At 40.8% G+C, this 209760-nt stretch overlaps 14 protein-coding genes and 1 long non-coding RNA gene across 18 annotated transcripts; 7 read left to right on the forward strand and 8 right to left on the reverse strand.

Moving 5' to 3' along the window:
- Window positions 1-3429: 3429 nt before the first annotated feature.
- Window positions 3430-10315, forward strand: LOC109987577 (neutral cholesterol ester hydrolase 1-like). The gene is made up of 5 exons (XM_020638690.3): window positions 3430-3630; window positions 5128-5383; window positions 5600-5669; window positions 5994-6165; window positions 6873-10315. Exons 1-5 carry the CDS (start codon window positions 3490-3492, stop codon window positions 7491-7493), a joined length of 1260 nt encoding a protein of 419 aa, XP_020494346.2. The 5' UTR covers window positions 3430-3489; the 3' UTR covers window positions 7494-10315.
- Window positions 10316-10907: 592 nt separating this feature from the next.
- On the forward strand, window positions 10908-16245 carry LOC109987575 (neutral cholesterol ester hydrolase 1-like). The gene is made up of 5 exons (XM_065966161.1): window positions 10908-11116; window positions 12781-13024; window positions 13327-13396; window positions 14054-14225; window positions 14647-16245. Exons 1-5 carry the CDS (start codon window positions 10976-10978, stop codon window positions 15265-15267), a joined length of 1248 nt encoding a protein of 415 aa, XP_065822233.1. The 5' UTR covers window positions 10908-10975; the 3' UTR covers window positions 15268-16245.
- A 1074-nt stretch (window positions 16246-17319) lies between these two features.
- LOC136183252 (uncharacterized) lies at window positions 17320-21890 on the reverse strand. The gene is made up of 2 exons (XR_010669088.1): window positions 21585-21890; window positions 17320-21483 (listed from the first exon to the last, which is right to left on the reverse strand). It is a non-coding gene; the product is annotated as an uncharacterized lncRNA (long non-coding RNA).
- On the forward strand, window positions 21360-27562 carry LOC109987600 (tumor necrosis factor ligand superfamily member 10-like). The gene is made up of 6 exons (XM_020638723.3): window positions 21360-21492; window positions 23161-23292; window positions 23754-23799; window positions 23906-24022; window positions 25481-25725; window positions 26504-27562. The coding sequence occupies exons 1-6, from the start codon at window positions 21379-21381 to the stop codon at window positions 26711-26713; spliced, it is 864 nt and encodes a 287-aa protein (XP_020494379.1). The 5' UTR covers window positions 21360-21378; the 3' UTR covers window positions 26714-27562.
- A 480-nt stretch (window positions 27563-28042) lies between these two features.
- Window positions 28043-34420, reverse strand: msl2a (MSL complex subunit 2a). The gene is made up of 3 exons (XM_020638724.3): window positions 33376-34420; window positions 30232-31634; window positions 28043-29990 (listed from the first exon to the last, which is right to left on the reverse strand). Exons 1-3 carry the CDS (start codon window positions 33515-33517, stop codon window positions 29688-29690), a joined length of 1848 nt encoding a protein of 615 aa, XP_020494380.2. The 5' UTR covers window positions 33518-34420; the 3' UTR covers window positions 28043-29687.
- Window positions 34421-37024: 2604 nt separating this feature from the next.
- Window positions 37025-42883, forward strand: pccb (propionyl-CoA carboxylase subunit beta). The gene is made up of 15 exons (XM_020638727.3): window positions 37025-37317; window positions 38330-38449; window positions 38563-38631; window positions 38762-38818; window positions 38953-39066; window positions 39200-39310; window positions 39464-39572; window positions 39717-39837; window positions 39950-40031; window positions 40121-40244; window positions 40697-40804; window positions 41205-41305; window positions 41418-41516; window positions 41611-41710; window positions 41829-42883. The coding sequence occupies exons 1-15, from the start codon at window positions 37066-37068 to the stop codon at window positions 41948-41950; spliced, it is 1689 nt and encodes a 562-aa protein (XP_020494383.2). The 5' UTR covers window positions 37025-37065; the 3' UTR covers window positions 41951-42883.
- Window positions 42884-43893: 1010 nt separating this feature from the next.
- Window positions 43894-90481, reverse strand: stag1a (STAG1 cohesin complex component a). Of its 2 annotated transcripts, none has more exons than XM_020638710.3 (32): window positions 90320-90481; window positions 58983-59197; window positions 58551-58671; window positions 58230-58385; window positions 58019-58115; window positions 57844-57920; window positions 56890-57094; window positions 56410-56561; window positions 55675-55748; window positions 55304-55427; window positions 55104-55202; window positions 54906-54985; window positions 54641-54748; window positions 54355-54469; window positions 53975-54092; window positions 53654-53757; window positions 53185-53277; window positions 52600-52893; window positions 52059-52129; window positions 50700-50868; window positions 49823-49915; window positions 49165-49339; window positions 48906-49045; window positions 48717-48818; window positions 48473-48621; window positions 47750-47878; window positions 47434-47636; window positions 47170-47338; window positions 46669-46785; window positions 46158-46272; window positions 45942-46022; window positions 43894-45491 (listed from the first exon to the last, which is right to left on the reverse strand). In XM_020638710.3, the coding sequence occupies exons 2-32, from the start codon at window positions 59009-59011 to the stop codon at window positions 45468-45470; spliced, it is 3783 nt and encodes a 1260-aa protein (XP_020494366.2). In that variant the 5' UTR covers window positions 59012-59197; window positions 90320-90481; the 3' UTR covers window positions 43894-45467. The 2 variants fall into 2 exon arrangements, with proteins under 2 accessions (XP_020494366.2, XP_065822268.1); XM_065966196.1 differs by having other exon boundaries at window positions 48906-49048.
- Window positions 90482-99567: 9086 nt separating this feature from the next.
- slc35g2a (solute carrier family 35 member G2a) lies at window positions 99568-105625 on the forward strand. The gene is made up of 2 exons (XM_065966145.1): window positions 99568-99918; window positions 104025-105625. Exon 2 carries the CDS (start codon window positions 104052-104054, stop codon window positions 105411-105413), a length of 1362 nt encoding a protein of 453 aa, XP_065822217.1. The 5' UTR covers window positions 99568-99918; window positions 104025-104051; the 3' UTR covers window positions 105414-105625.
- A 2314-nt stretch (window positions 105626-107939) lies between these two features.
- On the reverse strand, window positions 107940-112420 carry LOC109987595 (pentraxin-related protein PTX3-like). Its single transcript, XM_020638716.3, has 2 exons — window positions 110225-112420; window positions 107940-108762 (listed from the first exon to the last, which is right to left on the reverse strand). The coding sequence occupies exons 1-2, from the start codon at window positions 110358-110360 to the stop codon at window positions 108122-108124; spliced, it is 777 nt and encodes a 258-aa protein (XP_020494372.1). The 5' UTR covers window positions 110361-112420; the 3' UTR covers window positions 107940-108121.
- A 1489-nt stretch (window positions 112421-113909) lies between these two features.
- Window positions 113910-121977, reverse strand: LOC109987571 (endophilin-B1). The gene is made up of 10 exons (XM_020638681.3): window positions 120773-121977; window positions 119610-119751; window positions 118429-118557; window positions 118205-118338; window positions 117372-117464; window positions 117109-117192; window positions 116987-117010; window positions 116628-116717; window positions 116304-116404; window positions 113910-115691 (listed from the first exon to the last, which is right to left on the reverse strand). Exons 1-10 carry the CDS (start codon window positions 120827-120829, stop codon window positions 115061-115063), a joined length of 1485 nt encoding a protein of 494 aa, XP_020494337.2. The 5' UTR covers window positions 120830-121977; the 3' UTR covers window positions 113910-115060.
- A 138-nt stretch (window positions 121978-122115) lies between these two features.
- Window positions 122116-145400, reverse strand: atr (ATR serine/threonine kinase). Its single transcript, XM_020638682.3, has 48 exons — window positions 145206-145400; window positions 144972-145063; window positions 143948-144100; window positions 142932-143836; window positions 142707-142837; window positions 141879-142049; window positions 141550-141713; window positions 140572-140724; window positions 140223-140421; window positions 139858-140114; window positions 139531-139727; window positions 139255-139355; window positions 138245-138416; window positions 137917-138072; window positions 137583-137777; window positions 137216-137311; window positions 136717-136806; window positions 136262-136357; window positions 135948-136078; window positions 135053-135196; window positions 134719-134812; window positions 134444-134569; window positions 133784-133990; window positions 133457-133570; window positions 133223-133338; window positions 132904-133024; window positions 131949-132086; window positions 131690-131855; window positions 131345-131511; window positions 130827-130991; window positions 130333-130424; window positions 130028-130119; window positions 129184-129361; window positions 128906-129091; window positions 128556-128715; window positions 128109-128288; window positions 127684-127826; window positions 127443-127540; window positions 126704-126933; window positions 126265-126399; window positions 125110-125310; window positions 124771-124914; window positions 124007-124157; window positions 123745-123901; window positions 123361-123514; window positions 123093-123244; window positions 122752-122857; window positions 122116-122619 (listed from the first exon to the last, which is right to left on the reverse strand). Exons 1-48 carry the CDS (start codon window positions 145256-145258, stop codon window positions 122446-122448), a joined length of 7803 nt encoding a protein of 2600 aa, XP_020494338.2. The 5' UTR covers window positions 145259-145400; the 3' UTR covers window positions 122116-122445.
- A 773-nt stretch (window positions 145401-146173) lies between these two features.
- On the reverse strand, window positions 146174-155997 carry LOC109987591 (plastin-1). The gene is made up of 16 exons (XM_020638712.3): window positions 155839-155997; window positions 155368-155458; window positions 153399-153559; window positions 153181-153310; window positions 152495-152627; window positions 151857-151938; window positions 150733-150898; window positions 150361-150503; window positions 150170-150265; window positions 149145-149343; window positions 148703-148781; window positions 147602-147716; window positions 147370-147503; window positions 147110-147233; window positions 146897-147030; window positions 146174-146809 (listed from the first exon to the last, which is right to left on the reverse strand). Exons 2-16 carry the CDS (start codon window positions 155435-155437, stop codon window positions 146665-146667), a joined length of 1911 nt encoding a protein of 636 aa, XP_020494368.1. The 5' UTR covers window positions 155438-155458; window positions 155839-155997; the 3' UTR covers window positions 146174-146664.
- A 4296-nt stretch (window positions 155998-160293) lies between these two features.
- On the forward strand, window positions 160294-173899 carry LOC109987566 (glycogenin-1). Its single transcript, XM_020638676.3, has 7 exons — window positions 160294-160435; window positions 163604-163739; window positions 163831-164005; window positions 164303-164465; window positions 165728-165854; window positions 168498-168735; window positions 170248-173899. Exons 1-7 carry the CDS (start codon window positions 160294-160296, stop codon window positions 170410-170412), a joined length of 1146 nt encoding a protein of 381 aa, XP_020494332.1. The 3' UTR covers window positions 170413-173899.
- A 290-nt stretch (window positions 173900-174189) lies between these two features.
- Window positions 174190-187010, reverse strand: hltf (helicase-like transcription factor). The gene is made up of 25 exons (XM_020638675.3): window positions 186923-187010; window positions 185669-185871; window positions 185367-185533; window positions 185047-185189; window positions 184818-184903; window positions 184461-184532; window positions 183443-183634; window positions 183022-183096; window positions 182871-182931; window positions 182698-182764; window positions 182301-182368; window positions 182159-182206; window positions 181880-181990; window positions 181670-181761; window positions 181194-181337; window positions 180814-180946; window positions 180463-180598; window positions 179737-179916; window positions 179459-179574; window positions 179158-179339; window positions 178666-178788; window positions 178076-178188; window positions 176462-176642; window positions 175948-176028; window positions 174190-175265 (listed from the first exon to the last, which is right to left on the reverse strand). The coding sequence occupies exons 2-25, from the start codon at window positions 185864-185866 to the stop codon at window positions 175122-175124; spliced, it is 2913 nt and encodes a 970-aa protein (XP_020494331.2). The 5' UTR covers window positions 185867-185871; window positions 186923-187010; the 3' UTR covers window positions 174190-175121.
- Window positions 187011-188056: 1046 nt separating this feature from the next.
- Window positions 188057-204489, forward strand: LOC109987597 (serine/threonine-protein kinase PAK 2). Of its 3 annotated transcripts, none has more exons than XM_020638719.3 (15): window positions 188057-188334; window positions 195972-196165; window positions 196275-196381; window positions 197343-197490; window positions 197802-197818; window positions 197930-198043; window positions 198289-198412; window positions 198523-198586; window positions 198786-198834; window positions 199939-200051; window positions 200153-200270; window positions 200628-200727; window positions 200851-201047; window positions 201566-201703; window positions 202127-204489. In XM_020638719.3, exons 2-15 carry the CDS (start codon window positions 195988-195990, stop codon window positions 202211-202213), a joined length of 1554 nt encoding a protein of 517 aa, XP_020494375.2. In that variant the 5' UTR covers window positions 188057-188334; window positions 195972-195987; the 3' UTR covers window positions 202214-204489. The 3 variants fall into 3 exon arrangements, with proteins under 3 accessions (XP_020494375.2, XP_065822541.1, XP_020494376.2); XM_065966469.1 differs by lacking the exon at window positions 188057-188334 and adding an exon at window positions 192558-192862; XM_020638720.3 differs by lacking the exon at window positions 188057-188334 and adding an exon at window positions 195598-195736.
- The last annotated feature ends 5271 nt before the right edge of the window (window positions 204490-209760 follow it).

The following is a 209760-nucleotide window of genomic DNA, read 5'->3' on the forward strand; positions in this document are numbered from 1 at the left end:
GAGTAGTGTCTTCCTTCACAGGCGGTAGCTGTAGTCAATCTGAATTCAGGTCCACTTAGCTTTTGAATGAACATTTAACATATATGCAGAACAAAACCTGCAGAATCATGAAATCTAAAGGGAACTTGCATCTCTATATTCCCAATGACTTTTTTTCCATTTATGCCATTTAAACTTGCTAGAATCCTTTGTTATAGAAATTTGGAAAGAGGACATTTGTGATTGTATCTTAATGTCAAGTAATTGTGTTAAGATGTTTTAGTCGTGGTTAAAACTGATTTAAATTCAAAAAGGATGAAACATGTCCTGGCTGCGTTAATGGGCCTTTGATCTTTTGATCATCTCAGGAGATAAAAACACAACTTTTGCTTCTTTTCAACCAGACCCTTTTCAAATTATCACCGCTTTAAGTGTGACCATGAAATCAGAACACGGCACGCATTGGAATGAGTTCAAGTGGTTGTTTTATTGGTTTAATTTCCCATTTAATATGCCCAGTAATTCATACTCGAGCTCATGTAAAAGCAGGACTGCATGAAATGGAAAACCTTCATTTCTGCTTCATGGCTTTAGTCATGTTAAATCACCAGAAGTGTAATTCCAGTCAACGACACAAGAGAGGCCCTCTCTCTGCCCTCCATACCACAGACTGCAGGGAGACGCCAGACCAACACACAGGAGGAGGAGGGGGGGCAGGAAGAGGGAATTTTGATGCACACTCCTTACACACCACACACACACACACACACACACACACACACACACACACACACACACTGTAACACATATATCACATTAACGTTTACAATATAAGCTTTCTGCTGACGCTCTCATTTAGACGGCTTTCTGGAAAGAGAGCAAGTATGGCATCTGTGTGTGACTTAAAGTGATATTTCGAGAGTGAAACGACGACCCCCCCCCCCCCCCACCACCACCACCACCACCACCTCCCTCTAGGATTTAGGATTTTATGATGACTGCAAAAAAGTTTGCCGTTTCATGCGTCATCACGAGTAACACCAGCATGCTCAGCTTTAAGCCCATTGGTTGCAAATGGCAGTTAAAAAAAAAAACAGCAGGAAACTATATGCAGAAAATCTTTTAAACCGCAACACAATTCACCTTCTGCTAATCCTCTAAATACTCCTCCTCTAAGTTGCCTCCAGCAGAGAGTATATATATCAACCCCTTTCTACAAGGGAATAAAACCAAAGTACTTAAATTATGAATACTAAATTTTGCAAAAATCAAATGTACTCTATGAAAATAAATTGTGACATAAATACTTCCTAAAAAGAGTGTGACGTAAAACTCCCTCTTGATTTGTTCTTCTTGGTTTCCCTTTGGACAAATCCGTGCTATAGCTGTTTGATTTCTTGATGTGAAGCTAAGCTAACCAGCTGCTGTTGTGGCCATGTTTAGAAAAGAAACACTCGCACGTGTTACTGATCTTGTCATCTAAATCTTAAGAAACAAAAAATGGTGGAAGCTTGATTTTCAAAATTGACGTCATCTGAGCTGTTTGTGACATCACTGTAGCTGAACTGCACAAATGACTTTGCTTCATGTTTATTTGTTCAATATATGTCAATTTTTGACCTCAATTATCCCTTAGACTTCTTTTCTAGTAAAGACTGTGACCTGCAGCCACCTCTTGGTCTCCCAGAAGGCTAATCTGATACGGTCTGGTGGTCTGGCTGCTTTGTTTTGGAAAACCGGCACAGCAGAGGGGTCAGATCCTCATCAGCTCTGATGTTTGTTTACATTCTCACAGTGGGCCATCAGGGACGGATAGTGTCCATTTGGAAGTCAAACCGTGGGAAGGGGGGAGGGCGATAAATAGCCCAGTGAGAGAGGGAGAGAGAGAGAGAGAGAGAGAGAGAGAGAGAGAGAGAGAGAGAGTGAGAAGGTGACACTGACACTGTTTGCCCCTTTAAGCCATGGCAGTATTGATGTTACTGTGCTGCTGCGTGCCTTACAGTGACTTAGACCTCGAGTTGGAACAATCTCTAACGTCCATCACGGGGTGTCACTTTGCCTTTTATTGGTCTGAGGTGCAAGCCGTGTGTTTTCCAACATCCTTTGTTTGATTTACAGAAGCTGCTGACTTTTCTATCTCTTGCTTACTGAATTTCCCCCTGGAATAAATAAAGTATTTCTGATTCTGATTTCTGGTCAGCTTAGCCACTGTTCTGTCTGTAATTAACCTTGAATACCAAACAATTGGTAGTATTCCTTTTGCTGTAATCAGTTTGAAAGTATTTTCTTAAGCGTGTGTCAAATAAACTCCAGTATGAGCCTGGACTTCCCCTGAATTCACTGTTAGTATTGATCACCACACCAAACAAATAAAGACAAGCTGGGCTTTTTCGTCTAAAAATAGCAGGAAAGACAGAAAAGTAGGAAAGCAGATGGATCAATAGTCTGTTAGCGGTCATGATGAGTCCAATACCTCTCCAACAACTTGCAGCACAAATCCCTTACTGTAAGACTCTCACTGCAGTATTGATGTGTGCACATAAAAAGACATGCAAACAGAACTTTACTGGAAAAACAGGACTATAAACTCGCACCAGATCAATGTCACAAACTCTGACATTTTAGTCAAAGTGGAAAAACTCAATGTCACCCGTTCTTATTTAACCTATGAATTTATTTAAGAAGGATTAACATACTTTGTGCAGAAAACATGGTTTCTATATTCTTACATTCATGGGAGGTGCATGGAAGAAGAAGAATTACATTGTTAGGGAAATTGTCAAATAGGAGTTGCAACAAGTGTCTGTTGCAGAAGAGGTGAAATTATTCTACTTTTATTTTTGTCCCACTTGCCTATCTCATTACCTAAATGGTAAGCAGGTTTCTTTTCTGTTTTCTCAAAGATTAAAAAAGTAAATATGTACATGAGTAAATATGTTTTTTTAAATAAACAAAACATTGCAAACTACCGACATGTAACATACATAGATTATTAATATTAGGTGCAGTCATTCACTAAAGTCTGCAGCTCAGTGGTGCCTCCCCGTGGTCACAAATATGTATTATAATGTGCTGATTTTCTTTCAATGTCAAAAACGTCATATCCCAAGTTCGTATTCGTCTGAAGTCCTTCAGAATCAATACGTTTATCTTTTTATTTTTGAAAGCAGTTTTTGAAGGAGATAGGCTTCTACAAAAATATTGTTTTAAAAAAAAAACCTAAAGGAAAAAAAGCCAACAAATATGGTCCCAAAGGTTGTTTGATATAGGGTAAATTTAGCCCTAGACAGTCATTAGGCTATTCTAAAACTTATAAGTTATAATTTACTTTTTTGTAATTTTTAATTCCAAACACCATACTGAAATGCATGCAAATAAAGGTTTTATTTTGAAAACTTTAAACGGAAGTGGTTCATTTCATGCTTCATAGTAATACCTAGTACTTATTATTGAGTAATCAGAGTGTGATCTGCAGCCTGTGGATCATCATCTGTCACTGAGGGAGTCAGGATGAGGCTGCTGCCGGTTGTCGTCACTGTCTTGTTAACGGTGTCTGTCGCTTATTATGTTTACATCCCGCTGCCTGATAGCATCCAGGAGCAGTGGAAGCTGATGATGCTGGACGCTGTAATACGTGCAATGATGCATCTGGTGAGAAAGCAATTTAAAAAGAAATAAGGTAACACATGTTTTGGGATGTGCTGTGTGTAGGAGGGTTGCAGCAAAAGTAAGTGAATGCAGCAGGTGCACAACTTTAAATCATCTATGATCCAATCTGCACAAGTTCTTTACCCTTCTCTTCATGTTTATCTCAGCTTTATAAAGTTGATGTGAAATTTAAAGCAGTGTTTGTGCAAATAAAAAAAGGTGAGCTGCAGTCTATGTTTGATAAGTGACAGTGATAACACTGCTCAGACATGGACTTCGACCCAGACGCCAAGTGTTATAGAGGGCTAACTTTACATTGCACAACTTCAGTGTTTATACTGACAAGATCTCAGTAAAGAAAAAGCAATGGCATCTCTGCCTTACAAAGTGTTTTTATTTGAAGTAGTGGCTTTTCAGCAGAGCAGATCTTGTGACACACACAGAGCCGTGAAATCTCAGTTCTGAGGTAAATCATGCCCTTAAACCCCTCAACAACATGTACTTCTATGGATTAAGACTAGTCGACAGTGTTTTTCTTCGCTAGAGGGTATTTTCAAGCTTGAATCCATTAAAGCTCATTCGCAACACCAGTGTGAAATAAACAAATGTTGTGAAAGACTTTTACACCACATCAACGGTTCACTTTTGAAAGTGTGCCTCTGTTTCCTCGAATGCCAACATGTTACAAAGCAGCGGTCATTTAGAGAGTTTATTATCATTACATTCAATATTATAGTGTATCTTTCTTCTTCAAATATTGGAAAATAGATCCCGTAAATTAAGATTAAATTAAGTCTGACTGGTCTGCAGGTAATAGGTCAGTACTAATAATCTGTAGATATCCTAAATTTGGGTTTTAGAATGGATATATGGATGGAAAAAGTTGCACCCACCTAAAATTCTAAATTCAAATATCTCATCACATTGCTAAAATTGTGACACAATCAAGCTGCATTGTGCCAAGCTGCTGTGTCTGCTGGCCTTTGTCAAACTTTGGATACAGTCCGAGATGTTTGTGTGTCTGAGTGAAAAAGTTATATGACGTATCATTAAGACACAGTGCAGAGGGACAAAGGTCTGGTGGTAGTTTCACACATGCACAAAACTCCTAAGAAGTCCCTGGCGTCTTTAGGGTTGAGCTTCATGTGTTCCAACAAAAAAAAAATTCCACCTGGACTTTTTCCTTCCATCCCCCCAGTAACATTTTGGCGAGTAGCAGATCCACTCAGATGGATGAGTGGATCTGTGAACACACCGGGAAATATTCAGGAATATGTCTGAATACACATCAGCTCACCCCCCCGACTTCACGCTGAAATTTTACTCGGGTAAAGGTTCAGTCAGGGTGAAAAGAATTGTCTACTTGCGTTCATGCATTCAGCACAGTTTTGCGTACATGTTTGAAAACACAATCACACCCACCCACCATCATCGATTGTCTTAATTCTTTCAAGGAGAAACTCCCCTTAAGGTTGCACACTTCGTTTTCTTCCATTTTAGTCCCATTGGATGGATCCGCTGGCCTCCGAACACTACATCACGTCTATCAGGCAGAGCGTAGAGGGTTTCCAGAGCATGGTAAATGGTATGGCCAGTTCTGAGCCCGACCGAGGGGGCGCGCCTGGAGTGAAAGTCAGCGACATCACCTTTGCCGGCATCCCGGTCCGTTTGTACGAGCCCCCTGCTGGAGGGGAGGGACATCTGAGGAGAGGGCTGATGTTCTTCCATGGAGGAGGCTGGGCCTTCGGCAGTGTGAGTGAGTACAGACACTGTTAGATATAATAGACCACTAAGAGTGAGCAGCACAATAAGAGACCTCTTCTTTAATTCAATGTGTTATAAATGCTACTTTGAATGCTCAGTAAAGCTTTATATTTGTAGATTTAAAGTATTTCTGCATCATTCAGATACAACATATTGTTTGTTCACTTCCCTTTATCCACTCTCCTTCATCCCTCTTGCATTTCCTCAGAGGAGACGTCTTATGATAAGGTCAACAGGATGGTGTCTGACGAGCTCAATGCTGTTGTGGTCTCTGTTGAGTAAGTGTGTCTCCTCCTGCAACACCGATCCAGTGTTTCAACACTTTTCTGCTCAAAGCAACAAAAAATAAATAAATAAATACATACTTACTGAGACGGACTTTATAAAGCCCTCTTCTGGACAGGAGGGGGGATGACACACTGGACAATGTAAGCATGTGTGTTGATACAGATAATCCTCGTTGTGTAGCTTTGCTCTTGATATTATACCAGTGTGTTTACAGGTTTAGTAAATAACTTTAAATGTAGAAAAAGTGTCCATAATCAAATACCCAATGCTTTCTGAAACGTCAGTATCTATTACATCCAATGTCTGTGTATCAGGTATCGTCTGTATCCAGAGGTGCACTTCCCAGTGCCGTATTTAGACTGCCTTACTGCTGCCAAGCACTTCCTGTCCGAGGAGGTCTTGTCTAGGTATGCCGTCGACCCCGATCGTGTGGCTGTGTCAGGAGACAGCGCAGGAGGAAACCTGGCAGCTGCCGTCTCTCAGGAGGTACGTTAACACACGCCATCATAGGAATGTGTGCAGAACAGACTGTATATTAAAGAGCAGGAGATTTATCATTTACTCCATTTTTTTAGAGCGACCATTCACAACACAAGTTTCTCATCGTGTTTGGAACAGATACTCTTTGTAATATTATTCACTGTACATAGACCTGGCAGTCTAAGCCTGTTAGCGTAACAAGGAGCTAGTTAGCACGAGCCAGCCTTCACTATAAGCTTAATCCAATTTGAAAGTTTTAAATGTTCTCTTAAATGTAGAGAAGGTGACAGTCTGACCCAAAGTGATAGATGATGATTTCAAAGGAGAGGGGCCTGATAGTTGAAGGCTTTGCCTCCCGTACTACTTCTATAACTTTAAGGACCTGGGCCTGTACTCTGCGAGGTCAATGATCTAGAAAGGTAAGAGAACAGAAAGTGATTTTTAAGGCAATGTGTGTCACATTGGAGCCGACTGGACGGAACAGAGCAGTGTGTGTGTGTGACTGTGGCTGTGGAGCTCATGCTGTGAGTTTACACTGATATTACATGACGGCGAAACTTCCCTATGGCACTGTTGTGGAATCACAATGTGTTAACGGATCATGAATGACTTTCCCCCCAATTTCAGGTCCTTTGATGACATTTAAAACTTAAGTCCTTGTAACGTGATGTGATGTTTAATTAGGTTCTTGTTATGTTTTTCTATTTACCCAGATTGCGATGGATGACACTTTGAGTGTAAAGTTCAGCGTCCAGGCATTGATCTACCCAGCAGTCCAAGCTCTGGACTTCAATACGCCCTCCTACCTGCAGAACGAACATATGCCTATCGTCTACCGGTCCTTAGCCATCCGCCTCTGGCTGCAGTACCTTGGTGTTGACCTCTCTCTTGTTCCCCAGTTTATAACAAACAAGCACAGCTCCTTACAACACACACACATCGACCCTGAGCTGAGGGCACGGCTGGACTGGACCGTCCTCCTTCACCCGAAATACAAAAAGAACTACAAGGCTGTGATTGTGGAAAAGGGATCTCAGGGGGCTGTGAAAGAGGTGCCTGAGATGCTGGATGTGAGATCATCGCCACTGTTAGCTGGCCCAGAGGTTTTGGCTAAATGCCCCCGGGCGTACGTGCTTACATGCGAGCACGACGTGTTGAGGGATGACGGCATGATGTACGCGCGGCGCCTGCAGGATGCAGGAGTGACAGTCACCAACCACCACTATGAGGACGGCTTCCACGGGTGTTTCAGCTTTATAACCTGGCCTCTGGATTTTGATGTAGGGAGGAGGGCGACCAGGGATTACATCGACTGGCTCAAAAACAACTTGTAGGTGTGTGAATATGTGCGAGCAAGAGAGTGAATGAGTGTTTTTTTTTGTGTCGCATGCGCACATGTGTTTGGAGATACCAAATGAACAAGTCCTAACTTTATGAATCACAGACTTGTACATCCTCTCTTTGTATAAGGACATTAAATCTAAGCTCAGGGCCCTCGTGTACTTGCAGATGCATACCAGCTTAGAAAGTATGAACATGATGTGTAAAGATAACTGAAGGTCTGAAATGGAAAAGGTGAAATACATCTAACCTTCTGACTAACACTGTGAGCTTCTGGGGGAAAAATCTAACTAAATGCATAGAAATACTTTGACAATGCAGTTTCAATTATATTTACAAGAGCCCAGGAAACAGTCTTCCTCGCTCTCCTTTTCTCATTTGACCTCAAGCAGGCACTAACTCCTCCTACCCACAGAGCAGGCAACACTCTTGATTTGAGCCTGACTCGGAACTGCTCGACAGCCAACCTGACTGTCGCCCCTCTGCATCTCTCGGACCTCTTTTTCATTCAATTCACAATCTCCTTACCAGAACTCCCTCAGGCACCGCCACAAATGGTTTCATTCCATCGAAACATTCGATCCCTTAAACCAACTCAGCTGTCTGACGAGGTCTTGGCTGCCATGCCTGCCCATAAGGATTGTGCCACACTCTCTTGATGAGGCTACAGACACACTCTGCTCCACACTGGCCTCATCTCTGAACAAACTCTGCCCTCTAGTGTCCAAATCCACTCGCAAAACCCACCCCTAGTCCATGGCTCACTGAAAAATGGCTAAGACTACATATTACCACCCTCCACTCACACCAGACATGTTTGCCTCATATTTTACAGAAAAGGTTGCAGCGATCAGTCACCAGTTTTCTGAACCTGACCAACTCAGCCCTAAGGCAGCAACCAAAAGTGCCTCACTTACCTCATTATCCCCTCTGATCGAGGAGGAAGTCTCTAAGCTTACCTAAACTCTCACATCCAGGTCTACACTCCCTCCAGCCCACTACGCTCTGTCAATGAAAGGCGTCTGATCCAACCTTTACAACAGGGTCCTAAGTCTCTAACAAGACTCTTCTCCTCTGTCGCCCCCCGGTGGTGGAACACACTTCCAAACTCCATTGACCTGCAGAGTCCCTCTGCACCTTTAAGAAAAAGCTAAAGACCCAGCTCTTTCATAAACACCTACGACCTTAATGAGATTATTGATGATGAAGATTTTGTTCGATCATGGCAATTTTAGGATGGTTTTGATGCTGATTAGAACTCTCAAGAACAGTGGTCGATGTTGTGCTTTCCCTCTGTGCAGTGCCTGTCAGCACCTGTGTGTCCGATCGGACTTAAAGCTGTTTATTTGCTCTTACTGATGGTGTTTCCTCCTTTCCAGATCTTTGCTTGTGTTGTACTTACACTGAGTAATGGTCAAGATTCAAACCTAATGAAAGGTTCATTAAAGCAGAGGTTTAAACAGTTATTATATGATCTACTAAGTAATGTTTTGTAAATATACAGTCGGTGCTTAAAGAATATGAAACGTGGTTTGATGCATCAAATGTTATTTCAACAGAGACGGGATGAGAAGGGGATGTCTTTCCTCAAGGACTTGAAAATCTATGACCAAATGCACTATCACCTTTGAGTTTCAGTACATTTGATAATCACTTTGGAACTTAAAGGTAACATGTCATCATGCCCCTAATTTACTCTGAATAAAACACGGTGTGATTTTAATGTTTTGGATACAGAAACATATGAAAAATGAATGAATCATAGTTTCTCAGTTCATCCACCCACTGGAGATCTAAAAGGGCTTGAAATCGTTTTACACTCGAGTGTATTTTTTCACGTTTTCTTTATATTTCTTTATATGTACCACAAATGTCTCTGCCATCTGATGTGATGATGAATGTTGATGATGAAATACATAAACTCACAATGATGAAGAAAAGTTGTTTCTGTACATTGACTTACACTACAGACTTGCATCATCAAATTTGGATGTTCGATATTGTTTAGTAAGACAAAACAGAATGCTACACATGTAAAAATATATTTTAAACCCCCTGAGAAACACAGTTCACCTTCTGCTAATCCTCTAAATACTCCATCTCTAAGTTGCATCAAGCAGAGAGTATATATCAAACCCTTTCTATACAGGAATAAAAACAAAATACTTCAAGGTGTGTTAAATTACAGTTTCTTATCTTACTGTTTTTATGTAGTTAGTTTGGATTCCGGATGTTTTTAATTTAATTTTTCATACACATACATTCTGAGTACGATTATAGCAAAAATCAAATGTTCTCTATATAAATATATTGTGGCATAAAGATTTCCTAAAAAAGAGATTGTAGTCAAACTCCCTCTGGATTTGTTGTTTTCAGCTCTGTGTTCTCATGGACAGTAACCGTACAGTATAACAACTTGTCTCTGACATGAACTAGTCCATCAAACCGCAATGTTTACACTTGAGTAGTGGTACAGATTGAACAACCAAGATACAATGTGTTGATCAGTCAGCTTTAGAGGTGCTGGAAGATGTTGGTATTCCATAAGAAAAAAACATGCTTGCAGTTTCATCGGTTTCATTTCTTGGTATGAAGCTAAGCTAACCAGCTGCTGTTGTGGCCTCGTTTAGAAAGGAAAGATTTGCATGTGTTATTGCTTTTGTCATTTTACTCTTGAGAAACAAAAAGTCTGAAAGCTTGATTTCAAAATTGACTAAATATGTATTTCATTTGCAATGTCCAGCTTGAGCTGTGTGTGACATCACTGTACAGAATCATGATCTGTTTTCTCAAAGATTAAAAATAGTTAGTGTTTTTTTTTTTTTTTTTTTTTTAATTTACAAAATATTGCAACCAACATTTTATTCTTAAAGCAAACTCATTTCAGGGATAACATTTCACTTGAAAATGTCAGAGCAGTGAGGTATAATGTGTGCAGTCATTCACTTTAAGTCTGCAGCTCTATAGTGCCTCTCCGTGGTCAAAGATGTGTATTACAATGTGCTGATCCAACTGCGGACACACAAAAAAAAAAACTTCATTTCTCAGATGTCAGTTCGTATTCATATGAAGTCCTTCAAAATCAATGCGTTTATCTTTCTATTTGTTAAAGCAGGGAATATTTTAAAACATTTAAAAAACAAGTTTAAAACCAGCAGCCAAAGAATAAAGAAATAAAAGCCTGTACTAAAATGTTCATATAGGTTGTTTGATACAGGGTACATTTAGCCCTAGTAGACAGTCATCAGGCTACTTATTTTGAAACGTTTTAGATATTACTTTTTAATTGATTTGTATTTTAAAACATCCGGTGGTGATATTGAAACGCATGAAATGTTTTATTTTGAAGACTTTAAACGGAAGTGGTTCATTTCACGCTTAGTGGTCCTTCATAGTAATACCTAGTACTTATAACTGAGTAATCAGAGTGTGATCTGCAGCCTGTGGATCATCATCTGTCACTGAGGGAGTCAGGATGAGGCTGCTGCCGGTTGTCGTCACTGTCTTGTTAACGGTGTCTGTCGCTTATTATGTTTACATCCCGCTGCCTGATAGCATCCAGGAGCAGTGGAAGCTGATGATGCTGGATGCTGGATTCCGCACAACAATGCATCTGGTGAGAAAGCAATTTTTTTTAAATAAGGCAACACATGTTTTGGGATGTGCTGTGTGTAGGAGGGTTGCAGCAAAAGTAAGTGAATGCAGCAGGTGCACAACTTAAAATCATCTATGATCCAATCTGCACAAGTTCTTTACCCTTCTCTTCATATTTATCTCAGCTTTATAAAGTTGATGTGAAATTTAAAGCAGTGTTTGTGCAAATAAAAAAAGGTGAGCTGCAGTCTATGTTTGATAAGTGACAGTGAAAACACTGCTCAGACATGGACTTCGACCCAGAAGCCAAGTGTTATAGAGGGCTAACTTTACATTGCACAACTTCAGTGTTTATACTGACAAGATCTCAGTGAAGAAAAAGCAATGGCATCTCTGCCTTACAAAGTGTTTTTATTTGAAGTAGTGGGTTTTCAGCAGAGCAGATCTTGTGACACATGCAGAGCCGTGAAATCTCAGTTCTGAGGTAAATCATGCCCTTAAACCCCTCAACAACATGTACTTCTATGGATTAAGACTAGTCGACAGTGTTTTTCTTTGCTAGAGGGTATTTTCAAGCTTGAATCCATTAAAGCTCATTCGCAACACCAGTGTAAAATAAACGAATGTTGTGAAAGACTTTTACACCACATCAACGGTTCACTTTTGAAAGTGTGCCTCTGTTTCCTCAAATGCCAACATGTTACAAAGCAGCGGTCATTTAGAGAGTTTATTGTGAGCTTCCCTGAGAACGAGAAACTTTTCACCTTTGCTCTACATTTGGAAAAAGCAGCTGTAGGTGACGAGTATTGAGCCACATAGGCCGAGGGAGTTCACACATTAATGGTTTATAACAGTTTGCCAAAGCTGGTCATTCTGTTTGTACAGGATATTTAATATTAGTTTGTATCTTTCTTATTCAAATATTGGAATGTAGGTCCTAAACCAGTAAGTAAGTCCTATCACAGACGACTGGTCTGCAGGTAATAGATCAGTACTAATAATCTGCAGATCATCCTAAACACCCACCTAAAATTCAAAAGTCAAATGTTGTCATATTGCTAAAATTAACTTTTTAAGAAACTTGTTACACAATCAAGCTGCATTGTGCCAAGCAGCTGTGTCTGCTGGCCTTTGTCAAGGTTTGGATACAGTCTAAGATGTTTGTGTGTCTGAGGTCAAAAGTTCTATGACTTATCGTTACGACACAGTGCAGAGTGCAGAGGGTCTGGTGGTATTTTCACACATGCACAAAACTCATAATTTCTTGACTTTTTTTTTTTGGTTGAGCTTCATGTGTGTGAACGCAAACAATGGAATTTTTCCTGCCGCCCCCCCCCCCCCCAGGAAAATGTCGGCATGTAGCAGAGTTGGGGTGAATGAGTGGATCTGTGAACACAGCAGGAAATATTCAGGAACATGTCCGAATACAACGTAGCATTAATGTAAAGAAAATAACTGTCATTGTAGTGTCAGACTCTTTTGCTGTATTCACACATCCGCTCACCCCGACTTCATGCCGACATTTCACTCTGGTACAGGTAGAGTCAGGGGGAAAAATATTGTCCACCTGCGTTCATACATTCAGCACAATTTCAGGACGTCTTCAGGGCCCACCATCATCAAATGTTTTGAATCTGTCATGTCCATCCTAAACTCCAATTGAGGTTATACACTTTTTCTTTTCAGGCCTATTGGTCGGACCGGCTCGGCTTCAACCACTACATCAAGTCTATCAGGCAGAGCACAGTGGGTTTCGAGAGCATTCTTGGTTCTGAGCCCGACGGAGGGGTCGCGCCTGGAGTGAAAGTCAGCGACATCACCTTTGCCGGCGTCCCGGTCCGCTTGTACGAGCCCCCTGCTGGAGGGGAGGGACATCTGAGGAGAGGGCTGATGTTCTTCCATGGAGGAGGCTGGGCATTAGGCAGTGGGAGTGAGTATCTCGATTATGGACCGTCTATTTTACTCTAGATATATTATAGACAAGCAAGACTGAGCAGCACAATAAGAGACCTCTTCTTTTATTCAATGTGTTTTATTTGGCCTTAAAGTATTTCTGCATCAGAGGGCAATGATTCGTCTATCTTCCACAAGAGGAGTTTTGTTGTTTGATTTGTGTTATCCTGTTGTGCATATCTTCCAGTAATATTTCTAAGAAGTGGTTCATTCAAATACAACATATTGTTTGTTCACTTCCCTTATCCACTCTCCTTCATCCCTCTTGCATTTCCTTAGAGAAGGGGTCTTATGATAAGATCAACAGGATGGTGTCTGATGAGCTCAACGCCGTTGTGGTCTCTGTTGAGTAAGTGTGTCTCCTCCTGCAACACTGATCCAGTGTTTCAACACTTTTCTGCTCAAAGCAACAAAAACAAAAGAAAATAAATACATACTGACACCCACTCACTGAGCCGTTACTATGATATATTCAATTGAAAGACCTTGTTGTCATTGTATAAAAATGAGATTGAGTTGAGCTTTCACCTTGAAGTGCAGATATTCATGCATCTGCAGTAACCAGAAGGGATGTTCTTTTTAGAAAAATGTCCTTCTTTCTTTTGGCTAGACGATTCTGAAAAACTTTGAGTTGTGTTTTAGAAAAGGAAACCAATGTGTTGTAGCAGATTTTATCCGTAAAGCCTGGGAGAAAAGACAGAATACACTGTTAAAGACTGAACTGTGACAGGAGCATGCAACATTGAAATGTTATGAAATGTTACTGTAAACCACTGCAACGGAATTTCTGGTGTCTCATAAACCCACGAGGGTTGATGACGAGCGGGGATGACACAACGTGTGTGTTGATTCAGATAATCCTAGTTGTCCAGCTGTATTGTTGATATTATGCCAGTGTGTTTACAGGTTTAGTAAATAACTTTAAATGTAGAAAAAGTGTCCATAATCAAATACCCAATTCTTTCTGAAACGTCAGTATCTATTACATCCAATGTCTGTGTTTTAGGTACCAGATGTATCCAGAGGTGCACTTCCCAGTGCCGTATTTAGACTGCCTTACTGCTGCCAAACACTTCCTGTCCGCGGAGGTCTTGTCTAGGTATGCCGTCGACCCCGATCGTGTGGCTGTGTCAGGAGACAGCGCAGGAGGAAACCTGGCAGCTGCCGTCTCTCAGGAGGTACGTTAACACACGTCATCGTAGGAATGTGTGCAAGTTGATGATTTCAAAGGAGAGGAGCCTGATAGTTGAAGGCTTTGCCTCCCGTACTACTTTCATAACTTTAAGGACCTGGGCTGTGGTCTGCGAGATCAATGATCTAGAATGATGATCTACAGTTTGATTTTTAAGGGGAGCAGAAGGTGTCAGTGTGTACCATTGGAGCCGTCAGGGCGAACAAGCGCTGTGTGCGCACGACTGACCGTGTGGAGCTCAGTCACAATGTTTTAACAGATCATGACTTACTTTAGCATGTATTAGATTATTGTGTACAAACTGAGGTCAATCTGTAAGGATTCAAACCACACAAATGTAGTTCCTTCTGATGACATGTAATGTGATATGCCGTTTAATAAGAATTCTTGTTTTTCTATTTACCCAGATTGCGATGGATGACACTTTGAGTGTGAAGTTCAGCATCCAGGCATTGATCTACCCAGTACTCCAAGCTCTGGACTTCAATACGCCCTCCTACCTGCAGAACGAACATATCCCTATCCTCTACCGGCCTTTAATGATCCGCTTCTGGCTGCAGTACCTTGGTGTTGACCTCTCTCTTGTTCCCCATTTTACAACAAACAATCACAGCTCCTTACAACACACACACATCACCCCTGAGCTGAGGGCACGGCTGGACTGGACCGTCCTCCTTTCCCCGAAATACAAAAAGAACTACAAGCCTGTGATCGTGGAAAAGGGATCTCAGGGGGCTGTGAAAGAGGTGCCCGGGCTGCTGGATGTGAGATCATCGCCACTGTTAGCTGGCCCAGAGGTTTTGGCTAAATGCCCCCGGGCGTACGTGCTTACATGCGAGCACGACGTGTTGAGGGATGACGGCATGATGTACGCGCGGCGCCTGCAGGACGCAGGAGTGACAGTCACCAACCACCACTATGAGGACGGCTTCCACGGGTGTTTCAGCTTTATAACCTGGCCTCTGGATTTTGATGTAGGGAGGAGGGCGACCAGGGATTACATCGACTGGCTCAAGAACAACTTGTAGGTGTGTGAATATGTGCGAGCAAGAGAGTGAATGAGTGTTTTTTTTGTGTCGCATGCACTCGTGTGTTTGGAGATACCAAATGAACAAGTCCTAGCTTTATGAATCACAGACTTGTACATCCTCTCTTTGTATAAGGACATTAAATCTAAGCTCAGGGCCCTCGTGTACTTGCAGATGCATACCAGCTTAGAAAGTATGAACATGATGTGTAAAGATAACTGAAGGTCTGAAATGGAAAAGGTGAAATATATCTAACCTTCTGACTAACACTGTGAGCTTCTGGCGAGGGGAATAAAATCAAATGAAATGCATAGAAATAATACGACAGTGCAGCTTCAAGTACAATAAATAAATAAAATAAATAAATAAAAGGTTCATTATATCAGAAGTTTAAACTGTTATTATAAGATCCAGCAAGTAATGTCAAAGGCTATTTCAACAGAGAGTGTCTTTTAAAACCTACAGAGCTGAAGTAAACATCCAGATTGTGCATCCTGCCCCTTTAAGAAGGCGATGTCTTCCCTCGAGGACTTAAAAAAATCTGTGACCAAATGCTCATCATCTTTGAGTTTCATGACATCACTGATAATCACTTTGTTACTGAAAGGAAAACATGCATTACTCTGATTAAAACACGGTGTGGTTTAAATGTCCTGGATACAGAAACATGAATAAACAACACAATGAATGAATCATAGTTTCACAGTTCTCTAACATTTGCTCTCCACAATCTCCACCCACTGGAGATCTGCAAAGGCTTCAAATATCATCATTTCACAGAGTGTAATTTTTCACGTTTTTAATATTATACACTAACACAAATGTCTCTGCCATCTGTTGTTGATGTCACACTCATGAAGCAAAATCATTTATGTTCATTGTTACTGTTACTGTATGTGTCATCAGTTTGGGACGTCTGATATTCCTCAGTGAGTGACTCATGGTGTTCTTTTTCTGATTAAAGCCTTACTGAACTGGCTTTGGCTCAACTTGCCTGATTAGTGATTTGGCCTTTTTAAAACTCTTCAGAGTAATGTTGTCATAAATGTTGCACCTTTATTTTGTCTTGAAGTTGTGTACAGAGGCGAGTCTAGACTCCGTTGGGGCCCAAGGCAAGAATCAGGGGAGGTTTCCTACTGTCATTGCAAAATGTGCATTATGGGTCGCTGCTGTAGTTTGAATTTTGTCAGTCCCCAGGGGACCCCTACTGGTCTGGGGCCCCAAGCAGTTGCCTGTCTCGCCTGTTGATAAACAGCGCCTCTGGTTGTGTCTGACCGAGGTGACTGAAGACTTAATCTCTCATTGCATATTCACTACTTTGATAATATCATCACAGCAACAAGTGAAGTAGAAAATTCCTGTTGAAATGTGTTCAAAAAAGTAAGAATCAAATAAATCACAAATGAATGACACAGCACTTAAAAGTTCAACACTTCAGTAGAGTTAATTTGTCACATTTACTGCCTGTGTTTTAACATTCAGCTGCAGGAGAATGAAGGTGTATGTCTGGCTCAACAGCACCCTCTAGGGGTCTGAACACAACATGAGTTCATATGATTCTAATCTGTCAGACAACTGTCATATTCAGGGAATGATATGGGTTCAGATGAGATAAGTAAATGTCTTCAATCAAGTTAGAGGTTGTTGTACTTTTGCCTATTTGATTTTTTTCCACTTCACTTATGGAGGAAATATTCTACTTTTTTTCACTCTTCTGTTTATCTGACATAGAATTATTATTTGTTTTGCAGATTCATATTTAACATACAAAATATATGATGTTCTTTAAAAAATATTATTTATCATTAAAGATTAAACTATTCATCAACATGCTGATGAGATCAAATCCATTACTCAACCTGCTACGACAGTACAATTACACTATCCAATAACAACACAAAAAACACACAGGGGCTAGTTAGTGCAGTCCATATACTATAAAAGCAAATATCTAAACTTAATTAAACACACTGAGAGTCCTACCTGCAAAGCATGGATTGTGTGTTGAATATTAACCTTTGTGTAGTCTGTTTCTATGCACCTATAAAGCAGTTGTTTGTTTTTTTTTAAATCAGGACACACACCCTTCCTCTCACACACTCACACGGTCATTCGCAAGTGTGTGCATGCATTGTGCTGCTGTAGCACTTTTCTACACTGGTCTTTGTTTTAAGAATGACACAATGAGCAGCTGTGGTGCTCAGAGAGGAATTTAGGGAGATTCCACAACTTTTACAAGACGAATGTTGGGAGGAGAAGCCTGCAGGGAAGGAAAAGGGGAGTGGAGGACAGAGGAGGATAGATCGTGTTTAAATTGGTCTTTTAATCCATTATTCATCTTCTGGGTGTTTTTCAAGCTCTTCTTTTTGAGGGGGAAAGTGCTTCGGTATATATCAGAACAACATTTTCCTGGTTTCAATCATCCTGTGAAATAGATTTCAGATTGGACAATAAGCCTGGGCTCTGTACATGGGGCCAGCGCACTAACCACGACCATTTGCACCTCAGAATATAAAAGTTTGAATTCACAAAAGAGCAACTTGTCACTTTTTTGTGCAGATGTACAGAGGCCATAGTCGTCATTGCATCATTGCTAACCCGACCTTGGCTGCATGTCATCCCTCCCTCGCTTCTCCAACGTTTCCTGTCTCTCTTCAGCGGTCCTATCCAAAAATAGCAAAAATGACCCAAAAATATCTTCACAAAAAAATCTGAGCCCAGCTAGCAGTTAGCACTGTTTCCAGCCTTTATAAAAGGGTGATGAGTAATCAAAATATGTCCCTCTCATTTTCTTACTATACTGCACTCTCTTTTGTTGTTCTGTCTCTTATAGGAACACAGAGTAATTCTTTATATTTTCTGCTTCTTGTGTGAAATCATTTATCTGCCTGCTCCCAACAGATGTTGAATGTTATCATAAGTGAAACTGTGGTATTTGGCCTTGAACTTTCTAATTCTTAGCTGATAGAGGCTCGGAAGGAAAGCAAAGGAAAGGGAAATAAAGAGGAAAAATGCAAAACAAAACTGTCCTCTTAAGGTTACAAATGACGCATGCAGGAGGTGTACGTACAGACCCAAAGATTGAACTTGTCGCAGTAACGCGCCTGAGCTTCAATTTGCAAATGATGAAAAGCAGAGAGAAAAGTCTCTGCGTTTAAATTCAGACAAAAAAGAGCATAGTGACCAGCATGTTGAGGATTGAAGATCAGGGCGTGCTGCATGGAGACATTTCCAACAAAGGTCTGAGCTTGGAGATGGATCGAAGACATGGAAAACAAAAATGATCATCACAATGACGTTGAATAAAATGATTCAAAGTTGTTTGAAATGAATGTAAATGCAAAATACAATTCCCTCCACACGTCGTCTCTCTCTTCCTCTCCTTATCTGTGTTTGCTACGAGAGTGTAGCCAAGCATGTCTCTCAGGGTGTCATCTTCCCCGCCTGAGGCCACACAGTCTTCACATATCACTCACCGTCTCCTCACTTCTGACAAGCCTGGGAAATGACTCACTTAAGGCAACACAGGAATCTCTTATCGCTTTGTCTTCTACATTTTAAGATTTTTATCTCCAACAGGAAACAAACTTAATTCTTATTTCCCCGTTGTTGCCATCGTACTCGTTTTACCTTCCAGTATTTTTTCCTGGTAGAGTCCAACAAAGTGTGAACATCACAGCTTCATGTGCGCCCGTGTGAATGTGTTACACATGCTTTTACACAGGTCCTGATTGTCGGGCGGGTCGTGCACATTCAGGCTCTGATCTCACTTCCTCACGCTGACAATGGGGCAGGGGTTAGAGGTGGAGGAATGAAAGTGAAGGACTCACTCAAGGTTAAGTTCTGTAGATTGAATGACTCCCCTGCGACTGATTCCACACAGACTACAGTGAAGCTGGAACAATAGTGGGTCATTTGGCACTAATCGACTTACATTCCCTCAGATCATTTCACAATAGCAGGAAAGAGAAGTTAAAAAGGCCTTTTTTTTTGTCTTACTCCAACACGGCAGGTTATCAGGTCTGCAGTGATGCTGCCTTCATGTGCTCCACTCAGACTTCATCTTCTGAATGTGGCTGTCATGCATGCAGCTCATCATGCATCATGCTTCAGGCCGTATGAAAACATGACATTACAACCTTGTGTCACACTTTTCAATCAAACTAATTCAGAGGTATTTAAACGTGCAAAGAAACAATCAAGCAGAGAACACAGACAACAGGCGGAACAATGAAGCTTCGGTTACAGCTAAACTTTTTTTTTTGTTCACTGATGAACTTAATCAGCAGCTGTTTAACATAAACACGAGATCTTCATCTAAAATGAAGTGATAATTGGGAAAATTATAATGAAAATGCCAAACAACTTTTTGAACCACACAACTTGAAAAACAAAAAGAAATTGTTTCCAGGTTTTTCTTTTTGTTCTTTCAAAATGCCGCCACATATCTGCCCTGAGCAGCTCAACATTTGGAAACTTAGTTTACTTCGTTAAAAAAAAAAAAGAAAAAAAAAAGGGATTTGTGACTTTAAGTGCTTGTAGCAGAAAGTAAAAAACTGAATGAACCCAGTTGTAATTAGTGGCTGTTTGAGGGTATCTGGATTTAAGAGGAACAAAGCTGCTTTGAACGTGGGAATGATTCATCAATGTGAAATACTGACAGACTGCTGAGCTTTTCCCCAAGTATCTACTACGTTCTGTTTGTTGTTTGGGTTGAACAAAAAACTCCAATGAGGAGAAAACTTATACTAGACCACTGGTTCCCAATCTTTTTTTGCTTGGGACCCCACTGACTTCACAAAACTCTAGCAAATATGGTACATCCAAAACACATAGAGCTTTTTTCAAAAAATCTATTTGTTTTCCATCATTTATAGTTTTTTTTTTTCTACTGTGTTGCAAGTTGACAATCATTTTAGAGCACATTTAGGCTTTTGCCTCAGAATTCTGAGAAGAAAAATCAGAATTCTGACAGTTTTCTCAGAATTAGGAGATTAAAGTCAGAATTTTAAAAAAAAAGTCAGAACATTTTTTTTTTTTTTTTTTTTTTCAGTGGCCCTAATCCTCTTCCGTACTTTGGTGGAATTTTTTTTCCCAACCAGCTCAGTCGCCCCCTGCTGGACATTAAGATAATGCAGGTTTGAGGCCTCTACTTTCACAGAGCAGTTAATATTCCTACACAAAGGTTGGGAAGCTCAAAAAGACTTTTGCATTATTACACTCCTGTGTGTCCCAAGTTGCAATTTCAGTTTGGAATTAATTCAGTTTGACACGTCACTATATTTTGACGCTTAGGTAAAGCAACAGAACCTCACACTTCAGGCCGCAACCAGGAGCCTTTTATCATTCAACCAACAGACAAATACAGTGATTCAACCACATTTCTGCTTACATTACGTTAGCTCACACTTAGGACTTTCTTTTTGTATAGTGTAGCACCTGAGTGAAATTAAATTAAAGTAGCTTACAATTTGCTGTTGTCAGACTGGCTGAGTCATTAAAGAAGTTGTTTTAAACTGATGTATGGCCGGATTTCAGTCAGGAGTTTTACAGCACAGTGAAATTAAGAGACTTTTCCCATTTCTGCCCACATTTTTTTTTTTTAGACTAAAACATCCTGAAACAGTTAAGCATTGCATTGTGACAGCATGTCAGCTACCCAGCCTAAGCTTTGGACCCAAGTGAATATTCATCACTGGCTCCACTTAAGCAATTCAGAGGCTACTTTCACATATAAACAGTGTTTACACGCCTGGTTAGACATGTGCTTTAGATTTCAGTTTCAACATTTCCGACAGCACGCGAAGGCACCATGAAGTTAGATGCGCAGCTTTAAAGTCTAAGCGCCTTTCTATCTAATAAATGACATCTTGATTATGTTGTAAAACTCCAGTCTTTCACCCTCTCTCTTTCTCTCTGCTCCACCTACGTAGCCTACTGCTTTGTCTCTCTCTCTCTCTCTCCCTCCCTCTCTCTCTCTCTCCCTCCCTCTCCCAGGGCAGAAATGCAGCCGAGCTTGATCTGACTTGTCCTCCCCTCCATGCTGGAAGGGTTTTTGCTGCTCCCCGGGACTTCTTTGGGTTTCTGTAGCCGACTTACCCACACTGGGATATGGCCGTATCTGTTTCTCTGCAGTGTTTGGGGCTCATCATACTTGCTGCCGTCCTCCTGCAGACCATCGCGGTGTCCGTCAGTTTCATGTACTTCAACCAAGTCCTGAACACGGTAAGATATGGATGTGTCTTAATCTAACACACCAACAACATGAAAGGGAGGTTTGACACGGTATTTTGAACGATGACAAACGAACTACTTACGGTATCTGCTGGTAGTTTTACAGTGAGTCCACACCGGTGACACAACTTTCCACCAGAAAACCTTTGAAGGTGTCAAAAGTAATAGGCTGGTATTCTTCCAACACGGTCATACCTACTACACCAGGCTAACTTTATCTGGTGAAAGTATCAGAATATTAAATAAGTAAGTCACATGACGTAAAAGTTCCACTTATGCACAAATATCTGCCATTCTAACTCTGAACAATGAGAGAGGAGAAAGTTGGCAGAGTAGATAACACCAAACAATGACAGGAAATGAGTTTAGTTAAAGACCCAGTGGTAGTGACACCCTAAATCAACATACTTCTTTAGTAAGGTATGACAAACAGAAAGAAGGCTTTTATTTTTATTTTTAAACAAGCTGATTGATTGAGTGCTTTGCTCTGATTGGCTTAAACATTTGAAAAAAAAAAAAAACGCCCCCTTCTCCTCGCACACCTGTGACCACTTGTGATTTAATTAGTTCTTTAATCAGCCTCAACTATTTTGTCTTCTAACTTAGAGACTATACTCTGACAAATACATGTGCCACTCCAGAATTGCGGGTACATTTCAGGTATTGAAAAAATACACTAAACACTTTTTATTCTGATAGAAAACAATCTTAATGTTGTATATTTATTGTCTCCTGACCTCAAACTTGTATGATTTAAAATATTTATTCTCAAAAACAACATACTAACAGTAAAGTCGGTCAACTCTGTTAGAGACAAATTGGGTCAATTATATAGCGTAGAATAACAATATATAATTTCAAACCTTGCCCTCCCTAAGATAACTTGTGTCTCTATATCCATAAATGATCCTTTTAGACTGATAAGAAAGAGACTTTAAAAAAAAAAGAGTAAACTATGCCAATGCATTTAACTGATAAGATGTCAAGATCGTGTCCTTTTTCATTAAATGTAGCTTTAAAAATGTTCACGTGTGATTGTGTATAGATTTATAAATAACTTTATTGTATGTCCCAACAGTGTCATGAATTCTCCTTTTGACAAGGCTCAAACAATGCACAAAGTTTAAAACACGTAAACAGCGACTGATATAAACATGTTTTGTTCAGGGTGGTTGTCACAGAGGGAATGGAAAAGGAAAGGACTTTTTTTTTTCCTGGCCACTGTAATAATTATAAGAACCAAAGTCACATAAACGTATTCTTTGTAGTGTTTTCATATTAAGTCGAAAGGTTTCACACTTTCCCTCACAGCTGAAAATAAATCATATTTATATGCACAGCACAGCTGAGCACATGTGGTTCTGCTTCGTCTTTTGTGATTGTGTGTAACCTATACTAAATGACTATCAGTTGATTGAAACAGCCAAGTTTTTCACTGTTTTTTCCTGGATTTGCTGCCTTCATTTATCAAAATATTACATAAATTAACTGATTTCTCTCAGACACTTAGTTGGACATTAACACAGATATAAATAACTTTTTTTTTTCTCTCTGACATCCTGACACAGAAATCAATCGCTTAAGAAAATAATGAGACGATAAGTATGTAAATAAAAACATTTTGTGCAGAACTCGTTCATTCCTGTGTTTCGTTGACAGATGCAGGAGAGTTTCTCCAGAAGCAGTGTGTCCTGTCTGATTGACGCAGAGCTACACCCCAAGTCAGAAGAGGACAAGAGGAGCGACCCCTGCTGGCAAGTCACGCAACAGCTCCACAACCACATAGAGAAGGTTTTTAAATGATTTTCTAACCTTATTTTCTATATCCCTAAATAGTATTAATGACATTCTTCCAGTGCTCCTACTTCTAGCTAACTAGCTAGTTTGTGGCTAGTGAGTTAGTTCCAACAGAACCCATATATTTGCATGACATTTTTTAGTAGTCAACATTAACACACGATGTAAGATGCCCTTCTGTCCAGATGGTTTCAAACTTCCCCAAAAAAACAGCAGTGAATCCAGCTCCAAATTGGACTCAGCCGAGGGGGAATACTGTACCAGGTCAATAGATGACATATTTGTTTGCCCACAGGGGAGGACTGAATGATTCAGGAGGGGGAGGGGGGGGGGGGGGGCTTTGTTAATTATTGAATGTTGATAATGTAGAGCTAAGGACACATAAGGAGGACACATTTTATCACCATTTTCCGTCTCTGTTTTTCTTTGTTTCACTGGGGATGTTTTTCTTCCAGACCATGGCCGATCGTTTTCAGAAGGAGATATCCTCTACAATGAGAGGTAGACAAACATTCAGACACCAGCCTACCATTATGTAAAGTGAGTGAGTGCATCTTTTTCTATTAACAATGTCCTGTGTTGGTTTCTTTGTCTTGTGTTTTCGCAGATAAGCTGACAGGAGTGATGCCTGTCCTGAACCCTGGAATCCGAGGGGTCCCTCTTCCTAAAGTCGCTGCCCATGTGACCGGTGTTATCTCACCCACAGGACCCCAAACAGCAGATGGTGAGGATCCTGTAATCCAATAATGAAGTAATATTCCTGTATTACTTAGGAATCATTAGAGTCGTTTACTTTCTGAGTAGATCCCTGGAAAGCCTGATGAACATCTTCACCACAACATTTATTCACAATGCCCCAACACCTGCGAGTACGATCTAGCTTCAGTCTTAAGTTTTCCAGGGTCAAAGGGGAGGAATGTGCTTCAAGGCTTCCCAGGCTGCTTTGAGTGACATCTTCATACCGAGATATTTGTCAGGACCTGCTCATGTGCAGCTGCGTTATCAAAGTGTCCTGGAGTTGTCCTTTCAACTAGAAGTGTAAACTTACTCTTTTTCAAAACATTAAACAAACTTGAAAACTGTGTCTTTTGTAAATAAAAGCTGGATGGTAGTCCTCTTCAACATAAAAAAAAGTAGTAACCTTAAAAACATATTAATTTTGAGCTTCCTGTCTGCAATCAAACATGACATCTGTAATAGAGCACTCTGCTATAAGAGACCTCCTAGTGTCATCTTTTGACATTGAAGATGTGTATTTCATCACTAAATTATTGGAATTATTAATCTCTCTAAGGGTTAGGGTTAAAGAGAGGGGGAAAAACACTCTCCATCAAGTCACTCTCTGAAATATTTAAAGTTGTGTTTGAATGAAAGTACTCAGTGGTTTTTACCACAACAATAAAATCAGCTGAGTACTTTGATCACATTTATTTGAGCCGGTTTCCCCCTCTGTATACTCATTAAAGAACTAAATGCATATTAATCCACCACAACAAATAGTCCCCAACAGATACGTTTATTCCTGTTGAGTCTAATTAAAACGCCAGTGCACAGCAGGTTTTTATATATATATATATATATATATATATATATATATATGTATATATATATATATATGTGTGTGTGTGTGTGTGTATATATTAACAACGTATTTTCAAACAGTTAAGGTTGTAATGGGAACAGATTTGCCCATGACTGAGAGCCACAGACAGAATAGAGGAGTAAAGTTCGGTAGTTCATACAATAGTTGGAAATGAAAATCAGAAATGAAGCTAGCCGTATGCTTGGATGATTTATTTGTCCATAAGGACAGTATTCATAAGTCTCATAAAACTTTTTTTCATCAACATCTGTCGGGATATTTGGATCCCCTCTGTTACTTTTGGTGCTTTGTTTGACAGCTGGTCATTGTTAATGAAGCCATAATAAGACATCGGGTATAAAAAATACTGTGTTTCTTGGCCCTGAAGATTCTTTCTGGAGGAGTCTGCATGCCTTACTGATTGAGAGCTGTTGTTTTATTTAAACATTTGTTTCTTATTTAAAAAAAGAAATGTGTCTGTTTAAACTCAATACACCACCCTGTAATCTCAAAGGCTCTTGCATCATGGTGATCGGCTGTAATTTTCATGTGTTTGTTTTCTTCTGCTGCTTGTTTATTTGTGTTAATGCTCTGTTGCAGGTTCGAGGAGCAGCAGGGGGTACATGGGGGAGCGGATCAGAGCGTGGGAGGGCCAGAGAGGTCTGTCCTTCCTGCAGAACATGGAGCTGAGGGAGGGAGAGCTGCTGGTGGCGCGAGCAGGACTCTACTACATCTATGCCCAGACGTACTTTAGACTGCTCTCCACGGGGGGAACCGACGGGGAGGCCAAGGGGGAGACAGGGGAGGAGGAAGGAGCACAGCTTGTGCAGTATATCTACAAGAAGGTTAGGCTGTGGAAAGATAATACCTGAAACAGGAGCATGCTTCAGATAGATTATGACAGTGAATCAAGACTGTTTTAAACCTTTGCATTGTTAAAGGACTGTTCAGCTTTAAGCTGTACATCGTTACAAAGTGAACTAGTCCGGTACCTCTCTGTTCATTTTTTGAGGGTTATAAACAGGCGCAGCACAAAATGCCTCTAGAATAAAATCAAAAGAAACATTTAGCTGACCTTGTGTGCAGTTAGAGGCGTTGTGCACAACAGTTTGACAAGCATCTCTCTAAATTCACAACAATCTTTATAATGATGGGCCACACAGAAGGTCTGTTTAGAGCAGCAGGTTGTTCCCTGAGGCGCTCCTGGGGGGAAAAGGCAGCATGCTCAATTCCAGGTAGCGTATATAGTTGTGTAAGAAGGTTGTTTATTTGTGTTAATAAGATCATATCTAGAAAACGCTCCACTTGTTAAACAGAGGGTTATAATTATACAACGCAAGAGGAACAAAGACGCGGCAAGTTCGACCCAAAACTTTGAGACATTGACCCAAAAACCTCCTGCTACTAGAGGTTACATCACAACAACTAAAGATCAAGATAAACTACAAATTAAGCTGAGTCATGGCACCTATCTGGTGGCTTGTTTCCCAAGATGAAAAGCTAAAACCTCAAATGTCAACACATTTAGATATTTATTTGGTATGTTATCACAGATATTTGAGCATGATGAATTGTTTAATGCTTTGTACATAAAACGGTTTTCTTTTTTTGTTTGGACCACAGATGAGTTCCTACACGGTGCCCATCCTGCTGATGAAGTCTTCACGGAGTGCCTGCTGGCCTCGAGGTCCCGAGCCCGGTCTCTTCTCCCTGCATCAGGCCGGTACTGCCTTTCTACAGCCTGCAGACCGCCTCTTCATCAGCGTTAGCAATGCCAGCGCCATGGAGATGGACGGGAGGGCAAGCTACTTCGGGGCTTTTCTTGTCGGCTAAAAAGAAGGCGACCTCGGAGGGAAGCGTCTTTGCCGGGGAAGATTTGATAATAGACATCATCAGGTGCTAACCAAAAATGTCAGGGGGTTTGCTCGATAATACGAGCAGCCGACTGAGGGTGCAAGATTGGTGCAGAAGAATGGACCATGAGGAGTGCAAATGAGTCTGACTGGTTCAGAATGGCAAGGGAGACGGGCTGGAGAGGTTGTGATCAGACCTCCCACAGGTTATTATTTGCTCTTAAGGCGGGTAAACAAAGTGGACTGTATAACAGAGCTAACAAGGATTGTGTGGTGCATTCAGTGTAAGCAGTACAAAGGATACTGAAGTACTCTGATGTGTGCGTGACCAAAGGGACCTGCCTTTTCCCGCAGGTTAGAAAGTGGACAGTTCATCCCAAGGAAACGGCGATACACAACAGATGTGATAAATATAAAGAACGCCTCAAGATAAGATTGTAGATATTCAATACTATGAATGAAGCTTATTTTTTAAGTCGACTTCTTATGGCTGAATTTCCCTTTTTATGTAATATGTGAATGAACATGTGGGCTGACAAATGTCCCGAGGCCTTCAAAGAAAAAGCACTGATGTAGTATGAATGGAGCGAGTATTTAAAAGTGTGTTCAGACCATCTGTGTTTATTTATCCAATGGATATCAATCCTTACTGTAAAGTGCTGGAAAGATTTTATAAAAAATGAGTTGCTATCAGATCAAATGTGGAATTCCTCACGTTTGCGAGGTCATGCTGAACTTTTCCTTTTGTTCCACCACTTCTTTAGCAATACGAGCTACAGAAAATGAGTGAGAAATAATGAACCTAAACATAAATGTTGAATTTGTAAAATGCTTTGGTTTTTTTTTACTCAGCACCCAGAGAACTATATTTTATTCCCATCACCTGCTAATCCACAGATGTAATAAATCGCTACACATTAGCATCACCATTATGGGCATGTTGTTGATAGCTTATAGCATTAAGCACCAGTCATGTCAATACAGTCATGGTACAACATTACACAGCTGCTAGCTTGCATGCATTTTAATTTTCTATAATTTTTACAGTTCTTTACAAGATTTGAATTTGATCTTTGGGACATTTTTTTGGGTAATTGAAGTTAAGTACTGACATAAATGTTGCATGTGGAATTACTGTGTGAGAGAAAGGGCTGGGGGTGGGGCATATTAGCCTGGAACACAAATCTGCATGGACTGCTAGGTTCAGTTTTGGATAATTAAGTGTTCATCTTGTGTTTGCAAACATCTGTGACAAAGCTTTAAAGTGAAGTCAAGTCACATATCCAATCTACACAGAAAGACACAGAACTGAAAAAGTAAAAAACTATCATTTAATACATGTCATATTACATGTTTCCATATTATGGCAGTGAATGTTTCCGCAATAAGAGTCACTCCTCAAACAAGAGTTTTTACATAAAAAAAAAAAAAATACCAAAAACTAATCAGGGTTCAAGTAATGCCCAAAAGAAATACATTTGAAACATACACACAAAAGCAGGAAGATAGATCATATTTGCTGATCTTACTGTAAATCAACCTGCTTCTTCTGGTCAATGAGTGGAGAACCAAGGTGTTTGTTTTGGTCTGCCTGAGTCCTCTCTCCTTCAGTCGGTTTTTTTTTTTTTTTTTTGGTCACCATGAGTGGACTGACAAACATGTTGTAGATACAGCTGAGACAGATAACACAAACACGGACAACACAAAGCCTCTTGGGATATAGAAGGGCTTCAAGGTGCTTTAACCAAAACACAGAAAAGACAGTGGTTCCACACAGTCGGTATCAAAAATAGTCTCTGAGTTTGTCTCTAATCAGTCAGGACACTACATGAAGGGGAAGAAACACACACTCAGAGGATATTTTGTCTTGTTAATGACGACCTATGGCTTCAGTTTATCTAAACACAGTCATGTACAATCTCATAATCAAGACAGTAACAGTGTAATATTTTAGAAGACAGTCAGATTAGGTTATATAAATGGCGATGCTGTAAACAACGGTGTGTGCACGAGAGCTGGGACCATGTTGGTGTTCCTATTGCTATGGTAACAGAGACTGGATTTTTAGTCGTAAATTGGCCAATCAATCAGGCTAAGTGCTTACAATCCTTCACACACCTCCTCACTGACATTACAGTAAATCTCAGCAGGCGCATGCACACACACTCACTCACTCTCACTCACACACACACTCACATACAAAAACCATGGAGCCAGCCAAGTGCTTTGACATTATCTTGCTGCCTGTACAATGCCTGCATCAGCCACGTTCATTAAGACAAAGTCATTTTTATTCTGACAGTACTTGGATTGAGTGAGTTCACGAGATAGAAAAGGCAAACAGTCGCGTGTGAAACAGAAGTTCTCTATCGATTAGTCACAAGATTCATTCACCGTTAAGATGAGAACACATACAAGGTCAAGTGTTTGTGAGGGCTGTCCTAATACGGATTATGCATTTATTAAACACAGAGGAACACTCAAACGTGGGAAATGCCGTGACAGTTGACTCAGATATGGAGATGTTTTTGTTACCACTATGCACCAAAAAAAAAAATCGCACACTAGCAAATCTATATTTGTGTGCAGAAACAAACAAAGACAAAAAAATAGTATGGGTTCCTATTGCCTCTTAGAGTGTGTCTGTGGTCTAATGAACAAAAAGCACCTCTGAAGAACAGAACCGAGTATATATGTGTTTCACTACAGGCAGGCAACAATACACACCGGCACACAGGCACAATACAGGAGGCTTTGGCACACCCATGCTAGTCTTACTACTCAGCATTTTCCAACACAATATAAGAAGAGCAGGTTACAGGACAGGACAGACCCATAGCTGCCTTAGATTTTGGGGAGGGGGGGGGGGGGGGATACAGGTTGTCTGACAGACACACTGATCAGCCGTCACATTCAATCAGCACAGAGCTGTCTGTGTATGGAGTCCCAGCCTCTCATCCAATCAGCAGCTCCAGACTGTCTTCATAGTTGGGATCTTGTGGGGGGCTGGGGGACAAGAAGGCTGTGGTAACAGGGGTCCCTGTTGCTGTGGCGACATTTAAGAGGGTGTTAGCTCGGATGCTGGTGGTTGCCGGGTTGCGGAGTGCCGCGGCTGCGGTGATGCTGGTGAGGTTGATGCCAAGGGTGAGCCGCGTCTGCTCCAAGGCTTTCTCTGGCACGGCGAAGGCCTCTAGCTTTTTCTCTCCGTTGGCCATGTAGGAGTTCTGGCAACCTCGACAGATACAATCTAAGCATGCCTGAGATGGATGATAAAAATGTACACATTTAATATTAGTCACAACTTTTCAGGTGCCCATTACATTTCAAACATTTACCGACATGCCACAACAATAAAAACTAAAAAACAGTTTTTGTGAACAGAAATACTTAAAACACTTAACATTACTTGTCTGAAGTCTCTATAAAATAAAAAAAAACTGTTGCTCTTGGTGAGAAGGACCCACAATAGTTTCATGCATGTATTCATAATAGTCTCACCTTGCGGTTGGAGTAGCAGGGGCAGCGTTGCCCCCTGCAGGTCAGCACAGATGGATTCTGGGTTGCCCTGCCACACTTGCAGCCTTTCTTCTCCACAGGCTTCTTATATGGAGGCCTGACGGGGGCTGGAGGCACGAGGCAGCCAGACATCAACCGCTGGTCTTTGCTTCCATCCTTGGTCTTGGAGCCCCCACCGCTGCGGGCCTTCACGTGGGGCTTCTTAGGACCCGGATCAACATGCTTCCTGGCACCTTTATTGTGGTTTGGCGCAGGGCGACTGGGCTTTGGAGGGGCTCCATTAGAAAGGGATGAGTATGTGTGTGCTGGTACAGTCACCGAGAGTGTGGGTGGTTGTGTGTTTAGCGTCAGAGGGGGGTTTGGAGTGTGTACGTTTGAGGAGGGGCCCTGCAGGATGGAGGCAATAGGGAGGGGTTTAACTTTCTCCCTGTCACTTTCTGAACGTGATCGTTTTCGTTTAAGGCGGACTGGTGGGGGCTTGGAAGAGGGAGGAGGATCGAAAGAGGATGTGAGTATGTGAGCACCGTGGCTTGACCCTGTGTTTGTCCTTTCTGTTCGGATCTGTGTGTAGTTGTGAGCTGCGTCTAGGTGTATGTACATTTGAGCATGTGCTCTGTCTGTGGTGATGTGTGTGTGAGTGTGTGTTCTTTCTTGGTGTGCATGAGGGGAATCTTGACTGGGCTGAAGGGGATCCAATGTCTGTAACACCTCCTCCACACTGAGCAGCAACACCTCCCCCTCCTCCAGCTCCCTACTGCTTGATTCCCCATCCCTGAGTGAGCACACAGTGCCTGGAGTTTGGACTAATGGTCCTGTAGTCAGACTCAATTCCAGACCACCACAGCCAGTGTCGGACACAGACAGGCCTGCCGGAGGCTGCTCCTCTACCAGCTCGCAGACTTCCAGCTCGGGAGATGAGGGATCCAGGTCCTCAAGAACCTCTCCATTGCAGCCTTGTGGTCCATTGGAAAAAGGAGGGTCAGATGAGGAACTCTGTGGTACAGCTGAAAGCTCTGTAGGAGCAGGTGGTGCCTCTGTGGGGGTTAGGGAGTCAGGGGCAGAAGGATTCACATCTTCCTGAGCTAAGCAAAGGTCTTCCGTCTCTTTATGTGACATTAGCACCTCCTCTAGCAAGGCCATAATCTCAATGGAGCCTCCTTCATGGCTGCTGATCAACTGCAGCAACGGTGAATGAGTCACATAGAGACAGAGCTTCCTGTAGCACTGCACCAGCAAAGAAAGCTGTTTGTTCTCCTGGAAGCAGGAATAGTCTTTACACCGGTTGCATGACAGCCTGATCCGCATCTTCTGGCCTTTACAGGCTGAGCAGACACAATGCTGACACTCTGGATGTGTTGGAGAAATGGGATCTTCTAGCAGTTTGCCTGAGACATAAAAAAGCAGGAGCAATCATCAGTTAATCATACTATCTAGACTTGTCATTGTCCGCCCAATACTTCAGAAGAAAAAACTATTTCGGTCACAATTTCCCAGTACCTTAAATGACCTCTAAACATGAAACAAATGCGACTTTTTAAAGCAGTTTCAAACTGACATCCTATCAGTAATCAAATGAAATGATCAACTTGTGATTCGGTGTCAACTAGGGCATTTCAAGAGTGTAAGAAATAGGAATCAGTACATGTTACAACAATATTATGATCTGTGAGTCACCATAGATTTCACTTTATCATAGATGTTTCCTGTTTTCCCTGTTTTAATTAACTTACCTGCCCCAGTTTAATTAAACATTCTTCACCATTATGTTCATGTTACTCATTTTGACTGCTTATGTCGCTCAGCCTCCGTAAATATTGCATGAGCGAACAAATTATGCAAAAAAAAACAAAACACCATTATATAATCAGGGTCAGAAATACTGCTGCATATCATTCTGTCAATATTGCCAATCTGTAAACACAAGCTGTCCCAGTGTTGATGCACCACTAAACCAAGTCAGTAATACCGGTATGAATAGGAAACACATGGCTCTGCAGCAGCAGCAGACAAAACAACAGAGGAATCATCTGTCTTGACGAGAGGGCAGATGACTGGGGGCACAGCCACGGTTGCTAAGGAGACCAAGGTGGTGATCACGACAAATGTAGTCAAACGCACACCCCATGCAAACCTCAGTCAATATGAATAGTCAGATTATTGAATAACAGCAGCATGGTTAACCTCTGCACACCCTACTGGACAAATAGCAGAGCAGCTTCTCCAACAGACTGATACAACTCCGCTGTCACAAGGACAGATACAAGAAATATTTCTTACCGAAGGCCATAACTCTGTACAACAGCTCACCTCATGCGAGCAGAGAACTGTCATCATGATAATATCTGTCTCTCCATACTGTAATCTGTTCTGCACATGTTTAAATTTACAAATTACCCCTGCACTCATGTTCACTTCATTTGTCTGTCTACTCGCCGTTATATTGTATAGTTTCTTCTTATAATATGTCTACTCTCATGCACTTTAACTTATGTCAATACTGTCCATTTACGACTCTGTTTTTGCACATTTACATTTAATCTTTCATATTTAATTTACAACCATTTACAACTGTTTTTGCACATTTAATCTTTCATATTTAATTTACAACTATTTTTGCACATTTACATTTAATCTTTCATATTTAATTTACAACTCTGTTTTTGCACATTTACATTCAATCTTTCATATTTAATTTACAACCATTTACAACTGTTTTTGCACATTTAATCTTTCATATTTAATTTACAACTCTGTTTTTTACACATTTACATTCAATCTTCCATATTTAATCTTCCTATTTAAGACTAGTAATGCTAAATTAAATCCTGGTTGTATATATTCACATTCTTATTTTTGATATTTTTTGTGCTTATTTACTTTGTATTTAATATTATATTGTGTTTAGATTTGCTAACATTGTGGTTTTTTTTACTCATATTGTGTGATTGGATAACCTGCTGCTGTAATGCCACAATTTCCCAGTTTGGGATCAATAAAGTAATTCTATTCTATTGTATTAAGAGAAGACTATTATCAGTGTGATAATGACACAAAAGCCTACGTACTGCTATAAAAAGAATATTTAAAAAAAAAAAAAAAAAAAAGAAGAAAAAAAAGGATGCTTACCACAGACGAGGCATGCGAGGGACTGTCTGAAGAAGGGCAGCAGCGTGTACATATCCGTGAAGGTGTGAGGCTGCCGCGGGTCACACTGCAGCACGGCCCGGCTGGCGGACACGTACAAAGCGGTAACATTAACAGGGCTCATAGCGGTGAGCTCCGCAGCCTCAAGGGGGGGGAAAAATATATATCCAGCCCAAAAAAAATAAAAAAAAGAAGAAAGCCAACTCTCAGGACAGGTGGGAGAAATATTAACCCGCCTGGTTTACAATGCAGACGTTTTGTAATAATCCTCCACAAACTAATTCACAGCCAACATGGGAAGGCGGTTCAATGTAATGCTAGGTGAAGTTAGCATCATGGTTCCTATCCCCCCCCTCCCCCCCCTCCAACCCTCACAACAAATCAATACTTACAAGTGCTCACAGTTAATGTTTTATTTAATCAGCACCAATTTGACCCTTTTATTTTTTATTTCTAGTTATAATAACTCACATTATCCCTAAATCTGTAACAGCTAACACAGATTCAACTGAGCCAAACACCCATGATCAATAGGTTAGCATCTTTTGCAGCTAACGTTAGCTCACGACATCATCCAAACCTTTTACGCGAGAAATGGTCGATGTTCGCCGCGGGCTCCATTTACTATCCGACAGTGTCACCACCCCCCCCTCCCCCGTCGATGCTTAATTGGGAAAAGAAAGGGGGCCGCTCTTATGATTAGAAACGTGCCTGGTTAGCAATTTAGCCACCGGACTCCAGGCGCGCACTTGATGTAAACAAAGCTAACCAGCTAGGGTTAGCATGGCTAGCACAAAATTAGCCAGCGAATATTCACCCGTGTGACTAACCACCCGGGCCTGATGTGTTACCCCGCGCAAAGGGGGGCAGTGCAAAGCTGTTCATGGAAATTTTGCAATGTTGATTTTTTTTCTATGACACTCTGCGAGCAGCGACCGACACATAGCTGACTATCCGTTTTTTCACAAATGCATCTAACAGTCGATTTTTCCCACTTTTCCTCGCATCAACCCCTCTCGTCTCGACGGGCATGATAATCACGCGAGAGTACCGGCAGTTACCGTGGTTACCGTGTTCTTTACGCACCGCGTCACGTTGCCTGAGCCGCCTCAAACGGCACCGCAACTTTGTCTGTTGTAAACAACAGTCGTGTCTACAGAATTGGGTAAACTCTTTTTTTTTTTTTTTCCCCCATGTGTTTTTAAAACACTGCCCACATGACCTGCTTTCATTATTATCATTACTAACATTTTATTATTATTATTTTGAACAGGAAAAAATAATCCCTCCATTCCCCCTCAAACCCCCACACAGGACTACCTCACTGGACTGTAAAACACAATATAACGTGCAATATATTTATCTGTATAGTATTTTTACCCATAGTTTTTCTTTTTATATCTATTTATATCTGCACCTTATTTTTATTTTTTATATGTAAATACATGCTGCTGTTTTTATCCTGCACTACAACGGGCCAAATGCAACGAAATTTCGTTCTTATCTGCACTGTAAAGTACAAGTTTGAATGACAATAAAGAAAGTCTAAGTCTAAGTCTAAGTTATTGTATGATTATTATTATTATTATTATTATTGTATTATTCTGAAGCTAACTTTTCAAAGTACAATCAGCTTAAAAGATAAAGATAAACTTTTTTTTTTTGCAAATTTGTGCATTACAGCAGCTCAAGAAAACAGGGGACGGGAATATAATTATTAAAAATAAAAAATAGAAGTTAGAAATCAAATCAAAAATATTTACATCAGTTAAATGAAAAAAAAAATACCATAATGGAAAATGACACAGTAACTACACTGGAAAGAGTTAATGTTATTCAGCATTATTAAAATGAGTCATGAGGTGGTGATGCTGTTAAAGATGTCTGATTACTTTACTGCACATTGGACATATTGCACAAGTTTACTTTTTCTTTACATTTTATTTTATTTTCTTTACCGTTTTGTTTTGTACCCTTTTGCACAATTTAGAATTTATTACTGTAAATATTATTTATCTTATTTTACCTCATTTTATTTTATCTATTTTACCTTATCTTATTTTACCTTATTTTGGTTGTATTGCACCGCGGGACGGAGACAAACGCAATTTCGATTCCACTGTATGTCTGGCATATTTTGAAATTGACAGTAAAGTCGACTTTAACTTTGACTTTGATTATACTGTATTATTATTATTATTTAGCATCTATATATATATATATATATATATATATACATATATACTGTACATTCTATATATTTTATTATATTAGTCTATATTACATAACATTTCTTTATATTACACTATATTGTTCATATTGCACTATATTATATTATATTATACTACATTATATTATATGACTGCACTCTGCATTACTGTGGTACAACACTGCCTCTCTTCTCTGCTGTTTACACTGCTTGCTGCTAATTATCATACCAAGTCACTTTAATCATCACTTGTCACTTTATCTTGTCATTCTCTGCAAATACTGTCTCAATTCCCTGCATAGTTAACTTCATCATTCATTTTGTACTTGTATATACACCCTGTTTTTATTTTTATTTATTTTATCTATTCTGTTTAATGTGTATTTTTGAGCTTTCTTGTCTGTGATGCTGCCACGCCCGAATTTCCCCTCTGGGGATCAATAAAGTATTATCCTATCCTATCCAAAAGTGGCCCGTCCAGCAGACTGTAAACGGCCTCTGTTATAAACTGTGACATGACTACTCTTGTATATACAGTTAGTGCGTACTAACAGTAGGGAGGGTCACCATAATTCCTTTCTTCACCATCAGAGGAAAAATATATGTGTGATTAGAATACAATAGAATAGAATTACTTTATTGATCCCAAACTGGGAAATTGTGGCGTTACAGCAGCAGGTTATCCAACACAAAATATGAATAAAAAACACAATGTTAAGAAATCTAAACATAATATAATATTAAATACAAAGTAGATAAGTACTAAAAATATCAAAACTAAGAATGTGAATATATACAACCAGGATATAACTATGCATTACTAGTCTTAAATATGAAGATTAAATATGGAAGATTGAATGTAAATGTGCAAAAACAGAGTCATAAATGGTAGTAAATTAAATATGAAAGATTAAATGTAAATGTTCAAAAACAGAGTTGTAAATGGACAGTATTGACATAAGTTAAAGTGCATGAGTGTAGACATATTATAAGCAGAAACTATACAATATAACGGCGAGTAGACAGACAAATGAAGTGAACATGAGTGCAGGGGTAATTTGTAAATTTAAACATGTGCAGAACAGATTTCAGATTATTAGTTAAGGCGTTGATTTCTGTAGCCCAGAGATGTTCCAAGAAAATTAAGGTCTGCATTCATATTGTTACTTTTGTAAACTTTGCAGTATTGCATTGTATTTGGGTTTTTAGAGTTCAAATGCAACCACAGTTGACCCAACGCGATGAAATATTTACCTGCAAAGCTAAACTCAGGGATGAGATAAGCAAACCTATAACTTCTTACATGAGTAAAAACCAAATACTAGTTAAGTCCCGCCCATCGTCCCCGTGTGAATGAACTCCGTGCATTTAATTGGTCCTGAGAACTCGCCCCCCATCTGCCATTGGCTCAAATCTCTATCTTCTATTTCCGGTTGCTGTCAACCCCTAGAACCGACACGACAATGATGGCGGCCTTCAGTGTAGCTCGAAGCAGCAGTGGATTAATAAACGGGTTGAGGACGTCTTTGAAGTGTTTTGTGCCCGTCAAACATGGCGCAGTCGCTGCTGCTGCTGCGGCGCCGCAGAAGAAGCTGCTTCGGGACTGCCGCTGGTATTCTGCAGGCCACCCGTCCGTGAAGGAGCGGATAGACAAGAAGCGGAGAGCGGCGCTAGTCGGGGGAGGTCAGCACAGGATAGATGCTCAACACAAAAGGGTGAAGCCAGCTGACTTTAACTTTCTTTCTGTGTGAACATGCATGTCTCTGCTGCTATGTGCATTTCTGACTTTGAAGGTTAAGGGCTGGGTAAAGGTTGCTACTGGGGGTGTTTTTGATTTATTTCTCCCACCCTTTAAAGTGACCTCTAAAACTTTTTTTGACTTTTTTTTTTTTTTTGTAACGGTATCGTAACCCGGGTAGCCTACTTTCAGGAAACTCCATTCTTGATGTAATCTATTGGTGCTGTTTTGCAAAGGTTCAAATCCTCTGCCAGCCTCCTGTGACGTCAGAAATCCTCGTTTGCAGGCTTCACTTTAATACCAAAATCCTAAATGTGATCCCAGAGTCAGAGTTTTAATTTGAAGTATGGCAGCACAATGGGATACACAAGTTAGATAACCTTCCTGCCACTTTGCATGTGAAGTGTCTGACGTAACTAGGACAGAGATAATATACTGCTCCTTTAAGTTTATAACGTGCACACCTGGAGAGAGTTTGTATCTGAAGGAGATTTAGGAGTTGAATGTTTACACTGAGGTGTTGTGTAGGAGTATTGCCAAATATGGATGTGTTACATGATGTTTTTTATGACCCATGACGAAAAGCAGATGTTTAGATGCATATAGGCGATTGTCTCTGTGTGTTCGGGAGAGATCATTATTTGGCTTCTTGATCCTCCTGGTCAGACGTGACCAGTCACTCTGTTTCTTGCTTAAATAAAATTATACTCTAAGTCAGTCTCAACGGCGAATTTCTTCATCATCAAACATATCAAACAACAAGGAAATCCACATCACATGCTTTTAAACCAAATCTTTTTAGGTTAAGAGGATAGATACACAGTGACAGGACCAGATTTTCATACACTAGAAAACAAAACACAAAGGTCAGATAAAATCAGACATTGTGGTCAAGTAGGACTCATAACTGATGTATTACATTGACAGTCTCTGACATCTGATGTTTTTTTTTTTTGTATGATATTGTAATTTTGTGTCGTCTACTGCAGGGTAAGCTGACCGCCAGGGAGCGAGTGGAGCTTCTGCTGGACCCCGATTCCTTTGTGGAGACAGACATGTTTGTGGAGCACCGCTGCTCCGACTTTGGCATGGAACAGGACAGAAACAAGGTACCGGGTTGAACCAACAGAATAATGCTCTGTCCGCTGGAAACGGTTTTTCTTCATCATCCTGGTTTGAAATATTTGTCAAGAAGTTCTAACGTCTTTGTGTCTCTCGATAGTTCCCCGGTGACAGCGTGGTGACAGGCAGTGGCAGGATCAACGGCAGGCTGGTTTATGTTTTCAGTCAGGTACATTGTGTAGTTACTCTGTAACAATCCTGCACTGTGTAAGCATCATAAGGTAAACAGCTTCTTGGTTCTACATGCATTATAATTTGTCTATGCTGCTCTTTCTGTCCTTTTTTTTTTTTTTTTTTAGGACTTCACAGTGTTCGGTGGCAGTCTGTCTGGAGCTCATGCACAGAAGATCTGTAAGGTAAACAACACTGAGACACTGAGGCACTGAGGCGTGTGCACATACCATACCTCCTACTTCTCAACAATATAGCCTTTAGGTGTCTTTGCATTTATTTTTATTTTTTACAATGTTTAAAAAAAATCTGTGCTCAGATTATGGACCAGGCGATGACAGTCGGAGCCCCCGTCATCGGGTTGAACGACTCTGGAGGAGCTCGTATCCAGGAAGGAGTGGAGTCTCTTGCTGGATATGCAGATATATTCCTGGTAAGAGTCCTTCCATGTTACATATTGTTGCCTTATAGATCTTTGGGCAGAATTGCTGTCACTAGATGTCCCCTCAGATATTGTTTTTTGACCAATAAAAAAAAACAAAAAAACAACCATTCTCCTTCTCCAGAGGAACGTGATGGCTTCAGGCGTCGTCCCTCAGATCTCCATGATCATGGGTCCCTGTGCTGGAGGCGCCGTCTACTCCCCCGCGCTGACTGATTTCACCTTCATGGTTAAAGTAAGGCGGGCTGCACAAGTGAATTCTAAATGAATCGTCTTATACTCGCATATTTCTCTTCTGTCAGTTTATCATTTTTATGAATGACGCTAACTGAAGACACAAACAGTTGCTGTATATTGTCCTGACAGCTGATTGTCTGCGTGTGTATAGGACACATCATACCTCTTCATCACAGGACCCGATGTTGTGAAGTCGGTCACCAATGAAGACGTGACTCAAGAACAGCTGGGCGGAGCTAAAACGCACACGACTGTTTCTGGTTAGTAAAAAAAAAAAGAACTGTTATTACATCTCACCAGAAGAGCGAAGAGTTAAGATCGATATTTCAAAATTGAGAAGTTGAAATCTGCTTCTTTTTTGTTTTGTTTAAGAGATTGAAAAGTTTCCTGTGTCATGTTCTCAGGAGTGGCTCACCACGCGTTTGAGAACGATGTCGATGCCTTACTAAACCTGCGAGAGTTCTTCAACTTCCTGCCTCTAAGCAATCGAGATCCTGCTCCCATCAGGGAGTGCCATGACCCCAGGTAAGCAATCACATCAGCCTCTCAATCCCGACACAACCTGTCATGTATTTTAATTGGGCGAATACCTCCATATTGTTTAATTTGAGTCTTAATGTCTTTGTTGCGTTTTCAGCGATCGTGCAGTTCTCTCATTGGATACCATTGTCCCGGATGAATCGACTAAAGCCTACGACATGTTGGACATCATTCAATCAGTACGTGCGCAAACACAAACACTCGCTCACTTACATGTTCAAGTAAGTCATTTATTTTTAAAGGTTACTTTCTGCATGCAACTCCTCAGATTGTGGATGAAAGGGACTTCTTTGAGATCATGCCCAACTATGCCAAAAACATTGTGGTGGGATTTGCGCGCATGAACGGACGCACTATAGGCATTGTGGGTAACCAGCCCAAAGTGGCCTCTGGTGAGTAAAGTCTGTGAAGGACCAAACGTAAGAACGGCAGGGAGAAGGCCCACATTTACAGTTTTATTTCTGTAAGATAAGAAAAATATGGGGACCGGGGGAAACTTCAATTTTATAAGAAATATTCTGCAAATAAATGTGGAAAACAGCATATTTTTAAAATTCATCTTACATTTTTTTAATTTGTATTTTTAACCACTTAAATCTTGGAGAATAGCCACCCTTTTCCTCTTTAATTTCACGTTCATCCAAAAGTTTTTCTTTAAAATGTTCCCTCTGTCTCATTTCTGAACGGTGTATGTGAGTTTGGTGGGGGAAGTCAAAAGAGTAGTTACTTAACTCATGATCTATCATGGTGTGTGTGTGTGTGTGTGTGTGTGTGTGTGTGTGTGTGTGTGTGTGTGTGTGTGTGGATCTTGCTGCTGACTTCTTTATATCTGTTCACTTCTCAGGCTGTCTGGACATCAACTCGTCAGTGAAGGGAGCCCGATTTGTGCGTTTCTGCGACGCCTTTAATATTCCCATCATCACCTTTGTGGATGTGCCAGGCTTCCTGCCAGGTACTGCTTGCAAAAAAAATCCCTCCTCAAGTTTACGTCTTAGGTTAAGATATTGACATGTTTTGATTGGCTTGCTGCTCACAGTTAGTCGTCAGCAGAATGTTTTGGCCGCCTGTTGCATCTTGTTCACAGACAGGACAACCTGCCTGCACAGAAATCATTTAACTGTCAGCTCAGAGGAAAACACATAAGCACCCTCGTTAGCACATTCATATCTACAGTGACGGGGTTTGGTGTAGGAGTAAACCAGGCAATCATAAATATTATCTAACCCGACTGTATTATGACCTGTAAGCACAAGTTAAATACTTTATCACTTTACATGTTAACAGAATTTTCCTTGCATTGCATCGTTGCACTCTTTTTGAACCTGTTTTTACTGCTCTGATGTCATCAACAGGTACCGCTCAGGAGTATGGAGGCATCATCAGACATGGAGCCAAACTGCTTTATGCTTTCGCTGAGGCCACAGTCCCAAAAATAACCATCATCACCAGAAAGGTGTGTTGTGAATGAAAATGAAAAGAGATGCATGTTGAAAATGTTGTGAATCTTACTCCAGCATGTTCATGGATAAAAGACGCTTACCTTAATGTGTTTGTGTGTGTCTCAGGCTTATGGAGGAGCCTATGACGTGATGAGCTCCAAACACTTGCGAGGAGACGTGAACTACGCCTGGCCAACAGCTGAGGTGGCCGTCATGGGTGCCAAGGTACACACTTTTTTTTTTTCTTCCGTTTTCTGTTTTTTTTTTCCCCCTTTTTATTTGACGGTGTGTATGGTCTGTTTCTCCGTTTCCCTCTCAGGGTGCCGTGCAGATTATCTTCAGAGGGAAAGAGAACCAGGCTGAAGCCGAGGCTGAATATGTGGAGAAGTTCGCCAACCCCTTCCCAGCTGCTGTCAGAGGTAAACCTTCTCACTTCTTTAAAGCGTCTCCAACAATCCATCAACTGCATACCAGTAAAATACATTTTGAGCTTCTCTTTTTTTTTTTTTTTTTGACCTACCAAATGTTCGTTTTCAGGTTTTGTGGATGACATCATCGAGCCGTCGAGCACTCGCAAGAGGATCTGCAGAGACCTGGAGGTGCTGGCCAGCAAGCAGCAGGTCAACCCCTGGAAGAAGCATGCCAACATTCCTCTGTGAAACTGTTTCCCCCTCATCAACACTAACTAAAGGCGCTCACTTTGGGATGTTGCATTCAAGTGAACTCAAGTGGTAGCCCAAGAGAAACAACTTGACAGATGTTGTTGTCCTGTTTTACTGTCATTTACCACTCCAGGAAAGTAAGCACATGAAGATACACTCTGGTTTTGTTAGCGCTCAGTTGCAGTCTTGAATTCCTTTCCAGCTCCATGTTAGTGTTTGGAACCATAAACTGCAATAAGAAAACATTCATTTCTAGACGTGAAAAGATTCAGTGGGGGCGGGATATTAGAGCTAGGTTAACAAAGTCAGCTGGTGTTTTTTGACATCTTTATCTCTGATGAGCAAAATGTTAAAAGGACCATATTTTACAGCCATTTCATGCCTGAATGCATAACTGGGATTGTCACACACACTACATTTAGTAAAGCTCCTCCTGCTGTCAGTACTGGCCATATTGGTCACTGTTAAGTATGATTTGACATTTTAAGAACATGACTGTACGTGAAAGACCAGATGAGGTAATGAAAATAAACAAAAGGCAACTGACAAACGCAAAGGCAGTACTGTAAGTAGTCAGCTTCAAAGTGAGCGTCGTGCTTCATTCAGTTCTTGGTTCTTTTTGCTGTGTAAAAATAGTTAGTTTTTTCAGATGCACTCTTTGCGTTTGATGTCCTAGGTTGATGTCAAGAAAAAAAAAAAAAATCATCCTTACAACCTTGAACTGTGCCTTTCCTCTGTGGCAGACTCTGCTCTGCCATTTGAAAAATAAATCATGGACTTCAATAACTTTCTTTTCTTTACTTTCACCAGGACAGCAGATTCTTTCTTGACTCAAACTACACCTTTTCTTTTTCAAACATGAAAATTACACTGTGTGTGATGTAGTCCCCTAAAATATTGGTTGAAAGAATAAAGTTGTGATTTAGTGTACTTGGCAGCTTTGTGAGTGTGTGTGAGAGAGAGAGAGAGAGAGAGGGGGGTCAAAGTTCAAAGATACAGCCTAAATTTGATTGGAAAACTTCGACTTTGACTTACAAATGAAGTGGAAGATGTGTCTGGCGCAATTTCACCTCCTTCAATCAGGGCTAAAACTACTGTGAGAAACTTTGTATGGATTATGGCGCCCCCTATGGACAGAACAATGTATTTTAAATTTGCTGATTTTCTCCCACACAAGCAAAAGAAGTGGGGTTTTTTTTCATCCCTTTACTGGTCATTCACAGGGCAAACATCAAGAGACAGACTTATACTCATGCTCACATACCAACTCTGTTAGTCACCTGTTAATCTAACGAGCTTGTACTTGGACTGTGGGAGGAAGCCGGAGTATCCGATGGGAACCCGCGCATGTGCAGGGGGAACATGCAAAGTCCACACAGAAAGACCCTGTCCAACGAGGGATTTGAACCAGGAACCTTCTTGCTGTGAGGCAACATCGTGCAACCCTCATCCTGGTTCTTCCACAAGGTAAAGTTAGCGATGTGTAATCAAGAGTAAACGTTTTGGGGGATTAGCTGGTGTCAGGTTAGAAATGTGTAGATCTCTCCTCTCAGCGCAAAGTTTATAATTTGTAGTTTTTAGATTTGTCAAGTTGGATAGTTTTAAAGGTTAGCCGAGTCTTGCTGTTTCTCTCCAAAGTTGATGCCTCCTTCTTTGACTGAAGTTTAAACATTTTTTTAATTACACTTTGTTAGATTTTGTGTTTCTAATCTGTAAAACAATAAAAAGATGGAAAGATGGATGTACTTAATTGATCTCACAATGGGCAACAGAGCGGAGCTGAGATGATTTTTTTGTTTTTGTTTTACTGCTCTTCCCAAGATCAAAAGTGAACTGTCACCATGTTAGTACTCCAGGCTGATTGTTTATTTGATACTAAGAAGTGTGCAGCTGGTTTGAACCACGCTGAGCATTCAAAACAAAGGCACACAACACTGGGCTCATAAATTGATTACAGATTTTATTTTATTAAAAAGAATTTAGGTTCACAGAAAAAAACAAAACAAAAAAAAACAGGCTTTTAGAGCATTTTAGGGCAACCGATGTCAACTGCACTGCAGAAAAGATCCAATTGTCTCTGATATTTACAGGAGGACTGCCAAGCCAGCCAGAGGAAGGGATATGATTTTTGAACAAACAGAGAGGGTGAGCGACGATATGGCTGGAAAACATTCAAAACACATTCAAACAAATCTGTCAGACCTAGAGATCCATCACTGCACTTCGATATGAACAATAATAACAACAAAAATCTGTAACTCCTTGGATCCGCTAACACTGTAGGCAGGTGTGAAAACTTACTTTGACCTGTAAAGTGAACGACAATACAGATAATCTGCAGTAATACTGAACTGTGAAACCATTACAATCAGACCATACAGCGCTTAAACAGCTGGTATCCCATGGCGATAACTGGGGCTTGGTAACCGTTAGATATGAGATGCAGGTGTAGGGGGAGGGGCTGGAATATACTGTAAGTATGTAGGCCACAATTTGGCAACAAACGAGATACATATTCAAGAAAAGGCTGTACAAACATCAGACAGAAACGAAACACACTCGATTTAAAACTTTAGTACTAAAGCTACAGAATTCAAAATATGTTTATTGTCTTTTTTTAAAACTTTTTTACTTTAAAAAGCAGTTATTCGAGGGTGTGTGTGTTTGTGTGTGTGTGTGTGTGTGTGAGAGTGCACAACATGTCCGAGATCGGAGAGGGTGGGGCTTCTTTCTGTCCAGGGTCAGAGGTCAGAGGGGTCGGGCTTAAATCAAATGACAACACTCGCTTTGCTTGGACATCACACACAAAACAGTTACATCAATGCTTCCCGGTCTTTTCTAGTGCGCATGTTCTTCTCAACTTTCATCATCATTAACAATTTACACCCACAATGGTGAACAGTGAGGGGGAGGGGGGGGGGGGGGGGTCAGTGGGTGGTAATAAGAGCAAAGATATAGAACATTACATATTCTGAGATCCTCTTTAAGTTTGATTTAACCAGGAAGGTTGAGGGGGGACACAAAGAGAAAGGGGTGGGGGGGGTGGTCTGTACAGAGTGTTGAGTTGCTGATTGTGAGCGGAACAAAACATCTGTGTGACACGAAACCGTAAAAGCTGTAAGTACTCATCGGTCGGCGGCCGAGGTGCCATCAGAGCTACCGCTAACAAGAGCTAAACCAACAGGAAGAACAGGAGCAAAACAAAGCTCTTGAATAAACCGGACTAGATTCTGGATCCTCCTCCGCCCCCCTCCCCCCCTCCCCCCCGCCTGAAAGAACAGAGCCGATCCTCGACGCACCACAGTACCAGGTGAGATCCAGCCGATGTGGGATCCATCAGAAGATCCACTTGACAAATCATCCTTCCATTGTGTCTTTTAGAAAGAGAAAAGTACTTCGACAATGTTTTTTCTTCTTCTTAGGAGTTTGAGTGGCAGGTAATCACCCCCCTCCCTCCCTCTTGTGTTTAATCCTGATGTGAATCCTGGTCTCAGGATGGTCGCCTCTTCCCACATCAGAACATGGGCATGCTGAATCCCTGCAACAGAGGAGGAGAGCGACTGTCAGATAACGATACAAAGGAAATGTCATGGCTGCAACCCTGCAGAAAGCCATTGTTTTTATAATGATTACCACATGGGGGCGCCAAAGTGGAAAAATGACTTAAAAATTGGATGTGAAAAACTGTAATGTTGATCACATTTAAATGACATACTGTGTGTGTAACGGTTACTCTTTTTATTATTTGTTCAGAAAATGTCCCAGAGTTTAAGGTAACATCTGAATGTTATAAAAGAAAGAATCATTAAGTAACAAGCAGATGATGAAAAGATAATTTTTTACAGGATGGAATATGATATATTTGAACATTTCTGCTAAAAATAGAATGTTTATCAGAATGGTGTCATTGTAATTCTGTGCAAAATGATCAGTTGTTACAGCTGAAGTTTATACTTTCATGATGGTCAAAGTGCAAAGTTTAACTCACCGACTCGTCCTCGATCATGGCTGCTGAGTCAAAGAAGTCCGGTCTTAATTCTGCTCTTTCACGTCTGTTCCTCGATGGCGGCTGAAAGAGACAACGCCCAAATAATGATATTAAAAATAAGACAAAAAGCTGGATATGTAAAAAGGATCTGGATATATCTTTTCCTCATCTAGAGGGTGAAAAGGTTCAGTGTGTTGAAAGAAAAAGGCGACTTACCAGATCGATCACCATAGTGTCCTCAAACTCCTCGTTCATGTCCTCCAGCTGGCCTCGCGATGACATCATCACGTCCTCAAAGATGGGCTCGGCATCATCCTCCATCAACCCGCGGCTGATAAGAAATATCATCGAGAATACGTAAAAAAAACCCACAATTATTAATGTTTCATTAAAAGTCCTGTGAGGAACTTTTCATTTTCTGTTGATTCTGGCGCCCCCTGCAGACAAAGCAATATAGTTGTCTCTGCTGCTCTTGTCCTGTAAGTATTATAGTAGTATCTTGTCCTGTGTAAGATTTGATTTCCAATGAGAAATCTCATCCTGCTTTCTTCTAACAATCAAACACATCATTCCTTATAGGTCATATAGAGGCATTCTTTCTATTTGAGATAACCAGATAAAAACTCCTCACAGGAGCTCTCAGAACATTTGTGGTGGATTTTAAATCTAACAGAGTGCTGAGCTCTACCAAACATCTATCATTTGTGTTTCTGCTTCACAAACTTACACGGTCTGCCGGACTCCCTGATTGCTGCGTGACTTGATGTAGTTCATGCCCGTCCGGTCCTTCCTGTTCACCTCCTCCATCTTCTGCTGGCCGAGCCACGACATCTGCATCTGAGGACTGAGGACAGAGAAAAGGTGAGACGACTCTTTGATACCACTTTAATACGTTTACATAAGTCCGTTTAATGTGTTTACACAAGTGGATGAAAGACGCTGAATGATACTTGAGACTTTAGAAAAGAAGTGATTTTGTACTGTTTTGAAACTCTGTAAAGTGGTCATGAAAGAGAAATGGAATCTCTACAAAGGAAAAACCTTTTTTGTCTCAGGTTTTTCACATGTTCAATGCTGCCGTAAATCTTGGAAATTTAATTCAGAATCGATGGGGATTGACTGGCTTTTGAAGCCTGCCCCTAGTGGCCATTTGAAGCACTGCAATTTGAGGAACTTTTCATCCAATTGGCAGCACTAGACCAGTATGCGTGTTTGTATGGATCCTCACTTGTGTACGTAGTCGTTCTCTGATCCAGGTTCTGAGTCGGGGTCGGGCATGTGTTCTGCTGGTCTGTTCTCTCTGAGGACTGTTGATGTGAGCTGAGGAGTCTGCAGCGCTCCCGGTGTTTGAAGGGTGTCGTTGCGCATCAACCACGAGCCCTCCACACTGCTCTCTTCTGAAAACGAACACACAGAAAAGTCTATAGTCAGTAACACAACAGAGATATAGAATAGTAACCCCTCGTGTCTGTTTGAAACCCAGTCTCCTCACCCTCGATGCGTTTCTTGTGTACAGGCGGTCGCCCCTTCTTGCTGCGCACCGAGCCGGTCTTGCTGCTGGACCCGGATATGACGGACATGTGGTCCTCGTCTCCTCCCGTCAGCAGGCTGTTCCTGTACGAGATCAGCGGCAGCCACACGTCCTCCCGGCGCTCCGACATCGACTCTGACATGAACTTCTCCAGGTACGAGTGACTGAGGAGGCATGCAGAAACGGAGCGTACTTCCTTTATTATGAATCCTAATGTGAAGTGACAGAAACCAGTTTCATCTTCAGGCAGTGTATAAAGATTGAAAGGAGTGCTTACACTGTCTTCTTGTCTTGGCGGATGAGTTTGGATGAGAATTCGCTCAGGACCTCCAGGAAGGCCAGGTTGACGGGAGGAAACTCTGGTCCCCGAGGATTCTGGTACTTAAATGCAAACTCTATTCCATCCCTGCAAGAGAGAGAGAGAGAGAGCGCGCAAGGTGGAGGAAGGGGTAAAAATATAGACGAAGAAAAAATAAAAAGAACACAGACAGTTACTAAATTGAACACAAACAGAAAAACAACACTTTTTTTTTTTTTTACTTGTCACCACATAAAAAAAAGCATAAATGAAAGAAGAACTGTCCAGCTCAATTTATGGGATGCTTAACTGACTTTTCCCAATGACAGCTAACAATTTAAATAGTTTTTATCCCGTTAGATCACCTTAGAATGAGTCTCAATCTTTGGATAAGGAAGGGCGACACATTGCCAATAAATATATATGCATGTTAGACTGTGTGCTGGTGTTTATTTGCAACTTTTTGAGAGACTCCTTCCTCTCCTATCGTCTGTCTTTGAGTGAAAGATTTGATAAGTATTTTTCCAATTAGAAAATCAACCATCACAAATTCTTTTTATTTTATAATAACACTCATAATGTCCTAAAACTCATTTAAACCTAAGCATTAAACATTCTGTTCCTCCTCCACGTCTGGTTACAGCTGTCATACGAGTCTTACACTCCTTTGATAACAGAAAAACATCACTCCTAGTTTCTTACTTGTGCAGCGTGGCCACAGCCTCTCTGGTCTTGATCTGGTCCAGGCCGAAGGTGAGGGCAAAGCGTCGGGCGAGCTCTTTGATGCCGCTGACGTGGGACGACGTTCGGTCCAGGTTGGGTCCCTGGTCCTGCAGCAGCTCGTTGAACAGCTGCAACACACATGAAGAAAAAGTGTCTTTCAGTATGCACACAATAGCACAACATGTGTATGTTACCTGAATCCATATTTGAATCCATCTCTCACCTGCTGCAGACTGAGGATGAGAGTCTTGGCGCAGAGGATTTTGTCCGTCTGTCTGGTTTTACTCAGAGTTTCCTTGATGATGTCGCCGTAATCGTTATAATACTGAGAAAAGAGAACAAAGCAGTTTAAAGTTGGAAGGTTACACAGTGCACCTCCCACTTCATATCGCCTTAAAGGTTGAATAGTCACCTTCATGTAGTGTTTGAAGATGTCGGCAGCAGCCGGCATGTCTACGATGTCGTAGATGATGAGTTTGCAGAAAGCTGCGAGCAGGTTTCTCCTTTTGTGAAGAGCTTCGATCTTGTTGGCCTCGTCCTCCTCATCTCCCTCTACTCGATGAGGGAAAACAACAAGTTAAGTCAATTTTTAAAATCAAGTCAAGGTGACTTTTTCACAATCATCAAGTAAATCATGTGATGATCTGAATCCAAAATGAGCCAACCATTACCCATGCTCTGACTCTCGTCATCCTGGTCTATGAAGACGTGGTCCAGGACGAAGTTGAGCAGCTCGTTCTGCAGGGTGCTGTCCGGGTTAAAGACCAGAGGCTGGAGGCCCTCCCGCCCGCCCGATGTCAGCTGGTGACTGAAGATCATCAGCAGGTCGCAGAGAAGCATGAACGCCTAAACAAGAGGCCGACATAGGAGTGAAGGTTGCATGAGGAGACGACACAAAAGACTGAAAACATTACAAAAACAGTCTTTTCATAGTTTGAGGAAACAAATATCACTGTAATGAAAGCTTTTTCTCAGAAACAACTGATATCACCTCCTCATAATATAATATATTAGGCAGTGTGACTCGGAGGAAAGTATGCAGCTTTCCTCACATTTTTGGAGAATTCCCGTCCTGGAAAGATTCACTTGGATCTTTGTATTTCATAATTAAACTTTCTACACACTCCAGGACTACAGAGCATCTCCAGAAATGTCAAACACAATGATGAAAGAGTGTAGTTTCTAATAAAGACTCTGTTTCTAGTGATTTGAGCTGCTTGTTATCCTCGTTTAAACACATTGCTGCAAGTTTTTTTTACACAAATTGACACAAAGTCTTATACTGACAGTGAACGTGTGAGCAGGTTGTCATCCAGTGTGTGTCATTACCTGTTCTTTGACTGGTGTGTTGACGTTGGACAGGCACTGCTGGCACACAGCAAGGAAAGACTTCACCACTCTCCTGAGAGCCACCAGGTCGTCCTGCATCCAAATACACACACACACACAAAGACACACCATTAGTCAAGTGTTACAAATCATGAACGATTGAACAGACATCAATTCAAAATGGCATTAACAGTCAGGATTCAATATCTGGCCCTGACTCACTGACTCTCTATTTTCATTTTCATTTATCATCAGCTGACTCCACTGAGGCAGAAGAACTGATCCATTTGAGTTGATGCCGGTCGCTCAGAGAGCACAGTGGCACACAGTAGACTGGGACATTTCTCCCATATTTATCCCCTTTTGTTGTAATCTTGTCTTCTATGTGTTGTTATGTGAAGCACTGTGATTTTTATAAGATGCAGTACAAATAAACTGACTTTGCAAGCAAATAATTAATACAAAAGAGTAGAAAATAATTGTCATGTTCGAGTTGATTGACTTAAAAAGAGCATCACTCGACTTTAATTTCCTGCTGTATATGATGGGAGCCCCAGTCGTGAATCACAGGTTAAACTCTTTAAGAGGTTTGGCCTTCAGTTCACCACAAGCTAACAGCTTTGGGCTCTAATGCCTCTGCACACTGTTTAAGAGGTGAATGAGATAGATTGGGAGCAAGCCCTCCGAGTAGAGGCTCAGCATCCTGTCCGATAATGAGATTGATCTTTACACCTGAACTAAACCTCTGCAGAAATACAGATAAGCTCCCGTCCCTCTCGGCCATGGCTGCTCAAACACAGCAGTCTTAACCTGTGAGCCTGTGATGAAGAAGAAAACCTGTGATGTGTGTGAGTGATGTGTGTGGTGAGTGCAGCACCTTGCTGGGGGCCCCCTCCGTGATTTTGACCAGCTGCCACAGGATGGAGTAGTGGGAGCACTGCAGCGCCTGCACGGCAATCTGCTCCGGCATGGAGCCCTGCTCGATGCCCGCCTTCAGCAGCCGGTAACAGTTGCCAAATAAATCCCACCGCGTCAAGTCGTGGGCACTGAAGCGAGAGAGGAGAGGAAACACAGGAGATTTCACAGCTCAGTTAAGACATCAAGTGGAAGTTGTAAACAGAAGCCCTTTTCAGACTGCCAGTTCACCCTCGCAACCCTGACGTCATGCTTTCAATATGAGTGTCACAGAGGCAGAGGGTCGAAGAGATCCCAGCTCTGTGCTGCCATCAGAGGTAGAAACAGAGGTGTTTCAGGGAGAGAGAATCGCATTGTGCTGTGTGTGTGTGTGCAGGTGAGTGTATGTGTGTGTGTGTGTATGTGGAGCTCCTGTGTTTCTTTACACATCTTGCTTCTGCAACGCTGTAAACGTCAATGTGAAACAGACTGGCACACCAATATAATGCTGTTGGGGAATCAATATGAAAGTACAGAGATGTAAAGAAGACCTGAATCTTAAAAAATACTTTTTGTGTCAGTTTTACTTTCAAGCTCATGTGAGAGAACTTTCGATTTGTGTCCATTTTGGCGCCTCCTGTAGACAAAGCAGGACAATTCATCTCTTTTCTGTTCTTGTAATGTACATTTAGAAGTAGTATTTTCTGACTGTTAAGAAACTGTTATCCTTTTTCAAAAAAATATGTGAGAGGTGACAAGAAACTTTCAATGGATTCTCGTTCCTCATGTCCCTGGCTGTAGTCCTGAGAATTTTCAGCAGATTTTACGGTAGAATTTTTGAAATAACTTAAGTTGAATTCTGCTCAAATTGCATAGAGACACTTATATTTTAGACATTTAGACTTCTGCATGTCTAACCTGCAAATCTCGATGAATGATTGGTGTGGATACATTTAAAAATGCTGTTTAAGCAGATGGCTGTTAATGGGCTTGTCTAACAACTATTCCTGCAGCAGAGTTAAAAAGTTTATCAAATTACTTAATTTAAATGACTAATCTGCTCTCTAATGATCTCTAATGCTTTTGTAGATCATAAAGAGGCATCAGTATTAATTTGAGCCTGCTTCATTACAAGCTAAAAACTCTTCAGAGGAGCTTTAGTCAGTCGTTAGTCAGAGGGGGAGAACTTTTATTACACATCGGTTATTATTTAATGATCTTTTCTGATTCAAGCTAAGCTACTAATTAAGAAGAAAAAGAAAAAAAGTTAGGAAACAAAGCTAATCCAGAAATAAAATATTTGTTATTCCCAGCTGAAATGAAGAAATAAATGGAGCCTTACTTGTGGAAGGCTGTGAGTCTCTTGAGAGTAGATAAAACATTGTAGATGTCGTCATCGTCAGCCTCTTCAGCCTGTGGGGGGGAAAAAAAAAAACACGTTAGCACACACAAAGACTGCACTCATGTTATTTGATGTTTAGTGTAGAGAGTGACAGAGTTTTGGTGTAGTAAGCTCCACAGCTGTTTTTTTTTTAAATCTTGTACGCCTGCAACTGAGCAAATCAAGACTTTTTTTTTTTGCACTGATCTGCACTGATTTCAAAATAAATTTCAAAGATCTTGAAGGGAATTCTGCCAAAACTTGAATGTGACAGTAAAGGAAACAGGCAGGACAAATGATGAGACGTGAAGTGTGCTTCCCTCTAACAGCTGACAGGCTTCAATGTCTGCAACTGAACCTGCTCCCACCTTCAAACTACATATTTCTTCATCTTTTACATATCTTCTAGCGGAGCTTCAAACACAATCTCCAAGACGAGCTCCCCTTGTCGTTTTTACAGATACTTTGTCCCCCTGTCTCTTTTAATTCAATCCTGTCATACCTCCTGCAGCAGCTCCTCCACTGAGTGTGTGAAGCGGTCCGTCATCTCGTCGATGAGCTGTGAGCGGGCGATGTCCACGCGGTTCATGATGGTGTACTCCTCCGAGCAGAGGATGCTGTATGTCTTACTGCAGGCCTCCAGCACGTCCATCTCTATGTGCTTCTCCACCACCAGCCGCATCTGCTTCAGCAAGGCGTCCAGGTGCTTCTCCATGCGGCCGGCGCTGTACACGTCCAGGTCAAAGAACTGAGGGATCTGCAGCAGGTTGGCTACCTTCTCTGAGTCTGCCTGGTACTGTGGACGAAGCAAACATAAGACGTGACATGCAGGAAAGACTCATGAATAAACATCTGATGGTCTGTTTCTGTTTCCCTCTCAGTATAAAAATCAATCACATTTTAACTATTTAGCCAGAACACTTGTCCAGATTGGTGTTGACGTTCACTAGCACTCCTCATAACTACATAAATAACAACATGATTGATTATTTTTCAAACAAACTGATCAGTCTTTAAGCCCACTCATTCATCAGGGTCTCTGGTCTCTCTGCTGCGAGCTTCAGGCTGGCTCTCATGAAGGTCTTACCTTGGACAGAAGCATGGGCAGAGCCATGATGAAGTGCTCTGTGAGTTTGTTCTTATCGTCTATCTGAGTCTTCCTCTCCTTTGCTGTGAGCACCTGCATGAGCCAACACAAAGCTGTAGGTCAAATGTGTGTGTGTGTGTTTGATAAAGGCTGGAAAAGGAGGATGAAACTGTTCAACTGTTTCCTCTCTGTTCCACCCTGAAAGTTATTCATGTGTAGAAACAATTCTCTCTTTGCTGGTTTCTAGATTAACAAAGTTAAATGCAGCTTTGGTAAAAGTTCCATGAATTAATACAGAAAATAAATAAGCAAACAAAAGGCTTTATGTGGTATATGTTTGGGGGAAAAAAAAGTAGAGATGGGATCCGATCTTGTATCGGTATCGGGTCCGATATTGACGTGATTTACGTATTGGATATCGTATTGGATAGGGTTTGAATGGAGCTCATCACGCAAGCTCTTCACCTACCCGTTTGCCCGTGCCTCTACCAACAGGCGGATGTGCCTCTGCTGCCTGTCGGATGGTGCAGACTGTCAGCTCTATCAGAGCACTCTCCTGTCTGTCTGACAACACTGCAGAGACGTTCAGGAGGAGACCGAGCAAAGGAGAGAGAGAGAGAGAGAGAGACAAACGGGGAGACAAAGGGGAGAGTCAGGTTGTCAGTGAGTTTCAGACACAGACGGATTAAAAGAGAAACAGAGAGCGTTTCAAAGAAAAGGATTTCATTGCATCATCCAGCTGCAACGTTGTGAAGAAGTTTTTTTAAAAATCAGACGTTCTTGCACGTACCCTCCTCTCCCTGAACAGGCTCCTCCAGCAGAAGTTCAGTCATACACTCCCAGTCCTTCAGCAGCTCCTGAGAGCTCTCCCACAGAGAGTCCACCAGGTAGGCTGCATGCTCATGGAGCTACATATACACACAGAAAGAGAGAGAGAGAGAGTGATTACAAAAGAGAAAGACAGAGAGAAAAACTATACAGCTGAAAACATAACAAACTATTTTTATCTCCCTCAGTAGCAGAATTGAGACATCGTACCCACCACACATAAAATACCAGTATACTAAAAAACCTCTTAAAGGATAAAGTTCATTTGTAAAGACGGATTACAGATAATATGTCATCGAGTGTGCATCATGTGAAATAGAAGTTTCTTTGTGCGTGTGTTACCTCGCTCTCCAGAAAGAACAGCACCAGCATGCGGATGAGATTCCCGTTGGGACTGCTCCTCCCCCTGCGCTTCGCCAGAGCTTCCTCTGCCTGTGGGTCATGACGACTGAACAACCTGACAGACAGAGAGGCAGGGAGGTGAGGAGGAAGAGGAGGGGGAGAGATTTAGTGGCAGAGGAGAGAGAGAGGAATGTTAAAAAGAGGAAAAGACAGCACTTGCGCTTGGACACAGTATAGATTGCGCAGTGTGAGTGCACCCTTTGAAGAGGTCTCAGGATTGACTCACTTTCTGTGCAGGAATTCTCCAGCAGCGACGGCCACTGGTCTGTGGGCCGAGTAAACCAGATGGTACACATTCTCACAGTCCTCATTGGACAATGCGTCTTCACTGCCCCTGTAAACGTCATCACATTCAGAAAAAACACAAATTAATCTGAATAAAATTGCCCCGACAAACATCAATAGATGTCCATTGAAGAAATGTTCTGATTTTATGAATGATCCTAGAAGACAGCAGTGAATTGATGGTAAAAGACATTAAAGTTACTCACTGCAGGATGAGTGTGACCAGTCTGATAGCTTCCACAGCCACATCATACTCCTTATCCAGTGTCATAGATACTATACGATCCTGTCATTAACAGATTTAAGTGAACAGGGGAAAAAATATTAAAATAGACAGAAACCAGAGAAACATTGAAATAAAGCATCAAAGCATGGTTCCTGTTTGTTTTTCATTCGGTTGTTACCTTGAAGCGGTTTGTAAAAAGCTCCAACTTGGGGAACAGTTCTCGGTTTGTGTACAGGTTCTGCAGAGCCTTCAGGCACTTCAGACGCACCTCTCCTTGCTGAAGAAAAAAGGAAAGGAAAAGAGGAACAGAGTATGTTAAAGCAGACAGCACACCCTGGTGGGAAGTCATATATGTATTTGTTGTTACTAGGAGCTTACCCTGTCGTGTAGCGTCCAACCGACATACTTCAGGTAACTGTCATTAAGAAAAGCATCGCTGTACATCTTCATCCACACTCCGATCTCCTCGATACAGATGGCTCGGATTTCGGCGATTGCATCCCTAAAAGAAAAACAACACAAGCTCCAATATCATCAAGTATGACAAAAACTCTTTTACAGACTGAGCTACTGTCGCCCCCTTAGCCATGTTGGACTGATAACCAACATTAACTATGTTTCTGAGAGTGGCAGAAGGCTGCTGTTTTTTTTTTGTTTTTAAATCAGAACAACAAACTCAAGTAACATTAGCTTCTAAAAGTTTAGCAAAAAGAAATAGTCACAGCAACATTCCAACATTTTTAGTGTACCTGTATCGATGCACGAAGATTCCCTTGAAGATGGAGTTCATCATGTTCTCGATTTCATCCTGGTTTTCCTGAAGCTGCGATGGGAAAATCACCAAGTTTTAAGGTAAGACATATTTACTAATTCAAGCAAGCTGAACAGTGATACTCATCACCGCAAAGTGAGGCCAGCTGCACAGAGGAGAGCGCCCTGAGGACTGCATCTTCCTCTGAGTCCAACTAGACTAGAAACAGTGCGTCAAAACGTTAGTCCTTTGAACCGAAACACATTTCCCTTCAGTGATTCATGCGCTCCAGCACTTTATAAGGTCCTTCTCTGAGAACACTGACCTCCATTTCAGGTTTCTGAGGTTTCTTCTACTTTGTTAGTATTTCGGAGATCCCTCAGTGCGATCTCCTCTGTGCAGCTCGCCTCACTTTGCAACCATGAGTACACACTTTAACAGTATTTATATTTTTATCACCATTATGAGTAACATTTGAGGAGCGGCTGAAACACAAGAGTTTCCTTCAACACTGTTAAAGTATCTTGATGGCCAGTTTTCAGCTACACACAATTGTGTAACATTTATAATATTCATAAAAGCTGCTGCTGCACCATTAAAAGTGATGATTGGTTCATAAAATATTTCAAATATAATGTATCATTTTATTATAAGTTGAGCAAATATTTTCGCCCCTTGTGTTCTGTGTTTCAAGTTTTTAAGGTTGTTGCTAAACGTCAAACTGGTCACCAACCTCCTTCCTCTTCTGTAGCAGCAGCTCCAGCTTCTCGTTGGCTCGTTTGCCGGCTATCTTGTTCCTCTCGGCCTCGTACTGTCTCTGCGTGTTGTCCTGGTGAATGCTCAAGTTCAGAGCCACGTTGACCAGCGCCGTCATCAGCTTCATCGCTGTTCAGAGATTTAAAAAAGAAAAAGAAAAAAGAAGAGCACAATCAAGGTCAAGTAACTGAAATGCTGCAGACACAAATCGCCCCTTTTGAAAAACCCCGTGCACAAGTCTAGATAATCATCTCCACCATCATCAGTCCTCATTATCATCCCTGCATCCTTCTTTTAAACCACAACATGAAAGCATTTGTTTACTATAATTACCTTGACATTTAAAGGACGTTACACCGCCCACACTGTCACCCTTCTACAACAGGCTGCACAAGGAAGTACAAGTAAGCTTGTACTGAAAGAACTGCTGCGGTCTTCACAAAGCTGCCGCCATTACCTGCTAACGTGGAGGTGTGTCTGAAGGCTCGCACTTGAGAGTCGGAGAGCCCCGTGAGGAGGGAGATCACCGTGTCCATCATGTACTCGTCGTAGATGATGCTGTACTGACACTGGCGGATTAGGACGCTGATGAACTCGCAGAAGTTGTAGCGGAACTTTTTCCACATGGGCCCGGGCATGGTGAGAGGATAATCCCCGCTGTCCTGTTCACAAAAGCAAAGTCATCAGAGACACTTTTTTTTTTTTTTTAAATGATCAGGTTACGAGCTGTTTTTGAGGAGAATTAAAAAAAAAAAAAAGTTTCTGAATCTTGGAAAGAATCTCCCCATTTACGTTAGCAAAAGAATTAGTTAAGGAAAATATCAGCCCTCTTCTGCTCAGTCAGCGGGAACACTCTGCGACCCGTAACCTCTTAGATCGCAAGTGATGTTTCAGATTTGTTCTTTCAGACCACATGATTGTATGCTGGTAAACAGAGTTGTCATATCGGTAACGCAGATGTGTGCAAAAGAGATCTCATCAGTTGAAATGCTTTTATGCACATGTTAGTCTCTCGTGAAACATTAGGTTCTTCTCAGAAACAAATCCGGAGTTTGTCTGAGACACATGTCAACAGTTATGTGTTTCCACTGTATTTAGATCACTATCACACATTTTAAAAGCACATGCTCTTTCATTTTTCTAACGTTTGATGTGAATCAAATTGCATCCAACGACTAATTCCTTCCATTTACTTTGTGTTTAGCTCTTGTTGTAATTAAGCTGTGAACCAAGACTTAAGCGTATAAAAGCCATTTGAAATCTTTGTTATCCTGTTCAGGATCTTTCCTGATTTAACTGGAACTCCAACACCCAGCACACAGCTTCCATAAAGATATGTATATATTGCTAGTAACTACAGCACTGCTTGGATTCATTACGTGACAACTTGACAACAGCTGACAAGAATTACCTCGTCAAACTCCTCGGTCATCTTGCGGATGATCTCTGCGTTCTGCATGTTCCTGAACATCTCGATCCTTACGGTGCCTGATTACGGAAGAAAAAAGACAGGACAGTTGTTCAAGCTGTTTCACACAGAGCCGCAGATTTCATTCACTAACATTCAGTAGTTTCTCTCGTCTCACCTTTGCAGCCTGAGCACTGGATGAAAAAGTTGATGAGGTCGAGCAGGGCCAAGTCTCTGTCCTGTTTGTACGACTCGATCCACTCATCCACCACAGACTAAAGACAATCAAAGAGAAAGACAGAACAGGATTTGAGTGAACGACATTCATATTTGAGAAGCTTAATAACTGAGCATTAACATTTCAAAATAACAAAAAATAATCGACCCACCTGCATGGCACTTTTTCCCAGTTTGACAACTTCAAACAGAGTGACAGGATCTCCTCCGTCTCCATTATGTTGAGCCACGCCGTTCGCTTTCCCTCGCCCTCTTGCTACACCTGTAGCCTTTTCCACCGGTGTCTTCCGAGGCTTCTTATTGGCTGACTGCGGGGGAAGAAATTTGAATTACAAAGGGAAAGAAACTAAGAACCCAAACCACTCATAATCACAGAAGACAGAAAAAAAAAATACACATTCACGACACCGACATAAAACGAAGCAGAGGGACATTTTGCTTATAAGAAACAATAAAGAAACACAGTCCCTTACCTGGGCTTGTTTTCCGGGCCTCCCCCTCTTCTTCTTGCCTTTAACTTCGGGATCTTCCAGCTCACTTATGCTCATACTCAGGCCCACTGCGTCTGTCGCCCCCGACTCATTAGATGAGTCCCTGAGAAAGGAAAAGCACAAAACACATGTGATTTAGAGGCTTTAAAACATCCTCAAAGCAAATCAAAGGACAAATACTGTTCTTCAGGAAAGTTACAACAACCCAGATGAGTAGTTTTTGTCAAAGTTTAAACACGGACTCCCTCGCTTGTGTTTGGAAGCTTTGGCAGAAAAAATGTTTGACTTTCACAAGTGGTTTTATAGAAGTTTGAAGAAGAGCCACAGAGGGGCAGTCAGTAACACCCACAGCTTATAGCGGACTTGCATTTAGAAGAAGAACAAATATATTTAGTGCAATGATGTTCCACTCACTGTAGGACGGGGAGCTCTGAGGTGATCATCCTGGTCAGCGTGGGTGGCGGTTCGAGTGTTTAACTTTGTCCGAGTGTGTCTTCAGGTTCAAAGATGTAGGTACGAGATCAGATCAGTTGAGGGGGAAAAGAGTTGAGGAAAGGGCAGGGAGGAGAGGCTCCAGGACGGACGGACGGACTGCGCTCAACTTGCTGGCACTTAACTCTCTTCACCTCCTGGAAGAAAAACACCAAGAGGAAATGATCACTACGGGATGCATTTAGAAACAAATCCAACCAGTGATGAATGTTAAAGAAGCAAGCGCACTGTAGCAGCTGCATCTTCTTCAGAACTGAAGTGTATATGCACATCAACAGGGACATGCTTTAGATCTCAAAGAGGAGCTGTCGGTGTGTAATGAAGTAATGCCATCGAATCCATGATGCTCTATCAAATAAACACTGTGACTAATAGTGTTTGTAACATGAGTAAAAACCCAGACAGTTTTCTGGTTTGTGTGCAAAGTGTCACAGTCGTTAAATGTCACCAAAGCAAAGAGAGACAGTTCAATCTTTAACTCTGCTCCATCAGGACATGTAGGGGAAAGTGTGGAAAGGAGGACACCAACTGGACACTTTGAGAACTACAACAGCAAAATATTGTGGGGGTGAATTGGAAGGATTTGTATACAGGAGTGATTTTATTCAGGTTGTGTGCAAAAAGTCCCAAAAAAGTAAAATGTACTGAAGTGTATTAACTTAACAAACGTATAAAATTAATATTCAATTAAAAAAAACTTAAATTGTATCATTGCACTTTTTCAAACTTATTAAAAGTAAAACTATTCTGCGATGGGGATGACTTAAAATTATTAAGGCACTGGTTAAAAAAAAAAAAAAAACACACGTGAGCCAAAGCTGGAGATTATTTTGTTTTTCTTGCAGGAATCCTCTTCTAAAACATTTTTTTCTAAATCAAAGTTTCAAGAAATGATGCAACACAGTGAAACAATCCCAAAAATGCCTAGCAACCAGAGCTGAGAGTGAGAGTAATTTCTCATTCAAGTGAGTGACAGCTAACTTAATTACACCATTAGTTACTGACCTGTTCATATGCTAATGAGAGCAAAGGGCAGAGGAGGGGTGATACCACTCTTTGCCACAAGGGGCAGTATGATCCACAAAGTCCTCTCCTCCCTGTCTATCTCCAAACTGCTTAATTGAGTTTTAACAGGAGGGCAGTGGGCTCGGAAAAAATCATTTAGCATTCATTTAACTCCCAGCTCAGTTCTGGTCCACTTCTGTTCTTATACAAAGTATTTTAAAGGCCTATTTTCCCCAGAGTGTGTGTGAGTCTATTCGTGTGTGTTTGAAAGTAGGTCTGGGCAACAGTAGGGGGCAGGCTAAGAGAGTGTGTATTTAAATACAGTCTTCCACACAGTGTTTGTACTGAGGAATAGCATGGGCAGGAGAGCTCACTGTTTCACCACATTGAGCTGCACACACACACATACACACACGTCTGGCTCCGTGTTCACACACAGTCAGGCTGAGCAAACAGCGAGCCTGTTAGAACGAGACTTCAGGTGAGAACAGGATTAAAATCATTCAAATGTCAACCTGCATGGTGTCTCAAAGGATGCAATAGAAATCTGTCTTTTTCACATTTCTGGGCCCCAAAACTTCAAAAGGCAGAGCCCCGCAGAGACACAGTTAATAGCTGGGGTTTGACCTGCTTTCATGCACATGAGCTCCTGATCGATTTGGCAACGTGATATTCCTGCAGCACCGATGTCAAACCTACAAAAAATAAAACACAAGCTCTGCTGACATGGCTGCACATATAAATGGGGAGGGAAATAATCCAGGCGGACTGTGGAGCAGCATTTTGACTACATGGACAGACGAGGCAGAAATGATGAGTTGCATGATGCTGCATGCAATTTCTGCAGACGGATCTTATGCATCAGCATTGGAAGGATATGTAATATTACATAAATAATGTAATGAGCCAACTTTTCTGTTAGTCACTGAAGTTTGGCATGGGATTCATGAAACATGCAAAACTATTGTGGGAAAATAAAGTAAATGTAACTTGTGTTTGGAAATATAATCAGCGAAGCAGAAACAGATGGCTACAGAGACGCTTTCTCTCCTTTTCAGATCTAAATCGATTTAATACTTTAATCCTTTTGAAATAAACTTCCCACGAGGGATTGTTCGCTTAATCCTATTTAAATTGACCTCAGAATAAAAAACATCCCAGCTCAAGCTTTGTTCACTTTATTCTTTACCCTTTTTTTTGGCAACTTAAAATTAAGGCTCTGGTCTGTTCTGTTGTGTGTTTGGCAGTTCTGTGACATGCTGTTCAACAAGCATTTCTGCACATTTCCTTTAAAAAATCCCATCATTTGTATGCTTTTATAAACTAGCCATTTAAATTGGATTGATTTGGAGGTTGAAAGTATTCAAAGACACTGGAAGAAATATCACAAACAGAAAAACAGCAAACGTCGGCTCTTGCAAACCTTTGCTTTTGCATCTTATTTGGGTCATTTAAGAGAAGAATGAACAACCAGACTTCATTTATCAATGAAAACTTTTAAAAACATAAAACAACCATTAACCTTTTATTCAATGCAACAAAAAAAATGCATATACAGCATAAAAACACTGCATTAAGCAATTCAAATGCAACTTTTAACACTCTGCAATAGCACTGATTTAGAGAGCAGATATTCCACCTGCACACACAAAAGTCATATCCCTGCAGAAAGTCATCTAACAACTGCAATGGAGAGAACAGTTTTTCTGCACATAGTACACACAGGTGGCCCAGGTGAGACTCTCTCTCCTCATCCTGACTGTGACCAGGGGCACAAAAACTGCAACAAAACAAACAGAGACCTAGCAGAGGAAACTAATGCGGAGACAAAACGCCTGAGGGTCTGACCTGAGATGGAGAATGACCAACATGCTGGTGTTAAAGAATTTACACTTCATCTCTTTGCTCTTTTTTTTTTTTTGTGGATAAATCCCTCTGAAAACACTGCACAGCGTCCTGAAAGCCATCATTTACTTTAGTGGGAAATAATCAGGAAGACCTTGAAGACAGTGCAATTGTGCACTCCTGAAAATGTCAAGGTTGGGAGGGTCGTATTCAGAGTATCACCTAACGAGTGAAAGCTTGTTAAAAAAAAAAAGGTATAAAGCAGCTTTATTATATGCACACATCTCCAAACGGTTACGCCCCGACTGGAGGACATCATCAACCCTTCCCGGCTCATTCACAGTGACTTCATGAATGTTACCTGCTGCTTCACACATCTGCTCAGCCCGACTTTATGTGTGGCGGGCAGCAGTGCCAGCATTCCTGTATAGACCACAGTAATGTGGTAAGGGCCGCGACATGTGGACCAGCTATGTGTTTGAAAAACTGTAAAGTAAGCTTTATGTGATGTCCTGACCCTGCTGTGTAAATCTGAGCCAGGTTATTGAACCTGTAATGCACATCTGTTTTTTTTATATAGTCTATTTGTATACGATGCTGCAAAAAGACCGCATGTTGACTCCTGAATTATGCATACTGTAAAAATACTGACAATGTAAGCACATTTTTGTTGCACAAGAAGACTATTTACATTTTGTCTTCGTTGCTGAAGTGTTGTTTCATGTATGCTAAGCTGCAACAGAGGGGCGGCTTTCTTTTTGCTTCGAGCTGCACATGCGTGTAAACATGTTTGTGTTTACACATACCGCTCACCCCAAAAATAGTCGTCAGATGTCCAGGAGATTAATGCATGTGTAAAAACAGAATACCTGTTGACAATCAGCAGCAAAACGTCACAAACTATTAACAACAAACTGTCCCAAATGTCGACACCTCAGAGGTTTAAAGTCACAGCCCTGCAGCTTCACAAGACTGACTGTTATGTAATATGTCTTCCCCTAACTCTCCCCCCTCCCAGCTGGGGGAAATCCCTTCCGCTCTTCACCTCCACCTCCCTCTATCATCCCTCTGTACATCACAAACTGTTAAATCTCAGCTGTTTGCTCTCATACACACCCCCCCCCCATCATGCCTCTGCTGCGTCCCACTTTCATCATCAGATTATCTTTCTCTGGAGAGACACAAGCCAACTCCATTTGAATCATCCTTGTCTAGCTTCTTTTTTTTCCTTCCTCAGTTGTCCTGAGCTGCAGAAACGGAAACGGGCGTGTGTGTGTGTGTGTGTGTGTCTATGAGTGTGTGAAAACTGGGAGGATGCCTGACCCAGTATTATTGACCAACAACTAAATAATCCTTCATGCACTTTGGCTTTCCTCATTTCCTCAACACATCGGCACTTTCTCTGGCCTTCTCACACACACACACACACACACACACACACACACACACACACACACACACACACACACACACACACACACACACACACACACACACACACACACACACACACACACACACACACACACACACACACACACACACACACACACACACACACACACACACAGTAAAAGCCTCTTCAGGAGTCTATGAATAATTTGCAGTGAGTCTCCTGAACTGTTCTTCAGTTTTTTTTTCGCGGACACGATAAAAGCTGCCAACACACTTCACACCTCTGTTGCCTTTTCTCACTTTAAAAGCAAACAAAGACTTCCATTAAACAAATTTTAAAAGAATATCATTCGACGGTTAGCGCAGAATAATGAATTATGAATGGAAAGCCAATTTCGCAGCATAGTTTTTAGTTGCTCCGCGACAGCATTAACTAGACCTGCGACAGATGCATAGGAGCACAAACTGAGCTGTCTTATCAGATCTGACTCATTATGCTGCTTTAGGGCCTGCACAATAAGAGACAAATAAGCCATGTGCAATAACACTGTTCAATATGGAGATAATAATTTGAAGTGTGATAAAGAATTAAAGAGTTAGAGCTTAACAGTGACCGCCCACTTTCTCGATGGCTCTGATACTGGAAGTAAATATCCCCGTTCAAATCCTCCTTTGACGTTTCACCAAGAGATTGAAGCATGGAACCAAGAAAACCAGCTGCCCCATTAAAACATTTGATTTGGCGCAAAAATGACATAAAAAAAAAAAATTGAGAAAAAGGCAAAGGGACAACACTGTGTGCATGTTTGTCTTCTGGAGTCAAGGAACTACCCTTCCCACAATCCATAGCGAATTATACTGCTTCTTCTTAAATCGTTGTCATAGTATTTATACAAGTGTTGCACTATGTTTGTAGTTTTTAATATATAAATAACATTGATTGTGGCATAACATTAAATAAATACGTTACTGGTACATTTTTGTGTTAGATAAATTAAATAGCCTGTTAGCAAAACAATCTTTTCGCACATAGCGCAGAGGGGTGGGAAAAATTTGCTATGGTAACCGCGAGCGCCACCGATCAGAGACATTGCTGTGACACTTTAAGATCGTGGGTAGTGTAGTTTTTTCCCCCCTGAACCATGAATAAACCATATTTTTCTTAAACGAGGTTGATATCAACTTGTGTCCCCAACAGGAACATATACCATCGTTTCACACTCAGGCAGCTCGTGGTCAGTCTACCCCGGATGGTTATGACATTGTGGCTAATAATCAAATCTGCTATGGAGCAAGTGAATGGGATTTTATTTCTTCTGGAACCACACAGTTGAGCCTTGTTATTTGAAAGTCAGACTTTTTTTTGTCTATCTGCTGTCTTGCCAACCTGTCCCTGCAACATGTCCCTACCGATTTAAAGAGAAATCCAAAAAGGAGGCTTTCTTTCACCCATTTATTGGCACCAACTAATCTGAGTGTAGCTGATAACTACAACTTTAAACTGTGCCAATTCCAGTGAAGGTTGAAAATGTGGGTAGATGGTATCATGATATTATTGAGTCTCATGTTAGCAAACATAATACTTTTTTTTTTTTTTTCAAGAATAGACCCTCTAATGGACTTGAGATTTCCTTAGTGCGAAAAAAAAAAACAGATGAACAGAGTTTTAGATTAAAGCTGTAGATTCCACATTTTTATAACCATCTGAATGGACAATTTTTTAACACTCTGTACATGGAGCAGTGCAACAAAAAAAAAGACTAAGTAAAAAAAGGAGAAATCCAGTCAGCTCATTAAACCAAAGAGCCGTGGGTAAGACGAGCAACCCCTCTAAAATATCATTAGAGGGGCACACATTGTAGACAGTCTGTCTCTTATTCTTTATTTTAATAGGATAGCTGAAGCTAGACAAGAAATGTGGGCGACAAAGAGTAGAAGAAAAGCATTCGTATCTCAAATGCCGGAAACACTCATTACAGAATGAAGTATTATTTACATGTGATGGTAAAGAGCCAGGGCGAATGTTTTCACTGAGTAACACCAATTCACACAGTCACAGCTGCCTGCCTGCGTGTTGCCAAAAAAAGAGTGCAGTGAGACAGTGTTATGGCTGGTGTCTGTTCAGAGGTCATCCTCTCGACTTGGAGGATTTCAAAACATTTACACTGACGGTCCAGGTGGTGGGACAGACTGTGTTTCTGCCTGTGCACTTTATCTGAAAAGAATGTCAAGAGCTGTTTCCATACATGCACCTCTGTAGATTTCTGGATAATTGAGCGAGCCTGCTCCTGAGTTTTGATGCTATTACAACAGTTTCTGCCTTGATATCAATGCCACGTGTTATTGGACATTCACTGTATGAAAAAGGAATACGAGAGAGTTGAAAAGAGCATACTGGTGGCGATCAGAAAAGAGTAAGAAGCAGCGTCATTATGTGCAAAAAGTTTGCACCTGTCACACATGGGTACCTTGATATATAAGTCATCAATACCACCTCGTCACTCTTTTCCTTTTTCCTGAATATTTCATGCTGCCTTCACACATCAGCTCAACCCAACTTCTTACAGAAATTTTACTTGTGGGCTGACAGGATGAAGTCTGGATTAAAGACGGGTGGATGTATGTGTTCAGGCATGCAGCCCACCCTGAAAAACAAGGCTTCACTGAAAGGTTAAAACAGAACGCTCTCCTGGACTGAACATCATATTCAACATATAAATATTTAGTTGGAATAATAAAACTTAGTGTAGCCACTTCTAGAAGAAAGACTGAGCCAGCAGAAATGCAGTCTGGTTTATTGGGGAGCATGAGGAGGTAACAGCCATATTAAATGTAATCTGTTGAGAAGGAACCATGTGGTGTGCAGGTTGTTTTTGCTTCGACACAAAGGTTGGGCTGAATTTAAGAAAATCACTTAAATATGGGGCCAAAATCCGAAGGGGGAAAAAAAATGCTTGTTTAAAGAACTTAGCATTGTTAAAGTTTGGCAGGGAAAAAAACAGGAGATTTGATTGGGCTTTCAAAGCAAAGGAAAAACTTTTTAACTTTAACATCACACACAAAGAGACACCAAACCTTTGAGGCTCTAGTGTCTGCTTTGTCGAAGTGGTTTGATATTAATTTAGTGATGAGACATTCAGCATGACACTGCAGCCTCTTATCTTTAACACAGACTCTGGAGGAATAAGGCGGTTCAGTTTTAAGTGCTGCTTCAGAGGCACAAAAACAAACCCCACATGTCTTAACTATCGCTGCTCCTCCGAGTCACTTCAATATCTGTGTGTGTGCTTTTGTGTGTGTGTGTGTGTGTGTGTGTGTGTGTGTGTGTGTGTGTATTTAAGAGAGCGTGTAAGGCAGAGAGACAACAGGCGAGCATCTGAGAACCACTTAACATGCATGACATGTTCTCTGGGAGGCAGGACGGCGTTGCTATGGCAACTGGTGTGGGTCATAAGCCCGGCGGTGACGGCATATTTGATTGGCTGAGTGGAGACAGGAGGAACCACATTGAGGGGGGGGGGGGACCAGTTACAGATCCAATCAGTGCCCCTTTAAATCTGACCGCAGGGTGACAGAAAAGTTATTTTAAGATTCGTTTATCTGACCTGAGACAGTTCTGCTCATGTTCACACTGATTTCTCACATAGATAACGTTAATGAGCAGATGTCTCCTTCATTAACCAAATATTTAAATTAAACAAACTTATCTTTGTAACTGTGTAATATTCACGGAGGAGTTTTTTGGGGAGATGTGCAAAAAAGAGTCGATTCAGTTATGAAGTATGCCGTAAATACTAACTTCTCTGATTTAACTGCACACTATCACCTGCTATCTCCTTTCCAAAAAACTTGGGACACTATGTGAAATATAAAGACACATTTTCAATACTGCAAATCATTGAAACCCCATATTTAATTGAAATTAGCACACCAATTTTGGAGAAATCATATGACTGTTTTGAATTTCATACCAGCAACACGTTTGAAAACACTTGGGATAGTGGAAAAAAAGTTAGACCTTTTTACACAGCGTCACTTTTTTTGGAAACAATGTTTTTAAATACACAACGTAAAACTGACTCTCTCAAAACGTTGGGGCAATAAATAATTGGGAGTGATTACATTTGAAGTTCAACCAATGGGTTATGTTTGTTTGCAACCACTGAGATGATGAAACAAGTAGTGCCGGGGGGGGCGTCAGTAGCTCAGTCTGTATGGACTTGGGTTGAGAACTGGAGGGTCACCGGTTCAAGTCCTGGTGGGACTAAAATACAGAAGCCGGTGTGGTAGTTGGAGAGGTGCCAGGGCACTTCCCAATCACCTCCGAGGTGCCCTAAAGCAAGGCAACGGACCCCCAAAAGCTCTGGTACATTCCCTGTGTAGCAGTGTGTAACACCCCCACTCTGACATCTCTCCACTAATGCATGTCCTCAGGTCCTGTTTGTGCATGTGTGTATTTCGGGCCTCTGTGTATGAGATCTCTCAATAACCAGAATTTCCCTCAGGGAATAATAAAGTATGTCAAATAAATAAATAATGAATAAATAGAAAAAAAGAAATCCTCCAGTTTACAGTTCAACCTGGCTCAACATGTCCTGAATGCAACATGACTGATGTCTTCTACACAACCCTTTAAAGCAAATCAGAGACAAGCAGCTGCACACTCCGTCCTGGTGATTTACGTTTTATAGCCAACAGTCATTATTTTTCATTAACTATCAAGTGTCTGATAAGATTTTAAAGATATTAATCTGTAACTAAAACTGTATTCCCTGGACTGTTTCATTCTTTATTGTCTCACTGGTACCTGAACAACACGCCCCCAATGTTGCAGCTCCATGCATATATATAAAAACAACAACTGTTACACCCCCTGAGGCCACATCCAGAGAGAAAATAACACTGCTAAAACAAAACGCAGCCCCCTCATTCATTTCAATGAGGCCTTGACTCAGAAGAGAATGACATATATAAAAAACAAAGCAAACAACAGGCTTGCAGAGTGAAAAGCTAACCCCATTTGTCAAGACAAATGTAACATTGGTCACTTTAATAGTTGCAGTGTTTACCACATGAGCCATTGACATTTCTGTGATCTTAAAATAACTGTAAGGCAATAAAATGCTTTTCCAGCAGGGAATGAAATTTCTGTTTAAGCAGGGGAAAACACATTTCTGAGCCAAACTTCTGTCTTCAGGTTTTAAAACTAAGGTAATGATAGTTGATGATCACTGCTTTTAACAGCCTGCTACGTGTGACATGTTTAGCAGGTGATGAAGCTGTGCTTGGAAAAAAAATCAATGGGTGTTATTCTATTCAAAGTAATAAATCAATTCTAGTTCCTGAGAGTGCTGGTAGGGTGAGAAAGCCAAAAAAAAAAAAAAAAAAACTCCAGAGAGGGCAGAAAACCAGCCTTACTGTACAAAATATTTCCCACCTAAGCTGATGTGTTTCATGGTCCCTCCACGCATTCAAACTGTGAAGAGATTTTATTTCCTTTGGGTCCAAAAAGGGTATCATCTAGCTTTTTTCATGTCTTGCAAATATGACTCTTACAACGCTGCTCCAAAGGTAAATTAAATAAATGACTCTTGGGACATCCACCTTACATCATGTCATACCTAGAACGTTGCACTGTGAGGGATATATGTGAAAAAGCAACAGGAAGATTTCAGGGGCAAGGCTGTCTGAAGTCTTCTGGAAAATGTCATAGGTGTATGTGTGAAAAAAAAAACAAACAACAAAGCTCAATAGTCCACAACCCGAAGACTCTTATAGGAAAAAATAAGTGATATAGAAGGAGAAAATCCTGGATACAATTGTTTATCAAAATAGTAAACTATTGCATTAACATCTGCAATTAAAATTGTGTATCAAATGTCACACTAAAAGAACAGCGACACCATTATTCAACAAAGGGCACAAGATACAGCGTGGTGGTATTTATGATTTACTGACGGAAACTTCTCTCCCTGCTGTTACTGATCAAAACGCAGAGCTGATAATAAGTGTAGTGGACTTCCACTTCGTTCATGTGAATATTTCAAAATTGCACAACTGACATGTTCTCACTCTTAAATTATTTAAAGATGTAACGGAAACACAAACAGGCTTTACAGCTGAATATGAGTGTGATGATGGCATATTCTGTCGGAAAGAGCTGCTCTCGCAAAACTTCTCCTGTAAACTCAGCTTAATCACACTTACACACTGAAACACGCACACCTTTCTTTGTCTTACTCCCTGCTGACCACTTCTTCTGCCAACTGTAACCTGTACTGCGTCTGCTCTAATTGGCCATTATCTCTGGAGACACAATGTAGTACAAGCCCGTTTCTGATACTTCATGCTACATTTGTGCAGAATTTGAGACTGAAAAACACAAGACTTTGTTCACAACTAATGACTCAGTTTAAGACCAGGACTATGAAAGAATGATGGTTGTCCAGATTCTGTACATTTCCTTGTATGCATACGTATGTGTTACCATCAATGAAGCCAACGGGGACCAGCTTAATATTACTGTCTGTGCACAATACTGGAGGATGTGAGACAGTGATCCCTATTAGTGAGCTAAGCCTGGTGTTATCACTTCCCACTGGGCCACCAGTGTGAGAAGTATGTAAATTTATAGGCAGGATTGGAACAGAAAAACATGAAACAAAGTCAGCACATTACAGAAGAAATGAATTGTCTGTTTTTGAGAGTAATCCAGGAGTCATGTGTTGACTATTTATTGAGGCTTAGGAAGACAATGTAAGACGTGCAATAGTAACTACTAGCTGGAAGAAACTTAGGCAGCACTCACACTAGGCAATCTGTACCGTGCCCAAGCACCCTCCACCCCTAAAGTCCAGTTCATTTGACCAGTTTCACTTCCTTGGCCCTGGCACGGTTGGAAAAGGTGTGCTTCTACACGGTACAGTTCATGCACGAGCATGAAACGTGGACAGCCTTCCATTATCGAGAAATGCTGGGTTGTAATGGCTGTATGTGACTAAAATGCCTCAGAATAAGCCACAAAGTCAGTAAATGCAGTCAGTCCCGTGTGCTGACGCAGACTCAACAGTGGATCTCTGCCTCTCTTGTGAACTATGCAGGCTTCATGATCACCTAAAGCCATGCATGTGTTTTATTGCGACGTTATGTAGGCTACGAGAGGTGACCGTGCTCAGGCCTGGTTAGTCCTGGAGCAGTGTGAGTGCAGGTCAGCGGGGGGAATGGGGAGGGGGGGGGGGGGGGGGGGGACAATCGTGCTTCAGCATGGTACGGGACAACAGGGTGCCCTGAAGCTCCGCCAGAGGGTTACATACATTTTCCCCTAATAAGCAGAATCCCTGAAATGTAATTCATGATTTCCCAGTACCAGAATTGATGGCTGTAAAAAATATAAAAATAGCTCTAAATAATGTGAGAAAGATTATCTGTGGTTCCAGCATGACCCATTTATAAAGAAATTATAGTCCTACAGCATTTTCTTGGCAGCTCTCAGAGTCTTATGCATCACTTTCACTTTATAGAGCGGCTCGACACGCCTTTAGTCCCCTTACTTTTGGTTCCTGATACTTCTCTTGATTTTATGTTCCACTACAGATAAAAGATTCTTAATTAGGGAAGCAACTAAAAAATGTATTCATTATCCCTTTATTTGCAGATAATTAATTTTTGCTCCATTAATTATCCATGTATACTGTTAGGTAAACACACCTTGTGGAGTACTTGTTGAAAAGACTCCTGAATTAAAGACAACAAGTGACAAGTGGTGGTGGGCTGTGTGACTCGCTGGCCATGAGTCAGTGCTTCACAACTATCGTTACTAACGTTACTGTAGGCTGAGAGCTCAACTACCGTACCGGTAGCTACCAGGATTGCTAACTCCACATGGCAAAAACATGCAGTACTTGAAAGAGCTACACAATGGAAATAGTCACACAGGAAGACAGTTTAAACCTTTTATTCCCCCCTCTGGGATATCCCCCCCAAAAACAGACTGCCTCTTACAATGTAGTGCACCTTTTTTCCAGGTTTTATGTTAATCATGAAGTGTTTATCTGATGCTTGTGCAATAAAGGAAAAACAAATCTCAACAACAAATTCTCTAATTAAATGAGCAGTCACACTCCGATAACGACTTGACTGCATGCCACGGGGAGCCTGTTCACCGTCTCCTAAAATTAGCTCCAGCTCTTCAAACAGACAGAAAGGTTCACTTAACGCGACGTAAACGAGCTATATAGCGAGATTTTAAAACCATGACCCCAAACAAACATCCAACAGTGCTCAAAGAGATAAGAACAGATTCACTTGTGAGCTCTTAATTTCTCTTTATATCGCAGCCACAGTGAAGGTATTGCTCTGCAGAGCCCTTACTGACTGACACCAGCTAAAGCTTCTTAACTTTGCCTCTACACACCACAGCTGCTGAATCTCTGAGCTGATTTTAGATTGTGCTTTGGCTTGAGAAGATTTTCACCTCCTTCTGTGTGGCTGCAGTCAAAGTGGTCTAATTATTTTTATAAACTATATTATTTTTTTTAAAAAGACAGAATGCCCTTTTCTGTTCAATATGGATGTAAAGCACTTGACTTTACTAGGTTGGTTTCCGTAGCAACATGGCCAGTACAGACCTCAAGTGTTGTAATTTACAACATTATTCATTAAATATTTTATCATTCTCTCATAAAAGGCTTTATCCTTGACAGTTTCTGTTGTGAATGATTTGCCCCTGAATCATCCTCAGCTGTTTTCTTTATCTCTGCTCCTGTCTGACGTCTCTTATGTTCTTGTATCACCACTCTTTATGACAGTGAGCGAGGTGGCTCTACTCATCAATCATCCCTGCTTTGTCCATGACGAGATCCGTTGCAGTGTCATGGTCTGAACCCTGAATGCCTGAGGGCAGCAGTCTAGTTTAACCACGATGGATTTAAATGGATTTATTTATCTTCGAGCTTTGTAGACCTGCTGTCCTCCGGGATCATCCTGTTACTGGAAATCAAGACGGTTTAATCCTCCAGACGGCAGATCAAAGTGGCTCAGGGTCCTGAACGCAGCTCTGCTGTGGTTGAACTCTGACAGTATGAATGTAAATGATTAACCAGTAAGTGCAATAAAAAAATGTTTTGAGTGATAAGAATAGCGTAAATTGGAATGATTGATGTTTGTTCAGGAAGAAATTGCCAGAAGGCTGATGTCTTAAAATAGACGAGAAGAATGAGTGTAAAATGTCTTAACCACATGGTTAGCCGTGGAACCGCCTCCAGACATCTTCACTTCATGTTGTAAAGTAAATCACAGCCGCTGAAAGTATGACAAACAGCCCGCCATTAAGTCAGACAGCTCATGCACACTCCTGAGCTGGAGAACAATTCATGAACAGCTATCATTATTGCCTCTGATTAAACCTGTTGTTTCATAGCTCTGTGTGAATTGATCTTTACAAGCAATACAAAAAGGTCATTGATAATATTCCAACACCTATAAGTAATGACAAGGTTATTCTCTTATTCATTTTTTTTTTAAGCTTCAAGTTGTTTAGGTTAGGATGTATTTGGTAGTTTAGCTGCTAGTCACTGTAACTTTGCCAGTGATGGATTAATGTTGGGACTTTAGCAAAGATTAAGGTCTTTTTACCTGCTTTTCGTAAAGTGTCTCGAGATCAAATTAGTTATGAATTGATTGATTGATGTATGCTTGAGTCCCCAAGCCAAACAACCATACATACATTCCAGTTGGTAAGTAGAATGCAGGGTCCAAAATTAGCACCAGCAACTCGCCAAATGTGGGTTAAATACTTAATATGGTAAATTAAGTAAATGAGGTTCGATGACATTGTCCCAATCAGAACAATGATTGATGAACTAATTTTGTTTCGCAACAACTGCATGTTGCTGGTGTGTGACCGTCACACTCACCACCAACAGCTTGGCCACTTCTCCTTTTTTTTTTTTAATACCAAACCCAGTCTATCCAACAACCCGTTTTGTAATGTCTGTGTTAGCGTTGGAGAGTGAACTAGAAGTAAATGGGCCTGGGGCTACTACAGCTTCATGCTTTGCTTCCTTTAGCCTCTTATAAAGCCCCACCCTGCTTCCTGGTGTTGAGCCGCTGCTCCTCTGGGGCTGCTGGTAGAAAGCCATGGTCAGCTACACTGTCCTGCATCAGCTAATGGGGACCGGCCAGCTACAGCAACTAATGCTTTTGTTTTCATGGCGGGGATACGCATTTCTAACTCACTAAACCTCGCCTCCATCGCCATAAATAAAAACTGATAACGTGTCCCACTGTCACTGTGGGAGGCGGAGGAGTAGCTAAACAGCTGACAAATGTGAGGACACAGCAGCACAGGTAGAGACTCTCTTAACACTGAGCTTCAGTATTGTCACTAGTAAGCATGGTAGAGTTTCAGCTGGCATTTGTGAAAGCAGCCTGAAGATCAAGGCCACTCAGTTTCAGGTTTTGGCCTTTTCCACTGCAAACAGAGAGTTCTTCAGATTGCATTGCACTTATAAACTGTAGACGATGAAATGCCCAGATTGTTTGCAATTTAATACAATTCACAGAGTGAAAGTTATGAAAGACTCAATCCCTCATGGACGCTCTCTTTATACCCGATCATGGCACCTGTTGCAAGATAATCTTATTAACTGTGAGATACTCCATCATGTGTTTTTTTATGCATCTCACAGATTTTCCAGTCTTTTGGTGCCACTGACTTTTTTTGGCATGATCCAGACGTTTTCATGAGACTTCTGCCTAAATATATATATATATATATGTATGTATATATTTTTTTTAAGACTGAAAAATGTATTTTAAATTCAAGATTTTCTGGTTGGTAGGTTTTGGGGAAAAGACTGCATTTCAATATGCTGCTCTAATCGGTCCTTTGAGAAATGGTTCAAGATAAAGCGCACAGGCTGGGTGGTGAATGATCATTTATTGCACTGAGTAGAAAGGAATCAAAAAAACCTATCTCAGAAAATCCTCTCTCTAAATGCTTCTAGTTTTAACAGCTACATTCAGGATGTATATTATAGACTCTGTTGAATAAAGCAGCCAAGGTCATGTGCATTATGCTTGTAAACTCAGTGAGAAGCTGTGAGCTGGGACAACGTTAATATAATAAAGGGAGGACACTGACTCACTGGCATGGCTTAGCAGCGCTGTGAACGGCCTGCAGTGGTTCATACTGACATATGGATGTACTTCTATATTTAAATATAATAATATAGTGCCTGTTATCACAAACCACTAGAGGAAAACTGGTAAATCTGAGGATCTTTAAGTTGTACAAAACCCTCCAGCCACTGGCCAACATCCTGTCAGCAGTTTGGCTGCTCAGTCATGACACTCTGAGGCTGCAGGGCCAACGAGGTGCATGCTAAACTTTGATTAGTAAAACATGTCATCTTTAAATATTTCAGAAACCACAGAACTTGCTGCTTGTCAAACTGAGCACAAGCTATGTTTTTGGCTTAAAAAGTCTTCAGCCAGAAGTCCTGCTGCATTTGACAGGGTGGTGAATATTCTACATGCTGGTGTTGTGATTGCAACAGACCGGCATGTAGGGCAAAATACATCAAAGGAAAAGAGGGAAAATATCATAAAAAGGGACTCTCAAGCATTTTCTTTTACACTCTTTCATTGATACAATGAATACATCCAATTACACATAACATTGATATAGAAACCAAAACTGTCATCACAGCGTTGGACTATGTTGCTGTGATTTCAAAAGTATCCTTTTCCATCATATCCTGCCATGTGAGCAATTTCTGGAAACTTCCAGGAATGCATATATGAGCAGGGGGTTACTTATTGCTGGTTCCATCTTTCTGTTAAATTTGGAGCAACACTTCCCCTCATCAAGTTCATTGTTTCATTTCTTCAGGAAATGACTTCTGCTGCTTGTTTTACAATAGCGGGTGGTGCAGAAGCATTGAGTAACACGATTATCAAGTGGCTTCCAATGTCTGATTCCTTTCCATGTAAGGCTGTATGCAAAGCAGATTATCGTTAAATCATCCATGCATGGAGAGATTGTTGGAAACGTTTACTTGGACGAATGTTTATAAGCTCTTTGCTGAGGAATATCAACACACATGCAAAGCAAACAGGTAGAGAAGGAAGTTCAGACATTACTGATCTGCCTGTGAAAAAAAAAAAGGGAACAGAAACAGAATATGACAACAGGTGGTGACCTGCATGATCCGCAAACACGCTGCTCTGATTACCAACAACAAAGAGGGAAGTTTGAGTGTTTTTTGTGACTCAGCAGACCAAAGGCAAAAAAAATACAAAACCAGCAACAGCTTCTCAACCTGACATTTCTCACATTCTTTCTCATCAGGGTTCACTGCAGAAATTAAGTCGTGTCAACTGCATGAAGGCAGAGCTGAGAGACGGCTCCAATTTGGTCCAATGATGATGATGCATTCAATCTAGCACCTGCCAGCTCACATTCAATTCTAATTAAGTGATGTGGACTCCTTCACAACTGAGGCACTATAATAACTGAAATACTTGTTCTCCACTTCGCAGTGCTTTGTTCAAGGGCAGTGCCTTGTTCAAGGGAAGCAGTGCTCAGGAAGTGAACCGGCAACCCTCCGGTTCCCAAGCCAAGTCCCTACAGACTGAGCTACTGCCGCCTCAAGACAAGACAATGGTGGACAAAGTACACAGCTTTATTACTTGTGTCAAAGTATGTAGCCTTGGTTAAATATGACTCTCAGTCAAAGTATTACTTAAGTTTAAGTACTAAAGTCATTTTTATTTTAGCAGGGAGGACCCACTGAGACCGAGGTCTCTTTTCTTGGGGTGCCCTGCAGCAATACTGATAAAATCTGGAGAAAAATAAACATACAAAACAGTTAAAAAAATAATGGCATAGACACTGAAACACACATTCATACTTGCAAGCCATGTCCATTTCAATAATTTCACTTTTTCAAAAAAGTTGCAATTTCCTTCCCTAAGTAGTTCAGACACTGAACTACTTAGGGAACTACTGCCACTTCTGAGTAGAGAAAATTAGATGTGAAAACGAAACTGATATGCAATCACATTCAAAAGTTGATTTAGCTCAACTACCGTATTAGTAGGTAACAGTTAGCAGTAGGTCTATGAGCATTCCTTTGAGGTTTTTTTTTTGTTCATCTGCATGTCCAATAACCTCTTTTAAAACTGTTTCTCCACCAACGTAAGCGTAAAGTATCTGTCCTTTTAGCTGCTTGATGACTTTGTCAGGTCAGAAGCTAACGTGCAGTCTCACTAAAAAGAGCTGTCGGCAGCAGCTAAAGTATTTAAACCAGCAAGTAAACCAATTTGGTCGCTGGCAGGCCTTTTCTCTGTCAGACTTCAAACAGTGGAGTATGTAATGCTTTGGCCTTTGGAAAGTATGCTGAGACACTGCCTTTTTTATTTTATACAACAGACAATTTCTCAAAAGAGTAACCAGCTGGGTAACTAACAGGCCAAAAATCTTTCACTGTCCTTGTTCACAACAGCTTAATCGTATTTGTTTTAAATGTTTCCACAACTCCTGGTAAGTTCAACGAATCTATGAAGTCCTAATTTACAATATCAGTGCTTAGGACAAAGAGCAGGACTTCTGTTGGAGAAAGAATAAACCGATCAGCTGACTCCTGTGCCTTTAAAAACCTCTCCACATGAAGGCCAAGTTCAGAGCCTGACTTTTGAGCTTGAACCACAATCGGTCTCTCTGGGCCAAAGCTTCAAGCTGAACACCAGAGACAATAATTGTACTTTATCCTGCTGCCAGCCACCATACATACTGAGACCAAAGAGCCTTGGCCTCACAATGTGGAGCAGCCTTGAGGCCAACTGTGGCCGTCTGGTTTAACCAGATTATGATTATGTCACACGGGAGATTACCCATCCGACACAGAGTTAGAGAGTCTGACACATAGTCGTGTCACGATTCACACACACACACACACACACACACACACACACACACACACACACACACACACTCACACACACTCACACACAGCCATCTGTTATTGCCACAAACTACAGTATGCTTGCTCTCTGCAGCGCACAAAGCCTGATCTTAGCAAAAAGAGAAAGAAGGGAGGGGAAGGATGCTGTGTGAACTGCACAAACTGATAAGATCTCTGCTGAAAAATAGATTTTTTTTTCCACTCTCTAGAGAAATACCTCTGTGAAAAAAATGGATAAATAGATCATGAGGAGAAAAAAAAAGGCAAGGATATGGAACAGCTTGTTAAGAGACGGAGAGAAGAGGCAACTGATTTTTTTCTTCCCCCTTCTCTGTGCAATGGCTGCCTGTTTGGCTGCAGCTGACGCAAAATGGAGCCGCAAGAGCAAGGAGAGAAGGGGTGAGAGTGAGGGGGCAAATGGGGGGGGGAGGAAAGGGAAGGAGAAAGTGTGACATCAGCAGAAAGCATAGAGTAGGGGGAAAAAAAGCCTAATTTATTTGAAGGTTTGACATACTCTTTGATTATCATTTTTCTTCAAAAAATTGAATTTCTATTAATTTAATGATCAACATCATCGAATACAGAAGCTTTAAATAGACTACAGAACATATTTTAATCCAAACTGCTTCAAGAGAAAGAGAGAGAGAGAGCTGTGGTCCATTTAATTCAGAGGTCAGCAATTACTGACGTTTATGTCTCAAGTCCGTTCTGGGTCTCATAAGCCTTTTCCACACATGCACTTCTGCACATTTCTAAGCAATTTAAGGACAGACTGCCCCTGAAATCTTCCAGATTGTTGCCTCTTCAGGTATCCACCTCACAGCAGGAAACTTACCCTAATGGATAGTATAACGATTATTTCCTGCAGCCTTAACGCTGACAGGAAAAAATCCTGGCTTAAGTCTGGGATAAAAAATATTCCGTTTGAAGCTCACCCGGGAAAATATGTGCACTCTTCAGAAGTTTTTTTGTATTTATGATAACACCAATAAAGATGCAAAAGTTACGCGTATGTGTCTTACAAACAGAAAGGTAGCAGCGTGCATGAGTAGATGAGCGAGACACCGTCTTACTAGCACGAATACTGAGGCAACTTTTCATATTTGAAAAATGTAGATATCCGCAGAAGTTTGCTTCCTCTTTTTAGGATGTATATTTTTTTCACTTTTACTATGATCTTATCACATTTTCAGATTCTGGTATTTTGACAATCCTGATTCATTCTTCTCATGTCTGTCGGGGTTTTCCTCCTCTCTCACCTCTCTGCCTCATACCCACTTAATAGGAGGGAGAGGACAAGGCAGGACACACACACAAACACATACACGCACACACAGCACACACACCCCTTGCGGATGCCATTAGTCTTCACAGCCATCATTATTACTTGCTAATGATGTAGAGGCACGTCGAAGACTTCACAGGCACGAGAGAAGCCTGCTAATCTGAGCGTGGAGATGTCAAAGCAGAAAAAGGAGAAATGCTTCGGTGTAGTGATAATGTACAGGCAGCTTAGATGTAGACAAAAAGAGAGAGGGAATCTGAAGGACACAGATGGCTGCTTTAACACAGAGATTCTAAAAGGTAGTCCATCCAGGCCATGTGTACAGATAAAGAAAAGAGAAGAGGAAGGAAACAAGCTATATCTTTTACTGAAACATTTTTTAAGATGAACCACTCCTGCTGAGGAACACACAACTGCTCGGGCTGCTGGCAATTGGCATATTATTATACAGCACATCAATTTTCATCAAGCACCCATCAAGGAGATGAAACCTTCAGAGTGAAGTTTCATTTCGTGGAGCAACACTCCGACACTGTTGACTCCGAATGGAGAGTTAAAGGTGCAACTTATTATAAAAGTCATTATAGGTGGACTTGAAAGACTAAGGGCCCGGGCACTATTGGTCTAGCCTCCCCTCTCCCGTGCTGGTCTACTTACACATAAGCAACATAATTCCCGGCCCAAGCACACTTGCGTATGTACACAGTCTGATACAGTATGTGGTGGTATGCACCCATTGCAACCACTTGTGTGATCAACTGGGCGTCATTTGTTTTAGTCTTGTGCAGACAATGGAGTTCATCCTACTATTGTAGATGTTGTTATTTCTGAGACACCAACAAATCTTCGCACTTCTTCCACATCCACCGTGCAGCTCAGTGTCTGAAATGGGCCCATGCTGCGCGGATATGAAGATTTTTGAGGGACAGAAAAAGACCTTTAGAATTGCCTTCACATACTCGCTGACTGCTTGTGTTTAACACAGATCAAATAAAATGCACCTTGGAGTCATGTGTACTCGTAACTGGGTCCCTAATGTGAAACCACCCTTAAAATTAATTCAGTGTTTACTTCAAAAAGATAATCACACAAAGTGCTCTTACAAGTGAAAATGACCCCCAAAAAATATCCCAGTTTCTCAAATGTGAGTATTTGCTGCTCTTAGGGTTGATTAGAAAAAATATTTTAAAAGTTCAGATGTCACCTTAACATTAAGACATGTTTTACCCATGACTGTTTTTATTTATCTTGTAATTAATTGGCATATTCACAGCATGAAATGTCACAAAGCTTATTGCCAATTACAGCTCCAGTCTGGGAATCATTTATTATTCCACAAGAGCTTCAATCATTGGCAGTTAGTGTAATAAGCCAGGCCTGACCACTCAGTCGTTCGACATCTAAAAGCCCTAATGGGAAATCAGTGTTTACTGCGAGACACATTCAGGTGAATCAGGAGCGTACATGAAGAATGGAAGACAGTCATGGTACGATTAGGCAACACTGATTTATCAAGCAAAAAAGGAATATATCGTCTGGTTCAAGCTTTTTTTTTTTCTGTCTTCTCTTTAATTTAACAACAAATACTTTTGAATTACAAACATTTCAAGACATCAGCATGTCTCTTTTGAACTTGTAATGGCCATTAAATGCAGACTTAACTTAATTGCCTATTAAGGGAAAAAACACTAACTGCAGGCTCAATCCACAATAACTGCAACACTGATGAATAATGCAGATTCAATATATTTACTTTGCATACAACACAGTTAGCCGGCATGGCCAGGTGACCTTTGAAATTGCAAAGTGTTTTTTTTTTTTTTTTAATGAGGAATGGTTTGTACTAAAAAATTCAAATCCTATTTCTTTATTTTAAAACCATACCATGCAGGCTACATGTAGCATCATTAAACATATATGACTGATGGTTACACGTTACTAAATTAAATCAACATAACTACAACAGTGGTTTTTAAATGTCTGTAAATGTCAACAGTTTAAGTAAGGTGAGTGTGGTGGATTTCTTTGATACTGAGATGCACTGTTTGGATGGTGGATGATGCTGGCAGGATAACAAGGAGTCAGTGGGGAATAAGGAAAGAGGTTTATGGGTAAATAATCTGTTGGAGTCTACAATTTAAGGCAGGAAAATCCCTTAATCATTTGCTTTACATGATCTAAAAGAGCAGATGGGGTATGAGCAATACAAACTAATGACAATGACATACCTACGACTGTCCACCAGCTGGGTTTGCTAAGTTTGCTAACTTAATGGTCTTCCTATTTTAGAAGTCAACACAGTAAATACGAAAAAGTGTAAACCTCAAACCAAAGTGTGCACCAACAGGAACTGGGGGTCGTTGAAAAATCCCTGATCAATCAACTAAGAAAATATATTTGTACACAATTTATTTTCTTTGAATTAATGAATCCATACATTTTTGCATTTCTATTCATGAGTTGATTTGTTTTTTTAATCATAAAATGATATGTGGTTGTGCACCCTGTACATTCAGTCTCTCCAGAGATGATGTCACAATAATAGAAATCCAACTAATGCCTGTTCATTCTGCACGGTTGGTAGAGCAGCTGGAGAGCAGCTGTACAGCGGCTACAGTGCTTATCGCATTGGTCGCAGGATCGACAAAAGCAGAGACAGTCGGTAAAATGTTAATATTAATTCTGTTGAACCAGTGAATTTTATTTTTAAATTGAACCAAAATTCACAATTGTGTAATTGGGTTTGCAGAGTGTGGCCACTGTTTGCAGTCTTACAATTACAGCCGAACGTTGATCTAATCACGTTGTTCCCAACTTAAAGCTTTTGAATAGCTGTTTTCATATAAGCACAAAACACCATGACTTTTTTCCTGACTTTTGCCAGCCATCTTCCTGTAAAAAAATCTGCATGTTATCAGGGTGAGCTGATGTGTGATTACAGCAGGAAGAAATTCAGAAACAATTCACCGCAGGCTAGCAAGAGATACTGATGAGGTTAAACCAGTGGGACCTTTGTGCACATAATGAAGCTTCGCCATTCTCTTTTTCTGTTCGCCAGTAATGTATTTACTACTTAAGTGAATATGACAGATTACGTAAAAGTCTCCTGCTGTGAGGTGAATATGTGTACAGGCAATTTACCTTATTTTAGAGGCAGCTGGTGCTAAGTGTAGAACGCTGAAGATGGCTTGCTGATAAAGAAGTGCTTGGGGGTGGGGACTTTTTGACACAGTTAATACATCAAACAAACGTTCCCCTCATTGTCCTGTTTATACTCGCTCTAAAATACTTTTCCAGGCCTCAGTTTGTGAGTCAATCCTTTTTTTTTTTTAATGTTTTTTCAGGATATCTGTTTCCAGTACCATGTACATGTGGTACATTCACACCTTACTGGGCTGTTATTAGCCTTGTAGCTGCACTTTAAAATGTCTTGCTCCTTTGCTACCACTTCATATCCACTCAGTGCAACCAAAGAGCACCAGACCAGTGAATCAATATTAAATAAGAGGGTGTACAAATAACACTGACCACTGAGAAACACACACACTCACACACACTCTACAACAGCAGATACTAAGGAGCTTGTATTTGCTGGAGCTTGGAACTGGTCGTTAACCTCGCTTGAACAAATGACACCTGAAGGATTTGCGGGTCTGGTCTGATGCCAAATTTAGATCTGGCTGCCCTGAGAAGTGTAAATCCAAATGAGTCAAAGCCCTCCGTAGCAAAGGGGAGAATTTACTCAAACCCTTTCATATTAAAGCCCATGAAGGCTAGAAGCAAGATATCAATCTCTGCCTGTGAAATGGGATTTCACTTTCTCCGGCCCGGCAAAGAGATCAATAAAATATCACAACTTGTGTTTTCCTTTCACAACAAAATGTCTTGAGGAGGGTACAATCCACACATCTCAATCACTGATAATACAAAGCAAAGACCCGCACTTCCTTTCAAAACTATCGCTCCAGAAGAAATTCTTTCCACTGAGGAATAAACGGCTAACATTTGGTGAGCAAGCTTTGAGTTTTCAGGCTTTGAGCTGTTTGAACAGCTTGTCAGAGAAACTTTAAACCGCGCTTTATACTTTCCCTCAAATGTTTCATCGCAACTGTTTTCTCTTCATGTTTTCATTCCTTTGAATCTAAACATTTCACCGTCATAAATTCTACTTTACAAGTTGATCATTTCTATTTCCTGTTTTTATCAGCCTAAAATTAAAATTGTTTAACATGTTTTGATTAATAGTCGGCCTAGAAAAAGGCTTTTTTATTTTTATTGTATTCTGCATTACTGTTATAAATCAATACATTTTTTCGTGTGGTTGAATGGTTGCTATAAATGTTTATGCAAAATGTATCTAATGTTTATCTTACACAACTTCTCAGCTCAAAATCTTGCAAATCCTGACTGTACATAGACCTTAACACGAAGGCTCACTGTTCATTCCACCTTAAACTCTGTTATTTGCACACAATGGGAATGAAGCACGGTCTGTGCAGTCTTTCCTTTGAGCGTCTGTCGCAGGCTCAGTCTTTAATAAGGTGTTTCAGTCTACATAGCTCCACCTCGCAGCACTGATACAAAAATGAAGTGCTGTCAGTATCAGCACAGCAGGAAAACCAAACTCAGACAGGAACAACACCTCCTGTGTGTCCTAACAGCAGAGTGACGAAACCAAAATATCCATCCAAATAAACAACCTGTAATACTGCAGAGACTATTTTCAATAAAAGCCATTTTACACCATTTTTCAATCGCACTACCAAATATGAATTGTATCTTTTCCCAAAATACATTTTTCATGCTGGAAGAATTCTCAGATATAAAACATATTTCCAAAGCAGGTGGCTGGACAATATACATCATTTATATACAAACCAAAGTGTAAAGTGAGGAATTTTACTGATTTGGCATTTTAACCGGAAGTTTGTGAAGTGATGGCGACAACAATAACCCAGTAATGTTTTAGTTTTTTATGCTTCCATTAAGGTTACAGTTGTCTTAAACAAGATTAACAAACCCCAAAGTAACCCATCATCAAAACTCTTATCTACACATTTAGGAATAACAACAAATGAATGGACTTGAGCTTGGATCTTTTCTTATCTTCTGACTATTCAAAGTGTGTTTTATACCATATCACATTCACACACCGAAGGCAGAGATTGCTCTGTAAATTGTCTATAAGTATTAGCTAATCCCATTCATAAACATTCACACGCCCATTCACTCCCCCAGTGGTTGTATTCTTGGACCAGTACCCTTAGAGTACACTGGGCATGTGCAAACTTGACCAGGAAACAGACCGCAGATTTTCTACTTGGCAGCCTGATGTTAAGTTCCAGAAAACACTACAAATGAAAAACAGTAATAACAAAACTAAGACTGAAGTGTTAACAGTGACAGGTAGAACTGTTAGCTACATGTGATTTGTTAACCTTGTTGAACATACTGCTGGAAGTCATGGCTAAAGTCCTTTGTTGTCTTCGGATAAAGGGCAAGTGATGGGTGCATCACAATATTACGCAATTGGGAATCAAACTTGCATATTTACAGCATCATCTTCAAAATCTTCTGTTCAAGTCCAAACTACAGGTATGTGTGTTTAGTCGACTAAATGGTTAAACGGAATAACCATCGCTACTAGTCAAAAATCACTAGTCAGTTAAAACAATTTATTTGTATTTTTGAAATTTCAGTTTAACCAACTAGGAAAATAGTCGAGATTGGAACTATCCAATCTAATACCCATAACAGGTCCGATATTGACGTAATTTACGCATAGGATATTGGACTGACGGAGCCAATTTTGTAGCCTCACGCATAATAGAAAAAAAAAATAATATAATACAAAAACATAATACAAAAAAAAATATTACAAATGTTTAGACAAAAGAATCCACCTTTCATGACAGCCCCATAAAATACCTTTTATCTTTGTCAATAAACGATTAGGAAATGATTTTTTCTGTACAATAACAATATCAGTTATGATAATAAAAAACAAAAGGTATCTGACCGTAACTGAAAAAAAGTGGATCAGTGCATCTCTAGACTTTCCTGCATGTCAATCCCTGATTTCAGACTCTATCCACTGTCCTGTCTCACCAATAAAGGCACAAAAAGCCCCAAAATGAAATAGTTTAAATCAAATCAAACATCTTGTTTCCCTTTTTTTCAAATGGAAAAAGTGTTACTTTCAACATCTGATTAGCAGAGATTGGTGTAAAATTAACTAACCCCAGATATTCAAGACTAGAAGAGTCAGAGGAATGAAATTATACGATAAAAATAACACATTCTGATGGTATTGGATATTTATGTATGACTAAAGATGACCAGTGTACTAGAAAGAAGAAGTGTCTTGACGTTGAAAGAAAGCCTTTGTATTGTTTCCGTTCTCTTGACTCTTAATAAATCTAGTAGCCACTGCCAGCTGGTGTCTTGGCTGCAGCAAAAAACAAACTTGAGCTTCAGCTGCAGGTAGATTGTGTTTGCTCAGCCTAGCAACTACTGAGCCATGGAAGAGCACCAGGGAGAGAGATCACACACACACACGCACACACGCACACACGCACACACGCACACACGCACACACGCACACACGCACTCACACGCACACACCACCTTGTCTCATTACGGCTTAACGGCTCATGCTTCAGCAAACACCCTCTATGATAGATCTGCCTCCGTTACAGCTCAAGTAGTGAATCTGGTTGTGACTGCATTATCTGACCCATCTTTATGTCAACATAAATGTATGACTGTTATCTGAACTCAGTAATACTTTGAACTGTCACATTTTCATGAGGGGGAAAAAAAAAAGCACTCGCCATCTGTGAAGCATAGCTGAGATGGCATGATCCCTTTAAATACAAGCGATGGAGAGAAAGAAAGAAAGCGGAGGAATCCATTCACATAATAGTATAAACTCAGTACTCAGTTAAAGTTTATAGAAAGTACTGATTCTGTTGTTTTTGTTTTGATGAGGGATTGGAAAATGGACTTGGATGCAGAAAATCTAAAATAAATTTGTTGGTTTAACAAACTGCAACCCTTTGAGTATAGCACTGATGGTAAATCTGCAAGGATAAGGGGATTAGCAGTTAATCATAAGAAATTACATCCCACATTCAAAGAAAATGTTGAAACATGCACTGGTTAACTTTCTTTATTAAAAGGATTTTCTGCTTTTCAGTCATCTATAGCAGTAACAGTTGAGTGTTTTTGGGATATCTTTGGGATGTGGGAAGTTGTGATGATCATTTTTCAAAATGTTTGACATTTTAAAGGTCAAGTGATTCACTGACCTTAAAGTGAAAACAATCATCACATTCACAGATAATGATAAATAGTAAATGCGCTTTTCTAGTCTTCTGACTACTCAAAGCGCTTTCACACCGCAGGTCACACCTACACATTCACACCCTGATGGTAGAGGCTGCTATGCAAAGTGATTATCAGAAGTAGCTAATTCCACAATACACAAGCATATGCCACTAACAAAGCAGCAGGAGCAATTGGGGGTTAAGAGTCTCTTGCCCATGACTCTACATGAGCATCTGACTGATTACCAGGACTGTTAAAAATAAGTAAGAAAATTAATGCCATTGCTTGTGTGATACTGCCTATACATGAAGAGATACACTACAAATCTGAGCTAATGAAATGTACTTCTTGCAGCTCTTTGGCGTCTCCCATCACTGTGCATGTGCATGACATTTCCAGATAATCAATTTCATACTAACAGCCTGACTAACAGGACGACTTTATATAATGTGTCCAATCCTTTTTTGTTTTTTTTAGAAAGTAATCCTTTTTACAGCGCTTCTGTAAAATAGTAATGAATGGATTCTCAGGCTAACTTGAATGAAAAAAGGGGGAGGGGGATTCTTGACACCACTGCCAGACCTTATTTCAGCCGCCTGCTTTTTTTTAAGTAAACAAATTACGCTTGGCTTTCCTGTAAAATCTCAGACCTGACCTGAGTTGATCTGAGTAAAAAGAAGAGATAGAAAGATAAGAGGTTTGATGAAAGCGACTGAGCTAACTACACAACAGGAAACCACATCACAAGGAAAGCCTCGTTTTCAGCTGCTAGAGATGACTAAACTATTTGAGAAAGTGTTACACACAGGACCGTTTGCATAATGACATGAACAGACTTCTTTATTTTGACGATATGGGTTATAAATGTAAGTTATTTCGGTATACAGCACTTGTTAATGTACAGAATCAGCGGAGATGCGTGAAAAAATCTTATACTGAGTTGAATTATATGTTGAGGTAGTTCCATTACTTAAATGTTTTTCTATATGTGTGATAAACATAAAAGTAAAGATACAATTTAAAAAACTAATGAGCACTAATAAGTGGTGACATTTCATTTACTTTGGACTTTCTTCAACTGTGCTGAGAACAGCCACGGACGGGACAACAATAAGAACAGAAAATATTGTTCTTTCTACAGTCCCCGTCTTGAATCAAGGTCAGCGCGTAATAGGCTCTGACAAATGTCAAACACATTACATAATCTCCTGGGCTGTGTCATTATAAGCATATGGCTCCGCAGTTGAGCCGCAAGAGCCTCTGGGACTATTATATGGCCCAATTCATAATACAGGACCCAGGTTTGCTCTTCTCGATGTGATTAACTGTCTCATGCAATACCTGATGGTAGCTTTATGTTCAAAAACATTAAGACTTACAGCGTCCTGAGTCATTTAAGTCTCCAAATGACACCTGCCTGAAACCAATTCTCCTTAAACAAACACCTATTATCTTTGCCTTCCCATGATTACCTTGGAAAACAAATACAGTGTGTGTTTATTCAACCAGTTCTAACCTCAATGGCCTTGTCTGTCCTTTATGGCTTTTACTACGGGAAGAGACAGGGGGCAGAGAGCACAGCAATTCAGATGACAAAGAAAGTAGGAGGAATTATTCATCTTCTCCTGTCGACACTTAGCGTCATCTAAAAGGTTTCTAACGGCGACACGGTCCTCCCATCAGCCACCTTTAGAAAGTTATGCAAGAAATCTGCTGCGCGTCAGTTTCAAATTGTTCCAAAGCCTGAGGCAGAAGACAAGCGGCTGTATAAATGAATACTTATGACCGTAATGCACAAACAGTGTGGATATTTATAAATTCCTGTGTTTAGAATGAGAATAAGGAGGCCAAATATTATGTGCTGTCCTTAATGATGCACAGTGGAAGTCCATAAAAGAACTGTGATTTTGTGTTTTTACTGTGTCCAATAGCACAGCCACAGAAATATCCTGTGTGTGTTTCTTGCTGCAAAGTAAACAGCTGAACAATGTAATCCAACCGGTATGTTCTCTGGCACAGAAATTAGTTCGTCTTTCCCTTTCTTTTGCATGAAAGAAAGGGAAAGGTTATTGTGCGTCTGTGTGACGGATAACTGTGTTGTTAGTGTGTGGTAAATGAAGATCTCTATCGACTTTTTCACACCAAACCACTTAGAACCTATTCTGGATAATGGATAGGAGGCATGGTGGATGGATAATGGATATATTAAGCTATTTTCAGCCAAATCCTTTTGTGTTTAAGAGGTCATTCCAAACGGCATTCAAATCAACCGTCTGAACCAGAATGTAATTTTCCAACCCGTACAGATCAAGATGAAGGTACCAGTAAAGCAGAATTTTCAAGAAATTCAAATATTCATTCATGAAAAATAAATATATTCTCAAGACAACTTTAGGTCAGGCAGCCAAGTACATTGCTAACCATTCAGCAATACTGCCCAACAGGAAAGTCTCTAAAACAGAACCTGCTGTGAAAGAGCCACTCGGCATGTTCTCAAAACAAAAGTAAGCAAAGCCAGGGGACAAGAACTTCTCTGATTGAAAGAAGCAATCCACACCTTCCATTGAAAAGTTGAGTTTAAACCATGGCCAAGTCAAGTCAATATATAGTATATAATATATATAGTGTTTATATAGCACATTTATAACAACCGAGGCGGACCAAAGTGCTGTACAGTAAGTCAAGTGGACATGTCACTGAAGTGTCCCCTTATTGGTCAAATGACAAACAGCCGCATCCTTATTTAAGTTTCCAAGGCTTTCCCACCAATGACGGCTCTAAACTCGCTGGTTTGCTGCGATCAGAAGAGACAAGGTTGAGGATTCAATCTTCATTTGAGAGAGGATGACATCTCTTCAACCTCGAAAGGCTTAATGGGACTTAAAAAGTGGGGCTGTACCTTTGATGTTTTCATGGAAATAAATCCAACCAATGTGTGCAGAGTGGATGCAAAATACAGTCAACCAATGCATGGCTTAGGTAACATTAATAAGCATATGATTTAAAATAGAGCTATTTCCTGTCAGGGGGATTGACGTTGTTGGTTATACTGGCCAACGTAGACGTTTACCGACCTCTGGCGAGTGTTGGGGTTCTGATCAGTAAGACAGTTCGCTTGTTTAATTGTGAGCCTAACATGCACTGACGTACCCCATAGTTGTATAAATATCAACATAGAACATGTACCCGTTGATGGAAACCACAATGGCAATTCTGTTGACAATGTTTTACATGAAAAGTTGAAATTGTTCTGCAGGATAAATGAAGCATTTTGTAGAGCAGGACGGAAGAACTGATTGACAAGACAAGAAGGCTGCAGAGATAGCCAAACCAAGACATCCTGCATGAAAAAAAGAAATCACATGGCTCTCTGTAAACAAAGCAGTTATGCAACAATCTGAGGTTGATGCTAACAACCCGGATGGACTCTGACCTCCTATCAACCAGCCCTAACTACACTGCACGGGGTGACCCTTGCTTGGGTCAGTGTGGAAGTGGGAGGGGACGACCACAACTGGGGCATGTTCAGACCTGTAGGGATGGCTGGAGGTGGTGGAGCCCATCCCCCCCCCCCCCCCCTTTAATGTGAGTCATGTTTCCCCTGCTCACTGTTGCCTGTTTCCCGCACAGAAGGGGGCGGGAATGGAAAGAGAAAAGCGCCATAATAAATGTAGTGAAACATCCTGCAAAAAAAAAAAAAAACCCTAACCACCACACAATGCAATGTGCTGTCATTCATTAGAGAGCAACACGTCCATCATTAGCCGGGTTGAAAAGTCACCACTACTCTGAAAACTCTGAAAAGGCAGAGGGGGGGAAGAGGGCTAGGATGCTGAAGGGGGAAAAAAAAAAAAAGTAGCAACAAGGAGCCCATTTAATGTGACACATTTGACACCTCCAAGTGTGCAAAGAGCAAACAAAACAAGGGGCAAAAAAAGTCATCAACAACAACAACAACAACAGTAGAGCAACGCTGAAGCCTTGCAATCATAATACGGCTGTGCAAACGAGAGAAGGTGATGCTCTGATTCCTGCCTTTGCAAACAGCAAAGAAAGCACGTCACACAGCATGGCTCTTTTATTTGTTGACAAGCCAAACTCCAACGCCGAGTGGAAAATAGGGTGTCAAAAAAAAAAGAAAAAAAAAAAAAAAAAAAAAAAAGGGGGCCAGCGCTGCGGCAGCCGCTCGTCCCTCCAGCAAGTTGTCTCCCCGGAAAAAAAAAATTCGGGGGGCTAGCTTGCAAGCTAGCGGCTCTGCTAGGCTATAATGTAACTGAGGAAGAGAGAGAAAGCACATTCACCTCCGTTAGCCGCTAACGCCCATCCCCCAACCCGACCAGCCTTCCCCTGTCTGCGTCCACCATCTTTAATCTGTGCTCCGTCTCCCTTCCCCGCCGCACAAAACACGACAAAAAAAAACACCACACACTCACCTTTAACGCTCATCGCCGAATCGATTATCGCCTTCCGAAAACAATAAATCGATTTTCGTTTTAATATCGTGCGTATTTTATTATTGAAAATTGGCCGTGCGAGCGGAACCGCGCCTTGAGAGAAGAGCAGCAATCCTAAACCGCCATCTGGTGGTATTTTCCTCTCTGTGATGCAGCGGGAGCGGCGCAGCCTCAGACCGAGACACAGCTGCCCCCTGGCGGACACACCGGGGCCGTGGCGGGGACGCGCCTCCGGGACTCTTTGGGGGGGGGCGGGGACGAGCACGGGAAAGGGGAGGGGAGGCGAGACCCCGCCAACACAACACCGACGGGTACGCGCACAGGAGTAGAGAGACTCCCCCACCCAATTATTATTTTGATAAGACTAATAAAGGAATTTTACAAAAATAATCAAGTGATTCAAAAAACTTATATATATTTTTCGTTCAAATTTGATGCAAAAAAATATATAATATAAAAATAACAAGTGTTCCCCTTGTTATTTTTATTTTTTTGTATTATATCTTTGCTTAGCTGTTAATACAACTTTTTTTTTAAACTTTTTTGTACTCTTTCTTTTTTTTCTTACAATGTTATTCTATTTTATATATAATTTTAACTTTTTTGTAGAAGCTGACTCAGGGAGAAACGCACAAGAATTCCAATGTACCTGTACTGTCCTGTACCTGTGCAAATGGCAACAAACATCTAAACTAAACTAAAACTAAATAACATGGCCCTCATGTGTGCTGTATCTTATTTATAAAAAGGCACGATTCATCATAGATCATTTTCTGAACTGATTATTAAGTTAGTAAAATGTCCAAAAGTAGTCAAAAGGTCACCATACATTCATAGAGACCGCAGTGAGATCATTTTATGTCTTGTTTTTGTCAAACTGAGCATGCAGTATTTAAAAAAAAGGGGGATTTAATAAAGGAATGCTGCTAAACTTGAAATTGGAGTTGCTGTTTATGTTTACTTATGTTTTTGCTTGAAAATCCCTGAGAGTATTTGTTGTTAATTTGAAATATCAAATTTTCAGATTATGTTTCTTTCCATCTCATGACCTCTCTTTAGAGCATCTCTTATAAAGGATTTGTCTTTAGATTATGACTTTTATAACCAGATGTTGTGGTTGGGGAAATAAATGTGCCACATGTATGGGTTTGATCTCTGACCTGGGGTAATGTTCGACACATCTCTCATATAAAATCTCTCGATAAAAAAGAAAAGAGTGATTGTTTGAACTCATGACCAAGCTCTTTGTGTCATTTGTCTCCACGTGGACCTCGAGGCTGAGGTTTGATGTGCTTAAACCCAATTACTGAGCCTGGATGGACGTGCATTACTCACTGCTGCTCACTGCAGCCTGATATTGCCGGAGAGACAGACAGAGACAGAGAGGCCTCACTTAATTATATTAGTCCCACTTGAGAGTCATTAAGTGGATATCAGACACCTGCATTACGTTTGTGTGTGTGTGTGTGCGTGTGTGTGTGTATAAAATAGAAATAAAGGCTGATAGAAATGCTTATGTAGCCATTTTAAAATCCTTGTTATAGATAAGGCATTGAGGTACACAGCCTCCACTCAGATGCACTCATACATACATAGACTAATGTACAGGGCGCTGTTTAATCTGTTGGATGCACTGTTGTTTGACATAGCAACGCCACGTCTTGCCCATTAAAGCTGCAGCCAGATCCTTGCCCCGGGGGTTAGTCACATACAGAAATAGGAACACAAACACAACCATTCAAACGTCGTCTTCTCTACTGTTGGTGTCATGAAGTATCCCACAGGTGTGTTATGAAGTTATTCAATGAGAAACATTTGATAAAAAACGCTGTGGTTTGACAACCGAAATAGGGGGGAAAAAGAGGTTGTAGAATCTTTACATTTTTACAAGGATCCTTTTGAAGAATTAACACCTCTGTGAGGAGCTATTAGAAAGTTATGAATCAGACTGAATTTAATACCTATGCCTTTATGTGACCTACAAAACCACACGAGACCATCAGCGACAAATCAGTCATTATAGTTCTTTTGAATGCCTGTAACCTCAGCCACCAGGTACATGTCAAACAAAGTGAGTAACTACACGCTGACGCACCACAGCAAAGATTCACAATAAGTAATTAACAAGTGTTTTTACTCCTAGGAAAACTTTGCCACTTTGTCAACAGGGGTCACCAAAATCAACATGTACTAGACGTTTTTCACAGGAGCTTTAAGAGACATCACAGATTGTGGTTTTGTGAAGAATATGTGTGAATACAAAACAATTGTCTTTATCATGATTTTGTAAAATTCACACTCTAAAATCTGATTGATCAACAGTGCAAAAACTTCCACATATGGGCAAAAACACAATCACAAATATCTTTTGGCCACTTCAGGGAAAGACTCTGTTGAATCTTTTTTCATAGATAAAGAAACCCCTATCTTAGTTCTTTTTATTCAACTTAAAAGTGGTCACACACAAGTAACACAGGAATGGGCAGGGATTCAGGGTATCTCTCCAGATCAAGTCATTTAGTAGTCAAGAGGTCCCAAACAGGGTGCCAGATAGTCTTTTTTTTGTCGCGCACCCAATGTACAGAGGCTATAGTCCTTGTTGCAGCTGCATGTCTTCCTCCACTCTCTCCTCTCGGCGTTTCCTGTCACTCTTCAGTCCTATCCAATAAAGGCAAAAATGCCCTTGCGAAAACAGACATTACCAACATGTTGGATAACATGGTGGTTTCTCAGCCTGTGTCATCTTGTTTCCTTTTTTTCATAAGCTGGAAAACAGTCTAAAATAATTCTACACTAATACTCAAATCCCCTCTCTCTAGGCAGACGCCACTGTTGGATAAATACATCATAAAACAAAATACATGGTGCAAAAAGAAGTTAAGGCACTGTAATTTTAGTTCTTCCTCTTCTTCTTCTTCTTCCTTAGATCCTCCTCACAAGAATAAGACATAATAACAGGAGAAAAAGAAAACAGGAATACAAGAAAACAAATTACCTCAGTGTCAGAAATAGATGATTTTGCAGGGCAGGAGGAGGGCCTGCTGCTTGTGTCAATAATGGGTGTGCAAATATCCCTTTTTCATTGCACCATCTGCAGCTGCCCTTTGTAAAAAAAAATTGCACTGATTTATATTCAACATTCATGCGAGTACATTTCTTTTAACCCACGTTTGAAAATGCTGAACATGCAATTTGTTTTTGTGAGACAACAGTGTAAAAAAAACATGCACCTTTATGTCATTATATCACCTTTGACCCTCATGATAAAGTCATAAATATGTTCCATGTTCCATATGCACACATAAACAGTACATAATATGAGCAAAGATTTGTTTAAACAGTCGTTTATTTGCATATTTAAACTCATAAAGCTGCACATTCAATAAACGTATTTTCTCTGAATCACTACGATTCATTTACTAAAAAGAAACTGTCTGGCTGATTATCATCTTGTCTTTTTTTTTTTTTCAACCACACAGACTGAGACAAAAGGCGCCCGTCTGTGCACGCTGTTGCAGCGTTTTGATCCAGTTTTTAATCTTGTCATCTTTCCTTTGGGCCAAAATCTAAATTCATTCTGCAGACACTTCTCCGGCTTAATCTGTTTTTCAATGTACCCGGTTCTCGAGCTAATGTAGGCGTTGCCATTCAGACTACACCTTACTTTTTACGTATGCATGGTGCAGTGTGGAGTTACATAACCTGCAGACTTCCTCAGTGTCTGCATCAGAGTGTCTGGATCCATGTTCAGTGTTGCAATTGCCCCAATTTCAAGTCATACTGCAGATTTTGAGAAATGGTACTCACATTCTACTTCTCACACACTTACACATGGTCATCCTTGGATGCACGCACTTATTACACTTTCAATCACAGCATCCACCCTTATTTAAAAAAAAAAGTATCCCTGGGCTGTAACCATGGCAACAGAGGCTGTCTGCAGAGCAAAACCCTTTTAGACTGTCAAGGTAATAGCAGGTTATAGCTCCAATATTGAAAAGTGCTGGCACACAGCTCAATCTGTGGGAAAACACGGACTCCAGGGGAGTCAAGAGCACATTGATGACTGCTGTTAGGGCTCATTTTTAACGTCCTGCGTGCTTAAGTACTCTCATTTGACGTGTTGAGTGTTACACAACGTACTTCTGTTTTATTCCGTCTCGTCTGTGGGGCTGTTGACTAACAGGGAGGCTCTATGTGGCCTGTTCTATTTTTAATTTCCTCTGACCTTGCCTTCAGTGTTTTGTGTCTGACACCCCGATGTGTCTCTTTTGCGTCCCCCCCAGCTCTCCCTCCTCTTGCGCTCTCTCTGTTGGTCATGCAAGATGTGTGAAAGCATGAGTGCCATGTTTGTTAATCTCACAACCTAACTTGTAAAGCAGAACATCGTCATTCAACTCACAAACCTCCATCACAGAAACACAATATTTTTTTTTTTTTTTTTGCTGCATTGCCTTATTTCTTTTGTAAAAAAAAAAAAAGATCCCCATCTTCTCTCAAGCTTTATCTCCACAAGGGTGTAATCTCCACTTACTCTTTTACTCTCCCTTGTTCCATCCCCTTAGCCGCCACCGCTGAGGAGGGGGGAAGGGGGGCAGGGTGGCGGCGGTGATGAATGTGTCCCCCGTCTGCGGTTGCGGTTCACTTATTTCTGCTCTCATCAGCTCCGGCTGTAATGAGAACACGCGCTAAGACATCCAAGGACCCATGCTTTGAATAATGACTCCCTGTTTGTAGACAAGAAGCACAGAACATTCAAAACAGACCTGAGTGAGAGTTAGTACAGTGAGGACTATTGATTTTTTACTGACTAGAAATCGTTGGCAGTAAATTTATTCTGTTGATTTATTATATAACGCACCAAACTGTATATCATCCTGTGAAAATATGTGAATAAAATGTCCATAAAAGGCAATCATTTACTGAGAGATGGAGAATTAGGAAACCTCAAGTGTCAAAGAGTTGTGAATTTGGCAGAGAAACTATCTTCTGCACATGTGCTTATGTGTGCTTACATGTGTGTATGAGCATAAGTGAGAAATAGAAATAGATTATCTATGACTGAGCAGGAGAGTGATAGAGATAGCTTTAAGTTGCAGCAAAAACTTACAGAAGTAGACTGAAAAAACTCAGAGTCCACTTTTCTCCTACAGCTGCCACTCTCTCCTCCACCATACTCCATAATTCATTTCCTCCTGACTAAACTTGGAGCAAGAGAGGCAGGCAGCGCAGAAAGCCTCTCCGTCATAGCTCTCCCATGTGCTTGAATTCATAACGAACCTCTCTGCAACCTCTCCAATACCCCCCCCCCCCCCTTTCCTCCCTGCTGCTGGCAGCTCATCTCTGCTTGCCATCTGCAGGTTCTCATCACAGCGAGTCACCAACTCCTCCCCGGAGGCCGCACCTCAGAGTCTGAATTCAATGAACCTCCTTCCAAAAAAAAAAAAAAATCCTTGCCCTGCAGAGCAGTCGAAGGGATTTAAACTGTGCCCTAAATAGCTGGGTCCAATGTACTCTTATCCACCGTAACCATGGAAACACTAGATGTTCCCCCTCATACTCTGAGAAAAAAGAAGAAGCCCAAAGCAGATGCATGAATGAGATAGAGAAACAAAGAAAGAGAAAGAACTGTGGTGAGTTAAATTCTCGACCACCATGCATCTCTTTAAAAAGCATGGCCGCTATTAAATATCCTGAGGGACGGAATACAAGGAAACCATCATTTATAGCGATGCTCTGTTTGTTAATCATGCACTCATTTAAGCAGACAATTTAGGTGGCTTTCTTCCAGACCAATTATGCAAAAGCACCACCCTGCTTGTGTTCAATAAGTAAATAGCACAAGTTGAAAGTATGGCACAACTCATTTTTTCACACAGCTGATGTTCATTTTAAGAACAGCAGACCGCCTGAGGGGAAATTCTGTCCCCGGAAGGAAATTAAAAAAGATTGTTTTTGTGCTGTGTGCCTCAAAAGTTGTGAAAATAAAGGTCAATAATTAGAGTTATATGCCTGCCTGTTCACCAGAGTTTGAGGATTACATTATTTAGATGAGAGGTTATGTATTTTGTATAAAGTTGCAGTACATTTGAACAAGTTTTAGAGCTGCTGTGCAACAAGACTGACATTTTGCAATCACATGAAACTAATTCATAGAAGACCTTTACAACTTATTTCTAATTCTATATTTTTCATAGTTCAAGCTACAGTTTGTAACATGAAATTAGTCGATTTTAATGACTAACTTTGGATGGTTTTCACCAGATTTTGCGTTTGTCCTATACTCTATACAGAGAATTTTGGGATCTTTAACGTCAGCTCATTGTTTGAGTTTTATGGCCGACTCCGTAGGTTCACTCTAAGCAACTCTCGCCAAATTCTTTGTAAGTAGTATAGGGTGAAAAGTTTTTATTTATTTAATACCTAACTCTGTTTAACACATGCTCAACACTGAACAGCACATGGATAAAGTTAATGTTAAGTGTATTGAAGCATTTAGCAGCAAGACGGTAACACACAGCTAGAGCTAAAAAGTGAACTGATATTTGACTTAAACTTGTTGCAAGCAAAGCGTTGGACTTACGGGAAAAGGGGACTGAACTCAATATTTTGTATTTTTCAAAAGAGAAGATGACGTGTAATGATTGACAGCTGTTCTGACAAGTGCTGCTCCTGCGTCGTTAATTAACAGACTAACAGAGTCAAGGAAGAACGTTGAGAGAAAACATGACAAACAGAAACACAAATCTCATTAAACTTTCCATTATTGTCAGTGTCTGCTCCAAAACAACAAAAGAATGTGTTCTGCTGTGGACTGTACCAACCTGAGGCTTTTTGTTACATTTTGGTGGTATGTTACGTGTTTGTTTTGGTTAGTGGAAGGCGTCAATTCTGCAGATCCATCAGCCAGATCCCTTCTGTCAATGACTTTCCAAATGAAGTCACCAGAGCAAAATGCCAGCGCCTGTCACAAGGGTACTTTGGCAATGAAAAAAGATGAAAACACGTTGTCCATATTTTTTTTATATAATGTCTGGTATGGATCTATCGCTTGTTTTCAGGGCCTGTAGTTTTGTAGATGGATGGTGACCGGAAACACGACACCAGAAGAATTTTTATATCGCGCTGTCTGCTTAAAACTAGAATACACGACTTTCAGAGTCCATGTCCAGATGTTGCACATCTCTTCCCCTCCTCCTCCAACCCCCCTCCCTAAGTGTTTCGACTGAGTGTTCTATCGGTTTCTAAAGTCTTTTGGTTACCCTTGTACTCTTGCGACTAATCTCCACCATTATACCGCTACATGCAGCGGGGGGCGGGGCTATCTTCCACCACGTGGTGGCACTCTTTATTAGAAAGGCATTATCTGATATGTGCTATATTAATGTTGTAAATGTCACACATCATACCTTAAATTAATAAGTCTGAGCTCCTTCAATTGCCTAATCAGAGATATTATCTTAAGCAGACAATAGACTGAAGAAAATCTATCTACACTGGCATCACAAAGTGAAGAGCTAATTAGTGAAATCTGCAGTAATTGGTTGGCAAGGAAACCTGCTCACTATCCATTGCAGTCCTAAGCACCACATGTACAGAAGAAGCTAAACACTCCTTCCATCGTGTTCTGCTGATATGGCTTTTTTTCCTTCCAAATATCTGGGGCAATTAGTGACCATGGGGTGACGTCTTCTTCTTCTTCTTCTCATCATTATGCTCGTGCACATATTGTGTTTGATCTTGATATTGACCGCTGTGCTTCTCCCTATGGGGCCACTTGAGAAACCACTCTCCTGTTCTAAACAACGTACCGTAGCAGCAGCCCAAGGCTCCTTTTCAAACTGTAAGATGGTCAATTCTAACAACAGTGTGTGCAGCAGCAATTGGCAAAGGTTAATACAGCCTGAAACCGAGCAGAGCACACCAGTGTTACAGCGACAAAATGTCAAGGCAATTACTGTCAGGTTGCAGAAAGGTGAAAGAGTGAGAGATTGTGCAGCGTTTGAAAATCAGTGAAGAAGAAAAGAAACTGCAGCAAGCGTCTTCAAAAGCTGCTTTCTCTTAATTAAATCTCTTCTACTACATGTCAGAAGGCAAAAGGAGTGTGAACAGGCACCAAAACATCTATATTTTTCACATATAAATACAAAACCTATGAATTTGCCTTTGTGAAAACCTTTACTGTAAAGAGAATTTGTGTTCATACAAGACTCTAAAACATGGCAGCATGGATTTTCTACAATTCAGAAACACTAATTTACAGTCGTAGTTCAAGTTCATCCCCCAGGCGTTGGATTAGGTAGAGGTTGGGACTCAGGATAGGGCAGTGGAAATCTCTTTATAAGAGTCAAAATACAAAGATCTGTCTTCCCTCAAATTTATGCAAAATATAGGCAAGATTCAAACAAACTTTCTTCTACACGAAGAAGAAGTGTAAAGAAGTTGCTCCACATCTTGGTTGTATAACCTCACCTCTTGATACCCAATTAATAGAAAACAGTCCATGCAGAACTAATGACAGAGACCTGCCAGTATTATCAAACTATGCAGGGTCCTTCTCATGCACAGAAACTTAAAACATAGATCAAGTAAATGATTATAGCTGTTAGGTCACGCCCCATGTTTGGAGGCTGTAGTCCTCAAAGCAGGGGGCCCGGGTTCAAGTCGGGTTTTCTACACTGCCCACTGTCCTAAAGGAATAAGAGCTCGGAAATAAATCTAAAGAAAGGAATTTGCACCACAATCACACCATCACCCACAGAATGACGACAGTTAAATCAGTGTTTTTCACGGATCCTTAAAACAAAGAAAATCAGTGCCTCAAAAATGAATAATGCAGAACCTTCCTAAATGACCCAAAAATCATAATTTATTCCTACCAATTTTGCAATCAATAAAATTAGCATATTGTCTACAAAATGAAAACTGGGACTATTTAAGAGCTTTGAAGTTATGAGCTGCAAGTCATCATGCAGGAAACAAGGAATCTGAATAAGGAGAGATAGACACTGCAAACACATTGATGCACACACAAGTCATTAAGCACACACACACACACACACACACACACAAATACTAATCCACAGTGTGATGACTGATAACATACTATGATCAGGGGGATAGAGTGCCAGTGTTCAGTGGATGTCACGCATGCTCAGACGTTATGATTAGTTTTTACCTCCCCCCCTCCTTCCCTCCCTCTCTCTCTCTCTCTCTCTCTCGACAAACTGAGGAGGAGCATCTGTATCAGTGCTCAAAGGGAGATGGATGGGCAGCAGGTCGCCATAAAACACACATCTCGTTCCCGTAAAGAGAGCTGAGGTGAGGTGACTGCTTGCAGGTGTCGGGAGTGTGGCCGGGCGGAGGCGCGCCGAGGTGTCCTTGAGGAGAGAAACTGTCGCAGGAGAAAGAGGAGGAGAGCCTAGCAGCACAAAAGGAGAAGAAGGAGAAGAAGAAGAAGAAGAAGAAGAAGAAGAAATGGCCAAAAAGGGGTGATGGAGCTTGGGAGATGCTCGGTTAAAAACTGAGGCTGACTGAGAGAGAAGTTCAACCATCCACTCTCTTGAAGGAACGCGCAGGTGAGTTCAGACGGAGAATCATTTTCACGTGTAGGACTATAAATAACACACCTGGTGGTTTATTGATCAGACCACGTGAAGTAATGACACAGGTAATTGATAAACCGTCTGTGTTGGGATTCATTGATTGAGGTGCAAGCGCGTGTAGAGTGTAGGTCAGCGAGCGCGCGCTTGTCTACCATTCAAGGAAGTCGTCATGGGCTGTCAGTGTACATTACAACATAATAATACACGTACGTATGCTGTTTGGTGGATAGAGAGAGAGAGAGAGACAACAACAAAAAAAACATCACAGGGTGTTAGGGGCGGGGATCGAACCTGCTTTCTGTGTAAAGGTGCAGCAGCCGTTCAGTGTCCGGACAAGCAGAGACGTAATGTTTAACGATGTAAAAACGAGCATTTAATTGAATTTGAATGCAGCGCAGCCCTTCTGTTTCCCTCAATGTGTGTGTGTGTGTGTGTGTGTGTGCATGTGTGTCATCATGCTGGCGTCACATGGGCGCATCACCAACGAACCTAGATAACCTTGAGAATAACATCTTCCTTCACATACAGACACACACCCACTTCACCAAAACTCAAATACACATGATTTTACACAGTAACATGTAAAACCTTTGAGCAGAGAACACACACCTACACGTGTAGACTAGCCTATGACACGTCCAGTTTTACCTTTAAAACTATAATGTAATATATCAGCTGTTATCACTCTACTCTGAACACATAAGCTGTGACAGCTGCAAATTATTTCAGACTGTTTAATTATAAATACCATACAGGAGCATTACTCACAGTGTCTGCCCTATTCAAATATGCTGTTGGTTTTTAACAGCAATTCAGTTATTAATCAATTAGATATCACAAAGGATGTATTCTAATACACCAGGTCAATAGAATCAATCATTTGTGCAAGATTTCACAAGAGAAGCATTCTGGGAATAATCCGATCTCTTTTCTGCCGCTGCTCTCCCTTTGTGCCGATTTGGGGTTGGCTAGTAGTAGCAGCTCACTTTAGGGTTGTGTAAGGTGTGAAAGAGCGTTTTTTAGAGGAGCAGCAGCAGCAGCATTGCAGATGTAGGCTGCATCACTCAGATCAGTAAATATTAACTGGCCTCAAGAAGAACAGAGAGGAGGCAGTCGTGAGGATCCCGATCTCTTTCTGCTCTCTGTGGTGTCACAAAGCAGCAGATCAAGTTTCATCTAACCTTCTATAAGAGAGTAAATGACCGGTTCTTCTCAGATGTTATTTAGTGAGTTGTGAAGTTTTTTAATCAAGACACAGGGCCATTTAACTATAGGATGGCTGCCTTATCATTAATAGACAAATGTTCAAATTGGGTTACTTTGAGAAGGGGTGAATTGAGATTAAACAGCGGGAAGATTAACTTGAATTCACAGAGGCAGTAAAACATCCTGAAAACCCATGCATGTCTTCTAAGAAGTATATGTGTAGCCTATTTTAAATTAAATCACCTCGAAGCACTTTGCAATCACCGAGCTCGTGGCTGAAAAAGGCATTCACACCAAGAGCCTTCGAGATGTTATGATTTGTAAAAGGGCGATTCAGGCTGATCCATGGGAATACTCCACAGCTTCACGGAGGATAAAGGCCACGTATGCAGCCACAAATTCACAACCCCCCCCCCCCCCCCCCCCCTTTCTTCTTCCAAATCAAAACGACTGCACCACCAAAAATGAGCGAAACAGCACAGAGCTGAAAAAGAGACCGACTTCTGAATGGTCAGGTGATTCATTCAGACCATATTACTGATCAGGCAAACATAATAGAATTGAAATGTGCTGATTATCTAGTATCTTGTCATGCATTAACATTTAAGTGCAGGATCATTTAGAAACAGATCTTTCTTTGTAGTTATTCCAATGAATCTTTAGGCTATTTGTTGATTTTCCTGCTTGCCTCTTTGGAAAAGTCAGTGGAAAAGACTTGTGTAAATCAGTGTACTTCTTGTGATGAAACATACAACAGAAAACTCAAAGTACTTGGTCTTTTTCGATTCTCTGATTTTTTTTAAATTTTCAAAATCCAAAACAAAAAACGGCAACCAGAATTTACATTTTTAGACACTTCAAATCCATTATTACAAGTCAGTGTCGGTTTTTCAATCCATTACTATGGGTCAGTCTAAAATCTCCGGAACACTAGCACCTTTTTTCTAATACCACATAAAGGTTGACATTTGTGGTTTAGAGAAAAATGTCTCGACTGACTGGAGTCGCCATGTAGAATCTTTGATGATCCCTTTTTGTTTTCAGGTTACCATCACTGGTATTTAACGTTTGTTCAACGCTACATTCTCAACCAAATATACCTGCAAAACAAATGCCACTATCTTGTGCCTCAGCTGTGATTTGTGTGAAGTGATTTTTGACTAATGTTAGCGTGCCAGAATATGAAAGTAAGACAGTGAACAAAGTAAATGTTAGCATTCACACATTAAAACTTCACACAAACCACCTCTGTGCCTAAGTTTAGCCTCGCAGAGCATGTGGGTAGAGTGTTAGACATGTTTCTGGTATAAACTTTGTGGGATTTTGTGAATAAAGTGCGAAATCCCTCTTAAGTGTGTAGCTTAGAAAGAAAGCCAAAAAAGATTAGGTTCACTTTTGGTTGTGCAACATTTAGTGTAAGGTTGACAGTTTATTATAAATCTCTGCATAACTTTGATATATATTTTATTTAAAAGATAAGTCTAATAAATATTGAACCTTTCTTTATACTGCTCTCCTCTTCCCAAAATAGTTTGTATTATTTAAAGTTCTACAGATTGCAAGGATTGTCAGTACTAGAGGTAGGAAAAAAACTTGATCTATATATTCTTCTCTTCTAAGATTTAAACTTCCAAAAATCAATCACTCCCTGCTAAGTTTTAACTCAGTAGATTGACAAATAGAGCAAAAAGAAATTCAGCCAGTCTCACAGATGACTGGAGTAGATCCTGAAGTATGGACTAATTCAAAAATAGACTTTGAATCCATGGATCAATGAATCCAGAATCGTTTTGAATCGAAAAATCCATTCTGAATCGAATTCTGACCCCAAGAACCAAAATTGAATCAAATTGTGAGACATCCAAAGATTCTCAGCCCTAGTGTATACCGTATAGAGTGTGTTTATGCTCTTGTACATACTGTCTTTTAGGTTCTATTGCATACAACAAAGACACGATTCAGGGGACAAATCCAGTGGCAGGAAGCCAAATGACTGTTGAGTTATACTTTGCAACACCTGGGAAATAGCTGAGCGCCATGCTCTTACTGCCTTTGCATGAATACACATTATGTCAGGTTTAAGTATTCCCATTGACCAGAGAAATCATCAACCGCTGAGTGTTTAACAACCTGAAATGCAGCAGTGGATATGTGCTGTCCATATGTATAAAGACCCGCAGGACCAGATTATTCTGCTGCAGAGTTGTTCGTCATCCGTGGAGCTGGACCTTGAAGGGAAAAGTTAAAGAGATGGAGTAATGAAAGGAGAAGCGAAAGGGAGACGGTTGAGATGGATTTAAAGGAGACAACTGTTACTTATGTAAGAGCTGATTTATCCAACATCTGAACAATCTGCAACTCATTCAAACAATTCTTTTATAGCTTTTATTTTCCCTTGGTGAGGGATAGAGACAAATGAAGGAAACATAGTTCCAGATATAGAGAGAGAGAGGCTCAAGGCAAATCAGGCAGGAAGCACTCACTTATGTAATTGTCATTGTGAGCTTTGAAGGTCACGTTATCTAAAGAGACTAAAAGCCGTGATGATTGCTAATCTACCAGCAGGTCTCCTGTAATTCTGCCAATATGAACTTAATGTGAACTCTTATCACTCAGAAAAATCAAACAATTAAACCCATGGTTGCTCAGATAGGAAGAGCTTACGTGGATTCCCTGCCAAAGACACGGGGCACATGGGAAGATGTGAGTCACTGCTATTATTATCTGGGATATAAAAGATATATGAGATACCCAGCAGTACCCCAGAGAGTGAGGGAGAGGAAGAAGCAGAGAGGGGGATTTGCTTGAATATGTGTGTGTGTTAAATATGTATTGTATGTCGATCCTAAAGTGTCCTGTCTTTTCGTTTCCAGGTGTTTGTGTGTCACTGAGGTTTTAAAATGGAGTCCACTCACCTCCTGAGCGGCTCCAAGAAGAGAGTCAAGATCCACCCTCACACTGTAACGGCCAAATATGCCACGCAAGCCCCCTACTCCCCCCAACCTGGAGTGCACACACACTTCCCCCAGCCGGGGGACGAAGGCTATGACGATGCTCCGTCCTTTGAGGACTTTGGCTCCTTCCTAGAGGAGACGTCGGACAGGAAAAACCTGACGGAGACCAAGAAGTGGCCTTTGACTCTGTTTGGCTCCAAAGACAAGGACAAGGACACAACCAACAGACCTCAGGCTGCTGGCGGACTAGAAATGAGCGAAGGGGGAGTAAGAGGAGCAAAGGGGTCTGGGAAGGGAGTTGGGGAACAGCTCGCAAGTTTCGGGGAGGCGTCGGTGTCTGCGTCTCGGCTGACGTGGGTTGGCTTGCTCGGTGCGGCATTGGCCCATGGGTGCTTGATCGTTTTGACCCGCCTTGCCTCTGAACGCTTCAGCCTGGGCCCCCTGTTCCTGCTCATGGTTCGGTCCATCGTGCAGCTCGGCTCCTTGGCCGTGCCCCTGCACAGGGGGGAGAATCCTTTCGGACCAGATGGCTATCGTATACGTCTGCTCTGTTACGGCTTGGCCTACTCTCTCTCCCTCTGTTGTGCCTACTCATCTCTAAGCTTCGTCTCTTCTGGGGACGGCACAACGACCTGGCGCCTAGCAACCACGGCGCTGTCGGCCATCTTGGCCTTCCTGCTCCTGGAGGAGAGGCTGGGATTGGCCGATGGGATCACCATCGCCGCGGGACTTTGCGGTCTGGGGCTGGTGCTGCTTCCCACAGCAGACGAAAGCAATTCAGATTCACTGACTGATCCCGTCGTGTTCTGGAGGGGCGCTTTCGGATGGTCTCTCTCCGCTCTTGCAGGGCTGTGGATGGCTCTGGCACTAGTTGGGTATCGCTCCCTGAAGGAGAGGGTAGGAGTGGGCACAGCTTTATTCACGGTCAGTTGGACGGGCTGCCTGCTCGCCCCAGCCTCCTTGATTCTTCTTCAGGAGGGCTGGTCCTGGCCAGTGAGCGCACCAGCTTGGGGCCTTGTCCTGGGCCTGGTCGCCTGCTCGGTAGCAGCCTTTCTGGGGATGATGCACGCCCTCACCCGGCTCCACCCGGCTCTGGTCTCGGCCTCCCAGAGCTTGGAAATACCTGTCGCCTTGCTGCTGCATCTGGCCGTGCTGCCATTGGCTCCCACTGCACCCGAGGTCGTCGGGAACGTGATGGTCATACTGAGCGTGGGCTGGCTGGTGGCGATGAAGCTGCTTCCCTCTCGTGGGGCAGGACGCCGCCCAAGGGAGGAGTATGAGGAGATTTTGGACTCGCCAATCAAATAGACTTCTCTTCTCTTTACACCTCCCCCTGTCCTCCTCTTCTTTCCTTCACTCCCTCCTTCATGAGATTGTTTCCAGTGTACATAAGAGACTGCTAAATGTTTATCGAAGCCTGATCTATTTTGTATTGTCCTCTTTGCTTTTGGGGAAGTGCCAATAATGTGTTGTGTGTTATGTGATATTGTAATGTGACATTAAAATCTCTGTGACGAATGCTTGTGGCCACTTGTAATCAGTATATCATCGAGATTGTTTGCATATATAAGCTTCGATTTATACAAGTGTATTGTCAGACACTTGGCTGAGGATTAGCCAAGGACTGGTTCCATCTACTTTGCTGCAGGCTGCTAATGAGGGAAAGGTAAAAAATAGAAGTTGGAAGGCGAGAGAGAGAGAGGGGAGAAGATAAACTGGAGCAGCAAGAGAAGATGACTGGATTGGCACACAGATAAGAAGCCAGAGAGAAAGAAGAGTGATGGAAGATGAGGTAACAGATGAAAGAGAAGGAAGCCAGCGAAGAAAGCAAGGCTGATGTGGGTTATTATTTTTTGATGCGTCTGGCCAGCTGGCTGATGAAAACACTGTTCAATGTGTCGGGGACAGTCATTAAATCTAATAACTACCTGTCAGACACGTAATCCCCGCTGCTTTATTTTTCTGGGTATCGCATTCAAGATTTTTCTCATCAGTAGCTTTAAGCTTTTATTTTTCTCTGTCTCTTCCTCTGTCGCCAACATGACATGAAAAGCTTCCATTCACTAAAATATACATACACAAACTGCACAGATGGCGACTTTTCATGAAAACAGGTGCTGAACACATTGAACAGACCAGTGTGTGAATGTGTGTATGTGCTCATGTATTTGTTACTACATCTCAGTGCTTCTCTGCATGTTGTTAGCTGTGACATTTAAAATAGGCAGGGGAAGAAAAACCCTCTCAGATCTTGCCTGTAATTCTCAAACTGGCTTCAGTTTTGTTAAGGTTAAGTACCTACACAACCACATGGTCGTAAAAGGTACAAGGAAGGATTCATTCCATGGTTAAAAGCTATACATACTTTTGTGATGTCAGCAGGCTGGTACAATTTAAAGCTCCTGTGAGGAATGTCAGCTGGTTATGAAACAGAATGAAATGAATACTGATGCCTACATATGATCTACAAAAGCGAGGAAGACCATCAGAGATACTTCTATACTGTTATTTTGTTTGCCTGTTATACCTGTGGTAGGTGTCAGACGAAAAAGCATGCTGCTTAAACAGTCTGAAAAAAAAATTACACTATAAGATTTAATGTGAGTTGCAGGTCAGACTTTAAAAATAAGTAAGGACGAGACTTAGTTAGAAATCACTACATACACATGCACCGGATAAGATAAGCAAAGACTAGACAGGAGGTGCCAAAATCCACACAGCCACAAAGTTCCTCACAGGAGCTTTAAGTTGTTTAGAGAAATTTTTCTTTGTTGTTTTGTTGCCCAGTGATGGATCTCCACTCTGCGCATTAAGTCAATAACCATAATATTAAGGTACTTGAACTTCATTTCAGTATATCAAATACTACTCCATACTCATTTTAGGGGGAAATATTGTCCTTTCATCTTCCATACATTTACTTTGACAGCTATAAGAATACTGGTTATGCTGCAGGTTTACGTGCTGTTATAGACATAACTACATTAAACATGAGGCCTCTTCAACAGATTCAGGATGGAGATGTTGCTGTGAGGTTAATTCATCAATAGTAATTATGAAATTATTTAATATGAAACATATTCATTATTCTCCCTGGAGATGTAATTTAAGATAGAACAAACATATATAAATATATAAGCTGGGGTCAGCTGGTAAATCATTTTGGAGTATTATTAAATTTAAGTATTGCTATCATAAGTATAAGAGTATCTGAATAGTTCTTTCATCCATATTTCATCTTTCCATCTTTCTTACATTTGGGTTTTTATCTCTTTCAGTTTTTATTTTCCTCTCTTGTAAACCTTCTGCTTTCTCACCAGCTTTATTTCCTCTATCTCTAATAAAACTGAACCAAACGAGAGCATAAGGGTATAAGACCAGCATGGAAAAAATATGAGGAAAGTACCTCCAGTAAACACCATCCTCTGTGTGGTTTATAACAATGAAGGCGAGTGTGCGGCTGCAGGACTGACGGGCGGCAGTGTAATAGCTCTGGCAGGGTTTCATTAATCATAAACACCCTGAGCATCGTAAGTCCTAGCATCTTAGCAGCTAATGAGAGGGTGGGGCCTGCCCACAATTAAACACAGTCATAAACCTCTGACACACGTTCTTGCGGTTGTGGTAATTTGCAGACATCTCCGCAACTACACGAACATTAAAGTTTAAACTCTGGCACATGCAGGAAAAGGATAGATGACACACTGACTCAGACATATGAAAGCACAGACATGTGCACAGACTTATGTGTTTGTGTGTGGGTTTGTTTAGCTGTGAAAATTAGCTGATTGCTGTGTGGGAGGAGGGAGGAAACCTTTCCACAAGGCCGATTCCTTTTTTTTAAAATTATGATTTTATTATTTATAGTAAAACCAGTACATGTATGGTACATCTACATTAATTGTCACAAGACATAAGCAAGCTGAAATATAAAAAAAATCCCTTAAAATCAACATAAAAAAGTGCAAAGTCATTGTCACTAGAGCGTCCTCTGTCGACCTTTTGTTTTTTTTCCCTCATGTGTCTCCTCTGTTCTTCCTCAACGTTCCCGCCTGCTCTATCACTCTGCTCAGCTGCAGGTGAACTCTCTGCAGCTCTGTTGCTATGGAAACCAGGGCCTTTTCCATTGCGACCATGTCGAATGGTGAAGTCACATCCTGCTCCTTGAGGCCAGATGGGAACGGCTTTACCCCCAAGCCAAATGCTGCACCAAATCCCCCTGGTCTCTGTGTAGGTTGGTGCCCCACCCTGCTGTCTGCTGCTCCTGATGGAACCGCTCTGAGGCCGCTCACTTCCTCCAGACGTTTCAATCTGGTGTTGCCCTCATTGCTACTGTGTAGGAGCTGCTGCAAAGTAGCATTTAGCCTTCTCTCCCTCTCTGCTTCCTCCTCTTGCAACTCCGCCAAGCCTCTTTGCAGCCTGAGACTCGACTGCTCCACCTGTGCCCTGCATGCTGACTCAAGGCTTAATAGATACTCCTGGGATGTCCCTTTAACCAGCTTGTCCACCTGGTTCCTGACTGTGTGCATTCCTCCACAGCATTGTCCAAGAGACTCCAGGAGCATGTTCTGCCTCATGTGAGAGTTCTCCAGAGCAATGAAAAGCTTATCCCAGCGGGAGAAATCTGCAGCCTGGCATGGTGGGGTTGTAGTTTCTCCTGTTGACAAAAAACAGGAATGCATACATTACAGCTTCACAGTCAGGTCAGAAGTTATTAACATTAATCAAAATAACGATGTTTTATTCAACTCTGTAACAATTTACTCGAAAGTGCAACGTCATTTTCTTTGACAGATACTATTTTTCTTCCAGTTCCTGCAGTTACCTAAATAAACTATAGCATTTGGGACATCAGAGTAACAAACAATAAAAAGAGAAATGGAGAAATACATTGCCATTTTTGTAAGTACTAAGTAACAGATTATAACTGGAAAACTAAAATAAAGCAGGGAAGATATGTTTTTGAAACACAATATTCTGCAGAGCCAATTGCGTAATAAAGGGACCCATTTTTAACTATGCTATGTAACCAAAACTTTTGTACCAAGACCTTAGGGTCAGGTGACAAATAAAAAAAAAGCTGTTTGCAAATCTGTGCGCAAAACTTAATTTCATTCTGGGGGCACAGTTCCTTAATCTTTGCTGATTTGTAAATCGTGCACGCTCAGTTCCAAAAACTGTCCAAATCTTTGCGCACAGTTATAGTTATTGTATAGTTCTTACGAAGCAGAACCCTGACCAGCTTTTATTTCCTCTCACACTTTACAAACACAAATATGCATTGTCTTTTGCTCTTCTACTAAAGTATATGGAAACTCCTTTGTCCTCTTCGAACTTGATGTCTCCCTTTATACCTACACTCACGTACCAGTTAAATATTTAACCAGTACATAAGTCATACAACAAAGTTACCCTAAAATTCCAAGAACTTTATACTTACATGTTTAGTTCTGCAAAAAAACAAAACTATGTTTTACAGTTAAAGCAAAAATGCAATTGCAAGACATAAAACTATTACTGCTCCCATTTATTGTCCCATAAAACATCCCCACCTCTGTAGTCCACTTGTCAACAACTCCTTTTTTCAAACATCTAAAAGTACGTTTTATGTTGTGTAGGACAAAAGTGAAAATCTCTAAAACCTTGTTTCACTAATTTAACCAACAGACCCCCAAAAAACCTCAGTCACTTGAGACTGGAGTGTAAAATTGCAGACTTATTTATGTTTAAGGTTACATTTCTGCAGCATTATTTTCAATGTCGTCAGACAGATGAGAGATTAACAGTTTTGTTTGGGCTAAGAAGCATAAAACACATCTTCTACCTTTGGTTTATTAAGATGGCATCTGCTTAAAAAAGTACATCAGATTGATTGTTGACTGGTATTGGTGTTATTCTATATGTATTTCCAGAACAGAAGTGGTCCTAGAATAGACCCTTGAGGAATACCTTTTTAACCCCCCAGAACGAAACATTCCATTTGTATTGATGACATTTAATCAAACTGTATAAGATGGTTAAGATGCACTTTATTGGACTTAATAATCAGGCATTACAAACAAACAAAAAAGTTTCTCAATGAGCCATCTGTTCACAATAGGGAACAAAACAAAACTCACCCTCCTGCCGGTCCTGAGAAATCTCATTGTCATAGTTGTCTGCGTAGTTTCCTTCGTATTCAACTTCATTCACACACAGGGATGCACACACAAAGCCCAGCACACACAGCACACGCCAGATCCTGAGCGTATGCATGCTGTAGCTCTGAATGTTTTCCCTTAAAAATATCAGATTTGCTTGTAACTCAGTTTCCCAGTTGCTCCTTTCTCTTTCTGTACTGTTTGCAAAGCCCTTCACACTGAGCAAACTGTTGAGGGTGCTGAGTTTATAACGATGGAAGAAGGAGGGAAGTCAAGGAGGGTGGGATGGAGGTGGGGGTGCTGTGTGAGTAATGCTTCGGTGGAGGTAATGTGTCAAAAGTCAAACTCAGTTGGAAATTGGGGCATTAAGGGGAAAGAGAGTTATAGGGGTACAGGGGAAAGCTGAGGAGACAAGAAATGGATGGAGGGTGAAGAAAAGAACAGAGAGGAGTAAAACCTACACAAAAGTACGCGTGTTACTCAAAATAACTTTGAACAAAGCCATGTCATACTGGAGAAATAATGGCCTTCAAACTTTTTTAAAGCCTTACAATGCCCATTCTATTTAAATGACTGTTTGCAAAAGGTGGCTTAATTTAGATACATATGTATTTGAGTTTAAGTGAAAAAATCATTCCACATTTGTGTTACTGTCACAGTAGGATTTTGCTCACAGCATTATCTGTAATTGTCTCTCTTGGCTGCTTTTCAGCAGATAATCTATTAAAACAATATTTGTATCTCAATTATTTCCAGTGTCAAAGTCATAATGTCATAATTACGGGGTCATTTTGTAGATCTTTCATACAGTAATTTTGCAGTCAGCATGAGCCCAAACGTGTTTAAAATATAAACCAGAAAAAAGGCACATTAAAGCGTCACATACAAGTTGATATGATCCTGATGTTTGAGCTTTAAAATCAGTTAAAGGTCAGTTTTATTCACTGGAGGGCAGCAAATGAAATTCACGTAGCCTCCGTACATGGGGTGCACATGCTTACCACTGGGATATCAGCGCCCCCCTATAAATACAAATTTGCACAATATTCATAGTACAAACTGATTTTAAATTTGCCTTCTGGCAGTGATTGTCCTTTGGAGCCCATGGTTATCTTGTCAATTGAACATTCTTAGGGAAAGAAAATAAGGAGTTATTGGACCCTTGGCGAGACCAAGCGACCTTATTCTTAGGAAGAGTTCTGGTCAACAGGTGTTGGGGTTAAGCAGCAGAAGTAGGACACGTCAATGTCAAAGGAAAAGCCTTGACTTTTCTACTCTCTGTAGACCTCCAGCCTGAACCCCTCTCTGCAGATGTCAACATGTCTGCTATCAAGGATGCTCTTCTCTGTTTGGCAAGCTATAATTATAGCACAGGGACTATTCGGTGTGGTAGCTGGCAGTTTTATATCAGGAAAAGAGAGCACCTGCAGAGGAAGATACGGGCCAGGAGGAGGTGGAGACAGGAATGGACAGTTGGTGAGGAAAGATACAGTGGTACAGTTTTTCCTTCCCTCTAAGCAGAAAAAATGACACACTTTGGGAATAAGTGCAACATTTCTTTGGTCCATTTCCAAAATATATGAATTCGTAATTTTGTGCAGTGAAGCAATAAATGTATAAATCCCAACTACCAGGGGGGATATAAAATGCGATGCTCTCATCTTGTCCTTATTAGTGTCCATTCTATTTCCGCCTCTCCGTAGATCATTTTTCTATTTATGTCATGATGTAAAAGGACCTACATTTATCAGCAGCCACCACATGCTGTTCACCACCCCCACCTGCACACCACACCTACAGTTAAGCTGTCACACAAAACACTCCCAGCTGGCAGTGAGGGGGCAGGAGTGATGAGCGATGACAGATTGGCAAAATAAATATCTGAGAAAGACAGAAAGCAAGAATGAAAGTTGGATTTAAGGAGAGTAGACAAGAGATCATGTTGTCTAGTTTTTTTTTGACCACACCAGGGATATGAGAGAAAATGGGACAATGGGTGTTGTCAGCAGAATTTAAAAACAGACGGTTTAAAAACAGCAACAGGACTTTCCATATGAAGAAACCACGCAATAACACTAACACAGCAAAATCAGCCAACACAGGCCGGTTTTATGAGAACTGGGTGTATCCCTTTTTTATCCCCAAGATGGAAGTAAGGAAAGGGTGGATACTATGGATATATTATTGAATTATAGTACACTGTGTATGTCTAATGGTTTCAAAATTAGTTAAATAATTCAACATAATAGATATCTGAGCCAAGAAATGCATACCACTTTGGAACATCGTTTTCTTTAGTAAAACTTGTTTCATACAGGGTTGTCTGATTGGGGGACAGCCAGGTAAGTTTAGTAATTGCAGTTTCTCTCAGGTAGCCCTTGATGTGTCCAAGTCAATCATCATTGTTACAACCGGTTAACTGTACTTAAATAAGTACCTCAGGGCATGTGCTAGGCCCACTTTTCTTTTCTTTGCTTGGGGAAACACGTCAGAAATTCAACATTAGAGAAATTGGCTTTCATCAACTTCAAAACGCATTAGGATTTGCCCTTAAATCAATTTTCAACGTCAGATTTAAGCACATTTGAAATGGCCATCATAAGTAGATCTCTAGGCCAGGATTCCCTTACAAAAGATGTTTCAAACCTTGTTGCAATTTACCATGAATAAATATTAAATTGAACAATTAAACAATATCTATCCAAAGACATGTTGTCTATACATTTCAGGTATAAGAAAAGAATCCAACCGTAATTAGAAGCACTTCCCTTTATCTGCTCTCATAATTCCCCCATGTCTGCCAGACCTGCAAAACATTATTTCAGCTTCTGCTTCCTTCCTGTATCACACAACCAGAACATCACATGAAGACCAGAGAGAACTACTATCTCTGTTGATGGACAGGATACAATGCCGGAAATTATAAAAATAAGTATGAGACATGGCAGGGACTTGCTGTATCAGTACAGCGGACAGGCACTCATGAGCAGCGAGGGACAGATTGAGGAGAGTCTATTCTTGTTTGACTGAGTCATAGGAAATCTACAGGAATGAAAACACTATTTAATCTTTCTTTGAGCACTGGCTGTGCATCCTGTGAGGCCCCTCTGAAATATAGAGCTGAAATAGTGGTGTGATAGAAGTCTTTATGGTGTTATTGGTGTTAAAGGCCTCCTGACTGAACTAAGATCAATATCACATAACCAGCGCTTGATCAATCTAATCTGTTTGTAGAGCGCCAGGCCAGAAAGAGGTGGGTGCAAAATACAGGAGAACACACACACACATACACACACGAAACAACTGTAGTCAGTGTTTTTATAGTAGAAACTGAGTGTGTGTGTGTATATGGTGAGCTATATGGTGTGATATATGGTAATGTCACACACTACCAGACCTCATTATCCTGCAAATAGAAGTAATACAGTGACGCAAGCCAAGCTTAACCACTCGCTTCAGTGTGTTTAATTTATACTAGACTTGGCCTGGGAAGACCAATCAAGACCTTAACGTTAAAGATTGTACATGTTAATGTAGTTTACATTTTAAACTGGGCCATTAGGTTTGGCTGGTAATAAAAAGGATGCACAGCGAGCAGCCAATTTTAACGAGGAAATCAAATAAACAACTTTACAGGAAGTACAAAGTGAGAACGTGCACTTAATTCAAAGTGACATGACATCAATGTTTGCATATTTATTTCCACATCTTCACATGAATAAAAAAGTCCAACCTCTGGCATCCGCTCAGTGTACAATATTTGACTCAGTTATAACTGCTTTACAGTATAAACCTGGCAGCAGCTACAATTATGAAGTGTTTCTATCCATACACGCACGCACGCACACACACACATCTCTATGTGTGTAGCATAGAGCTGGTGGATGATTAAATCAGTAGGGTTAGTGCTACATTAATGCTTGTTTCCATCAAGGGTCCCCAGAGTGGACCCACAGCACAGTAGAGCAGCGCTGCCCTAACACAGAAAATGAACAACATCTGGACATGGAAACTTCTATCCATTTCACCTAATGGGGGCTTTAAGGGGGTAAAAGGGTAAAAGTGAGTTTGTGATTCGACTGTGTATAGGAAGAAACACCCAGAAAACGTATGAGGAAACTTTTTTTTTTTTTTTTTTTTTTTTTTTACCATGCTAAAGAATAGAGATTCTGTTCAGGTTGGTGTTTTTGTCACCTCACAGGGCTCCCAAACACACGTAAGTGACATGTTTCACATGGAAAATGACCTCAACGTCAAGCAGGGGCAGAGTCACACACACAAAAACATACACACACTTCTTTTTCAAGGTGTGGACAAGCTGTAAAACACAGGTAAGAGACAGTGATGCAAAGACATACACAGACACACACGTGACTTTGTATTCTCATAACAACAAACATACAGTACACTTGGCACATAGATTCATTAGCTTGATTTAGCTAATTGAAAAAAAATAAAAAAATTAAGAAGTCAGCCAGGCCTCATCTTCTTGTGAGAGATGATATATTACAGTGTCACATTACATCCAGAGCAACAAGTAGGGACTGATACTGATAATAGTCAACATGACCACAAACTATTACTAACAGCTTAGGCTAATATTCTTGTGGCACTATAGTCAATTTAGCACTTTCAAAACCACTTCACATATGGTATATATCCCTATGGCATTAAATTAAACTCTATTTCTGTATCACTTTATCTGTTCTCTTTTATTACAGTCTGTATTCTCAGATGTAAAAGGCCAGATTTGACTTGTCTAAATCAGCCAAAGCTCTGTTCCAGCCTTCACTAAACCACAGCCTGGCTGGATAATTACGTCTCCTGCACATCTTCTCCATTGGTGGGTAGCTGGCTTGCGGTTTCATTGGTTGTTTCAGGCTCTGCAGCAACGCCACTGGCTGCTAAGGTTTGGATAGCGTTGTCATGGGTTGTAATGGTTCCTAATGCATTTGTTGTCTGAGACTCGTTTGAGACATCACAGATCTCTGAAGGTGGGGAAACATCAGTTTGGTGGACACCACCTGCACAATTTGTTGTTTCAAGCGTTGCTCCGTTGGTCTTGGGGAGTTCTGGGATCTGATCTGCAGGTAGACTTTGTGGATTTGTTGAACAGACATGATCAGATGCTTGGTTGGCAGCTGCACACTGGCTTGTCGCCTGGTCATTCGCAGAGAAGATTTTGTTGTTGTTATTGTTCTTGTTTGCGTGACCAGGTGGCTTGGTGGTCACAGAGGAGTCGGCTGTTCTTTCTTCCCTTCTTGGCTGTGAATTAACTGTCCATGAGTCCTGGTCAAAGTCTGGAATTTGGTGTAAGTCTACGGGAATCGGAGTGATGTGATTCGACCCGATGGGCTCATTAGCTACATGGTTGCTTGTCGATGGATGACTGCCTGCATTACTAATTTCTGACTGCCAGTTATTGGAGCAGAGGACTACTGGAATGCTGCAAAGAGAAAAAAAAAACTCATAACCAAGTCGTTTATATGAAATATTAATTTACTTTGAAAACTATGCTCTGTAGTGTTGTGTTTTATGTGGGACCAGATGTCCTGGCAGCTACGGATATATCATTGTGGTAGAATGTTGTGTCTTTTGCCAGTGGGGAAACAGAAATCCCATTTATCCCATTTTGAAGTGCATACATTTTGGAGTGGTATTTGGCTTCTAAATAGATTTTTTTCTTTCAAAGAGATTTAGATAAATTAAAAAAAAGTCTGTCCACTCCATAAAAGATCTTTAATAGTTAATTGTGTCATTGCAGTGTGAAAAACACAATACCTGCAATATGCTAACAACAACCTGATTTCAGTTTTTTATTTCAATGAAATAATATCATTGCATAACCCACGAGGACACATTTGATTAAATAGTTTTTTAGAAAAGTGGTTTTCACAATTTTGTCAACAGAAGCTTAGTAATGTTGTGTGAGAAGACTTTGAGTTAACTTCATTCTTAATTCAGATCATTAAAGCATGCACTATACAAATTTCAAGGGGGATGCCTTTTCTTTACCTTTTTTTTCAACAAATATACATTTAGTAAACAACACACTGACCTGGCGAGTTGTTTGTGAAGCTCCTGAGCATGCTGGTTGCACTGGTCAAAATAAGAGGCCTGAACCTCCACAAAGTCAGTCAGGCTCCGCATATGATTGGTCTGGAAACAAAAACATTTGTCAAAAGAAAGCTGGAACAACATAATGACATTGAAATTCAAACAAAGTACAAACAAATTAAGAAAATGTGATATATTTTGCTGTTCAGAAGTGTGTACTTATACAATCTACCAATACGTGAATACAGATCTTTTTCAAGCTTAAGAGATAAAAAGAAAATCTCATTTGTATTTTTTATTTGTGTGTGTTTTTGTCTACACATACATGAGTGTTGTCGATTCCTTCCACAACTTGTCTCGTCATTTCTGACTGTCGATCGAACAGACTCTGACAGATCCTCAGCTCCATCTCTGCCTTCACACGCACGCACAGACACACACAAAATAATTTCTCATATTCTTTTTTAATTATGCTTAGCTTTTCTCTGAAAATGTCTCATTAGCAAAAAACTAAATCCAGCTTAAGTCTTAATAAGCTTAACAGTCGGAAAGAAAAAATATAGTGCCACTAGCAGGACCATACACAATCCTATAACTGCTGGCTGTGTTAAAATAATGTCCTTCTTTTACAGCATGATGATGCAGAGTTTTATCAGCTCTGTATGCATGCAAAGATAAACTCACCTGAGCGATTTCCTGAGCCCACATCTGATTGGATAAGAGAGACAAAGAAGGACATATGACTTACTCTATGACCAAACAGCTACTTTGTCTGTCAATGTTCATGTCCCCTCAGAGTCACTGACCTTGAGCCATTTAACACGCAGGAAGCTGAACATGTAGGAGACATGAGCCAAGTAGTCATCATCCAGTGGGTTTGCGTTCAGGTTCTGACAGAGAGAGGAGGGAGCAGGAGGTTGGAAGGAGAACACCCTATAGGTACTATTTGATGTTAAAAAGGGGTGTTGCTTTGTTTGATACAGGTATGATGAATGTATTAAGGAAAGTCGTATGTGTTTAAAAGTTATAGTGTTTCTGAATCAGAAAAGAACCAGAGATTGTAACTTACTCTGGCCTCTCGATCAGCTTCATGTGCTTTCCTCAGTCTGGTATTCGCTATGTCCAAGTCCAAACGTTTATTTACCAACATCCTGCGCTCCGTCTATGAACAAACACGCATTGTTTAGAAATCATGTTAAGAAAACACACTAGCCATTTTCACACATGCACTCCTGAAAATGTCTCGAGAATTTCAGGACAAATGCCCCAGAAATCTTTCCTGAGTTGGTTGTCCACATGTTTCTACCAGTGGGAGGCTATTCCTGTTGGACAGTCCTTGAGGTCTCAGGAGGCAAAACATGACGTACAAATGAGTGGCAGTAGTAACAGAGCCCGCTATACGACGCTATAATGATCATTTTTGCCTTTATATCAATGCTCCTTATAGTTCAACACAGTCACAGTATCAACAAAAGAGTGAACAGATATCATGATGAAATAGTTAAATTACATGCATAGAGATCACTCCAGTTGTGCGCATACATCCGGGCATGCGCATGTCAGAGGATTGAAATGTCACCACCCCCTACCCGTCACTTGCATTGAAATTTTCAGAATATTTCCTGCTGCGTTCTCACATCAGCTCCCCCCCCCCCCGACTTCAAGAGGAAAATTTACTAGGGTGCTGGCAGGACAAGTGTTAAAGTGAAAGATTCAGCTGTTTATGTTCACACAGCTCAGAAGTTTAGGGCAAGTGGGAAAGCACTAATTGAGTGATAACAACAGTAGGATGGGAGAGAGTGGAAAAGAAGATACTGGAAATTCGATATCCAAAAAACACCCAATTACGTGACACAGTCATAATGATTTACATGTGTGTATTTGTGTGTATTTGTGTGGTACCTGTATGGATTTGTACTCCCCTTCAGAGAAACTCCTCAGAGGGGTAAGAAAGTGGATGTTGGCGCTTTGGACTAATTGTCGCTCCGCCTCGCCAAGTTGCTTCTGAGTCTCACCACACCTGAGCAGAGCTGTTCCTGAACACAAAAATGATGCGGCTGTCTAAACAGTATCCAAGCTTACTTACAATATATAGATCAACCGTATCCTCATTAATATATTCTCACCATAGGGAGTGTTGGACCCTAGCTCCAGCCCAGCCTGGACCATTTGGTCTCCTAGTACCTCATGTGCACGAGGCCGTGGTGGGACGCTCCAATCCAGATGCTCGTACAGCCGGTCCTCTAAGCGTGCTCCTGTTCATCAGGGATCACACAGCTCATCTCATTTTACAATCTACTACCAATTTATTATGACATTTTGTATTTGTTGAGGTGATACTTGTACAAAAAAACATAATAACTTTCTGAACTGAACACACATACAAGCAGCTCACACAGCATTCTTATAGGATACTGCAGATTAAAAGGACATAACTTAATAGTTAAAGCATGTCACTAAGATGTTGCTGAACAGTATAATTACATTCTTATATTGCAACTGGCTGTGTGTTGTTCCAAGACAAACACTGAAAACTAAAGCTTCATAAGATAATGTGAACCCAAACATTAGGCAGCAGCTTGCACACAGCTGCTATTTGATATGAGCCCTTGAGGTTAACCTAAAGTAAGCAATAATTATTCTTCAGAGAGACTAATAGCCCTTGCTCATATATAAACAAGACAAGATCTGCAAATATACCCTTGACGTTGAATAAATGTATGAGGTTATTATTTCTGGCAGCAAAATGCTCCCTTTCTTTTATAGGTACGGAGACCACTCATTATTCCATTAGCTGAGGTAATTGAATATAAACAGCCGAAGAAATAACCGTCTCTTTTCATCTGAACACGGCATTACAGTTAATACAAACAGAGCCGAACGAGTAGGTCCCGGAGGAAAAGATGCACAGTCACTGACTGAGCAGTTTAAACACACCATTATGGTCAGAGCCCACCTGTTCGTGATGATGCATAATGCATGTCTAAAAAGTGTTTTGGTTTGGAGCAGGCTAGAGGATGGTGATATTTTGTTTATCAGGAGAAATGTTTGGAATAACATACTAGCCTATATTTCATAGTTTTGTATACTGTCTGCAGGGACTTGGGTAGGGAACCAGAGGGTCGCCGGTTAAAGTCCCGGTGCGTACCAAAGTATGGAAATGTTGTCTTGGTAGCTAGAGAGTTGCCAGTTCACTTCCTGAGCACTGCTGCCCTTGAGCAAAGCACTGAATTCAAGACATCTTTTCAGCACCTGCACACACTACATAGGCTATACTTGAATAAATAAACAACGTCCAGTCTCTCACCGGGGTTGGGCTGAAGTAAAACCTCAGTTTGGGAGATTATCTGGTCGGTCCAGGTCTTTGTGGCGTCTGCCCTGGCCAGAAGCTCCTCCAGACCGGAATCCAACTGAGTCTTGTCTGCCTGGCCAAGACTCTCCCCTGTGTACTGAAGCGAAAAAAACAAAGCAATATAAACTCAAGTTCAAGTTATCTTTATTAGTCAAATGCACAACATAACAGGCAAAGCAGTCATAGCTGGCAATGACATTTTTGTGTTCCAAGCTCCTTAACAATACATAAATAAAAAATAAAAATAAAAAATTGTATAGAAGATAGAGTAACAACATACAGTGCAATTAGGAACCAAAAGTTTAAATAAATAAAAATTATAATAATAAATAAAATAAAATAAAATAAAATACTATGAAGTCATTAAAGTGAAATATTTGTATTTAGGCTAACTAACCATTCTGCACTATCTACAGCCGACAGTTTCTATTATTTAATTCACATAGATTACGTGACAGTTAGGTGAAATTAACGTTTTTAGGACTATTCTAGTTGGTAACAAAACCGCAACAACAAGCAGTATATGTCACAGTTAATGTTAAATGATCTAATATACATTAATGCTGTATATTTATTTTTTTGTGATCAATTTTTATTGTTTTTCCTTTTTTTTTCAAAACATGACATGACAAAATAGGCATACAATGCCCACCAAACATACACTTAAAACAAACAGACAAGAAAACAAAACAAACTGTCATCACCCTGCACCCACCTGTCCTTGGTTGGTGGCTTAATTACTGCAGCCATAACATCATTACCAGTGACGATAATAATAAGCCAACCACATTTACTTATAAAACAGGTTTAGTCAGCATTAGTAAAAAATAAAAAGATAAATAAAATAATATATATCTTTATATTATATAAAAAACAAGTACAATAAAAAAGGAGAGAATAAACAAATAGATGAATAAAACTTAAATTAAATACTTGTGCCCATATACATAACAGATGTAGCCATCGCATGAACAGCTTAAGATATACATTAGCAAATATGCAAACCTTTCAGAGAAGAAAAAAGTAAAATAAAAAATAAACAGTACTGGTACGAATGCTGTATATATATATATATATTATTATTATTATTATTATTTTAATTCTGTGGGTTATTTTACCTGAACAGCTCGGTTGATGAACTGTCCAGCATCTACAGCCAGGCGAGTCAAATCCATGGCAACGTCCTCAAGGTCGCGCGCTGTCCTCGGCGCTCCAGAACAGGACGTCAACGGTCCAGAACAGGACGTCAACGGTCCAGAACAGGACGTCAAAGCTATAAAAAGCCCAGAGACCAGCAACGATTCCTAACAACCGTAGCCATGACTGCAACCACTAACCACCAACTCTTACTGTCAGTAAACACCGAGCAGCGGAGCGCAGACGTTACTGTGACGACGCAAAGTGCGAGCACAAGCACCTGGTCTTCATTAAAGTGTTCCCTGGTTTGAAGCCTCGGTTTTGGGCGTGACTGTCACCACAGCAACGGGTCTGGTCCTCGACAGTCGGACCACGAATGTCCCCTAGCTCTTTTATTTTTGCACCATTACGTTATCTTTAGGTCTTAACATTCGCTGCCCTAAGCTCTAGTTTAACCATAAGCACCAGGACACACATTTATGTTCAATACAAGCAATACAAATAAGACAAATGGCCGTTTAAAATGTTGTTTTTAGACTGGATGGATGGAAATGATGAGCTCACATAACACATATAACAGTGACAGTGTCCCGCACTTCCGGTTCGGCTTTGCGAAGTAAAAGTGTAATCTCTTCCCAATACGTCTACGCCACTAAATCATTTAACTGTAAAATGCCACGAACGAATTGTTTTCTTTGAAAGCTACTATTCATCAAATGTATCTGTAGCTTCGTTGTCAGCCAAAAAGCGACGGTCTGACATTGTTACATCCAAGTGGAAACCCATCAGTTCTGCAGATAATCCACATTCTGGACATTCTGGACAAAAAAATAAAATACACAAGTCCACCATTGTAGTGTCCCAACGCATCCTGAGGTGTGCAGGTTTTGGAAAAGCTCCTCCTGATTGAATGAGCTACCTGTCGTTTGAGGATCATCCGAAAGAAAGCTGCAGCAGCAGCCACGCATTAACAACCAGGAGAAAAGTAATGACGAAAAACACAGTGACCTTCTGAGAGTCTGAACTCATGACTGCATTGCAAAGAAAAAAAACAAAAAAATCTCGCTCAAATTCTGAATTTCTGCGTCACTTATCTAAAAGTACTATCGCTGCTTCAGTCTCCGTTCGGCGTTCATGCACAACACTTTGCTGTTACTGGTGCACTGTGAGCAAAAGGTGAGCTGATTGGACCATTGGCTGTGTGCAAGAGGAGGGAGAACACAGAGGGGATTAAAACAATCTTACTGCTAAAGAGAGGCTAAGGAGGGTTAAGAGATTAGAAGACCCACTGATTCTGCCAGACACATTTACCTACAAAAGCAAATCTGCAAAACATCCTTTATTACGAGAGAATGTAGAGAAATGTAACAAATATAGTTTGTTTCCACAGAATGAGAAACTGTAAACAAAGGAATAAGTGCTACTGTAGAACAAAAAAAGAAAACAGGATTTTAAGGACCTTTTTCCCCTTCCCATTCATTGGTACGGGCTACCTTTTTGTGTTGCGATTACTTCTTTATGTACACATATTTATTTGCATTTGATACAAGGGTCCACATCAGGACAACTGAGGTTTTATTGAGAATGTATTAATTTGGCAGGACAGGATCTGAAATAAATTAAAGGCAAACTTTGTTCAACTGAGTTGCTGGTTTTACAGGTAGGGCCCCCAACCTAGATACATCAGACAGAGGAGTTTGTCGTCTGTGGCTTCCTGTATGAGGTAATGGACGTGTCCCTCTATAGATAGCGGTAGACCGAGCACTTTATTCCTGCTCTTGATGACTCCTTGCAGACGCTGTTCGATGTCACACACGTGGGTTTTAGCCTGGCAGTGAAGGAGAGGAGACAGACATTAAGTATTACAAAATGTATACCAAAAAGCTGATGTATTAAAAATGCACCATCTCTACAAGCATGTAAAAATACTTCCAATGACAGGTCCAAGAAATGCACACACCTTTTCGTTGACTATCTCTCCTGTCTCGTTGGCCTGAGTTTTGGATAGCCCTTTGGCTTGTTTGCTCCACTCCACCAGCGGGTCATGAAGGAAGGTTTTAAGAACGCTTAGAGAGAACATTAAAACAGATTATTTAAATCTAGATTTAAAAAAAAAAGAAAAGATATAGGGTGTAGGTTTGTGACAGAAAAATATACAATTTACAAGTTTTTCATCAAGTATTGTCATTAAAAACATACACAAGTGTGAAGGGTATTGAAATCCACTGGGTTCAAATGCGAAGGATCAAATGCAACAAACATTTAAGAAATATTTGAGTAGTTAAGTTAATATGTGTGTACCTAGTGAGTGGTTCCCTCTGGTCTCTCATTAGTCTCAGAGTGACCTCACAGGCCTGTCTGAAGAGACCCTCAGTGCCCATGGGTCCCATAGCGTGGACCATGTTTTGGGTCAGACGGAAAGGAACCACCTCTGGCACGTCAAACGTCTCCCCCTAGTGGAGAGATGCAAAAAGAGAAAAAATTAAGAAAGGTGATGATTAAAATAAACAGTAGTACGGATTAATCCCAATCAAAAAATAGTTTCAGATAATTAGACACAAACACAAACCTTGTTGAAGAGGCAGTTGAAGTCAACGTGAACACACTCCCCAGTGAAAGAATCAAAGAGGATGTTTTCTCCGTGGCGATCCCCAAGACCCAGGATGTAGCCCACCATGGACATCACAGCAGTGGAGCGACAGTATGCAGAGCGACTGCTATACCTGTACACACATGACCAATAAGGAGTTTTACTTATTATCTATTCAACCTGATCCCAAATGTAAATTAAACCTGAACTGTTTTAACCCTTTCAGACCTATAAACCATCCAAAACGTGTTGAATTGAAACTTTTCTTCTTAATTGCAAAAAAAAATGTCACACAACAAAATTAGATTTCATGTGAAAGCGTCTCTCAGAGGTGTAATCGAATGGAGTTGTATGTAGTTGTACCATGATGTTGGGTCGGAGAAGGTGCGGAGGAACCACTCGTGGAACACAGGGATGTGTCGAGCACACAGCACCTCCCTGTGAATTCTTAACTTCTCCTCAAAGGGAGCCGTCTTTGGTAAAATAAGCTTCCTGAGCTCTTTACCTGTTATGTAAATACCTAAAAGAAACACACACATTTGACAAAATCAAATAACTTAAGACAAGTTTGTTAGCAGTTTTATCTCTCTACTTTTATTCCTAGGCTCTCTATGTGTGAAGATACCTCTCTCCTTGTACAGCTTGGTGAGAATGTGTCGAAGTCCGGCGGTGTTATTGACCCACTCTATGATGCCGCACTCCTCATTGAGAGGAATCACAGCGTAGGTGCGGATATGCAGCTCCCTCCGTCTCGACTCAGCATCTTTACGTAGGCACTACACACACAATAAAAACTTAATTTCAGCAACTATTTTGAAATAGTCTAAAAAACATTCTTTTTTGAAGTTATATTTTTGGGCCATTTATGCCTTTTATTAGACAGGACAGCTGAAGAGAGACAGGAAATGTTGGGAGGAGAGAGAGGGGGGATGACATGCAGCTAAGGGCTGAGGTGTGAGATGAACCCACGGCCTCTATCCAGCACCCCTTCTTTGGTGATTTGAAAATGACAACTTTATGTTCAAACTGTGTAAAAGAAGTAAATAATACATCGTCTTTGTCATCATTAGTAAAGATGAAACCAAACATAAAATCATGCAACCCAGGAAAAGCTGGGCTTATTGCTGATGATGCTATATATACATAAAGAGAGAGGTTACAAGCCAACTTTGTCTCCTTTTTCCTGTTATTGTGAAGTATGGACATCTCAGACTTAGAAAAATAAAATAAACATTCAATAATAATGATTTTCTATTATTAATATTTGTTTTGACATCTTGCAATATTTATTTCTTGGCTATTTTTTTTTGTTATAATCAGACAAATTGTGATCACCTTTAGTTAACTGATGAATTAATGACATGTTATCTCACACACACACACACACACCTTGTTAATCAGGCAGTTGAACTCCATGAGTCTGCAGTCCTTTCTCAGGTCATCTTTGGGTTTACACATCATGGTGTAGCTCCGCCCATCTGACCCCTTCAGACTTATCTTCTTAGGCTTCTGTAAGGAAGCCAAGATCTCCACCTATAAAGAGACACATAAAGACACACGGAAGGTATCATAGGCAGGCCAAGATGATTTTTATGAGCACACATTTGGATTTTATGATGAAACTGTATGACAGTGTCATTGTATTCTTGGTTTGTAAAAACAAACCACCTTCCTTCCAGGAGAAAAAAAAAAAGAAGAAGCTATAACGCCCTCTTTGCGTTCTCTTACACTGTCTTCAAAGCCATCCAGGTATGCCCAGTGTCCAGGAAAGGCGTCGTGCTGTGTGTTTGCCCCGCCAGTAGAGGGCAGTGTAGGAATGAGGACCGACTGCAGCGGGATCAGGATCTGGCTGAAGGTCGGCTCCTCCACCAGACGTTTCAGCAGCTTGAAGTGAACGCTCATGCTGAGGGCGCTGCAGTTACCATCCACCTGAGAGACACATTCACACAGAAATGAATCTATCTTTATATATTTTCTTTTCATGTGTCCCTCTTCTACTAGCTGCTGTAAGCGATCCTGCTCCTGTGGAAGGATCAATAAGTATTGATTTGATCTAATCTAATCATGTCTACAGATAGAATGAGCCGGTCCAGATTGACTTGGGAAGGATACTGGTCTTTTGTATCATGAGAACAACTAGATTTTTGTTTGGCTTAACAGTCAACTGAATTGGACACATGCATCCTAAATGTTGTACAGTGATCTATGAGAACAATTATTACAGATTTGTCATCTTGAAATAAAACATGGATCTTTTACAGATTAAGAATCCAAAAACAATCGTTTAAAAAGACTTCATAAAAAGGTGTAAAAATGTGGTCAGGGGAGAGTGACTTGTTACCACTGTAACTTTTGCTGCTTTGCTAAAGTGCTCATGATGGATAGGCTGGATCTTTGTAACATAACAATGAGTAAGGTCTTTTTACCTGCTCTTTTGTAATGTTAACAGACAAAGAGTAAGGTATTTTACCTGCTTGTCTCGAGATAACACTTGTTATGAGTTGACGCTATACAAAATAAATTGAATTGAAAAATATTGAACCAAGTGTAGCATATTTTCCTGAATTTGTCTTCACAGATAGAGATCTTGCATGGGGTGGGGCCGGGGGTACTGGGGTTAGTGGGGGATTATGACAATGTGCAGAAATACACAAATATACTCATGATGACTGATGACATTGTTTTGCCTACTAATGATGTGATTGAAGATTTCATAATGATGATATATGACCTCAAAAATGTGTTATATAAATGTTTACTGCCTAAACATGTAAGATCACAAAAAACTTGAGTGTGTGTGTGTGTGTGTGTGTGTGTGTGTGTGTGTGTGTGTGTGTGTGTGTGTGTGTGTGTGTGTGTGTGTGTGTGTGTGTGTGTGTGTACCGGCTTGTTGCAGAGCTCCAGCAGCTTGTCAGTCAGTCTGTTTGCATCTCCGATGAATTTCTCCAGAGACTGTTTGAGACTGATGGCTTTCTTTAGGATCTGATTACAGCGATTCATACGCATGGGGTAGGAAGACTGAAATAAAAATAAACAAAGTCACGAGTGCATATGTTGTAATGGTCATATATTTTAGAAAAAGTTGAGTTCTGAGTTTCTGTATTTCCTATGTATAGGAACTGAGGTTTTATATGAAAGAAAATGATGAATGAAAACAGTTTAAACACACACACACACAACCTGACATAATTAACACTTATTTGTTTGTCGCTATTTATAGAAAACATGCTTCATTCATTTTTCACATGCCTTAAATAGAAAAGGCACTTATTGTTTTCCTGTTGAGAGATACACACACACATACACGAACACACACACCTACCTTGGAGACAGCTGTCATTAGCCACATGGCCTGTTGGGGATACGCTAGGAAGACTTTGGCCACGATGGTCATGAGGACGTTGAAGACCTCGTCACTGGAGTGACACACTCTGGAGATGAGCTGGGAGAAGGCGGTGAGGAACTGGTACGGTGCCAAGTTATCACAGTTCTCGCTCACCTGCGCGTTGATTCTCCCCAGCTCCTGTCGCATCTGCCTGTCTGCTCGTCCAGCTGTTTTGGAGATGGTTTACGGATGTGTTAACAATTTGTCTGCAGCTTACAAAGAGTTAATGAATAGGAAATAACACTCAGAGTGTGTCACTGCTCTGTGTAACTGTATCTCACACTTAGGGCACACTCGCACTAGGCAAGCCGTACCGTGCCTAAGCAAGCTTCACCCCTAAAGTCCAGTTTGTTAGACTTTTGTGAGTCCTCCTATCTGTGGCCCTGGCATGCTTGGAAGTGGTGTGCTTCGGCACGGTACAATTTATAAAGGAGCACAGGCACGGGTACACAACGTGGATTATGGCTGTATCTGACTAAAATGACTCAAAATAAGCCACAAAGTCAGTAAAGTTTCTGTCTTGTTCTCTGTTTTTTACATTTTATTTTCTAGCTAGTCTTGGAGAAGTGTGAGTGCAGGCCAGCTGGGGGAATGGGGAGGGGGGGGACAATCGTTCTTAAGCCATGTGGGACAACTTTGCCTAGTGTGAGTGCACCCTTAGAGGCACTTCACCCACCTTTCTCACACTCACACACTTTGGCTCCAAAATCCAGCCAGAGAGACAGCATGCGAGGCATGGCTTGATAGATGTACTGGTTTCCGAACTGCAAAGCTCTGGAGGGAAAACAGCCAAAATGAGAGAGTAGATAAATGAATCAAACTGAGTCTACAGTGGAGTAAAGTAAGTGTTGACAGATTTATCTCAGCATTGATCTCAGACTGAAGCACAAGAATCTACAGTAAGAACAACGACTTACTTTCCAAAGTACATGACGATGTATCGGATGAGGTTCCCCTGTTTCTCCAGCTTGTTATCAGTCACCATCGGCATCACTTTGTCGTAGTACTTGGCCAGGTAGAAGTTTCCATCTTCCCACTCAGGGAGGAGGTTGGTCACATCCTACAACACATGACACACACTTAGGACAGCGCAGTAACAGACATTCTTTTCCTACTATGTTGGGACTTTTGACATTTCTTATTCCCCTCTGAAGAATCAATCAATCACCAAGTTATCCCTGAAGAGTTATCTCAGTATCAGTTCAGTTTTTTTCCCCCACAAATGGAAAGTGAATCTTAAAAACGGAGCTATCTATGTGTTTATCTTATACTGCGAGGTCAATGTCAGTGTTTAATCACAGCCTTTTATTGACTTCCTGCACAGCGCTCCATTGCTTCTCACCTTGTACGCCTTCATGATGGCGTTGGACTCAAAGTTGGCCGTCTCCTCCATGAAGCGCCCCACCAGCAGCATGGCCTTGCCTTTGGTCTGCAGACTGCGAGGGTCTGTCAGCGGCTGATCATCGGGGAAACACTGGGCCACGCCCTTCTGCAGGACGATCAGGGCCTGGTGCACATCACCCTGATAGCCGAACAAAACGGAAGGAGTTAAATTAAATAGTATGTGTGGACACTTTTTATTGTTTCATATGGATTATTTATCAGTGCATTTCATATCAGTATGAACTTTGGATCTTACTCCCTTTACTGATATTTTATTATAGTGTGTACTGCGTTGAGTTTTTAATGTTTTTCAATGTATAAACTGCTCTAAACCAGCTGCTCCTGGTGGGATAACTAAACCAGTTTGAATTGAATGTTTCTACAAAGATTAACAGCTTGGTTATACCTTAGACCAAAGCCACTTGGCCTTCTCGGTGACCAGCTCAGCCAGGTGTGTGTTCTCCGCGTTCAGCAGTGCATTAAAGGCAGTCTGATGGTGTCCCGCCTTTCTGGCCATACGAGCACTTTGCAGCCAGCACTCGCCTACCAGCTCGGTGCTCAAAGGCCTGCAGAGCAAACACAAGGAGAGGTTTGTTATTCTGTCTGAATTATTCATTAAGACAGAATAATTCACAGTGATTTCTTTCAGCTTTGGATCGTAGTCAGAAGCTTTTACAATAGTTTGCGAGAACATCTGGAGAATCAGAGATATGATAAAGTGTTCATGTTTGTCTGCAGATGTTGCTCCATCCTTACTGTGTTCCCAGGCTGAACAGGGCACGTCGGAGGGCAAGGATGGGCTCCTTGGCCCTGAAGGAATTCTGGGTCATCTCTAGTCGATCTGACCAATGAGGAGGCAGCTGACTGAGGCTGGGGGCGGAGCATTCTCTCTGTTTCTGCAGCTCAGTGAATGTGTGCTCCAACTCGCTCAGCATATGAAGCCTAACCAGAACAAAAAACACATATGTTGGATTTACAAAATATTTCTAACACAACAACCTGAAAAAATGAGATAAATGCCATAACACACACACCTGACGATGTACTCATATCCTCTCTGGTAGGTTCCACACTCATAACTGGCTGCAGAGAGAGGGACGATCTGTTCCTTCCTCACTACCTTCAGCTTCTCGTAGAAAGTTTCAGCATCCTGTTTCTTCGCTGAGAGCAGCAGCTGGCCGAGCCGCACACCCCAGGTACTGGACTGACTGTCTGGAGACATGATAGTGAAACACCTAAGTTTATCCTTTATTAAAGCTCCTGTGTTTTGTGTGTGTGGCCTTGTTGCCTTTATTTGATAGAGTGGCTGAAGAGAGACAGGAAATGTTTGGAGGAGAGAGAGTGGGGCAAAGGACTGAAGTGGTATTCGAACCCACGGCCGCTACATGAGGACTAGAACCTCTATACATGATCTAGAGGGGGTGTCCAACATAAACACAATATGAATGTCCCTCACAGTGACTTTAAGACATAAGATGCTACCTAAAAATAAGTGCTGTTAGCATTAACTAGTTCATAATGATATAATTAAGGTCTGAAATTAATGCATTACTTTTTTTTAATATTGGGATTAATTGCTTGCTTTTTTTGTCCCCTTGGGCGCACCATGGATAAGCCTCTTCAGTGAGTTCCTTTCGCGTGGTTAAGTTAATGTCGTGAACCTTCGATCTACCTCAAGGTCCTCACTTTATTTCAAAATAAAAGCTGGGTTGAATTCTAACACCAAGTAAAGTACTCTCAGCTTAAGACAGTACAAACGTTCAAAATAAAAGCCTCACTATTTTAGATTTTAGATGCGGAACAATGGAATTTCAAACATGCGATCGAAATTTAGCGATTAAAAATGTAATCGTTGGACAGCCTTACTAAAAATATTACCTGAAGACAAATAATCATCCAGCAGGTCCCATTGCCCGAGCTTCCAGGCGGCCTCCACTCTGTACGTGTTCAGCTCGGACTTCCACTGGAGCCTTAATGTTTAAGAATATAGATAAAGAAAGTCACTTCACTTTTAAACTGACTTACATACTAAGTATAGAACACAATAGTCAGTTACTTAAAGAAGCAATCAGAGGTCAAGGCACAAGATAACATGAACATTGTGAATAACAGTTTAAGTGGGTGTAGATGAATTTTAAAAGCAGCTTCAGTGAGAATGAGCAGGGTTATAATGTGTGTCTCACTTGTTGGCCAGGACTCCATTGACCTGAGTGATGACTGTTGACAGCTGTCCCAGGCCCAGCATGGACGTCATGACCCCATGATAGTGACCAATCTGTGGACAGAGGGAACAAGAAAGTCGTTAATACCGGAAAACATATATATACTCGCAGTGTTAATGAGCGGAGAACTAAAATGCATTCAACTGTGGTAAGGATAAAGAAAGCACATTTGGAACTTTGCAAGAACTTTTCCCTCCATGTGCAATCTTTGAACTCCATCGTCTATCGTCTGATAAAGATTTATGCCTCTGAGAAAGATGTCACATTTTTTTTTTGCATTCTAGTGTAGTCAGCTGTCAGCGACAAACAACTTTGTGTACTGCTGCATATTAATCTACACAAAGTAAAGTCTGCAGGTTACAGATGTATTTATGGAAGGCATTACAGAAATATATTTCAGAACATTTTTAGAAGCCTGGTGTGTGTTTTTTTTGTGTGTGTTAATTTGTGTGTACCTGGTCTGACTCCAGCTGTATGGCCCGGTCGTAGCAGGCGGTCGCGTCTCGGAGAAGGCCGATGCTCTCATGCTCCAGTATCTGTTCCCTTAGCGACGGCTCCTCTCTTCTCAGCGCGTTCACCCCCCTCACCCCATCAGGTTCGTGCATCGCAGCGTACAACGTCTGTAACATCAGAACTAAACAGCTGAGAGAGCTGCCAATAGGCCAGAATTCACATCATACATTATTATTTTCTCTCTTAAAGCATTACTATGTAAGAGAGGTATCATTTTATGTTCTACAAATACCTGTTTTATAGGTCTTGAGTGCATATTTGTGACATGTGTAATTGCTTTAGACATCTATCTGGTTCTTCTCTTACTTTACACGAGTTGTAAAAATGTTTTTTTTTTCTATGATAAACATCCAAATAAAACTGTTTTCTACTGTCAAAACCTCTGATCAGTGTTATTTCTCTATTCATCATTTAATTGGCTGTCACTACACTTGGTGAAGACAGAAGACTTTTCTCTGACCTGCAGGAATGTAAGATGGTCCTGGATGTTTTCTTTGTTTTCTAATATGTGTGCTTCGAAGTGCATGAGAGCACGGGTGTACGCTTTGGATCGCAGAGAGGCCTTGGCCAGAGCGTCCTGTGGGATACCCTTCAAGAAAGCCACCACACGCTGGTAATCCCCGCTCTCTGCAAAACACATCTCTACTTTTCAATATCAAATCTGAGTTTATCATGCAAGTTGATGAATGACAACTGTAAAACATTGCTAAGGTTATTTTAAAAGTCTCACATCTCTTGGAATAATGTGAAAGATTTGACGAAAATGATGTTTTTGTTAGATTGACATTGAAAACATGTCACTAACCATGTTTGGGTTTGGAGTAGAGGATGTGGCGGCTCCACTGTGTGAGGTGAGACAACATGCTGAACACAGTCTGAATGCTGAGCTGTGACAGGCTGGAGGCTGTTCCCTGACAATGCGCCCCCTCCTGGTCCCCCTCTGTCAGCACAGCCAGCATCTCCTCTGTTACCTGGGTAGGAGAGGGAGGGGGTTATGATTCACAATGTAACTAAAACAAACAAAAAATCTTGTGGAAGCCGCACTGATTCAGATGTTTGTTCACCTCCTGTTGCTCTGCAGGCGTGCAGCCCAGCAGCATGTAGAGCAGAATGTGAGGCAGCAGGTAGATGGTCACCTTGTAGTCGTGTTTGATGATGAAACTACAGCAGCTGAACACTCTGCTGGCCAGCTCATGTCTCACCTGAAGCACAATAAGACTTCTTTCATACACAATGTTGACAACAAACACGTGAGGGGTCAAAAAGCTCCAGCGACACTTGCTGAATGAAGACAAACTTTAGATCGATGTGTTTCGGCTTGTGGCCTTCATCAGGGTCATCCAACAACAACACTTTGTCATTTTGGAGCACGTCTTCATCATCATACTGTCTCACTGTAAGTATTGTGCATGCGATAGGAATTGGCATATTGTCCAGTGTTTTCATCAGTACCTACCTCCATCCAAATTTGTGAATGTTTCTGGAGGCTGTATGAGTTGTGCAATAGCGTAATAGTGATCTTTTCCTTTTCTGTAATTTATGTTGCATATTTTACGCAGATCTTGTACAGTATAGATAATGTAATGTGTTGTTTGTTTGTGCTCACCTTCTACATGTGCATTGTTGTTTGTGTCATCTGTTTTTATTTATTAATTCCACTGTAGAGGCAGCTCAATGTGAGCAGCACTAGAGTCCAAAACAAATTTCTCCAAGGGGGCAAAATAGTGTTAACGTATCGCAACATATCGTATAAGACTCACAGAAAATATTTTAACAGAGTTTTTGACGCCCCATTGTCATCATGTTTCTATTTATGTGTATTTTTGAAAGTCACTTTGTTCACAATGAAAAAGGTAAATAAAAAATGAAAAAAAAAATGAACAGGTGTTATCTTAACTCTAACAACATCTCACACACACAAGTTTAAAAAAATCACACAGACTAAAAGAAATACACAGATGATCCAATAATGTCTCCATGTGTGGCTCTTCTGCAGTAAAAAAAAATAAAAAAGCTTACCTTGCTGATGAGGTATCCAGCCCAGGTGGCTGACCAATCAGAGAATTTGCTGCCTCTCTTGCTTAAGTACACTGGCTTCTTCAGTTTGGACCAGTTTACCTCTTTCTGACTGCTCTTATACCTGCAGAGAGAGAGAGAAGGGGAGAGGTAGAATGAGAAAGGAGGGCGTAAAAGTGACGAATGATGTATAGGAGGTCAATAATGAAGGAAAGAGAGTAAATAAAGGAGGTAAAAAGAGAACACAGCTTAGCCCAAACAGCGTAATAAATTCCACTTCAGTGGTTTGACCTCCTGTGTTAGAAGTCTGTGCGTGTGATACCTGCTGTTGAGGTGTGGTTCTAGTATTTCCTGAATCTGCTCTGGGAATCTCCTCCACAGACGCCGCCCTGATGAGTCTGTTCGACCCTCGCGACACTCAAAGATGGACAGCAGCTCCTGCAGTGTAGATAACGTAAGTGTAAACCAAAAAAGAGAGGCAAAAAGACACCAATTTCAGATGTTGGACTTACAAAGATATTGCCTTTGCAAGTGTGACTTAAGTAAGTATGTGCACCTGAATTGCGTAAGCAGCAGAGTCCTGTGCTCTGACGTCATCAGCGTAAGCCAGAAACGTTCTGATCAGTTCGGTCAGCAGGTCGTAGGCGAAGTTTGGATCATCAACTCCACTCTGTTCAGAGGAACATTTAGCTTTGAGTATTCACTAAATTACTTTCTCTGACATAGTTGTGCACCAGTACAGTAATATTTTGTACAGTACTGTAAATACAAAGGATCCAATGTGGTCTGTTGCACCACTAGAATACTATATACACGTCTATAATAGAAAGCTTCTTTTTTTGTTTTTATTGTTAATGCACAGGTTTTGTCTTTTCAGTCTTACCACCAAGGTGTTTCGGTCCCCATGGGTGTGAGTGTGTGACAGGTCCAGACGTCCGGGGTCCACAGCACCCAGCTCCCCGAGACACTCCCCGCAGAGCAGCCTGGCCTCGGGGGACGAGTCCTGGCAGCCCTTCAGCAGGACGGACACCAGGTTGGAGATGACCGGCTCCACCGCCTCACTCGCACAAACCTGTCGCAGCAGCCACTCCTGCAGTGCACAACACAAATCAAAAATAGCTGATTTCTGTTTGGAACATTTGGATTATAAGCAACATCCAATTATAAAAATGTCAATTCAGTAGCCATATCAGTAATCTTACAACCCGTGACATTTCTAAACAGCATGTTAAATACTGAAGCTGAAGAAATCAATAATCATGTTGACATTGGAAAAAGAGCAGAGAACAAGTTTCCTTTATTGATTCTCTTCAGGAAATTGGATCTAAACTTGCACACAAGGCGGAAAGCAAGCCTGCTCCTAATAGAGGACATAGACTGACAATTTGTGTGTGTGTGTGTGTGTGTGTGTGTGTGTGTGTGTGTGTGTGTGTGTGTGTGTGTGTGTGTGTGTGTGTGTGTGTGTGTGTGTGTGTGTGTGTGTGTGTGTGTGTGTGTGTGTGTGTGTGTGTGTGTGTGTGTGTGTGTGTGTGTGTGTGTGTACCTGCTTGTTGTGCATCATGTCTCTAAGGCTCGTCAGTGCATGAATCCTGACATCCACGTTTTCATGTTGACCTGCTCTCATGGAGAGCTGCAGAGCTGCAGCCAGGTCACTGCTGCTGGCTGCCAACTGTAAGACGTATCATTTTACCATTAATTATTTATTTTCTTATCTTAAACAGCATATTAAATACATCACCAGTTAACTGTCACCATGTTATTAACTGGATCCACCGTTTACTTCCTCATCATGGTCATTCTGTTGTCCTCCATACTGACCTTCTTGTAGTTCTGCAGCACAGTGTGGATGTCCTTCAGCTCAGGGTGGTCAGGCAGGAAGTAGATCTCATGGAGGTAGTCTTTGACCTCTTCCCTGAAGGGAAATTCAACACTCTCGATTGGACATTTTGTTTGTAGAAATACACAGGAAACATAGGAAGAGGAAAGGGTATGACATGCAAAAAGGGTTCCACTGACGTAAATTAATACACTTTCACATAAAAACTGATAATAAACAAAGGAAAATATTATTTTAGTTTTGCAGTTGATAGATCCTGAAGTACAACCTTCTGCAGAGGTCCAAGTTGCTGTTTTTTAAATGTGTTGGTCTCACCTGTTGTCCAGTATCAAGAAGCGGATAATAGCAGCAGTTTCTTTGGGTTGAAGTGGGATAAGTGGAAGCAGTGCAACAATAACATGACTCAGCAGAGGGCCCAAGTGTGCCGGCTCCACGCTCCTCACAAAACACTCCCAAGTCCTGAAACAGCAAGAAGAAACAGTCAAAGGTCACATATTCTACTCATTTTCTGCACGTTTAAATGAGTCTCAGAGCTTCACAAAACATGTCTGTGAAGTTTCTTATTCTAAATCCACTCTGATCCTGTATTTGATCAGGTCTATAAACCTCTCTATTTCAGCCCTGCTCAGAACAGGCTGTTTCTGTGTCTGTAGCTTTAAATGTAAATGAGCTGTGTCTGACCACGCCCCCTCTCTGGAAGGACATGTGGCTCTGGCTTTCTCACTCCATGCCTGATTGTTTACGGTGAGAAGACAGACTCAGAGGGCAGAACAAACAACTAACTGTGGGAGTGTCACCCACCTGGGGAGGGGTAACTGCCCTTTGTGATGTCACAAAGGGAAAATATCCAAACAGCCTATTAGAGCACACATTTTCTGAAAAGTGAAGAAGGCAAAAGATGAAGAGGATGGACTTTCGTCATAATTGGGGGGTTTGTAGACAGACTAAAGGGTATTTTCTATAATATGTGACCTTTAAAGCACAGAATTAGAAACAGATCGTGGGCAAACAACATAAGTTTGATCAAATAAGTCAAGAAATTAACATCTGCCAAAATTAACATCTGCCAGCCACTGGGCTTTTTCTAACAACCGTTAAAAAAAGGTTTGTACACCTGTTAATTCGACCACTACAGAGGCAACATGCTCAATGTTTGTAAATGCCATGTAGTCTCCCTGTGACCTTGTTGTGTTAGTGTGTGTGTACTGACTGGCAGCAGAGCAGAGGGAAGTCCTCTCTGTATCGGAGACCCGTACGGAGTGTCGTCATCATCTTAACTCTCACAGAGCTGATGTGTTTGGGGCCCATCAGCCTCATTAGAGCCATCACACTTGTCAAAGCCTGCACAGAAAACAACAGGCAGACACTTTAATAAACTTAGCAGAACCGCAGAGTGTGAAATGTTTCCAAACGCATCGAGGAAAATCACTCAACGCTACACTTCAAACAGACTCTCTCTCACAGAAAGAATACATTCTCAAAGAACAGGTAATAATCATTCTGTCTTAGCTGTGGATCACTCACCAGCTTCTTGCGGTCCTTCTCTCCTGCGCTGGAGCTGAGCAGCTGCATGTTGAAGAAGGCAAGAATTCCCAGAAGCTTCGGCTGGAGGTAGTCGGCCTGTAAGAGAAAGATGAAAAGACGACATGACAAGAAAAATGTGGATTCTTGTAAAAAAAACATTTTTTAAAGTCAATGTGAATGGATTTATCATTCATGATGTATTTATAATTTGTGTTAAGCTGAAATATGAATACAAATGACTTCTCTTCTCTTAAAATCAGATTTTCCCCATGATTAAAAATTGACATTCTTCTTTCAGCTGTCGTACGATTAACAAACATATGGAATCAATACATTGTGGTATTTAAAAGCCTTGTTGTGCTTATTGTTAATTTTACAGTTCAACATAAAATACAACATTTAATAATTCACTAAAAATTCCAGTCAGTAACATCCTCTTTAACTTTGACACACACCATGCGTTCTGGAGTGGTGATGTCTCTTGGACCTTGGTACGGGTCGTCGTTGGAAGCAAAGGACGCCAGGATTGCCAAACCGTTAAACACCTTCATAGAAATACAAAACACTGTGAACAAACACATAATGAAATAAAAACTGATGTGTTTTCATGCAAGCCGTGAAGAAATATGTACTAAAGAGATTTTATGTCAAAGAAGAAAATTCATTATTTTAGTTATTTTACATTTTATAGTTTTAGTCCAGTTTTCGTTGACAAGAAGTCTTTTTTTAGATTAATTTTTTTCAGAAGAGCTTAAAATATTAAACAATTATTTACCCCTCTTTATAACGCTCAGCTCATGCACACACTTTGCGACAGCGTGCTGTCAGAGTACGTCTAAAAGATCCATCATCAAAGATGCTCATCATGTGGTGTTTGTCATGGTAAGAGAGTCGTTGTTAAACATTTGTGATCATGTTTTTGGTTCATGAAATGAACACTGTGTTTGTGTCGACCTGTTGGTAGTGTTCTCCCAGGCGCAGCAGCAGCTCGTTGTGAAGACCCTGGAAGTCCTGCCTGAGCAGAGAGCCCAGTTCAATCTCTGTCTCGCTCTTGGAAAATATAAGCGAAAAAAATAAATAAATACAAATGATTTCCTTTGGGAGTTAAACTTTAAAAGGATGTCGTTGTAATTCATCCCCCTTTGCCAGACAAAGCCTTGCTTTATAGCTAAATCTGCCATATTTGATTAAAACTCTTAACTTTAGGCCAATCATTTCATTCAGTTTCATTTAATGTTACTGAAGATATTGGGTAAATATGGCAAACAGAAAAATCTTTAAAATTCCACATGACTACGGGTTGTAATAATGTGATTTCTACCTCTAGGTAGTGGAAAGCCCTCTCTAGCTCCTCCTTTGTGCAGGAACAAACCAGGTGGCTGAAGATGTATTTGAAGTTGTTGATCAGGATCTCTCTCCGGTTTGCTTTCAGCTCATTGGCCAGGGTACGGATGAGGGCGGAGCCAGTGGAGCTGGCTTTGGCAGCCAGGTAGGGCAGAAGAACTTGGAGAGTCCTCTGCATATACAAGTATTTATTAAACAATATCACATATTTACAAACACATCATACAATCTCAATAGATCCATTCAACCGAATTACCACTATGCATACAACACGCACCCATTGCTTGTATGTAATTTTGTGTTTGACGTACAGTGAGGAAGCGGTGGAGGTCCGGGAAATCAAAAGCGTGTGCGATCTGAGCCAGGATGTCCAGAGCCAGCTCTCTCTGATTGGCCGACTCGCTGCCCTGATCTGGTGTGCTCCGCAGGGCCGACGCATGACGTGAATGTAGTGACTCCACCAGGAACTAAACACGAGGAAGAAATAAGTGATGAAAATAAGTTTGTCAATTAACAACTAATTTATCTCAATGTGACGATCGTCCATGATATTTACAATCTTCTGCTCAGATTTTAAAAAACACAGAAGAAGTGTGCAGCTGTATCTTATTCACTCACTGAGCTATAAAGATGGTATACCTGGCAAATAGGGTTCTTGTACTGGCTGAAGAGGGTCTGCAGTTTCAGACCTTTGGCAGTGGCCAGGGCTCTGATCTGAGTGTACGCAGCTACAGACACCTGGGACGACTTGGACAGCAGACAGTGAAGCAGCCGCAGCAGAGAGAACGACACCAAAGTGCCCTGAGACGCTCTGACGGAAGAGGACGGATAGAGATATGTATCCAACCAAACCAATGTTTCAATATAAATGTTTTCAAAGTTGAAATCTCTTTAACAACTATAACAAAATCAGAGACAGGAAAAAAAAAGTCATGACAAGAAGAAAGAAAACAGATTACACTAAAAAAATAAATAAATAAATGACATGCTGTAGAAGTTTACTAAACAACTGTATAAGTCTCCAAGAGATGTCATTTTGAGATCCAAGATGCTGAAACTGTTTGGGTATTTTTTAGGAACAGTCCATCAGGTAATCACTACTTTCCTCTGTTTTGTACTAACATGTGGCTTTAGCTAAAAGCTAAATCTCTATTAAAGATAGAGTCAGTAGCTTTATTCTAAAAAAATACAGACTTATACAAAAGTCATGCTACTGAATCATCATCTATGGGCCTCCCTCCATGTGTTGGTGATTGTGTCTGCAGAGACCCTGTCCTCCAGCCAATGACAGCGCACAGGTGAGTTTAGAAGTGGATAAATTTCAGTAATTGGACACAATTCAAACCGGCAAATATGACAGAGGTGGACTTAGCGGCAAAGAAGATAAAATATAATCATAGTGAGACGAATAAAGCTCGTTCCAAAACGAGGGTGAACCTTGAGTTGATTTTTACCCACGGGTGCGGAGTTGGTCTGCTGATTGTTGGACAGGCAGGTGACAAACAACAGTGATTATCTTCTCGGTGTGGTTTAACTAAAAGTAATTTACGGGTTTCAACCACACTCCCACACATGCTTTTGTGTTTTCTGTGTAGGCCATGTAATTCTTTACATAATAAAACAAACACACAAACATAGGTTTTCTGTACCTGCCGATTTCTCCGGTGGTGAGGATGAGCGTGTTGCGCAGGTCGTCGTCTCTGCTGAGTTTAGCGTTGTTGAATGCTTCTTTAAGACGAGCAACTAGGAGCTTGGATTACAAAAAATTAAAAGTTAATACGCATGTTTGGCTCAATAAAAAGCTAAATTAATACTGGATTTCATTTCGCTGTTGTGGTTGAACAAGCATATAACACAATAATAATAAAAATAAAAATGACAACTTCGAGGGTATTTCTTTAAGTCTTACTACTAGAATTGCTCACCTCATTTAGAGTGCTCTGTTCAGAGTTTCTAACGGTCTCTGTTAGAAGAAAACGCACTGATTGACTGAAGCGAATTCGTACTACTGGATCTGAGTCCTCCATTAGACCAATCAGAGCGCAGAGAACTGCTCCGGAGTCGGTGTCTCCACCAACCAGATTCACATGCTGGCAGAGATGAGGCAGAGCTTCAAGGAAGGCTGAAAGATGAAAAAAAAAAGGTAAAAAAATAAACAATACAATATATAGATAATATTAAATATATAAAATGCTGTGTCTTTAAGCATTTTGTTAAAAGCTCATTATTGAGGTAAACGTCACATCAAGTACCTTGTTTGACACTACTGGGAGCTTGTTGTCTCAGCAGTGGAAGAAAGGCTCTCACAACACTCGCCCTGAGGGTTGGACAAGTGTTCCCAGCATGCTCTGTTGCCAGGGTGAGTCGGTTGCAGAGGATTTCAGTAAGATGAGCGGCGTCGGTGTGGGAAACACTGAGCTGGGAGAGATCTGATTGGATACAGCTCAGCTGACCGATGGTCCTGGCTAACTCCTTCATCACCGGCTCTGAACTGTCCTCCAGCCTGGAACTGCAAGTGATTATATGTAAACCAAATATTATTTAAAAAAAATAGAGCAATAAAGGAGAACATTAACACAGCTGCACACTGTTTATAGATACATATATATGTGCTTACAGCAAAGTAGTGCTGATGAGGTTGTGGTGGGTGTTTCCCAGGTGGTGAAGAAGGAAGGGAAAGGCCCTGACTGCCGCCGCTCTCACCACCTCCTCTGGACTCTGCAACAGCTTGGAAAACACACACACTCGCCAAGTCTCACACACACCACGCCGCAGAAGAGCCAGCAGCGACGCACAGTTTGCTTGGAGCTCAGGTGCTGAAAAGAAAAACACACACACATGAAATCTAACATCAAACCAGAGTTTACACAATGGAGATTATTTACAACAACATTGAGTGTGCATTCAAAATATTTAGGTCCAGACTTTTACAAAAAAGATGGTAGCTTTAGGGGAGCAGTACTCACAGTAACAAAAGCCGAGTCTATCGGCTAAAGCAGGCAGCCAGGACGGGAAACCGGAGCTCCTATAGGCTGAGACAGACTTGTTCTCACACACCCAGGGAAGAGACAGAAGAGCACAAACTCGCCGCTGGAGCCCGTCCTCACTTTGGCTGCTCACTGCACATTCACAAACACAGACACACAACGTGATGGGAACGGGTGGTTGTTATATATATGTTGAGGATGTTCTATTATATGCGTCAAAGTCAATCTTCTTTTCGGACAGCAAGTAGTGGAAAATTATGTAAAACCTATGACAATAGCTTACAGCTGAAAAACACAATTAGCAGTCATTAAAAAAATACTATGAAAATCAAATAACTGTAGGAAAAGCATATACATGGTATTAGGGCTGAACAATTTATAGCAAATCAGATGAGCACATGCACAATAGTCACATCCCAGTACTTGAGTAACCTGAAACATACATATCTGATGCAAAATCAGAACTCTCCAGCTTCTCGTCTCTGATGTATAATAATCAATAAAAGTTGGACTGATATCACATTAGTGCAGCAAACAGAGACAGGACTAAACCATGTGCGTTCAGAGTCTGTGTGTTCCCTTCTGCCTGTAAGACGTAAACAAGTAAACAAAGCTGTTGCCCCAAATGGCAGGTGCTCAAATATGCAAGGGGGATTCTAACTGAGGATATTCGCGTTATCATCGACACCTCATCAACGCTGTGGTAAAATATACGGTCACAAAATAGGGCTTGTGATATGATGACCCCTCCCTGCTTGCTCCCATTCTGCCTGCCTGTTTGCATGTTTGCTTGTCTCTCAGTCCTGTCTCGCTCTTTCAGGTTTCAACACACTGCATTTATCTTTTAGAAAGCACTGTATTTATTCAAATCGAAATTTTCATCGCAGGGAGAAAATATCCCAATGTCTATTCTTTCCAAATACTGTGCAGCCCTACATTGTGTGTTTTTGTGCTCACTTGTCAGGTAGAGGATAGAGTCCAGAACCCCAACAGTAGTTTGGACAGCAGACTTAAAGTAGTTCTGATTTGAGTTGGGTTGAGGGCCTCCTTCTAAAACTGACTGACAGCTCTTCAGCACCCTGCCCAAAGTCTCAGTGGGCACCCAGAGGAGAGGAGAAGGACTGTAAAAAATAAAAACCAAGACAGTAAGAGAATGCAACAAATATAAGCAAAGCAAAAGTAAGCAACAGAGATAATTCATATCAGTGGTTCTTATTGGTAAGTAAGATAGTTTATGGAAAGAGAGCTAAGGTGGCATGGCAGCATGTGTGAGTCTTGAGTATTACCTGGTGGGAGAGGAGCAGCAGGCGACCAGGTGTAAGATGAGGCCCAGACCCTCCAGAGCAGAGAGAGTCTGTGTGGCTTCAGGTCCGACAGAGATCAACATGGTCAGCAGCTCCTCCAGCCGACTGTGCACCACGGCCCAAACTTCACTGCCAACACGCATGTCCACCTCCCTTAAGACACAAAGACACATGAATTCAAATAACCGGAAATCTGTTTACTGCATTCAATCCTGGAAAACACCCACCACCCTCTGCACAGCCAATCACCAGGCAGAGGAACGTGTTCAGTGGCAGACTGCTATCCCAGTCCTGCTCCACAGACTGTTTTGTTCCCTGGTCACCTTTCAGTTAGGGCAAGGGGGGGGGGGGGGGGGCGCCCAAACAGACTGATGAATAAATTGCTCTTGGAATAAAAGCATTTCACTTTTCATAGGGAAAGCTTTGATTTTATATGGACTCTTCAATGTTTACTTACCTGTTATTACATATGCTCAATAGCACCTTGAAGTTGTTCCAATTCTGCTCATTTGCTTATCATATTTAAATGTGCACTACCTCCATACAGAGAGTTGTGTGGGTATCCAGAACAATGCTACTGTGCAGCTTCAGCGCATGAGTCCTGTTTGAATCGCCAGGAGGCTAAAGACCTGCCTCATCTCCACCTCTTTTCCTGTTTCCTGACTGATTGAAAGTCTGGTTAAGATAGCATTTCCAATATGTCGACCACCATCAAAATGCCGGGGCCTTCGTAATGCCTCTTCAGATATCAACGGATGACATCACTGAGACTACGTCCATCATTTATACAGATCTTTAAAATGAACTCACTCTGCTTTTGTTCTTTGTTTTTTGGTTGTAGACTTGCAGGATTTCTTGGCAGCAGTCTCTCCATCTTCTGACTTCTGCATCACCAAAGCAGTCTCAGCCTTTAGCGCTGCTTGGAGAAACCCCTTTGCACACTAGGAAACAAACGCACAACAGACAGCATGAAGGGGATGAAGATAAAGAAAAACTTTAACATCTTAATTGAGAAGATACAGAACAGGAGCATACTTCTGCTTGATTTTCTGTTCCCACGGTGTTTGCCAGCGTCCTGCAGACATCTGTGACCTTCTGCCTTCTTAACGACGCAGCACTTTCATAAACTACCGCAACCGATAGCATGAAGCTGAACAGAAAACAGAGGGATTCCGTTACCTCTGTCCCCAACTTGACACCTGACCCTCCAAGAGTGCAAACACACTCAAACATCTGTGAGAGATGGATGGGCTCAAAGTGTGAGTGAGAAGACTGAAACACACGGCGAGTCAGGAGCAGCAGCTCTCCATCATAAGCGGCTGTCTCATCTGAGTTTGTGTTTGCCGTGTGTGTGACGGAGTGTGTTTCCAGCAAATGAAGGTAAGCTGCAAAGAACTCGTGGCCCTGGATTTCAGGAAAGCCGCCCAGCTCCACCAGTCGCCTCAGCATCACCATGGAGAGCTTCCTCAGCCTGGCGTTGCCGTTTGCCAAGAAGGAGCAGGCCGTCTCCCATGCAGCGCTCAGATCGCGGCGGGAGACGACTCCTCTCAGGGAGTCAGTTAAGACGTTGATTGTTACTGCAGTTAGCGACTCAAGAGCGGCGGGTGAGGAGAGACTAAGAGGAGAGGGGGTGAGGTACGAGGGGCCGCGGCCGGGGGGTACGCTGAAGCATCCGAGCGTAACAGGCCACCGGTTTTGCGTGTGAACATGTGAAGTGTTTCCTGCGACCGACAGTGTCGCGATGTGATTGTACAGGATGTCGCTGAGGTCCTGCGCTAAATGAATGAACTCCTGAGCGAGGCTGCTTGAGATGAACGGCACCCTGGCTCGCAGAGTGTGAAGTAAAGAGCCCAACACAGCAGAGACCCGCCCGTGGATGACGTCACAGTCTGGAGCTGCTGCCACACGGAGCAAACGCACCGCCACCCACTTACCGAAGTCTGAATAAAGAGAGGAATAAGAGGACATCGGAAAAGCGCAAAATACTAAAACACTTTTTCAATCTAAAAAAGACACTTTTGATGATGCAGCTTTTAAAAAGCATCTCATACCAGTACAGCTCTGAGTAGTGTCCGGGTACTCGGCAGGCTGGCAGGAGGGATTGGCAAACATCAGAGAGGAGGATTTGATAATATGCTGCACAAAATCCAGAAGCATCACACAAGCTGGCTCTGAGCTGGACTTCTTATTCAGCCCTAGAGCAACTGGAGAAACACACAAAAAAAGAAGATTTTCAAAAGCCCTTTACAACTTCTCAAGCCTAAAAGTGATGTATTATTTTTAGAGCATAATTATTTGACATGACTGTAGTGGCGATATCTATAGTCTATAAATAACAAAAATTCCAAACAAATTATAAACTTAACACAAACTCATAATAAAGCCACTGAGGCACCTAGAGGGCGAATCTTTACGCAGGATATATTAATAAGTGTCCAGGTGATGCTTGAAGGTTTTAGGGTGGTTTATTTTACCCAGAGACATCAAGCAGGCAACAAACAACAACAAAAAAAACGCTGCTGTCTCTTTTGCCCTGTCATCCTGCCATTGCGTCCTGGCTAAAAAAAAAAAAAACATTCACCCATTAGGTGCCTACCTGAGTCTCACCTGGCTACCTGGCTATATAGACACACACCCAATGTACGACAGTCTCCACCCATACGCCCCCAAGTAGCAAAAAAAAATAAACGAATGGAAATAACTCATATAAATGTAAACAATAATAATCAACATAATCTAATATTCAAATGTATCCCCAAAAAATAAGAATACAGACTTTCACTTAATTTAGGAACAATGAACAGCTGTAATAATGACAATATCATATTTTTTATTGGTATAATTAAAGCAATAAAGTCAACCTTTTCACACAGAATATAAATATATGTGTATACACTGAACACTGCATAGATAAGAGGAGGAATGGATCAAAACAATATTAAGACAAAATCATGTTTTCATTTATCTGATGTGACCATGAAAACAAACCCCACATGGATGTGACAGCAGCCGCAAACTTTAACACATGGAGTTTGAGTCTTTGTGTCCACCTTGTGAAATGTGTGGCTGACTTACCGACATCTACATCAGTCAGTATCCTGTCGATGAACTGACACAGGATCTGTCGAGGTTTCTGCACCGCCTGCTCGTACTCTGCAGCGCCGGCACTGCAAAAACCAACACAGTTTAATGTTATTTATGAACACATATATATTCAAATATCTCACCAAGTGGTTTGTGCATGCAGAGAGAAAGTTAAGCATTTATTCTGAGTCATGCTTGCTGCTAAAAACTTAGCATGTTACTCACCTCGCTAGCTCCTGCAGAGCTGGTATCATCGCAGACATTTCAAGTCCTTCCATTTTTTTTATTTTATTTTATTTTTTACTGCAGCTCCTTTGTGTCGATATGGGAATAACTTCTTCAACACACAAAATGAATGACAATTCTCGCTGTTTTAATTAGCACACTCCTCCAAGAGTCGTATCCCATCCTGGCTGTCAAGCGTTTCGAAAACTTTCGCTCCAAAATGACGTTTTTTTTTTGTTTTCATACGGCAACAACCGAGGGTCATACCTACCTACAGGGAAACGCGAAATGCGAAACTGCTCCCCCTTGCTGATAATAAGCGAAATACTTAGTAAAAACAGTTAAACTGTGGTTCAGGAAGTTAAGTAAAAGTCTAAATACTATTGTATATTATTCAATTCAAGTATTTAGAAAATTTGTTGATCCAAATATGCTTATTTTCTCTGTAAGTACATGTCACAAGTGGAAGTGTAAATACCTTGTATTATTCTATTATTTTTTTTACACCTTGTTTAACAGATGTAAATATGTTTGATTTTTAACTTCTTGTTGTTTTTAATAATTATATTCCTGCTTCCTGTTTTCTAGAGCTGTTGTAACACAAAAAATTCCCCCATGGGAAATCAGTAAAGTTTATCTTTATCTTTATCTTTGTCCTCACCGTGCAGAAAAAAAGGTATTCTATTAGTCATAAGCCTATTAATGATAGAAAGTATAGCTTTCATGCTGTATTTGGTGGTGACAATTTAATGTAGGATTGATTATCTTAATCTTAAAATACAATAAAGTCAATAAAAATAAATATTTAAGATAAATGTCTTGGATTGAAAGTATAAAACTGTCCTCATTAATACATGAGGAGTGAAATAATACTCTATATGTGAGGGTTTTACTTTCTAACTTCACTGATGCAGTCCCTTCAAAGAACAGATTTTTACAGTTTACTCTTTACATTAATGACACACTGATTCACTTAAAGATGTTTTAATTAACACTTTCTCAAAGAGAGACAATATACACACAAGGCAATACTTTTAATGCATTCTTTTTTTAATAATCAAAAAGCAACATTCAATGCAAAACATTTACACTCATAAGGTATTTTGTTTTTTCTTCTGCTGTGTTGCCTTTTCTGGTCTTACGGCACAACGAGTCAATATATCAATATATTTTACGCGTTATTAAATATATTAAAACAAGAGAACAATTAGGAGCTTGTTCTGGGAAATCACAAGTGCAGTCAAAGTTGTTAGGCAGGCTTATTGTATTCATGAAAAAAAAGAAAAAAAGAAGAAAATTAGAGTGAACAAAGGATTGTCCTGCTCTGTGAGGTGATCAAAGCAAGGTTTAAGGTCAAAGAAAAGGAAATACAGCGTTGAGAAAAAGAGGAGGGGAAACCGGGAATGGAAACAAGATGTTTATTGGTTGTTGGTTCCTGGTGGTTTGTTGATCTCTGTTTTTAGTGTTTCGCGTTGACCTTTTTCAAACCGTGGCCCATGAGAGAGGCGAACAGCGTCAGCACCATCTTGGGATTCACTTCCACCAAATCGTCTGGCTGGGCGTAGACACGCGCTCCAATCTTACGGGCCAATGAGATTGCATACCTGAGTGAGGAACGAGAGGGGAGAAGATTTAGAAAATAATGATCTGGTGACAAAATCCAAACACAATGTGAAGTGTGGTTTCCTTACTTGGCGTTCTCGAGTTTATCGGCTGGCTTCAGCATCCCTCTCTCTCCTCTGTTCACCATGTCCCACCTGACGTTGCCGGGGGCGATGACGTCGATCAGGTCAATCACTGGCAGGCTGGTGCTGATCCGAAGGTCCTGCAGTAAACAGCGGAATAGGGTCACATACAAATTCTGTCTTGTGTTTACTTTAAATAAAACATGCTCTCACACACACCTTGAAGCTGCTGATCTGTGTGTCCTTGTGTTTCTGGCCCAAGGTGGTGTTGACCCAATTGATGATGATCTCATCTTTAACCTTCTCTCCATCACCCAGGTCTGATAAGACACGCACTGTGTACCTGCAGGAGAGCATCCAAGAAAGAAAGCTAAGACTGCTCAAGCTGAACTCAGATCTAAAACATAACTATAAAAAATCAAAAGTAGACAGACTGTCTTTCCAAAACAATAAACAACATCAAGAGACAAAGTATGTACCTCCTCATCAGCTGCCATAGCAGCGCCAGAGTGTGCATCGGACTCCCCTCATTCAGGTTTTGTCCTCCGATGCCGACCAGAGAGAAGTGAGCCACATCCCTCCCCAGACTCACAGCATAGTTACAGTTCTCCAACTAAGAAAGTAAAAAAGAAAAACAGCGTTACAACTCTTTTATTTACCAACTCTTTTTTTTTCTGTGCTCACCAGCTGTGCACACATTCACACACACACCTTCTTCATATTGGCCCCCAGGTAAGGATAGGGCGGCATGTTGACTCTCTTCCAGTTTACAGGCACATTAACCTTCTCATAGAGCTGCAGGATTATCAAACCATCAATCAGGTCGCTGTTGAAGAGAAAATAGAGAGGAATAAGGGACATTCAACCCAGTGTTACTATTGCAAAAACCTTTTGTAAGAGGAGAATATAAAAAACATACAATTCAAATGATAAGTCTGGAAAAATAGGAGATATTTACCTAGCTGTCTCTCCCTAAGTTTAATTTAATTTGTTACAAATCAACATGAAGAAAGAATGAACTAATTCTATGAAACCTATAAATATTCAGGCAGGTTCAACAAATAAAGATTTTTGTTATGACTTCTTACTCCACTTTTTGACAGGGCTGATTCAACCGGAGCACCAAATAGCAATTATTTAGCCTTTCTATCTCCCCAACAAATCTATTTTAACTGCAAACATTGAAGTACCCAAAATATATGTTTTATTCTTGTGTATATATATATTTTTTAAATCTTTAAAAAAGTAACACTGCAGAGTATCAACTCTGAAAACACTTTTAAATCTTCCAAACTTCATTCTTAAAGGACTCAAAAAGTCAGAATTGACAATCAATACCAAATGGAAACATGCAACATTAAAACACAAAGAAAGCTTCAAGCAGCCTGTTGCAACACAGCCAACATAGTTATAGGAGCACAAGTGCCACCTCTGACAGGGCAATTAGCCAATCACAGATCAGGAATTTGGGGAGGTGCCAATCAGAATTCAAGGGGGGCCCAAGCCACCCCCCTGAATCCACCCCTAATATTTTCAATGTGCACAAGTAGAGTGTGTATTAGTAAACTTAGAAATGAAAGGTATGTTTCAAACAAAGTGATTGTATGTGTTTTTACATCGCATACACAGTGTCATAAAATACATAATTAATAAAAGTTATGTTTATAGAGAATTAAAACTCAGACACTTGTCCTGTTTATATACGGGGCAGCCATAAGATATGAAAAGGTAACTGACACTGTAGGAATATAAAGCATCTGTCCCCTCCCTTGATAAGGCTCATTCACACTGATGTCTTAACTCATGGTTTACCTGTACAGGTAGTTGACGTATGGAGAAACGCCCAGAGAGTTCATCCAGTTCCTGAATGTTTTCTCTTCTTTGGTCTCAGCTGTAACGAAATGGTTCATATGAAATGATGAACATAACAACAACACGTTGTCTGACAGCTGTTCCCACGGTTACAGTCACCTGATAGGAATGTTTTAAGTTAATCATACAGGACAGATTTATGGCTACCATAATGTGTGGTAGCCATAAACATTTACCCTGAAACATTTATATCTTGCACTGTTTATTGGTCTATGACCTCTATCTTCACAATTCTACACAATGTGGACTGAGTGTTGTGCATACATGTCTGAATACTATTACTGAATTTTACTCTTGAGTCAATGCAGAAGCCATAAACAACCTTAAGACCATGCGAGTATGCAGATGAAGCCTTATGCAATGTGTTGTGTTCATGCCTCACCCTCTAAGTGTGCATTCTGCAGGCCGTTGTGCATGTGAACCTTCTCCATAGCCGGATGCATGTTGTACAGGTTGGCTACAAAAGCCATGTTGAGTTTGCTGTTTCCAGATGTGACGTCATGTGGGGAGACAAACTGTCTGCAGTCCAGCCGCGCCGCCTGCTGCAGCATCAGCTCCGCCCTTTTGTCCAAATCACGCACCTTCAAATACATATAAATGAGACTCAAATGTACATGTCCAGTGCAGTCACCACATGCTTGAAAATGTACTTACTCTTACACAATAGGTACATCAATTAGTATGATAAGAATGATTATATATCTTTACAGAAGCCCTAAACAGTCATGCATCCGTGCATTTTATTTATTTCAGTTTTAGTTGAAAACCAGCTCATTTCAGCGGTTCATCAAAAAGTCTCAACTTATTTTTCTCTTTATCTCGTGATAAAGAGAAAAATATCAACATAACAAAGCTTCTTTTCTCTGAGCTGGATAATTTTCTAGAAAATGAAACAATAGTCTGGCCACTGTGATAGACCCGATTCATGCCATGCTGCATTGCCCACACTAATGAGGTAAGCTAAGCGCATTTCTATGTTTGTTTACTTTTTCTTTTAAGTCTGTACGAGATAAATATGTTGACATCTCCAGGACACAACCTGACTTTACTCATTATTACAGGAAAAGAGAGTAAATAAAATGTATGGATGCATGTCCACTTCCGTACATCGGAATGTAAAGTTTGAAAAGGAAAAATTCACATCCTGTCACATTTCTCACTTTTTGTTTTTAAAACCTCTAATGTGAGTGTTTAGTCTTTATTTGATAGGACTGTGGATTGAGTAGGAAAGTGGGGCGAGACAGTGGTGAAGATATGCTAGAAAGGAGCCGCTTAGAGGACCTTAACCTATAACCTCTGTAGATGAGGTTGGACCTCAGAACTAGGCAATCTGCGCCCTGATACCCTGATAGATTTTCTTACAAATCTCACAGTGACTTAAAAAAATACACAAAAAAACAAACTCACATTGAGGCCACTCATATCAATTTTGATGCGCCTTTTCATTTCAAGCTCTTCCTGTTTTGCAATCTGGTCCATCAGGTAGAAGTAGGCCCTGGAGTCCTACAGGGGTACAATTCAGGAGAAGGGGTTACACTCATTTAAACGTGTAGTTGTGTGGGCGATTGGGTGTGTGTGTGTTGTGTTCTGAAGAGGACCTTAATATCTTCGCTGAAGTTATTGATGGTTTTTGTTCCTGCATTGCGCAGGTGATAATTGACCCAGCGAAGCAACAGCTCCTCGGGGGAAAGAGACATGAGACGTTCCAGCTGTTCCCCATCTGCCAGGAGGCTGATCAGACCTGAAGAACAAGTCAGTAATTAAATAAACTGTTGTTTAGTACAAACACATTTTTACAGATTCAGGTCTAAACTTCTTCATTAGCTTCAAATAAATCTAATCTCTGAGTATCTCTGAAGTTACTGTGTGTGTTTGTGCATGCATATGTGTGTGTATGTGTGTGTGTGTGTGTGTGTGTGTGTGTGTGTGTGTGTGTGCGTGTGTGTGTGTGTGTGTGTATGTGTCCTGACCTTCGTTCCTGCTGATTTCTATATCAGCAAAAAGACCAGCTTTGATAATCTGCCAGAAGAGTCCAAGGACCAGATGGGGTTTCCCAGCCATCAGACCAAGGGCGTCAATGCTCACCACGGTGCAGCCGATTGCAGAGGCAGAGTTTAAAGCCAGGACCAGATTCTCCTACAAATGCAGACAAAGTGCTTATCATAACATATTTTTTGTAACTCAAAGCCACAATTTTTAAAGCTAAACAACATCGATTAATAATGCTCTGTTCTGGCGGTTATTAGAATCAAATGTGGCACACAAAATGCTCCAGATCATAAGGATATGTTTTTTTTTCTTTCATTTTCAACTGAGGCAATTAAAAAAATCATGTGATATGAAACATCACGAAGAGGAAGAATGCACTTAAAAGTTAATATATGACACGTTTTTCAAACATTATTTTATGACCTATCTTTTGTTTTACAGATCTAAATGAAAAGGTCTGTATTTTTTTACATCACCTTTATACAGTATAATTCATTATGTGTAAGCATCTAGTGGGTTACTCCTCCCTTTTTTATTGTGACAAAAATATTTTTAGGACAAGGACTTCAGACGAGATTTATGCTTTTATGCTCTTACGAAGATTTGTAGAGATGAAAGCTGTGGGAACAAAGGGAAACAGCTAGCCTAACTCCGTCCAAATATACCTATTTACCTAGCTACTATATTTCTTGGGAGGACTCGCAAGAACTAAGTCATGTCTGGATGTAGCACTTGTTGCCAAGCAACCTCGCAGTGACGACAAGACTGCAAAAGTTGCTCCCCATAAAACTATGATGTGTTTTCTGTGAGGTCGAGGGTGGGCTGTACATCTCTGGACATAACAAGGCTAGCTGTTTCTATTTGTCAACAGCCCTTATGCTAAGCTACAACAGCAAAGCTTAATGGTTTAATGAGAGAGGTGGCGATCAATCATCTCATCTTAAGAAAGAAACCAAACAAATTTGCAAAACTGATCTTCCACTTGCTGATACAATCTTAACAGATGCTTATTTCCTTGAATCATAATATGAACTGTCTGTGAGGGTTTAAAATGTAACAACAAATGTCTTTTATATTTAGTGTTGAGAGAAACCATACAACTCACTGTCATCTTGAAGGTAGTGAGCTTCTTAGTGTTGATTACTCTTTCATCAATGGTGTCAGGCATTGACAGGTTGATCATTTTGCTGAAAGACAACATTGTGAGTGTGAGCTTAAAGAAAACTGAGCGCTGAGTGTGTAATGTCATTTCAGTATGAGTATAATCTTAGATTAGTCAGTGCAACAGCCATTGTGAAATGTGCACTGTCACGTGGTGAAACCCTCGGTGAGATTAAAAGTGAGTAAGGAGGCGGAGTGAACAACTATAAAAACGACTATAAAAACTACAATAAAACGGGATCACGCCATTCCTGCTTTAACCTGTTGCAGCAGAAAAGAGATCTCGCTTGTCATTGTCATTTCTTGTGTAAGCGCAGGCCAACATTGTGATTTTAAAAAAACGAAGGAAAATCATTGACATTTGCGAGAGATGTAGGTTTGATTCCTCAAAGTTACCAAAAAAAAACAGTACTATGTGATGTTTAAGGTGCAGAAACTTATAAACAAAATTATTAATAAACATAAACACACTGTAGGTATACTGTATGAATGCTTGAATTAGTGTGTGTGTGCTTGTGCATGTGCATGTGTGTGTGTGTGTGTGTGTGTGTGTGTGTGTGTGTGTGTGTGTGTGTGTGTTACCATAACAGGATGCCATCACGGACAGAGGCAAAGAGGCTCCCATCGTCAGGGTTCATGGGCAGTAGATGTTGGCAGTCTGGATCTTTTGCCAAAGCTTTGTTTATCCAGTTCACAAATGCCACTTTCTCCTCATCTAAACAAACACACACATTTTGTGAAAAAGCAGATTAAGAGCCAAATAACAAGCAAAAAGGTTAATCTGTTAATCGAGAAATTATCAATAAATAGAAAGAAAACAATATATGAACAAAAAACTGTAAGTTGTGCAAAATGCATCTCCCAAAGTCCCTCAAACCTGTAATAAATAAGACACTGTAAGAATGGTTGGTTCAACTTTTTGGGTCAGTACATTTAGCTGTTTGCTTGTTTTTTTTCTTTAGCTATAATAGCTTGCTAGTTGCCATTGCACATGTCATGAATTAGACATGAAGAAAGAGGTACTTTCTTGATCAAACCTGTGCTAGCTGATAACTTATTTTCTAACCTGCACTTCCCTCCAGCTTCAAACATTTATCCAAATATTGTCTCTTCTGACTCCAAGAAAACAAGATGGGGATGGACAAAATGCCAAACCCCAAATGGCAGTCCATAAACTAAGGGGTGACACTGGTCACTGTTGCTATGTGCGCTTTTTATAAACAGTCAATGGACAGACCTTAACAAACACAGTGAATACTGTCTCTCACCAGCATAGGAGTGCTGCGTTCCCTCGCTGGAGATTTGTGAAGTTCCTCCAAAGGAGCGGATCCCATCCCTTCTTGTGATGGTTTTCCTAAACGACTCACTTAACTCTTTGCTCTTCAGCTCTTGATAGACCTGAGCATGGACAAGCTGTGTTACTTTGTGTCAACTGAAGAAGCACATCCAGCCCATAAAATTAACTGATATTTTTAAGAGGGCTCACAGAAACAAATTCCTCAAAGCTGATCTTCCCGTCCTTGTTGGTGTCTCCGGCAATGAAGGTCTCAATGAGCTCTCGCACCTTGTACCCCGGCAGGGAGAAGCTTGCCTCTCTGAACAGCTCCTGAAGCTCAAAGTCACTCACAAAGCCGCTGTTATCAATATCTGAACCCAAATAGACACACAAAGAAATGCACACAAAGATGTTAAGAGTCAATTTGCTTCACAAATATAATCTGAAACCAATGAGCCAAGTAAATATTGGTTAATAAAGAACAAAAGTGATAAAAGCATGCACAAACATAATCCTGGTAATGCTTTTTTAACCGTTTTGTTATCATCTAATGATTTCTTTTTTTGTCTCCAGGAAGCAACTGAGTCATTTGGTCCAGATATATAGGGAATGTTGACCACGTTTATTAGATTAGTGCTTTAATTACAGCAGAGTCCAGTTAATAAGTTATTGTATATTGGGTTTATTATGTTTCATTATATTACGTTACATTACGTTATGTTATGTTTCTTTACGTTCTTTATGTTTTGTTACGTTATGTTTCGTTATGTTATGTTACATGACGTTATGTTTTGTTACGTTATGTTTCTTTAGTTATGTTTCGTTACATTATGTTTCATTATATTATGTTTCATTACGTTATGTTTAGTTACGTTATGTTTTGTTACGTTATGTTTTGTTACGTTATGTTTTGTTACGTTATGTTTTGTTACGTTATGTTTTGTTACAGTATGTTTTGTGATGTTATGTTACATTACGTTATGTTTCTTTACATTATGTTTCATTATGTTCCGTTCCGTTATGTTTTGTTACGTTATGTTTTGTTACGTTATGTTTTGTTACGTTATGTTACATTCCGTTATGTTCCGTTCCGTTATGTTCCGTTCCGTTATGTTCCGCTCCGTTATGTTTTGTTACGTTATGTTTTGTTACGTTATGTTCCGTTCCGTTATGTTCCGTTCCGTTATGTTTTGTTACGTTATGTTTTGTTACGTTATGTTTTGTTACGTTATGTTACATTATGTTCCGTTACGTTATGTTTTGTTACGTTATGTTTCGTTACAGTATGTTTTGTGATGTTATGTTACATTACGTTATGTTTCTTTACATTATGTTTCATTATGTTCCGTTCCGTTATGTTTTGTTACGTTATGTTTTGTTACGTTATGTTTTGTTACGTTATGTTACATTCCGTTATGTTTCGTTCCGTTATGTTTTGTTACGTTATGTTTTGTTACGTTATGTTACATTCCGTTATGTTTCGTTCCGTTATGTTTTGTTACGTTATGTTTCGTTACGTTATGTTCCGTTCCGTTATGTTCCGTTCCGTTATGTTTTGTTACGTTATGTTTTGTTACGTTATGTTTTGTTACGTTATGTTACATTCCGTTATGTTTCGTTACGTTATGTTTCGTTACGTTATGTTTCGTTACATTGTGTTATATTACGTAATGTTTTGTCAGTTGTGTATCGTTACAGTGCTGCATTTCTTTAACAAAATATTGATATTTGGCAGCAGTGATTTGATAATTGTATGAAACCAGTCCCGATAACGATATAAGCCTTTATATTCAGTAAAATTCATGTTACAAGTAAAACCAGTAAAATTAAGTGTTAACATGTGACTTTCTTACATAACACAATTACTCTCTCTCCTACTTCCCCTCTTTATCTTTGGTACCTGTTATCTTGATTTATTTGCTTTCAGCATCTTGTTATTGTACCCTTATGATTATGAACTGATAAAATCGGGCAACGTCTTAGCTTATTTTTCCATTTCAAAACACCTCAGACACAAAGTACTCGAGTACCCAAGCTATAAAAATACCTTACATAAGAGCCAAACTATATGGACAGATATAAAACTCATACTTATGTCAAAAGGTCCATCAATACAGCTGCAGGGTCATGTTAGTGTGTATGTGCGTGTGTGTGTGTGTGTGTGTGTATGAAAACTGACCTATTTTATTAAAGGCATCTCTGAGATCCTCCAGGTTCTCTCGGGAGATCTGTGTGATGTGGTTCTCCATAGTGGCTAGTGCTTAGTGTACCTGAAACAGCCACACAAATACAAGATGGTTTGGCAAGACTGAGCAATAAAACAATACACATTAGCAACCACGGCATAGGTTTACCACGCAATGAGTAGAATAAATTACATCTTCAGGCACATAAATAATGAAAGCAAGGTTTTGTAAATAGAGGTGCGATAAAAACAGAAGAACAATTAGGAAGTGTCAGGTTATTTGCTGGAATCAGTCAAGGGAAGCCTTGTGACTTGTCTTGCACCAGGTATTCACACACGTAAGCACTTTCACACACCTTAGGTTCCTCATTGAAAAAACAAAGTCTCTGCCCTTAACAAAAAGAAATCCCTGTGTGTCTTTACTTGAGATGATGACAAAGAAAGGAACAAAACAGAGACAAGTACCTTCATAAGATCCTGTGTGTACCCCTGTAAGCCCTGTCTTGAGATAAAAGCCTCGTCGGTGTGGATCCCTCTGCACTGGCTGCCGAAGTCTAGTCTTCCAGGCTTGAGACCAGGGCTTTGCGGAGGCAGGATCCTGGAGAGTCGAGAGAGCTGGTTATCTCTTCAAGGAGGAGTCAGTCGAGAGTGGCACAGAGAGGACCTTTGGCCTGCCTGGACCCTGGGACAGGTGTAATCTGACAGTTAACATTTAACACCTCAGCTGTGTCATCATGTTATTGTCTATAGTCATAGGTTTGTCTCTTCTGCTCAACTGATTTAAAGCACATATCTAACTAACAATGCACCTGTAGTGGAAATAGCATAAAAAACAGATATAAAATATTTTTTGGCAAGCATCCCCTTTAATATCCACATTTTGGCAGCAAGTGATGTTCTCGTGCTATTTTTTTGCCCTGAGTTAAACCTACCAGACGGAGAGGGCCTTTAAACTGTCTTTTTTATGAGCACTGACCTCTTATCAAGCACAAAGCACTGTTGAACTTAGTCCTTTCTATTTACAGTTAAAGGGAATATCTGCTTTCTTGTCAAGCGTTAAATGAGAAGACTGTAACCACTTTCAGATGTGTGTGTGCAAAATATTAAGTAACAACCTGGATATAGTTAGCTGAGCTTAGCACAAATATTCTAATATCATCATGGAAGGCCTAAGATTAAACCTTAGCTACTTTTTATTTGGATAAGTTTGAGTTCCGAATAATCTTTTGTGTAAGGTTAAGAAAATGATTGTGGTTTTGGCTGAACTGAAAGACAAACTTGTACTTCAAGTTACTCACACACAGTGCTATATCTTCTCCTTATCCTGCCAAGGACATAACCCTACCCACAGCTCCGTGAAAACCACAACCTGTCACTGGTTGGCAGATTTTGGAACACAGTGGCTATCTTTCCCAATGGTTTCTTCATGCAAAGCCATGCTTACCATGTAAATGTATGCATATCAGATGTAGATGAATGATTGTGCTGTCATCGCCTTGGGTAACTTTTTTTTAGTTAACATTGCCTTGTTGCTAAAATGTGATGTATAAATAAACTTGCCTTTCCTTGTGATGCTAGTAACAATTGTAATTAGTGTATTTATGGCAGCTTTGGCTAGCTTTCCTGGAGATTTGAAGCATTTCTGCTTCACACTCTTAATTCATTTGCTGCCTGGCAAGTGTTCCTGCCACGGATCTAACCCTGCACAGCGCCCCTAAAACAACATCCTTGTCGTTTTTTTTTCATTAAATATGTAATGTGTAATCATTTCTGAGCTTTTTGAGGTTCTCTTTGGCAGATAACAGAGTGGCTTCCCACTGTCTTCTTCATGCTAAGCTAACCTCACCAAATATACAAATCTAGATGCATGATTGTGATGCTAGTAACAGTTGTTGTTAGCTTATTTCCAGCTGCTTTAGCTGGCTTACTTATTTTTTTTTTTTCCCCACATCCACTTAGAGTCAGGCAGGTGGTTCAACACTGTACTTATTGTTCCAGTTCTACAATTAGATAACTACAATCTCTTCTTTGACATAGCCTACCTGTTAAGTGTAGGTAAAACTACAATAATATAGTCTTTGAGTAAAAAAATTGCTCACAAATTTGATTTTACATTCACCATTTGGATTTTACAATATTCAATGAATTAATTTGAAGGCTGCAACAAATAAAACAAGAGCATTGTCCCTTTCCCTTTCATATACTGACAAGTAAATGTTGCACTTCAAGTTCAGCTGAGGGGAAATATTGTTGGCTAATAATTAGACGAAATGTGTATATGATTATAAATGTTTTAACTAAATGTAAATTAAAAACTTAACCTACACTGTCTCATCCTGTTAAATATTGAAGAAACAATTTAGAGTAGCCGTGAAGTAACTTTTTGTAGTGTCACATTGCCATTCCTCACGTTTAGTTTTTTTTTTAACTGGCCCTAATCGTACTTTGCATGTCTTTCAAACATGTTTAAAACATGAGGCTAGTGTTTGCCTGCATGGTGTGCCTCACTGCCACACAATGCCCTGTAACCTGAGGCACAAAGCCAACTGCATCACTTTGGAGTAAACTGCATTACTTCACAGCAACAACGACACTTTACCACTGCGTTCACTCATATTCCAACACATAGAAATCCTTTGGAGAATGATTATGTTTTATTTGCCCTCCTGTGTCTTTGGGCCAGGCAACCTCGAGGTAACATTTTTCATAGCTACAGTTATATTGGAGATAGCAAGCTTTACATTTAGCTGGAAAGTTAGCCTGTGTTTGAGATATAGGCTACAAACTATTATGTAAGGAAACAACAGAAGTAAGGAGCTTACATTCAGTCCCAGGCAGGCTGAAGTGCTCAGAGTCCAGAGCTGGGCCAATCCAAAGAAGAAAATCAGCTTGTTGCAGAGTAGTTTTGGGCCTCTTTCCTCCTTATTCACGTTTTCAGCCACTCCTTTTCACTTCTCTCATTTTATATTAACCCTTTTCCCTCTCTTCTAACTCCTTTCTTTTCCTCGCCTCTTCTTCTTCTTGTCCGCTCCTTTCACTTCTAACTCTGCTCAAGAGGACAGGCCCATCTGACGAAAATCAGCCAAATCCAAAACACAGGACTTCTCAAATGGTTTTTCTCTTCACCTAGACAAACAAACTTGAGACATCTTGTTCCACCTGATCTTCATTTTGCCTCTGAATCAACACAAGTTCAGCCTACATCTTCCTCTGTCCTCATCAGGTCTTCTTCTTCAGACACCTGATCGGCCCAGTTTCACTCAGGGAGTCTGAGCGGCTCTCAGGTTACCCTCTCCTTTTCATAGCTGATCTCAGGCAAGCGCTCCACCTCCAACTATTGATGTCCACCAGCTACATGTTTTGATGATGGACCCTGAGCCTGGATCAGTTGTTGGTGTACTGTAAAACTGAAACAGCTGGCCAAAATACTTTCTCATAAGCCTCCTGCATAATTCACTGGAAGATTATGGGCACATGCGCAGGACAGCTCTAGAACTAAAAGAAAACCAGATAAACAGAAAAGCATACTTTGTTTGTAAAAAATCATTGTTCTCTCTTCATCAGCAACAGGTAAAGGTTGCACAGCTCATTCATCCCTTCTACAGAACAGTTAACATAGTCTGTTTAGGGACAAAAGAAGAAGAAATTGGTAGCCTCTCCACAGTGAATTTGAGCTCCTATCTGGAAGGAGATATAGATCCAAAAAGATGAAACATTATTTTAACACTCGTGCCATCACCCCACTCAATTTTATATAAGGACCCAGTATGAAGAATTTTCCTCTCCTCTATGTCTGACTTTTTTTACTTTCACTTTTCCCTTAACACACTTCTGTATTTTAATGTTTTATGTGCCTATTACATTTTAGAGTTTTACCTGACTGCAAAGCACATTTTCCTTTGGGGACAATAAAGTTGAAAGTTGAAGATATATTTTTTTTATTTCCTCTCACACATCTATCCGAATCAGATTTATTGGCCAGGTATGCTTACACACACTTTATGTTAATCTTTACTTGTTTATATTGTGTGCAGCAACACCTGGTTGAAGGCACATTTGTCCCTATAGCCCACACCAGTAAGCATGTCTGTGATTGGTGCGGCTTTAATGCTTCTTTCAGCTTGTGATGTGAAGCCATGACCACTCAGAGGCAGCATTGTGCCAAGCTGCTGTGGGCTGCAGACGATCTTATTTTCTCTAGGAAAGCACACCAGTGTAGTGAAAGTCATCCTGCAGATGACATGTTGCAATATGTTCCATAAACTAAAGCAAACAACACACACACAGATTATATTTAGCACTGTACCTTGGCTTATAAATTGCTGTAAAAACCGAGACCATGCTTGTCTCATTTTATCAACTTAATCTTAGTTTATGATGCAATGTTACATGTTTCTCATTTTAGATTTAAATGTTAAAACACAGACATATTCATCCCCTTGTATTCAATACTTGGAACTTGCATTTGGGCAAGTGCCACTGCATTATAGAGGTAAATATTTTGATCTTTTTACTGTACTCAAACTACCTGAAAGCCATGCTAATCATAAAAATATATAACATCTTATCAAGTATCTTTGTTGTTTTTATAGATTTTTATAGTTTAAATCTTTAAGCTCCATGCCAAAAGGTCTACTTTAACTTATCATGAGTAAAGGTGCAACATTAATGATTGTTCATCAATCAGTGCATCCACAATTTGACCACATCTTATGAGACGTTCAATCTTTAAAAGGATTTTTTTTTTTTTTAAGACCTATATACTTTCACTTTTGATTCCCAGTAAAGCTAATACTTATTAAAGTAGAGTAAGTTACAGTATTATGGTGACAATTTTTTATTTCACCCATCAAAAAATAATGAAGTTAAATTTGAGATACAAAAAAACAGGGGGGGGGCGTGTCAACCATCACTGGTCACATGACCCGGAAAATGTGGGGCTTGATTCCTGTGTTGGACTGCTCCCAGCTGCTGAAGCTCTGCTCTACGCAGTGCAAGCTCTCCGTCTGCCCCATCACGACCCCCGCTTCCCGGGTGGACTCAACTCAGCGCGACATGTCGGGTAAGAAACACCGGGGCTTCTGTGACACTCACAGCCCGCCACACTGACACCGGGACACGCCTGCTGCGGACCGGACCGGGGCTGCGCGAACCGCCCCGTTCTCACGGAATATCGCGAATTTAGCCTTATGATTATGAACGCTGCAGAAACATCCAGCTGCAAATATCAAAACAGTTTTCTTCTAGAGAGATATGAGTCAATACGTAATGCAATGTTTGTTTATCAGTTATGTACGCGCTGTGCTTATTTAAGGCTTCTGATGGGGGTTGATTTGATGGGTCGCTGCAGCGGGTTGGACCACCGTAAAGCTGTCTTAAAATAAAAGAGGACATCCGGTTAAAATTTTCAAAGTTGGACAAAGTTGTACCAAGAGTACACAAAAAAAAATTCCAAGAGGTAACTTACTCAAAAGTTACATTAAACCTGTTGGCCTACTCCACTCAAATAGCCTATAAGGCCTAATGTTTACACTGATCTTGGATTTAAATGCAAATAATTTGAGAAAAATCATTATCTGCCCATAAAAACACAATACTTTGGGTATTACAAAAACTATTTTTTTTTGTTGCTATGTAACACATCTGACTGGCAGAGGTGATGGTGAGAAATTGTTCCCGGTAAATCTCTGCTGCAATTTCTTGTAATTTGTTTGCCAACACCCCACAATATAATAGAGCAACATCATGCATGTAGATTGTGGTCTCAGTCTGTTTTTTCAAAGGTTTGTTAAGTGTGCACAATGCCAGAGTTACGTCAGAGTACGATTGTAAATTGCGTCACTGTGCAAGGGAAATTACTACTGTTTTGGCTCCTCAACATGTATCTCCTTGTCCAGTTAGTTTATCAAAAAAAAAAAAAAAAAAAAGTAATCTGTTGGTTGTAGTTTATTAATAATAGAGACATGCAGGTACAGAATAGTATCAATCTTCTTAACCAACTTTTGGTAAATAGTCTCTGAAATGTCAAACTAGTCCATGAAGGTCACATTTGTACTATTACACAATTGAGGCCCATGCTGAACAACACTTTTGATTAGTTGTTGTTTTTTAACTGGTAGGATATATTTGCTCTATTCTATTCTAGGCTACAGCAAAGTGAGTATAAATAGATTTATTCAGGACATTATTTGGGTATACATTTAGCTTTTAAAAGTAGAGGAAGTTATAGCTCTAACACAATCAGTGCAGAAATACTGGTGTTGTAGGATTTTACCTGTTGAGGAAAACACAGCTGGATTTGCAGTTCTCCACAATCCCAAACACTTTTCCCCCGGTTCTAATTCGACTTTACTTTACGTCCAATAATCGGTTTTATTTTGTAAGGACGATACTTTTCACTTCCTGGGTTACTGAAGGGTCTGTGGTTAACTTGATGATTTTTTTACAGTGCCTACGTGCGCCACAGTGTGTAGCCTACAAGTTGTTTTTTTTTAATTCCAGTACTGTCAAAGGCCTGTGGTGTTGCACCTTTTAAAGTGTAATACCATCTGTTTAATGTGAAAGAAGGAAATAAAGAGAAATGTTACAGTTTAAAAAAATAATGTATTTCATCAAATACAGGCCAATGACAAATGGCAGGGTTTAAAATCATTCAAAATATATGTACAGGAAACAATGATTACTCCTTTTAGAAGAGTTTTTACATTCATCTATGTGCATTTTATTTTACATTGAACACAGCTGACATTCAAATCCATAATAAGCGGATATGTTTCCAGATTGATCATGACTCTACATCATATTGTAAAATCTGTGATCTCTTTCGAAGCCATTACCACAATAAACTATTTATAACTTTAGATCGAGGTATTGTAATAACAAGCATCAGCCCTCGAGGTGTAGCTCATATGACTAAGTGTACTGTAGCCACAGATAGCTGTGGGAACACAGCACATGTTTGCTGTAAGGCCTCGTAGGCCAAACAGGCCTCACACTCTTTTGATAGTCACTTTATAATTCCTCGACACAGACCCTAGCAACCGTGTAACACTGCCTCTCTGATCAGATTTCCCAGAAGCCCCTTCAACACAACACACACTAAGCTTGAGGAATTCTGTCTGCTGGCTCTGGGCCTACTTTCACTCATGCAGAAACACAGTGTGTCCCCCTGCTGTTGTTAATATATGCATGATTGTGAGTGGGAGGATCTCATGAGACACTAAATGTCTCACAATAGAGCCTGTAGATGAATTTAACCAACCGCTTCTGGTTCATTGGGTGAAATTTGTATTCATGTGCTCCGTCAAGGCGACAGTATTATTAGCAACCAGTTTGTGATTGACGATGCTGTTGCGGCAATTCTTAATCCCTCTCTGTCAAAGGAGATCAGAATCTGTCCCTCGATTTCTCCCAACACGGTACTGAAGCTGAGTTTGTTATACACTGATGGAAACCTTTAGACATTGCACCCCCCCCCCCCCAGGTTGAGGTTGCTTATTTTAGCAAGCATCTTGCATACCTTTATTTGTAAGCGATAGAGCTCTTGTGACATCTGGTGAGCAACAAAACCTGATTTTAGTCATTTAGGCTAAGAGTCATAGAGTCACAAGACTTAACATGATCAGACAGAAAGGAATTAAGCATGACTACAGCACATTGTTGATTTAAAAAGATACTGTATTGATTTAACTTGAACTTACATGCAATGATGACAAGCAAATGTGTTTCCTCTGTGCAGTATGAATTAGTAAGGATGCATTCATAAACATCGGTATTGGCCGATATTTCCCCCATTATCAAACATTGGCTTCTTGGTAAATAATGTGTCGATATTTATCCGTTGTGTTGCGACAATTAAATGTTGGCGAGGAGTCACCTGTTGGACAAACTCAGATTTTTATTTTCCTGGTCAAACGTGAAAGAAAGTGTCGGCAGTGTTAAGAGTCCTCCACAGTCTCAGATCATTTGGATCGTGCAGTTTGTTCCAGTGACTTTTTCAAAAGGAGGGAGGGACCACTCACAATAATTAAAATACATCCAATCACGTAGCTCATTTGAAAAAAACGCCAAAACAAAGAATTAAAATGAAGTGGCAAAAAAAGAACATCACTACTGTTATTGGTTTCAGAATCGGCCCTGAATTTCACAACCGGTGCATCTCTTAAAAAAAACGAACTGTATACTAGCATGCTTGTCACTTTGGTTGATGGATGTCTGTGTCTCCAATCAGACCAAGCTTTTGTGACGTTGGCCACAAACGACAGCTACGCCAAGGGAGCGATGGTTCTCGGCCAGTCGTTACGAAACCACAACACCACCAAGAAACTGGTTGCACTCATTGGACCTCACGTTGCGGAGCCTTGCAGGTAACACACAATATAAAAACTGATGATTAAGACGGTGATTAGAACTAATAAGCAGTAAACGCTGACTTTAATTCGACCTCTCGCGTTGTAGAGAAGTACTAAGCTCCATTTATGACGAGGTGTGTGTGGTGGATGTCATGGACTCGGGCGACGCAGCTCACCTGTCCCTGATGAAGCGACCAGACCTGGGAGTGACATTCACCAAACTGCACTGCTGGACTCTCACACAATACAGCAAGTGTGTGTTCATGGACGCTGACACACTGGTGAGCAAAAAAAAACCCACCTGACAACACTACAAAGTATGACAAAGTGTCACAGAAAATCACCTTAATTGTTAAAAAGAAGACCGTCTAGATTTTCTTTCTTTCTTTGTGGATTTATTGCTCAAAATTCTCTTTTCATGTGTTAACTTAAATGTTCTTAATAAATAGCATTGATATTTAATACCGGAAACCATGTATAGGCCACACACTCGTGCCTTTTGTCATTACTATTGTTGAATAACTGATAGATGTCACAAAGTATGTCTTAATGTAACATACGTTTTAAAATGCATTCAGGTGCTATCGAATATCGACGAGCTCTTTGAGAGAGAGGAACTATCTGCAGCGCCAGATCCTGGCTGGCCGGACTGTTTCAACTCGGGGGTTTTCGTCTTCAAGCCGTCCAATGAGACGCACGAGAAGCTGCTCACGTTCTGCGGTGAAAATGGCAGCTTCGATGGTGAGTCGTGTCAGGAGTCAGATGCTACGGGATACGCATCCGTTGTTCAGGCGCTGTAATCTACTACACAAAGGCAAAGTGAGAGAGAAAGTGATCCTAGATTTTTTTTAAATGTGTTTCAGATGCATTGATGTTCAGTTTAACACTCACACGCAATTTTTTTTTAAAGCATTAAGAGTCAGAATTTCAATTACATTACAGTTAAGTTTAAGAGTTGATGCTTTAGTAGCGTATGCTGGCTGCCTCATATCCAAACTACATACTAATACGCTTTGTAAACTGTAATGTAAAAACCCTTGAAGGTAAGGTTAACTATATAAAGCTATGAGAAACATCCACGCTAGCATCTCAAAAGCTACACTAAGACACTGTGTAAAGTTTTAGCATGTTCCGCCATGCACCACAAGGTGATCCATCAGTTTCTGTTGGAGCTTTTCATCAGTCTGTTAAGAACAGATCTGCCGATGAATTCACATGACAAGACTTTGTAGATGCGTCCTCTCAAAGCCAACTTCGTTCTCGTGTCTCACATTGCTAGCCAGATTGTAGACAATGACCATTGCACGGAAGGGGAAGGCTTTGGCCCCGGATATCTGTTATCAGTTATCCGGATATCTTGCTGGATGCACTGGGGAGCAGCTGAAATTTTGGCCTTGGACCCAAGAGCCTAATCGTCATCAGATGAGATGTTGGAACAGAGATTTATTGAATGAACAAATTCTAGAGTATACAACTCTATTCCATGTTTATCAGCTGTTGGGCTTATAAAAATAATAATAATAATAATAATAATGATAATAAGCTCCACAAGTTCTTTCCAATCTCCGTTTCTCTCATTACACACACACAAACACACACACTCATACTTGTGTCCTAACTTCAACCCTGACTGGGTCTAACCTTGTCCTCACACTGCCTGCTCACCCCTGCCCTTTATCTGCCATTTAACACTTTGTCACTACATGTGCCAGCTGTTTGTGGGTCTATGACTGGATGTGGCAGTCTGTGGCAATGTTTGGTATGTGTGTGCGTGAATGTGTGCGTGTGTCTGTGTGTGTGTGTGTACTGCAGTGTGACTGTATGAACTTGAGGGATTGGGTATCGGAGCTCGTGGCTATCACTAACTCTGCTCTTCTTAGACAGAGACTTTGTCTAAAAGTATTTTGTTAATTGTTGTTGTTGTAATGAAGCTCTTTTTGTTGTTTTGTTTGTTTGTTTGTTTGTTTGTTTGTTTGTGTGTGTGTGTCTCTCTGTTCCCGCAGGTGGAGATCAGGGGGTTCTCAACAGCTTCTTTAACACTTGGGCAACAGCAGATATTTCCAAACACCTTCCCTTCATCTACAACCTCAGCAGTATCGCCATCTACTCCTACCTGCCAGCTTTCAAACAGTCAGTACCTACACACACACACACACACACACACACACACACACACACACACACACACACACACACACACACACACACACACACACACACACACACACACACACACACATCGCACAGCCCAATCTCTACCTCCAGGGTGTCTTTGGATTTACATTTTTAGCCACTTGTTCTGGTTTTGTAGCTTTCTTCAAAACTTCAGGGTGTTTGTTTTGTGTCATAGAAAGTAACAAGCTCAGCCAAGGTCAGTTCAAAGGTTGTGTATTTGTGTGTGTATCTGTGGCCGGGTGTTGAATTACAAGAAGCTGCTGAAACTTTACAGCAAGAGCAGCACACATTCAGCCACAACCTGAACGAGAAGAATCAGAGACACGCACTGTGGTTACACATGAACACTTTTGTTTTTAATGTAGATCTGGTGCATTGTGTGCCTTTTTTTTGTTGTTGTTAAGAAGCCTGGTCCAGTGCCTAATGAAGGAAACTACTTTGTTAACAGTTTGGAAAATGTCACGTTTATGAGTAAGAATGGGAGTAGGCAGAGTAACACACAGGTTTTAAAATACACACTAACATAGTTAGGAAAACTTTTTTCAAAGGATTATTCTGGGGCTTTTTATGCTTTTTTTTATAGATATGATCTGGGATAGAGTCAGGAATCAGAGAGAGAGTGAGAGAGGGTGGGGGGGGTGATGTGGGAAGGAGCCACAGGTCAGATTGAACTTGGGTTTGTATGGAGGACTTCAGCCTCAGAAAAACAAAGAAACTCATTGAAATTGGCACCCAAACCTGAGTCGTTTTTAAACTTTCTGGTTGTGTTCTCCTGTGCATTGAAGGATCAAGACAGGCATTTGGATGCATACATACAGCATGATCAAATTGACGTTCAGTTGATATTACGAGTAGGGACCGCAGGGTGACTCGACGATAAAATGTGATATGTGGCCCTCAATAATAATATCCAGATACACCCATTTGTCATTTTGACATTGCTGTGTTGCTGTGGCCCGTGTCACAAGAGCCACCCACAAGCACCGCTTAGGGGCAGATCGCAAAAGATGGCAGCAACCCGTTTTCCAAAACATTGCCACCCATCCTTGTTCAGGTTTTATTGAGAACGTTTTGTTCACGGTGTTATAATAATCAATTAAAATGTCACAAAGATAGATCCAAATTAGAAGAGTCAGCCTATACAGAACCAGGCTTGGCCAGTCATCTGGAACACACGTTTTCTTTGTTGATTTATTTTTTATTATTTTTTATTTTTCCTTTACATGTAGGAATCAATTAATACCTTGTTGCTGTTTGTTAGGAGGCTAAAGGCCCGGGTGAAGACGTTGTAGCTGTTTGCTAGGAGGCTAAAGGCCCGGGTGAAGACGTTGAAGTTGTTTGCTAGGAGGCTAAAGGCCAAGGTCAAGACGTTGAAGTTGTTTGCTAGGAGGCTAAAGGCCCGGGTGAAGACGTTGAAGTTGTTTCCTAGGAGGCTAAAGGCCCGGGTGAAGACGTTGTAGCTGTTTGCTAGGAGGCTAAAGGCCAAGGTGAAGACGTTGTAGCTGTTTGCTAGGAGGCTAAAGGCCAAGGTCAAGACGTTGAAGTTGTTTGCTAGGAGGCTAAAGGCCCGGGTGAAGACGTTGAAGTTGTTTCCTAGGAGGCTAAAGGCCCGGGTGAAGACGTTGTAGCTGTTTGCTAGGAGGCTAAAGGCCAAGGTGAAGACGTTGTAGCTGTTTGCTAGGAGGCTAAAGGCCAAGGTGAAGACGTTGTAGCTGTTTGCTAGGAGGCTAAAGGCCAAGGTGAAGACGTTGTAGCTGTTTGCTAGGAGGCTAAAGGCCAAGGTGAACATGTTGAAGTTGTTTGCTAGGAGGCTAAAGGCCAAGGTGAAGACGTTGTAGCTGTTTGCTAGGAGGCTAAAGGCCAAAGTGAAGACGTTGTAGCTGTTTGCTAGGAGGCTAAAGGCCAAGGTGAAGACGTTGTAGCTGTTTGCTGGGAGGCTAAAGGTCCACTTTGCTAGGTAGCCAAAGGTGAACATGTTGAAGTTGTTTGCTAGGAGGCTAAAGGCCCGGATGAAGACGTTGTAGCTGTTTGTTTGGAGGCTAAAGGCCAAGGTGAAGACGTTGTAGCTGTTTGCTAGGAGGCTAAAGGCCAAGGTGAAGACGTTGTAGCTGTTTGCTAGGAGGCTAAAGGCCCGGATGAAGACGTTGTAGCTGTTTGTTTGGAGGCTAAAGGCCCTCTTTGTTAGGAGGCTAAAGGCCAAGGTGAAGACGTTGTAGCTGTTTGTTTGGAGGCTAAAGGCCCGCTTAAGATCCAGCTCTTTGCCTGTTTTTAGATTGATTCAAAAGATAGGTGCAGAAAACATTTCCAACATGGTTACCGCCATTGTTGGGCTTGAAGCGCCTCTTCAGAGACCAATGGGTGACATCACTGACATGTTACATCTTTTTTTGATGTAAGAAAGAATGATTTTATACTTAATGTCAAATTGGGTATATTGAATTAATAAAACGCCCTCCATAGAGCAATGTTGACTTCAACATCATTCAGCAATTCGTTTTGAAGTTGACAAATAAGTTGTTAGACCACCAGAGTGGATTTGCCTGTTTCAGCCTCTAACTCAGCCTATTCTTTTTTTTTTTCTAATCTGTGTCTTCACAGGTACGGCCGTAATGCCAAGGTGGTGCACTTCCTGGGTAAGGTGAAGCCATGGAGCCACTCCTACGACACTCAGAGGGGAGTTGTGAAAGGTCACTCCCAGTCCCCTGAACTGTGCCAACTGCACCCGGACTATCTGCTCATGTGGTGGCAGCTGTACGCCCAATCCGTAGTGCCTTTACTGCAGCAGGCGTACGGAGAGACTCCCTTCAACAGCGGCTTCTTCGATTCGAGCGAGGACGTACGTAACCATTTGTAGTGGTTGACTGAAAGTGACAGAAAAGTGTTTGGCTCTAGGTGTGGTGGCGATGGTGGTGTGATGTTCAGCCTGTTACGTAATCCTCATGTCCTGCCTGTGTTGAAACCACTTGTGTACTTTCCTCTCTCTTGTCTTTCTTCTGAATGTTAAAATCTTTCATGGCATGTCATTACAAAATGCCACATGTGAAAGCTTTTTTTTTTTTTGTTTTGCTCCCTCTGAACCTGAGAATAAAAAAAAAAAAGCTTTTAGCTCTCACGGTGACTGAAAGGTGGACGGTTCCACATTCCTCTACACCAGATAGTTGGCAAACGTTGTGTTGTTACTTGTTTCCAGTCCCCTCAGTGGTTTAATGATTCTTTAAAGTGCTTTGCCTTGTTAATGACACAACCAGAGTGCCAGGCCTCCCAACAGTTTCACATTACAGACGGAAGTTATGTGTTGCAACAAGGCATGAAATACTAACCTGTGGTCATAAAAAGGATGACTGGCAAAACCTGAAACTTTATCCAACTGCCTGAGACTGTGCCACCTTGTGTCACACTGACAAGTGGCTTCATGATGATCGTTTTCCTGCACTGGCTCTGCCTTATCTTACAGTGAACCAAGTCAACCTAAAAATGTTGGTTCTTGCAAGTTATTCATTTTTGTTTTTAAATAACTCTAGTTATGGGATGCTGCATAGCCCAGCAGTTATGTTGGGCGCCCCATGTACAGAAGTTATCCGACCCTGGCCCTTTGCTGCATGTCATCCCAACATTTCCTGTCTCTCGTAGGCTGTCCTATCCAATAAAGGCAAAAATGGCCTACATTAAGTTGTCCTTCATTTTCCAATGAGAGCATCAGCCTGTTACGTTAGGTTCATTATTAATTAAGAAACCTAATGAGTGAATGAAAGACAAAGAACCTAACTCAGTAATGTTACAAGTTAAGTCTCACACCCTGCAGTGGTCTGGGTTTGGACTTTTCCTTTTCATCATCAGACATCTTTTGTCTGTCAGTTCAACTTTAACACTCCAAATTTGTGTTTTTTTTTGGATCTGGATTTTTCAAAGGAAAAATAGGTAGAAGTGGACATATTAATAAGGAGACCAATCCAGAGTATTCTGTCTTTAAATGAGATCTTTCATGATTATTTAGTTCCTTTAAACCCTGTTGTTATTCATGTCTTGGAATTGACCGAGTGTATGTTTGCTGTAGGGAGCCAAACTTTCTTTTTTCTTCATGAGAGCTGGGCATGTTATCTTGTAAACATTCTCGGCTCTTATCTGCTAAATGTGTGTTGCACAATGTCGTGTCTGTCCCTTGAGTCCTGTGAGGAAATGTCGGCAGGTACTTACTGTGTCTTTTTTTAAGAATAGAGTTCAGCTCAGCATGGCTGAACTTGAGGGAAACCTCTCCTTATAAAGTATTGCTCTTGTCCCATGTGATGAATCATTCATCCTCTCTCTCTTTCTCTCCCTCTCTCTGCCTCTCTGTCTCTCTGTCACGCAGGGCAATCATGAGGATGTGAGCGAGCAGGCAGCTCCCTTTGCTTCCCCTCCCCAGAAAGTTTCATCAGAGGAAAGGAAGCAGCGCTGGGAAGCAGGCCAGATCGACTACATGGGAGACGACTCTTTCGCCAACATCGAGCGAAAGCTAGACTCCTTCTTAAAGTAGCATTCAGGAGAGGGAGTGTGTGACGGACATAGATACAACCAGTTGAAGCACTGTGTGGGCGGGGATTTTAGCACTGCTCAGCCAATCGCAGGGGCTTTATTAGCAGGTGACTGTGTGAAAGCATCTGTGCAACTTTCAACCTCACTCTCTGCATCCTGTCGACGTGTGTATGAATGACAGAGAGCATACGTTTGACACAGTCCCCATGCACTCAGGCCTTTTGTGTTATTGCTTTTTAAGGAGTTTGACTTTTCAGGATATACACTTTCAATTTCTTTCAAGAGTCAGGACAGAGGCAGCAGCTGGCTAACTTAGCTTAGCATCGGAAATGGCACTATGGACATTACTCAAGTGACTTGCTCACATAGCGTTCTGTACACAGACCCAGGGGGAAAAGAAAAATACTTTTTATAATCCCACAGATGTTAACTGTCTGAATGCTAAAAATGTTTGCCTTGGGCAAATCTAATGTTTAAATCCAATCTTCCCTGTGAGTGCAACGCTCCGCTGTTTTCCGCGCAGTGTTGGATGTAAACTTTGGTTTTGACCTGGACAAACCTTTTCTGTTGCTCAGGAAATACCTTTGTAGATTCAATATGCTGCTGTAGTAAAAAAAAAATATGTACGCTAATGTTTTGATTTTCCCTTCCAACATTTGCTTGTACTATACTATATGACGAAACACAGAGTAATGTTCAAAGTGCTGAGAGGCTACCATCAGGGCTTAAAGAAAAACAGCTAGTCTTGCTTTGTCCAGAGGTAACAAAATCAGCTTGCTATCCCTTTAGAGCTAACTAGTTACCATGGTATACCATGTTAGAGGGGGTGCACGTATTATTAACAGACTCTTTCTTGACCAAGACCAGCACTTTTCTGAAAGAGCAGCTAGTCGCCTAGCAATTAGAAATGGTTTGGCACATAACCTCCCAAAAACATCAGTTTCTTAGACAAAACAATCAAATTTGCAAAAGACTTTCATTTTGTTTGAACCAGGGACTCTACATGATAATGAGTGAGATTACAAAGTGCTGATGTGTGGATTGTTTTTTTGTGTTTGGCTAATGATAACCTGTCCCCCCTCCCCCTTTATGATAGGTTGTGGTCAGTGATAGTTTAACTACATATGAAGTCGTACTGCTGTACTTGTTATCAGTCTTTGTCTTGTCTTTAAAGCTCACCGTCTTATCTTTGACTCGTATCTAATCTTTGACAAAGACTCTTGTGGATTTATTTTGAAGACCAGTCATGACCAGAGCTAAAGGGATTGCCCATACATCCTTTGTTATGTAACATAACTAGGACTGGTTGCAAAACATCATGCATTTGAAATATTTCCCACCGTTGACGACTGCAATGGCAAGCTACTTAAAAGGATCTAGTGTTAAATTGAAGGTAGATTGTGGGTGCAGGGCATGTGGTGACAAGTTTTTGTTTCTTAATTATTTTGCGTGTGATGAAGAATAATGAAACAGGCCGATCAACATAGTTACCTAACCCTAATCTAATGTCTTCTCTGGAATCATGGTTAAGTGACATAAATCTCTCGTAAGGCTGATGGAGAAATAAAAACTAAGTGGAGATGAGTAATGCCATTTGACTTCTGTGAAAATATTTTGCATTTCAACACACTTAAGCACATGGCATGATACCGTTAGTGCTAATGAACCAGTCCCTGATGAGTGTGGGCAGTAAAACACAGCAAAGGAGAGTTGATTAAAAATGGTTAAACAGATTGAGGCAAGTTTTTGTATCATTAGAAAACCAATGTATAATCCCCACCCCTAAATTTGACCACAATACCATTTAGGTAATCATCATTTGGCTCACATGTTAACAAAGGACAACGACGCCTATATAGCGATGAAAGAGATGAATGTAGAGGGATTATAATTTGTATCTGGGGAGGAGTTTTTGGGAAAAAAAAGTCTGATTTTAGATGAGTTGTCAGTGGTTTGTGTGGAAGCGTGTTGTATTCACTTTAGAAAATAAAACAAATTGGCTCTTTTATTCCCAATTAAAGTGATATTTATCTTGTTATACAAGAAACAGCTTTTTTTTTCTTTTTTTTTTAATTACGAGTTAAGTCGTTAAGAAAACATTCTGTTTTTTCCAGCAATGTAACAATGTTATTATTTTATTAATCCTGAATGAAAGAGCTCATTTTTTTATTTTCTTCAGTGAATGAAATATGCTTTTGTTGGTTTGCATGTTCTTAATGTCATTCTAAGTGTGCTTTGCCAACCTGGACCCATACTGGTCTAGTTTTAAAATCCACTCGATCTGGGGCTTTCCTCGGTCCTGGTCTTGACGCAGTCTTAATCCATCAAAGTCTTGGTCTAGATACGCTCTGGTTTAGGTCATGTCATTGTCTTTGTTCAGGTGTTTTTTTTTTTTTTTTACCAGGAGGTTGACATGCAGAAGTTGTTTTTAAATTTCCCTTCCGTAACTGGAAGGAAGAAAAATAAGTGTACTTCCCAAAATGTCAGACTACTCCTTTAAGTGTTCTCCTGCATCTGATCGGGATGGGCTCAGTCTTCCAAACCTGTGGAAACTTTCAGCTACAACAACGACTTGCAAAAAATTACCAGAGGCATGCAAAGCCTTCTTCTGAACAGAAGTCAAGATTCTTGATTTTTTTTCCACAACTCCTCTCCTGCAATAAAACACTGCATCTAATCCACTTTGAAGCAGATGTTCCACAGCTGTCTTACGTCTCTCATTAATTCCCTTGTTTCTTTTTTCAGCCACTTACAAAGGTCCTTTTATCAGACTGTGTTTATCTCACCAGAGTCCAAAGATAAACATCCCTAACTGGTGCCTCGGACACTCACCAGCTCCCTGTGACTTCACCTTTGTAACGTCCGGCTTGTATTTTGGTCAGGGCCAGTTGTGTTGCATTTGCATGGCACAGAGTTTTAAAAAAAAGAGAGTCAGTAATGAAGTACTTCCAGCCACATCCTTAAGTGATGTTGATAGTCTTGTATGTATTTATGTGCTAACCAGACATATCTTTGCGCATGCGTGTGCCCTGCATGTCGAGTTCCTGGCAGACCCACATCAGTATCGCTCCGTGTTTCAGCAGTTCCCGTCCGTAGTGTTACCAGCTGCCTTATAGCCGTTCACTGTTTACAAAACCTCAGTTACTGTAACTGCTGCAAGTAGCACAACTTCTCTGATTTTCCTCCTTTTCCTGTTGCCTATACCTCCTTTACTTCACTCCAGCTGTGTGCCCTTAAACTGAACTTTAACCTCTAACTAACAGTGATGATATTCCCCTTCACTTCATTAGACACACTCCTTCTAGAAAAACTGGTAAGGATAGATGAAAAGTCCATATGTCATTCTTTTTAAACCTGCTTAATCTGGAAAATACACAAGTGTGAAAGTATTTTATCATGATTTAATGTTTGGCCATCTTGTTCCCCCAGCTGTGAACTGTACATCTCTGTTGAAGCGCTAATAAAGAAGGAAACACCCTCTGATCCTTCATGTGTGTCATAGTCTATTCTGTAATGATTGGATAAAGTGCAGTAATTAATCATTTGCGTTACGCACTTCTTTGACTAAATAAAAATAAAGAAAGAGACTCATTCTGGGAGCGGCAACCTACGGGGTTGAAAAATGAAGTCAATGCCGAAGTGTTAAATTCTGCAGTTTGTTGAGTGTCGGCTTGAGGCTGGCTTCTTGGAGCCCTGAAAGTCACAAACACACAACATTCAAAAATGCTAATTTTACAGCAGAAATAAACATTTTTACAGCCTGGTACAAAAAACAAAATAGTTCTGACTAGTTTTTTTTATTTTTATAACGCCTCCGTTGTGATTTTATGAACGATACTTTGTTATCCATAGTTCGGCGCTCTTAGCTGACATGTGGACGGGATGCAGCGGTTTGTCATAAGGCTTAAAAACCCGCCTCCACTCCATCTCTCAGCCTGTCCTTAAGTTGACTGAAAGTCCTAAAGTCAAGCTGAGACAGGATTTCCAGCATGGCGGCTGCTGCGGATGAGCCTCCAGAGGCCCCTGCAGTAACAGATTGCTGACATCACTCGGGCTTCATCCATTAATACTTGAAACAGAACAAGTCTTCACTTTTGAAAACAATGTTTGTTTTAATTATCATCCAAATGGATTAATTGTAGCTGAAGCTCTAATTTCACACACTCGTTTAATGACAAACTTTTCCTTTAATGCCATGTTTGTATTTAACATAGCACTGATGTTCTGAATGCTGCTCTGTGATTGGTTAGAAACAACTCCAAACAAACTTTTTTTAAATGCAGAGATTTCAAAAGAAAATCAACAACAGACAGTTAGATCTTCACGGCTGTTTGTCTTCATAACTGAACAAATGCTGCCACTTTGATCGATGTATGTCGATATAAACAAAGACCAACAGGTTAAATGCACTACAACTAAACGAGGACGAGAATTTGCCAAGTGGTTGCACCCTGAACTGAACTGTATCATGACATTTATCCGATAACCAGAAACTAAAGATCCCCTAGTCAACTTCAAATGAACTTGTCAAAAACACAAATTAAACAATGACAACATGTGCAGAAAATCCCAGCAGTCATTCTGATATGAGCTGATAGATGCCAGAAAAAGAAAACAGTCAATGTGTAAGCTCAGATACCGATCGAAGCCTTTGGGGTCGTCTTCATGTAAATCGGTCAGTTCAGCTCCCTTTGGCCAAAAAAAAACACTTTACAGCTCCATCAGAGATTTAATGTCATCAATGCGAGATGTTTTTCTGTCAGTGCTCGTGGAGCCAAACGCCTTCTCCACCAGGTCCTGCTTCTGTCTCTGGATCGTCACCATTCTCTCCTCCACCGAATCTTTCACGATGAACTGCCGCAACACAAACAAAAACAACATATAAAGATTCAAGCGAAAACATTTGTCCTCTCTTTCTTTCTTTAGCAGGAAACTTCAGAATTAATATTTGAAGCCACATGCAGAGGTGCTGCTTTTCAACAGGCAAGGCAGGCAACTGCTCGGGGCCCCAGGCTAGTAGCCCCCCCCCCCCCCAAGGACTGACAAATTCTAAACCGCAGCAGTGGCCCAAAATGTGCAAATTTTGCAATGGCAGTAGGACCCCTCCCTAAGGGGGGCCCCTTCTGACAGCACCCACTCTCACCGCCCTGCTCAGCATCGCTTGCATTTTTCCTGTGAAAACCAAAGTTCGTCAATGCATGTCTCTGAAGGAAAATGAAAATGAATTATCTGTCTGGGAGTTAAAAAAAAGAGGAAGAATGCATCGGACAGTGGCTGATATAATGGTGGTTGGAGGTGCTCCCAGTTCATTTTGGCCCTAGGGGACCCAACAGACTTGAATCGCCCCTGGCCAGAAAAGATAAGAAAATCTTTGCCTTGAAAAAGTGATTTTTCTTGGTGACAAGAGCACGCTTGCACACATTTTTTCAGTCTCTCCAGTGTTGAATGGACTATATTGAGCCTGATAAGGGAAACTTGATGCCATGTCACCAACAAAAAAAACCTTTCAGAGCAAACACATATCATGTTTACTGACCTTGGTCACAACCACTTTCCTCTCTTGTCCCAAACGGTGGCAGCGATCGATACACTGCTCCTCAGTAGCAGGATTCCAGGCCTTAAACACACAAAGTCAAATGCATCAAACGTTGTATTTACTGTGGGAGCCCGTGCGTCTATCTATCTCTCTTATTCCATCGGCCCCCTCTTTATCTGTGAGAGTAGGTGAAACAAAGCTCTGTTAGGTGATTTAGTTTTCAGCCCTGTCGTCAACATACAGGGTATGTTTACAGTGCATGAAAGGAACTGACCTGACAGACAAAAATAGTTTTCATCCCTGCTAGATTAAAAGGCAGAGCTGTACTTGAGCTTTTTTTTTGGGGGGGAAAAATCTCACCTGCCAGATCTTTTCCTTGTTCAAATCTAAAACATTGAACGACTATCCTATTGTAAAGTGCATCAGCTATCATTTTGTGATGAACACAGAAGAGAGAGTAATTCATGACAGAACATGTGAAGGTGCGTCGCTCCTGATCAGATTCAGGACTTACCGGGTCCATGAGGAAAACACGGGAGGCGGCTGTCAAGTTAAGCCCCACCCCTCCGGCTTTGAGTGACAGGAGTATGATGGAAGGGCTGTCGGCGGCAGAGCTCTGAAACTCCCGGATGACCTGAGTCCTCTTCTTTTGGCTCATGGTGCCGTCCAGACGCACAAAACTGAAACCATGCTCTCTGGTGAAGGGGGGTGAAGGGGGGTGAAGGGGGTGAGGGAGGACAACAACGCCAAGAGACAAGTCATAAATCATGGAGCTTTGAGGTTCATCGTTAATTTTTAAAGCCCTCATTCATCCCTGTTTGTACTGAGCACATGTTTGTTGATCTTTGTCCACAAGGTGAATTCTTATCCCGAGGCTATTTTAGGACTGCTTCCCTTCATACCTTCTTTAGTCCCCAGAGTTTTTCTTGCCATCTGTTCTAAATGTTTGAAATGAACTTGGGGAAAAGGTATTTAAGTACGCTGCTCCCTGTATTTAGAACAAATTACAAAAAGACCTGAAACTTCATGAGATAGATTCGTTGGATGCTTTGAAGGTGATTTTTAAAGACTTGGAGTTAGGTGCATCAAGCTGTAGATGTGCTACTTAATATGTTGTTTTTATTTGACAAATTTGTGCTGTATTGGTTTTTATTTCATGTCTTTTAAAAGGAGCAATATGTAACTCTGACACCTAGTGTTTGAAATGGCTACTGCAATCCAAAGTCAAAACATTGGAGAGAGCTGTCTCCCCCACGCCCCCCTCCTCCCTAGAGTCAAGGCGCACACAAGTTGCCATATCGTGGACACGGACGCTTCAGTGTTTAGCCAGCTCTGAATGGGTTTTTGAAAAAAAATCTCTAATAGTCATCCTAGCTTCACCATGCTTCCGGATGTGGAGCTTATTAGAACATTTAGAGGCCTTTAAGGTCGAGTAGAATTAGTTATATCTTAACCAGTTCGCTTGTCCGCTTCCATCACTGCAACACCAGCTGGTTTGCCGTTTGAATAGCAAACTGAGGGGCATCCAAAACGGCCGTGTGGGGGTGCCTTAAAACCGCCTACTTCTATGGTCAAACAAATACAGATCAATCCGCACCATGTCTGATGATATAGTGTGGTCATTATTTGATTTCATTCAGTATATATCCTACATATTGCTTCTTTAATATATTCATGTATCTTGTGTTTTTTGTCAGACACTTTCTTAATTGTGCTGCTGTCTCTCTTGGCCAGGACACTCTTTGAAAGAGATTTTCAAATCAAAAAAGAAATCATAAGGAAACAGACAATAATATACAATAAATATAGAAAATGTTAACTCAAGACTAAGAGGTGCACTTCAAACTGAGCAAAAGGACAAAGTGGGAGAGAATTTTACAAACAAAATCAAAGCTAACAAACCAACGAGAGCAAACTACTCAAGAGAAAAGAGCTGTAGGGACCAGAAGTCTTTCTGCATCAGGATGTAAACATGTGCTGTTTAAGATGCCTGTTGTTTATGGGACCCAGTGGAGATCCCTGTTTTTGGAGCCAGCCTCAAGTGGACATTCAAAGAACTGATTTTTTTTTTTTGCAATACAGAATTAGTTTAATTCTTTAACACGAGGTTGCTGCTGCTTGGTGTTACCTGAGTGGAGTCTCCAGTATGGTGAGGAAGCGTGTAAACTGGGAGACAACCAAACTCTTTATGCTGCTGTCTTCACATCGCAGCCTGAGCAGGTTTCCCATCAGTGCCTGCACCTGGTGGAACCAAACGCAGGATTGAAAAAGGTGGAACAGCGTGGCTTTTACAAGGAGGCACAGAGGCCCTTTGTGTATAAAGGTCACACTATCGCGCTGAAGTGGACTCTCTGAGTTAAGAATTATGCAAAAGAGTCACAAAACAGCAGGATCGGACGAACTGATGAAAAATGAGAGGTCAAAACTCCAAAAGTTATTCCACTACAACTAATGAATGAATTATTCTGTTTGTTGAAAATCTAATTTCTCATTAAGTAAAAAAAAAATAGGAGTGTAAATGGTATAAATGGGAATTAGAAAATGATTTAAGCCAGTGAAAAATACTTCATAGCACCAGAACATCTTGAAAAACCAAACTAACCCGCATTTCCTCAAAAGGTCGAAAGTCAAACAGTGACCTGTTTTGTGATCTGTTTTGTTTTATTTAGATTTTTATCTTCCAGTGTAGTCAGCAGCCCCCCCCCCCCTGCAGTTTACCTTCGAGCTTGTCCTCCACTTCTCTGAGTTTACATTTTTCTCTTCCTCCATTTCCTCCTGGGGAAATTCCACCAGTTCAGTGGCCTTGATCTCACTACGACAGAGAGGACAGCGCGCCGCTTCCTATAGCAGGCAGACACACACACACACACACACACACACACACACACACACACACACACACACACAGACACACACACAGACAGAGTAAAGGGTAAAAATTTTAGTGATAATCGGCTGAATTATTGCTGAAATAGAGTGAAGATTTAAGATTTATTTCAGAGATAGGACAGTGGATAGAGTCGGTAGTTGGGGAGAGAGAGAGAGAGAGAGAGAGAGAGACATGCAGGAAAGAAGCTAAGGGTCAGATTCGAACCCGGGTCTCCCACTTGGACGACTATAGCCTCCATATATGGGCCGCTGGCACAAACCACTAGACTACCCCTTGAAATCTAATCTTTAAGTTGACCGTCACCAGCCCAGCATACTCACCTTCTCGCTGCTGATAACCTGGGCGATGCAGGGCCGGCAGTAGACGTGGGCACAGTGCGTAATGACTGGCAGGCGGACTGAGTCCAGACATACAGAGCACTCCTCGTCAGAGCCGCTGGCCAACACCAGCCGCAGCTTCTCGATGAGACGCTGCCGCATCTCTGCAGGCGTTGCTGAAGCACCTACAGAAACATATTTGATAGATTTGCTTGTGAGATGAGGAAGAGGAGGACAGAAAAAAAAAAACGACAACTGGTGACATCTATGTGTTTGACTTTTGATCAGACTCAATTTTTTTTACCCAGTTCTGAGGATATTTTTGCCAGCAGATCAGGGTGGCAGCAGTGCTGTCGGAGCCTCATCAGGATAGCCAACACGTCCGCATAGTTCCTCAAGACGGTCCCCTCAGCAACATATCTTCACAAACAAACACGAGTGAGACGACTTGAAGAGAATCCAGAATGCGACGATTTCAACAGAAAATACAGCGAGAACCTGGAACATCTCCAGTCCATCAATCAACAGCGACAGGTTGAGTGAAACAGAGATCATCTTTAAACTACATGCATGCACACGTACCTGCTGATGGTGCTCCTTCCCTCGTTGCGTGCCAGCTCGTACTCCTCTCTCTCAGACTGGCTCATCTCGACCTGCTCCACAGACACCGTCTTCTCAGGCAGAAACACCAGAGGGCGCCCATTCACTTCACTGCTTTTGGTCCGCCGCAGGGTGATGCACTTCACCAGAGTCTGAAGATTCCTGGATGAAGTGTCAGTTGATCAATATTTGATGCCTGATTGTTCTTGTTGGAATTTGCCAAATAGCTTGTGAACACATGCACTCCTTGAAATTAAAAACTGGTCTTATCATCAACTGAAAGTAACTGGTAGGAATGTCACAGATAGATGCTTGATGCATTATTAATATTAGTTTGAAACCAGACTAGAAAATAATTATTAGTATCTAATAAGATTATAAAAATCTTGAAATCAAGTACAATTCCAAGCTCAACACAAATTTGCCGTAAATGGCGCCGCAAGATATCACACCCTCAATCTGTAGAGCGGTGAGAAAAAGAGCATTTCTAGGTAGAAATCTCGGGAAGTGCAGCAGAGGAGAGATTCCTTCTTCAGGGTAAAAACAATATATAAAAGATGTTAACAGAGTAAATTACAACCATATGAAGACTATAGTGTGAATTAAAATTGAGGTCAGTCAGACTGAACCTGTGCCTTTACTGACAGTACCTTTAATCTACGGTAAATAGCGCCCTCTGGTGTATGTATGTGTAATAAATGCACTCACTGCAGACCGGCTCTGTCTCCTTGAGTAACAGGTCTCTGTATCACTCTGTTCCACCACTCTCTCAAATCGAAGGGCTTCAGACGCAGGAAGGCCAGCAGCATCCACAGGTCCTTCACACTGTTCTGGATGGGAGTACCTGGAGGGATGGGAGCGCACGCACACACACACACACACACACACACACACAGAACTGAATGACACTAGAGAACTGCTTTATGGCTGCCCGTGTAACTTCATTAAGCCTGGTTTACAGTCACTCAAAATGAGCATTAATGGTGGATGCCAGAGGAAAATAACTTTTGTGATATTATGTCATTATCTTGAAATTAATTACAATATATACATGTATACCTGACAAAATCCAGCGCCGTTGAGCTTTTAAGTCCAACACAGCCTTACTCATCTGTGCATTTGGGTTTCTTATGATGTGTCCTTCATCCAGTACAACCCTCAGCCAATTGATACCATGCAGTGGACTCTTATTCTGAAAGGGAAACAAACAAATCATACATAAAAGGAGGAGAAACTGTCTCTGCAAACCGATAAAAGAGCAACAAAACACACAGTCCAAAGAACAGCGAAACACTTTAAGGCATAAGAGGATCGTGCAATCTTTTTTTTTTTTTTGAAAAGTCAGTCTGTCCCCATATTAAGATTAACGCAGATTTTTTCATTTCTGTGTGAACACCTTGACTCAGCATCGGCTGTAAATGTGACCTCAGTGTGCTCACCCCAAAGTCAGCAGAGAGGACGTTGTAGGTGGTGATCACCACGTCCTGAGAGGACAGAAACTTCTTGCTCCTGTTGCGCTCTGAGCCGTAATACAGGTACACGTTTAGCTTCACGTTGGCACGCACATGCTGCTCAAACTGGTCCTGCACAAACACACACGCGCACACACACACACACACACAGATATAAACCCAAATATAGAACAGAGGAAGAAACATGATGCAAGTTAGCAGCAGGGATGGAAAGGTTTTAATGAATGTAGAACTGTCATACCTTACCTTTCTCTTTTGCGAAAATGTCGTACATAAGTGTGTGTGTGTGTGTGTGTGTGTGTGTGTGTGTGTGTGTGTGTGTGTGTGTGTGTGTGTGTGTGTGTGTGTGTGTGTGTGTGTGTGTGTGTGTGTGTGTGTGTGTGTGTGTGTGTGTGTGTGTGTGTGTGTGTGTGTCTTGTTGTGTATTCCTGCTGTGTGCTTACCAGCCAGTTGCTGAGCACAGAGAGCGGGGCGATGACGAGAGTCGCTCTTGCTGATAAGTCATCTGCACTCTCGGGGATGGAGGATTCCACACCTGCATGTGCAAAAGGAACACTAGCACATCTCAAGGCCCCTGATTTATGTTTTTTTTTCACAAGTAAATTTAAATCCTTCTCATGAAGATTAAAACACCAGGTGAAGTTAGAACTTACTCATTGTAGGATTGGATTTCTTAGAAGGTCTCTTCTTCTTTGAGCCCGTATCTGAAACTGAGCCTCCCAGTGCTGCAGCAAAGTCCAGATCCTCCAGAAATACTGGGGCCTCTGAGTAGTTAGAGCACAGAATGATGATTAAAAGCCAAAATTCAACGACTATTTAGAAATAAAAACCAACAAAATAAATACTGAAAATATCTCTCTGGGGTTCCTTCGAGTTCTATAATGCCTTAATAAGCACATATGATCAATACAAACAGTAAACTGGGCTTGTACCTCGACTTGGCTTCCGCTTGGTGGCTTGTATCTTCCCTTTGCTTCTAGCTGTGAATAAAACGTCTCGTAAAGAATTATGTAAGCAACAAAAAACACAGAAGAAGAAAAGACAAATGGCTTGATCAGACAGATTAGTTCTTACTTTTGTCTGACTCGAGCACTTCATCTGCAACGTCTGGTGATTTATCAGAGATCGACTGCACCTCAGGACTGACACACACAAACAAACACACACACAAGCACACACACACACACAGAAACGCACACCAGGTGATGTGAGAAGAAACTTCATATTTGGGAGAAGAAATTTGAGCAAATTCAAATAACTTGCTTTATCCCTCTTGGGGCAATTGAAAAATATAAATAAAGATACAGTGATGTACAGATAACAAAATATATACAAAAAAAAGTATCATTTATCTGCAAAATAAATAATACCACGGATGGCTCTAGTGGTTTAGATTTAGTCTTTTACATTCCTCATTTCCATGTTTTTGTTGACAATATAATCTCTGCAGATTCAATCAAACCCCCCTTACAGATTTGAGCAGACAGAACCAGCTGCTGCTTCATCCACTCCTTCTCTGTCCCCTGCATGGCTTCTTCCTGAAAACAAACACAAAGTCGCTCCTGTTAGTGCTCTCTCTCTCTCTCTCTGCTTCCTGTAAATCATCGGATCTTCTGCGTCTTATTCATAACAAGTTGAGAGAACCTTCGGGTTTGGAGGCCATCTGTGGTTTACTTTTGGCTTTAAAAGGTGACGACTGATCCTCCTGCAAACATGTAAACAAACACTTAATAGGTGTTGAACTCGCGTCAATCCATATGCGTTGAAACTAATGCATTATGATCACGACACTCACACATTTCTCCACGGGCAGAGGCTTCCCACCGTGGAAGTTTGTGAGGATCAGAGCGATGGTCGTCAGAGTTTTTCCCTGGAGCAAACACAAACAGAGGTTTAGTCTTTAGTCATGTCTGAGAATAAATCCCTTTAAAATGCTAAAATCTGGAGAAGTTATTCAGCTATACACAGCAACCTCTAGATTTAAAGACCTGATATTGCCCATGAAGATAATATTTAATTCACCAAAAGACATTTCTATGAAAAAGTTATGATGACGATATGGACATGTTTACAGTCCATATCGTCTGTTTACATGTTTACATGTGTGAAATATGCATGTGTGTCTTTGTGTGTGTGTGTGTGTGTGTGTGTGTGTGTGTGTGTGTGTGTGTGTGTGTGTGTGTGTGTGTGTGTCTTTGTGTGTGTGTGTGACTCACAAGCCCCATGTCATCTGCCAGGATTCCCCCACGAACTCTGTCTGGTATTTCTTTGGCAGAGAAACAGGTCAGGCTGTTGTAGTACAGCTCCCCTCTCTTCTCCCAGAAGGGCGGAAGCACAGACTTGTTCTCCCGTGCGCACATCCAGGACAGCGCCTGCTTCTGGTGAAGCAGGAGAGGAGTGCCCACAGACTGCAGAGGAAAAAGAGGAGGAAGATCACAACACTAAGGCATGGACAGAAATACACAACAGCTATTGTTAAAGGTCAAATATTATCCTCCTTTTCAACAAGTTGAAATACGTCTCTGAGCTTCTCAAAACATGTGTGAAGTTTCTCGTCTCTGATCTTGTATTTGATCACTCCTATAAACCCCTCTTTTTCAGCCCTGTTCAGAACAGGCTGTTTCTGTGTCTGTAGCTTTAAATGTAAATGAGCTGTGTCTGACCACGCCCCTCCGAAAGGGCTTGGGTGGCTTGGGCTTTCTTACACCATGTCCAATTGTTTAAGGTGAGAAGGCAGACTCAGAGGGCAGAACAAACAGCTAACTGTGGGAGTGTCCCCCATCTGGGGGAGGGGCTACTCCCCTTTGTGATGTCACAAGACGGAGAGGATGGACTTTTCTCATCATTTCGGGGTTTCTAAACAGGCATAATATGTGACCTTTAAGACAATTATTGTGGGATGCAATAAGGTGACAACTCTGAGGTGGGAAGCAGATTGTCCAAAAACTGCAGCAAGAAACTCAAAGTAAAAAGATGCTGACCTACAAAATGTACAGTATCAGAATAAACTTCACTTTTTCTAAATCAGTGGGATTACAAACAGCCAGAAGACTCTTAATTAAAGGGCTCGAATGATGATCCTGTAAAACAGACTTGTCAAAGACATATAACACAGACATACGCTAAAGAAATATGACGTCTACAATCATTTCCATACAAACAGAAACAAATCATCACAAATCAAATCATCACTTATTGCCAAAATGATGAACCACAAACCCATCCAATAATCACCTTGGCTGCTTCTTTTTCTCCATCTTTACTCTCCATCAAGCCGTCAAACAGGTTGTCGAATGCATTCTTCAGCTAAAAGAAAAGAGAGTGTGTGTGTGTAAGACAAGACAACGACGTCACACCTGCTGCTTGATTTTTTATAAAGTTTACAGTTTGACACCTATGTTTACCCATTCAACTTAATTCAATCATTAGAATTATGAGACAGCATATTTGCTAGGTAAGTCAGATTGTACAGTCACTTGTTGACTTGAGAGGATTTCCCTCAGAAGACCAAAACAAAGGCTAAACTAAAATGTATTTATGCCAAATAGATGTCATATCAACAGCAGGGTCAACATTAACTCAGTGGATTACCTCCTCTGCCGTTAGAGCGATGGTCAAACCTTTTTTCGATGCCAATGCACGAGCAGCTTGACTATTATATGACTTCGGATTTGCACCTGAAATCAAACACATATGGAGATACACACACACACACACTAAACCGTGACATTTCTGACAATGACAGATGACGCATCAATGTGGGCTATATGGCAAAGAATCCAGATTAAAAAGGCTAAGTAAGCATGTTTCCCATTTTTACCTGTCGATTTGCTCCCACTTGTGTTCAGTTTATATCCGCGACGTGCCATGCTTTCAACCACGGCATTTTTGCTCTCTTCTTTCCCCCAGAAGGAGAGCATCACTGGCATGGTAAATGAGTTTTTGGTCCCTGAATGCACCACCCTGGTGCAGCGGAAACAATACATGTAATGTTTTAATGGCAATGCAATCACATTGGACTAAAAGCTCATTGTCTTAGAACAAGAACAGAAAACCTGTAAAGGGAACATTTTCCTCTCTCACTTTCAACATGTCAACAGGTAAATGAAACTCAGAGGATATTATCACACTACTACTCACCCCTCTACTTTTGCCAAATTGTTGTCCATGACGTGGGCCATAGCCGCTGCCAGCTCTCGCTTGATGTGACCCACCTGGTTGCCATAAATGTTGGCGACCATCACTGCATTGCGGTCGTATTGATTCTGAGGCTCCCTCACTAAACCGACCATTTCCCCTTGATTCACCTGTGCAGAGAGGCAAACACAGATCATTTCAAGTGCATCCAAAAAAAAAAACAAAAAAAAAAAAGAGCTTCACTTTGTGGCATTCTTGTGTGTCACTGCGTTTGAGGAATAAAGGTGACCCTGATTGAGTCTCACCACTCCAGTGTAGTATCTGAGGCCGACCACAGTGCCCTGCAGGTTGCCAAACAGCACGCTGCCGTCTGCGTCCGGCTCCTCAGACGCTGCAGCTCTGATGGCCTGCGACAGGGTCTCTGCATTGGACTCATTTCGGTCCGCGAAGAGGTCCACATCACTGTACCTGTTCCAGCCGAACCCCCACCTGCGGGAAAACATGACACCTGGAGCACACAAAGAAACACACACACAGACAGACAAAAATAAGAAAAACATTTTTCTGAAGAGACCGGAGAGAGCAAATTTAAACTGATCACACAACCCTTAAAAAGCTGTCTCGAAGGTGCACATTGATTATGCAGCAGGTTGAAAATAGAGATGCACCAATTGGGAAAATCAGGGCTTACGCCGATACCGATGTTTGAAGTGGCAATTTAGCCGATTGCCAATTTCGATGTTTTGTCCATTCTTTTGGTGTAAGACTCCCACAACACATTGCCACCATTATCTTTCATGTTTGACAATGAAAAAGAGTCAAGAGTTTGTTCAACAGGTGACTTTATCTGCCCAATAAAAACCTCTTCTCAGTAGATTAGGCACAACAAATAAACATCGGCTACTGATATCGGTGTATGCCACATTATTTGCCGATGTTTGTCAAAAGGGCCAAAATCGACCGATATCAATGTATGTATGCATCCATGGCTGAAACTAGAAAAAAAAAACTGTGAGGTAGTCAGCTGTCCATTGAGTAGGTGATTTATAAAAACACAATGAGCATTTAATCCAATGTGATTGCATTGTTACAAAAGCATTGCATGTATTTCTATGCTGCACCAGGGTGGTGCATTCAGGGACCAGAAACTCATTCACAATGGAACTATAAAAAAATGTAAAAAGGTACACATGTGTCACCTAAATGAACGACCCCCTCAAGAACACAGGTATAACGATGCAGTTCATATGCAGTTACATCAAGTCAACAGGTGATACAACAAATCTGCAGAAGTTCAGGTGGGCAAAAGACCCTTCACCAAATGAAAGTTCACCCACACCTGAAGCTGCAGGTAGAAGTTGAACTAGACTCTGAATGAACCCTATAATGTAGTTTATCGTTTAGAGTAACAGGTCACTCGTCAATATGGAAACACAGATTAATGAAAGCACGTTTCGTAGATAAATAACGCATCCTAAGAACAGCTTTCCGTGCACGATATTGTCAAGTATTCATATCTGACAAAGAGTTTGATGTAATAACAATCAAAGGTTTCGTACTTATTGTCCACCAAAAGGCGACTGTTGTTTGTCAGAGGAGCTTTTGTGTATCTGCTCCTGATGTTGTTGCTAGCTGCTGTTCTTAAAATCAGGAAGTGTCAAGTTACCTGTAGTTACTCTGCAACTCTTGGTACTCAACTTCAAAATAAAATATTTGTTTTTAATCACTATTTTTTATTATAATGCCCCCAATTTTTTTTTTTTTTTTTTAAGGAACTTTGTTAACTATAACTACAATCATTATTTGTACCAGTTGTTGTGTTTGGTTTACGGAGATAAAATAATCAACAAAGGCTCTGGTAGATCATCAAATGTGTCAATGTGAGGAAGTTATGCCAACCTAAACTTAAATTTTGGACGTGTAGATACCGTGTAATTTTCTATTATTGTATTTTTTTTTTTATTTAACTGAAATACTGAAGTAAATATGTTTGATTTTTTTAACTTCTATTTTTATTTTAAATAATTATATTCCCTGTTTCCTGTTTTCTTGAGCTGCTGTAATGCAAAATTTCCCCCATGGTGGATCAATAAAGTTTATCTTTATCTATTTTTAAATCGTAGACAGTATCAATCAATCAATCAAACTTTATTTATATAGCTCATTTCAGACAAATTAAATTGCAGTTCAAAGTGCTTAACAAGAGTGCAGAAAAGTTATTGACAAAAAGTAGTTTATAAAATCATTGATAAAATCATTGAGAGACTAATGCACCCCAATAAGAATAATTTTTTTTTTTTTTTTAAATAAAATAAAATAAAATACGACACATAAAAGCAACAAAATATTAAAATAAATACATAAGAGAAAACATATTGAAAATTGCCGTAGGATAAAAAAGACAATACAGTAATGTTAAGATTTGAATTGATATAAAACACGATATAAAAGCCAGACTGAATAAATGAGTTTTATCATGTATCACGGTATAACCACTATTTGGAAGCGCCACAGATTTTATTCTGAAATCCCATTCGGCTTGTTTCCGCTCACATGTCAGTGAACTCCACCGGAGGTAAAGTCCTGCACACAGACAAGCCACGGTTTACGCGCCCTTCACACTTTGTCCAATGAGCGCTACGGAAGCCGCGACGGCACCGATTTCCAGAGGGTTTTAGTTTCTACGACGTTCCGCTTCCTCCCATGAGCGCAAGGCTCCACCTCCACCAGCCTCAGCTAAAGACCGGACAGAGAGAAGTTGTGAAAGGAAGCAGTCGGAATAAAAGTACATGTGTTAAAAATACAACATCGTATTTTTGTGTTTTCATCCCCGGGGGGAAGTTTGTGACACCTCGGCGTTGAATCTTACATCGAGCCGAAGAGAAAGATCCGCAGAGACGGGGCGGAGTTTCGGAAGTTTGTCCGGAGTAGGCTACGGCTGATAGCCTACTTTTTGGGTTGACAACAACCGGTGAGTTTAATTTGCTCATTCATTAGTCTTAAATACAAGTTACCTATTTATATTTTAATAGGTAATAACTTCTTCTAGCTTTGCTTTTCGTATAGTCGCTGAAGATTAACTGCAGCATCTTCCTCCACATTTCTTTTTGAGGAGACACTTTTCCTGTCTCTTTCAGAGGATACAATTAAATTACAACAGGCAACAGATCCAGATTCTGGTGTTGGTGGGATTTGTGGCTTTCTTTCTTTCACTTAGCAGCAACCAGTGCTTGTCTACAGGGACTTTATGCCATTGTAATAACATGTGATCATCGACTGTGTAGCCTGCAGTCAAGGCATGACCTAAATTAGGCCTCAATTGTCCTGTGCACAGAAATATCTCTATTATTATAATCTATCTAATGTTTCTGTCGTGTAGAAATGTATCCTTAATCTTTACTTTAACCATAGTTTGATTGTAATTATCTAATCCCTGCAAACAGAACCTTCTTGTGCACTTATTTTGTAATCTTGGCACCCTGGATGAGCTTCTAAAAGCCTTTTAGGACCCTCATGTTAGGAAGGTAGAAGATTCATCATTACAGTGTTGATTGAACCGAATACGCTTATTTAGACTTTGAATAGAGAAAACAATCTTGAGATTTGTTGAGTGCACAGTGCATCAAGCAATCGGTTGCACTTAATCTTTTAGTCGGCGGGTTTCAAAGCAAGGGAGTAGTAATCATTTATTTCGGTCACAAGAAAAAACATAAACATCTTGACTGAAAAGGTGTAGGCTGAAGGTTATTACGCCTACCCTTATTACAAATCATATTATTTAAGACACTACTAGTTTGGCTGCAAAAACAAAACATGTCAGAAGAATTTCTTTCAAAACAAAACAAGGTACTCAAAGCAATTTGAATACCTTGTAAATCAACCACATACACTTAAATTATTAAGAAGGTAGAAGATACAGTTCATCATGACAGTGTTGATTGAACCAAATACGCTTATTTTTTTAAATTTTTCTTTTATTTGTCAATTTTATTTCATTCAAAAAAAAACCCAATAAAGTTAAGAAAAACAAACAAACATAAAATCTCAACTTTTGAATGAAAAGGAGCAGAAAGAAGATTAATCTTATAACATCGGCCCCTCTTTTACAAAACATTAATTAAAACAAAACAGAACACTTAATTCAAAAACAATTTAAATTAAATTGGCAAACACAGCCACTGGCAGCCCCCCCCCCGTAAGTCCTCCTTACCAATTCATTATGCACAAAGTATATCACAATACATTTTTATTACAGCATCACGATTAAAACAAAACAAAACAGTATCTCACTGACATATTTCCACATATTTATTCAACAAACTGGCTTTAATTTTTCTTTTAAATATCATATTTGATTTTGATTCTTTAGTTTCTCTGTTGAGATTGTTCCATAAACCGTATTTAGACTTTGAATAACACAGAACAGAAAACAATCTGAGATTTGTTGAATGCACGGTGCTTCAAGCAATTGGTTGATCTTTTAGTCGGCGGGGTTTCAAAGCAAGGTACTCAAATCAATTTGAAAACCATGTAAATAAACCACATACACTTAAATTATTAAGACTATTTGCTGTTGGTCTGTTACATACAACCCCCATAAAAGCTACACCATGTGGAAAAAGTTCAAATGGGGTCCCGCAGGTATCACCGAACCACTCTTTTCACGTTCTAGGCCAGTGCTCCCAACATAGCAGACCGTGCCTCCAGGTCCGGGTGGTACAGGGACGTTTTGACACCGAGGTTGGCGATTTGATTCATGAAAATGTTGACACAGAGGTGGAGGCAGCTGCTTGAATAACAGGATAAGGTGTTCAGTGTAGGCGTGCAGCTGGGCAGTGTGTTTACTCTTCAATCACTGCCAGACCTATAATCAGTGAGACGGTTGTGAGCTCAGACAGTGTAGTGTGTTTTTACTCTGTGTGTGTGTGTGTGTGTGTGTGTGTGTGTATTTACATGTTGGTCTCAGTGAATGAATGAAGGTAAAGGTGTGTAGAGAGTGTGCTCGTGCGTGTTTTGCGTGCGTTTTGGCTTCATCACTCTTTCCAGGAAGTCCTCCACTATATTTCCTTTTATAGAAGCTGAATACAAAAGGCTTTGCTGTCCACTTCCTGTAAACAGCTTCGCGGCTGTGTTTGCTGCGCTCTGATTGGGCACCTCGGCCCTGTGACCCCCTTCTGGAGCTTGGGGAGTTCCAGGATGAGGAAGTGGGCTTCCCTTGGTGGCCGCCAGCCACAGGGAATAGAAAGTACTCTGATGCAGCAAGAGAGCAAAGAATGAGGAATAGAAATTCGGAAGGACAGATGGATGGTAGAAGGGAGGCTTTGTGAATTGAGAACAGATGACAGATGCAGTTGGACGCCATCTGGATGTAAAATAGTCTGTGTGGTTACCAATATTAGAGCCAGGAACGGGAAGGAAATGAGAAGTTTGTAACTTGAAGTCATCCACATCAGTGGAGCTGTAACAGTTCATAAATCAATACGTACGATAGACAGAAAATCAACCTGCAGATTATAATTTTGAATAATTGATTTCTAAGATGAGAAGTTTGCTCATTCAAAGACACTGAAACCTGAGGATTTGCTTCCTTACTCTTAACTCTTACTCTTCATTTAGCTAAATCGATACCAAAACGTATCTATTTATTTCCTTATTTTGAGCCATATTAAGTTTTCTGTATCCTTCTTTTTTTTTTTAAATCAATTTCACTAAATCAATGCCATGATTCAAACCCACTTATTAGATTTCACACAGCTTAAGGGGGGGAAGTGCAGTATGATCCAAAGAAACCTGACATGGTTCAGTATTTAAAATAGTTGTGTAGGGGAGATTGACTTACTCTTAAATCTAGCAGCTTTAACGCACCATTAGTAGTCATTTAAAATGTGTCCAGCCGACAAATAAAAGTCCATCACTTCTTCTCTGGTTGGCTCTTGTTTGGTTCCAATCAACTCCTGGTGGTCCACTCCGGATTTTAAATGAAGACCAGTCAAGACCACCACTGATGGGCGATTTTTTTTTTTCCACGTCATTACTGAGATTAGAAGGCAAACACCCCTTTCTAAAAGAACAAATCATTTCAATTCATTCATAGTTCGCTGGTTACGGCCGCAACCTTCTTGGTGTTACGGTCAAAGTGAGTGACACGCCCCCCCTGCACACAAGATGAGGATTTTTCAGTGATATTTGTGGTCTTGGTCTTGCCTCGGTCTCTGAGCAGTACAGTCTCGGGTATGTCTTGGTCTCGGTCAGTGTGGTCATGACTACAACACTGAGAAGGGCACACTTTCAGATGACGCACGATGCAGTTGAAACAGTTTTGTACGAAGATTACTGCAAGTTTTCCGCTGAGTCAATCGATCACTATTTATTTGTGCAGCATTAATTACTGTTATCTCAAGACACCAAACAAACAGAGCAGGGATAGTCTGTACTGTTTGTTTTATGACTGACTCAGACCCAACATTAATCCACCATGAGCAAAACACTTGGCAACATTTAGCAAGTAACAGTGGCTGAGGAAAAAAAACGTCCTGAAGCCTGAAACAGAACCAGAATCACGTTGACCAGCGCTCTCAAAAATGGAACCACTGCAGCTCTCTGCTAAGTATCATCGAAGAATTGCATGACCAGTAAATCTTTGGAGTCAATGAGTAACTTGCATGAAATTTGAAACTTGAAATTTCTGCTGATACGATGGAAAATCAATGCAGCAGCATTAGGGAGTGTTTAGTTATACAAACACACACACACACACACACACACACGCCTGTAGCCCGCGGTGCTGAAGTGTGCACCTGCCTGTGCTACCCTCATTGTCTCTCTGCTGCACTCACACATCTTAGCTCTGAGCTACGCTAAAGATGTTCAACAAGTGCTCACAATGGAGCCCCTGTTGGCAAAGGGGGTGTGTGTGTGTGTGTGTGTGTGTGTGTGTGTGTGTGTGTGTGTGTGTGTGTGTGTGTGTGTGTGTGTGTGTGTGTGTGTGTGTGTGTGTGTGTGTGTGTGTGTGTGTGTGTGTGTGTGTGTGTGTTAGGGCAGGGAATGTGTGTATGAGACGGGGCCTGCTTGAGGAGGAGCTTTGTGTGTGTGTGTGTGTGCGATGAACAGGAGGACACGCCTGCAGCTATGGAATTCCTACTCAGAGACAACTTGTCTCAGCCTGGCCTGCCTGCACCCAACACTTAGTCCAACACACACACACACACACACACACACACACACACACTGGCTTTGAAAATGCACATTAACGCTGGACCGGGTCTAATTTTATCCTGCCAGGGCAAGAATACACTTGTCCCATCCAACATTGTGGAGGAATGAGGCAGCCTGCTAAGACCTGCCCTGAGAAGGCAGAACAGAGAGAAGGAGACTTAAAGAATCAGTGAGAGCTACGTTTGATGAGCACTCGACAAACCACAGCTGGATTTACTGGCTGGGATTTGAAGTCTTTATTGATTTCCTGGTCTTCTGTGAGACGCAGAAGAAGAAACAAAAGGGTAAGTACTTTGCAGCTTGTATGAAAGCATCGAGGTTGACATTTTGAGACGCAAAGAGAGCTTGAGCAAACTCTCATTTTCTGTCGGTGGATTAGCTCGTTGGGTTGTGTTTTGTTTTTTTTGGTCTCACTCATGCTATACGCTAAAATGTTGAACTTTTGAAAGGTTAAGATGTTGAAAGCTAAGCAGCTAACAAACAGACGTCCAGTGATTACATCTTAAGTGCATGATGGAGTTTTAGTATCCATCCTAAAGTGTTGAAAAACAAGTTAAATGAAAGTTTGATAAATGAAAAGGACGATGCAGGGAGGAGGAATAACTTCCCCTTTGGTGAAGTTCGTACTGATGTGTCTTCAGTTTGTGGCCTGGGGACGCTGCAGCTACACGGGACGAGTTGTGTGCAAATGACTTTTGCGTTAACCTCACAAGCCTCGACGCGTGTGCCGGTAAACACATTAATGACATGACTCTATTTCAGAGTATTCTCAGATTCTGAGAGTCGTTCATTGGTTTTGTGTTGTGCTGTCTCTTCGAGGTGAGCAAGGTCAGCTGAGCTTCTGCAGGAGAGCAGGTTTCATGTGTGAATTAGAGGTCACAGGCATTCCTATATACCTGAGCCGCCACCGCTGTTATCCGGGTTTTATACACGCTGTGTCATCGCAGCCAGACACAGGAAGTGAGGAAACCTTTGTTTGCTTCCTTTTTCCTGTCTGTGATGTCACTCACAAAAATAAGTCTGCAGTTTAGTGTCAATGGCACTGCTCGCTCTGCAAGACTGAAAGTGGTGTTGTGGTTGAGGTTTTTTTAGCTCGTGTGTGTGTCTGTGTCTGTATTAAAGTGTGTGCCTGTGTCTGTAATCTCAGTTTTTACCATATTTGGGTAATGGATGACACTTAGATGTGTGGTAGTGGTGAAGCCATTTTTCAAATCAAGAATAGTGCAGAAATGTTTGAATCCTTTTTGTGAGCAGAATCCCGGCAGAGGAATTATTCAAATCAAGAAACAGCAAAAAAAAAAAAAGCTATATCGTAACTAGAACCCGACCGATAAATCGACCAGCTGACATAATAGGGCCGATATTAGCATATCCAGTGACTATTGTATCGGCTACTTTTATCACAGATAAACATCGATATTAATAGATTTATTCACCAGTTTGAGTATCTTTGTATTAAACTAGCACTTCTCTTTGACCAGCAGAGGGCGCTTTATGGATTACAACAAGCATCATCACTCTCCAGAGTGTCAAGCGGTGACGCCCGCACATGCACTGTTACTTTCCAGTTGAGTGACAGTCTTGTCTTGGTTGTATATCTTTACCACAAGTGTTTGATAACTGCATTTGAGGGATCAATGCAATACATGTTTATGTATCTATCTCTCTCTACAGATATCGGCTGATATATGGGTATCAGATTATTCTCTCCATAATAACGTTATCGGAAATCCCATATCGGTCAGGCCCTAATCATAACGTGCAATTATTTGGTATTTAGTACTGATGCATCCATAACTTAGTCAAACAGCAGCGTTACATGTTAAATAGTTTTGTAATTTAGCGCATGGTTTCCAATTTATGGGATGGTCTGCCTTTAAAATGTATTCATTTTTTATTATTTATTTTCTCTCTCTTTTATTGCAATATTTGGTATTATTTAAAATCGTTGGGCTTTGGATGTTATTAATTTGGAGTTCTTTGAGAAATTGATATCCAAAACATTTTTTTTTATCACTAATCGAACAATCAACGTATCACATATCTGAATATCTGCTGTGTTCACACATGCAGCTCGCCTGAACATTTTGACACATTTCAGGTTTTGTGAAATGTGACTGTGAATTGTTTGCGCAGTAGGCGAGTACCAGACATTTGAACTGGATTCAGACAGTCTCCTGGTGCCAGTGCAGGAATCTGACTGGCTGTGTTGTTTAGCTTTCATTGAAGTTTTCAGACAAATGTTAAGGTGCAAGAGATGCAATATGTGGTAGAAATGTTGTGGAGGAGAATTATGAAGTATGAACTGGAGATGCTAAAGTCAAGCACAAGCACTTGCAAAATTGCTCTTAGGTTCAGCTTTGACTGTCCACTATATAATGTTTCTAAAGTTTTACACTCACCAGCTCAGTTCTTACTGAGCTTGCAGCTTTTTCACTCGTGGACAAAACTCCTGGAAATGTCCTGAAACTGTGGAACGCTGCATGTAGGCAGGCACACAACCTGATGAATTTTTAATCACAACTGTATCCAGACTTTTTCCGCCCAACCCCCCTCCTGAAAATTCTGCAAGAACGCTGGCCGAGCCAACGTGTGAATGTAGCAGAAATGATCAGGAAAATTCACAGCAAGCAAGAGTGGACAAGGGGCGCTCGTTCATGAAGCGCCCAATAACACTTTGCCTTGATATGATGTAAAAAAACTGTCATTGTAGTGTCGGACTCAGTTTCTCCATCTGTCTCCTTTAATAAACATAACACTGTTACTTCTGGGAAGTCCTTTTAAAGTCACGCCTTGTCTCCTGAGACACCCCACCCCCCGCCTCCCACCAAAATGTCCTACAGAGAAAACCTCTGAATGTATCTGGAAAAGCATCATTAGGACGATTTTAGGGTCAAGCTGTTCATTTTTAGGGTGCATGTGTGAATAAGGCTGTACTGAGCCTTTACCCCTCCCTCTCTCTCTCTCTCTCTCTCTCTCTCTCTCGCTCTCTCTCTTCTCCTCTCTGCATCCTTTCCTTCCTCATTCATTGGTAACACTAAACGAGACTCAACACGTCACTTTTGCCCGTTCAGCGTTGCTTCCTGTTCACATTCTCTGTTCCCTTCTCTACAACACTCAGTGCTTCTCCACAGGGTCTGGCATGGATTTATTCTAAGGTCTGTGAGTTCTTTCTTGATTTGGCATTCACTGCTATCGCTCCCTGTGTAGTGTAGGCTAAGCTATACTTTGTTTAAAGCAACTTCTCTCTAGCTTTTCGGGCTAACTCAAAGCTTAATCACGCATTGTGAAATGCACAAAAACAGGAAGAAGCAGTGAACAAGTATGGCAGCATTCATTTAACTTGTATCCATTTTATTTTGTGTGTGTGTGTGTGTGTGTGTGTGTGTGTAGGTGTAAGTGTGAGTAGATGTGTGACAGCGGAGTGTGTGAGGACAAGCCCCCCGCCCCCCCTGTCAGGATGAGCAGCCAAGGAGGAGGAACCAAAGACTCCCAATCAGCAAATCACAGCTCTCGGCCGCTGCCGTCTGTACCAGAGGAGAGGAAGTCCAGAAACAAGATCATATCCATGTTTGCATCTGAGAAAGGTGAGAGACTGAGAGAACTGCGCTCATGTTTGTGGACACGCATCAGGAGAGAAAGCACATTCGCTGCAGTACATGACCAAAAAAACAGACCCTTGACCTTTATTTGCAGGGGGCAGGAAGAAGGACCGGGACAAGGACAGACCTGAGATCTCGTCCCCGTCAGACTTTGAACACACCATCCATGTTGGTTTTGATGCTGTCACTGGAGAGTTCACTGTAAGTACTCGTTTGAATCCCTGAGATTGTGTGTAAAGTCTTTAGTTAGTAGTTCCTACTTCTAAATGTTGCACCCAAGCGACAACCGCCAGCGATGGAAAAGGAAGCCAATGCAGAAGTGCAGCTGCTTAGCTGAGCTTTGCATAAAGACTGGAAATAGAAAACGACATCCATCATCAGATCTTGCAGAAGATTTCTGCATTTTTTCTTACCACTGTAACTTTTGCTAAATGTTGCTGAAGTGCTACACTCATGATGGATTAAGCTGGGTCTTTGTAATAAAGCAAAAAGTAAGGTCTTTTACCTGCTTTTTGTAAAGTGTCTCGAGATAACATTGTTATGAGTTGACGCTATACAAATAAAGATTGATTGATTTATCGTGTAGATAACAGAATCACATCAGTGTAATCATCTCATTCTTCTAAAGCGAGCAAAGCACATTCCCCAAAGTGTTGGACCACTCCTTTACAGTGTGCCTCGTCTACTTCAATACGTGGGAAATGGTCTTGCATTACATGCTATGTAAATCTCTATTTAGTGAACTCTTACGTAATAACTCGCCTACCTTTTATCTGTTGAATGACTAGAGGTAACTTCTTCCTCTGGAGATACTGATTTAAGTAAAAAGTGATTAAAGATTGTGAGTTTGAGCTCTAGTTGTGCCATAAGATTCTTGCAGCTGTTGTTGTATTATTGAAGGGCAAAGGCATCTTGAGCACAGAGTATGTAGGTGATTCAGAAGATTCTTTCATATAAGCGGCTTTTCTCAGAACACTTCTGACAGTCGCACAGAGAGACCCGAGGATTTTATTTAGTCAGCCATTCTATCTGTGCAATCATCATTGATGGAATATGTTTTTTTTTTTTTTTTTTAATTCAGTTTCCTCACATTGTTTTATGGACAGATGTTGCTTCAAAAGCTTTTCACTGATGTGTGTGTGTTGGTTTTGTCTTTCTCCAGGGTATGCCGGAGCAGTGGGCCCGCCTCCTCCAGACCTCTAACATCAGCAAATCAGAACAGAAGCAGAATCCCCAGGCCGTCCTCGACATTCTCAAGTTCTACGACTCCACCAGTGGAAAACAGAAATACCTCAGCTTTTCCGCTTCAGGTCAGTTTCTGCAGATTCAGCTGTAAAGTCTCCCGTTATCTAGTATTTATTTTCAACCGTGCACTCTAAATCTAAAGCGATTGACAACTTGTGCAACGACTCAGGTTTGCAGTATTGATACTAAACTGGATAAAGATTGTTTCCATTGAGATTACTGTCTCTATTTTATTCCATTTTGAATTTAGATAACTATATTTTTTACTCTTATATTGTCTATAAGTAGACAGTGTTTCTCATTCTGAGTCTAATTAAAAATAAGTCCATCTTTTAAAAAGCACAGACTCACACTTCTGTCGTTTCCATCGTCTCAGATAAAGACTCGCAGTCGGTGAGTTGCTCCTCTTTCATTCTGCATTCATAACAGTAATATGACTTTCAGCTTCAGCTTGATTCTGGCTGCCATATTGTTTAATATATGTAAGTATTCCCGTTGTTACAGCAAGGCAAGCAGGGTACAGGGACTTCCCCGTCAGGTGGCAAGGATGGAGACGATGATGATGATGAAGACGCACCACCTCCGATTGTCGCACCCCGGCCTGAACACACAAAATCAGTGGGTCAAGATAAAATGATGAATATATATTGATGCTGATTTTTGTAAATGAAAGAGTACTGAAAACATTTCTACTTTAAAACAGTTTGACTTTGTCTGTGCTAAAGCCCATTCAGTTGTGACTTAGAGTCTTTATAGCTGAAAAGTCAGTTATTTTTCTACTTTCCAAATATTATAAGACTATAAATAAGAAGGGCAATATTCTTATTTTTTTTATTTTTTTTGTCTTTCCTGTGTTGTGTCAGGTGTACACCAGGTCGGTGATCGACCCGATCCCAGCTCCAGAAGGAGACGCCGCCTCTAAGGCAGCTGACAAGAAGAAAAAGGGGGGAGGCAAGATGACCGACGAGGAGATTATGGAGAAACTAAGTATGTTATACAAACACTGGAAATGATAACATCGCTGGTAGAGCTTTTTTTTAAAATTTATTTTTGGCTGCAGCAGCACTGACTACACTCATTTCCTTTGTGACTCCTAGGAACTATTGTCAGTATTGGAGATCCTAAGAAGAAATACACTCGCTATGACAAGATCGGCCAGGGGTGAGTCAGAATTCAGGAGAACGCAAAGATTTAAAAAAAAAAAAAAAAAAAATCTGCAGATTTCAGGATGTGTGTGTTTGACCGGAAATCCAAACGTAACCAAGTATTTGTTGTGTAAGATTGACAATAGATTAAGAGTTCCAGTTCCAGAAAATAGAAAAAGCCTGTTATTTGACCTCTTTCTGTTTTTCACATTCAGGGCCTCTGGTACAGTCTACACAGCCATCGATGTCGCCACAGGACAAGAGGTGAGGATATTTCTTTTACGTCTCTGCCACTATAAAAACACATTCAAGTACCTGTATAACTTGATGAGGAAGTTTGATTAAACTGCTGATTAAAAAATCAACAAATATCAACAAATTGAGGATTTCCTGGCATTAATGTAATGTTTGTAATTTATCATAAAATTATCATTATTCTGGTGATGTTTTTTTTTTTCTTTCAAACTCCTCAGCTCATGTTATTGATTTACAATTCCTGATAAAACTCTATCATTTAAATAGAAGAAATAAATCCAGCCAGGATATAAATCATGTCAGTCTCTTTAAATCACTAGTTTAAAGCTCCTGTGAGAATATCTTTTCTGGTCATGAAGCAGACTGTTAATAATACTGAAGCCTCTTAATGACCTACAAATGGAAACATGATCATCAGCATCAAGATTGCTGATTTCCATACAGTTACTTTTCATGCCTGTAACTTCTGCCACGGGGTAGGTATCAGAGGGGGGGGGGGGTAAAGTGACATGATTTAATTAAATGAAGATGTTTTTGGTATCTTGCTTCAAGGTTTTGCATAACAGGAGACAGACCAGCATCGATCTTAAAGCCTTGTTCTAACTTATCCTAATCAGTGTTTAACCACAAAACAGATCCGTAACTCTACATTTTAGCACCACAAGTACCTTTATGAACTCGCTGCACTGTTGATCCTCATATATTACTGTCATCAGACATCTAAAAGTCAGACTGTTGCACGACAGTTTTGTGGAAGCTTTGATGCAGTCTGTAAAAAGATGTCTTCGTTTTGTTTTGAAGTTATATTTTTGGACCTTTTTTGCCGCTATTAGGTAGGATAGCTGAAGAGAGACAGGAAATGTTGGGAGGAGAGAGACGTTCTTTCCTGGGAAACTTAAGAAGAGCTTTAGAAGACATGATGCTCTTTGACATCTGATATGTTTTTGAACAGATTTATTCATTTTTATTTCTCTTGTCAACTTTAATTCTGCAGTGAGCCAACACTGCTATCATGCTGCCAGCAAGTTGATTAGTTGTACTTTGCATTACCCTGATAACTTGCTGGTGTTTGCTGGACCACATTTAAAAATGATTTTGTGTTCTGCACTACAGGTGGCCATCAAACAGATCAACTTGCAGAAGCAGCCAAAGAAAGAGCTCATAATCAACGAGATCCTGGTCATGAAGGAGATGAAGAACCCAAATATTGTCAACTTTGTAGACAGGTAACAGAGAACCTCACATAAAACAATATGCAATCTAATGTCGCCGACTGTGAGCAGAGAGCGTCATGGACGTGTTTCTTTGTGTGTTTTTTTTTTTTAAGTTTCCTCGTTGGAGACGAGCTTTTCGTGGTGATGGAGTATCTGGCTGGTGGATCTCTGACCGATGTTGTGACGGAGACGTGCATGGATGAGGCTCAGATCGCTGCAGTCTGCAGAGAGGTAAGAGTCTTTTCAGACAACTCGGATTTAAAAACTTTATATCACCTATCACAGCATCCTCGTGTGTGCATTTAAGGGCTCAATGGATTCATCCTGTATCTATGAAGCAACTCAGACAAAGCAGAAATTACTTTTAAATTCAGATTACCCTATTGAAACTTCATTTGTACATCGTTGAGGACTTACAAAATTGTATGTTGTATGTCGTCTCCAAATTGTTGAAGATTTTACACTGTTCATTCTGTTCTGTTGCCACCTATTGGTGTATGAAATATTGTGAAAGCGTGTGCATGAGTGTGTCAGATGCTTATATGCGTTTGGGATTCATATCCTCCTCCCCCCCCCCTCTGCATCCAGGTGCTGCAGGCTCTGGAGTTTCTTCATGCTAACCAGGTCATCCACAGAGACATCAAGAGTGACAACGTCTTGCTTGGGATGGATGGATCAGTCAAGCTCAGTAAGGGACACGTGTTGTATATATTTGACCGAGTAGCACATGTTTTTTTCAGTGTTTATATTCACATTTAATCCAGACAGTTTTTAATCAATCTAAAAACATATTCCTTTTCTCTTTTTGCAGCTGATTTCGGGTTCTGTGCCCAGATCACCCCGGAGCAGAGCAAACGCAGCACAATGGTGGGGACGCCGTACTGGATGGCTCCAGAGGTCGTGACCAGGAAAGCTTATGGACCCAAAGTCGACATTTGGTCTCTGGGGATCATGGCCATAGAGATGGTGGAGGGGGAGCCGCCGTATCTCAATGAGAACCCTCTCAGAGTGAGTGTCAAAAACTTGACAATTCTACTACAATTCTACAATTCACTTAGCAGACGCTTTTATCCAAAGCGACACCCATTGCGTACAACACAAGCAAGGATCTAGAAAAGAAGAGAACAATGTCAGTAAGAGTAAACTATCAGCTTTGAATCCGATTGGACACACAGGTGCTGACAGGTTTTGCACAGAGGCAAAGCACAACAGTTTCTCTTTGAATGTTTTTTTACATTGCTTGTTTTTGTCTGAACAGTCTGCATGATGTAAAAACAGATCACCAGGTACAACCCATTTTTAATGGACAAATTTCAGATCAGTATTTAATTTCTTATCAAACTCTTGGGCTGCAGCAAACAAATGTACGTCCCAAGTGTAGCTACTTTTTCTTTACTTCCTGGAGGAATTACTTTGAAAACCAGCATTCAGGTCATATTAGTAAATGAGAGCATAATGATTTAAACAAACTAGAGTCAACGCTGTCCATATTTTACTGACTCTGTGCTTTTTGTGTTGATCTTTAGGCTTTATATTTAATCGCCACCAATGGGACTCCTGAGCTGCAGAGTCCAGAGAAGCTGTCTCCGGTCTTCAGGTCCTTCCTGTCACGCTGCCTGGAGATGGACGTGGAGAAACGAGGATCAGGCAGAGAACTGCTGCAGGTAGACGAGTCTTACACGCTGCCTATAGAAACTGCTTATATAAAAAAAGGGATGCAAGATAGCAAATAGCCCTATTCAGACTGATGTTTCAAACTGCGATATTTACGCCCATGTGACCTTTCACCTTCGATCAATGTGTGGGTGCATGTCTGACTGCTCCCTCTGTGCCGTCCTACCACAACGCTGAAAGGCAATGTGAAGTCACAGACTGGGACACAAACATTACACCGTCGCAGAATCAATATGAATGTACAAAGAGGTGATGACGGCTGAGCTTAGTTACGGCACATTTGTGGGGGGAAAAAAAAGCTGTCTGAAAAGAGCTGATGACTGATGCGTAGATATTGGTAAGAATGTCAAACCTACTTTTTTTTAATCTTCATATTTCACATGTGCACATCTTGTCTGTCTCTCTGTCCGCAGCACCCCTTCCTGAAGCTAGCCAAGCCTCTTTCCAGCCTCACCCCGCTCATCCTGGCAGCCAAGGAGGCCATGAGGAGCAACCGCTAAAGCTCACTCTCATAGGACTTTAAGAGCTGAAGCCAATGACAGCCACATCCGCCAAACCAGCAAGACCGTCAGCAACCTGCAAGGGATGGGAATTTTTCAAAAGCCACAAACTCTGTCTCCTCTTTTCTCTTTGATTCTTTTTTTTCTTTTTTTTTTTTTTTTAACTGAAGCCAGATTTATTTTGACCTTTGTGCCTTTTTCTCAACCTGCATACGACCATTCTGTGTTTTCTATTTGTCGCAGCCAGAGCACACCGGAACTGGTTACTGCAGTATGTCTATCAAGCACACAGGATCACCGTTTCAAAGATTCAAATCTATTTTTAACACATTTAAAGCTGTAAAGCTGTAGAGAAGGGTTTAAATGAACGTACTGAATATCTCCATGGTGATTAAAAGTCAGAGAAGTAAAATATGAAACAGGAGAGCAAGGGACCAATAGAATTAGATTAAGGTTTGACATTACAAGGTAGATGGGGAGTTTTTGTTAGGGCTTTTTTTTAGATATTATGTGACTCAGATCTACAGGGTTGAGGTTATTTATCTCGCAGCGTCAATCTCACTTGGTATTTCAAAGATGGCAGTTTAATCAGCGTGCAATTTCTCTTCCTGTATTGCAGTCAATGGTTATTTAAAGTAATAAAAAGATGAGAAAATGAGGGACTAATAGTGCAACCTGGCTTCAAAACTGGACATAAGTGCGTTTGTTAATATAAAATAAATATTAGGTGTTTTCAGACCAAACAGATCTGGGGACTTTCTTGAAGAGGAACTATCCACCAGGGAGTTCCCTAAGAACTACACAAAGGGGGGGGGGGGGGGGGGGTGACTTCTTTTTTTTCTGTCTGCATTTGCACTGGCATGAGTACCTACCAACTCTGAAGCAGGAGCCAAACAGGTTCCTCTCAATGCTTCATCATTCCTGAGTTGCGAACTCCAACAGTTCCTAGAACTATGTAAAAGTTCCTGCGGTCCAATAACATCTATTGAAACATTTCTAAAGTTTGAACATCAGACATCTTGATCAAAAGAGGATTGTGAGGACTTTGAATTTTCTCGTGTGCAGAGACTGTCACCTTTGCGGCTGGATGCCATGAACACACACATGCACTCACACACACACACACACACACACACACACACACACACACACACACACACACACACACATCAGTCAGGGTCCTGTGGTTTTAAAACATGAATCAAATAACTATGCTGTGCAAATACTGTGCTGTACTACGGCCTAGCATGGCGCAGTGCAGTCTTTGTGTGGTGGAAAAAAGCCATAGCAGCGTCTTTGTTTGACACTGACTGAAGAATATATCTTCTACAGTTAAAGGAGTTGGATTATTTTCCTATTTTGTTCTCATGTTAGATACCCTAGTCCACTCGATTTTCTGGTGGCAGCTTTGGGTTTTTACCAGGCACCAAAATACACCATCATTGAGCTTGACTCAGACTCTATAAACTTTAATCAAACTCTCTATGCAGGCACTTCTACAAAGCATGCAAAAAACCCACCTGAACACACAAAGCAACATTTCTGTCACTTTGGTGTGTGTCCTCCAGATGTCGTGTTATCCAGCATTTTTCTTATTTGCATTGCACGCTTTACTGTATATGTGTTGGTGCAAGAACAATACAAATAATGTATGACAATGTCTCAATGTGCTAAACTGGAGGATGACTTTGCATTATTTTTGTATATTATGTATTGGTGATGTCCTGTTTTTTTTTTATTTTTTTTTTAATGGCTTTAAAAAGAAAGTATGTAAATCATTTTTTAATGTGTAACTAACAACAGAAGAAAGATTATTTTTTTCCACTTTTGTATTGAACAATTAAATTCTCAGTGGAATTATGGACTCACATCCATAAAATGCCAAAATAAACCTTTAAAAAAAGACAGAGCCAAAAGTTCCATAACTGTTATACTCGAGCCAAACCTTACTCATGGAGTGTTTTGGATCGATCTTAAGTTAAGAGTACCAGATTGGATTGGTTTTTACCTCATTACCAGCGTGTTAGAGGAACATTACAAACTTTTTTAAAATCTGACTCGTGATGCAGTAAAACCCACCGGCATGGTACTCAACAGGTGTTTTTAAAATAGGAATATACTGTTCTCTGTTTTTTTTTTACCACAACGGGCATCATTTCTTATCTGAGTGATCGAAGAGTTGAATGTGTTGTTGCTCATCATGGAACCAACAACTTGCCACGTTGAATAAAATCCAGAAGGGATGTAAATTATTAATAAAGGTGGACTTAAATTGGCTTGGTGTCTGGATCACTCAATGGGACTTCTGGATAGAAGAGGGGCCAAGGAGTCGCTGAGCTTCTCGGCTGGTGCTAATTAATTAATTACATTTGTCTATGAGTCAATTCAGAATCTATAAAAAGATGCAAAAGTATGAACAATACTACCATAAAGAGAAAAAAAAAACTGCAGTGAAAAAAAGGCCACAAAGACTTTAATTATAGAGACATAAAATGTTTACGTTTTTAGGACTTTGTAAGGGGTCAAAAGTGACTTAAAAACTTTTCTGTTCTGTTCTGGTTTTTGTTTCGTAATTGTTAACATTCAATAAGCGTTCCTTTAAAATATATATGTATGTATGATGGGTCTTTAGTTCATATCTGACCTGCTGTATCCAAGATGTGAGGGAGAGAGAGAGAGAGAAATAAGTCATATTGTAGTGACGATAGTTAACAATGTTGCCTGATTGCCATCTTAGGTTTTTATCACTCTTCACTCTCAATCTTTATTTGTATAACGACAATACATAAATGTTATCTCATGACACTTTTTAAAAGTGCAGGTACTCTTTGTTATAATATCACCGTTTGTGTCTGTTGTACGACAGTGCCACCTAGTGGTTTGAAGTAGCAGTCATCAATGACTGAACACAACACATAGAAACACAAGTGAGGAGGAATAATGAAGACAGGACATTTCACCGTGTGGCCTGTTGTTGTCCTGTATAACTCTCAGGTGTATGATTGAAGTTAAATGTGGAGTATCTGTTTACTCATCCTGTCTCTTATGAAACATCCCTTCACTGGTTGAACATGATTTCTGAGATCCATACTGTAGTAGCTTGATATTGGAAAGGAAAGGCCCCTAATATCACTACACAACTCTTTGCCCTTGAATTACAAAACCTCAATTTGATGAGAACTGTAATGTTGAAGAAGACAGAAATAAAGGGAGAGCGACGAGGGATGACTCACAAAAATGTATGCAGGCTAAAACATCATGCCACCAGCACTCCTCAAAAATGGACATGTTTATTTGTTTAATTTCTCGTCAAAAATACCAATTTTAACTTAATATATGCAACATTAGCGTGGCAAATCCAGAAAAACATCTAATTTTTAGATATTATGAGAGACAAATGAGGCCTGAATTGCTTGTCTTTTTGTAGATAATAAAATAAAAATAGCAGCCAGTGAAGCAAGCAAACAAAAACACAGACAAACTCGACTTGCTGCAATTGAAGCTTTTATACACTAATTACAATACAAGGCTCATGATTTGCTTGTGATATCTTGAAATAGGATGTCTATCTGGACTTGTCAGGAGGATGTGATTTATATTAAGCTTAATGAAAGAGATATAGAATGAGACAAATACACTTGATAACATTTGAATCTGTGCAGAGCATAAAGCACTTTACTTTCAGCTTCTCTTGACTGGTTTCGGATCACATCACATTACACCTATTTTCACTGCAGTAGCTCAGCTGCCAGATTTGATGCCGAACACGCTGCGCTCCTCGGGGTGACTGTCTGACACTCCCTCCACCTTTTCCTTTTCATTAGCCCGCTTGTCGCTCTTAGCACTTTCACACTTCTCTCTTCCTCACAGCAACTCCCTCGTTCTGGAAACCTCTCAAATCTACAGTGTGGGTAATTTATAACCACAACGCCGTGTAGGGACATGCTTGCAAAAGGGTTGTTTCTTTTAAATTAAAACAGTAAATTATGTCACTTCTTTAAATTTTTTACAAACATGGTTTCCAGGAGGCCTTTTCGACCTTTCCTTTGGAGCTGCATTGTCACAATTTAGAATATTGAAATAATGGAGAAGGACCTATTTGCAGGACTCACAAAAAAATGATTTAGTTAAACAAAATTATCAACAAAGCTCACTAGTTCAGGAGTCCAAAGATTCATGACTGTCAAACCAAAAACACAAGGGGGAAACACAAGGAGAAGCTAAAGGAAATATCCAATTAAAAAAGCAAAACAGGGACACGGGGACGTTGACATACGACGACCTGACACAGAAGGGACAGAACACAGAGAATTAAAAAAGGGGAAATCAATACCGGTTGTGACAGACAAGACAAGCGAAACTAATGGGCAATCAAAGTGGAGGGAAAACACACAAAGGGAGGAAGTAAAAACAAGCCAATCCACGCTTGTTTTTATCCCGGCTGAAGAGATTATTTATTTATTTGTGTTTTTAAATTGATCAAATTGGTTGAGTCTTCTACCTCCTTTATGCCTCGACTGGTGGAAAATGTATTATTTTACTTTTTATTACTTTTTTTTTCCTCAATGTTTTAATAGTTTAAAATAGTTTTCATTCTCTTTAATGTGATGTCCCTTCTTTAATCTCTTTTGTAATCTTTGTGTCATGATGGATGGTAGTCTAGCTGGCTGAAAACAAATCTACCTACCTAATAAAGTAACCTGAACTGGAGACAAGAACTACAAAATAAAACAGGAAGACCACCACTAAACACAGTTTTCCCCCATTGTATACACACACAAAAAGGAACTATGCACACAATTCTCTAAGCTTTCAAGCTCAAACACGACTCCAAACTACTAAACTCTGAGCACAATCCTATTAGTCTCACTTAAAAACAATTCTGGTAAATGGTAAATAGACTTGAGCTTATGTAGCGCTTCTCTAGTCTTCTGACTACTCATAGCTTTTTACACCACAGGTCACACCTACACATTCACACACTGATGGTAGAGGTTGCTCTGTAAAGTGACCATCAAGAGTAACTAATTCCATTCATACACATTCATTTGCTGCTGACGAAGCAGCGGAAGCAACCTGGGGTTCAAATTTGGATTAAGAATGGGGCGGCTGTGAGTCTTGCCCAAGGACACATCGGATATGTGGCTGCAGGAGACGACTGACTCCAACTGAGCCACAGCCGCCCCATTCTTAATCCAAATTCGCCAAATCTCTGAACACAATTTTCATCTTACAGCAGACAAAGAAACACTAGCCTTCAAAATGCAACACACCCACTTATTGATTGCCAATAAGTCTCATTCACGTTGCCACTGTGCAAAGTTAATTAGAAGAACACTTAAATCATGTGAGAGGGGACCAAAAACTCAATGGAAACCCATGAAAAAAAAATGTATTGGAGTTTACAGAAAAGCACGTAGACGACTTAAAGAGCAAGAAACTCTCTGGTGTGATGAGGTGGTACTGTTTAGACTCATTTCTAACATCAAGTGTAAGGGAATCAGATTTATATTTTCTGTTTGGAGATTAACCATCTATTCTCTGACTCCCTTAATCTATTCATCCATTTCTGAGATTTATCCTGGAGCTACTACACTACACATTGTGTTGCATGTGATCGTCTATGTATGAAATTTCGACACCAAGGTGGAAGAACACCTGGGACATGCAGATCAACTTCCTCTTGCTGAGTTTGTTATTCACAATGTGTCAGTGAGGTGTTGATGAGAGCCGAGGCTTTATTTATATTGTGGTGTCAAAGAACATGGATGTTTTTTAAAAAAGTTTTTATTCGACTATTTTTGGTAACACAGACTTCTGCTTGTGATGGGGACAAAATCAAATCAAACAAATTCTTTCTAAGGCACAAAAATGCTTATTTTCCTTACAGGAATAACTCTACAGTTGTTTGTATATTTATGTTGTGTTATTCATGTATATATACTTATGTATGTGGATTACGAATCACACATTTATAAGTATTTATTTCCTATAAATGTCTAACATGTTTGTTTTCACTGATCTGCATTAAAAGCCTCTTCCATAAAAAAAATGTCTCCCTCCTGAATTTCTCGTTTCATCAGTAAAAAGAATGATGAACAACACAGTAATGAGAAACACTGAATACAAGCAAAAGATAATGAAATCCCCGGCCCCTCTGTCAAGTGGAGGACAGAGAGATAGTGAGACAGACAAAAGACAGATAGAGGAGATGGGTGGAGGACGAGTCCACCTTGAAGGAAAACAAATTCACACAGATACGCACACAAAAACACACATGGACAAAAACACACTCACATAAGGCCTGGCGCACACACACACACACACACACGCACGCAAACACGCCTTTTCTATTACAGTGCACACAACAATTTATAGCTGTGCCTTTACTGACCTGCCCCCCCTGATTAATTACTTTTGTGATGCCGTCAGCTGTATTTTTTTTTTTCTTGGGTGTCATGCACACTTTGCCGCACGTGACTGCTGCTCCGAGCTACACATGCACCCACGGACATCTCGGACTCCAGCATCCTGGGAGGCACTTACATAATAAATTCTGTCACTTAATTAACTCAAAGCTGCAGAAGCAGTTTCACAATGGTACTACATGTAAACATTTGGCTAAAGGTTTGATGAGTGATAGGAGGGTGAAAATAATCTACGCGTGCAGAGAAACAAAGCTTTGATGACATTTAGGTTTGAAAAGATTGAGTTAGTAGAAAAGCATATTTTGCAGTGTCCTTGTTTGACTTTTGTTCGTCCTTATAATACACTCAATGGACTCACAACTGGAAATCAAGATATTGCATATAGCTTATTAAATAGTCATTTTTAAAAAGATTTCTTCAAACGTCTGAGACGTTGAGATCATAAATTAAACTACTGAAGAATATTTTCCCAATTTTTCATTAAGGCTGCATTAACAGTTTTTAATCCTGCAGCTACCAGAATGAACGACATCTACAAGAGATTTAATATGTCTGGATACACAAGGAAGGCAATCATATTAAGCCAGAAAAAAAAAAAAGGCCTGCAGCAAATGTATTCCCGAAGACACAAAAAAAACATGAGCAATAAGTGACCTTTTTTCTATAAAAGGTGCTTTGTAATCAAGTAATTGGTTAAAGGTCTGGAGCTAAATATTATCGGCGTATCATTGCCTGTTCTCATATGCAATGAAATATAAATAAATACAAAAAAAATCCTTAAAAAAAAGTATACATTATGTCATTATCGGGTTGTTGAATCTGTTGCTAGAAAAAAAAAAGGTTGTTTTTGATGTTTCACGTTTGGTTTAAAAAAAAAAAAGGAAACCATGAACAGGCTTCTTATTGAGTTGTTGATTAGGATTTTCCTAAGCCTTGTGTTCACCACATCCTCAAAAACACAGATAAACACGAGTTAAGAGTTCATTTCCGGGGCGCTGGAAGGCCTGGTGGTTGTGTCATGGAGACTGTAGTCCTCAGGGTGGCCGTCCAGGTTTTGACCCGGACCTGCAGCTTGTCATTCCCCGCTCTCTCAGCCCTGTTTCTGACTCTATCAACTGT

Source organism: Labrus bergylta, chromosome 18 (genome assembly GCF_963930695.1).
Source record: "Labrus bergylta chromosome 18, fLabBer1.1, whole genome shotgun sequence".
Lineage (NCBI taxonomy): Eukaryota > Metazoa > Chordata > Actinopteri > Labriformes > Labridae > Labrus > Labrus bergylta.

Bases quoted from the DNA above. Each gene is read 5' to 3' on its own strand.
- LOC109987577 (XM_020638690.3), top strand. From the start codon at position 3,490: ATGAGGCTGCTGCCGGTTGTCGTCACTGTCTTGTTAACGGTGTCTGTC. The intron at 3,631-5,127 runs GTGAGAAAGCAA...CTTCCATTTTAG, and splicing joins TACGTGCAATGATGCATCTG to TCCCATTGGATGGATCCGCT. The intron at 6,166-6,872 runs GTACGTTAACAC...CTATTTACCCAG, and splicing joins CAGCTGCCGTCTCTCAGGAG to ATTGCGATGGATGACACTTT.
- LOC109987575 (XM_065966161.1), top strand. From the start codon at position 10,976: ATGAGGCTGCTGCCGGTTGTCGTCACTGTCTTGTTAACGGTGTCTGTC. The intron at 13,025-13,326 runs GTGAGTATCTCG...GCATTTCCTTAG, and splicing joins CTGGGCATTAGGCAGTGGGA to AGAAGGGGTCTTATGATAAG. The intron at 14,226-14,646 runs GTACGTTAACAC...CTATTTACCCAG, and splicing joins CAGCTGCCGTCTCTCAGGAG to ATTGCGATGGATGACACTTT.
- LOC109987600 (XM_020638723.3), top strand. From the start codon at position 21,379: ATGGCCGTATCTGTTTCTCTGCAGTGTTTGGGGCTCATCATACTTGCT. The intron at 21,493-23,160 runs GTAAGATATGGA...TTTCGTTGACAG, and splicing joins TCAACCAAGTCCTGAACACG to ATGCAGGAGAGTTTCTCCAG. The intron at 23,293-23,753 runs GTTTTTAAATGA...TTTTTCTTCCAG, and splicing joins TCCACAACCACATAGAGAAG to ACCATGGCCGATCGTTTTCA.
- msl2a (XM_020638724.3), bottom strand. From the start codon at position 33,517: ATGAGCCCTGTTAATGTTACCGCTTTGTACGTGTCCGCCAGCCGGGCC. The intron at 31,635-33,375 runs GTAAGCATCCTT...TTTATGTCTCAG, and splicing joins CCTCGCATGCCTCGTCTGTG to GCAAACTGCTAGAAGATCCC. The intron at 29,991-30,231 runs GTGAGACTATTA...CATCCATCTCAG, and splicing joins CCTGCTACTCCAACCGCAAG to GCATGCTTAGATTGTATCTG.
- pccb (XM_020638727.3), top strand. From the start codon at position 37,066: ATGATGGCGGCCTTCAGTGTAGCTCGAAGCAGCAGTGGATTAATAAAC. The intron at 37,318-38,329 runs GTGAAGCCAGCT...CGTCTACTGCAG, and splicing joins TAGATGCTCAACACAAAAGG to GGTAAGCTGACCGCCAGGGA. The intron at 39,573-39,716 runs GTTAGTAAAAAA...TCATGTTCTCAG, and splicing joins AACGCACACGACTGTTTCTG to GAGTGGCTCACCACGCGTTT.
- stag1a (XM_065966196.1), bottom strand. From the start codon at position 59,011: ATGATCACCTCAGAGCTCCCCGTCCTACA. The intron at 57,095-57,843 runs GTAATTCTTGTC...TTTTGTGAACAG, and splicing joins TGACCGAGGAGTTTGACGAG to GACAGCGGGGATTATCCTCT. The intron at 49,340-49,822 runs GTAATGACACAC...CCTCTTGTTTAG, and splicing joins ACACACCAGTCAAAGAACAG to GCGTTCATGCTTCTCTGCGA.
- slc35g2a (XM_065966145.1), top strand. From the start codon at position 104,052: ATGGAGTCCACTCACCTCCTGAGCGGCTCCAAGAAGAGAGTCAAGATC.
- LOC109987595 (XM_020638716.3), bottom strand. From the start codon at position 110,360: ATGCATACGCTCAGGATCTGGCGTGTGCTGTGTGTGCTGGGCTTTGTG. The intron at 108,763-110,224 runs GTGAGTTTTGTT...TTTTGTCAACAG, and splicing joins TTCTCAGGACCGGCAGGAGG to GAGAAACTACAACCCCACCA.
- LOC109987571 (XM_020638681.3), bottom strand. From the start codon at position 120,829: ATGGATTTGACTCGCCTGGCTGTAGATGCTGGACAGTTCATCAACCGA. The intron at 117,465-118,204 runs GTACCACACAAA...GTTTGTTCATAG, and splicing joins GGGAGTACAAATCCATACAG to ACGGAGCGCAGGATGTTGGT. The intron at 117,011-117,108 runs GTCAGTGACTCT...TTATCCAATCAG, and splicing joins TGCGTGTTAAATGGCTCAAG to ATGTGGGCTCAGGAAATCGC.
- atr (XM_020638682.3), bottom strand. From the start codon at position 145,258: ATGGAAGGACTTGAAATGTCTGCGATGATACCAGCTCTGCAGGAGCTA. The intron at 137,778-137,916 runs GTACGTCAAACA...TTGTATATGCAG, and splicing joins ACCTCCACCGCTTCCTCACT to AGGACTCTCCAAGTTCTTCT. The intron at 130,120-130,332 runs GTGAGACACACA...TTAAACATTAAG, and splicing joins AATGGAGTCCTGGCCAACAA to GCTCCAGTGGAAGTCCGAGC.
- LOC109987591 (XM_020638712.3), bottom strand. From the start codon at position 155,437: ATGGAGAACCACATCACACAGATCTCCCGAGAGAACCTGGAGGATCTC. The intron at 147,504-147,601 runs GTGTGTGTGTGA...TTACTTTCTTAG, and splicing joins TGGGGGCCAATATGAAGAAG to TTGGAGAACTGTAACTATGC. The intron at 147,031-147,109 runs GTGTGTGTGAGA...TGTTTACTGCAG, and splicing joins CACAGATCAGCAGCTTCAAG to GACCTTCGGATCAGCACCAG.
- LOC109987566 (XM_020638676.3), top strand. From the start codon at position 160,294: ATGACCCGGAAAATGTGGGGCTTGATTCCTGTGTTGGACTGCTCCCAG. The intron at 163,740-163,830 runs GTAACACACAAT...CTCGCGTTGTAG, and splicing joins CACGTTGCGGAGCCTTGCAG to AGAAGTACTAAGCTCCATTT. The intron at 164,466-165,727 runs GTGAGTCGTGTC...CTGTTCCCGCAG, and splicing joins TGAAAATGGCAGCTTCGATG to GTGGAGATCAGGGGGTTCTC.
- hltf (XM_020638675.3), bottom strand. From the start codon at position 185,866: ATGTTTTCCCGCAGGTGGGGGTTCGGCTGGAACAGGTACAGTGATGTG. The intron at 185,534-185,668 runs GTGAGACTCAAT...CTCTCTGCACAG, and splicing joins TCAGATACTACACTGGAGTG to GTGAATCAAGGGGAAATGGT. The intron at 179,340-179,458 runs GTAAAAAAAATT...ATGTTTCTGTAG, and splicing joins AAAAATATCCTCAGAACTGG to GTGCTTCAGCAACGCCTGCA.
- LOC109987597 (XM_020638719.3), top strand. From the start codon at position 195,988: ATGTGTGACAGCGGAGTGTGTGAGGACAAGCCCCCCGCCCCCCCTGTC. The intron at 201,048-201,565 runs GTGAGTGTCAAA...GTTGATCTTTAG, and splicing joins TCAATGAGAACCCTCTCAGA to GCTTTATATTTAATCGCCAC. The intron at 201,704-202,126 runs GTAGACGAGTCT...CTCTGTCCGCAG, and splicing joins CAGGCAGAGAACTGCTGCAG to CACCCCTTCCTGAAGCTAGC.